The sequence below is a fragment of the Pongo pygmaeus genome, chromosome 2, assembly GCF_028885625.2.
Source record: "Pongo pygmaeus isolate AG05252 chromosome 2, NHGRI_mPonPyg2-v2.0_pri, whole genome shotgun sequence".
NCBI lineage: Eukaryota > Metazoa > Chordata > Mammalia > Primates > Hominidae > Pongo > Pongo pygmaeus.
The window spans coordinates 55,469,106-55,686,875 of NC_085930.1; the positions used below are offsets into that span (position 1 = coordinate 55,469,106).

The 217,770-nt window shown below is 39.3% G+C and overlaps 3 protein-coding genes and 1 non-coding gene across 8 annotated transcripts; 3 read left to right on the top strand and 1 right to left on the bottom strand.

Moving 5' to 3' along the window:
* The first annotated feature begins 456 nt into the window (after nt 1-456).
* Nucleotides 457-52,364, top strand: PARP14 (poly(ADP-ribose) polymerase family member 14). Of its 2 annotated transcripts, XM_054482084.2 has the most exons (17): nt 457-985; nt 5,063-5,196; nt 6,961-6,994; nt 12,184-12,426; nt 15,359-15,595; nt 19,294-21,539; nt 26,041-26,277; nt 26,826-27,047; nt 30,494-30,572; nt 35,708-35,857; nt 36,156-36,218; nt 36,545-36,712; nt 40,330-40,536; nt 40,618-41,217; nt 42,513-42,646; nt 49,308-49,482; nt 49,805-52,364. In XM_054482084.2, the coding sequence occupies exons 1-17, from the start codon at nt 799-801 to the stop codon at nt 50,092-50,094; spliced, it is 5,406 nt and encodes a 1,801-aa protein (XP_054338059.1). In that variant the 5' UTR covers nt 457-798; the 3' UTR covers nt 50,095-52,364. The 2 variants fall into 2 exon arrangements, with proteins under 2 accessions (XP_054338059.1, XP_063517738.1); XM_063661668.1 differs by having other exon boundaries at nt 458-985; nt 40,330-41,217.
* Nucleotides 52,365-55,350: 2,986 nt separating this feature from the next.
* HSPBAP1 (HSPB1 associated protein 1) lies at nt 55,351-105,469 on the bottom strand. 4 transcript variants are annotated; one of them, XM_054481276.2, is made up of 9 exons: nt 105,291-105,469; nt 104,064-104,479; nt 91,573-91,758; nt 82,560-82,741; nt 73,012-73,148; nt 69,034-69,205; nt 66,367-66,450; nt 56,361-56,471; nt 55,351-56,232 (listed from the first exon to the last, which is right to left on the bottom strand). In XM_054481276.2, exons 2-9 carry the CDS (start codon nt 104,125-104,127, stop codon nt 55,699-55,701), a joined length of 1,470 nt encoding a protein of 489 aa, XP_054337251.1. In that variant the 5' UTR covers nt 104,128-104,479; nt 105,291-105,469; the 3' UTR covers nt 55,351-55,698. The 4 variants fall into 4 exon arrangements, with proteins under 4 accessions (XP_054337251.1, XP_063518678.1, XP_063518677.1 ...); XM_063662608.1 differs by lacking the exons at nt 91,573-91,758; nt 105,291-105,469 and having other exon boundaries at nt 104,064-104,409; XM_063662607.1 differs by lacking the exons at nt 69,034-69,205; nt 105,291-105,469 and having other exon boundaries at nt 73,023-73,148; nt 104,064-104,408.
* Nucleotides 64,140-64,243, top strand: LOC129034457 (small nucleolar RNA U13). Its single transcript, XR_008501931.1, has one exon. It is a non-coding gene; the product is annotated as a small nucleolar RNA U13 (small nucleolar RNA).
* Nucleotides 105,407-189,336, top strand: SLC49A4 (solute carrier family 49 member 4). The gene is made up of 9 exons (XM_054481282.2): nt 105,407-105,976; nt 117,318-117,411; nt 139,230-139,495; nt 145,750-145,879; nt 157,872-157,980; nt 168,600-168,667; nt 172,385-172,512; nt 181,852-182,034; nt 188,684-189,336. Exons 1-9 carry the CDS (start codon nt 105,634-105,636, stop codon nt 188,797-188,799), a joined length of 1,437 nt encoding a protein of 478 aa, XP_054337257.1. The 5' UTR covers nt 105,407-105,633; the 3' UTR covers nt 188,800-189,336.
* The last annotated feature ends 28,434 nt before the right edge of the window (nt 189,337-217,770 follow it).

The window sequence follows — 217,770 nt, forward strand, 5'->3', positions numbered from 1 at the left end:
GGTTATCAGGTTACATGTCACCACCCCATAAACCCTCCCTGAGCCGCCACAGCTGGACTAGGAGCCACTCCTCATCTGTTCCAGGAACACAAGTATATTCTTTCCCAGAGCACCTATTCCCCACTGTGTTCACCATAGCTCCGTCAGCTCAGCGAGGATTCAGTAGTGCACGGCGCCTAGTAAATATTCCACAAAAAAACTGTGAGTGTAATTGTTTCTCCCACATTTCTAGACATGTAATATTAACAGATCAAGGAACAGAAGCAAGACAGGGAAAGCAACGTAAAATTCTGATAATCACAATGATTGCTGAAAAAGTCCCCAAATAGGCAGCAAACATTCTAAAAGGGCCACAGTTTGTGAGTCATTTTGTTCTTTTGTAAAGGGTCGGCTTGCGGCAAAAATTAAATGATCTTTGCGTTTGGGCAAGGTCTGGTGCCTCAAAGCTGCCGACTTGATCTGCGGTTGGGGCGAGCGACAGGCAGGGGGCCCGGAGTTAGGAGGGGGTGTGGGAGCCCGCGGAGCACAGGTGAACGGAGGCCGCCTTGCCGGGGCGCCGCTGGCCAGCCCCAAAGGGTTACTTTGGCCTTGGCTGTGGGCCGAATGCGAAGGTGGGGAGGTGGGCGGGGGATGACTCGGCCATTCCTGGGTCCGCCGTGTTAGGCTGAAGGCAAAAGGAAACCAAGGCCTGAGAGTTTTCCAGGAAACGAAAGCGAAAGAGTCAAAGTTAGCGGCCCGGAGTTGGCGCGGTCCGGAGTTGGCGCGGCCCCTGCAGTCCGGCGGAGAGCGGAGCTGAGGATGGCTGTGCCCGGCTCCTTCCCGCTGCTGGTCGAGGGCTCTTGGGGCCCCGACCCCCCGAAGAACTTGAACACCAAGTTGCAGATGTACTTCCAGAGCCCGAAGAGGTCGGGAGGCGGCGAGTGTGAGGTCCGCCAGGATCCCAGGAGCCCATCCCGCTTCCTGGTGCTCTTCTACCCGGAGGACGGTGAGGGGCGCGAGGGGTGGGGTGAGGAGGGGGCACCTCTGCCCTCCCTCCAGGGAAATGGCGGCAGGGCACGCACGGGAGGGGGACCCGCCCGGCTTCGGCGGCTGCTGTAGCGGAGGTCGCCGGGGCGGGGGCGGGGGCGACAGAATGGATTCCGAGCGCACCCGGGGCGCTGCGGTTCCCCGGCGCCCTGCGCTTCCAGGCGCTTAATGGCGCGGCCCGGAGGTGGCGGCGGAACCGCGCAAGTAACTCTTTATCCCTCGATCGTTTTCTGTCTTTCCCTGTCGTGGTGGTGTTATTGTTTGTTGTTGTTGTGGAAGTGAGTCTATCCTCTTATCATCCTTTTCTGTCTTTTCCTGTTGTTATTCTTCTTATATGGGGGAGGAAACTGGTTAAGAAACGTGGCAAGTCACAGAGATTCCTTGTGGTTCTTGGAGATTCCCAGGGGTCCTGGGGTCACTTGGGAGAGGGGCAGAGGCGCTGCCTAAAATCACACGGCCTGAATGTCAACGTAGAGCCGTCACAGCGGCCACATTGGAGGGGCTGTCGATCGACCACAGGTGCCCATTGTCGAGGGCCTGCCGGGGCCTCTTCCCTGAGTCTCTAGTGGCCCTCAGATTGGGAGCAAGGATGATATTCTGAAGTGATTGTGGGTTGGGAGATTTGAGCTTTGGAGGGAAAGTCGGTAAAGTTCCCTCCTTACAGGCCCACCACTACTTGGTGGGCGATGATCTGCTGGTTCAAGGGCCTCCCTGGTCTGCAATGGGAAGCACGTGACCTGCAGCTCCCAGAATGGGCACCTTTTCCACTGGCATCTTACGGTTGATGACCTATCGGGATTTAGTCAACCCCTAATTCCGCTTTCATGTCGCTGGATTTGGAGAAGCATTCGGGCCAGAGGAGAGGCAAGGAAGCTGAGGCTGAGGCCATGCAATTAGAGTGCCCCAGCAGGGATCTGAAACAGAAAAAGAATGGTGCACAGAAGGAAGGAAGGAAGGAAGGGGACAGGAGACATGCTTGGCTCATGGCCCTTATGAAAACAAAATACCGTGTTTTCCTAGGATTAATTTTACCAAGGAGTGCTCAGAAGGGCAACTGTGTGATATTAGTCATTTCTCTTTTGGGTGTCACTTTTCCTTGAGGGTTTTCCCCACTTTGACTTCAGAGGTCAACATCACCATCGATCTGGCACTTAAGGATGCTTCTTTCTTCTTTAGATTCCATTATCCTTAGAAGTAGGTCTCACCTGCAACTAAATCACCTGGAGAGCAGGTTAACCAGGCACCTTCCCAGCTCTGTTTTAGAGATTCAGGTTCAGTGAATGTGGGGTGGGTGGGAAGCGTGTATTTAACCGGCAGCCCAGGTGACCCTGATGTGTTCAAGTTTCAGAATTTCTTTAGTTAATGTTGACAACCCCAAATGAACAAAAAGAGAAATAATTATACAAATTTAAACAGCATGAAAATACAAGTAGTACAAAATATAATTTTGTGATGATAAAATAACTCAATTCTAGCCCTCCAAGCAGAAAAGATTTCAGTCTTCCTGCTGGGCTTCCATCCTTGACCGGCCCCAGCCCACTACTACTCTTCCTCCACCCCCAGGCTCCTCCAGTGGCCCCTCTTGTCTTATCACCCAGCACAGATGACCCAAAACTTATTAAAACTCAAAACCTGCTGGGCATGGTGGCTCACACCTGTAATCCCAGCACTTTGGGAGGCTGAGGTGGGCGGATCACGAGTTGAGGAGATCAAGAGCATCTTTGAGCAACATCGTGAAACCCCGTCTCTACTAAAACACACAAAAAAATTAGCCTAGCATGGTGGTGTGCGCCTGTAGTCCCAGCTACTTGGGAGGCTGAGGCAGGGGAATCGCTTGAACCAGGGAGGCGGAGGTTGCGGTAAGGCGAGATTGCACCACCGCACTCCAGCCTGGCAACAGAGCAAGACTCCATCTAAAAAAAAACAAAAACAAAAACAAAAACAAACAAAAAAGAAACAAACAAAAACAAAACTCGAAACCTAGTACGGTCAGAGTTCTTGGGGGTGGAAAATCCCTAGTCAGTTTGTTTCCTACTTGAGGAACCACTTTCTCAGTAATAAGGGTCAGGAATTTGCTAACAATGAATGACTTAGGCTTGAAGTCCCAGAAATGCATTCTTCTTCTGCAGAGGACACTCTCCACCGTCCATGCCAGGAAGTGGCCTCAACAGGTGCGGGCCCATAGCATAATCTGATTTGATTCATATAAACCATAATAGGCAGATAATAAGAATGAGGCCACCAGCACTTCTCCATATTTATTCGTGTATAGCAAATAGAAACAAATGGGAAGCTGTATCTCACTTTTATATAGTTCACTGGATTTCTGAAAAGTTGACGTAAATTGACATAACATTTTAAACCCTGTTTCAGATGTGTCTATTTTATCATACTTTACCAACATAGTTTGGTTCCTTGTGGTAAGAACCATCTTCTCCTTAAATAAAATTAAATGTTGATGATCTAAGGTTGGTGCAGGTGGAAGACTGTCCACTTGGGTAAAGGAGGCTGGACATCAGAGTTTCAGCTCTTTTTCCTCCCAGATTGACTTTCTCCTTTTTGGAGATCATATACCCATATTACTACCAACTGTTCTCCTGAAATACTTGTGCCCATAAGTATTACCCACAATCTGAGAACAGACTGGCACATTTAGATGCCTAGACAGGACTTTATCAAATTCTAGGGAATAAGAAAAGGACTGTAACACAGAGGTCCATGACTCTAAATAACTTGACTTACAAAATGTAGCTTGTTGTCGGGCTGCAGGGGTTCTATCCAGTCCTCAATCCCCACCTTGGTTTAGTAAAGCCCTTCAGGAGTTTGTGTGGAAACATCTGCCCTCCTCATAAAGAGTGAGATTAGAAGCTGGCGTTCCTTCTGAGGTTGTTTCTGAGGCCTGTTTCTGAGTTGGCATCCAGTTAAGACCCCACTTCCTCCACCCCCTTCACAGAGGGTTGAGGTGGGAAAGCTATCATGCTCCTATTCATGAAAGATACTGACCTACATCCTTGGCTTCATTAGGCCAGCCATATTAGAACACAGCATGGTGACCCAACATTCATGCTAGAGCTACACCTGTGACCCGTAGGGCACTCTCAAAAACTCCCTTTTTCCCTGACCTCTTTGTACCATCTGACTATGTTGATCATGCCTCCTGCTTGAAACTCACTTCTTCCCCGTTCTTCATGGACTGAGATATGCTGATTTTCTTTATATCTCTCTGGCTGCTGCTTTTTATAATTGTAACTCACATCTGCATAGTTCTTGAGGATGTTACAGTGTGCATTCATGGACACCACTTTAAGTGAGGAAACTGAGAGTTGAGAGAAGTTAAGGTATTCACTCAGCTATTTGTGGCAGAGTTGGAATTCAAATCCAGATCTTTGGACTCTATGTCCACTGTTCAGTTGTTTCACTACAGCCAAGCTGCCTGATATGCTAATCTATTAATTTGTTTATTTATTTTTTTGCAAAAATCTCTCCCTTCTTTTATACTCCTTTTACTATCAGATGTGAGACCTGTTTCTAACTAGGCTCCTGCTTATAGCCACCTAGCCACTTTCCTAAAATGTGACTTTCATTATGGCATGTCCCAGTACCCAATCTTCACTGGCTCCCATTGAAGGATGCTTTAATTTAATTCACTTCAATATAGAATAAATATTGCTCCCTTTTGAGTACCTCCTGAGTGTCAGGTCCTGTACCAAGTTCTTTATAATGTTTCTTCAATTTAATACATGTGGCACTCATACAAAACAATCTCCATTAACCTTACCAATAGACAAGAAAACTGAGGCTTTGTAAGTATGGCTTATTAGGGAACATGCTCAATATGAAAAAGTCAGTTTAAGGATGAAATTCAAATCCATGTTTGCTTGCTAAACTTTTCCTCTTTTACTTCACATATAGCCTCTCTTGAGAAACCGACCAAGCCATTGATTGATGGTAATGCAGCCCACGGAAATCACAGAATAATTTTGTGAATAAAGATTGCTTGCCATTTGTCTTTTTTTCCCCCCTTTGGACATTTCAGTTCGGCAGAAGGTTCTGGAGAGAAAAAATCATGAGTTAGTATGGCAAGGAAAAGGAACATTCAAGTTAACTGTCCAGTTACCTGCAACCCCAGATGAAATCCATCATGTCTTTGAAGAGGAAATTCTAACAAGGGCAAGTAAACTTTAGGCATGAATAAAAGGGATTTAGGTCTCCCAAGGTGTGTGAGATGGGAATCACCATGAGGAAAACGTAGTGGAAAGAAAAGTATGAAGCAAACTGCAGTGAGAAAAGCAGATTGCAAATGTAGGGGGAGTGAGGACAGTGGTAGGGTAGGGTAGTATGGGATAAAGTAGGAGGGGTACTTTTTTTTTTTTTTTTTGAGACGGAGTCTTGCTCTGTCGCCCAGGCTGGAGTACAGTGGTATGATCTCGGCTGACTGCAACCTCCGCCTCCTGGGTTCAAGCAATTCTTCTGCCTTAGCCTCCTGAGTAGCTGTGACTACAGGCATATGCCACTATGCCCAGATAATTTTTGTATTTTTAGTAGAGACGGGGTTTCACCATATTGGCCAGGCTGGTATCAAACTCCTGACCTCATGATCTGCCCACCTAGGCCTCCCAAAGTGCTGGGATTACAGGCATGAGCCCCCCCACCCTGCTGGGGGTACTTTTTATGTGATTTTAGACACATTTGGAAAAGCCAAGATTTGGGGGTTATAATAATGGTGGTTTTGGATGTAAAATTTAGGGTCTGTGTCTCCAGAGTTCTTTATAACCTGTAACCTGTTATATTTGTTTTATTTTCTATGTCATTTTGAGGAGACAGCAATCTATACTACCTGTATTAAGTATTACCCCAATTGTAAAATAGTAACAATATGTAACAATAATGATCCAACAACAGATTGTAGGATTATTGTGAGGGTTGAACAAGATGATCTGTATAAAGCACATGGCACAGTTCTTGTTATATATAATAAACACTCAGTAAATGTTTTATTTTTGTTTGTTTTATTTATTTCTTTTTTAGAGGCAGGGTCTCACTCTGTTGCCCAGGCTGGAGTGCAGTGGCATGATCATGGCTCACTGCCTCCTTGACCTCCTGGGCTTAGGTAATCCTCCTACCTCAGCCTTCCCAGTAGCTGGGACTGTAGACACATGCCACCACATCTGGCTAATTTTTTGTATTTTTTGTAGAGTCAGGGTTTTACCATGTTGCCTAGGCTGCTCTTGAACTGCTGGGCTCATGTGATCCACTTGCCTTGGCCTCCCAAAGTGCTGGGATTACAGGTGTGAGCCACCACACCCGTCCTTAATTTAATTATCTTTTTAAGAGACAGTGCCTTCATCTGTATCCCAGGCTGGAGTGCAGTGGCACCACCATAGCTCACTGTAACCTTGAACTCCTGGTCTCAAGTGATCCTCCTGCCTCAGCCTCCCAAGTAGCTGGGACTACAGGCATGCATCACTATGCCTGGCTAATTTTTTTTCCTAATTTTTTTTTGGTAGAGATGGGGTCTCACTATGTTGCCCAGGCTGGCCTTGAACTCCTGGCCTCAAGCGATCCTCCCACATTGGCCTCCAAAATGCTGAAATTACAGGTGTGAGCCACCAAGTCCAGCCTCAATAAATATTAAACAAGGGAAAAATTATGAGCTAAGATGTTTCTCTGATGTAGGATGTACCTCATATTCCCAAACGCTTGGTGTTAATTGAGGCTTCTGTTATTTGTGTCTCATCTTCATTGGTGATTTTTGTGACTTGCAAGTGAATATGCCACTATGTATGGCCCCAGATGTATTCAAGAGCACCCTTATCAGACCTTTTCATTATTGTTTCTATTTACCCTCTATCTCCAGGCTGGTCCCAGGGACATTTTCTTACATAAATAAATTGTTAATCATGTATTAATGCTACTTTATTGTTTGTGTTTCAGGAATCCAAGACCAAAGAAGGTGTTAAAGAACCAGGTAAAATCTCAGTTGACATGACTCTGACATTCACCAAGCTGTTCTGCATTTATTAAAGGCAGCACTTGAGGGAGTCAGCCCGCTCTTCTTGACTTCCACAATGCAGGGTGTGCTCCGCTGGGAGCTGCCTTGGACTGCATCATCTTCATATTCTGAGCCAGCTGTGCAGAGGGTGGCTTTTAGGGCTCAGGTCATAATGATTGGAACTGCTCTTTCTGGGGACTGGGAGACACCTTGTAATAGAGGGAAGGGCAAAGAAGTGCCAGAGAGCTGGTGATGAGCTGACCTTTACTTTCCACTTGTGCTGAGCCAGCCATGGAGAAGCAAGGACACGATATGTCCAAGGGAGTCACATGTGGCTTAGTCGATGAGCACTGCTTCCTGAGCACTGGGTGTGAGGGTGCTGTGCTCTGAAGCCAAAACAGGAAGTTGTGACTCCTCTGTGAACACAAGCTTTTGAGCATTGGTGCAGGATTGGATTGGAGGATTGCAGTCCTCCAAAAGACAGCAGCTACAGCAGCTCTTCTGATCTCATCTGCTCTAGGAAACAGCCAGCGACCAATTAGCTGTTGTGGACTCCAATGCTCAACTAGCATCTGGGCATTGAGCTGTCATGCCACTTGACATTTACTAAAGAAGCAACTAGTTTTCATAGCTAAGCATGCTATTATAAAGGGTAGGAAGTGAACTACGCTGAATGAACCGAGCCAGAGAGATAAAGTGATACATATACCCAAACCTTAAGGAAAATGAACAATGTATAATCATTGTCCTCTAATATTGAAATTATCTTGAGAACATGTAGTTTTCTGCAACTTTCTCTTTTGGAAAATGGCACTAGAGCGAGAGCTGCCTTTATTTGGCAAAAAGATTGGATAGGGATATATGGCTTATTTTTATCTAATATGGATGTCCTGTTAAAACTGTAGAATTTAGTATGCATGGATTTCTTAGGCAGCTCAGGAGTTTTATGAAATAGGATTTTTTTTGGTCTCTTTAGAGTAATTCTTGCTTTCCATTCCTCACTTGTGGAACTGGCTCCCCCAGCTCCCAGTGTTTGTTGTTGGGATCTCCTAAATCCTTATCTTTTTCTTGGAAGATGCCAAAGTGCTATACTCTCAAGCTCAACTTCAGACTAGGAAGTGGTTTTATATGTGCGTATTTATTCTTGCTCTATAGCCCTAGATCTAAAATTTAATCACATCTATGTTTCTTATGACTTCATAGATTTTTACCTTAACTCTGTCTTAACTGACATGTTAGCACTGTTTTAAATTTGCTTAAAACTCCCAAATGTATTCCCACCGAAAGCCCCAGTCCCCTTCCACCAGTAGACTTTTCATTGTCCTGGGGATTTTAGGCCTATTTTCTAACCTGTTTTTACCTGACCTGGACTCTAAGGATAGTAGCCAGCTAGGAAGTTGGGTTGTCTACACCAGATACTTAAGTTGGCTCCTTTAAGGGAAGCAGAGGTTCTTTGCTGAATGGTTACTCCACACTGATCCCTGACAATGGCCCTAAGGCTGGGACTCTTGAAATTAATTGGAATGGGGTAGACAGTTTCAGAACTGAGCAAAATGTGGGTGGAGAATAGGTACTGACTGGATTCTGTTTCTCAGGGATGGGGAACATATTCTCCGGACAATGAACCACAACCAACGCCACCAACCAATACTCATCATTAATAATTACAACAGCCCTGGTGCAGATGACACTGCACCATGAATGCACTAAGCATGCCCGAAACCTCATGCAAAAAGTTTAAAACTGAGGCATCTGCAGGAGCTGACAGGGCAGGGAAAGGCACACACACACCAATATCAGGTGAAGTCAGCACTGAGCTAGTGTCCTGTTCCAGGATAAGCTTAGTTGGGCTGGGTCTGAAAGGTGGAAACCAGCACTTGGAAGGTCCTGGAGAAGAGACAAGGGCAAGAGCAGAGAAATACTGCTTACCTGTGGTCGGAAATTCTGGTGTTTTCAAATCCATATCCCCAGCCTGGACTCCTCTCTCAATTCCAGAACTTCTGTCTGACCTTCCTGTTCAGAAGTATATTAGAGCCAACATGCCTGAAGCCACATGTGTCATCTTCCTCCCCAAGCAAGGGCCCTTTCTGGCTTCCTCATTTCTCTTAAAGTACACAATCAGTCTGCTGGTCACCTACTAGACATTTCACGCATCACTCCTTTCACATCTGCTGATCATAGAGACCTATTTATTTTATTTTATTGTTTTTGGAGAGAGGGTTTCACTCTGTTGCTCAGGCTGTCTTGGCTCACTGAAGCCTCAACCTCCCTGGCTCAAGCAATCCTCCCACAGCAGCCTCCTAAGTAGCTGGGGCTATTATAACATGCACTACCATGCCCAGCCAATTTTTAACATTTTTTGTGGAGTCATGGTCTCACTATGTTACCCAGGCTGGTCTTGAACTCCTGGCCCCAAGTGAACCTCCTGCCTTGGCCTCCCAGAGTGCTGAGATTACAGGCATGAGCCACTGCACCCAGTCTCATTTTCTTTTAAAGTTTTCCTTATCCATCCTTCTCTCACCACAGGCCCTTTCTTTTTACCTCACAAGTTCAGCATGGCAGGATCTCCCTGCCTGCTCTGTCTGTGTCTGCCACCCTTCTCCTTAAACCTGACCAGCCCTTTGCACTATTGCTAAATAGCCTGCCATCCTTTTCATGGAAACCTTTCATGACTCACCCTTACCACAAGCTGGGAGATAAAGTCCAGACCACCTTCTGGATCTAGTCTGCTTTTCTGGCCTCATTTTCTTCATTCTGCACAAATGTGCTCCTTTTGAGCCACATCAGTCAAATCACTGTTTTCTAAATTGTCTGATGCAGTTGCAGCACTCCGCCTGTGCTTCTGTTGCTCACAATTCCCTCTATCCCACTTTTCTCTACCCAATTCCACATACCCTTCAAGACCTGCTGAACTTCCTCCTCTTCTCTCAAGTCTTTCCATGCCAGCCCAGCCCTTTTATCTCTTTCTGGGACTCTTGGCCTGATTGTTAATACTCTTTTTTGGTCAATTAAGCCTTTCTTGTGGTGAGGCATCTAATATTGATGGGATTATAAAACTATATTGCTGGAAAGATTCTTTCAGTCCAGTTCACTTAGTCCTATACCCTCATTTTATGATTAAGAGACATGCCCAAGGTCACATGGCTAAAGAGTGGCAGCAGGGATTAAACACATATAGCCTCCTCCCTAGCCCAGCAGTCATTGTGATTTGTCATACCTGTCTCACTTAGTGCTAATTTATGTAGTTGCTTTATGTTTGAGCTATTTTTTTTTAAATTTAGCATGAGTGTGTGTGCATGGCATGATAGCCAGCACACAACAGAGTGGTCTAACTGTTGTAACAAACAACCTCCCAAATCAGTAACCTAACACAACACGTTTGTTTGTTTATTTATTTATTTATTTTTTCTGAGACGGAATCGCCCAGGCTGGAGTGCAGTGGTACAATCTCGGCTCACTGCAACCTCCGCCTCCCAGCTTCAAGCGATTCTCCTGCCTCAGCCTCCTGAGTAGCTGGGATTAGAGGCATGTGTCGCCACGCTCGGCTAATTTTTGTATTTTTGGTAGAGACAGGGTTTCACCACGTTGGCCAGGCTAGTCTCGAACTCCTGACGTCAAGTGATCCGCCTGCCTCGTTCTCCCAAAGTACTGGGATTACAGGCGTGAGCCACTGCGCCTGGCCACAACACAAGTTTATTTCTCCTTCGCATCACAGTTCAGTGTAGTTGGCAGCTGTGGTGGTGGGAGTGTCAGTCGCTTCATGTGGTCATTCAGGGACCCAGGCTCCTTCCACCCTTTGACACCATTATCTTTAAATGTGGTTTCCAAGGTCACTGCAAGGGAGAGTGGGGTTTCATATTAAGGATATTTATATTGGCCAGGCCTGAGGGTGGAATTCACTTCCACCCATATTCCATTAACTGCAGGGACACTACTGTTGAAACTGAACTGCAGGAAACTTGAGAAATATTGTCCAGGAAGTAAGCAAAATGGATTTGGTGCACACAGAGCATTTTATGCGGCCACTACGAACATTTACACGTCATTTTTCTCATATACCTCCATTAGAAAATCTGTAAATTTCTTATCTAATTTTTTTTATATTCTTACTTCTCCTTACATCCAGAGTCTTGAACACGATAAGAGTCCCCATTGAATAATTGTCCACAGAATGCCTAAAGATCAGATCGTACCCACCATGCTTCAGTGGACAAGCATACAGTGAGACTGACCTCGTGTGTATGTGTAACTCATTTTTACGGTCAACAGTGGAGAGGAATGAGTCAGCTGGGTGATTGCCATTCAGTGGGCTTTGTATGCAGCAGCCCTTGGCCATTTCACTTTCTGTGTGTATTCCTTAATCATTTGCTGTAGGGATCCTTTTTTCTTTTCAGTGATGGGAACTTAACTATTTTTCAGAGTATAATGTGTTAGGTGATACCCATGTTTGGGCATCATCAGATAGTCTTGCTTTCTTCCAGTGACCCAAGCAGTAAATCTCCAATTCAGCAAACATTTACTGAGCCTCGATTATATACCATATGCCAGCAACACAAGGATGAATAAACATGTGTCTTGCTTTTGAGAAGCTTTGTTGAATAATTTTAGTCTGGTGCTGTGCTAGATATAGATATCAAGTGCTAGGAAATATAAGGCAGGTTCCTCAAAAAGGCCAGGCAGAAAAGGGTATAATAAAATTAAACTTCAGTTATGTATAATTTTAATATAAAATTCACATATAAAAATAGTCCTATAATGTAAATTGTTCTATAAATGACTATTTACTTAGCTAAGTAATGTGAATATTTTTTCTTATCACTAATAATTTTGGACAAATTTTTAAAATTCATTTCCACAGAGGTTAATATATGTACCCACCAGCAATAAATGAAAATATTTTTATCCCTATAATGCCTATAATCTTGAAAATACAGACCTATTTTGTCAAAATGAAAATTTAAAAATATGAACTTTAATAATAGGCAATTACATGTTACATGTTGTTTTTATTTAAATAAAGCCAAAAGCCATCCAAGGTCTGTTATTCTGTGAGTTAGCCAAGAGATTGGCAAGGAAAGAGGGCAGTGCCTTGTGATAAGTTACTTTGCTAAGACCATGGTAGATAAGTATAACATCTTGTACCTCTTTTGTCTTCCTAAAATCAGATGTGTCAGAAGAATTGGATACAAAACTCCCTCTTGATGGTGGATCAGACAAAATGGAAGATATCCCAGAGGAATGTGAAAATATTTCCTCTTTGGTGGCATTTGAAAACCTCAAGGCAAATGTGACTGACATAATGCTAATCTTGTTAGTGGAGAACATAAGTGGCCTGTCTAATGATGACTTTCAAGTGGAAATAATAAGAGATTTTGATGTTGCTGTTGTTACCTTTCAAAAGCACATAGGTAAGATGAAGTGACACTTCCTCTGCCTGTCTTCTTTGCACCACATCATGGGACTTGAGATACCTCTTAGGGGGACATCTCTGAAAGTTTGACTCTTTCTAGTAGCTACTAAGAGAGGTTTCCAAGTTAATATAGTTTTTTTTTTATTTTGAAAGAGAAGCATATTCATATTGAAACCAAATTCTGTATTTTTAGTAGAATTAACTTTATTGCAGGAGTGCCCAAGTGTGTGTGTGTGACTGAGAGAGAGAGAGAGACAGGCAAAGAGGGTAAGAGAGTGCGTGAACACAGCAAAATAGACATCTAAAGTCCCAGTGATTCCAAGTAAAGGAGTCGGCTTTTTCACATGTGTTATCTCACTGGGTGAAGTAAATATTTGTATTACCAAACTGGACTTCATGGAAGGTAATGATAACACACTCTCATAGAGTGCTTACTATATAAGCCAAGTGCTATGCCAGCCTCTTTACATGTATTAATTTATTTGTCCTTTTCAAAACCTTATGAGATTATTATTATTGATCCCCATGTTACAGTTGGGGAGACAAAACACAAAGATGCGAATGCATGGACGAACTGGGTTTGAACCCAGGCAGCCTATCTCTACACCTGTCCTCTTACCACTTTACCTGATATTTCCTTAGCACTTTCATGGTCATTCACATATGTAGGTATGAGTAAGTGCGTGTGATGCAGAAAATGAGTGCTCTTTAAGGTAATTGTCAGGAATCCGTAGACAATCTCTGAGATTGGGAAGAGAGCTGTCACCACCCAAAACAAGTACATTTTCCAATTCTAAGCCTTCACTATTCCATGGCCATGGCAGTGGAGTGGTTAAGAGCACAGGTCATGGAGTCAAAATTCCAGCTCTGCCATTTACCTAGTTACATGAGGTTGGCCAAGTTATTATCCTCCCTATGCCTCACTTTCCTCATCTATAAAATGGCACAATAATACCTACCTAATATAGTTTTTGTAAAGATTGAATGAGATAATGTTTGAAAAGTACTTAACATAGGGCCAGGTGTAGTGGCTCACACCTGTAATTCTAGCACTTTGGGAGGCCAAGGCGGATGGATTGCCTGAGTCCAGGAGTTTGAGAGCAGCCTGGGCAACATGGTGAAACTCCATCTCTACAAAAAAATACAAAAATTAGCCAGGCATGGTGGCACACACCCGTCCTCCCAGCTACTCAGGAGGCTGAGGTGGGAGGATCACTTGAACTTGGGAGGCAGAGATTGTAGTGAGCCAAGATCATGCCACTGCACTCCAGCCTGGGTGACAGAGTGAGACCCTGTGTCTGAAAAAAAAAAAGAAAAGGAAAAGAAAAGAAAAGTTCTTAACAACTTAACGTAGTACCTGAGACATAGTAATGACTCAAAGGGAGCTATTCTTATTTCAAATTTATTAGTTTCTTACAAAGGAAAAACTAAATGGACTTGCTTTCATTCATCGATCAGAATCTTGAATGCTTAATATGTGCCAGGCACTGGTCTAGGTGCTGTGGGCACAGAGATGAATAATCAGGTTCCTGCCCTTGAGAAACTCGTAGCCTGGGGTCAGGGAGGAAGCCCATATGTAAACAAATAAAGAAGGTCCAAGAGAAGAAGCTGTCTCTAAGCTGTGAACAAAAAGCTGTGGGAAATGGGAGGAAAGGGACCCAAACAAGGTGGGTTGGTCTTGCTTCTGTAAAGTTTATATTCCAGTAGTACCACTTGATAATGTCCAGAATATATTCCATCTGCTTGATATAGCTCTTTCCCTATCCATCTGGTAAACCCGTCTTCATTGTTCAAAACCCAGATCAGAGCCACTTACTCTGGGAATCATTGTCTGATTCCCAGTATTAGTCTTCCCACCTCATTTGATCCCACAATAGGCAATTTATTTGCTCTCAAGACTTGCTCCCGCATGGATGATGCACTGGCAAAGATTTGTTATATTTATTTCTGTATCCTCAGATCCTAGCACAGTGCCTGCCACATCTTGGGCCCACCATCAATACTTATTGTTATTATTATTATTATTATTATTATTTTAAGATAGAGTCTTGCTCTGTCGCCCAGGCTGGAATGCAATGCAGTGGCGTGATCTCAGCTCACTACAACCTCTGCCTCCCAGGTTCAAGTGATTCTCCTGCCTCAACTTCCTGGGTAGCTGGGACTACAGGCGCGCACAACCATGCCTGGCTAATTTTCGTATTTTTAGTAGAGTTGGAGTTTCACTATGTTGGCCAGGCTTTTCTCGAACTCCTGATCTCAGGTGATCCACCTGCCGTGGCTTCCCAGAGGGCTTAGATTACAGGCATGAGCCACCATGCCTGGCCAATACTTATTATTAAAGAGACAATTGAGTTGAGTCCTGAAAGATGAATAGGATCAAGATAAAAACTGGAGAAGAGCATTCCAAATGCAGGAAATTGTATACACAAAGACCCTTTCAAGGAGAAGGGGGTTTACAAAAATAATGACTAGTTTTTGTGGCAACATGGAAAATATAATGAATGGCAGGAAATAACCAAAGGTGATGCTTGGAAATTAGTTTCGAGTCACATCGCCAAGGGCATTGTACACCTGGCTGAGGAGTGTCAACACTCATACCTGCAGGTAATGGGGAGCCATTGAAGGGCTTGAGAAAAGGGTGAAATGAGATTTGTAGGGAAAGCCCTCAGGAGGTTTGGTGAGGGCTGGGGCAGGAAGTGGGGACACAGCTCAGTGGCAGCAATCCGAGTAAGACATTCGTGTGTGTGTTGCTCAGCGACTGGGAGTTTTAGGTATGTAAATTCTCATGTAGGTATTAAAATCTTGTGTCTAAAAATGGAGTGCTTAGCTCTTCCTTTTATCTCAATTAGTAGCCAGACATTTTCTTCTATACAACATAAAGATATAATAAAAATTTACTGATTTTCTTTCTTTTTTTTTTTGATTTGTAGATACTATAAGATTTGTTGATGATTGTACCAAGCACCATTCAATTAAACAACTTCAGCTTTCTCCAAGACTTCTGGAAGGGACAAACACAGTCAGGGTTGAAAACCTGCCACCTGGTGCTGATGACTACAGTTTAAAACTTTTCTTTGAAAATCCCTATAATGGAGGGGGAAGAGTTGCCAATGTTGAATTTTTTCCTGAAGAGAGTTCAGCTCTGATTGAATTTTTTGACAGAAAAGGTAATATTTATTAACCTGTCATACTTGGCATAATCTAGGCCATTTTTAGCAGAGCTTAACAGTTACAAATTTAGTTCTGATGTGTTTTATTTGTTTATTTATGTATTTCTTTGGGAATTGAATAAATAATCCTGTTCATCTGGGATATGATGCTTAATAAGGCCAGTGATTCAGACTTTAGAGAAGCAACATCAAGTTTTTGAAATATATAAGTAGGTTCTTTCATGAGTCTCTACCTATGATGGGCTGAAAAATATATTCTTGGGATCTTTGAAATAATATATTAAAAAGGAGATGATCTGTGTTTTAGCCACACACTTGATAGAAACTCTCAAAGTAATTACAACAAGGTTAGGTAAAGAAATACTCAGCAACTCATAGAGTTCCTGTAAAGTACCACTACTTCTTTCACCTATTGTATCATCATTCAAAAATGGACAGAAGTGGTTTCACATGACCAGTGGATGCCTGCTGGACTATTGTTTGGAGTGACCCTGTGAAACCCATGTCTAGCTGAACCTTAGAGAAACACTTCTGAGTGTTTTGTGACATAGACTGCCAGTTCTCTGAGGCATATGCAAGGTCAGCTTGGAGGTTCCACTTGTGTTCAGAGGTCAAGGCTGAGCAGAAGGAATTAGGGGGCCAGGCTTCTTAGGAAAAGAAGGAAAATTGTGCCTGGGATTAATCAGGGTGGGGCATGACATAGGATAATGTGGTATGCCACCCACTTGAGAGAAATTGTTTCAACAGGGTACTTGAAGGAACCTCCCTTTTCCCAACTCAGTTTTCATGCATTGGGAAAACTGGATGAAAGTATGGTTTGAATTAAAATGGAATGAAAGACCTACTATTCCTTGGGCAAAGGGACCAAGAGGAGCTTCTGTCACATATTCAAATCTCCCTCTGCCTGGTCTTGGGCCCAGGGAGAGAGAGGGGTGCATAAAATCCTCTACCCTAGAAATTAACCTCCCAGTTTGTGGTGAGAGTTGATAGTTTCAGGGCTTTCAAACATCTTGAGGGCATGGGGCTGTTGGGTTTGTCCTCAGAAGGGCTATTCTGCACATACACAACTAATGTTAAGTGCTATTTAATTAAGGTTTATTTTCTGCCAGAGCTATTCATGTAAACTCTATGAGGCACTCTCAAAGGTTCCCTTTCGCTCTGATCTCTTTGCACCATCTAACTTTTTTGACCACACCTCCTCCTCCAAACTCACTCATTCTCTGTCCTCCACCATCTGTGATTTACTGACTTTCTTTTTTGTTCTCTAGCTTCTCCTTTTTCTTTTTTTTATTTTCATTTTATTATTTATTTATTTTGAGACAGGGTCTCACTGTCGCTCAGGCTGAAGTGCAGTGGCATGATCATGGCTCACTGCAGCGTCAGCCTCCCCAGGCTCAGGTGATCCTTCCACCTCAGCCTCCAGAGTAGCTGGGACTACAGGTGCATGCCACCATACCCAGCTAATATATTGTATTTTTAGTAGAGATGGGGTTTTGCCATGTTTCCCAGGCTGGTCTTGAACTCCTGGGCTCAAGAAATACTCCCTCCTTTGCCTCCTAAAGTGCTGGGATTATAGGCGTGAGTCACTGCACCCAGCTTAGCTTCTCCTTCTTTTAATTTTAACTTGCATTTGCATAGCTTCGCAGGGTATTACCAAGTGCATTCAGACAGTCTTATGGGCATCTTGATTGTTATGATCCCTGTTTTACACATGAGGAAACTGAAGCACAGAGAGGTCCAATAACTTGCCCAAGATTACACAGCTAGTGAATGACATAGTCAGGATTTGAACTTGGGTATTCTGGTCCCATAACATATACCCTAACTTCTCTCCTTTTTCCAAATCTCCTGTTCACCTATAACGTTAATTTTTCCTATAGAATATTTCAGCATTCACAATGGGTTGCCAGTGATGAGGCAGATGGTAGATAGAGCTTGGTTTAAGAGAGAATTTATTGCACAATATTGTGTTTTATGTAGATTTCTTGAGAGGAAAAAATTAGGCATTTTACTGTAAAATTATTTGGTTCAACTTCACAAAATCTGACTTATTTCTTAAGGAAGGGAATTTTCATTGAACACCTATGTCTGTAAGATCTTTTGCTGTTTTTTCTGCTACAGTATCTCACAATCCCATTAATACTCTGCACAGTTAGATAAACTTTGTCCTTACAGACAAGAAAAGCAGGATGGAGACTTTAAGACATATTAAGGTGACATCTGTGATGGTTCTTGAGTCAGACAGACCTGAGTTTGATTCCTGGCTTTGGTGCTTACTAGCTTTGTAATCTTGGCCGAGTTATTTTAACCCACCTAAGCCTCTGTGTTCTTATCTGTAAAATGGGGCTCACATTACTGCTTACTTAGAGGAATGCTGTGAGGTTGAAATGAAATAATACCAGCAAAGAGCTTGGTACCTGATGGTGCTCAATATGTTTGTAATCATAAATATTGCCCAGGCTCAGGGCTGCCACAGGGCCATGTTGGGAAGTTGAAGCTATATGTTTGGGCCCCTGAAGGCCACTGTCTTTCCCTCATGCTTGATACCAGCTCTAGGACCCAATCACACACAAGGTGAAGTTATTTTTAACATTTTTCCACAAAGGTTGCTCTTTTAACCCAAGTTGTTATTGGAGCACATTCTGATTCCATTTCTGCAGATGCTCTGTCTAATAACTTACACAAAATGAGGAGGGGCTTGGAAGAGAACAGCACGGGCATGCACACACATGCACACACACCCAGTGAAGTAGAAAAGGGAGACTGCAGCAGGGCCGGGAGGAGGTGTGGTTCTTACTGAATCATAGTCTGTGGGGCTGGGCTCTCAGAGGACAGTGACGATAACTTGGGTTTTGTAGAGGGGCAAGAGGATGGGCTTTGGGGTTGGACAACCACTGAATCTTAGCTGAGTTATCTGCAGTCTACGTAACCCTATCCAAGTTATCTAACCTTTCCTAGCCTCAGTTTTATCATTTGTAAGTAGGATGATACTAATAATGTCTCTACCTCAAATGGTTGTTGTGAGGATGAAATGAATTAAATATATGTAAAGCACTCAGAATAGTGTGTGACACATGCTAAGCTATAATAATTTATTATTATGCTGCTCCTTTTTGAGGTATTAATGTTAATCTAAGTCAACTTTGAGCCTAAAATTATAGGACTGTACAAGAAGACCAAATAGCATAATACTAAGATGAGCTTCACTTTGAGCACCAAAATATTTTTTATACTAGGGCAAACATTATTCTCACGACTGTGACCAAACTCATGTATTTCTTAACATGATGGTGATATATCAGTAATATCAGGAAAACAGTAAACAGAATTTAATTAACAGGATTTCAACATAGATGGATCTTGGCTAGAAAGTAATTATTCCATTCAATAAGGGATACCTGTGCACTGCTAACACATATCAGTTTATATTTGAGCACTTTGAGAGTATACTGCTTTTTAATATGCTGTAACATCAAAATTCTACCAACGTTAGATTTTTTTTTCTCTAAAATGGGAAGATTTTGTTTTGTTTTTCTTTGCCACATATCATCTTGGTCTCACTTTATTTTATTTCTTTCCTTTAAGTGTTAGAAAAACATTAGATTTTTTTTTCTCTAAAATAGGAAAATTTTGTTTTGTTTTTATTTGCCATGTATCATCCTGGGCTTACATTATTTTACTTCTTTCCTTTTAAGTGTTAGACACCATCATGGCCACAAAACTCGACTTCAATAAAATGCCGCTTTCTGTGTTCCCATACTATGCCTCATTGGGCACAGCCTTGTATGGAAAGGAGAAGCCTCTGATCAAGCTTCCAGCACCATTTGAAGAGTCACTAGATCTTCCCTTATGGAAGTTCTTACAGAAAAAGAATCACCTGATTGAGGAGATAAACGATGAAATGAGGCGTTGTCACTGTGAGCTCACGTGGTCTCAACTCAGTGGTAAAGTTACCATCAGACCAGCAGCCACCTTAGTCAATGAAGGAAGACCGAGAATCAAGACCTGGCAAGCAGATACTTCCACAACACTCTCTAGCATCAGGTCTAAATATAAAGTCACCCCAATTAAAGTGGATCCAACAATGTGGGACACCATAAAAAATGATGTGAAAGATGACAGGATTTTGATTGAGTTTGATACACTTAAGGAGATGGTAATCTTAGCAGGGAAATCAGAGGATATCCAAGGCATTGAGGTACAAGTCAGGGAGTTAATAGAAAGCACTACTCAAAAAATTAAAAGGGAAGAGCAAAGTTTGAAGGAAAAAATGGTCATTTCTCCAGGCAGGTATTTTCTTTTGTGTCACAGCAGTCTACTGGACCATTTACGCACGGAGTGCCCAGAGATAGAGATTTGTTATGATGGAGTCACTCAACACTTGTGCTTGAAAGGACCTAGTGCAGATGTGTATAAAGTAAAGTGTGAAATCCAGGAAAAGGTGTACACCATGGCTCAGAAAAACATTCAGGTTTCTCCTGAGATTTTTCAGTTTTTGCAACAGGTAAACTGGAAAGAATTCTCTAAGTGTCTTTTCATAGCACAGAAAATTCTTGCACTTTATGAGCTAGAGGGTACAACTGTTCTCTTAACCAGCTGTTCTTCTGAAGCCCTGTTAGAAGCAGAAAAGCAAATGCTCAGTGCCTTAAATTATAAGCACATTGAAGTTGAGAACAAAGAAGTTCTTCATGGCAAGAAATGGAAAGGGCTCACTCACAATTTGCTTAAGAAACAAAATTCCTCCCCAAACACTGTAATCATCAATGAGTTAACTTCAGAAACCACAGCTAAAGTCATCATTACAGGCTGTGTAAAAGAAGTAAATGAAACCTATAAATTGCTTTTTAACTTCATTGAACAAAACATGAAAATAGAGAGACTGGTTGAAGTAAAGCCTTCCTTAGTTATTGACTATTTAAAGACAGAAAAGAAGCTATTCTGGCCAAAGATAAAGAAGGTAAATGTGCAGGTAAGTTTCAATCCTGAGAACAAACAAAAAGGCATTTTACTAACTGGCTCAAAGACCGAAGTACTGAAGGCAGTGGACATTGTCAAGCAAGTCTGGGATTCAGTCTGTGTTAAAAGTGTCCATATTGATAAGCCAGGAGCCAAGCAGTTCTTCCAGGATAAAGCACGGTTTTATCAAAGTGAGATCAAACGGTTGTTTGGTTGTTACATTGAACTACAGGAGAATGAAGAAATGATGGAGGAAGGCAGCCCCGTTGGGCAGAAGTGCTTCTCTCGGACAGTCTTGGCTCCTGGCGTTGTGCTGATTGTGCAGCAGGGTGACTTGGCACGGCTTCCTGTCGACGTGGTGGTGAATGCATCTAATGAGGACCTTAAGCATTATGGTGGCCTGGCCGCTGCACTCTCAAAAGCAGCTGGCCCTGAGCTCCAGGCCGACTGTGACCAGATAGTGAAGAGAGAGGGCAGACTCCTACCGGGCAATGCCACCATCTCCAAGGCAGGAAAGCTGCCCTACCACCACGTGATCCATGCAGTGGGGCCCCGCTGGAGCGGATATGAGGCCCCGAGGTGTGTGTACCTATTAAGGAGAGCTGTGCAACTAAGTCTCTGTCTAGCCGAAAAATACAAGTACCGATCCATAGCCATCCCAGCTATTAGTTCTGGAGTCTTTGGCTTTCCCTTAGGCCGATGCGTGGAGACCATTGTTTCTGCCATCAAGGAAAACTTCCAATTCAAGAAGGATGGACACTGCTTGAAAGAAATCTACCTTGTGGATGTATCTGAGAAGACTGTTGAGGCCTTTGCAGAAGCTGTGAAAACTGTATTTAAAGCCACCCTGCCAGATACAGCTGCCCCGCCCAGTTTACCACCAGCAGCAGTGGGGCCTGGGAAAACATCATGGGAAAAAGGAAGCCTGGTGTCCCCGGGAGGCCTGCAGATGCTGTTGGTGAAAGAAGGTGTGCAGAATGCTAAGGTGAGTGTTGCCTTTACAGAACACCACCAGGGCACTGTGACTTTACTTAGTCAGTGGCTCTCTCATGGAGGGCTGAAGAAAGATAAGGACCAAGGGGAGAATCAAGGGAGAGAATCCCATGCCTTCCACCCATGCCTTGAAACAATTTTCCTTAGATAATTGGGCTTCTTACCAAATCATTTACTAATAGAAACTGGCCAATTATTTGTGAGAACTGAAAGGGTATAGAGGTCAGATTGCTAGATTTCCAGTAGATGTAAAAATCCATAATATCACACATTTACACAGTTCTCTATACCTTACACCTGCCGTGTTTTGGTAAATCTAAGACTAATTTCCTAATTTACTGACAGCAGATACAGAACAAGCAGAGCATAGGGTATGCAGAGGACAGGAATCTTGTCAATGATGCTGAGCAAGAGCGAGCTTGGGGCCAGAGTCTGAGGGGCCATCAGTGCCCAACACCAGTGAGGAAGCGAAAAGTGAACCTGAGGAAGTTACAGGTGCCAGGCAATATGTGGGGACAATTCTTGTAGGCTGCAGGGGCATGGCGGGGTTGGGGGGGAGGCTAATATGTTTATTTTTATTTTTATTTTTTTGAGGCAGGGTCTTGCTCTGTCACCCAGGCTGGAGTGCAGTGGCACCATCTCGGCTCACTGCAACCTCCACCCCCTGGGTTCAAGTGATTCTCCCACCTCAGCCTCCCGAGTAGCTGGGACTACAGGTGCATGCCACCACGCCCGGCTAATTTTTGTATTTTTTTTGGTAGAGATGGGGTTTCACCACGTTGGCCAGGCTGGTCTTGAACTCCTGACCTCAGGTGATCCGCCCACCTCAACCTCCCAAAGTGCTGAGATTACAGGCATGAGCTACCGTATTTAGCAACACAGGGTCTAACTAATCAGAACAGCAGCCATCTGCCCAGGGTCTGAAGCCTCCTACTGTACCAGGCACTACTTCTTTAATTGGAAGATTTGGGGGAGTCCTGGCAGGGGAGTTGGGGTGGAGATGGTGGGAGCACTGGGGGCAGATGCAGGGCAGCACTTATTTACCAACCAACAGAAACATTTTTCCTTACTGTCTTAACTGGCATGGCCATAGTTGTGTCTTCCAGTGGACATTTGCCTCAACCTTCCTCTGCTGGTCTGGAGTGGATGTGCTCGGGGCTGCCAGAGGGACCCTGGGACCCAGAGCTGGGTGAAGGCCCTTCCTGCCACCCAGGAATGCTGCTGGGCTCTTTTTTGCCCCACTTTTTAAAAGGAAGATCAATTAGCACAATATACGTAAAAGAAAACAAACATCACAATACAATGAAAGTTTCATCAAGCCTGAATATTTTGGTCAAAGACCAAGACCAAAGTCCTAAATTATCAGGACTGGGTATTAATTATCTTCATCATCTTTAAACAAAATACAGTTGGATATATGCTTTACATGATATTAAGTGAAATGAACAAGATTTAATAAACTTGCCAAATGTTTGCTTTGAATTGTTTTTAAAAAAAGTATATCTAAGCATCCATCCAGTGTCCAATATAATGTGATAAAAGGTGACACAACTGAAACTATATTAACCTGAATATATTTGCTGTTTTAGCATATTTCTACATCACAGCTATCTTGAGAAAAGCTGAAAATTGCTTAACAGTCACACTCAATCACCTTCCTTTTTGTTTAAACAGCTTTGTTGAGATATAATTCACATACAATACCCATTTACAATGTGTGATTCAGTGGTTTTTAGTATATTCACTGAGATATGCAATCATTACCACAATCTAATTTTAGAACATTCTCATCATTCCAGAAAGAAACCTGTGCCCATTAGCAGTCACTCCCCATTCCATCTACCCACCCCACATCCCCAGCCCTAGGCAACCACTAATCTACTTTCTGTTTCTATAGATTCACTTATTCTGGAAATTTTATATAAATGGAATCATACAATTTGTGGTTGTCTGACTGACGTCTTTCACTTAGCAGACTGTTTTCAAGGTTCAGCCATGTTGTACCATGTATCAGAACTTACTTCATTTTTATGGCTGTATAATACTCCATTGTATGGATAGACCACATTTTATTTATCCATTGTTCAGTTGATGAACATTTGGATTGTTTTCACTCTTTGGCTTCCATGAGTAATGCTGCTGTGAACATTTGTATACCAGTTTTTGTATGAACATAAGTTTTCAGTTCTCTTGGGTACATACCTAGGAGTGGAATGGCTGGGTCATATGGTAACTCTGTGTTTGACCATCTGAGGAACTGCTAGATCATTTCCCAAAGCAGCTGCACCATTTTACATTCCTGTCAGGAACATTGACAGTTCCAGTTTTTCCACCTCCTTGCCAACACTTGTTATTATCTTCTTTTTGATTATAGCCATCCTAGTGAGTGTGAAGTCGCATCTCACTGCGGTTTTGATTTGAATTTCCATAATGACTAATGATGTTGAACATCTTTTCATGTGCTTTTTGACAATGTGTATATCTTCGTAAGAGAAATGTCCATGTGGATCCTTTGCCCACTTTTAATTAGTTAGTTAATTATTTTTAGAGACAGGGTTTTGCTCAGTCACCCAGGCTGGAGTGCAGCAGCACGATCATGTCTTGCTGTAACATTGAAATTCTGGCCTCAAGTGATTCTCCCTCCTTGATCTCCTAAAGTGCTGGGATTACAGGTGTAAGTCAAAGCACCTGGTTTATATTTTCTACTTTTCATTTGGGTTGTCTTTTTATGATTAAGTATTTTTTCTATAGTTTGGATATAAGTCCCTTATCAGATATATGATTTGCAAATATTTTATTCTATTCTGTGTGCCATCTTTCTTTTTTGTTTGAGCTGTTACTTTGTTTAAATATTTTTTTGTTTTAGTTTAAAGTGCTGAACTGGAAGATTTAAAACAGATTTTTACTTATAGTAAGCTTAAGTAATAATTACAAGAACCATAGCTAACATTGGTTGTTACTATGTGCCAAGCCTTGTGCTGTTTTTTTTGTTTTGTTTTGTTTTGTTTTTGTTTTTGAGATGGAATCTTGCTGTGTCACCTGGGCTGGAGTGCAGTGGTGCAATCTCAACTCACTGCAACCTCTGCCTCCCGGGTTCAAGTGACTCTCCTGCCTTAGCCTCCTGAGTAGCTGGGACTACAGTCGCCCGCCACCACGCCCAGCTAATTTTTGTATTTTTAGTAGGGATGGGGTGTCTCCTTGTTGGCCAGGCTGATTTCTAACTCCTGACCTCAGGTGATCCGCCTGCCTCAGCCTCCCAAAGTGCTGGGATTAGAGGCGTGAGCCATCATGTCCAGCCAGCACTGTGCTGTTTTTGACATGCATGTTCTCATTCACTGCCATGCGGCAGATTCTAGGATTATTATTATTCTCACTTTACAGATGAGGGAGTGAGACTTAAAGGGGTTAGGTAATTTGCCCACATCCCCCAACTAGCAAATGGTAGAGCCAGGATTGGAATTTGTTCAGGCTCTTAACCATTGCACTATTTCAAAATGTTAAAAATAGTGTTGTGTCTCATTTTAAAAAATTAAATAAAAACTCTTCGGACCAAGCATCAGTTATCGGAATGAATTTCATTCCTTGTCCCTTTTGACACCAAATATCAAGACATTCTTTCCCAGCTAGGCATGGTGGCTCATACCTGTAGTCCTAACTACTCGGAATGCTGAGGTGGGAGGATCACTTGAACCCTAGGAGTTTGAGGCTGCAGTGAACTATGATCATGCCACTGCCCTCCACCCTGGGTGGACAGAGCAAGACCCTCTCTCTTAAAAAAAAAACAAAAAACAGTCATACTTTGCTTTCCTTTCACTCCCATAGATGCTTAGCTTCCACGGCTGCAATAACTGCTCTGCATTACTCCTTAGTGACCCAGGCAGGGCAGCTTTGAAAATCACTTGGTTACATTCCCTCTCCTCTGTTCTCTTGACCTCTCTAATCTAGCCCGATTAATCTGCTCACATTCACTGATGAAAAAGCTTCCAGGGCTGCTCCCTTTCTGTCAGGGAGTCCAGATGTCTTGGCACTAGAGGTGGGCCCCCTAGTTTACCCCCAGTGTAACATTTCTAGCCTGGAGTGTACCATTTTGCTGCAGGAGCTCTCTCAGATCAGATTAATCTGTTCACAGCTCACAACCCACCATGCCTATGTTCATGCTGCTCCCTTTCTTGCTCTGCCTGCTGAAATTCTTCCCATTTCTCAAACCCCACATTGCACATGGTGTCTTCACTAGTTACTGAAACAGCTTTCTCTAGACTCCTTCAGTGATGCCATACCATTCATAGATTACTTTTTGACTGCTCTCTTTTTTTCCTAAGTGTCACTTAAATAAGTATTTAGTAACACTTTGTCTTGTGTTGATATTTCAATCACTGAAACCGTAGTCATCTTAGTTGTCTCCCATTGTGCCAAGCCCAGTGCCTCAAATATAGTAATCATTGATGAATGCTTTTTGTTAAAATTTGAAACAAATTTTTGATTTTGTCTTTAAGACCGATGTTGTTGTCAACTCCGTTCCCTCGGATCTCGTGCTTAGTAGAGGGCCTCTTTCTAAGTCCCTCTTGGAAAAAGCTGGACCAGAGCTCCAGGAGGAATTGGACACAGTTGGACAAGGGGTGGCTGTCAGTGTGGGCACAGTGCTCAAAACCAGCAGCTGGAATCTGGACTGTCGCTATGTGCTTCACGTGGTAGCTCCGGAGTGGAGAAATGGTAGCATATCTTCACACAAGGTTTGGCCTGGTTTTGAATTCTCCATGAAGTCGGGTAGCCCTTTGGGTTCTCCTTTTAGTAGCATATTGACTGAACATAGATTGGGCCTTGTCTGTTTCTCTTCCATAATAATCACTCTTTTGGCAGATTCCATCATGTGGCCATTTCTTTCAGCCGTAGCTGACTTCTTCTGAGGACTAGTTAATACTATAAATGGATTATTGTGCTCAATAATTATTGGAGCTCAGGGAAGGGTTACTGAAGATAATATTATTGCTTGCTTAGTGAAGAAAGCCAGAGGAGGGTGTGAAGAATGGAAGAGAATGAAGGAAAAGAACAGTAGTTGCTTTGCTTCTTTCCTTCATTGTGAATGTGTTTAAGTCTCTTGCATTCTCTTTTCCTTTTCCTTGCCTTCTCCTGTAGTTTTCTTTCCTCTTCTGATTGCCCTTAATCAGTGTTGAAAGCAAAAGGGAGTATTCAAGGTCACAAAGTTGCTAAATTCTTGTCCTTTTTGTTCTAACTCCCATTTCTAGACAAAATGTATAAGGATGTGCTTTGTGCGTTTCAGATCATGGAAGACATAATCAGAGAATGTATGGAGATCACTGAGAGCTTGTCCTTAAAATCAATTGCATTTCCAGCAATAGGAACAGGAAACTTGGGATTTCCTAAAACCATATTCGCTGAATTAATCATTTCAGAGGTGTTCAAATTTAGTAGCAAGAATCAGCTGAAAACTTTACAAGAGGTTCACTTTCTGCTGCACCCGAGTGATCATGAAAATATTCAGGTACAGTGCCACTCATTTCTGATTATTTTGGCAACTGAGACCTAATGTTTTTTCAAAAGTCTTTTTGGTCTAACAGGATGCTTTTTTCATTCATTTCCCCATACAGGAAAGTAAGGAAGTAGTTTATACTTGTAGTTGTAGCATGACAAATTTTAAGAAAAGTTACAGATGTAGAAAAAATTTAACTTCCCATTCAGGAAAATTTTGAACATATCCAAACGTAGACATAATAGTATAATGAAGTCCCTTGTACCTATCACTGAACTTCAACAGTTATCAACCTATGGCCAATATGTCTCATCTCTATCTCCATTTATTTCCCTTCTTTCTATATTATTTTGAAGCAAATCCCAGGCATATCATTTTATCCATAAACAATTCAACATTTATTTTAAACAATAACAATTCTTTTTAAAAAAGTAACATAACCACAATACTGTATCACACCTAAAATAAATGGACAATAATTCCTTTATTTAACCAATTATCAAATCAATTCTCAAATTTCTGACTATCTCATAAATGTTTTGTTTTTACAGCTTTGTGTTTGAATCAGAATCCAAATAAGGCCCACATATTGCAATGGAGTTGACTGTAGGATTTCCCTCCATATGGACATAGAAATTTTAATACATAGTATAAAAGCACAGTGTGGCCTTATCAATAGGAAGATGTCAGAAGGTGTGGTTAGAATGGATTAGCACATTCCCATGAACTAGGAGAGTTGGGACCAGAAACACCAGAACCAACATCAGTCATGAGTTCATGATTCAGCTCACATCAGCTGTGGGAGAGCCACTGGACTCAGCATTATGGGAGCACAACAGGCATTTAAGCCATTATCCCTGCACTCCAAGTCTTTACTTAATCAAATAAAGTAGATGACATTTAGTGTTTGAAAAGCTCCCATGATACTGCAAAAATTGATCAAACAGATTAAAATCAGCAACCCAAGAGATATCTGTGGATCATTGGACCATCTGAATTTTTAGGTAACACTTAATTTTTCTGTGACGCTAGATACTACCTATAAGTTCTTTGGAAGCAAGTAAATCTAACCTAAATTCTGATCAGGCAGCCAAACCACCTGAGTAAAATATGTGGTCCATTTACTTGTCCTGTATAATTAGTTACTCTCCTATGCAACAGAAGCTTTTAAAATAATCTCCCTATGACTTGCATTGTGCAAGGTGATGTGGATCGTGGAACAGGACGAATAGGTATAGCACATACTTTCCCTCCTATAAATCACAATTACTTTGGAGCTAAGATTTATATACACAAAATGAACTAAATGAGAGGCATGAAGTGCTGTTTTTGAATGAACGGGTGATTGAATACAGCATGAGTCCTGTGACACAGACCTGAACCTTCAAATATCACTCTTTTTCATGCAACCTCAGCATTCATTTTCTTTCCTAAAGACTAAGTATTTTGCAAATACTCTGTAAAAAGAATTAGTCTATACAGATACCTTTAGTACCATTTGAAATTCTCTGTATGTGTCTGTTACACTTTTTCTCTTTAGACTTTTAAATACAGTTAAACTTTGGTTACATTTGCACAGAAAAATCAGCAAAGCTTATTGAGATGTTTATAGATGGAGACTGTCACAGAGGTTGCAAAGCAGCAGTCCCATGATTTGAACATGGCCTCTAGATGTGCTTTATTTAGATTATTAAAAAAAAATTTCAATCAGTTGCTAGCATTTAAAAATCAAAAATTTTACATAAAACTGTAGATATTCACTACAACCTAAAACTTCAAAACTTCTGGCACATTAAACATGGCTTCCTGCTTGGAACAGGAAGTTTTCCATGGCTGAGTGGCAGGTGTTCTCTAGTTCTCCATAGTCAAATCAGACCACCTTTACACATGTGCCTTACCTACCTGGCTCCTGGAGGCCTGTGAGTCTGAGATCTTTGCTCTACCCTCTCTCTGGGTCCTTCTCCCATTATTGCATCTGTCTTTAGCCAAGATGTTACTTGTTTTTTTTTGTCCAACAAAATTATCTGTAGCTTGTTTACAAGGAGGAAGAAAACGATGATTTTGGAGGGTCACCAACAGGCAAAAAAAAAAAAAAAATGAAAATCACAGGTTTATTAACACTAGAATACATACACCAGCTACTTGCTCCAAAAATCATGACTCCCCAGCCCCTCCTCTTTTGATACAAATAGGAAATTAAAAATGGAAGTGTTTGGGACCTTGTGATGGTCATTCTCTTAACATTGTAGTTTTTACAATTGGCAAGTTATTTGCTTTGACTGACTATTGTGGTAATTCACGTTCATTGTAGAAACTTTGAACAATGCAAAATGCATAAATTCTTTAGTTGGATTTTATTCCAGTCTGCTTTTTTTACATATGTACTTTTAAAAGTGGGATTGGCTGGGAGCGGTGGCTCATGTCTGTAATCCCAGCACCTTGGGAAGCCAAGGCAGGCAGATCACCTGAGGTCAGGAGAACAGCCTGGCTAACATGGTGAAACCCCGTCTCTACTAAAAATACAAAAATTACCTCCCAAGTAGGCTGAAGCAAGAGAATCACTTGAACCTGGGAGGCAGAGGTTGCAACGAACCAAGATTGTGCCACTACACTCCAGCCTGGGTGACAGAATGAGACTCCATCTCAAATAAATAAATAAATAAATAAATAAAGGATTGTGATTATAAATTATTTTATTTAATATCCTTCACTTTTATTTTCTATTTCATTAAATCTTCTTTGAGGCTGGGCACAGTGGCTCACACCTTTAATCCCTGCACTTTGGGAGGCCAAGGCAGGAGGATCACTTGAGGCCAGAAGTTTAAGACCAGCTTGAGCAACATAGGGAGACACTGTTTCTACAAACAACAACAACAACAACAACAACAAAACGTAGCTGGGTGTGGTGCCATATACTTATAGTCCCAGCTACTTGGGAGGCTGAGGTGGGAGAATTGCTTAAGCCCAGGAGATCGAGGCTGCAGTGAACTGTGATCACGCCTCTAGCGCTCCAGCCTGGGTGGCACTCCAGCCTGGGCGACACTCCAGCCTGGGCAACACAGCAAGACTGCGTTTAAAAAATTCTTTGAAAATACAATTTTTAATGGCTAATAAATACTCCAACACATAGATGCAGCAACATTTATTTAACTTTTTCCCTGTTGAATTTTTAACTGTTTTTTTCTCTGTTATGAATAGCACTGTAGTGAATATCCTTGTATTTATATCTTTGTCTACATCGTTGATATTTTCATTAGACACATTTATAGAAACAGAATCATGTGTTGTTGTTATAACTTTCAAGATCTGCAATGAAATTAGATAATACTGAAATAATACTGTTTGAGAATGGTTATCTCCCAAATATGTATGTGTGCATGCAGGACCAAACACCCTGATGATTCCAATTTATTCATCTACTGAGGAGTGTAATGATCAATGCTATATTTATATTTCAGGCATTTTCAGATGAATTTGCCAGAAGGGCTAATGGAAATCTCGTCAGTGACAAAATTCCGAAGGCTAAAGATACACAAGGTTCAGTACAGCTTCTAAATTGAGAAGTGATTTCTAATTGCTAAGTAACTGTTCATTGACAGGTAAAAGACAGTAATGATAATTTTTATGAAAAAAATCAATGAGTGACAAATGATACTAAGTTACGTTTCATATACCTGAGCATGTAAGGCACTGGTCATGTTTATATAATCTGAAGCAAAAGGGAAGGCAGGCCAAGTTATATAATCTGTATAATGGGTTTTAAGTAATGACAAGACTACCATTTCCTGAGGAGAATGTGACATGTATTTTCCAAAACAGACAACTTAGAGAGACGATACTCACCAAATCTTTCACCTTTGTCAAATTTGTTGATGCCATATTTGAGTTTATCCTGTTTGAGTTTCACCGAGACTTCTTGAATATAAAAAAGTATGTCACCAAATTTGGAAAATTTTAAGTTACCTCTTTAAATGCTTTTTTGTGCACTGATCTATTTCATATCTCCTTCTGTTTTCCAATACTGTGGTGCTAAGCATTTGACAGTGTTCCAAGGTCTCTGCAGAGCTGTTCTCCCCCTGCCTACCCACTTCAACCCCGCTCATCTTTTTTCTCTCTTGTTCTTCAGATTGGATAATTTATCTTGACCTACCTTCAACTTCACTGAGTCTTTTCTCTGTCCACTATGCTATTGAGCCCATCCAGTGAATGTTTTATTTTAGATACGTATGTGTACGTTCTAAAATGTCTATTTGGTTCTTTTTTAAATTTTTAAATTCTTTAAAGTTTGAACTTTATTTTCCTTTGCAATTTATTATTATTATGATTATTTCAATAGTTTTGGGGGTACAGGTGGTTTTTGGTTACATGGATAAATTCTTTAGTAGTGATTTCTGAGATTTTAGGGCATCTGTCACCTGAGCAGCATATACTGTACCTGTTATGTAGTCTTTTATCCCTCATCCCCCTCTCAACCTTCCCCCTGGACTCCCCAAAGTCCATTATATCACTCTTATGTTTTTGCATCCTCATAGCTTAGCTTTCACTTATAAGTGAGAACATAGGATATTTGGTTTTGCATTCCTAAGCCACTTCACTTAGAATAATAGCCTCCGGCTCCATCCAAGTTGCTTCAAAAGACATTATTTCATTCGTTTTTATGGCTGAAGAGTATTCCATAGTGTATTTATAGCACATTTTCTTTATCCACTTGTTGGTTGATGGATACTTAGGTTGGTTCCATATCTTAAATTGCGCTGCTGTAAATGTGTGTGTGTGTATGTTTTTTCATATAATGACTTATTTTGCTTTGGGTAGATACCCAGTAGCGGGATTGCTGGATTGAATGGTAGTTTTACTTTTAGTTCTTTCAGGAATCTCCGTACTGTTTTCCGTAGTGGTTGTAATAATTTGCATTCCGACTAGCAATGTAAGAGTGATGCCTTTTTACCACATCCCTGCCAACATCTATTGTTTTTCGACTTTTAAGTTATGACCATTCTTGCAGGAGTAAGGAGGCATCTCATTGTGGTTTTAATTTGTATTTTCCTGATGATTAATGATTTTGAGCATTTTTTCTTATATTTGTTGGCTGTTTGTATACCTTCTTTTGAGAAATGTCTGCTCATATCCTTTGCTGACTTTTTGATGGGATTATTTGTTTTGTTTGTTTATTTCTTTGTTTTTTCTTGCTGATTTGTTTGAGTTCCTTGTAGATTCTGGATACTGGTCCTTTGTCAGATGCATAGTCTTCAAATATTTTCTCCCATTCTGTGGATTGTCTGTTTACTCTCCTGATTACTTTGCTGTGCAGAAGCTTTTTAGTTTAATTAGGTCCCATTTTTAATTTTTGGTTTTGTTGCATTTGCTTTTGGGGTCTTAGTCATGAATTCTTTGCCTAAGTCAAGGTCCAGAAGAGTTTTTCCAATGTTATGTTTTAGAATTTTTATGCTTTCAGGTCTTAGATGTAAGTCTTTGCTCCATTTTGAGTTGATTTTTATATGAGGTGAGAGATAGGGATCCAGTTTAATCTTCTACATGTGGCTTGCCAGTTTTCCCAGCGCTGTTTATTGAATAGGTATCCTTTCCCCAATTTATGTTTTTGTATGCTTTGTTGAAGATCAATTGGTTTTAAGTATTTGACTTTATTTCTTGGCCCTCTATTCTGTTTCATTGGTCTATGTGCCTATTTTTATACCAGTACCTTGCTGTTTTGGTAACTATAGCCTTGTAGTATAATTTGAAGTTGGGTAATGTGATGCCTCCAGATTTGTTCTTTTTGCTTAGTCTTGCTTGGCTATATGGGCTCTTTTTTGGTTCCATATGAATTTTAGGATTTTTTTTCTAGTTCTGTGAAGAATGATGCTGGTATTTGGATGAGAATTGCATTGAATCTGTAGATTGCTTTGGACAGAATGGTCATTTTCACAATATTGATAATTCCCATCCATGAGCATGGAATGTGTTTCCATTTGTTTGTATCATTTCTTTGACCAGTGTTTTGCAGTTTTCCTTGTAGAGATCTTTCACCTCCTTGGTTAAGTATATTCCTAGATATTTTATTTATTTATTTATTTATTTATTTTTGCAGCTATTGTATAAGGGATTGAGCTTTGATTTGATTCTCAGCTTGGTGGTTGTTGGTGTATAGCAGGGCTACTAATTTGTGTACATTGATTTTTTTAACCTGAGACTTTACTGAAATTGTTTATGAGATCTAGGAGCTTTTTGGATGAATTGTTAGGATTTTCTAGTATACAATCGTATTACCCGCAAACAGCAACAGTTTGGCTTCCTCTTTTCCAGTTTGGATGGCCTTTGTTTCTTTGTCTTGTCTGATTGCTCTGGCAAGGACTTCCAGTACTATGTTGAATAGAAGTTGTAAAAGTGGGCATCCTTGTCTTGTTCCAGTTCCCAGGGGTAATGCTGTCAACTTTCCCCCATTCAATATGATGTTGGCTGTGGGTTTGTCATATATGGCTTTTACTACTTCAAGATATGTCCCCTCTATGCCTATTTTGTTGAGGGTTTTTATAATAAAGTGGTGCTGGATTTTATCAGATGCTTTTTCTGCATCTATTGAGATGATTATATGATTTTGGTTTTTAATTCAGTTTATGTGATGTATCATATTTATTGACTTTTATATGTTAAACCATCCTGCATCCCTGGGATGAAATACACTTGTTCATAATGTATTGTCTTTTTGAAGTGCTGTTGGATTTCGTTAGCTCATATTTTGTCAAAGATTTTTGCATCTGTGTTCATCAGGGATATTGGTCTGTAGTTTTCTTTTTTTGCTTTATCCTTTCTTGGATTTATTATTAGTTTAATACTAGCTTTTAGACTGATTTAGGGAGAATTCCTTCTTTCTCTATCTTTTGGAACAGTTTCAGTAGGATTGGTACCAATTCTTTGAATGTCTGGTAGAATTCAACTGTGAATCCACCTGGTCTGGGACTTTTTTGTTGTTGGCAATTTTTTTTAATTACTAGTTCAGTCTTGCTGTTTGTTATTGGTCTGTTCAGGGTTTCTGTTTCTTTCTGATTTAACCTAGGAGGGTTGTATGTTTCCAGGAATTTATCCATTTCCTCTAGAGTGTCTAGTTTGTGCACGTAAAGGTGTTCATAGCAGCCTTGAATGATCTTTTGTATTTCTGAGGTATTGGTTGTAACGTCTCCAGTTTCATTTCTAATTGAGCTTATTTGGATCTTCTCTCTTCTTTTCTTGGTTAATCTCGCTAATGGTCTATGAATTTTCTTTATCTTTTCAAAGAACCAGCTTTTTGTTTCATTTTTATCTTTTTTTGTTTGTTTGAGGTCTTTTTCAAATAGTTTCTATTTCTCTGCAGAGACATCCTATTTTTCCATTCATTCCACATCATTTCCATCCATTCAAATGTGTTTACTTTGACCTCATGGATCATAGTTATAGTAGATGCTTTAAAGTCTTCTGTAATTCCACCATCTGGGTCACTTTGGGATTCACATCTTTTTTTTTTTTTCTTTTTTTTATGGAGTCTTGCTCTGTTGCCCAGGCTGGAACGCAGTGGTGCAATCTTGGCTCACTGCAATCTCTGCCTCCTGGGTTCAAGTGATTCCCTTGCCTCAGCCTCCCAAGTAGCTGGGATTACAGGCCTGTGCCACCACGCCCAGCTAAGTTTTGTATTTTTCTTTTAGCAGAGGCAGGGTTTTACCATGTTGGCCAGGCTGGTCTTGAACTCCTGACCTCAAGTGATCCGCCTGCCTCAGCCTCCCAAAGTGCTGGAATTACAGGCATGAGCCACCATGCCTGGCTGGGATTGACACCTTTTTTTTTTTTTGAGACAAGGTCTCACTCTGTCACTCAGGCTGGAGTGCAGTGGCACGATCTCAGCTCACTGCAGCCTCAACCTCTGGGGGCTCAGGTGATCCTCCTACCTCAGCCTCCCAAGTAGCTGGGACTACAGTTGTGCACCACCATCCCAGCTAATATTTGTATTATTTGTAGAGATGGGGTTTCACCATGTTGTTCAGGCTGATCTCGAACTCCTGGACTCAAGTGATCCACCCACCTCGGCCTCCCAAAGTGCTGGGATTGCAGGCGTGAGCCATTGTGCCTGGCTGGATTGGCAGCTATTGATTTTCTTTATCCTTAAGGGTTGATCAAATTTTCCTGGTTCTTTATATGACAAGCAATTTTGGAATATAGACTGGACATTTTAAATATTATGTTGTGAGACTAGGGCCACCCTTGGGTCAAAGCTGGGAGAGAAAAGAGGAAAAATTTTAAAACAGAACAAAATGGAAAACCGCCCCCCTTAGCAGATTGCTTCTGCAAGTTTTGTCACCTTTCTTCAATCTGTCTGCTGTTATTGTAACTTTTCAGAGCTCTTGGGTAGTGGCTTTTTGTATTTGTCCTGTTTTTAGTTGTAATCAATGGGAGAGAGAGGCTATAGTACGCTAACTTCACCTTGGCCAGCACCAGAGTTCATGTTTGATATGGATTCTATTTTCTAATTCTTTTTTCTTAAACAGATCATCACTGAGGCTGAGGGGCAGGTCCAGGTTAAAGACCAGAGGTCACAGAAAGAGAGAGAGAGGGAAGACATACAAGAGGGTCACATGTGAGCAGGATACCCAAGTCATTCTTGCTGTGGTTGACTTGGTTATTGACTTTACTTCTTTTCTTTTCAGGTTTTTATGGGACTGTTTCTAGCCCTGATTCAGGTGTGTATGAAATGAAGATTGGCTCCATCATCTTCCAGGTGGCTTCTGGTGATATCACGAAAGAAGAGGCAGATGTGATTGTAAATTCAACATCAAACTCATTTAATCTCAAAGCAGGTACTTGTACAATTTTGATGAGTGCAATAGTTAATGGTAGATGCTATGAAGGAGGGTTTCTATAGCCAAACTGGTTTTTATAACTTTGGCTTGTTAATTAATAACTTTTAAATTATGTTGACAGGGTTTTCCATAATTAACAATGTTTATTTTATGAAGTTTTCTTCTTTGTCATCAGCAATACCCAATTAGAGGATTCCTCAGATGATGGAGAATGCATTTAGATAATCTTTATGATCCAAATATACCATAGTGGTTTTTTACTCATGTTTGTTATCATCTTGATTTTCTCATGTAGGGGTCTCCAAAGCAATTTTAGAATGTGCCGGACAAAATGTAGAAAGGGAATGTTCTCAGCAAGGTAAGGCACATTCTATTTTTTGGTCCTAAGTTGTAATTGTATGGGAGGCTGTGGAGAGGCTGAGAAAAGTCTTAGGGTTGGGGAGACAACACTCTAATTTTAAAATGATACATTTTACTAAAGAATTCCAATCACAGAGACTTAGAAATGAAAAGTAACCTCACAGTTAAAAGTAAAGTTAAGTCATAGCATTCCATCAAAGATAGTATTTCAGGAGTTTTTTATTCACAAAATGCTTACTTGCCAAGTTTTATACATTTTGCTTTCTAAACAAAGGACGGGTTCAACATCTACTAATTTTGCATCTTTTTGTCTGTGTTTCCCAGCTCAGCAGCGCAAAAATGATTATATAATCACCGGAGGTGGATTTTTGAGGTGCAAGAATATCATTCATGTAATTGGTGGAAATGATGTCAAGAGTTCAGTTTCCTCTGTTTTGCAGGAGTGTGAAAAAAAAAATTACTCATCCATTTGCCTCCCAGCCATTGGGACAGGTTCGTAGCCTCTGGCTGTCAAGGCTAAATCCCAAGCCATCTACTTTCCCTTTCATTTGGAGCTAAGTGTGAATGTGGTCAGTGCTGAGTCTGACCCAGGGCAGCAACCATTAAGCTAGGAGTGGACAGCTTCCTCCCCATAAGGCAACTCCCAAGGGAATGACAAAGCCTGTGGATAGTTTGAGTAAAAGAGGAACAAAATGCAGGAGACTGAAGAGAGTGTTAGAATGTTAGAGAGACAGAAAGAAGGGAAGGGAAAGTAAGGAGGGGAAGAGAAGGGAGAGAATGGAAAGGCCATCCCTCATTCTCTTTCCTCAGTTACTTTCCCTTTTTCCATTCCCTACATATTCTCCATTATGCAGTCCTTAGCTTCCTCCTCTTTCCCCTCTCCATGGAGAATATTAGTACAACAACTTCCACCTCACTCTAGCTGATTCCCAGAGGAATATTTCCAGGCTTCAGCTCAACAGTCAGCTGTGTCACTTGGCCTCAGGGCATTTCTGTGTAGAAGCTTCTCAGTCACCAGAACCTAGTGGGTCAGAAACTCAACTCTCCACTTTCCTCTTTTCAGCCTACTTGCTTCTTTGATTTTCTTCTTTTCCTAAAACTAGGTAATGATAGCATGATTTTTCATATATAAGGATGGCGCTCTGGATTTATCATTAGTTAGGTGTTTTTTTTTTTTTTTAATTATACTTTAAGTTCTGGGGTACATGTGCAGAATGTGCAGTTTTGTTACACAGGTGTTCTTTGAGCTCTTTAGGAATTCTTGCTTGGTCTCCTTCAGAGAGCTGGTCAGGGGAGGCATACATTCTTAGGCTTGAAGTGAACGGAGCTGTCTTGTTCCAGTGTGAGAATAGTGAGCATCGGATCTGTCATTCTGTTGCTCGGGAATCTAAGTTTGAATCTCTTATGCTGGCATTCTAGGCTTTCCAAAAGGTTATCCTCAATAAACTTAACCATCCTTGTCAATTTCTGGGCCTTCTTCTAACCCTCTGACCCATATCTGTAATTCTGTACCATTTCTTATAATGTTCTGAGATGGAATTCTATATCTATTTTACAACTTTTTTATTTCTAAAAGTATAATTTTTGATCCCTTTGTTTTCATTCTCCTTAGAGTATCATCTATTCCTAGCAGATTAGCCAACATTTCTCCTATCTCTATCAGTCATCTGTCTGTCTGTCTATCTATCTATCTATCTATCTATCTATCTCTCTCTCTCTCTCTCTCTATCATCTCTCTACTTACTTATCTTTTATGGACACCCACCAATGACTCCTCAGTCTCTGTCTCCATCTGTTTTTTTCTCTGAGCTCTAGTCTTGGGTTTCCACCTTCAGTTGATTTGGGCCAAGAAAGCAGGCAGCTTAGGGGTGCCGCAGACCTTCCCAAAGGAGTGCCTGGTAGAGTCAAAAGAAGAAACAAAGAAAGAAGGTAGTTTTTGTTTTGTATAAATATGTACACATTTGAGCATTTCTGGGCTACTGCAATCCTGTTGTTTCTTCCACTGACCTGGCTGCATTGCTGGTCAGCACAAATAAATCAGGGTTAGTGGGTTATCCTTGCATGTGCTCTTTACTTATCTTTATCACCACCTGAGCTGGTCCTGAGACTGATAGATGTAGAAGCTTTCTCTTTAAGTGGTGTGTATGAGTTGAATTAAGACTGTAATCAAGACAGCCTCTGGCAGTTAAAGGAGCTTCCTCTCTGTTCCTTAAAGACACCTGCATAAGAGGAGAGACTAGGTGGTCAGCAATACCTGTGATCACCTCAAGCTCAGTGCAGACTCCAAACTCCCATTCCTTGTCATCTCCCCAAACCTGCCCTTCCTCTTATATCCCCAATCATGTGAAAAACATCACTTTCCATCTAGAGTCCTTGACTCTACCCTCTTCATCACTCCGATCTTCATTAGCTTAGGAATTATTTGATTGAATATTTACTGAGTGCCTGCATCTGCAAGGCACCATGTTTAGGCTCTGGAGATAGAAAGATAACTAAGAAAAGGATCCAGTTCACAAGGAGCACCGAGCCCAGTGTGAGAGACAGGTATGCAAACAAACAACTGCAATGCAACGTGAACCATGATATAGTGAAGGTATGTGTATGGCAAAAGACAGAAAGGGAAAGGTCAAGGACAAACCCAGCTGGTCCCTAGGTATTCCTGACTTTACTTCCAAAATAGCTCCTCAATCCCTACTCTTCATTCTGGCCTCCTCTTTTTGTTCAGCTCTTGTCTTTTGACTAAGCTTTTATTACAGCCTCCTAACTAGACCTGGGCTCCCCACTCCATGCTTCCTCCATACCCCTCCAGACTTATCTTCCTCAAAACTAGGTCTGTTCTGCATACATGCCAGGCTGAACATATACCCATTACATAGTTCTATCTGGCATAGCCTTTCCCTCAATTTTCCATATTTCACCAATTGATCGCCTGTTCATCCCCACATATCACATCATCTGTGTTCTGATAAGTGCCTAGTGAGTATCTAGCCAGTGATAGGACATAACAGATGTTTCTTGAAAGTGAATGAGTGTAACTGAATGTGTCCATATAAACTCTTCAAAATACCATGAGAAAATTACAGCTTTGCAAAAGAGAATTTCCCTCTTTCTCTGATCATCTGATTTAAAAAGATTTAAACAACCCCTCTTGGTTAATTTTATGTGGGGTTGTCTACATTCCCACAATTGTCAGCATAGCCAAGTCAAAGAAGCCTACTCTTTTTCTGCAATAGTGGTGGGTACCATCAACAACAATTAGCCAGGTGGGCTCTTAGTCTGTCACATCAGCTTGGCCAAGGAACTTTTACATTGCCCATCATGTGACTTTGCCAGCTGTTATTCACATGGGACTGTTCCCACAGCTGGGAAGAGACTTTTCATGATCTTACCTAGGCTGTCGCTTTCATGGCTTGAGAAGGAGGATATGGAGTATGCTGAAAACAGGAAACGCTCTGCTCCAGGTGGCTACCTTGAATCCTGTTGGTCAGCTAAAATCTCACTGAGTGTGGAGGGAAAGGCTTCTTGGAGGCTTATAGATAACTTGTATCTGAAAAATTATAGATTATAACAAATAGCCTATAGCACTGGGTGTCTTACAAAATGTTGCTTAGTTCAAATTAGGTTCCCAGAGATATCTGGGAGAATAAGGATACATACATAAAATCAAGTGATGACTGATCCAAAAAAAGATTTTCATCTTTAAAAAGTATTTTATGTCAACATATATTAGCATCTGCTTTTTACGAAATTTCAAGGACACTAGTGAGCTAAGAAGAAAAGCTACTTGTGCTCTGTAATAGGAGAGGAGGAACACAAAGAGCTGGGATCAGTTGAATAGAGTAGATATGATTGTCAGACACCAAAAGTCAGATTTCTGGGTCCTTTGTTCACTGCTAGGCTGTGGGCTTCCTGACATCCTGGAACAAAAACGCTTCATTGCATCTAAGACTTCAAAAGTGTTTGCTGACGCTTTGTTAGAAAATTCCACAATGATGCAAGAATTGAGGAGTGGGCATTTATTCTCTGAGCATTGGAAACCCTAATTTATTCCTCAGCCTTCCACTTGGGGCTTTTTTGTCCTTCAGCAATTTTATTATTTGCTTTTCCAGGAAGTGCCAAACAAGACCCAGATAAGGTTGCTGAAGCCATAATTGATGCCATTGAAGACTTTGTCCAGAAAGGATCAGCCCAGTCTGTGAAAAAAGTTAAAGTTGTTATCTTTCTGCCTCAAGTACTGGATGTGTTTTATGCCAACATGAAGAAAAGAGAAGGGACTCAGGTTTCTTCCCAACAGTCTGTGATGTCTAAACTTGCATGTGAGTTGTTTGTTTTTATGAAATGCACGTTTATAACGTTGATGTCACATGGGAAATACCTAATCTTCCTTTTCTTTTTAGCATTTTTGGGCTTTTCAAAGCAATCTCCCAAAAAAAAGAATAATTTGGTTTTGGAAAAGAAAACAGAATCAGCAACTTTTCGGGTGTGTGGTGAAAATGTCACGTGTGTGGAACACGCTATCTCCTGGCTACAAGACCTGATTGAAAAAGAACAGTGTCCTTACACCAGTGAAGATGAGTGCATCAAATACTTTGATGAAAAGGAGTATCAGGAGTTGAATGAGCTGCAGAAGAAGTTAAATATTAACATTTCCCTGGACCATAAGAGACCTTTGATTAAGGTTTTGGGAATTAGCAGAGATGTGATGCAGGCTAGAGATGAAATTGAGGCAATGATCAAGAGAGTTCGATTGGCCAAAGAACAGGAATCCCGGGCAGATTGTATCAGTGAGTTTATAGAATGGCAGTATAATGACAATAACACTTTTCATCGTTTTAACAAAATGACCAATCTGAAATTAGAGGATGCAAGGAGAGAAAAGAAAAAAACAATTGATGTCAAAATTAATCATCGGCACTACACAGTGAACTTGAACACATACACTGCCACAGATGCAAAGGGCCACAGTTTATCTGTTCAGCGCCTCACGAAATCCAAAGGTGAGTTAAACATTCATACTTGTCATCCACTATTTCACATCTACTTTGGGCATAACACTATTTTGTACATACGTCAGAATTTCAAATAGGAAAAAATTCACGTAACACTAATGAAATAAACTAGAAAATGTGGCCTCTGCGCTTAAAGAGCTTACGTTATGGCCAGGAAAACCCAGAATGGATGTACCCAAAAGCCTGAAGATGACTATCTTCTTGGTAACAATAGTCAAATCTCACCTTTGTTCTCATCTCTACAGTTTATAAGCTTCCCAGAGCCAGTTGTGCTGAGAAGGTAACAGCTGCATCAATTAGGGGAAGGAAAACCATAGGCTTAAAGGAAAAGTGATGGCCCAAGGTTTTCTAGAACAAAAGGGCAAAGGGAAAAACAGAAAGGAAAGCCTGGTCAGAGGGTGTGCCCTCTCTGTGTCTGACTGATAATCCAGGGAGGATCGGGAGCCTGTAGGAATTTCTCCCAGTAGTCACCTCTGCTGAGAGCAAAAGGTTCCTTGACATACATGTCAGGAAGCAGGCTTCAGATTCTCTGACTAGACCTACTCTCCAAGAAGGGAAGGCCTGTCTTGTGTAGGCAGCCCTTCCTACCTTCAAACCAGATTAAGTCCCCTTTGAAAACAAGTAAATTGGCTTCCATTACACTATATTTATCTCTTGTGAGATCAGTGTGAACAGATTCCTGAAACTCTGAGCAACCCTGGGGAAATGATAAATCACATATAGTATTCTGCTTAGCAGAGGAGAAGACAGAGCTGTCACCATAGCCTGTCACATAGCAAAATCTGCCACCTAACTGCCTCTTAAAGATGCTATGAAGAATAATGAAAAAATAGATGTAGAGTGCCTGTGGTGGTGATGGTGAGGAGTTCTGGCAAAAATCCATGCATAAACAAAACAGCAACTACTTAGAACACTGTAGGGAAATAATTTATTGTTAAATTGTGACTACTAGAGATTGAAAAGAAAACACAGATGAGTTATACTGCACCAACAGTTCTCAAATCGTAGTATGATCCAAACTTAGGAGGCAGACATACAGGCTCTGCCCCTCACAGATACTGATTCAGTTGATCTGTGGCTTTCCTTTTTTTTGTTTAACAAGCATTCCAGTTGGTTCTGATGTAGGTTGTCTGTTGTTCATGCTTTGAAAAGCGTTCTCCTAGAAAGATAAGGAACTTTTTGAATGCTTAGAATTGGGAGATAGTAAAACAAGAACACAGATACTAAATTTTCCAGAGTGTACCAGGGATGTATGAGGGCATCCTCAAATGTCTCCTTTGCAGTTGACATCCCTGCACACTGGAGTGATATGAAGCAGCAGAATTTGTGTGTGGTGGAGCTGCTACCTGGTGATCCTGAGTACAACACGGTGGCAAGCAAGTTTAATCAGACCTGCTCACACTTCAGAATAGAGAAGGTAAGCCTTCTGCTAGAATGTAGTTTCTGGATGGTGGAAATAAGTTCTGTCATGGTCCTATATAAAATCCATTTTCATTCACTTCCTATCACATTTTTTTAAACCCAGAATTAGAATTTGTATGGTAATTAGTAGATTCTAGATTCTACTCATGTGACCATAATTACTGAGGCATTAAGATTCTTGTGTCAGTGATTACAATATTTGATTGTAATATGAGAGAACACTAAAGACATGTATTTACTTTGTGAAGCAAGCTAATACAAATTCAAAGATATGGCTTTAAAATTGGATTTGATAGCTAGCAAATTCCACAGAGAGCCATGCAGAGGCTCCTCAGATCAGGACCATGTTACTCTGCCCCATTATTCGCAGATCAACAGTGTTTCCTTGATAAAGCCAGCAGCCCTTTTCTCGTTTATCACAATTATTTTGGGCAGGTGAGTGTGATGATTCATGCCTGTAGTCCCAGCTATCGGGAGGCTGAGGTGGAAGGATTGCAGGAGCCCAGGAGTTTGAGGCCAGTCTGGGTAACATAGCGAGATCCTGCTCTCAAATAAAAACAACCAATTATTTTGGCATCTTCTTCCATTTTTAAACATTATTGATATTGCTCTTTGAAATTATATTTTCCTTGACTTCTCTAGCAAAATTATTATGATTCTTTTTTTTTCCTTGACTAATTTTCTTTTCATTTTTGCAGGCACTCTGTTTCTCTTCCAAACCCCTAATTCTAGCTTTATTCACGCCACTTATGCTTAAAGGGTTTTTTGTCTCTGTACCTCACCAGGGAATATATTTACCCTTCTTGGATTCAACTATTAGTTCAATGTCGATAGCTCCCAAATCAACATTACCAACCTGGGTCTTTGACTCAAGTTCTAGAACATACTCCCAGTGGCCTAAAAAAATCTCCACTTGAGGCCGGGCGCAGTGGCTCACGCCTGTAATCCCAGCACTTTGGGAGGCCGAGGCGGGTGGATCACGAGGTCAGGGGTTCAAGACCATCCTGGTGAAGATGGTGAAACCCCGTCTCTACTAAAACTACAAAAATTAGCCAGGCATGTTGGCAGGTGCCTATAATCCCACCTACTTGGGAGGCTGAGGCAGGATAATTGCTTGAACATGGGTGGCAGAGATTACAGTGAGCTGAGATCATGCCACTGCACTCCAGCCTGGTCCACAAAGAGTGAGACTCCGTCTCAAAAAAAAAAAAAAAAAAATCTCCACTTGAATATCTAACTGCAAAATCAACTTCTCTAAAATCTAATGCATCATATGTAAGTAATTCTCTTTCCCTTTCCTTCCTCATTTCTGTTTTTGGTTCTACCACTTTCTGAGTAAAGCCAGAGATCTTTGATCCACCATAACAAGTCTGCCAGTAAGACCTGCATTTTCTTTCTTTGCAAATTTTTCTTACTCTCTATTCGAACTGCCAACACTGTTTATTCATGTTGTTAAGTACACAATAACTTAAAAAGATTCACAGTGCCCTACAAAGATATAAACTATACCTTCAGATAAAATAAATATACAAAGAAAAATGGTTAAAGAGAAAAGAATGGCAGGGAAAATAAGATAATACAGACAAAATGCTAGTTCTCAAAAATATACAACATGAGGTTACCAATTTGTCCCTGAGCTTCCTAGTAGACAAAGCAAGAAGTAAACATTCAGATACAAGACTCATAATGTCCATAAATCAAAAAGCAAACCATTTGATAAGGAGGCTCACAGCTCCTCACAATACTGAGACTGACTCCTAAGAGATTTCTCTTGTGGATCAAGTACTAGAAAATATCCTCAACATCATCCTCACAATAAATTCAACATCAACTTTTATACCACTGTTTTTTTTTAATGTAAAACTGGTTGAACAAAACCGATGCCTGATTGAATGAAAACAATTCTATGAGGCACCAAGACAATATGATTCAAGTATGCAGCTCTATGATGGTCTATTTCTGAGATAACAAGTAAGTCTCACTCCAAGTACCAATTACTACTAACTGGTAGTGGCTGATTGGCATATTGTGATGAGATGCTAAGTTTAGATTGAGCAGGAATGAATGTTCTGGTTGACTAGCAATATCTACAGTGGGCCCTGTGGATGCCTGCTGTGTATTGGCAGACCCTGGCCAGAGAATTGATTTCAACACTTTTTTGCAGTGAAACCTTTTTTTTCAATAAAATCATGTGAAATCCCAGTGTATGAACCAGATAAAAGCAGAGGTGTGGGTAGTACTTAAGGAGCCTCCATGGAGGTCCCTAGAATTCTGAAAATAACATAAAAAATGGGTGGTCTGTCATCCTCTATGACTATTATGTCTTATGATTAAGGTTTTTAATATCCATAAGCCTTCCACTTAGATTCAACAATTTTGCCACTTTTGCTTTCTCTCCCTGTTGTTTTTGCTGAAGCATTTGAAGGTAAGTTGCAGACATCATGATACTCCTATTTTAGCAAGTATCTCCCAATTAAAGACATCGTCCTAAATTGTGGCAATGCCATTATCCCAATTAAAAACTTAACATTAATTCAGTAATATCCAATATACAGTTCATATTCTCTTTTTTTTTTCCCCCCGAGACGGAGTCTTGCTCTTTCACCCAGGCTGGAGTGCAGTGGCGCGATCTCGGCTTACTGCAACCTCCGCCTACCTGTTGCAAGCGATTCTCCTGCCTCAGCCTCCCAAGTAGCTGAGATTGCAGGTGCCCACCACCACAGCCGGCTAATTTTTTTTTGTATTTTTAGTAGAGATGGGGTTTCACCATGTTGGCCAGGCTGGTCTCGAACTCCTGACCTCACGTGATCCCCCCACCTCAGCCTCCCGAAGTGTTGGGATTACAGGTGTGAGCCACCACATCTGGCCACAGTCCATATTCTAATTTTTCCAGTTGTTCAAAAAAATCTCTTGTAACTCCCCCTCCCCAACCCCAGTCTGACTTCACACACTGTTTGGACATTATGTCTCCTTTGTGTCTTCTAATATAGAATAGTTCTCTTGCATTTAAAAAATTATTTTTCATGACACGAATTTTTTAGAGTTTAAGCCAATTGTATTGTAGAATGTATCACATTCTGGATCTGTCATGCCTTGATTTTTGTGGGAGAATCTGTGCCAGTTTTACAGATTCTAGACTTATCTGATTCTTGATAATATCATTTATTTCTCTATCCTCTTTATTTCTGGTAAGCTGAGTTAGGTTGAAAGGTTTGAGTAAATTCAGATAAATATTTTTTGCAAGAATACTTCATAGGTGATACATCACATCAGGAACCTCAGATGGTAAGGGCATCCCACTATTAATGATGCTAAGTTTGATCACTAGTTAAGTTGGTGACCACCATTTCTCTTCACTGGAATCAGTAGATTATCTGTGGGATGATACTTCGTCAGCATACGAGTATCCTGTTCCCCAACAACCTTGTACTGATTGATTTTCACTTCCATTGATGATCCTTGCCTGAATCCATCATTACACTGGAGATTGCAGGATGTTGATTTTCTAATTCTGTCGTTCCCTCTGTATATGTTATTTGGCATTTTTTTGAAGAATAAATGTTCTTTTTTCTTGATTTTGAAAAAAATCAGTATGTTATATTTAATTACAGTGATTATTCTGTTAGATGTACAAATTATCCTCCATTTGGCTGGCAGGAAGTTGGCTCCCGTGTCTTTTAATGACCCCATTAATCTTTGAGCATTTCTTTACTTTTTGCCATGAGATTTGTCTTGCTCATCCTGTACTTTCCTTGTCTCATGCCTGGAATCAGACATTTTTCTAAGAAGCCATGTTACCTTTTAGTGAGGAATGGTAGTGAGAAACCAAGAGTCGTGTGTTGCGTGTGTTCACTGCTATTGAGGTGTTGCTGCTTCCAGGGTCTTTGCGGCTAGAGCTAAGAAAATCATGAACTCGTATTTATGTTTTCTTTTTTTTTTTGAGGCAAAGTTTTGCTCTGTCATTCCAGCTGGAGTGCAGCGGCGTGATCATAGCTTACTGTAGCTTCCAACTCCTGGGCTCAAGCAATCCTCCCCACTCAGACTCTAGAGTAGCTGGGGCTACAGGCACATGCCACCACACCTATTTTTTTTTTTTTTTTTTTTTGGTAGAGATGGAGTCTGTGTTATCCAGGCTGGTTTCAAACTTTTGACTTCAAAAGTGCTGGGATCCACCCACCTCTGTCTCTCAGAGTGCTGGGATTACAAGTGTGAGCCATGGCACCCAGCCATATTCATGTTTTCAATTAAAATTTAATGTTGAAAAATTTTTTCTTAATATCTTAATATTTTATGTCATTTTGTGTACAATAGAAATTTTGGCTTTTAATAATAATACATTCTTACTTGTTTCATCCTGTAGAATACATACAATTGTTTCAAAATTATCATACCAAAATTATTATTAGCAATATTAAAATAGCTATGCCAGCTTTCTTTTGGTTATTGTTAGCATGTTATGGTATATCTTTTCCCACTCTTTTTCTTTTAATCTTATAATAACTGTACATTTAAGATGTGTCTCTTGATAGCAACATATACTTGAGTTTTGCTTTTCATCATCCAGCCTGACAATCTTTTATCTTTTAACTGGAGTACTTAATCTTACTTACTGTACTTACTGATATGTTTGGGTTTAAATTTACCATATTAATCTCTGTTTTCTATTTATCATATCTATTCTTTGTTCTTTTTTATCTTTTCCTGGTTTCTTTTGCATTATTTCTATTTCATTTTCACTCCCATTATGTTGTTAGTTATACATTCTAGTTCTTTCATTGCTTACCCTAGAGATTATAACATGCATCCTTGACTTATTGAACTGTAATGTAAATTAGTATATTCATCATTCCCCAGACAATGCAAAGACCTTTGAATACTTTAAGCCTTATTTATCTCTCTTCTGCTTTTTGTGTTGCTTTTAACATGCATTTTAATTCTATTTATACTTGAAACCTGATGAAACATTTTTAATTTGTTTATATTTATTTATATGTACCAACATATTTACCATTTATTTCCAGTGTCCTTCAATTCTTCCTATATTTCCATGCTTCCATCTGGGATAATTTTTCATCTAGATTTAGTATTTCTTCCAATGCAGATCTGGTAGTGATGAATTCTCTCAGTTTTTATTTATCTGAAAATGTCTATTTCTCTTTCATTCTTTGAAGGATATTTTTGCTGGGCATAGAATTTGGGATGGCAATTATTTTCTTTCAGCACTTTGAAGAAATTATTGTCTTCTGATTTTACTGTTTCACCATACTTCCCTTCTCTCTGCAATCTTAGCTTATCAAATCCTTGATGCCTTCAAATAGACTTTTCTCCCTCTCTAGCTCTTCTAGTAGTTGTTGGTGAGAGGTTGGTCTGATAAAAGTAATCTACCCTGGCTAGACATCTGCTGCTAATAATAAACCTACTAAATAAAGTTTAAGATTTATTTGCATTTTTTTTACCTTAGAATTTATCCCATGAGAAATATAGAATCAGGTTACTATATTCAAAAATTACTTGACATAATTATTTTTTAAAATTTTAAAGGGTAAGAAAGAACCTCTTTAAATTTAAGAATTAAGAGACTAAGAAATTGAGAATTATTTCAAAACTCAAAAAATGTTGAAAGCTTTAAAAATGAGTAAGATAGAATGTAAGGTAAATGAAATAAAATGAATGTAGGCATTTTGAAGATTAGAAATTTAGCTGTAGGTAAAGAATACAAAGGAAAAATAATTTTAAAATCATAAACCAGATCAACAAAATATATGTTAATGCCGAGACTTTGAATTAGAGTGTGAATTGTATCTCAATTAAAAAGAGAAAACCCAAAACTGGAAAAAAAAAAAAAAAAAAAAAAAAAGAACCAGATGATGGCAGGTAATGGTGTTAAGCCTGAGAGTTCTCCAAAATGGAAAACATTCTGACAACATGGACAACATGGAACCTTTACCTTGTGCATTTCCATGAGGGACTTTGGCCACCTTTACCCACCCCTCAGTCTTCCCAGGACAACCTTATGAAACTGCTACTACTTGGTGACTAGGGGAGTTTAGAAGTAGAACTGCAACCCAGGACCCAAGCAGTTTCCACCACCGCCCTGGAGGCCACTGCCTAAAGAGTATGGTCAAAGCATGGCCACTTTGGTCTACAACATTCAAGATTCATGTTCCGGTCTTCCAACTGGACCAGAGATTAATTTTCATTAGTTAATTTCATTCTTGCCTAGATACTCTGTTGCTTCTCTTACTGTTAGTACACAACTAGGTCAACCCGTATCCCAGAAGGACTGAGGTGGTGAGAGGCAAAGTGCAAAGTGAGGTGGACAGCAACAGGAGCAGTCATTAGAGTATGTGTAAAAAGCAGAAGTTGCAGAGGCTGGGTCAGCAGAATTCATGTCATGAGTACTTGAAATCCTAAACCTTGTTTGCTCTCATGCAGTACATAAAAGATGTTAAAAATTAAACCAACATTCTTCCCATTGCCTGTTTTTATGAAACACTGGATCTAAAAAGGTTTCTGAATGCAGAAAGCTGCCGTCTGGCATTGGATTTGCTGTTTAGTGTGCTTTTATTTATGAAACATAGTGATCATGTTTCATTTGCTGTATATTGGCAAGTGCCCTTGGAACTGGCAGAATATTTTTCTTTATTAATTTGCAGATTGAGAGGATCCAGAATCCAGATCTCTGGAATAGCTACCAGGCAAAGAAAAAAACTATGGATGCCAAGAATGGCCAGACAATGAATGAGAAGCAACTCTTCCATGGGACAGATGCCAGCTCCGTGCCACACGTCAATCGAAATGGCTTTAACCGCAGCTATGCCGGAAAGAATGGTAAGGAAGCGAGTAATCTGGCTGCTTGGAATGAGGCATCAGCCATGAGAGCCCGAGTTGGCTGGGACAGTGTGGATTAATTGTGGTCCCCCATCATTGGTGGCCATGTTGCAGCCCGAGTTTCAGGGTGGGACTCACTGTATTTCATCCGAAAAGGGACTGACTGGCCCTTCTAGGTAGAAAAATTGATGATTAAAAGTGAAAAGCACACACAAAAAAATTTAAGAGAGGCTTTAGAAAAAACATTATTTAACAGATTGGGCCAACATATCAAATTTTACATTAAATTTGAAATGCTTAAAAATGGTTTTTCTTTTCACAGCTGTGGCATATGGAAAGGGAACCTATTTTGCTGTCAATGCCAATTATTCTGCCAATGATACGTACTCCAGACCAGACGCAAATGGGAGAAAGCATGTGTATTATGTGCGAGTACTCACTGGAATCTATACACACGGAAATCATTCATTAATTGTGCCTCCTTCAAAGAACCCTCAAAATCCTACTGACCTGTATGACACTGTCACAGATAATGTGAACCATCCAAGTTTATTTGTGGTATTTTATGACTACCAAGCATATCCAGAGTACCTTATTACTTTTAGAAAATAACACTTTGGTATCCTTCCCACAAAATTATTATCCATTTGTACATATCTAGTTGTAAAACAAGTTTTAGCTTTTTTTTATTCCTCTTAACAGATTTTTCTAATATCCAGGGATCATTCTTTGTCGCTGAAGTCAGTCTTTCTTCAGCTTCTCTTTCATAATGGAAATGAACTTATCTTGAGAGCAAATAACTTGGAAAATTTAAATGAGATAATGCAGCTGCAACTGTGTGTCCACAAGTATGGACATCAAATCTGTGGGAAAAGAAAAGGTTTGTATTTTCAGGAAGGAGAGAATAACAATCTTATAGACAGAGGGCACAGCTAAGCACAGCTGCCACTGCAGGAGACAGGCCCCATGTCAGGATGCCATAGTGCTGTGGGGAGCACAGTATTACCCAGTGGGTAGGGCTTCTGTCTTCCTTGGGAGCAGGGATGGTATCTTAGTCAATTTTTTTCCCTTGGGATGAGGTCTGTGCCTGATGTACAATGGATACTCCATAAATGTTTGACAAACCAACGAAGAATGAAAAAAAGCCTAGTCAGACTCCCATCCAAAGTAGGAACTATCTCTTTAACATTCTTGACTTACTATCACTTTACCTCAAATTGAACAGATTCCATGACGGAACTTCATTCTTCACAAACTAGCCAGTGACATGTGGGACAGCTCTGGCCAGGGCTCTGGGACTGCAGTGTACTTGCACTCTGCACGGTTCAGGAGCTGTGATGTGGCTGTGGTCTAGGAGAATCCTGCCCCATGGAGTTGCGCAGCACAACCCTGGCTCCAATTGCCAGAAGGCTTTTTTTAATGCTGAACCAAAATGTGCCTTTTTTTTTTTTTTTTTTTTTTTTTTTTTTTTTTTTGAGACGGAGTTTCACTCTTGTTGCCCAGGCTGGAGTGCAATGGTGCGATCTCAGCTCACTGCAGCCACTGCCTCCCAGGTTCAAGTGATTCTCCTGCCTGAGTCTCCCGAGTAGCTGGGATTACAGGCATGCGCTAACACACCCGGCTAATTTTGTATTTTTAGTAGAGACGAGGTTTCTCCATGTTGGACAGGCTGGTCTCGAACTCCCAACCTCAGGTGATCCACCCGCCTCGGCCTCCCAAACTGCTGGGATTACAGGTGTGAGCCACCGTGACCAGCCAGTGTGTCTTCTTATAGTGTCTACTCATTGGTCTTTGTTCTGCCCAGTGATAACAATGGGATAATGCCTGCTACACAGCTTCATTGTGAAACCCTTCCCCTGTGCTAAGATTAAATGAACTCTAAGATTATTAAATAGTATATTTTCCTTGACAGCCTAGCTTTTGATGATTTTAAAGCCTTATGTATAAATAAACCAAAGGAAGTAAGCAGTCATATTGCTAATTTGCTAACTCCTATCTACTGAATGGTGAAGTTTTAAAAATTTCCCCAGGTAAGTTTAAGATTCAAACACCATCTATTGAGCACCTAGATTGTGTGCCAGGTAGTAAAATAGGTGCTTTCACACACATTGTCTCAATTCCTGTAAGGTCAGAATTATCTCTGCATTTGAAACTTGAGGAAACATGCTCAGAGTGCAAGAAGCTTCCTTGGCTGAGATCACCTAGGCAGGAACCCTCAGAGCCGGCAACTGAATCTTGGTCCCTGTGATGTCAAGCCCATTGCTCTCCCACTGCAGAACATGGCCTCTAGATTAATACCACCGATTCAGGAACACCTCCGACAGTCTCGAAATACCCCCATCTTCCCTTGTTTGTTTTTTCCTTCTGGCTTCTTCTATTACAGTCTCTTCATTTGAAGCTCTGTAGGCCAAGGCCAGAGCTGATACTGACATGGAGCCAATGCAGATAGCACATCAGATGCTAGGTCGATGGGAGGATTAAGGGACTTATATCTGCTGGGAACACCTGTACTTGAAGTGGAGGAGGCTAGGGGGCCACAGTTGCTGCTTCATTAACATAGACGTTTTAGATTTTTTTCGCTTGTGGTTTGTTTTTTAAGTGGATTGGCAGACTCCTTGTTGCTTAAGAGTGGCTTTCTAGGCAGGCCACTGGCATCTGAATTCATCATTGACAATAAATGTAAGAAACTGGAATAAAAAAGAGAGACCTGCTGTTATTCGCTTTTGTTCTCCAGTGATTTGATTAACTCAGGGCAAGGCTGAATATCAGGGTGTATCGCACTGAAGAATAATAATCCATTCAGTAATGTTATAGTTATCCTCAATCTAAATATGTCAACTGTCATTTTGCTCCTTTTCAAATAAAATACTTGAAAACTGTCATTTAATGGTAAACATTTTTATCCTAAAGGGCAAATACAGGGGGGCTTAATGATAAACACAGACCACTGCTGATAATAATAATTAAAAAACAACTAAGTATGACAGCATGAAGGGATGCTCAGTGTATTAATATTTGGTTGAAAATTACAGGAAGGGGCACGATACAGCCATAGTTCAGTGAATCTGAAGGGCTTATTGACCCCAGCAAGTAGCCCCGGCTGAAACAAGTCCACTTTGCACCTGTGATAGGTCTTGGTCGTTTACTCTAGGGTCAGAAATTCTCTTTTTTGGTATTTGGATCACCTGAGGTGTTTGCTGAACCTCCAAGCTCTGGCCTCATCCCAAAGGAGTCAGACTCTATAGCACTAGAGTGGTTCCCAGGAATCTGCATTTTGGGCAAGCACCTCAAATAATTCTGATATCTCTAACACCCAGAGCCACATTAAAATGTTCATGGGCCTCAGGCACTTTTGCCATTGTGGGCCCTTTATCGCATAAAAAAATTAAATATAATTTGCAACTGCATTGACATGAACACAAATGAAGTTGAGGCTGGATTATATATTTTGTTCCTGATTTTAAAAGAAACTAAAACATCTTTGTGGCCTCCTAAAAGATTCATGGGCCCTAGCCCTTGTCTACCGCACCTAATGGATAAGGCAGCTGCTGCTGCTCCCTTGATTCTGTGATGTTAGGCGGAAGGCTGAGCTTTTACTTTTTATTTTTTTAAGGATAGAGGTTTTACTATGTTGCCCAAGCTGGGCTCAAGCAATCTCCCTGGCTTAGCTGGGATTATAGGCACATTCGGCTGGATTTGTATTCTTTACCTTGGCGCCCAGGCTGGAGTGCAATGGTGTGATCTTGGCCCATGGCAACCTCCGCCTACTGGGTTCAAGCAATTCTCTTGCCTCAGCCTCCCGAGTAGCTGGGACTGCAGGTGTGCACCACCACATTTGGCTAATTTTTTATTTTTAGTAGAGACGGGGTTTCACCACGTTGGCCAGGCTGGTCCCACACTCCTGACCTCAGGTGATCTGCCCGCCTTGGCCTCCCAAAGTGCTGGGATTACAGGCATGCGCCACTGCACCCAGCTGAGGGTCTCTTTAATCAATGATTTCACTCACTCAGGCAGCTTACCTGTGAAATGCAGGATGAAAAGGGAGCCAGCTACCGTAGTGGCTGACAGCCCCCCTTTCACTCTCTTTTCTCACATCACTCTCTGCAGATAACCAGAATCTCTTGCTGCCTTATAGTCTCTACAAAATCAGGAAATTGTCCCCCATAATCCGTTTCGTATCATAGAAATCCGTACATAACAATGTGTTAACTCTTCTCCCAGGTCTCAGCATGTCAAAGACTTAACTCTAATTGAATTAAATGTTTTGCCTCAAAACACCTTGTAAACTTTCCTGACCCCAACGTACACTAAAAAATACATTTTATATCAAGCCCAATACATACACAGATGTAACTGAAAAGTTTTATGAGATATACTTACCCTGAAATATTTTTCATAAAGGTTTCCTGAAGTAATAGAGTATTCCAATTCAGTGAAATTATTTTATTCTATTTTAAAAAAAACACTGGTCTCTGTAATCCCAGCACTTTGGGAGGCCGAGGCGGGCAGATAGCACGGCCAGGAGTTCGAGAACAGCATGGCCAATACGGTGAAACCTTGTCTCTACTAAAAAAAAAATACAAAAATTAGCTGGGCATGGTGGTGTGCACCTGTAATCCCAGCTACCCAGGAGGCTGAGAGAATCACTTGAACCCGGGTGGCAGAGGTTGCAGTGAGCCAAGATCGGGCCACTGCACTCTGGCCTGGGCGACAGAGCAAGACTCCATCTCAAAACAAAAAACCAAAACAGAACAAAAAAACAAAAAACACTGGTCTCACCCACTACACTGACTTTATAATAGGTCACTATCTGCAGTTTGAAAAAGTGGTCAAACGAGTAGCAAGCATAAAAAGTAAAATATCTGTAGTAAATGATGTCTATTTCTGCAATAGAAATATACCAAGAATAACAGCTACCTTACCTTTGGCCACATTCTCTGTCCCAATGTACTTGATGAGGTATTGTCAATAAGGTCTCATTTTTATTATTCATTCATTCAAATATTTAATAAGCACCTACTGCATGCTGGGCACTCATTGTGGCTCTGCAAATAACAGCAATAATCAAAGTCCCTACCCTTAAGGAGTTACATTTTGGTTGGGAGAGATGGTAATGAAATTCATAGGTAAATACATAGTGGTCAGATAGAGATAAAAGCCACAGAAGGGCTCTTTTCAGGCCCTTCTTTCCCTGGCATGCTTATATAACAACCTTCTCCTTCCCTCTGTGAAAACACATACTTTCTTTGGATTTACTGATACTCTTTACCTCGAGAGATTTACTGATACTCTTTACCTCGAGGACAGTAGGATAGCCAACAATCAGTTCATCTCAAAGGTGACTTTGCATATTTTTTCTGTTGTGTATTTGTTTCATGCATGGTTACTCAGAGATCAATTATGCTTTTCTAATTTCTAAACTCCTTCTTAGATAGTAATGGTAATTAATTATCCCTGGATCTTGCAAATGTAATGAGAGTGGGATCAATTTCACTGAGCTAAGCCTTTATCACTGTTTGGGGAGTTTGAGTCCTTTTTAGTCCCAGGATTGGTGTTCCTAGATGTCCAAGTTCCTTGCCTAAAGAGGCCTCATACTGAACCCACAACTACTTTTCTCCTGATTGGTATCCTGCTCTGAATGACAGGGATTAACTAGTGAGAATTCTGCAGCTGTTACAAGTGAGATCACCTCAGAGCGAGGCTAGACTCCAGACCCAGTGGATCCATTAGATCAGAGGCTGACAAAGCTTTTCTGTAAAGGGACAGATAATGAATATTTTTTCTGGGCTATACACTCTCTGTCACTACTCAACACTGCTGTCGTAATCCTGAAGATGTCATAGACAATATGTAAATGAATGGCATGGCCGTGTTCTAGTAAAACTTTATTTGCAAAAGTAAGCAGCAGGCTGGTCCCTAGTTGAGGCTGAGGAAGACATTACTTCCTGCTGGAAATACCTGGGACTTACATTTGAGACAGGCTGAAAGTATGGGATGAGGGGGGAACAAAAGCTTACAAACAAAGAGCAGCCAGTTTGGCCACAGAGGAATGTGCATGAAAGAAGGTGGCAACAGACTGAAATGTAATTCGGTAAGGATAAATACATTTACAAATATGCAAACTGACCTTTTGCTGGTTCATCTTTATTTTACAGTCATACTACTTAAAGATATATATTTTAAAAATATTATTTTAAAAGTCATCTTCCAATAGAATCATAAACTTCTTCCTTGTATCAAAAGTTGTGCCACTATCCTGGTTACTTGTGGATTCACCAAGCAGTCCAGCAAGTCATCCGTAGAAATGAATGTTTGAGAAGGAGCCATAGTAGTATTTGAGGCAATCTGTTCCTCAATTGCATTTTCACTGTTGCTCATTATTTGTTGTCTCTTGGCACAATGCAGTTTTCCAAAGTGTTCTCCATCCTTGTCAACAAAGTCTTTCCCATCACTTCCAAATATGCCTCCTCTTTCTGAAGGTGGTTCCTTGGACCTGTGTGCTACAGGGACCAGATCAGGGCCAAAGGGACTTGCTGCCTCTGGTTTGCCTGTTCCTGTGGTCAAGTTCTGGCTACCTGTCTGGCCCACCTCCATGTGGCTGCACACATTTAATTCTTCCTTTTTCATGTGCTCTCCATCTCTTCCCAGTGCTTGGATTTCTACTACCTCAGATGTTCTGCAGTGATCAAAAAATGCAGAAACAGCTGCATTTAAGTAGCAACAGTTGACTGCATGGGACGTTTCCTCAACCTAAGGGAAAAGAAAAACCCTTTAAAATGGTTACATACATTTAGTTACACTGGAAAACATATGTCCTAGTCAGGGCTGGTTTTACCACAGGAAACTAACTGCCATGATGAATACCAGAAGTCACCTACCTCAGTGGGGTTTAACCAGGCTCTGGTATTTTGTGGATTCTCTGCAGTTTTCAGGGCACACACAAGCATACGGGTGATTGCCTCTTCTACCCGGGCTAGGTGATCCTCTTCCTGAATTAAAAAAACACACTTTTAACTTTTGTTAAGTCTCATGGCTTTTAAATGACGAGTTAATGGGTGCAGCACACCAGCATGGCACATGTATACATATGTAACTAACCTGCACATTGTGCACATGTACCCTAAAACCTAAAGTATAATAATAATAAAATAAAAGCCCAGGTTACTTTTAAATATATATATATATAAATATAAATAAATAATGTTTAAATATGTACATAAATTTGATTTAAAAATTAAAAAAGAGATAATAAAGTCTCTTTTAATTTCATCTTCTGTTCTCTCATTAATATAAGCTTTGTTATAGAAGGAATGAATATGCTATTGGTAGAACCACAATTTTTGTGTATTTACTATCACCTGCCATCTAGAAGAGTTGCAGAATATTTCACCAGTCAAATTTAAGTATGTATTCTATCTATAAGACATGGCCTTAAGTATGAATCACCTTATGATATTTTCTCCGATCTTTTCTGTTATCTGACATGTTTAAAGTTTTTTTTTTTAAGTACCACATACAGAGGAATAATTCCTATAGAGTCTGACAAGCAAATTATTTCAGAGATGGAAGAAAAATTATAATAAACATCCTTGGCTACAAGAATGAGATGGCTATCCATCTAAACATGGCTTTCTTAAGACAGAGTAAGTATAAGGTACAGCATTAATGTGGGACTGCATTAAAATCAACAACTTCTGTTTACCAAAAAACACCACAAAGGAAAAAAACAAACTAGATGCCTGTAACATATGTAACTGATAAAATATTAATGTGTAGAATAATCTACACATAGCAATAAGAGAAATGAGCAAATTTTAAAAAATGGGCAAAAGACACAATGATAAGCATTTTAAAAAGGAGCAATCAGATGACTAATAAACATATGAAGATATGTTTATTCTCCAGGGAAATGCAAATTGAGAAATCCAAGAAATTGGCAAAAAGGGGCCTGATAGTTCCAAGTGGGACATTGAGAGACAAAAGTCTTATACACTAATGGGAAAGCAAACTGAGACATTTGGAAAACATGGGTGGCATTATCTTGTAAAATTGAGTATTGTATACCCTACAGACCAGCAACACCACTCCGAGATTTATACACAGTCTAGAGAAACTCTGCACATGTGTGCCAGGAAACATGTACAAGAATATTCTGTTCATAGAAGCAAAAAATTGAACACTGAATCATCCGTCAATAGAACAATGAATAATGTATAAATTATTATAAATATAATAAATTATTGATATATATACACATATATTAATATATGAATAGTAACTAAAATAGTAACAAAGAATAAATATTAATAATGAATAAATTATGGACTACCTTAACACAATATTATATCACAGTGAAAATGAATGAACAGCTTACATGTGACAACACAAATGAATCTTAGAAACACAATATTGAACTTAAAAAGGCAAATCTCCATGATGATACCACTTCACACCAGGATAGCACTAATAAAAAAAGACAGATATTAACAAGTGTTGGTGAGGATGCAGAGAAATCAGAATCTTCATATATTGCTGGTGGGAATGTAAAATGGTGCTTCAGAAACCTGGGAGTTCCTCAAAAGGTTAAACACAGAGTTACCATAGGTAATGATTAATTTTGAGTCAAGTTGGCTAGACTATAGTGCCCAGTTGTTTGGTCAAATAATAATTTGGATGTTGCTGTGAAGATAACTTGAAGATATTATTAGCATTTACAATCAACTGACTTTATGTAAAGGAGATTACACTCAATAATGTGCGTGGTCCTTATCCAATTAGTTGAAGTCCTTAAGAGCAAAAACTGAGATGTCTTAGAGAAAAAAATTCTGCCTCAAGACTGTAATAGAAGTCCTATGTGAGTTTCCAGGCTGCCAGCCTGCCCTACAAATTTCAGACATGCCAGCCCCCACAATCAAGTAAGCCCATTCCTTAAAGTAAATCTCAATCTCTTGTTCTCTATATAAATACAGACATTTCTATCTATGTATTTATAGATATCTACATTTACGCACATGTAGATATCATGTAAAGATATCTACCTACGTATATACTCATAGGAATGTGATTACTGGATCATATGGTGTATCAGAGTTCCTCAGAGAAACAGAACCAACAGAAGATACAGTCAGATAACCAGATACAGACATAACACATAACATTAGATTCATTATATATCATAAGATTTAGCCAGGCTATAGCATGCATCAGTATTTCATTCCTTGTGATAGCTGAAAAACATTCCATTGTACACATATACCACATTTTGTTTATCCACTCATCAGATGATTGATATTTGAGTTGTGTCACTTTGGGCTATTATGAATACTACTACTGTAAACATTCGTGTAGAAGTTTTTGTGTGGGCCAGGCACGGTGGCTCACACCTGTAATCCCAGCATTTTGGGAGGCCGAGGCGGGCGGATCAGCTGAGGTCAGGAGTTCGAGACCAGCTTCAACTTGGAGAAACCCTGTCTCTACTAAAAATACAAAATTAGCTGGCCCTGGTGGTGCATGCCTTTAATCCCAGCTACTCGGGAGGCTGAGGCAGGAGAACTGCTTGAACCTGGGAGGCGGAGGTTGCGGTGAGCTGAGATTGCGCCATTGCACTCCAGCCTGGGCAACAAGAGCAAAACTCCATCTCAAACAAAAAAAAAAAAAAGTTTTCGTGTGGACACATATTTTCATTTTTCTTGGGTATACACCTAGGAATGGAATTGCTGGGTCATATGGTATATCAGTCAAGGTTCTCCAAAGAAAGAGAACCAATAGAAAAAAATGTATATGTGTGCACATGTGTACAGAGATAAGAGAGATGGATAGATGGACAGATAATGTGACAAAACTTTTTTGTTCAAACAAGAGAATGAGGAGAGTGAACGGAACAGACAGGGAAGGGATTGGGAAGAACACAGCACAAATGCAAGTTACTGATAAAATTCTAGGCTGGGCATGGTGGCTCATGCCTGTAATCCCAGCACTTTTGGAGGCCAAAGTGGAAGTACTGCTTGAGGCCAAGAGTTTGACGCTGCAGTGGGCTATGACCACACCACTGCACTCCAGCCTGGGCAACAGAATGAGACTCCATCTCTTAAAAATAAAAAAATAAAAAATTCTAGTTTTCGGGTTAGGTAATGAGTTTACTGGTGCTCGTTGTATTATATATTATGTTACATATTATTTTATATGTATAAATATAACAAAAGATATAACAAAGGAAAAATGCTGAGAATGAGAAAATGCTTTAAAATTAACAAAATATTTTCTAACAATGTTTAGAAAAAATACTGATAAATACATTTCAATACTCCAATAAGGAGGTGCAAAAGATGAAAAGGCATCAGCCAAGAAGAAATGAATGCCACACCACTTGAACAGAGCTAAAATCTCTACTCTTTTCCAAGTATGTGATTCATGAAAGCAATATCAGAACCTGGGGTTAACTTGAGTTATATAAGTATGGTAGGCTCTAAAACCTATGAGCTTTTTGGAGCTAAATTTGGCAAAAAGAAGGAATTATTGTCCAATGTTGAAGAGACAATGATAAAAGCAGCATATGACAGAAAAAGATATGATTATTTAACTCCAATTGTGCATTCCAGTTTTTCGATAAACAATGAGTGGCCTTCAAACAGAATTATACAGAAAGATGTTGAAGAAGGAACTGGAGGTCTGGTTTGGTGAAGGACAGAAATCATCCACTTGAAATCAGCATGAAGTTCTTAGCTACCATACTTCTAAGTACTACCTTGGAGTCTGTTTATACTCAATGATACTAATCCTTTGGAAAATTATACAAAAGATGACTAAATAGTATATAATAAGCCTTTTAAAACACTGTGGTGAAGTCTTTCATGTTATTGAGGCCATGTAAATTCATATCTAAATAAAATATGAACAAACAGTATAATATGGTAAATTAAAAAACAGTATATCACAACCAAGTGGTATTTGCTCCAGAAATTAAGGATGAATCAATATTAGGCAATCAATTGATATAATTTGTTGCAATACCAGGTGTTTACTAAAGAAGAATATTATGTAATCATCTTTCTCAATTTAATAAAATTCAATACCTTTTCCTGATTTTGAAAAACAAAAAGTAATGAAATAGAAATTGATGGATACTTAATATGATAAAACACATACAACTCAGCCCCAAATCTAGCATTTCATAGTCAGGAACAAGACAAGGATGCCCACTATCTCCCCTATTATTAATGAATTGGATGGATTAGCCAATGTAATCAGACCAAATCTCCACCCCCGCCCCCAATTATAGGCAAACAAATTAGAAAGGAAGAAGAAAAACTATCTTAATTTTCAGGTAATCTGAAAGATACCTGAAAACTCCAGAAAATCAATATAAAACTACCACAAAATAAAATAATTCAAATTAACACAAAAATCAATAGCTATCATATACACTAATAATATCCAGTTAGAAGACAGAATGGAAGAGAAGACCTTACCCTAGCAGCAAAAAAAGATGAAATATGGCAGTCCGCCCTTATCTGCAGTTTCGCTTTCCACAGTTTCAGTTACCCGTGGGCAATCTCAGTCAGAAAATATTAAGTGAAAAATTCCAGAATTAAACAATTTATAAGCTTTAAGTTTCATACAATTCTGAGTAGTGTGATGAAATCTCTCACCATTCCACTCCACACAGTATACATTACCTGCCTCTGAGTCACTCAGTAGTTAGCTCAGTGATCAGATCACTGTCATGGTATTTGCAGTGCCTATATTCAAGGAACTCTTATTTTACTTAATAATAGCCCCAAAGTACAAGAGTTGTGATGCTGGCAATTTGGATATGCCAAAGACAAGGCATAAAGTGCTTCCTTTAAGTGAAAAGGTGAAAGTTCTCGACTTAATAGGGAGAGAGAAAACCAGCATGCTGAGGTTACTAAGGTCTATGGTAAGAACAAATCTTCTATCTACAAAACTGTCAAGAGAAAAAATTATGGTAGTTTTGCTATCACACCTCAAACTGCAAAAGCTGCAGCCACAGTGCATAAGTGCTTAGTTAAAATGGATTAAGTTTGCATCTTAGTTAAGACATTACATTTGTAGGTGGAAGGCATGAACAGAAAAGTGTTGACTGATTACAATCGGGTTTGGTAATACTCGGGGTTTCAGTAATCCACTGGGGATCTTGGAATATATCCCCCAAGGATAAGGAGATACTATTGTATTTAGGAATAAACATTTAAAAGAAATGTGCAAAGCTTATGTGAGGAAAACTTTAAAACACAGCTGTAAAAACAAAAACAAAAACAAAACTGGACTTGGATACGTGGAAAGGCACCTAATTTGTGGACAGAACAATTCAACATCATAAAGCTCAGATAAAATTTAATATGGATCAAAAAAAAAAAACATCAAAAGGTTTTTTTTTTTTTCCTAAAGCTAGACAAGCTGATTTTAAAGAACACGTAAAAAAAACAGAGGCAAGAATAGCCAGAAAAAACCTGCAAAACAAAGCAATGGTTAGTCCTACTGATGTTAAAATATAAGACCTCACTAAATAAATAGGCAGAAAAACCAATGGACAAAATAGACCCAGATATGTTCAGATATCTGGTATATGATTAAGCAGACATTTCAAATCATGAAGGGAAAACAGACTGTAAAATAAATGATGGTCCTGACAATCCTATTACCATTTTGGAAAAGATAAAATTAGATCTCAACCTTATACTATATCCTAGTGAAAAACTTCCAAATGGATAACAGATCTAAATGCAAAAAACATGAAACAATCTAAATTCTAATACAAAACATTGGTGAAATGCCTTATGACCTGGAAAGGTCATATGACCTTGGTTTCTAATTATGACTCAAAAACAATAAAGTTCAACAACAGATTTTGTTGGTGAGGCTGTGGAGGAAACAAGCACTTTCACATACTACTAATGGAAATGCAAAATGGCACAATCACAGTGAAGCTGAATTTGGCAAAACCTAACAAAATTAAAGATACATTTACCCTATGACATGGCAAATCCATTGTTAAGATCTCCCCGAAAGACACACTTCAACAAATATAAAACAACATATGCACAAGGTTATTCAGTGGCATTATTTGTAATTACAAAAGACTGGAAACAACCCAAACATCTATCCTTAAAGGAACTAATGAACAGTAGAGCACCCATACAGTGAAGTACTAGACAGTAGTTGAAGAAAAATATGAATATTTCTCTGTACTATTATGTAGTGAAATTCAAGATATTATTGTTGAAAAAAATAAGGTGTGGAACACTATAGTTTATTACTTTCTGTGGAATAAAGGATAGAAAATTTAAAATATATTTGAATAAGTATATAAATAAATAAGTAAAGATGTATTTATATGCTTATGCACTTTGTACATATAAGACTGTTTATATACTTATTTACATATATAAATATATCTATTCATTTACTTAATTTTATATATAGATATAGATATATATGTTTACAAGAAACACTGGAAATGATAAACCAGAAATGAATAAAAATGGATCTCTATAAAGGTTGGGAAAAATGGAGTGGATGGAACAGGGATGAAAGGCAGACTTCCCTGAGTATAACTTTTAATATAGTTTTGACAAGTTAAATGTTCTACATATTGAAAATATTAAATTAGATCAAAATTTTAAAAAGGTAAATCCTAAAATTGAAAACAAACCGAAACAAATGAACTTAACTAAATATCCAATTAGTAAAATAACCATAAATGAAAAGAATTCCTTCACAATGACTCCTGAATAAAGAACTTTGTATCTATCCCTCTTAGTGATAGATACAGTCTAATAATAAAAAGAATTGCAAAGAAATCTTAATTTTTACTTGCAAGCTTTATGGTTAGTAGTAATATTACTATTTGAGTTTTGGAAACATAAATTTGGCATCTTTTTTTTTTTTGAGATGGAGTCTTGCTCTGTCACCAGGCTGAAGTGCAATGGCGCCATCTCAGCTCACTGCAACCTCCACCTCCTGGGTTCAAGTGATTCCCCTGCCTCAGCCTCCTGAGTAGCTGGAACTACAGGCATGCGCCACCATGCCCGGCTAATTTTTTGTATTTTTTTAGTAGAGAAGGGGTTTCACCATGTTGGCCAGGATGGTCTCAATCTCCTGACCATGTGATCTGCCCACCTCGGCCTCCCAAAGTGCCGGGATTATAGGTGTGAGCTACCGCGCCCGGCCTAATTTGATATCTTAAAAAATATATTGCTGGATACAGCAAACAAGTAAATATGTTACTGATTTTCTTTCTTTTTTTTTTTTTTTTTTGAGACAGAGACTCGCTCTGTTGCCAGGCCAGAGTGCAGTGACTTGATCTCGGCTCACTGCAACTTCTGCCTCCCTGGTTCAAGCGATTCTCCTGCCTCAGCCTCCCGAGTAGCTGGGATTACAGGCACCTGCCACCATGCCCAGCTAATTTTTGCATTTTTAGTAGAGATGGGGTTTCACCATGTTGGCCAGGATGGTCTCGATCTTTTGACCTCATGATCCGCCACCTCGGCCTCCCAAAGTGCTGGGATTACAGGCGTAAGCCACCATGCCTGGCCTTATGTTACTGTTTTTAAGGACCCAGATTTTCAGCATAAGAGAAGAGATAAAAATACAGAAACAAATAAGAAAAAAATTCTATCATGTTAAACTTGAATTAGATACTTTTATAGTTCATAAGTCTGATGACTGGGTGTCATGCTCATGTGTGAGACATGCCTCCCTTAAGCCTTGTTATGACGTCAGCACATTACCAGTCTAGATATATTTTTTAAACACATGAATTAGAAACATAAATACATCAATATCTATCTATCTGTATATCTATCTATCTATCTATCTATCTATCTATCTATCTATCTATCTATCTATCTCACATTCTAGCTACATCACTGAAAGAGCCTAGAAACAGTGACACCCAGGAGCAATGAACAGCTTTAGAGCTGAGATCTCAGTTTCTAAATGCCATTCCCTACAAAAAGAACTGTGGCTACCTGGAGAAATGACTGACTTCCAAGTGTGGGGCACTAAAGGAAAAAGGGTATCCTGGGATATCTTCCTATGCCAGAAAGCCAGGATACATTCAAAGTCTAATTAATGGGGACATATCAAAAGGGCACAGGCCAGCTTGAAGTTTCACTAAAAGGACAGATAAGACCCAAATTTAAAATTATCTTGTCAAGCTGGAATGCTCAACCAAACCAACATGATGAAAATTAACAGGGATGACTGTGAAATATTGGATTTAGAATTAAAATCAGCTTTATAGGTACAGGATAGGATTCAACCTGCCTGACAGCAGATCATGTGAAAAAAAGCACAGATATTTTAGAGTTGAATATGAAACTAAAGTGAGATGAGCTTACTTAAAAAACTAACCCAATATTACAAGCAGCACTGGAGATATTTAGGATCGAGATAATGTGGGGTAGAAATCTTATACTCTACCAAATAAGGCCTACTGATATTCAGTTTTAGGTACCATATATTAAGAGAACTATTCTTGACATAATAGCTCTCCCTCCTCCTCATAGCAATTTCTACTTTTTAAACACTTCCCATATGCCACGCACTATATTAGATGCTTTTACAATGTGTTGTCCAATTACTCTACTGAGGTGGGTTCAATTATAATCCTCATTTTACAAGAAAATGGAGGCTTGAAGAGATTAAGTAATTATCTATGTTAGACAGCTAACAAAGGTAACCTGTATCTTAAAGTTGCCTGATTCCAATGTCTATGGCCAGAATGGTAAAAAGTCTGGAAAAAGGAAAAAGTCACCCATAAAAACACCCCATTAAAGAAAGTAAGAGGTTTTGAGCATGGAAGAAGAAAAGATTATGGAAACACTTGGAGGTATTTTCAAATATTTTAAAAAGATGACAGCTCTACTCTTTAACAACAAGTGAACTTCCTTGGGAGGTGAAGCACCTGTCAGGGCTATTGTAGATATGACTTTGGCATTGGGAGTGGAAGTTCTCCATGGAGTCTACCTTGACATCTGCTGCAACTCCAGTTCAGCATGCTATAGGCAAAATTTCTGTGATGCTACTGATCTCCTGCCATACCTCTCACTGAAGCCTCAAGGGCTACAACTCTTCACTAAGCCCACACAACATAGCTTTCTGTTACAATATTCCTTCTGTTCCACTGATTCCAAAGCCATTCCTATTACCAAAGGATAGGAAAAACTAGACTAGGGAGAGGATACGGCTGTCAAACAGAGCAGAGAGATGCAATCCAGGCTTCAGGTCAAGGAGAGCAGAGATGCAGTCAGGGTCTCTGGTTAAAGAGAGGCAGCTGCAATTAAGGCCCCAGTTGAAGAGACAGACTTGAGCATAACAAGCAGCTATTCTAATTGTCAAATAGAGCAAGCAACCAGGATTAAGCATAACACATCAGAGGGAAAGGCCTCTGGCAGAAATGAAATGATAAAAACCTAGCACTGAAAGAAAGACTCCGCTCTGAGAATATGTAGAAGCCAAGACAGAATTCTGCAATTAGTAATGACCCTGAACCAAGAAGCAGGTATTTCCAGCCCAGATGGTGTGAAAGAGGAGTGGCAACAAGGGACACATATCGGCAAATCTGGCCAGGCCTAATACAATTTTCCTAACAACACTGGTCAAGGGAAAGGACCCTGCATGCCAGCATCAGGCCCATTCTGTGTCCTTAAAAGAAAGACAGTGGCACACCACTAAAATTCCAATTTCCAACCTAAACATCCATTAACAGACGACAGAATGCATAAGTTATAGTGCACTGCAACAAAAAAATACTGAAGCATTGGTTAAAAAAATTAATTACCCAGTTGTACAGCCAGACCTTATATATCTTTTAAAAGCATGATTTGCACTTACTTAAAAAAAAAAAAAAAGAAAAAGTACCAGTTCAATCCATGAGTTTATACTGACAGTGACAGGATCAATGGATTCTACATAATGCCACCAGTGTCTGGGAACAAACAGAACCTGAAAACCAAACAAAGAATGGTTAGCACAAGAATAGGACGTTTCATTTTTATGTCAGAATCAGACCCTAATTGAGGCTGCTAGGAAAAAAAGGAATACAAATGAATTCACAATAATATTGCTGGAGAAAAGTGAAGTAAGAAAAAAAACCCCACAATCCTTTTTTCCTTTTATTCCTTTTTTATTGACAAGTTCACATGTTCTACAAAGGATACTGCCAGAATCTCTATTCTTTTTAATCCTGGGCCTTCTTTGTCTGCACCTAAATCTTAGTACATGATTCTGAGATTCTAATTTTTCCTCCTTTCCATCACAAAATAGTTGCATGCATTCTGAGAAAGGGCATAGGTAAAACACATAGGACATGGCTTCTGTTTTCTCACAGCTCAAAATCTAGCCAATGAGAAGATAAAGTATAGAAAGGTGGCATTATAGAAGTGGTAAATCAGATGACAACGGTGTTTGAGAATTTCAGAGGTGGGTGAAACAGGCATGAAGTAGGGAGGTCAGGGGCAACATGGATGGAGGAAGTGTGATTTGAACCTGGGCTAGGAGAGAATTTAGACACAGAAAGAATGAGAACATGCCGGGAAGGATAAGAGGTACAGGCGAGGGAGGTAGGACTACAGAAGATAGCAAGTAGGTCAGTCTTACTATCACAGAGGGAATAATGGGAGATAAGGTAGGGAAATTAGTTTAGGGACAGTGGACTTCAGAATAAGAACCTAGATTTTATCTGGTAGGCACTAGGAGTCATTGAGAAATTCTAAGTAGGGGGATAGTTAAAATAGTGGTATCGAGAGAGTCTGAGAAGGACAGGAGATACTTGCAAAGGTCCACTTATTAAATGTTAAGATATAAATAGGAAGGTATAATAAACAAAAGCAATGGGCAGAGTCAAGAAGGATGGCATCTATCCAGACTCGGTATGAGATTTCCTATTGAGAGCAGAGCAGATGGAAATGATGTGAAGCTTCTGGGCTTCACATTTAGGAAACTACTGGTATTTGCTATGAACAAGGCAGGACTGAGAAATAGATCCTTTCAGGAAAACTGGAAACTATAAAAGGCCACTTGATAGTCATTAGTAGGTTATGCATGTCCTATCAAAGTAAAGTTTCAGTAAAGTGGTGACAGAAAGAGCTGGGTTTGAGTGGATTAAAGAATGGATAGGATGTAAGGAAAACTGATACAATAGGCAAAACCAATCATTCAAATTTGGCTATTAAAGACAGAAGAGAAAATGAATTGGCAACCACTTCACACTCTCTGGAATGGCTGTAAAAATAATGATAAAAAAGTAAAACAAGTGCTGGGGAAGATGTGAAGAAACTGGAACCCTCATACAATGCTGGTGGGAATGTAAAATAGTACAGCTGCTATGGAAAATAGTTTGACAACTCCTCAAAAAGGTAAATAGAGGGTTACCATATAACCCAGCATTTCTACTCCTAGGTATACCCAAGAGTACTGAAAACATATGTACACACAAAACTTGTACATGAATGTTCAAAGCAGCATTACTTATAATAGCCAACAAAGCAGAAACAACCCAAATGTCCATCAACTGATGAATGGATAAACAAAATATTGTATATTCATACAATGGAATATTATTCAGCCATAAAAAAGAAATGAAGTGCTAGTAACATTCTACGATGTGGATGACCCTTGAATACATTATGCTTTGTGAAAGAAGTCAGACACAGAAGGCCCTGTATTATAATATTGCACTGTGTGAAATGTCCAGAATGGGCAAATCTAGAGATAGAAAAAGATTGGTTGTTGTCAGGGGCTGTGGGGAGAGGGGAATGCAGAGTGACTAACAGGTTGAGGCAACTCAGTCAAGTGAAATTGTTTGAGTTGATAGTACTTGAGTGAAGGAAGCAGGAAAAGAGCGAGTGAGACGGGTACAATGGATGGAAGACAGGCAAGGGAGAGGGATAATCGAGAGAATAAAGTCTCCTTAAGTGACTAAGAAAACCTTTCAAATTATTAATGAAATATCAGACAGCAAGTGCCAATGCTGAAAAGGAAATTTTCCTCACTGGGAAGCAGCACTATGCACAATACCTTTGGAAATGTTTCAGAGTTAGTAATTTATGAAAACAACATCCATTTTTGCTTAAAAGCAAACATTCTCAGTTCCTTCTGCCCATTGGCCCACACCTGGAGGCATTCCGACCTGTGTTTATGTGTCTGGGTTCAGTTCTATCATAATTGAACAGATACTAACTGTGATTAAGTGTTCCAGAGATGCTCAAGTACCCATGCCTTGAACATTTTCTCCTGACCTAAATGAAAATGACTCTGTAGACTGTCTTCCTCCAAAGTCCATTCTCCTCTTTACCAATAGGAGGAGCTGTGTTCCCTCTTGCCATTTCCTTTCCAGGACCTGTGAAGCAGAGGTGGATGTGTCTGAAGCCTACAACTGGGGAAGCTACCTTCCAACAGCAGAGCAGAGGAAAGGAGGCCATTCTCATTTGCACTGCGTGGGGAGGGGAAGCACACAGCATAAGGACTTGAGAGAGTTACAGCTGTGGTGTCCCCTGGCAGGTCATTAATGTTTTAAAGCCCTATTACCTGTCCTGGGCTCAGTGTAACCGTATGTCTTTGAGCTTTCTGGAACTGAGGAAAACGCTTTAAATCAGGATTGACAACATTGATTTTACTGAACACACTAGATTCTTCATAAGGGATTCTAGTTGGATAAAGGAAAGGAGTATCTTCAGGAGGAAAGAGATGCCATCGTTTCCTAATTAAAAAAAAAAAAAAAAAAAAAAAGATACAAGTTAGTACTCTGACCTTAAGACAAAACATGGAAGAAGGCAAAAGCTAAGTGTTCATTTTTACTCGTTTAAATTCAATCCCTAAGAGAATACAGGCACCATCAGTGGTCACCTGGCCATCTCTGACTCAGTGCTAGAATCCCTCTGCAGATACCAGGTGGAAGGTTGTGTAGCAACTAAGGGGCTGCCTCATGGATGTCTCAGGACACCCTGAGGCAGCCTCTTACATTGCTGGGACAGAATCTAGTTCGTAAGATCATTCTTTCTCATCTCAAATCAAAGTCTGCCTTCTCATAAATAGTTTTCATCCCTGACTCTACAGCTATTCACAATAACCCCCACCCTTTCAATATCTGTATTCTTATCTTATTCAGAGCAAACACTCATAGTTTCATCCACCAAATAGTTTCCAGACTTCTCCCTGTTTGGGTTATAAATTCCTTAAGTTAAACATTTGTTAAGTTAATCCATTAGGGAGTGGACATGCACAAATAATGCCACACAAATAAAGCAGTATAATGTGCTGGAATTTTCAAAAAGAAAACTGTAAAATGTTTGTCACTTAAAACAGTTTTGAAAATGGAGGTAATAAATTCTAACTCACAAAACACTAGACACACCTATGCTTTATGCCAATAGAGGGAAGACATCTGAGGCAAAAGCGAGGTAAGTATGAGAAAAAAATGAGACCCAGACATCTAGATGTCTAGATGGGGAGGCAAAGACAAAAGAGGGAAACACCTAGTTCTGAGAAAAGAAGCCCAAAGCCCTCTAGTGACCCCTTGCAGTTGTTAGAATGGAGCTATCAAGTCCTTTCAGAACCAAGAAACCGCGGCTGCTGTTTTCGAACTAAGAAGTATATGCTGAAGTCTTATTTTGCCTTGGAAATTTGAAGGTTTTATAGAAATAGTGAAATTCTTTACTCTTCAGTAAACATTTACATTCAAGCCATGTGTGGTGGCTCACTGCCAGTAACCTCAGCACTTTGGGAGGCCGAGGCAGAAGGAATGTTTGAGGCCAGGATAAAGACCAACCTCAGAGCCTGGGAAACATAGCAATACCTCATCCCCATAAAAAATTTTCTTAAAAAATTAGCCAGGTGTGATGGTGTGTGCCTGTAGTCGCAGCTACTCAGGAGGCTGAGGTGGGAGGATTGTTTGAGCCCAGGAGTTCGAGAAAGCAGTGAGCTATGATTGTGCCACTGCACTCCAGCTTGGGTGACAGAGCAAAACCTTGTATCTAAAAAAAAAAAAAATTCATTTTGGAGCTATAAGGCAGCCTATCAATTTACACAGCCATCAGCTTAAAAACAATTGAGGTTCAAAAGCTGTTTGCCTAATCTTAAAGCTTTAACTTAATTTAAGCTTTAAGAGCTGCTCCATTCCACTGTATGATTAGTTTGAAAGCAGTTTTCAGTATTAATATGCTTCGAATGTTAGAGTTGGAAGGGCTCTGAAGAGATCATCAGTCTAATTTCATTTCCAAAGTAGTGGCAGAAAGACTCAGAGCTTGCCCAGTGTCACTCACTGGGTTAGTGGTGGATTCAGAGCTAGGTCACAGATCTCCTGGCTTCTCCAGATCCCAGTTGCTTCCCCGGCACCACAGCAATATTTCCCAAAGGAATAGCCATAATGATAAACATCCCAACCAATCTGCTTTGTTTGGCTTAAAAAATGTAAAATGCATGAATCCTTCTATCAGAAAAGGTATTCAATCATCATGTGATCTCCTGCTTTAAAAACTTCTCACGGTTCTGGATGCTGAAAGAACAGAGAATAACAGTGTTTGCCTGGAAGTCAAGACCCTGGGGACTCAACCTACCTGCCTTTCCGGTCTACTCCCTCTGTCTCCAATGCACAACATATACTGGACAACTCAAGGGGTCCTCTCTACACCCCATGCTTTCTCAGGGTCCCTCTGCCCTTCCCATCTGGGTCTTTTGAGCACTTATCCATCCTTCAAGGCCCACCACAAATGGCAGCTCCTCTGTGAAATCTTCCCTGATCTTTCCAACAGGAACATGACCTCTTCTACTTTTTAGTCCCACAGCTCTGTGAAACCTTCCTCTAGAGCATGGGCATTCTGCCTTGTATCATGGATGTCTGTCGGCTTGCCTTGCACTCTGGCTATAAACTCCCACCGTAGAGAGGGTATCTTACTCCCTCACCTCTGTACCTACTGTAACACATGGTCCCTGTACAGAAGGATACTCAGTGGGTATTTACTAAAGCTATTTTATTATTCCAGAGTTATATAAGGCCAGAAAATGTCTTACTACAAAGTTAAAATAAAGTGATATTAACTTTATATCATAGAGAGAATTCAGGTATTTTTTGATGTTTTTCCAACTTGAATTTCTTTGGCTTGTTTCCAATTCAGAACACATGGACAGCAGCTACTTAAAATGTTGTCTCTCTTACCAAGTTTAAGGTTTCAGCCTCTTAACTCCACAAAGATAGAGACCACACTCATTTGATTGACTCTTGCATCCACAGTGTGTAGCTATGTACCTGACACATTCTATGCCCTTTAATAAAGATGGAATGCATCAGAGAGTGGACTAACTTCTACCATTCTGTAATTCTCAGAGTTCTTCACATGTGAAATGTATCCACAGACATACTGACTGTTTCTCCTGAATCTACTCATAATCCTTTTCACATCTAATAGGTCTGAGAACTTGCACATGACCTTTTCTGTTTTACTCTCTGTGCTGCCCTGTAAATGTCCCACATGACCAGGAGAAAAGACTGGGGCATCATTAATTAGGGGGAAATAAGGCTGCACATACATCTGAGTACATCCTCCAAATGGCACAAACACTTAGGACTCTCATAGAACTCCAGAAACCAGGTATATCAAAAGCACTGCCTATCCCTCGCATCTTCTAGAGTCCACAGATAGATGGAGACGAAAACTGACCTAAGGTAACAATACACTGTATTGTGTCAGGTAGGCACAAACTAAAATTTAGAGTTGAAAGGGTCCAGTATTTTTCAAACCAGGATCGCTGGCATCCCTTGGAGGGGAGCTTGAGGGCAACAGTGAAGCCTCTTCCTTTCAACAAACTGCTCTGCTCTTATTTATTTAGATTTGGAGAAAGCATGTTCCCATTTTTAAATAAAAGTTTGAAAACTACAAACTGTCATGTAAAAAAGAAAAGCTAAGCATAGGCTGGGCATAGTGGCTCACACCAGGACTCTGAGAGGCCAAGGCAGGAGGATGGCTTGAGGCCAGGAATTCGAGACTATCTTGGGCAACATAGAAAGATTCCATTTCTAAATAAAAAGTTTTTTAAATTAGCTGGGCATACTGGCATACACCTGTAGTCCTAGATACTTGAGAGGCTGAGGCAGGAGGATGGCTTGAGGTCCAGGAGCTATGATCATGTCACTGCACTCCATCCTGGGCAACAGAGCAAGACTGTCTCAAATGTCTCTAATTCACAAAAAAAAAAAAAAAAAAAAAATACCAAGCAGAAAGCTGTCTAGCTGACCTGGGAGTGGAATCCCAGAGTTCTAGAATCAACTCTCTGAAGACAGTCCTGATCATGACAAGGCACGCACCTGTAAACCACCATTTTAACTGTTCTCATTTCACAGAGGAGAAACCAAAACCAGAGGTTAAGAGGTCTGCCCTAATCATGAGGCAGGCTGACAGGATGGGGCTGGGACTACACCTTGGGGTATTGCCCTATTCTCTCTGCCACCCCTAATGCATGCATACACACGTGCGTTCCACACACACACACACACACACATACACACATTACCTTCCTTGTACCTGGAATACCAAGTTACAACCATAGGAGTCCAGATGACAGGGTGTGTGGGCTCCCAATGAGCCAATCCACAATGTACTTTCCTGTCCATTTCTTCCAGGAAACCCGAAGTCAGACCATTTCACATCCTGTTTTGAAATAAAGTTGCAATCCATCAAGAACTAACCAACTTCTCTGTATGGTAATGCTGCCCATTTTCACTTGCACATCTGTTATTTGGCAGTTGGAATATTCTATTATGGAAAATGCTACAGATGGAAGAGGTTAGGTTTCCAGGGCAGTTCAAGAAGTCTTTTTAGCCAATAACATATTTGAATAACCACACTAATAGTAATCATTCAACAAATATTCACTGACTACTTACAACATGCCAGGCACTGTTCTGGAAGCTTGTAATCAATCAATGAACAAAAGAGACAAAATGCCCACTCGGATGAAGCTTACATTTTAGAGTTGGAAACAGGCAATAAACAGACAGGATTATGCTGATATTTAGGGAAAGCATGTTTTGGGCAGTTAGAACAGTGAATGCAGCGGAAATGGCATTATTTCAAATATCTCTGAGACACAACCGAAGAAGTCAGAAAGCCGTATTTCCTCTAAGCAGTGCAGATATTTGTGTATATACGCAACTTACTAACTTTGTGTACTTCAATGACTACATAAATGAAGCCTTCTCCTACATTAGTGGGGTTACTTAAAACTATCAATGCTGGAGCCTTAGCTCATACCTACCAGATCAGTCTTCAGGTGAGGATGTCAAAATATATCTTTTGAAATATACATCCATGGATGGCTTTCAATATACTCCCCAAAGTCATGAACTTCTTAAGTGCAATGATCTTTAGAACAGAGACAGCACAGTGCTCTGGACTTAAGACTCTCCATATGCCTGGTTCTGTGGGCAAATCCTACCCAAGTCAACTACTGGGAAAAGCCTATACTTTTAGAAGCCGATGGCGCATTTGCAGCACAGAAAAATAGGGTCACACATAAGCCCAAATCCATGTGATTAAACAGATTTATAAGCTAGAAAAGAAAAAGAACATACTAGTGAACCAGGCATGATGGTTCTGCCTTATTTTTATTTTAATCATGAAGTTTTCCTTTCGGTTTTAAAAATAAAAGCAAAAAAAAAAAAAAACCACCCCACTTCTATGTGCAGAACATCATTCTCAATGCTGACACTCTTTTTATCAGTAACTGCAGTCTAAATTTTCTATTTTTAGAGGGAAAACATTAGCAGCTGTATTCAAAGAGAAAGGATTTTAAAGAGAAATTTAATGGATGGTTTTGAGGAAGACTAGAAAGAGCATTTTTTTTTTCATTTTTGTTTTGAGTGATGAAAATGGCTGAATACGTGCACATAATTAATGTCTGTCATAGAAGGGGGAATTTTTGCAAGGTCAGCACCACTGTAAATGCACATGGCTCACATGTGGCAGTTCCAGTGGGTGGCAAAAATCCTGTTCTCTCTGCATGTAGCCTATAAGCTCCATACTGGGCGCTTACCCCTGTTTTCTCAATGCCTAATTTAGTAACTGGCTCAGGGTTAGAGCTTGGAACACACTGGCTGCTTGGGAGGGAAAGAAGAATCTGTTGACTTATGATGGTTAAAATAGTTCAGGCCAATGACATTTTTGAGTATCTACCATATACCTGGTATGATGCTGGGTGTTGGGGATACAAAAATTAATATAACACAGGCCAACCCTTCAAATCTAACAATGAGTGATAATCCCATAAACAGAGCCTTTCAATATGATGTAACAAGTGCTCTGACACAAATATGCAGGGAATGCTTTAAGATCACAGCAGGAGGGCCCTGCACCCAGCCAGGGAGCTTAGGGGAGGCTTCCAATTAACCTGGTCCTTGTTGAACAGTTTACCACACCTCAGTCTGAAGAATTTAACTAAAGGTAGCTGAAAGCCATTCAGTATAAAAAGGAAAAAAGAGAGACTTGCCTTAGCTAAGAAGACAGAGGTCATGTGATTCTTAATCTTATAGATACATCCCTTCAGGAATCTAATGAATACCAAAGCCACTTCTCCTCAGAAAAAAGCACACATGAAATTTCATATATACGTTCAAAGAGGTGACAGACCAACCCTACATGAAAAACCCTGTTCTAGAGCCCTGCTTTGGAAAGAATCACTGAAGGAAGATTTTTCTACAGGGTGAGGTTACTGTATGAGAAACTGAGGAGAGGCTTCCCTGGCCTCTTGTCTAACAGCAATAATGACTTAAAAAGCAAAACTGTCAGCCAGGTGCGGTGGCTCATGCCTGTAATCCCAGCACTCTGGGAGGCTGAGGTGGGAGGACTGCCTGGGTCCAGGAGTTCAAGACCAGCGTGGGCAATGTTTGGTGAGGCTCTGTCTCTACAAAAAGCTTTTTTTTTTTTTTAACAAATTGGCTGGGTGTGGTGGCATGCACCTGTGGTCCCAGCTACTTGGGAGGCTGAGGAGGGAGGATCACTTGAGCTTGGGAGGTCAAGGCTTCAGTGAGCTATGTTTGCACCACAGCACTCCAGCCTGAGTGCCTGAGTGACAGAGCAAGACCTTGTCTCAAAAAAAAAAAAAAAAAAAAAAGCAAAATTGTCAGTGTAAAAATAGACAGCATTGAGAGTTGGGATTCTCTTCCCAATTAAGTTCAGCTACTTATGGGTAGTCAAATGTCTGAAGTCAATGTGGGCCCAGGAATCTGTCTTGAGTCTTGCTAGAAACAGGAGGCCCTGTTTGGGTGCTACATCTGTAAAACCAAAAAGGGTGATCAGTGGGGTGATCTGTCCTGGAGTCTACTCATACATACTTCAAGAGTTGGAAAAGTCTTTAAAAATCATCTATTCTCAGCAAGTTCTATTCTACACCATCCCTGAAAAGAGCGACAAGTAGCTAGCTAGTTGACCACTTACTACAAAATCAGTATCTACTTCCTGGTAGCTTACAGAGGAGGGTCCTAGATCTGCTTTCTATAACTAAAGAGAACAAGTTTATTTCCTGCCAAAAATTGCTATTTTTATCAGGAAAAACTGTCTAACTTCTCCTTTATCTTTTTTTTTTTTCACCTAGACGCAGCAGCATTAACTTTTCCTTCCAATTGCTCTTCTCTCAATTTCCTTTACTTTGTCAACAGCCCTAAAGCCTGGCTCCCAAACTGAACCCCAGACACAGTCTATACAGAACCCGTATCCATGGAATTGTAACATTCCATGACCCACACATCACACCATTAATGCACTGTCAGACGGCACTTATCTTTTTAAGCAACTAAATTATACCAAGGCTAATATTGGGCCTCCCTGTCTCTTACTTGCAGACTGTTGCTTAGCACATCTCTTCAGCCTTGACTTATAGTCAAGGACTAGCCTAATATTTTCTAATTTTCCTTGTGATTTACTATTTGACTTATGGATTATTTAGAAGTGTAATGTTTTCAGATATTTGGGGATTTTTCAGCTATCTTTTTGTCATGAATTTTTAATTTAATTCTGTTGTGGTGAGAGAACATACTTTGCATAATTTAAATCCTTTTAAATTATTGAAACTTGTTTTATGGCCCAGAATATAATCAATCTTGATAAAGATTCCATGTGTACTTGGAAATAGTGTTTTCTGTTGTTGGGTGGAGTGTTTTATAAATGTCAATTAAATCAAGTTGATTGTTCAAGTCTCCTGTATCCTTACTGATTTTCTGTATATTTGTTTCACCCATTATAGAGACAGAGGTATTAAAATCCCCCTACTATAGTTGTGTATTTGTGTTTTTCTCATTTTAGGCTGGTCAATTTTGTTCATGTATTTTGAAACTGTTATTGGGTTCATACACATCTGGGATTATTATGTCCGCTTGGTGAACTGACCTTTTATTGTGATGAAATGGCCCTCTCTACCTTGGGTTTCCTTGTTCTGATGTTAACTATGTCTGTCTCCTCCTTTGATTAGTGCTAGCATGAAAAAGGAGTACTTACTATATTATTCCATTTTCATGAAATTCTAAAACTGCCAAACTAACCTGCAGTGACAGAAAGTAGATCAGTGGTGTCTGAGAATGAGGGTGTAGGGAGAGACAGGTTAGGAAGGGACACTGGGAACCTTTTGGACATGATCAAAATGTTTGTCATCTTGAATGTGGTAACGGTTTCTTGGGTGTAGGTATATGTAAAACTTAATCAAACTGTTCACGTTAAATATATGCTGTTTATTATATATCAGTTATACCCCAATAAAGCTGTGTTTTTTTTTTAATACAATGCTATTAGTACACTTTGGTCCCACTGTCTCGACACTAGCAGTTTTGTTCACCATTGCATTTGTACCATCAGTGCAAATGTCAACACCGTGAAATAAGCAAATATCATCTTAGAAGTATTATGAAAATAATTTTGATCTCAAAGATCCTCTGAAAGGGTGTCAGGGACCCCCAGGGGTCTATGGGCCACTCTGGTTTACAACATCACAACTGTAATTACTCTATTTTTTTCTGTTCTGACTCCTCCTCTAAGTAATTCTAAAACAGTTTATTATGAAATACATTTTAAATCATACTCCAGATTAAAATTAAAATACTTTAATCATGTTCACAAACATTTTATAAGTTAAAATTATATAAGGACAACATTTAAGACCTCCCCAAGTATGGCTGATGCCACCTGTCTGCTCCACGCAAGGCCCTGTCCAGTCTCCCCACTGACCTATGTTCTCTCTTCCCTTCTGGCCTCTGCTCATGCCCCTTTCAATTTCTGCCTGTTAAAGTTCTATGTTTTAGGGCCTGGCTCAGGTTCAGCCTTGGCTATGAAGCCTTCTCAACTGCTTGTCTCCATATCCATCTGTCCCTTGCCTGCCTTCCTATATGTTTTATTTGGATTACTATTTAAATGGTAAGTGACACAGAACGTTTGTGTACTGTTCCTTTAACAATATTGTAAGCTCTTTGGGCAATGTTTTATAATTTTTTATTCCTGCAAACTGCTAACATAGTGCTGAATACATAATAGGTATTTGAATGATTATATAAGTGGATTTTTTCCTACTCTTACTATTTCTTGTTTTGATATTTCTCTGGTCTTTAGGACCGCTCAGAGAATGTTTTGACTTAAACCCCTAGCTTCACCTTTGTCAAATTTTCTGTGGCTTCTAGTTAATCAGTGTAGCATTTGTCAGCCTTGGTAAGAAATTCTTAATCTCTCTGGCCCTCTACTAGTTTTGTAAGTTTTTACTTATAGCCTCTACTTGAAGTTTCCTCTTATTAACTCTTTTCTTCCACAAATTAAATTCATCCATGAAAAATATATACATTGATAAATATACTAATATGATTGGAAAATATCCTGTAGCCTCGAGATGGCCTAAAAGTATGATTTTGACACTTAACTGACTTTTGTGTATAGCAAATAAAATTAATCTTATTATTTTTTAGTTATATATCATATCATTGACTAAATAAAGCATTTGTTTTGAACATTTTGTTCTCTACTTTCCTAGAAAGGTAGGGAATTTGTGACAGTACAAAACAAAATTTCTTGCTCTCAGACTCATTAGGTAAGAATGACAGGTTTTACCTTTTGCAATTATCAGTATCATCATAATTGAAGTTATTAAGAATCAACATGTAACAAAAGGGATTTTGCCCCAAGGATGCTTCTCAGGTAGATTCCATTTGATGTTGTGATTTGAATTGGCTACTGAAGGTCAGGAGCCTTGTTAAGTCACCGGGACACAGAATCCCAAAATACAGTAGATGGAAGATTAGTTGTAACATGTCTTGGACTTTAAAACATAGCTATGAGAGCATGTTGAAATTGAGGCAGGTGATTTGGTAATGAATAATGGCGTCTGATGGCCAGTGATGCTTTCTGATGAGACAAGTTGGAATGTAAGAATTAAGGTGTTTATCAAGCCTATCGGTGGGTAGAGAGTTAATTACCTCTTTTCTGTTTATGTACCTAAGGTAATTTTTCTAAGGAAAAAGAGACTCAGACAATTGCTAATGTATAATGTCCATTTAAGGGGCTGTTTGAAATTTGGATTGAAATATCTATCCTTCGTAAGTTTTGGATAGTAATTATAGTTAATTATATTATTTTAAAAGTTGCAATTTTGGCTGGGCATGATAGCTCATGCCTGCAATCCCAGCACTTTGGGAGGCTGAGGCAGGCGGATCACTTGAGTTCAGGAGTTCCAGGCCAGCCTGGCCAACATGGTGAAACCCTATTTCTACTAAAAATCCAAAATTTAGCCAGGCGTGGTGGTGCACGCCTGTAATCCCAGCTACTCAGGAGGCTGAGGCAGGAGAATTGCTTGAACCTAGGAGGCAGAGGTTGCAGTGAGCCGAGATCATGTGACTGCACTCCAGCCTGGGTGACAGGGTCAGACTCTGTCTCAAAAAAAAGAAAAAGAAAAAGAAAAAAAAAGAAATACATGAGCCTGAAAGCTTCCTAATACTATTTTTCTGATAAGAACAGTGGTATTAACAAATGTGACTTTTTGAATAATGAAATATATCAAGTATACTGAAAATGTGTCAACATTTGGAAGATCTACTAATTCAGTAAGCCAATATTTTCCAAATGGTCCATGAATAACATTACATAAGATCCATTCTGTGCAAGACAGACCAATGGATTTTATTATAAGAGTACAGAGTTCATTCATTATAGGTTCAGATTTTATATTACAACTAATGAACCTTTAAGAAACTACCCCTCATCAAGTTTGGTGTGGTATAAAAAAATCCACAGTTATCTGAAAAGGCTGTTATTAATAAATACTCCTCCCTTTTTCAGTTTCATATGTGTGTGAGGCAAAATTTTCTTCACATACTTTAAACAAACCAACAAATTGCAACAGCTTGAATGGAGAAGCAGAGAATCCAGCTGTCTTCTTACAGCCAGACATCAAGGAGACATGCCAAAATGTACAACAATCCATCCCTCTAATGACATTAAACATTTTTCAATATAGTTTTCTTAAAAATATTATTATGTTAACATATAGTGGGTTCTGTCATTTTAAATAAATTAATAAACATTTTTAAAATGTACCCATTTTAATGTTTAACTACCCACCATTTTATGACAGATATAAGAAAGCCTGAAACAGCAAGTAATAAGACTTGGTGGCTGAATGAATTAAACCAACACAGGTACCTGTGATGTAAGAAGACTTGGTGCCCAGAAAATTTTGAGACAAAAGATGATATAATCTTAATGGACTTGGTTATTCATAGCAGAATTAATTGCCATAATATTAGCTGACAGAAAACTCATTCAACTCAAAATATCAGATTTTAGAAGGGCTCAGTTAGAATTCCAGCACATTGCCAAAAGGCTGCCCTTTATATCCGCACTTAATGGACAGGTCACATACTGGCACAGTGCTGCCTTCCCTGGGATGGGACAGAACTACTAATGTGGTCAGATCAAAGACTCATCCAAGGCAGAGTGAGACTACACTCAGGACAGAGAGTCCCAACAGGACTGAATGTATGCACACCCTCTGTAGGCACAGTAGTAATTAAAGCTCTGTAGTAGTTAAAGCTCTGAAGGCAGACTATTTGGGCTACCCCTTCCTAGTTGTATAATCTTAGAAAAGGTTTAGAAACCTCCTTCTTAGAAACCAACTAGGAAGGGTTACCCCTTCCTAGTTGTATAATCTTAGAAAAGGCTTAGAAACCTCTTTGGGTCTCATTTTTCTTAAAATGGGGATAATTATTAAATCATAGAGTTACTTTGAGGATTATAAGTGTAAAACATTAGAAAAATTCCCCCAAAAAGTAAGTACTTGATCAATGTTACTATTAAGCAATATTTTACCTGAAATATGGAGTAAAGTACTAGTCTAATTTACAGAGTGGTGGGGGGTGGGTATGAGAAACATAACAAAACACTTTTAAAGTTAACTATGAAAGCTGTAAGTTCCATAATTAAAGAACCATAAAGTGATCACAATTAAGGTTGTAAGAAAAAACATCTACCTTAAAATTATCATTTAAAAATGAGCAAAAAGTAGATTTGGTATTGACTTTGAATTCAGAGTCATTTACTGAATGTTTTTAAAACCTATGCATTTCTTTCATGGGTATGAGAATGAAAATACATTCTCAACTAACAACTATGACAGGCCGGGCACAGTGGCTCACGCCTGTAATCCCAGCACTTTGGGAGGCCGAGGCTGGTGGATCACTTAAAGTCGGGAATTTGAGACCATCCTGGCCAACATGGTGAAACCCTGTCTCTACAAAACAATACAAAAATTAGCTGGGCATGGTGGCAGGCACCTGTAATCCCAGCTACTGGGGTCAGGGGGCCGGCGGTGGCTGTGGCAGGAGAATTGCTTGAACCCGGGAGGCAGAGGTTGCAGGGAGTCAAAATTGCGCCACTGCATTCCAGCCTGGGTGACAAAGTGAGACTCTATCTCAAAACAACAATGACAACAACAACAAAAAAAACAACTATGGGGCAAGGTGACACATTTTTCCTTTTTTTTTAAATAAAAAAGCAAAATTAAGCCAGGCGCAGTGGCACTTTCCTATACTCCCAGCAACTCGGGAGGCTGAGATGGGAGGATCTATTATAATAACTATGTTAATATCAGCATTTACATCTTGACTCAACATAAAAAAGAAAAATATACACTGAATGGAAAATTACTGACGAGCCAAAGAACTATCAGCCTATATGAAAGCCAAGTCCAGAGAGTGGGTGGTGGCAGAGAGAAGAAGGGGTGAACAGTCTGCAGGGATGGTGAAATACTTCTCTCCACAAAGAAGGGGCAGCAAGAAGGACTTTGGAGCCTTGGCCTGAGTCGGGGCAAGGCAGAGTCCTCCAAACAGCCTCCAGGATGGCTTCCATTCCTACCCCACACCTAAGACACATGGAAACAAGAGCAGAGAGTTTGCAAAATTATCTACAAAATAAACTGCCAGTTAAGGTAGAAAACACTTAAAAGAGGATACGGCAGTCTGGAAACTCTGTTGTCAGTTATGTCAACATATGGCAAAGAACTTCCATAATTTTACTTCTGCAAGTCACTCCCACACTTCTACAGGGCTTCCACTACCAAATACTGGGAGCCAAGTGTTCTCTGCCTCAGGCCATGAACTGCCAGAGAAAACAGCTGTCTAAAACCCCTAGAGCAGCAGCCTGGTCACAGCCCAAGGAATGCTCCTTCACAGAATCAGCTTTATGCTTTCATCTGCCTCACTGATGGGACAAGAACTTATATGGAGGTCAGGAGGCAATGAAGTTTTATACACAATCTATGCTTCTAACATATTCCAAACCGACTCAAGCACTGTTTAAAAGCAAAGGAGGGTGTGTAGGAAGTTTGGGAGCAGGAAAACAAGGAAGCCTGCTCATCTGTGTGAGCCAAATGGTACACTTCTCTTCAGCAAATCTTTTGGTTTGAGTGGGTGAAATATCCAAGACTCATGGCAATTACTTATGAGAGAAAAAGGTAGAGAAGGTGCCAGGGAGATTCTAATCTGTGATCTTTTCTCAAAAACAAATTCCTACCAAGATTAGAAGGAAGGTCTGACTTACCTGGAAAAGATCTGTCTTGTCTTCAAATAGACTGACAAAATATTTATAGTCAGCATAAGCCCAGAACTTGGAATGGTCATAATCTCTAAATGGTCCAGAAATACTAGACTGGTCACAGTTCCAGGTCAGAAACTCTTCGAGTGTAGCTTCTACGTAATTACATGTAGTTTCAAACTGAGGAACTGCAATGTAAGAGAATGCAACTTTAAATGTTTAATGAACACATTTCCTAATTATTGTTTTTTTAAAAAATAAAGATAATTTCAACCAAAAAATTAACTTTGAAGACTAATTAAAAATTCGTTTTGAGCCAGGTGTGGTGGTGCATGCCTGTAATCCTGGTTTCTCTGGAGGTTGAGGCAGGAAGATGGCTTGAGCTCAGGAATTGAGACCAGTCTGTGCAACAGAGCAAAACCCCATCTCCAAAAAAAATTAATTAAAAAATTTAAAAATTAATTTGTACTTGTTATATAATGAGTGCCATTTACAAAATTCACAATACTCAGGATTAAACATAAAAGTATAAAGCACAGTTTTAACCTTAAGATTAAAGACTACCCTATGAGTAGATTTAATAATCCAAACTTGAGGATTTAGTAAATAAAAACTTGAGGCACCATACAGTTAAATGCAACATTTTATGCTGCTGACACTTGGAAAAGGCAAAGACCACTAGAGATGAGGGTTGATCAGGAAAGCTTCAATAAAAGATGTATTATCTGTCCACAGTGGCTTGTTATTATGGGTATGACTCCAACGAGTCAATATTGGAGTCTTGGATTGACACAAAAACCGTTCTAAAAGAATGATGAAATTAATTTTATTTTTGCAACTTAAATGAACATAGAAAGTTAATATTTAAGAAATCTGATTATGACTTCCTTTACAAAACATGAAATCCTTTCAAGATGTGATGTAGATCAGTTAGCACAGTGCTTGACACAGCTGATTTCAATAAATGTTCACCACTTTTTTTTTATTTTTTGTTTTTGTTTTGAGACAGGGTCTTGCTCATCATACAGGCTGGAGTGCAGTGGTGCAGTCTCGGCTCACTGCAACTTCTGCCTCCCGAGTTCAAGCAATCCTCCCACCTCAGCCTCTCAAGTAGCTAGGACTAGAGGCATGTGCCACCACATCTGGCTAATTTTTGTATTTTTTAGTAGAGATAGGGTTTCGCCATATTGGCCAGGCTGATCTTGAACTCCTGGCCTCAAGTGATCTGCCCACCTGGGCCTCCCAAAGTGCTGGGATTACAGGCGTGAGCCACCGTGCCCAGCCAATGTTAGGCCCTATTATTAGTACTTCTTTTCCATTCATATATTTACTTGGAACCCTTTAAAAGTTAGCTCAATCAGTAGCAGGAAGAGAAGAGTATTCACATTCTTCTTTCAACAGCCTTTGTCTTTTCTCTACATTTCTGCCTGCAACTGCTTAGAATTATCCAATAATCTTTTTCCTTTCCCTTCTTTTTCCTAAGCCACAGAATGGCAGAGAGGTAATAGAGGCAGGGTGTATGTCAACGAATCATCCTAATTCATCCGCTTTAACTTGTCACCTCACTTTGAGAAGCAGGAGAACTTAACTAGGGCACATTTATCTAAAAGATTAAAATGTACATATTCAAGAAGTATTTAAATTTTAACAATTTTTGTAAAGCACTTAGTGCCTGGCACATAGTAAACAATCAATATACATAAACTCTTAACATACCAACATTGGCCAGGCGTAGTGGCACATGCCTATAATCCCAGCACTTCGGGAGGCCGAGGTGGGAGGACTGCTTGAGCCCAGGAGTTTGAGATCATCCTGGGCAATACAGTGAAACCCTGTCTCTACAAAAAATACAAAAAAATGAGCCAGGTGTGGTAGCACGTGCCTGTAGTTGGGGCTACTCGGGCAGCTGAGGCAGGAGGATCACTTGAGCCCTGGAGGTTAAGGCTGCAGTGAGTAGAGATTGTGTCACTGCACTCCAGCCTGGGTGACACAGTGAGATCCTGTCTCAAAAAAAAAAAACAAAAAACAAAAAACAACCAAAAAAATTATCAACTTCATCAAAAATTTACCATAAAAGCACAGAAGTGCATAAAGTTTAATTTTGACAAACAAAAATGCATGCGGCAAGAAAGCTGTATGACTCTGGGAAATAGGAGTCATTTCTAAAAGATTTAAGTAACTCCACTGTAAGCCTAAACATATTATACTGTCTTAGGAGTTTTCACTTCCTAGAATTCAGTCCAACTGAGTACTAAAGCCATTAAATGAGCTACTTGCCCCTGGGGTGGACTAAGCAGGAGTTTTCTGTTGAGGCCAGTTATCTCACGCAAGCCTGATTTGCAGCCCCCAGAACCTGGCCTCATTAGAAGACTTCATTTTCTGTTACAGCAAGCTCTGCACATTAAAAAATGTTAAATCTAAAAATGTAAAAATTACATACGAGAACTGTTTACTGTCAGGGGAAAATTATCATGAATGGAATGAATGGAAATGACAGATCTTTTCATTTCCATAATGATATAATTTTTTCACTCTTTCCTGGTAGTAGCATCATTAAAGGTACTGCTCTGATTTTGTTATAATGAAAATTTCTTTCTGGGTAGTACAGTTGTTATTCTTAGTTTGTCTTATGCAATGAAATTATTCCTTTCTAATTTTAACATGATTCTTTCATTTAACGTTGAAGTAGTCTAGGCAACTATAACATTCATCCTACTTACTGTAAAGTGCTAGGTAAGAAGCTCAACTGAGGTCAGGATTTGGCAGTAGTGTACAAGCTGAGCTTGCTTTTAATTATTATAAAAAGGGGTCCTAAAATAGTTTCTGCACAACAGGATAACAACTATTTCTCCATTTTGTTAAACTTTTATCATTTTACAAATAAGAAATAGTACATGATGCGTAAACTCTAAACAGGTCTTTTGATCACTCTATCCCCCTGCTTTCAGATGTTCAGGGTTATTTCTACAACTGCTTGCCAAATTTACTGCCAACTGAGATACAACACTGCCACTGAGCACGTATCTTTGGAAACAAATCTGATTCAAAATGCTATGTGATGTTCTCTATCTGCTTCCTAAAATAAACTAAGGAACACATGATATTAAAAAATGCCAATTATTAACACTTCCATTTCAAGTATTCTAGATAAATTCTAACCAAGACCTAAGACCTAAAACAGAAATAAGAAATATACTCAACAGAAAGGAAACAAAGTTATCCTTACTTTTAAAATCATATGCCTGTATAACTAGAAAACCCACAAAACAACAAAAAACTACCTAGACTAATAAGTAGGTGCACACAATATAAACACACAGAAACAAATGGCTTTTCTCTATGACCAATCACAACCAGTTAGAAAACTGTAACAGGCAAAAATATTTCCTTCGTAACAGCTATAACAAATTTACAATATTTTAAGGAATCTGTAGACCTATATAAAAACTATAAATCATTTTACTGAGAGCCAAATAGACTTGATAAGTAAAGATAACATGTTCCTGTGTGGGAAGATACAGTATTATAACAATGGGATTAATTAATTATAGAGCTTAATGAATTTTCATTTGAAATCCCAACAGGATTTCTTTACAGTGAGAACTTTGTGTAACTCTAAAGTTCATTTAGATGTATAAAATTCAATAATATCTAAGAAAAAAGAGTAATTAGGGAGGATGAATTGTATATTCAAATATTAAAATACACACCAGAACTAAAATCATGTTTTAAAACTGTTTTACTGGCCTCTAAACTGGTAGCTTAATATGTGGCCCAAAAACTGATGCTGGAATATACAAGAATATAGTAATATAATAAAGGTGATTTCCAAAGTCAGTAGGGTAAAAAATAAATATTCAGTAAATGGTACTGAAATAAAATTTCCAAATTTAGCTATTTGTGTAAAAAAAAAATTCATTGACTACCATATACCAAAATAAATAAGAAACGGATAATTAAATGTAAAAAAGAAATCATTAATCAATTAGAAAAAAATTATTAGAATATTTCTCTATTTTCAGGATAAAGAAGGAATTTCTGAAGTTAAAATAAAAATGTTAATAAAGCATTATTTGATTATATAAAAATATAAAACTGTGAAGCTAAAATGAGAAAGCAAACAATAACTAGGAAGCATATTAGTTAACAACACAATCTTCTTTTTTTTCATTTGTTTTACTTATTTTTTTACTTCTAGAGGCAGGGTCTTACTCTGTTGCCCAGGCTGGAGGGAAGTGATGTGGTCAGAACTTTGAACTGCTAGGCTTAAGCAATCCTCCTGCCTCAACTTCCTGAGTAGCTAAGACTACAGGTGTGCACCATAGCACCTGGCTAATTAAAAAAATTTTTTTTGTAGAGACAGGATCTTGCTACGTTGCCCAGGCTGTTCTGGAACTCCCAGTCTCGAGTGATGCTTCTGTCTAGGCCTCCTACAGCGCTGAGATTTTAGGTGTGAGTCACTGTGCCATGCCACAATCTTCATAATATGTATGAAGAATTCAAAAAATTTTTTAAACCCTAAAATCCCAATAAGGAAATAGTCAAAGACCAATTATCAGGAAAAAATACAAATTACTAATAAACATGAACATATGGTTCAACATCACCAGCAATCAAACAAACGCGGTTTTTTTTTTTTTTTGAGACAGAGTCTCACTCTGTGGCCCAGGCTGGAGTGCAGTGGCGCTATCTTGGCTCACTGCAACCTCTGCTTCTGGGGTTCAAGCGATTCTCACGCCTCACCTCCCAAATAGCTGGGATTACAGGCGTGCGCCACCACACCGGCTAATTGGCTAATTTTTTGTATTTTTAGCAGAGACGGGGTTTTGCCATGTGCCCAGGCTGGTCTCGAACTCCTGAGCTCAGGTAATCCGCCCACCTTGGCCTCCCAAAGTGCTAGGATTAAAGGCATGAGCCACTGTGCCCGGCCAAATAAATGTTAATTAAAATAATGAGATAACATTTTTCACGTAACAGGGCCTCGCTCTGTCTCCCAGGCTTGAGTGCAGTAGCATGATCCCAGCTGACTACAGCCTTGACCTCCCAGGCTCAGGTGATCCTCCCATCTCAACCTCCTGGGTAGCTGGGACAACAGGTGCATGCCATCATGCCAAGATAATTTTTTTGTACTTTTTGTAGAGACAGGGTTTTGCTATGTTGCCCAGGCTGGTCTTGAACTCCTGGGCTCAAGCAATCCTCCTGCTCCAGCCTCCCAAAGCGCTGGGATTACATGCATGAGCCACCATGCCCAGCCTGAAAGATTTTTAAGATAAATTTCAGTTTTGGCCAAAGAGTAGCAAAACAGGAACCCTCACATGTTCTGAAAAGAATGTAAATAGAAACCACCTTCGTGCAAAGCCCTTAGCTGTATGTTTCAAAGCCTTTCATTCTTTCACTTCACAAATTGAATGTCCATTAGGTGCTCAGCCCATGATGAGATGTGGCCCTTGCCCTCACAGAAGTGACCTTCTTGAGGGGAAGAGACTTTAAACAGGTAATTATACAACCATGTGATTACAACTGTGCTAAGTGTTACTAAGAAATACAAAGTATTCTGAGGTAACTGAATAGTCACACCTGATTTGGGGTATGGGGAAGGATAGATTTGGTCAGGAAAAATGACATTTAAGCTAAGATCTGACAGAAGGAGATGAATTAATTAGGTAAAGTTGGGGGAAAAGGAAGTGAGAAAAGAGAGGCTAGACACAGGGAACTACATACACATGCAAAGGCCCTGAAGTAGGAAGAAACAAAGCCCTGGAAATACAGAAACTGAAAAACGCTTGTCTGGCCTGAGTTCAGGGAGAGAAATGATGCTGGGTCATCCACACCACAATGGACATTTTGGTCTTTAGCCTAAGCGTAACTGGAAGCCATTTAAGTGTTTTAAGCAGAGAAATAAGATTAGATTTGTTTTCCCAAAAGTCATCTCTAGCTTCAGTATGAGGAATGGTGTGGGAAGGGAGGGCAAGGGGTGCAGAGAGACTAGGATGAGGCCACGCAACTACGGAGGTGAGAGACAGCGAGCAGGGTAACACCCACTAGAGGATGGCTGTGGAGACAGACAGAAGCAGGCAGACACTAGATATTTAGGATGTAAGTCACTGAGTCATAAGACACCACTCAAGACAGGCAATCAGAATGACTCAGAGGTTGTAAGAAGCTTCACAGATAGTGCTGCTACTGATGATAATGCTCATATCCTTTGATCCAGTAACTCTCCTTCTAGGTATCAATCCTAAGGAAGTAATCAGAAACTTTGACAAAATTTGTTTGCAAAGATGTTCACTACAGTCTTTTTAAAATTTAAAACTTGTAAGCAATCTAAATCATCAAAACTTTAAATTATGATACTACCAAACAATGAAATACTAGGTAGCCATTGAAAAATCATACAATCTCAAGAGAAGCTGCTCAGAGTAAAAGAAAAAAAAAAGCAAGCTGTGAAAATTAATATAATTTTATTTTTAAAATACAAAAAGGCCTACATGGGCATACCTCAAAATATAACTAGTGATTATCTCTGGGTAGTGGGACCTTTGCAAGTCATATACTTAATAAGGGTAGTATCCAGAATATATAAAGAACTCTTATAACTCAACAATAAAAAGACAAAAACAATTAGAAAATGGGCAAAGGATTTGAATAGACATTTTTCCAAAGAAGACATACAAATGGCCAATACACAGATAAAAAGATGCTCAACATTATTAGTCATTAAGGAAACACGAATCAAAACTATAATAATACTTCCCATACACTAGAATAGTTATAATTTTTTTTCTTTTTTTTTTTACTTTCAGTAGAGACGGGGTTTCACCATGTTGGCCAGGCTGGTCTCAAACTCCTGACCTCGTGATCCACCCGCCTTGGCCTCCCAAAGTGCTGGGATTACAGGCGTGAGCCACTGTGTCCGGCCTAGAATAGCTATAATTTTTTAAATGGAGTGTCGGCAAGGATATGGAACGAACTGGAACTCTCATACATTGAAGATGAGAATATAAAATGATGCAGCTGCTTTGGAAAATGGTTTCTCAAAATGTTAAACACAGAATTACTGTATGACCCAGCAATTCTGCTCCAAGAGAAATAAAAATACATGTCCATACAAAAACATGTACATGAATGTTCATAGTAGCATTATTTGTAATAGCCAAAAAATGGAATGACTCAAATGTCCATCAACTGATGAATAGATAAATCAAATGTACATATTCGTATAACAGAATATTATTTGGCAATAGAAATAACTGAAGTACTGATATGTATTATAACATGGATGAACCTTGAAAACACACTAAATGAAAGAAGCCAGGCACAAAAGGGCCAATACCGAATGATTCCACTTATATGATATATTCTAAGTAGTCAAATTCATAGACACAGAAAGTAAATCAGTGGTTGCCAGGGCCTGGGGTAAGGCAGAATGGAAAATGATGGCTTAAGGGGTACTGGGCTTACTTATGGGATAATAGCAATATTCTAGAATTAGATAGTAGTGATGATTGTACAATATTGTGCATATACTAACAACCAATGAATTGCATACTTTTAAATGGCTAAAATGCTAAATTTTATGTTATGTGGATTTTATTTAATAAAAAAGAACATTGTCTTTACTAAAAGCTCAGAGTCGTTTCTCACAACCTCAGAGAGTTATTTTCCTTTTTTTTGTGCTTAAGTATTAACTTGAAAATGTCAAATTACTGTGTCTCATCTATAAAATGGGATAATAGCAGCTCTGTCCTAAGGTTTTAGGAAGATTAAGAAAGCTAAAACCGTATGTGCAAAGTATTCACAATAGTGCCTGAAACAATAGCTTTAAATAAATGTTAGCTATTGGTAGTATTGTATACTTGGAGTCTAACTAGAATGTGAAAAAATTACTATTTCTATTTTTCTCCAAATTAGTGCCTAACAGACACTTCAATGAGAGGCAGATTTCTTTGACTAAAATCAAGAAGGAAAAGGCACAATTTGATTTTTATGTTATTGCTGCTGGTCTAAGATTGAATTTTAAACAGTTTGGTCTCTGATTATAATGAGATGACAAAGAGTTCCAGGTATATTCAACATGCTACACCTGTCACAGGAGTACAAAGGGGTTCCAGACACCAAAAACTAAATAATTCTGTCAGCTATACTACAAGGTCGAAATGAGAGAAAGCAGCTTGGAGCAGCAGGAAGGGAAGCTGGGGACTTTTCTAGTTCTCCCAAGCTATTAATAGATATTAATAAGCCACTTTACCTCAATGCTTAAAAAACTGAAATTCCAGACTACCAAACTTACCCATATTGAAATACAAGTTAAACATCAGAAAAATGATTATAGACTCTCTTAAAGAGATTAGAAACTGTAGTTTTAGAGTTAATGGTAAATTACCTAAATTTTAGAGTTAATGGTAATTGCTTTATCTGAAAATAGGGCAAACAAATCAAAATGTTATGTCTTCAGAAAAGAAGAGGCAGAATCTATTTGCTTAAGAGAATAAAAGAGTGAGCTTTACATATGTTTCATGTTTGTGCAATGCAAAACAGGTCAGTCAGTCAATAAAGCAGAGGGATAAAATTACAACCAAGTAATTATACAACTATAAATAGTGCCTGAAGCCACAAATAAAAGGACACATTCTACTTGAGTAAAAAGTGGATGGGACTATTAGATTAGTATTGGTCTAATAGGAACATGAATAAGAGCACATTAACAAATATTTATTTATTAAGTGTCTAACATTTAATGAACCACAATAATGTCTAGCAATATACATATAAGATACATGAACAAAATACATTTTGTATGGGGTTATAAACTATAGACTGTTTTGTCTATAGTTTATATAGACAGAAACAAAAAACACTTAAGCCAAACTGTTTTCCAAACCTTCCAATAAAATGTTCCTATATGTGCAGTGAATGGTCAAAAAAAGGATTAGAAAGAAAGGATTCTCAAGAGATCAGGAGGCCACTGTTGAGAATGCAGGGATGCTCCTGAAGAGATGGTGATTAACTATAGTCATACCTGTGCTCATGCTTCTCATCCCCATTCTGAATCGTATCTGCTTGCCATGAAGGACCTGCGAAAGGTATTTAGCATTCCAGTGTCGTGCTGGCCAATCAAACACCATGTTACAGAAGATTGCAGGTTGTTGTAAAGACATGATAATTTCTTTTGCTTTCTCTGGCTTCAAAGGTTTGACATGTTCACCTAGAAAGAGAAATGAATACAGCAAGAGATAGAAAACTATCAAGTTTTTTCATACAATATGGAGAAAAAAATAGCTAATATTGTTTTTATCATGGCAAATCATTCTCTACAATTATAATGATGTATACGTCATTTACTGCTGTTTATATACACATGTGGCCTCAAAAGACCTAATTCTTCTCTTTTTTTTAGATCCAGGGGTATATGTGCAGGTTTGTTACATGCGTATATTGTAGAATGCCAAGGTTTGGGTTTCTATTGAACCTATCACCCAAATAGTGAGCACAGTACTCAATAGGTAGTTTTTTTAACCCTTGCTTCTCTCCCTCCCTCCCCTCTTTTGGAGTTACCAGTGTTCATTGTTCCCATCTTTATGTCTGTGTGTACTTGATGTTTAGCTCCCACTTATAAGTGAGAACTTGTGGTATTTGGCTGTTTCTGCATTAATTTAGGATAATGGCTTCCATCTGCATCCATGTTGCTGCAAGGGAAATGATTTCATTCTTTTTTATGGCTGCGTAGCATTCCATGGCATATATATACACACCATATTTTCTTCATCCAATTCACCATTAGTGGGCACCTAGGCAGATTTCATCTCTTTGCTATTGTGAATAATGCTGTGATAAACACATGAGGGCAGGTGAAAAGATCTAATTCTTAAATGATTTTTCTCATACTAAATTTTAAGTGTTTAAATTTTGGTAGATATTTACAATATACAATGTCAAAAATGAAACTTTAGTGTTAAAAAAGGCTTTCCAACTACATCTTCAAATTTTAAAAGATGTGATTTTTTGGAAAATACTACTTCCTAAGTAGAGGATTATATAAGAAATGCTGATGGGAACTACTCTCGAACAACTAGAGTTGCTGGAGTCAGCCACAATTCTACTTGTTATATCACAGGTTCATGCCAGAAAGACTACTGAGTCAATATAGCAGTCAACCTGGGAGGGGAAATATTATTTTTATTGCAATTTTAAAAGGATAAAAGATGTACTTACATGGCAATCAATATTAATCCTTGGTTTCAACTGCATCTATAAACAGTACAGAAGAGCTGTACAAACCAACACTGTAACTTACTATTTAAATAAATTTCACAGAATCATAAAATATTAACCTTGGATAGGATAGTAAAGATTAGTATTTTTTGAATAAAAGAACAAGCAAGTTTCTCTTTTAAAGACATCTTAAGAGGGCAAGTTTTTTGGGAGGTTTAAAAAACGCTTTATACTCTCTGACCCTCAAAACATATATTTATGATTCTAAAGAACAATCAGCTAACCCTCTATTTTAGTTACTTTATCTATAATTACACTTAATTCAAAAAATTAAGAAAAATTCTTAAATAATCCAAATTCTTCTATCGCCCAACCTTCTACTCTATGATAAAAGGAAGAGGGATAGGGAAGGAATCATCAAAGAACTTGAGTAATTTGTGTTTGTCTAAAGGTAAGGCTTGTTTTTAAAGAAACTGAAAACTTAAATCAGTTTGGCTTCCTTTCTCAGACAAGGACAAAAACTTGGAATCCCTTCTTAAGCCGTCAGTGAATGTCAGCAGGCTCTAAGCCCTTGGCAGCTGACATTTTGAGAACAATCTGTTACCTTCTACACAGTCATCATTCTAAGTGAGGAGGGCAGCGTGGATGCTTAGAAGGGAAAGGCAGAAGACTCAGGGAGTGCGTGCAGTGAGAAAGAGAAGGCACCCTTGGTCTCACTGAAAAGCAGCCCCTGGTTTATCTTCAGGTGACCTTTACATGGTAAAGAGCCTTGTAAAGGATAACATTATGTGACCAAGAATACAATTTTCTGTTTTTCCTTGAGATGGTTGCTTTTTGTTGTGTTTTTCACTTTTGACATGTACAGCAACTTTGCATTCAAGTTCTTCAAACTTCCATACAGGCCTATGAATCTAAGTACAAGATTACCTATATTGCAGTGCACCAAATCTTCCTGGACTTGATGTGCCTGGATTCCGCACATATTCCGTTCATATGAAAATGAACACCCACATTTTTTTATTATGTTTTTAAAGTTTTGCTGTAGACTACTTGTACGGAATGTCAAATTTCTCCTCTACCCTCTTAAAGTCTCTAGCTGAGACTGACGTAAAACAGGTTAACAGGGAAAAGCATACAAACATTATTCAGTACTTTTTACATGTACATGGGAGCCCTCACAAGAAAAATAAAGACCGAAAGAAGCAGTTAGAGCTTAACATCTCTATAGTAGGTTGGACAAAGAGTAAATTTAGAAAATGTGACAAGACAAAGAAGTTGGGTGACTGCAGTTAATTGTGGAAAAGTGACTGGGAAGTTAAGGGTTGGTTTAACAAGGTTTGTTTGTACAGACTTCTCTCAGCCTTTATTACCCATCTTTGGTTATAAGAATGTCTCCCTTGTTCCTGGCACAGGGAGGGCAACTTTCACACGGAAGTTTTACCTCCCACTTTTGGGAAGAAAAAGGGAGCTCAAAATGACCTTTTTGCATTTGCTGTTTTTCAGTGCCTTTTTTTTTTTTTGAGTCTTGCTCTGTCGCCAGGCTGGAATGCAGTGGTGCAATCTCGGCTCACTGCAACCTCTGCTTCCTGGGTTCAAGCGATTCTCCTGCCTTAGCCTCCTGAGTAGCTGGGACTACAGGCACACACCACCATGCCCAGCTAATTTTTATATTTTTAGTAGAGATGGGGTTTCACCATGTTAGCCAGGATGGTCTCGATCTCTTGACCTTGTGATCCACCTGCCTTGGCCTCCCAAAGTGCTGGGACTACAGGCATGAGCCACCATGCCCAGCCTTTTCAATGCCTTTTACCCAAAATAATCAATATACCAAAGTGGCATATTTGGGGGTGGCATATTTTGATCCCTACACTATGAAAAGCTATAATATATTCATGATAAATAGTATTCTGTTTTTCATGGCATATAAATTGGAATCATCCTTTGGGAAACAACTGGGAAAAATGAAAGAACTGTTCATTATTTCAGTAACTCATGTTATAGGAATTTACTGTAACAAATAATTAATCATAAGCTATGTACAGCATACACATACACACACACAAATGTCTACTACCACACTATAATAACAAAAAATGTAAACAACCTAATGCCCCAAAGCAGAAAAGTATTTACTAAATTATGACAAGGCAATCCTATAGTATACTATATCCACTAAAAATGAGGGCTGTCTAGAAATATGTAGAGATGTGAGATGGGAAGGGAGAGTTGGACCTGAAGTTGACTCAGAGAGCTATTGCAATAGCCAAGTGATAAGTATGATACAGGCCTGAACAACATGGGTGGCAGTGAGTAAGTCAGATATGGTGAAGATGAAGAAATACTAAGAGAATAATATCAAAGGCTATTACAACCAGAGATGTGGGGTGGGAGTCAGATATAGCCAAAAGACTGAGGTGTCTAGACTTGGTGACTTGCCATAAGACAAGTCAGGAGCAATAGCTCATTCTGTTGGGAAGATGAGTAGCTTGATTTTGAACACAGGCATCATAACAATACCATACATTTAACTGTTAATGCTTCACCGTTTACAATGCACTTTTACATACATTAAAAGTGCTCATCTGATCTTATAAGAAGCCTGTAAAACAGGCAGAAATGGTAATTCATTTCCATTAATTGAAGGAAGAAATGGAAGCTTAGATGTCAGAGGACTGGAGGTCCCCTCAGTCCAAGTCCAGTGCTCTTTCCACTGCACAATCCTATTTCTAGAGAATTGACTGTATAACTTAACTAGGGCTAAAAACTCAGAAAAAAAAATATAACCTGAAAGGATACACGGGAAAGCTCAAGATCAATTCATAGATAATCATTCACATGTGCTCTGGGGAGAGAGGAATGTTTTGAGGAGCGCATGAGTGTATGTGCACGTGCACTCATGGCAGGGAGTGCTAGTTGCCTGTGACAAAGACTCTTTGCTTGGCCAAACTTTAGTCAGGCTTTGATTCTTCTGCTAGGTCCATCTATGCACTTCCTTGTAAAACCCTGTTTTAGGAAAGAACCTTGCTAAGTCAGTTTAGCAAGAATTGCCCCCATCCCTGATATCTGATCAGGTTCTTCACCCTCAACCAACCTCCAGGTGGTATCTGATCACCTTGGCCTGCCTTCAGCAAGAATCCTGTTAGGTTGGTTTTGCCAGATATCCCCTTACCCCCGATGTTTCCTCTTAGTAATTTCTTATCACTGACTCTGCTCCTTGGCTGTAAATTCTCACTTGCCCATGCTGTCTTTGGAGTTGGGCCCAATCTCTCTCCCCAACTGTGGGACCCCGTTACAGTAGTCCTTATATCTATGGTGATGGTCCTGAATAGTCTTCCTTACCATGCCTTAACAAGTGTCACTGAATAATTTTTTATTTAACTTCTATTTACCCAATACTCATTCTCTTCTTCCTTATTAAAAGAACTTTGGGCAACAGGAGTGACTGAAAAATTTTATTTCCCAGACTTCTTTGCAGACAGGAGTAGCCAAATATAGACAGACAGATAGATAGATAGATATGGAATATATATCTATAATTTCTGTGTGTGTGTGTGTGTGTATGTGTGTGTGCGCGCGCACATATGGAAGCTGTGAGTCAGCCTTTTTGCCCTCATCCTTTTCTACATACTGCCTGGAAAGCAGACATAATGATTAGCCCTCTTGAGAGACAAATGAAAGGTCCAGGAAATCGCAAACCTTAACCAAAAGAATGCAAATATGTTCATCTTTGTGCTACTGAACCAACTACTACCTCCTGAATCCTTTTAGATTAAAAAAAAAAAAAAACTCCTTCTAGTCAAGACTGCTATTAATTCATAGCTGGTATAACACCTTGCTTTCTGAGGCTATCATTTTCAAGGATAACCATATTATCCCTCTACAGTGTTCTGTGGCTTGGGCTGGATGAATCATGGCTGGTCTGACATACTGTAGCATTCTTTCAGTTCTAAGGTTGTAAAATATTCAACCTTTGAACATTTTGCTTCTGGAACTTTAAAGGGCAGAGAAAAAACAGAAGCATGAGTTACTTTGGGGTAGCGATTTATTTATTCTACTTACCTTACTTTAGAGCCAATAGATCACATGGCTTTGATTATTCCCAAAATGGTTCATATTTGGGTAGATATAACTGGGTAGCCTTCTATAAATATGTACACAGGCAACAGTAACACATGAGTAGTGTTTTGACAAAAAAGCTACAAAGAAGTAAATATTTCTTCTCTAGCATAAAGTTAAATTTAAAAAATTTAATTATCTGACCTAAAAATCCCACACATCCCAGAGATTATTTAATAGGAGACCTCCAACACTAAAATTTGCTGAGAGAGTGCCTGGCCTAGTGACTGGTGTATATTAAACGCCAAAACATTTGCTAAATGAATGAAAGCACTATGAAGTGTGTGCAAAGCAGAGTAGCAGGATGTTCACCATAACAGGAAATTAGCATATTTACAGAATTTCAGGCCCATCATGAAATAAAACAATCAGCTTGTTGTGAGATAAAACTAATTTAGCTTCTGATAACTTAATCAACAATAAACTGGGCCATTAAATTAATGAATTTAAATGTTACAATTTCCTTTAAAGAAGAATGCAATGCTACCCTGTATTAGTTAAACAGCCTATGGATGCACCCAGTTATTCCATGCTAGAAATATTTTGCAAAGAGCTATAAAAATTCTGAAGCAACCTCAACAGTCTTCAAAGGATAAGGGTATTTAGGTCTAAACTTGCAGCAGGTAGTAATTTTTAACTAGATGATTTAGAAACTACTGGAAAAAAAACAGATTAGTGATCTGGGTGTTATACAATAGTTTTTTCTCTCTCCAAATGTAGGATGTTCTCCAGTCAATTTATTACAGCCTGAGTTACAAGTAATTCTTTGGAGATAGTGAAACATCATCAAAAATAAATTGTGTCCTTCTCAGTAATTTTTAAAAATTAATGTAAAGTAAAAGATAATTTGAAACCTAATTTCTCTGAGTACGCCAACTATCTGGTGTCAGTCAATTAACACCTGGCCTGGATTTGTATCTGAGATTTAGACTTTAAGACAAGAATAAGGAACATTTACCATGTGTCCAGGACACTCCGAATATTAATAGAATACAACAAAAATCTTGAAATTGAAATTAACTTGTCTCTCATCAGATATAATTTTAATGAAAAAATTAAAGATTTTTAAAAACCTTCGGAAGTTGTAAGAGTAAGTCACACATTACACTACAGAGAATCACTATAATGATACAGCATGAATTTAAAACTGGGTCCTGGCACAGTGAGATCATTTATTTCTGAATGTATACATCTAAGTGTATATGTGGTGTTTCATCAAACAACTATTGTATATACATATAAGAAAGTTTAAAACCTCTGGAATGGTAGATATTAGGGCAAAAAATAATGACCATTTGGGCCATGTTAGAAAAACCTGATGGAATCGTGCAAGTAGTATCTAACAAAATTACTGGATTAGTACTAAAGACTGAATGGTAAAACTTACACCAAAAATAATTTTTCATTTTGTAGCCACTATTTTAAAATGTCAGAATTAAGAAAATTCTTAAAATTTTGTAGCCACTATTTTAAAATGTCAGAATTAAGAAAATTCTCCTGAAAGGTAACATAATGCTTAAGTAAAATGATGGCTAACCATAAACCCTTTGAATTTCAAGGTCTAGAAGGTGATGTTTATCACCGAAAAAAACCCACAAACGTTAGTGCTGTGGCTGTTATGACCTAGCCTTATCAATACCAATGCTTGGTGTGGCAGTGAACATGCAGGAAATTCAGGCTGGGCACCTGAGACAGTTACATGCTGGACACTTACCAAGGGTTCATGAGCCTTTTAGCTTCTTTCCATCCTCCTACACTTATAACACTTGTCCATTTAACCCAGCAAACTTATCTTTACCTTAAAAAACGGCTCATAAATTCAAAAGTAATACTAGTCTTAAACCAAAGCAAGAAAAAGGAAATCTGTCTATATTTTAAGTGAAGTTAACACTAGAAGGAATGATGTCTCAAATACTAAAGGTTTTTGCAACGTACCTCCAAAATTTCTACCAAAATGTTTCCATTGAACCCCAGCCTCCCCTACGTGAATTTTCGATAATTTAAAATAAATGATTATTTTATCTTACTTTTCCTCAAAAATATTCAACAGTAAGGTCTTGAAAAGACATCTGCACACCCATGTTCACAGCAGCACTATTATAATAGCTAAGTGGTGGAAGCAACTCAAAGGTCTGTTGACGAATGGATAAGCAAAATGCTTACACATGCAGTGGAACGTTATTCCGCCTTAAAAACGAAGGAAATTCTATCATATACTACAACATGGATGAACCTTGAAGACAGTATGCTAACTGAAATAAGCCAGTCACAAGAAGATAAACACTATATGATTCCACTTATATGGAGTATCTCAAGTGGTTAAATTTCTAAAAACTGAAAATAAAATGGCAGTTACCAGGGACTGGGGGAAGAGGAGAAAGGGAAGTTATTGTTTAACGGATACAGAGTTCCAGATTTGCAATAAGAAAAAGCTCTAGAGATCACCTTCACAATGATGTGAATCTACCTAACACTGCTAACACTAAAAAATGGTTAACATGGTAAATTTTGTTATATGTTTTTACCACAATAAAACAAATGGTATTGTTTTTCTGATACTCATCATTACCAAGCATTCAGTGAAATTAAAAATTTTATCTACATTATGAATTACATATGGATTCTAACATGGGAATTTTTTACTTTTTGAGATAACACAGGCTTTTGCTTTTCTTTAAACTCCTCCACCCTTTGCCCCTTCTAAAAACGAGAACAAAAATGACACGGTGAGTACGGGTCTCCAACTGAAAAAGATAAATCCAGTTATGTAGGAATGTTAGTTCTAAGTGAAAATCAATTCCATACAACTCTAGATGAGATATTTCCTCAGAAAGCACTGGAAGAAGAGTTACTAACACATTCTCCTCTTCATCAAGGAATAATCTTGGCTATAACTAAAAACTAAAAAACAGCCCAATAGAAAGAAATATAATAACCTCAGTTTGAAAGATAGAATCACACTCAAATAACTGCAATTTTTAATTTCACTGAATGCTTCAATGTATGACTCTGAGAGTAACATTTCACATTCAGAATTTAAATTGATTCTTAATTAACAATAAGTAGTTTCATGTTTGTTTTTAATTATTTCTAAGCTGTTATTTCAAACAAATAATATCACATTCTTGAAGGCAAACCTCTTACTTTTATCTCCCTAGAGGTTAGTCCAGTGCCTAGCATAAAATGATGCTAAACAAATGTTTCTTCAAATAACTGTATAAGAATATCTGATTTTTAGCAGTGTATAAAACTTTATTGAAACTAAGCACTTGTTTTCTCCACTTCTGTAGAATAAGCTATCAAGCATAACCAAGGTGATCAGTTCCACGATTTTATGCTCACCTCTACCGGTTACCCTTTCCTGCTCCCAAGCACTGACTCACTCCTATCACTCCTAATCACCCGCAACCCTATGGCAACCATGCCAAAGCTTTTTTTTTTTTTTTTTTTGAGACAGGGTCTGGCCCTGTTGCTCAGGCTGGAGTGCCGTAGCACGATCTCAACTCACTGCAACCTCCGCTTCACAGGTTCAAATGATTCTTGTGCCTCAGCCTCCCAAGCAGCTGGAACTACAGGCATGTGCCACCATGCCCAGTTTATTTTCGTATTTTCCGTAGAGACAGGGTTTCACTATGTTGCCCAGGCTGGTCTCAAATTCCTGAGCTCAAGCGATCTGCCTGCCTCGCCTCCCATAGTGCTGGGATTACAGGCATGCGCCAACATGCCTGGATGCTTCTTCACTCTCAAATCTCCAGTACCTTTCTCTACTTCCTTACTTTTGTGGTACCTTGCTCTATTTTTCTGCGAAGACTGAAACCCACAATTTTCCTCTTCTTCACTTCAACATTTCTGTTTTCACCCTGCTCTTCTCTGGACTCAATGGATACAAGTCTTCCTCTTTTTCACCCAGGTTTTCTGTCATTATTTCTACTTTAGTAGAACTGGTCTCCTTACCTGGCTCATCTTCAAGAAATTATACTAGGAAGCACAAACCAACCCAATTTCTATTAGTTCCTTCTCCTCTCAGCCTCCAAAGTACTTAATGTGTATCATACTGAGTATCATATCCCAGCTAATTACATCTGACCTTTAGGATATGTCTTACACTACTGTTCTTTTTATCTATGTCTTTATTGCCAAAAATGATATTTAAAATTATTTTGGGGCAAAGATTGTCTTCTGCTTTACCACATGAAAAAAGTCTGTTTACCATGTGCCATTCAAATATTTTTTGATAATGGATTAAGTTTGCTCAAAAATGAACTTTTCAGCTGGGTGCAGTGGCTTATGCCTGAAATCCCAGTGCTCTGGAAGGCTGAGGTGGGAGCATCACTTGAGGCCAGGAGTTCGAGACCAGCCTGCGAAACACTGTGAGACCCTGTATCTACAAAAATCAAAAATAAACAAAAAATTTTAAAAATGAACTTTTCTATGACTCCCATTGTATTCATCATTGTACTGAACATACTGACCCTTTCACTTGACTTTAATATATTTATTTTTCTCATTCTCTTACATAACACCTCTAATTTATTTTCTTTCAGTTTCAACATCAGTTACTAAGGCTGACACTTTCTATTAATAATAAAAATGGTCACCATTCTTGAATATCCAATTCCTGCCAGATACTATGCTAGATAATCTACACATATTAACTCTAATCTTCATAATAATCATGCATTTTACAGAGGAGGAAACTGAGGCTCAAAGGGATTAATTACCTTGTCCTCCAGTCTTTCTCCCTCCAATCGATCTTCTACCCTTCAGCCAAAGTGGTCTTCCTACAACCAAATCTAATCATGTTAGTTCCCTCACCTAAAGCTCTTTAAGGCTTCCTACTGTCTTAATGTCCAGATTCCTTAACTAGGCCTAAGGTAACCTTCAGGATACCTCTTTTCTTACCACTCCTGACACCAACTTCTTTCAGTTCTTGGACAATATCATGCTTTCTCCTTTTGCCTCTGGACTTGGCATGGAGTGCCCTTATTTATTCACTCAACAAACATGTGGCATGTGCCAACTATGTGCCTGGCATTGTACTAGCAGCTGGGCACATGGTAGGGAATGAAACAGACATACGTCCTGCCCTCAAGGTACTTATGATCTAATGGAAAAAACAAACAATAAATAATTACAGATTGTAAGAAGTAAAATGACAAAAGCAGGATGCTGTATTCCAGAACATCTAGGGTTGGGGCGGGGGCGGGGTGCAAGAGAAATCACAGTGACTGTTTTAGATAGTTTGGTCTGGTAAGGTCTCAGGGGGTGACATGCTTTAAAATCTAAAGATTAAGCCAGCTATGTGAAAAGCCAAAGGGGAGGTGAGTGACAAGCGATCCTGCTAAAGACATCAGCAGAGCCCAGACCAAGGATTATTACAGGCCACGGTTAAGAGTCTGGGTTTTATTCTAACTTCTAAGGGCAATGTAATTCACTGAAGCATTTTACATAAGGAAGAGTCACTTTTTGCTGCAGAATGGAGAAGGGATTAGAGGGGCACAGAACAGAAAACAGACACACAAGTCAGTCAGGAAGATACAGTAGTAGTTGAGGTGAGAAAATGTGGATGATTTGAAGTAGGGTCTGATAGTGAAGGAGGAAAAAAGTAGACAGATTAGATGCAGAATTGACCTGACTTGCAGTCATTACCTGAAATTAAGAACGAGGCAGAGAGAGGTTATAGAGTTTGGGGATTTGTCATTGGAGATAGTAGGCTCACTAGAGAAACAGAGGATCAGAGGGATCTCAAGCCCATACTGACTGAATATTCAAGAGTTTGGCCATTTTCACTTTATACAGTTATCAATTTGTGCAGGATTTTTTCCAGCAAAGTTCAGGTGCACGGGTGCAGGTACAAAGAGGGCAAAAGGTTGACTTCATCCAGAGTAAGAGTTTTGTCAGAAAAAAGTGCAGGAAGGGACAAGAGAATTTTTCAAAGGAACGACATACATTCTGGATAAGGGGGTGCAGTGGATAGAAAATGGAAAGATCAATGCAATGGAGGTATAGATGAAGGTCAAGAATTGTCTCCCTGGTAGAAAGTGGTCAGATAGTAGGAGGCTATAATTTGCTTCTTCTGCTTGGAATGGGCATCTCCCCCTTCAGCAAACTATTTGATCCCTAAATACATCCATCCTTTTCTGCTCCCTGACTTCCTGAACCCCAGCACCACTCCCTGAGTTTGTCACCATCTCATCCAATCAGAAAGGCCCACCTCACCGGATCACAGGGTGAAGAGATCGAGACCACCCTGGCCAACATGGTGAAACCCCGTCTCTCCTAAAAATACAAAAATTAGCTGGGCGTGGTGGCACGCTTGTAATCCCAGCTACTCGGGAGGCTGCGGCAGGAGAATTGCTTGAACCTGGGAGGTGGAGGTTGCAGTGAGCCAAGATCGCGCCACTGCACTCTAGCCTGGTGATAGAGTGAGACTCCATCTCAAAAAAGAAAAAAAGAAAAGAAAAGAAAAAAGAAAAAGGCCTACCTCAAACTATTCCCTCCTTGAAGCATTTATGTTCTCCCCACTGAGATCCCTCCTCCTAACAACCCTCATAGAGTGTACTACTGGTAGAATAGTTCAGGTGACCACATAGTAAGTCATTCTTTTTCCTTTCTAGGCTCCTTTGGAAAAGGTATTGTTATAAATATTCAAAAGTCTCTGGATCCCGCGACAGTATTCAGAACACAGCCCTGCACGGTGCAATCATTCAATAAATAATAACAGGGATCTCAGGCTCATGGGCCTCCAAACCTCATCCCCACTTGCTAAACCAGGGTTCAATGAAATAGAATAAAAGCGCATAATCCCTGTTCACAAAGTCTCAGATAACTTCCATTAATCTCAAAGGTTGCCTTCAATTTCACAAATTTAATTTTAATCCCCTCTAACGTTCAAAACACCTCTATTTCGCTAACGATGGGAAAATATAAAACAAAACAAAACAAAAATAACACCCCTTGCGTGAAACAGCACTCGTAGGCTACCCTACGACGATCAAAAATCTGGATGCCACAATTCGAGAAATGCCACGCTCACTAGAAAATACAGATTTTTCTTCATAGTCTAATGCAAGGCCAGAGAGACCTGGGATGGGGCTAAGGCAAACGGCCCCACGAGGGGTGCCACGAGAGTGAACTGGCACTGGGTTTGTACTCAGGGTCTGACCTCAGCCTGGCACCTACCTTCCTCCGCTCCAGCCCCAGCTGCAACGATCACAGGAGTGGTCGCCTCGGAGCCTGCTGCCATGGCTACCGCAAGGCGGGTTCTGCCGGAACCCAAGGCGGAGCGGAGCTGGGGTGGGGTCAGAGTAGGGGCCAAACTCCGAGACCCGGAGCTGCACCACAGGAAAGAGCCCCGGCGACTCCCCCGCGGCTCCTACGGAAACGCCGGCTCTCACGTGGAGGTCACGTGACGGATGCTGGGCGGGACCACGCAGAGTTGTTTTGATACCCCGGGTGTGGAAATACAAACACGTGGTCTGAGTTGTGGCACTTTTTACCTAACCCGGACCTTAGCGTTCTTTATTGTAGTGTTAGCTTCGTTTCTGTTTCTCCTTTTCTAGTCAGATCCTTCCTTTCCGCCTCGGCTTTTCTCCACCCTAAAGGATAGGAGTTTTAGGGGAAGGTTTGCCGCTTAGTGGGGCTCCGGCGGTGGGATGGTCTCTGCCGTGAGCTTTCGCGAGCCGCTCTTGGCAGCCTGGAAGGCGAGGCTAGCTCACGCTTCTCTTACACCTTTCTTGCCCTTCTGGTGGCAACCTGACTCCTTCTGATTTTAGTGGCTGCCGGGAAATACAAACCTCGGGCAAAGAATCCTGTGATTGCGTTCCCTGTGACTCATTTCCCGATCCAGACAAGCCAAATTGCTTGACTTAGGTTTTCAAGGACACTAATTCACAGCTGTCAGGCTTCTGAATTTGTATACCAAAATAAACAAACAGCTGTGTGAAGAGATCAACAACCACCTTTCTTCTCGTTTACCCTGTGGTCAAATCATAATCACTGGAGATGGATTTTTGGGGCAAAAATCTTCCAACTTTACTGGACATACCTTTATTGCTCGCCTATGGGCAGGCGAAATGGGTAAAAAAGTTTACATATATATGAATGAAATTGGCTAGTTTGGAATCTCCTCTTTGGATATGTAAGACAAAAAAAATAACAAAAATAGGTAGTACTTATTGTACATCAGAAATGATTTTTATGAGATAATCCCCTGGGACCAACTACGTCTAAATCTTATCCTTCGCCTATAATTTCTGAAGTTACTAACTCAACAAAAATAAGAATAAGCCCAAAATAGAAGCAAGCATCAGGTTAAGTGAGGTCACTTAACAGGTCACTGAGTTGTTTATTAGGCACAAGATTTAACTTGGACACTTCCTCCAAACACCCCAGGGTTCCTTGCCCAACCTCCTCGAATACAGCCTCTCTGGGAGTTTCCCTCTCCCCGACTCAGACGCGCTGGTCCCTGCCTTTTCAGCGCTATCTGCCCTCCGTCTGGGACCCGGCTCCTTTCCTCTAGCCGGTGTTTCCACGCCACCCGCTGAGGGGAGGGCGGACCCCAGCTTCCCTGCCGCCTGCCCCGCCTCCCCGCCGGCCCGGCTCGGGCCGCGCAGGCGCACCAGGCGCGGTTCGGAGGCCGAGGGCGACCACAGCAGCCTCCGCCTCCTGCTGCTCCGGACGATTCTGCGCTGGGCTAGTCGGCGGTGACCTGGACTGCGCCCGGCAGTGGCTTCGCGGGCGACGCGTCGCCATGGGCTCTCGCTGGAGCAGTGAAGAGGAGAGGCAGCCGCTGCTGGGGCCCGGACTCGGGCCTGGGCTGGGGGCCTCCTGGAGAAGCCGGGAGGCAGCGGCGGCGGCACTGCCCGCGGCGGTCCCGGGTCCCGGGCGGGTGTACGGGCGCCGCTGGCTGGTGCTGCTGCTCTTCTCGCTGCTGGCGTTCGTTCAGGGCCTGGTCTGGAACACCTGGGGTCCCATCCAGAACTCGGCGCGCCAGGCCTACGGCTTCTCCAGCTGGGACATCGCGCTGCTCGTGCTGTGGGGGCCCATCGGCTTCCTGCCCTGCTTCGCGTTCATGTGGCTCCTGGACAAGAGAGGTGAGGGGTCGCGGAGCGCCAGCCGGCGCTGTCTTTCCTCGGGGAGCCGGCGCCTGCCCGCGCTGCAGGCCTGCCAGCCGCCTCCCTTGGCCCCGGCATAGGGGTTGTGTGAGGTGATAAGAGTGTTGCTAGCATTCCATTTCTGACTTAGGAAACCTCCGTCCCCAAAGCGACAAATATGGAAAGGCTACCTTGCAAATATTTATGTTTTTTATCAAGGCCCTTTATGCAACACCAGGGATTTAAGCGATCTCTAAATGTTCAAGTTTTTACACATTGTGAACATCAGAGCATCCCCGTGCACGTGCAGTGTATGTGTTTTACACCTGACAAAAATGACTGATGCTTTGACTTCAAAGGGATTTGGGGATGTTGAGGATGAAAGGTCGGAAAATAGATTGACGGTGCCCATATGTAAGGAAATAATGAGTTCGTTTTGTATAATAGATGACTCCAGCCCAGGAAGAGCTATTGGGAAACTCAGATCTGACACTTTGGTTTCTGGAAGGTGGTGCTCGGCAGCTTTAAAATGTGTGTATGTGACTAGATGGCTTTCTCAGTAGAGATTTGTGACTTTCAATTAAAGCTTGCAGATAAGTGAAGATGCTTGCTTAGAATGGTACCCTGGACATCTCACTTTACCACTTGCCAGTGTGATTCTCTGAGAAGAAAAAAAAAGCCATAGGGCTGAGAATCAAGGCATACTTACCACGTAAGTATGGATAAATGATTAGTAATGACAGTCTACCCTCAACAGGCTGTTGTGCAAGATTTTATATTTATTAATTGAATCATGCCTGGGAGTTACTTTGTACAGTTTCTGTTCAACCTTTTATAAGTTTTGTTGCAACGAGTTCTTTAGTCAGATTTGGAAGGTTGTCTTAGTCCACTGGAGCTGCTATAACAAAATACCATAAACTGGGTAGTTCATAAACACAGAAATTTATTTCTCACAGTTCTGGAGGCTGGGAAGTCCAAGATGAAGGCTCAGGCAGAATCGGTGTCTGGTGAGGGCCTGCTTCCTACAGAGTGGTCTTTTCACTATAACATAAGATGGAAGAAGGTGTTAGGGATCCCTCTGAGGTCTGTTTTATACGGGCAGTAATCCTATTCACATGGATTCCACCCTCATAACCTAATCACCTTCCAAAGGCTGCATCTTCTTATTCCATCATTTTCAGGGTTAAGATTTCAAAATATGAATTTGAGGCCGGGCACAGTGGCTCAAGTAATCCCAGCACGTTGGGAGGCTGGGGTGGGAAGATGCTTGAACCCAGGAGGTCGAAGCTGGAGTGAGCTGTGATGGCAGCACTGCATTCCGCCCTGGGCAACAGGGCAAGACTCGTCTCAGAAAAATTAATACATAAACAAAATATGAATTTGAGAGGAACACATTCAGACCTCAGCAAAAGTCAAATGTAGGTAGGTATAGAATTGCAATTGTCTGGCATGTAGTTAGCACTCAAAATTAGTTGGTTATTAAGAGAATAGAATAGCAGGGTGATGTTAGTAGTTATACTTCCTTCTCTCCTCCTTCACTGGAATTCCTTCATTGGAATCCATGTGAAAAAGACTAAGGAATAGTTGATTGTGAATTCCTTAATGATCAACAATGTAATGTAGCTGCTAAAAAAGAAAGGACAGTTTAGGCATAGAAGCATAGTGTCCAAAACAAGAAGCGAAATAGTTTGAAAGGCTCTACATTAGTGTTTAGTTCTGAACTTGATTCTGAGAAGGCCATTTGACAAACTGCAGAACTTTAAAGGTTCTGCAACAAGAATGATAAAGGGTATAAAAATCATGATGTGTAAAATGAAGGGAACTTGGGTATATCACACTTCAAAAAGAAACTTGAGGCAAGATATAGACTATGCGAAGATCAAGTAAAAGAGGAATTAGACTTATGTATTGTTATAGGAGGAAGAACTAGACTGAGTCAAGTTACAAAGGAATGTAACTCAAAGCAATACAAGGAAGAACCTTCTAACAAAGATATCCAGCCCTGAATGGGTGTGTCTTGACTGTTGTAGAACTTCCAGCTAGAGCAAATACTTTTGCAGAGGATGTGTGCTAGATGCTGAGGAAGGGCTTCTCCTACCAAAGGGAGATTTTCTTTGGGTTTTTGTTGTTTGCTTTTGAACTAAATATAGATTTTCTTTGGGTTTCTGCTGGGCTCAGTGGCTCACGTTTGTAATCTCAGCACTTTGGGAGGCTGAGGCAGGTGGGTCACTTGAGCCCAGGAGTTAGAGACCGGCCTGGGCAACATGGTGAAACTCCAACTCTGCAAAAAATACAAAAATTAGCTGGACATGTTGGCACGCACATGTAGTCTTAGTTACTGGGGAGGCTGAGGCTGGAGGATCAGTTGAGTCCAGGAAGTAGAGGCTGCAGTGAGCTATGATTGCTCCACTGCACTCCAGCCTGGGTGACAGAATGAGACCCTGTCTCAAAACAAACAAAAAAACCCAAAGAAGTGCTTTACCTATAATCAATGTTACAGTAATATTTTTTTTAAAAGAAAAAAGATTTTATTTGTTTCCGCTGATGTATTTTTCTTCTGTTCCAGGATTCGGTCTAGGGTCCTCTGTTGCATTTAGTTGTTATTTCTCTTTAGTTTCCTCCAATCTGTGATAATTCCTTGGTCATTCCCTTAACAAAGTTGGCTAAACTCAGGGGAAAATGCTGTGTTGTAGTTTCTTTTTATTTTTATCAGGAGTATTTTTCAATATTATTCCCCAAATTTAGCCAACCTTGATTTTTATGGTAGAAAAATGTTAATTTGCACCTTTCTTATTATAATTGTACCTACTGTCCATGGCAGGATAAATTAGAAACTACCTGTTCATTTTATAAAATATGGCACTTTAGTTCTTCAGTAGTTCTTGTGACTATATGGTGAATTCAATTTTATATTTTCCTTTGGTTGAAGCAATAAAAAATACATTTTCAAATTTTATTAGGAAGTAGGTTTCATTTTTAGTGGAAGAAAGCAAATATACTTTAATATGTTGGCTTTCCTGCTACAGGTGTTCCATCTACGCACGTAGAAAGCAAGTTCTTTCTTGCTTCTGGCATCCTTGGGTACTAAAATATCTTTTTTTTTTTTTTTTTTTTTTTTTTTTTGAGACAGAGTCTTACTTGGTCACTCAGGCTGGAGTGCAGTGGTGTGATCTTGGCTCACTGCAACCTCAACGTCCCTGGGCTCAGATGATTCTCCCACCTCAGCGTCTGAGTAGCTGAGACTACAGGCACTCACCACCAAGCCCGGCTAGTTTTTTGCATTTTTTGCAGAGACAGGGTCTCACCATGTTGCCCAGACTGGTCTTGAACTCCTAGGCTCAAGCAAGGCACTAAAATGTCTTGCACCCTGGAGGGTAGGTGGTTGTTTGGCCTTTGTTCTGCCTCAAGCCCCAGCCTGATTAGCATAGAAGACTGGCTGTCTTCCTAAAATGGGTTTGTAGCTTCCCATCCTTTTTCATTTACCAGCAAGGAGACAGAAAAGGACTAGCTAGAGAGATAGTAGAGCCAAGACCAAGTGTGCCCTCAAAGCTAACTAAAGAAAGTTTCAAGGAGATAGCAACCCAGTGTGTTCCATGCATTGGGGATATGGCCCTCACAGACCCTCCTCCTAGTAAGGAGATCCAGACAGCAAACAAGAAAAGTAAATATTTAGTATGTCACCTGGTAATATTGATACTTGCTTTGGAGAAAAATAAAGCAAGGTAAAGGAGGAAGGGAATATGATAGAGTGGTATTATACTTTACATAGGGTTTTAGGGAAGGCGTCACTGATAAGGTGTATTTGAGCAGACACCTGAAGGAAAAATGACACCTGACATGTTAGTTCTGGAGAAGACTGTTTCTGGCAAAGGGAACATCAAAGATAAAGATTCCAAACTTGTCTAGCATATCCAAGAAAGAGCAATGAGGCCTTTGTGACTGGAGTAGAGCCAGTGAGGGAAACAGTGGTAGGAAATGAGGTCAGAGAGGTAGTGAGAGGCCAGGAGATACAGGGCCCTGTAAGTCATTCTTAAATGGTGTCTCAGCCATTATCGAGTGAGGAGGGCTCACTCCATTGACGGGCTTTAAGTGGAAGAGTAAAACGATGACTGTGCTCTTGTCTTCAGGACAAGAGCCAGAACAGGGAGACAAGTTAGGCTAGTAGAATAACCCAGATGGGGGCTGATGATGGCTTTTGACTAAGGTGATAGTAGTGGAAGATTTGAGAAGTGGTTAGATTGCAGATATGTGTTGAAAGTAGATTCACCAGTATTTGTTGATGGATGAGATGTGGAGCGTGAAGGAAGGAGATGAGTCTAAGCTGTTTCTCAACTTTTTAGTATTACTGATTGGCAGAATAGAGCTTCAGTTTACTAAGTTGTGGAAGATGGTAGAAAGAGCAATTTTGGAGCAGATGGCATGGAGATCAGGGATTTGAAATGCCTATTAGATATCCAAGTAGACAGATTAAACTGTCAATTGGATATGCAAGTATGGAGTTAAGGGGAGAGGCCTGTGCAGTATATTTGGGAGTTGTCAGCCTACAATGGTATTTAAAGTCATGGGGCTGGTTCAAGCTCATTCTTATTGGTTAAAAAAAAGAAATATATAAAAAGTGTCATGGGGCTGGGTGAGATCACCTGTGGAGAAGGGTGGAGCTTCCCTGGAGTAGAGGACTGAGCCTTGGGGCATTCCAACATTTAGAGGTTGGGGAGATAAGAAAGAACCAGCTAGTGAGGACTGAGAATAGAGCACTGGATTTAGCAACATCGAGATCTTTTGGTGTCCTTTAAAAGAATCATCTCCCTTGAATGATGTGGTGAGTTTGAAATAAAATGCAACGAGAGGAATCAAAGACAGTGAGTGTAGACATTTCTTTCAAGAAGTTATGCCATAAAGAGCAGCAGAGAAATGGGCAGTAGCTGGAGGGAATGTGGGTACTAAGGAGGTTTGGGTTTTGTTTTGTTTTTTTCTTTTTTCGGTAAGAGATATTAAAGCATATCTATTAATGCAGCATCCTAACAGTTCCATAAAAAGGGGGAAATTGTTGATGCCGAAGGGAAAGGGAGGAACTGCTGTAGCCATGTAGGCAAGATGGGATGCGGTCCTGTAGGGCACAGGTAGACAAGTTGGCCTTAGATAGAAGCATTGACAGTTGATTCTTTAGTAGTAACAGGAAGGAAGATAGAGTATACACATACAGGCGCAGATGGTGGATGATAGGAGCTTGTAGAAGTTATCTTTGCTTTTTTCCCCTCAGAAAAAATAAGAAACAAAATGATCCCCTGATGAGGAAGAATAGGGGAACAGCTACTAGAGAGAGGATTAATTATGAAACTATTTTATAGAAAAATGGAGAACACATGGTTTAGGAAATTGTAGTAGGATTGTTGGGTAGCACTGAGGGCCTGCTGTCAGTGACTGATCATTAATTTGAAGTGAGACCAGTCAGCATGGTTGTGTGTTTCCCTCCAGCCTGTTCTGCTGGGCAAGTACAGGCATGGGCAGACTTGGCAGAGAGATTTAACCAGAGTTGCAGTTTTACCGGGTGAATAGGACTGACAAAGTATAGGCCAAGAGTAGAGGGTTAGGTAGAGAGCAATCTGACAATGGACCATGGAATCTAAGGAGGACAAAGGAAACACATGAGGTGGTTGAGAAGAAGTAGCAAGCTCCCAAATTGTCATTCCGTATTGAATCAATAATTTGTTCTTGTTAGACTACTAGAGGGAATTAATGGGAAAGAGAGGAGGCCATGGTTGAGGAATGGGGTACTTGAAATTGAGATTATGGCCTGTAATCCCAGCACTTTGAGAGGCCAAGGTAGGTGGATCATCTGAGGTCAGGAATTCAAGACCACCCTGGCCAACATGAAGAAACCCCCTCTCTACTAAAAATACAAGAAATTAGCCAGGCCTGGTTGCGGGCACCTGTAATCCCAGCTACTCAGGAGGCTGAGGCAGGAGAATCGCTTGAACCCAGGAGGCAGATGTTGTAGTGAGCCAAGATTGAGATCGCGCCATTACACTCCAGACGAAGAGTGAAACCTCATCTCAAAAAAAAAAAAAAAAAAGAGAAATTGAGATTATGACATGGATGCAGTTGTGGTAAAGATAAGGTCAGAGTATAACCAAAAGCGTGGATGGCAGAGGTAGGGCAAAGAGCATACCTCAGACCGTGGAACAAGAGGTCAGAGGTCTGAGCGGCCAGCATACTGAAAGGATCATCTAGTGGATATTGAAATCACCAAGTTTATGAAAGGAGTAGTGTCCTGAGGAATAATAATGAGCCAAGACATCTTTAAGCAGTGAAGGCGAATGACCTGGAGGCAGGTGTGTGGTGGTCTGTAGACAACCGCAGCAAGGAGCAGTGAGTGTTAGTCAGAAAAAAATTAGACCAAAGGCTGTTCTGGCCATGATGGAGTAACAGGAACTAGATTTATCCTTCTATCTTAATTAAAAATGAAAAATAAGAAATCAAAATATATGGAACTAAATAAATATCAGGAGCCAGGCATGGCACACCTGTAATCCCAGCTACTGGGGAGGCTGAGAAAGGAGGATGACTTCAGGCCAGGAGTTCAAGACCAGCCTGGGCAACATCGTGAGACCCTATCTCTAAAAAATAATAATAAATAAATATTAGAACAAAACAAAATATGTAAAACAATGGTTTTCAAACATTGGGCAACAGGCAGGGCAGGACAGGGCAGTGATCCCTATGACTGCTTCAGTTTACCATCCAGAGAGAATTTCCAGGCAGGAGTACAGAAATGGGGAGCTCAGTCAGAGCCCAGCAGTTTTCCTGAATTGAGGAGGTGGAGGTGAGAATTCAAAGAGGCCAACATAGCTAGAATTCTTAAGGTAGAAAACAACAGAGGAGGAAACTTCACAGAGAATGTTCTGGATCTGCAGGGTGTTCCTCTTGAGTCTTCAGCAGAAAACTGATCAGAGGATACATGTGAGGAAATTAGCCAAGACTGGAGGAAGGACTGCCAAAAAAGAGCAGGCAGAACAGTTCCCCAGGATCACACAGGCTGGGAATAGTTCATGTTCCCAAGACCTGGAATGGAAAAACCTCTGTAAACATACTACAAATGTTCAAGAAGATAGAAGAAAGAAAGCATGAGCACATTAAGGAGAGACAAAGAGGACAGAAAAAGAACAACATTGAACTTCTAGAAACGAAAAATGTAATCAATGTGTAAGATGAAAAATATAATCAATGTCTGAGATGAAAAAAATATACTGGACAGGATTTAACAGCAGACTAGACATTGCTGAAGAAAAGGTAGTGTGACTTGAGTATATAGCACTAGAGACTGTCCACAATGGAACACAGAGAAATAAAGACTAAAAACGATCAAACAAAAATCATGAGTATTGGTCAGCTGTGGGACAATTTTAAGTGGCCTAATATGCATGTAATTGGAGTCTCAGAAGGAAACGAGAGAGAAGTAAGCAGGGAGAGCATGGAGTGAGATGGAGTGGGGCAAAAAAATTGAAGAAATAATGGCAGAACATTTTCCAAATTTAATGACTTCTATAAACCCACAAATCTAAGAAATTTAAGAATCCCAGCAGAAGACCCATAAGGAATCCTACACCAAGGCACATCATGGTCATACTTCTTTAAAACCAGTGATAAAGAGAAATCCTTAAAAGCATGGAGAGAAAAAAGACCAAGTAACTTGTGGGCAGAGAGAGTAGGAATGATCTGGAAATGGCAGGGAAAGCAATGTAAGGGATTTCTCTGGGAGTAAGAAGGTAGAGAGAATGTTTGGAGAAGAGCTTCAGGAAGGTAGGGATTCCAGTGATTATGCCTGAGCACTCCAGAAGGCACAGAGGAAGGTTTCTGGAGTTGAGGAGGTAGGAGGCAGAGATGAGGTCTCATTAGGGGATGTATAAAGCCATATCAGGATAAAGATGACCTGTGGATCTTGAATCTTTTGTGTCTGATTTAAAGAGGAAAAACAGGCATGATGTCATTAGTTCTGACAATCTCCAAGGCAGATTGGGGTGACAAGGCTGTGAGGGTTATGAGCAGGGAAAAGGGGATCTGCCCCAGAGCCAGCAGAGCTCATCTTCACTTCAGCTGACGGAAGTGTGGAGCCAGGGAAGGGTGGTCTTACCAGGTGAGCTCTGTGCCTGTTGCTAATTTTCCATGCTTCCACTATGGGTGTGTGGGTTGTGGGGGAGGGATTTAGTCAACTCTGCAGCCTGATTCTTTAGACATCTGCTGTGGAGATTTCCATTCCTACACTCAATGGGTCCCCAGCAAAAGGAGTTATCGCATCTGTTGAAAGGAAGCATTCTGAATGTTGGATGCCATGTTTGAAAAGAAATATTTTTATTTTCAATGATGTTTGTTTTTCTGAAATTGTTCACAGATGGCTTTTGCACTTACATCCTATTACTGTTGTAATCACTTGGGGTCTATTTATATAACAGTCCTATATGTCTCAGAAGCCAATGTGTTAGGCAGTTCCTACGTTGCTATAAAGAAATACCTGAGGCTGGGTAATGTGTAAAGAAAAGAGGTTTCATTGGCTCATGGTTCTGCGGGTTTTACAGGAAACATGGTGCTGGCATTCACTCATCATCCAGGGAGGCCACAGGAAGCTTACAATCATAACGGAAGGTGAAGGGGGAGCAGCCATGTCACTTGGTAAAAGCAGGAGCAGGAGAGAGAAAGTCGGGGAGGAGGGTGCCACACACTTTTAAAGGGCCAGATCTCATCTCCTGTGAACTCAGAGCAAGAGCTCAGTCATCACCAAGGGGATGGCCCAAGCCATTCATGAGGATCTGTCCCTATGATCCAAACACCTCCCACCAGGCCCCACCTCCAACATTGGGGATTACATTTCAACATGAGACCTGAGTGGGGACAAATATCCAAACTATACTAGGCTATTCTCCTGGGGTCCTCATAACTCCTTTCCCTTGATGAGCTGATACCTTTTTGATTACATGGAATTATAGAGTCATGCCTTGTCAAGATGTGAGTGACATGAAGAAAGCATTTTATTCAAGATCATCAGCTGGGATAGATTAAACAACACTTGGCAGCTATTAAAAATACACAAGAAAGCCACCACACTGTACTTGTGAGGTTGCTTTATTTTTCATTTTTGTATTTTTGTGGAGATGGGGTCTCACTATGTTACCCAAGCTAATCTCAAACTCCTGGCTTCAAGGGATCCTCCCAACTTGGCCTCCCAGAGTGTTAGGATTATAGGCGTGAACCACGGCGCCTGGCCAGAGGTTGCTTTAATAAGCAGTTTTTCACAATTTATTTACTCTTAAAAGTTTATATTAGCTGTTGTATTGTTAAATATTTGATAAAAAGCATAACTGAGTAAAGTATGGTAGCCTTCAGCAGTAACAACAGGAAGCCTGGTTATTGGACCATATGGCCATAAACAGTGCCTCACTGCTTGCTTGGTGTCTGCTTACCTTAATCAAAAACAAACTCTTTAGAAAAAAGTAAATATCATGTAGAATGTAAGCCTGTGGTCCCCAACCTATAAAAATTCTATTCAGTATCTCGTAGGGTACCCAGTATATCCTTATAAGAGCAACATTTTGTGATTTTAGGATATTTATGACCGTGTATGTATGTTTCATTAATTGCACTCTGTTTCCTATGGCTATAATGTGATTTTTAAAGTCTATATTCTGTTAGTAGAAGCAGTAAATGAGCAGTATGTATGCATTACTTGTTACCAAGAAGCACAGTTCCCTATGGTATTCCTTCTGGTAAATTGTATTAATCATATCCAGATTATATAAGAATATTATAAAGTAATTCAGTTCATATCACAAATTATCCTTAACATAGCATGTGTGCCTGATCTGGATCTCAAATTTATTTTCTTTGCTATCTTTGATCTGCATAATTATAGTCTTGTTGACTTTCAATTTTGTTCAAGCAGAGTAGCTCTTTAAAAACCAAGCATTTAACCATGTACCCTCTGCCAAAAGAGAGAGAGAGAGCGCACCCTGGAAAAAAAGAAATATTACATTAATCAGTTTATGTCTATTCTCTGTGTGAAGTGGTTTCAAGGTGATGTTGGATTTGGGAAAAATTTCAAGCAATGTGGCCACCTTTGCCATAGACTTTGTATGAACCACCTGTATGATGTGGCTGCCACAAACAGTAAGATATGTTAATTTAGTATTAACAGAGGCGTAGCATTCCAACAGTAGGAAGATAGAGTTCTGTTAGATTATTCTGCCATAGCTAGACTATTGTCTATTTCTGATTATCTTGTTTTTATACTTGTATATTTTGCCCTCTGTGTGAGCAACCACTGACACACATTTTCAAAGTAATTGTTGTGTTAGGAATACAGGGGGAAAAATCTATCTGATCCACATTGTCTTCTAAAGTCCTAAGCCATGATTTTTTAACATTATTAAGCATTATTCTATAATGAAAACCATCAGATAAATCAAGAAAAAAATAAAGACTGTGATTCTATTAATAATCAGAGAGTTCTAAAGGACCGCTTCCTATGACCCTTCAACAACCTTAGCTTGTTTTGATTATAAAATATGTAGTTCCCTAGTTGTCAGTTTTGAGAAAAGTTAAGGCAATAATCTATCACCTTAAAATTCTTTTTAGGGACAGTTGAGAGTTTTATTAGCAGCTTACATTTGAAAATTCAAATTTTTCTATTAGAAATATAAAACTAAAATACCTAGTCTTTTAAGATTATTTGCCATATTTTTCGGTATTATATCGGAACGGAACATTTTAGACATTCCTTTTGAAAAATTAGAGCTAATAGAACTTCTTCCTCTATCTTTGTTATGAACATTCCTATTTTCCATTAAAGTTAGAATCATCTCATTTTCTTTTTTCTTTTTTTAGAGACAGAGTCTCACTCTGTCGCCCAGGCTGGAGTGAAGTGGTGTGATCTCAGCTCACTGTAGCCTTTGCCTCCCAGGTTCAAGCAATTCTTATGCCTCAGCCTCCCGAGTAGCTGGGATTACAGGTGTGTGCCACCACACACGGCTAATTGTTTTATTTTTAGTAGAGACAGTTTTACCATGTTGCCCAGGCTGGCCTCAAACTCCTGAGCTCAGGTGATCTGCCCACCTCGGCCTCTCAAAGTGCAGGGATTACAGGTGTGAGCCACCATGCCCAGCCCATCATTTCATTTTCAGCATGTAGGGTTCCTAGGTTTTTTTTTTTTTTTTTCCTATTTTTAAAGTTATACAGAAAAGCCGTAATATTAGCATATAATGTCAGTATGATTGACTAAAAATAATCTTTATTTTTAATATTGGACTTAGGAGAAAATCAAGATAATTTCAATGTTTTTGTTTCATTTTAGGTCTCCGGATAACTGTGCTCCTGACATCCTTCCTTATGGTTTTGGGAACTGGTCTAAGATGCATACCTATATCAGACTTAATGCTTAAAAGAAGGTAAATCCTGTAAATACCATTTCTCCCCCATTTTTCATTTTATTATGTGTATGAATTTTTAAGAAGATCAGTAAAGGGTCATATTTATAGAAGCATTTATTTTTTTACTCTATATGATGATTAATTTAATTGACATTTATTAGTTGCCATATGGAAGACACTATACTAGTTGTTATGGAAATAAAAAGAGCAAGTTAATCTTCATATTATCCAGGAACAATAATAATCATGAGAAAATAATAGTATAACATACCATTTGTAAGTATAATAATATAACATACTATTTATATAATAGTGTAGTTAATGCTACAGAAGAAATACAAAATTGCCCCAAGAGACTAGGAGAAGTTTTGGCTGCGGATATCAAAAAGAGGAGTTCATAAAGGTGGTGGTAATTAAACTAGGCATTGAATGGTGAGTAGAATGTTGGTAACTATAGTCAGGGGAAGGGTATTCCAGGATGGGGGAATAGCAAGAATGAAGCCATGGAGGCAGGTAAGCATAGGCCTTTTCTGGGGTGGATAGGTACTCTTATTTGTATATAGCAGCCTTTCTGCAACTGGGACCATGGATTTATTCTTAGGGAGTGTAAGGTATACAAAGGTTTTAAATTTTGTTTTTATATTGGTTATGATACAGTATTATTTTACCAGTAATAATCTGCAATAAAAAGATATTTTTGTTCACCAGGATGTTAATTTCTTAATTTAGTCTTTCCCAGACTGGGGTCCTTGAATGTGACCTTGAGAGTCGTTGAGAAATTTTTTCCCTTTCAGAAGGACCCATAAATTACTCAAGTTCGGGAGATACTGGTCTACAGATTAAGGTGTAAGAATGGGACATAAAGAGATGAGGTTAGAAGGTGATATTTTGATTCTGAAGGGTCTTGATGCCATTCTATATTATTAACAATGTACTTTCCTCACTGGATAGTGGAAAGCCCCTTAGGCTCTTAATGAGAGGAGCACTAGTATCAGACCTATGTTATATTCACTACAGATTGAGATATGTAGGCTTGGTAATAAGGCGTAGAGATTCCTGGCAGAAGACCTGGAAAGATACAGTGGTACCCCAAGCTGGAGTCATTCTTTTGTTGGTTCATTTATTAGGTCATTCATTCATTCAACAGAATTCACTGAGCTTCTACTATGTGCCGCCCTCTTTTGTGGGCATTGGAAATATGACAGAAGACAAAGCAGATAAAAATTACTATGTAATGTAGTAAATTACATAGTACATTACATAGTACATTTACATAGTACATAGTAATTTAGTATGTAATGTACATTACATTACATACTATGTTTGTGATGTAGTCTCATTCCACTCAGGGAAACTAGCAATAAACTAGATAAATAAGTAAAATATATAGTATGTGCTATGGAGGGTAAAACAAAATAGGAAAGAAGGATATGAAAAGGGAGGGAAGGATGGTGAGATTTCAGAAAGAAAAACCTAACTGAGAAGATAACCTTTTGGGATAAAAACCTGACAGAAGTAATAGATGATGCAGTATCTAGGAATCAAGCATTTTATGCAGAGAGAACCGCAAGAGTTCAGGGCGGAAAAGGGACAGGGATGCCTGGCAGGGAGGCTGGTGTGGCATGAGAAGAGCAGGTAGCAAATGAGGTCAGAGCAGTTATGGAGTGGTAGTGGGAGTGTGGGACCAGATTCTTTAAGACCATGTCAGCTCATCAGCTTTTTCTGAGCTAGGAAACCACTGGAGGTTTTGAGCTGAGAGTGCCATGGTGCTCGCCTGTTCCTTTGAGAATGGACTGAAGCTTGAGGTCATGGGCATATGTAAGGAAAGTTGGAAAACAAGTGCAATAAACCAGGTGAGAGATGATGGTGGCTTGGACCATAGTGGTGGCAGTGGGAGTGGTGAGAAGTGGTCAAATTCTGATCATCTTGAATATTCAAAATGTAATTATATTCCGATTATATTCTGGTCCATTTGCTGACGGACCAGATGTGGGGAGTAAGAGAAAGGAGTCCAGAATGATTCCATGCTGTGGGAAGTTGGGGGAATGGAAAGGATGGCACAGACCTGAGGGGAAGTGTGAGAAAAAGAGATGGGAGGTGACATGCTGGAAGTTTCACTCGAGGAACTCTGAAATTGTTGATTCCATTAACGGATGGGGAACATAGAAGTGGGGGAGAGTGGATTTCAGGGACAAGATGTTGACTTTTTGGAACAGAATTTTTCAGTTTCAAAATAAATGTTCAGTTTTGAATTTCAAAATGTGTTCTCTTTCTAGAAAATTTAGAGTACAAGGGTTCATATTTGAAAAGGTAGATAAGACAATCATCTAGGTTCCTATGGAAAGCTAGTCATAATTTTCCATCCTTCTGAGTTAGATTTTAACACAAGTCTCATTATTGTATTTGAGATGCTCTTAATTTTTCAAACACCCAGAGGTGTATTTTTTCAAGCATCCACAGATTTTAAGTACAGATTTTCATGTAAGCTTAAATTCAACATTGCTTTCTTTTAAAATGCCTGTTAAGGCCAGGTGCAGTGGCCCACACCTGTAATCCCAGCACTTTGGGAGGCTGAGGCAGGTGGATCTCTTGTGCCCGGAGTTTGAGACCAGCCTGGGCAACATAGCAAGACCCCATCTCAAAAAAAATACCTATTAATATTTTTGCTAGTTTTTCTTCTGTTTTGGGCCATCCATACTATTACTTGCCTCCAGTCTCATATCCCAGTTGACTCTCCATCTTGTTGGAGAAGGTGGTATGAAAAAGAAACAATTCATAAATAAATGTAAACAAATGTAGAACAGGTAAGAAGTAGAAATAAAAAGTTCAGAGATTGAATCTTTCATGAAAAGAGTGTATAAATTGAATTTTCAATCTTATGCATTCATCTATAAAGAATATAGGAGTATTAACCCCTTGAAATAAGACTTCATTTTGTAGTCTTTAAGCATATCTTTTAAGCAGTATTATTAACAATGCATGATGCAGCTGTTAAAATGAAAATGCTACAATTGGAACATGTATTTTCAACAAATCAGGTGTATAGCCATCACTTTTAAGCTTCAGTCTCCATCTGATGTTCCAGGGAAAGCCAGTGTTGAAACAAGCATTTACAAGTCTACGTTTTTGTGGCCTTGTTTCACTCAGAGCTTTTTGAGCCTTTGACCCAGCCTTTTGTAATGGCTCCCCTGCACCCTTGACTTCCTGTATCTTAGCTCCCTTAAGTATCAAGACATGAGAATAGCAGCATTCTGACAAGCTCTTCCTAATGGTGTTCTACTTATATATAGTATCAGTATTTATTTTATTTGCATAGTACCGATGAAAATTCAGGAAAAAATTACTTTGCCACTTTTCTCTTATAACATCTTAGATAAATAAGGAACTTGGAATAATAAATTATAAAGCATTTTTTCTTCTATGATCTAGAACCAAATAATACCCCAAAAAATTGTAAAAGCCATCACCCTATTGCAATGAGCGCTATTATTCTATAGTGTGAAATATTATTATATTGCTTTCCCAGTAAACAACTTAAGGACTTCTGGAGGGTGAACTTACAGTAAGTTGTATCTACTCTTAATCATAGGTGTATCCAGTGATTCCCATAACACATGCCATGTATATTTTTAAATTTTATTTTACATTCTGGGATGCATGTGCAGGATGTGCAGGTTTATTACATAGGTAAACGTGCAACACATGCCACATTATCTTTCAATTCAGTGTAATTTTCATTAATATTAACAATACTTAATGTTTACCAACATGTATTAAATAGTTTGGTTCTAGTAAACATAGATTTTCTAGAAATATACTCCATTGTGAAATACTTTGCAGCTGGCAGGATTATGTTTAAAATAACCCTAACAGAAAAAGGTGAATTGTTTAGTGAATGATTTAGTGACAGCTGTTTAGCTATCTGAATAAATAGGAAGAAGAACCTAGATCCCTCCCTTACCACTTAAGTAAATCCCAGCTGGATCAAAGACTTACATGTAAGTAATGAATCATAAAAGTATTAGAACATGACTGTTTTACAGAATCTGAGGGTGGAGAGGGCCTTCCAATTAAGACACAAGTCCCAGAAGCCATAAAAGAAAGCCTTGATATATTTGACTATGTAAAAATTTAGATTATCTTTATGATTGAATATACTATAAAACAAAGTCAAAGATAAGTTTTTTTTAATTTTTTTATTATTATTATACTTTAAGTTTTAGGGTACATGTGCACAATGTGCAGCTTAGTTACATATGTATACATGTGCATGCTGGTGTGCTGCACCCATTAACTCGCCATTTAGCATTAGGTATATCTCCTAATGCTATCCCTCCCCTCTCCCCCCACCCCACAACAGTCCCCAGAGTGTGATGTTCCCCTTCCTGTGTCCATGTGTTCTCATTGTTCAATTCCCATCTATGAGTGAGAACATGCGGTGTTTGGTTTTTTGTCCTTGCGATAGTTTACTGAGAATGATGATTTCCAGTTTCATCCATGTGCCTACAAAGGACATGAACTCATCATTTTTTATGGCTGCATAGTATTCCGTGGTGTATATGTGCCACGTTTTCTTAATCCAGTCTATCATTGTTGGACATTCGAGTTGGTTCCAAGTCTTTGCTGTTGTGAATAGTGCCACAATAAACATATGTGTGCATGTGTCTTTATAGCAGCATGATTTATAGTCCTTTGGGTATATACCCAGTAATGGGATGGCTGGGTCAAATGGTATGTCTACTTCTAGATCCCTGAGGAATCGCCACACTGACTTCCACGATGGTTGAACTAGTTTACAGTCCCACCAACAGTGTAAAAGTGTTCCTATTTCTCCACATCCTCTCCAGCACCTGTTGTTTCTTGACTTTTTAATGATCGCCATTCTAACTGGTGTGAGATGGTATCTCATTGTGGTTTTGATTTGCATTTCTCTGATGGTCGGTGATGATGAGCATTTTTCATGTGTCTTTTGGCTGCATAAATGTCTTCTTTTGAGAAGTGTCTATTCATATCCTTCACCCACTTTTTGATGGGGTTGTTTGTTTTTTTCTTGTATATTTGTTTGAGTTCATTGTAGATTCTGGATATTAGCCCTTTGTCAGATGAGTAGGTTGCAAAAATTTTCTCCCATTCTGTAGGTTGCCTGTTCACTCTGATGGTAGTTTCTTTTGCTGTGCAGAATCTCTTTAGTTTAATTAGATCCCATTTGTCAATTTTGGCTTTTGTTGCCATTGCTTTTGGTGTTTTAGACATGAAGTCTTTGCCCATGCCTGTGTCCTAAATGGTAATGCCTAGGTTTTCTTCTAGGGTTTTTATGGTTTTAGGTCTAACGTTTAAGTCTTTAATCCATCTTGAATTAATTTTTGTATAAGGTGTGAGGAAGGGATCCAGTTTCAGCTTTCTACATATGGCTAGCCAGTTTTCCCAGCACCATTTATTAAATAGGGAATCCTTTCCCCATTACTTGTTTTTCTCAGGTTTGTCAAAGATCAGATAGTTGTAGCTATGTGGCATTATTTCTGAGGGCTCTGTTCTGTTCCATTGATCTATATCTCTGTTTTGGTACCAGTACCATGCTGTTTTGGTTACTGTAGCTTTGTAGTATAGTTTGAAGTCAGGTAGCATGATGCCTCCAGCTTTGTTCTTTTGGCTTAGGATTGACTTGGCGATGCAGGCTCTTTTTTGGTTCCATATGAACTTTAAAGTAGTTTTTTCCAATTTATAAACAGAACCAAAGACAAAAACCACATGATTATCTCAATAGATGCAGAAAAGGCCGTTGACAAAATTCAACAGCCCTTCATGCTAAAAACTCTCAATAAATTAGGTATTGATGGGACGTATCTCAAAATAATAAGAGCTATCTATGACAAACCCACAGCCAATATCATACTGAATGGGCAAAAACTGGAAGCATTCTCTTTGAAAACTGGCACAAGACAGGGATGCCCTCTCTCACCACTCCTATTCAACATAGTGTTGGAAGTTCTGGCCAGGGCAATTAGGCAGGAGAAGGAAATAAAGGGTATTCAATTAGGAAAAGAGGAAATCAAATTGTCCCTGTTTGCAGACGACATGATTGTATATCTAGAAAACCCCATTTTCTCAGCCCAAAATCTCGTTAAGCTGATAAGCAACTTCAGCAAAGTCTCAGGATACAAAATCAATGTACAAAAATCACAAGCATTCTTATGCACCAATAACAGACAGAGAGCCAAATCATGAGTGAACTCCCATTCACAATTGCTTCAAAGAGAATAAAATACTTAGGAATCCAACTTACAAGGGACGTGAAGGACCTCTTCAAGGAGAACTATAAACCACTGCTCAATGAAATAAAAGAGGATACAAACAAATGGAAGAACATTCCATGCTCATGGGTAGGAAGAATCAATATCATGAAAATGGCCATACTGCTCAAGGTAATTTATAGATTCAATGCCATCCCCATCAAAAGATAAGTTAACTGGGAAATATTTGCAACAATAAGACAAATGAGTAATTCCTTAGTTCTTTGAAATCAATAAGAAAAATAGCAACTCAATAGGAAAATAGGTAATGGATATGAGCAAGCAATGACAGAAGTTGAAATATAAATGGCATAAACTCAAGAGAAGTTCAAGAGAATTCTTTCTTGAGAACTCGAGAGAACTCAGGAGAATATTCAACTTTCATCGTAATTAAATAAATGAAAATTAAAATAGCAGACAGATGTCTATTTACTGGCAAAGATGAAAAAAACTGATAATGTGCTGTGCCTGAGATATGGGGAAAAACAGGCTGTGCTGATGTGTGAGCAGTTTGGGGCATCATCCTATTTGGAGGGCACTTTGTCAGTATTTACCAGATTCAAATATACATGTCCTTTAACCTACACCTATATTTACACTTATAGAAAATTAGCCCACATATAAAGCTCTATCAGTTTGCAAGAATTACCATGTTTGTGCAGCTTTGCTTGTAATAGCAGAAGGCTGGATGTAACCCTGATGCCTTCAGCAGACAACTGATTATGATGCAAGTATATCATGGAATCAAATTGCACTGTGAAAACGAAGTAAAAGTCCTATAAGTGCTAATATGAAAATATCTCCAAAGTATATTGTTGAGTTAAAAGGCAAACTTTAGAATATTATGTTTAGTATATTCTTACTTAGAAAAAAAATGGGAAGGGTATCATTGGTTTTTTCTGGGGAGAGCATCCGAGGAGTAGAAGTCTGAGGTGGAAAGGACATTTACTTTTTATTTTTTACTACTTTTGGGAATTTTTTTTTAAATTTTATTATTATTATACTTTAAGTTTTATGGTACATGGGCACAATGTGCGGGTTTGTTACATATGTATACATCGCAAGGACAAAAAGCCAAACACTGCATGTTCTCACTCATAGGTGGGAATTGAACAATGAGAACACATGGACACAGGAAGGGGAACTTTTGGGAATATTTTTACCATGTGCATATATTACCTTTTTTTTTTTTTTGGAGACATTCTGTTGCCCAGGCTGGAGTGTGGTGGTGTGATCATAGCTTATTGCAGCCTCAAACTCCTAGGCTCAAGGGATCCTCCTGCCTCAGCCTCTCATGTAGCTGGGACTACAGGCATGTGCCGTCACACCTGGCTAGTTTTTAAATTTTTTGTAGAGACAGAGTCCCACTATTTTGCCTGAGTTGGTCTCAAATTCTGGGTTCAAGTGATCCTCCCACCTTAGCCTCCCAAAGTGCTGGGATTACAGGTGTGGGCCACCGCACCTAGACTATATTACCTTTTTAACTGAAAGCACTAGCTAAGTAAAACTAAAATCACCACCTCAGAGCCTTAATAATAAGAAAAGTAAAGAGAAGGAAGGGTTATATATAAATTTGCCCAGCATAGGAATGTAAATCTTTTGATGTAAAAATGAGCAATTGGTAAATTTAAGAGCTAAGACTCTTCTCAGTAAAATACAAAAGATTCAGATTCCCCTATATCAGTGTCTTCTAAAATATAATTCACAGACTACCTGCTTATTAAAATACAGATCCCTGGGTCCCAAGCCAGTCCCACGTAGTTAGGCTCTTGAGTGAACCCTGAGAATGAGCAGTTTTAACAAGCTCTTTTAGTTAGTGTTATACTCATTTAAATTTGAGAACTACTTTCCTAGTTCCCTAGTCTTATACTCATTTAAATTTGAGAACTACCTCCCATCTTCACTTTAAATAGTAATTGATTAAGCAAATAGCTTTATGCTTGTCCATCCTACAATATAATCACACAATACATTTAATGTCTTATTTTAAAGCAGATTAAGGATTAGCCTCTATTTAATAAATCTATTTGCCTTAATTTGACTCTTAAAACTCAAGGAAACTCAAGGCAAGTAAAACTCATCACTATTTCTGCATAGTGGTCAGATGGACTTCAGATAAGAAAGATTTGTTAAGAAAAGATAACCAGTCATGATAAGCATTTAAGAGGGAAAAAAAGGGCGTAAAAAGGTGTGTAAAGGCAGGGCGTGATGGCTCATGCCTGTAATCCCAGTACTTTGGGAGGTCAAGGTGGGCGGATCACCTGAGGTCAGGAGTTTAAGACTAGCCTGGCCAACATAGTGAAATCTAGTCTCTACTAAAAATACAAAAATTAGCCAGGCATGGAGGCGCTTGCCTGTAATCCCAGCTACTCAGGAGGCTGAGGCAGGAGAATCCGGGAGGTGGAGGTTGCAGTGAGCTGAGATTGCACAACTGCACTCTACCCTGGGCGATAGAGCGAGACTCTGTCTCCAAAAAAAAAAAAAAAAGGTGTGTAAAATTGTCTTTAGAGTTTTGGAAAATTCTTTTTTTAACCTTTTTGTTGTTTTTGAAATATGGTTATTTCTGAGATGTTTTTTCCAAGGGCCCACAATGTCATTTATGAATTTTTTATTGACTTTTTTCTTGTTCAGTGCATCATACAGAGAAGTATATACAACATACATGTGTATCATCAGACTGATACCCATGTAGCCGTCACTCAGCCCAGACTCCAGAAGTCTCCTGCATGCCCCTTCCTGCTCATAATCCTCTCTCTCCCTCCTGTATATCATCACAATCATGAATGGATAGAATTTTCAAAGTAGACTGAGTTGAAATTTATCAAAACCTATTGCAAATGTTTATTCTTTTCTTTGAAATAAGGATTTGCCTTAGATTTGTTTTCCCCTTAATACCAAAGGGACAAACAATTAAAACTTTATCTGCAACAAAATGATTAGAGGAACAAAATATGCTAGAGGCAGATGTTGATAACAATTTAACATATAATTTAAAAAATCAGTAGGATTATTTGAAAAATCATATTTTATTAAATAGAAGTTTATGTATTTTTGCAAATTCATTACATATTAGTTTAAAAAAATGAATCCTTTGCACCATGCATTAAAACATATTCCTGATGGATTGGAGAGCTGTGTATTTAAAATGAGACAGGATAAGGGAAAATGAATCTTAAAGACATTGCTTTATTTCCCAAGCATAAAAACAATGAAAGTGGTGGCTCACACCTGTAATCACAGCAGTTTAGGAGGCCAAGGCAGGTGGATCACTTGAGGCCAGGAGTTCAAGACCAGCATGGCCAACATGATGAAACCTCGTCTCTACTAAAAATACAAAAATTACCCAGGCATGGTGCATTCCTGTAATCCCAGCTACTCGGGAGGCTGAGGCATGAGAATCACTTGAACCTGGGAGGCGGAGGTTACAGTGAGCCGAGATTGTGCCACTGCACTCCAGCCTGGGCCACAGAGCAAGACCCTGTCTCAGAAACAAACAAACACAAATCACAAAGGGAAAGATTTGTGATTTGGGTTTTCAGGTTAGAGTTAAGCTAACATTTTGACAACATTTTCCAGCTTTATGCTTCAAAACAGATTATAAAATTAAAATGCAAACTGGGAGAAATATGTGTTGCAAATATAATAGATAACTTATAAGTAACATAAGCATTTTTGAAAATTGAATAGAAAAATGGACATAGTAGACATGGCTAACAATTGTTGATTCTCAGATTTCATCATTTAAATTTATAATTGAACAGTCAACATTTATTGACAGCATATGTATATGTTAGTATCAGTAAAGTACAGACTGAGCTGTGTAACAAAGAAACCAAAAATATTGAGACTCAATAAGGTAGAAGTTCATTTTTCTCTCAAGGAACAATCTAAAACAAGCTTGTCCAATCTGTGGCATGCATGCGGCCCAGAATGGCTTTGAAAGTGGCCCAAAACAAATTTGTAAACTTTCTTAAAACATGAGATTTTTTTGTGTGACTTTTTTTTTTCTTTTAGCTCATCAGCTGTCATTCGTGTTAGTATATTTTATGTGTGGCCCAAGGCAGTTCTTCTTCTTCCAGTGTGGCCCAGGGAATCCAAAAGATTGGACACCCCTGGTCTAAATGATAGTGGGCTATTCAGGGGAAGTAGGCAGCTTTGTTCTGAAAGGTCCTCCAGGACCTAAGCCCCTTCTCTGTTGTTGCTCCAGCATCTCCTAGGGTGATATTATTGTCTGTATCATGCTGTCATTCCAGCCCACTGGAGGGGAAGTGGGATATCCAAGGCAGGTGACTGCATCTTCTTTTTTGAGACGGAGTCTCACTCTGTCACCCAGGCTGGAGTGCAGTGGCATGATCTTGGCTCACTGCAACCTCCACTCCCCGGATTCAAGCAATTCTCCTGCCTCAGCCTCCTGAGTAACTAGGATTACAGGCACCTGCCACCATGCCCTGCTAATTTTTGTATTTTTAGTAGAGATGGGGCTATTTATGTTGGCCAGGCTTGTCTTGAACTCCTGGCCTCAAGTAATCTGCCTGCCTCGGCCTCTCAAAGTGCTGGGATTACAGATGTGGGCCCCCATGCCTGGGCTGTTTGTGTCATTTCTAGCCATATCTCATTGGTTGCAGACTTAAAACTTGGCCACATGGATCTGGAAGAGAGGTTGGAAAAGTAGCTCAGCAGCAATATATGTAGTTAAACTCAAGGACGCCATGCCAAAACAAAGAAAGGGAGAATAAATAGGCAGAGACAGGAGTCTCTGCTGTCAGATGCCTCCATGTGTCCATGCGCTCCCCTCTTCCCATGCAGAGAACATATTCATCCTTCTTCAATGGAGAAAACTCAAAGTCCTGTCCAGTTAGTGCATCCAACTCAAAATCCAGAATCTCTGGGCTCTATCAGATCTTTGTGGCTTTCTGAGAGTAATTTCTTTGATTATCGCTTGTGGCTTTTGGCTTTGTCCTCTGGAAGGCTCTTTTTTTGTTCTTTATTCCCAGTGACCACACCTGAAGTGGTTGTTGGACATTTCACTTTCTGCTTGATGCTGATTTGGGAACCTGAAGATTACTTTAGGGATCAAGCAGTCTTAAACCTTGGTAGAAGTGTTTTGTAGTATCTTGGCAATACGCTTCCCTCAAATGCTTAATAGTCTTTTGGTCTATTTACATCAGGTAGGTTCCATGGAAATGTAGCCATGCCAAAATATTTCACCTTCTGCTTATGGTTCTTATACCTGTTGAATCTCGTCTTTCCTTTACCAGCTTGGGTACCCATCCCAGATTTTCTCAATTTAGTGGTAGCCACCTTGATGCCATCTGAAAAACGTAGGCCTAGGAAGGAAAATATCACCCTTAACCTAATTTTTGCTGCTTGACTGGCTCTGAAGCACATTTTATTTCCTGCTATTTGGATTCAGAAGCAACCTGAGGCTTCAAATTTCTGGATTCTCATTAAATTTATATTGCAGGCCTCAGGCAGAGAAACTCCCTTAGCAGAGCTCTTGTCCCTTCCATCTCTGCTTGCAAACCAGCTAATTCTTTATATCTCTCTTGTGCCATCCTAAACTCAGTAAGGAGCAAGAAACAGAGTAATGTTCTGATTTTTTTCCAGCAAATCCCAGGTCATCACAAGCAGTGGTCTTGCTGCGGCCACAGGTCACCTGCCTTTTCTGCCTACAGCCTGACAACTAAGTCAGTGCCAATATGTTGTGCCTTTGTGAATGCAGCACCCCAATTCTTGAGCTAATTTCTCAATTAGAGGACAAATTAAGTTGCTATAATGAGGAGATCTCAAAATAGCGTGGTTCAAACAAGACAGTATTTCTTTCTTATTATTAGTCCAGAGTAAGCAGGTGGGCCAGGGCAGGTAGCAGTTCTGATCTATGAGGTTGTCTAGGGACCTGGGTTCCCTATATCTTGTTACCTTCTCCCCAGGGAGATGACCTTGACAGTATAGTCAACAGCCAGTTCATCAGCACAGTGATCACTTTGCACCCACAGGAAGAAGCAGAGCAGGGAGAACAGTTCTGTCTTCATGGAGGTGACCTTGAGGTCCTCCTGCTCTAATCTCATTGGCCTGAACTTAGTAATGACAAGGCCCCAGCTATCTGTGAGGGGTGCTTTTACTCCTGCAAAAACTTAAGGTCCTCTGTAACTAGAAGGAAAACAGAATGACCCTGGGGTAATAGTTAATCATCTCTACTACAGGCAAATTGGCTACCTATTTGGGAGGAAAAGACCATTTTATATTCTCATGTCATATGATGTATCAAAATAAATTCAAATAAACAAAATGGTTAAATATTTAGCTGAGAAACAATATATGGGGGTATTTATCTGATCTCCACATGGGAAAGATATTTTTTCCAAGCATGAAAATAAAGGAAAATCGTAAAGAGAAAGGTAGATAGATTTGAGGAAGAAGAAGTCAGAGAAGTGTTTTCTTGCCTCTTCCAGCAACTGCAGTTGCTGCCTTTGAAAACAGAGGAAGGGGGCCCTGAGCCAACGAATGCAGGTGGCCACTACAAGCTGGAAAATCAGGGAAACGATTCTCTTCTAGAACCTCTTGAAAGGAACCCAGCCCTGCCAACACCTTGATTTTAGCCCTAGAGTCCCATGTTGGACTTCTGATTTATGGAACTGTAAGATGACACATTTGTATTATTTTAACCACTAAGTTTGTGGTAATTTGTTATAACAGGACTAGGAAACTAATCACCAAGTTTTGCATGTATGTGTGTGTGAGACAGAGAGAGAGAGAGTGTATGTGTGTGTGTATTTTTATTTATTTATTTATTGTTTGTTTGTTTGTTTTTTTTGTTTGAGATGGAGTCTCATTCTGTCACCCAGGCAATTGTGGCTCACTGCAGCCTCGATCTCCTGAGCTCAAGCAATCCTCCTACCTGAGCTTCACAAGTACCTGGAACTACAGGCATGTGCCACCACACTCAACTAATTTTTTTTTTTTTTTGTAGAGACAGTGTTTCACTATGTTGCCCAGGCTGGTCTCAAACTCCTGGGCTCACATGATCCACCTGCCCTGGCCTCCCAAAGTGCTAGGATTACAGGTGTGCACCACCTTGCCCAGTGTGTATGTATCTTTAAATAGTGATACTCTGTGCTGATGAAGCAGACACTGTCAGCTACTACTGATGGGAATGTAAATTACTACTAACCCTCCTGAAAAACAGTTTGCGAGTATATTTCCTAAGATCTAGAGTGTTCACACATTTTAACTAACTGACCCTAAATAAATAATTTTGAAAGTAGCTAATATTCACATACAAAGATTGTCACACCAGCATTATTAATATTAGCAAATAAGTTGTTGGAAACAACTGTCCAACATTAGGAAAATGGTTAAATGAGATTTTATATATCTGTATAATATAATATCACAAAACCATTAACAATTATTATAAAGAATAATGAAATGAGAAAATACTTGATAGACCATAAAATGACTTAGTGCATAAGCTGTATATTCAGTATAGTATCTGTGGTTACCTATGTATGATTAAGTATTGATTGATCAAGAGAGTGAGAGATGCATTAGGGAAAAAACTGAAAGAAGAAAAGACTGGAAAATCAAAGTATTAGTAGTGGTTGTCTGAATTGGGGTATTCCATTTATAGATGATATTTTTCTTCTTTATGCATTTCTTTTCAAAATTTTCTACTATGAATATGTATTAATATATACTTTTAAACAAAAAGACAAAATAAAAGTTATGTGACAAGAAACAAGGAATGAAACAAAATGAGGGGAGGTAGACATCTTTCAGACCAGGACTAAGACCATTTTTCCCTTGTGCATTGCTGAGAGATTATTGTATATAACCTTAATAAAAATCTTGTGAGAGAAACTGGGCTTGTTGACTCACACTTGTAATCCCAGCACTTTGGAAGGCTGAGGTGGGTGGATTGCTTGAGGCCAGGAGTTCAAGAGCAGCCTGGCTAACATGGTGAAACCCTGTCTCTACTAAAAATATAAAAATTAACCGGGCATGGTGGGGTGTGCCTGTAGTCCCAGCTACTCAGGAGGTGAGGCAGGAAAATAGTTTGAACCCAGGAGACAGAGGTTGCAGAGAGCTGAAATCACACCACTACACCCCAGCTTGAGCAACAGAGTGAGTGAGATTCCATCCCCCCCCACCAAAAAAAAAAAAAGAAAATCTTGTGAGAGACCAGCCTCTGTGGCTTACGCCTATAATCCTAGCACTTTGGGAGGCCAAGGCAGGAGGATCACTTGAGGCCAGGAGGACTAGCCTGGGTAACATAGCAAGACCCTGTCTCTACAAAAAATTTAAAAATTAGGTGTGCTAGTCTGTGCCTGTAGTCCCAGCTACTTGAGAGGGCTGAAGTGGGAGGATCACTTGAGCCCAGAGGTCAAGGCTGCAGTGAGCTGCCTTCGCGCCACTGCAGTCCAGCCTGGGAGACAGAGGAAGACCCTGCCTCAAAAAAAAAAAAAAGAAATCCTGTGAGACAGAAAGTATCTTTGGAGAAATTGAAACAGAAAGAGAATGTGATTTTCTAAAGATTATATGGTTAATAAATTTAGCTAAGACTAGAAGCTAAGCCCTGTGATAGCTAATCTAATATTATTTTCACTGTATTTTTTAATGTATTTTCTATAGCTGGTACTTGACAAGTTATTAAAAGCTTCTTCAGGGCCAAGACTGTAATGCTCATCTTCATATTCCCTTTAGTGCCTAGCTGCAGATGCCTTGACCATAGCAGCTACTCAATAGATATTTTTAATTGAATCATTATTGACCAAAATTAGTAAAGGATACAAAAATAAAATAGATTTTTATGAAAGAAAACTGAGGCTGTGATACCAAAGTTTTTGGAAGGCTCATTACTTTTCCACCACCACCTCTATTTCTCTTTTCCTGTCTTCCTTTTTCCTGTAGTTAATTCATAACATCTCTAACCCTCTTTATTGCCCACCTTTTCTGGGGCTAAATAAAGGAAAACTATTTCCAGCACTTTTGCCATTTTCAACATCAAAAAAAATCCTATAAACACATGACTTTTTTTAAAAGGTTTTTTTTTTTAAAGAATATGAGCTAAGAGTTTATTTTGATATGGCATAATTAGGAATTGGGAGAAAGTTTCTGAACTATTGACATATTGAGTTTTGGAGGTAAGTATTTTTATGTATTCTAAATTACTTCATGTTAAAAATATATAGAATTTAAATCCTGAATACCAGGATAGCACTGAGGAACTATCTGCCAGATTTCTAAAAAGCCAACTCGAATGTTAGCATTAGTGTTAGTCATAATAAACTAGAGGTTTATAAAGTAGATTTATGAACAGAATAAAAATATTCTGTACTGTGTGCCTTTGGATTTAAGGAACATTGGATTTTCTTAACAATCAGTAATTTTTTTATTATTAACAGAGAACCTTCAGAATGGGATCATGTGAGAGAGTAGAGATTTGTGAACTGATGAAATTAGCTATAATTTTGATTTCTAGTTCTGGCTGAGCCATTAGCTAGTTGTATGACTGGAGCTCCCTCCAATACTTTTTAAAGAAAGGAAAGTTATAAAATTATAAATGTGATTTTACATGTGTTATTAACTTTCTGGAAGGGGTTGGGTTATCTAGGTGAGGTCTGAAGTCACTTCCAGCTCTAAAGATTTTAATTCTGAAACATCATATTATTTAAGTAGAAATAATTTGGGAGTCATAGGTATTTCTTCCAGGATATCAGAAAGCAAAAGGTTAGGATACCAGAGTATTAAATGCAAACGAAAATGTCAAGTGCATTAGAAGATGTGAACTGTAGATCTTCAATTTGAACTTCAGCTATTGGCATTTGTCTGAAAAGCTATATATATTCAATTTGTCAATTGAATGATATAGAAAGAAATGCAGCTGTGCACCAGCGCTATCCCACGTGCCCCTGCAGGCATTGTCTTCTGTGGGCAGGGGCACTAATTGAGGGCAGTGGGACTCTGCAGTGCACCTGGGGCTGAGCCTGGCTGGGTCCTCTCCTATTCCTGCCACAGGCTAGCAGTCTCAGCAGTGCTGATGCTAGTGGGCAGCACCAGGTCTCCCTCCCTCGTCTCTACCATCCCTGCTCTGCCAGTGCAGGAGAAGTTCCTCTCTGATATGGTTTGGCTGTGTCCCCACCCAAATCTCATCCTGAACTGTAGTTCCCATAATCCCCACATGTTGTGGGAGAGACCTGGTGGGAGGTAATTGAATCGGGGGTGGTTACCCCCATGCTGCTGTTCTTGTGATAGTGAGTGAGTCTTGTGAGATCTGATGGTTTTATAAAGGGCAGTTCCCCTGCACACACTGTCTTGCCAGCCGCCTTCACTTTCCACCATGATTCTGAGGCCTCCCAGCCATGTGGAACTGTGAGTCCATTAAACTTCTTTTTCTTTATAAATTACTCAGTCTCAGATATGTCTTTATTAGCAGCAGAGAATGGACTAATATACCCTCTCTCATCTACTTTTCCATCTGGCTTGGGACAGAATGAGCCAGGCTCGAGAAGTAGACAGAGGCTAGGTAAGGAGGAAGAAAAGGGAAAAGGAGAAAGACTTCAGAGAGGAGGGAAGAAAAGGGAGTTGGGGGCCGTGGTTTGGGAGGTGGATGGAGAAACAGGAGAGAGTTAAGGAGTCAGTATGAGGAGACTGGGCTGAAGGAGGAGGCACACATCTGCTTCCTGACAGATCTCTCACAGCTTGACCTGCAGAGGTGCAAGAGAAATGCAGTCCATTAACTGTGAGGATGCACCTGCTTTCATCAGGTGTGGAGTTTCAGGTAAGGAAGCAAGAGTCAGACCCCTTGAATTAACTAGTCCATTGCTGGACAACTGCCTTTCTGCTTCAGAGCTTATTGCCCAGAAGACAAAACTGCCTCCTCACATTCCTAACTTCTGCCCACCCTTCCCAAGTCCACTGTGCTTAAGACAGTTATGTCACGTTGGCCTTGCTTTTAAAACACCCTAAAACATCTTTTTTTTAAAAGCCTTATTTTGAGAATATTTGTTAGTCATCTTGTTTTTTGTATTACTGAATTTAAACTTGTTAAAATTTATCAACAGAACTGATCTGATGTATGCATTTGGATAACTTTGTGAAGTTTTGGAAACGCAGTTATAGTCGCATATTTCAGTGACTGCACGTCCCTGTACTGGGCCCAGTCTGTGAGTTTCCAAGAGCATCCCCACTGCCTTAGCGCTATGGGAGTGAGGCCTGTGGGGACTGCCGCCATGATCGACCTACAAGGACCTTAACTTTTACCTAGCAAAACAAAACTGAGGCATGTAATGATGACAAACAATTAATATTAAACTGTGTGGTTGACTTCACTGTACTGAAGATTGTGAATCCCCCTCTTTCGTTTTTCTTTGTCATTTTTAATAGTCAGCCCAGATCAATAGGTATTAGTTTCTGAAAGCCAGCTTCTTTCATAAGTGCTTGGAAAGCATTAGGATAATCGTGAGTTGCATTTTATCTTTTAATGTGTGAAAGTGGAGAGACTTTTTAGTTCAGACTGTTCATTTAAGCTGGATGTTTTTTCTTTTCATTTCACTTCACTAAGCTTAAATACCTAATTTTTATTCGTGCATCTGTTTCTTCTAGAAATAGTCTAAATCTAGATTTCGATTTCCTCATGAGTCTGACTTCCATGCTGAACACTCACTCCACTGAAACTGCTTCTACTTAGCCCACAAATGACCTCTTCTTTGCTGAATCTGGTGGTTACATTTCAGTTATTATAAACGATCTTTCTGTTTGATGTGATGTTGTTGACCACTTGCTCTTATGTTCTTGGAACTCGTCTCTCCATAGTTGCCGTGATACCAGTCTTTCCTCTTTTACTTTTTTTCTGCCTTATAGTGGCTCCTTCTCAGTCATCTTGCTTGACTCCCATTCCTCTATTTTTAAAATGTTGTTATTCTCCAGTGTTTCTTCCCCAACCCAATCCACCTACAATTTATATTTCTCAGCTCAGACTGCTTTTCTTGGCTTCTGGCCTGTATTAGCCACATGTTAGATGTTTGCACAGAGTTATGGGTGCCCTCCAGTATCCACCCCCTCTCCTGGCCATGTATATTGTATTACCTTAACGGTTCTCCAGACCATCCGTCCTCCACCTCCCCACTGTGTTGCCAGTACCACTTTAAACCATGCCATAGAGTCCCTGTCCTGGATTCCATGCCTGAGGGTGTCCCATTCTGGCTTTCTTTCAGCCTTGCCCTTCCATGTGGGATGAGGATTTCATAGGGCCAAGGGATGTGCACACCCTGCCCTCTACCCTCTAGTCTTATGCACTAGCTACACAAGACCCCAGAAACAGGCCTTACAACAAGCCTCTTTCCCAGGCCTGCTCTTCCAAGAGTAGGCTGCATCCCTGCTGTGTACTTCCTAGGCCTAAGGGATAGCTAAGGGGCAGCTGTTTGGAGGGGATAGTTGGAGCTTAGATGGAGTTGGACCTTCAGCTCCACATGCATATATGCAAAGCCCTGATATATAGGCCAGGGCCAGAGGTCAGAAGAGAAGAAGGACATGCAGAGACCTCCGTCTGTACTCTTGTCATAGGCAGCATAAGCATAGGGCCAGGCCTAACTGTTGCCTTCTTTTTCTTTATATTCCTGCTACAGTGCTGGTATCACTGTACTTTTAGGGATTCTTAAGGGCAAGGGCTTTAGCTTTTTAATTTTACATTCTCATTTGCCTGTCACAGTGCCTACCCAACACATGGTGACTACTCAATATATGTTTGTTGAATTAAGTAATAAATGCATAGTTACCATTTTATAATTATTTTATTTCCTTTATTATCATTTTTAGAGGTTATGGTAATGTTCATATGATTTTATGATGTCTTACGGTCAATATTTTTCCAGAAAAAATATATCTCTAATTTGCATTCCTATTAAATGGAAAAATTAGACTTAATGTATAAAGCAGAATTTTATTTTTAAATATCTTTTTACAAATTTATTTCCTAAAATGATGTTTGTTAATGGTAGGTGGTAGAAAATAGTGTCAGGCAAACATGAAAATCTTGATATTACAGATTACTGTAACATCACAGTCCCCAGGACAACAGTGCTTCTGACCAGTTATAACACATTAGAAGCTGCTGAACCCTGAGGGACGCTAGGATATAAGTGTCAGGAGGAGCAGGACTAAGTTCTGGAAAACTACAAAGTGCTGGGAGGAGTGGGACTGGGTTTCCCTGCCAGGTTTCTCATGAATTCAGAGGATAACTAGTTCTCCTACTGAGCTTGTTTATGAAGAGTGTATGTATGATGACTTTTAATGCAAAAGCATGCAATTATCTAAAATTGGAGTAACTTCACAACACCACATAAGCTTATTTTAATTCCTGAGATGGTTTTTAACTAAAACTTATATGCCCTAGATTGGCCTCCCAAGTTCAAGGACCTTTAAACCAGGAACCCATCTGAAGTGTCCCTGGTGCTATTCCTTCTTTGGATACTACTTTAACACATACTGTATCATAGTGAGACAAAATCTCGCTCTGTCACCCAGGCTGTAGTGCAATGGCACAATCTCTGTTCACTGCAACCTCTGCCTCCCAAGCTCAAGCAATTCTCGTGCCTCAGCCTTCTGAGTAGCTGGGATTACAGGCATGCGTCACCATGCCCAGCTAATTTTTGTATTTTTAGAGGAGGTGGGGTTTTGTCATATTGGCCAGGCTGGTCTTGAACTCCTGGCCTCAAGTGATCCACCCACTTCGGCCTCCCAAAGTGCTGGGGTTACAGGCATGAGCCACTGTTCCCAGCCAGGAGTCCTGCTTTCTTATCAGTCTTTTTGTTTGTTTGTTTTTGATTTATTTCTTCCATGTTCTCCTTCTACCCTTAACATTTTTAGACATAGTAAAGTTTACTCATTCCAAGCCTTCTAGTTGACATGGGTCTAATACCTCATTAAAAGTATCAAATATCAAAGCAGTTACTTTATGGGTCATCACACACTGTCTCATTGTTGTGCCATCACATGCAATGATTAAAACCACTTAATGACGTTATTGCTGGAACATTTCTGTGATAAAATTGCTGCGGGACAGCTTTGGTTCCACTGGCTTTTGGAGGAAGTAAACAGTTTAAATTGTTTCTGTCATCTGGAAAATAATTCCCCTTACACAGAGAGATTTTTAAATGTCTTGAGTTTTTTAAATATAGTAATATCAATGACACTTGGAGCTATGTTGCCTTCATATAATTTTTCCAACATAACGAAGCTATGGGCAGCCCTAATTCACATATTTCACTTCCCACTCACTTCTGTTTCTACATTAGGGCCCTTCCTCTCCCCATGTGCCTGTTTATTTTTCTCTTCTGCATTCAGCAAACTTTTTTTTCTAACTGGCTTAAGATGGCAGTTTAAAAAAAAAAAAAGAGGATTTGAGACGCACATAGTGCTTAGAAAGCAAAACAAGCAGAAGAAAAAGATGAGTTCATATCATGAAAATGTCACATGTACTGTCCCTTCCCTTTCCTCTACCTCCAGGGCAAGAGAGGTTGACACGTCTCCCTTTCTTGTCTATGCTTTCTTTGGACTTCTGGCCTCTTTTCTACTTCAAGGCAGCTCTCAAATGTGAACGTGTATATTGGGGGTGAGGGAGTAATGGGAGAAAAGAGTTGATCAACAAGGAACAGGAGTGCTAAGTAGAATATTGGGAAAAGGTCAGCAAGAGAACAAATGGAATGGAAAAAAGAAACTGCTTTTCATTAATCCTTACAATTAAAGTCAGAATTAGAGTATGAGAACTGGAAGGGACTTAGTGGTCCTGTCATTACAGTACCCTAACCTAACAGATGCTCCATAAATGCATATTCAACTTCAACTGGTCTCCTCATTTCACAAGGGAAGAAATGGAACCCCACAAAGTTAGGTATTGTTCAGGGCTAGCTCTGAGCTCAGCTGGAACCCAGGTCCTCCGGTTCCTCAACTACCTTTTCTATTAGAAGATATTTTAATGAGTCTGTCATTTTTTGTATTTCCACCATTTGGCAAAGAGTGGGTATGAAATGTTGAGCTCAACTATAAGGCTGGTGGCACTTAGTAGGTCTGTTAATGAGTGGCAGTCTAGTAGAAGGAGTGTGGATTTTGGAATCAGACCTGGATCTAAACTTCAGCTCTGCCTGTCAGCACTTGGGCAAGTTTCTTAATCTTTCCAAACCTAGGATTTTTCATCTCAGTAAATGGGGATCATAATAGCTACCACTTAGTGTTGTTATAACAACTAAATGAAGCAAGGTTCTAATTACTTACAAGAAGTACTTAGTTTGATGTGTGGCACAAATCACAGGTCACAGTAAATATTTGTGAAATGAATAAATGGTAACTATTACTGTGTTTGATCTCCCTCATAGGGAGTCAACATACCTGTTTTAGAAGGTAAATCAACATGTCTTTTAGGCATGTCATATTCTTTACAGATACGTATACATATTGCCATAGTTAAAAACTGCTGTTTGGCTCATTTCTTTTTGTCTTAGAAAATGCCTATTTCAAATACCTCACAGCCTTTTAATTTTTAAATTCCAGATTAATTCATGGAGGACAGATGTTAAATGGATTGGCAGGTCCAACTGTAATGAATGCAGCACCATTTCTCTCCACGACGTGGTTTTCTGCAGATGAAAGGGCCACAGCCACAGCTATTGCATCAATGCTCAGTTATCTTGGGGGAGCATGTGCATTTTTAGCTGGACCACTTGTTGTTCCAGCTCCCAATGGGACATCACCTCTTCTTGCTGCAGAGAGCAGCAGGGCGCATATTAAAGATCGCATAGAGGCTGTGTTATATGCAGGTAATTTGAAGTTTATTTCTTCTTGTTATACTTTGTCTTTTATCTCAATCATCTTCACTCTACTTTTTGTATAGCAGATACCTTCATATGAAATACTTGAGAGGACTAATATGTAAATTTACATACACTGTGCATTCCTTGTCATATGATATAGAGATGCTTAATTAAAACTTAACACCCTTCCTAGGAAGTTAAATTTTAAATTTATTATTGCCACATGGAGGGGTATTTCTTAATTTTAGTCTTTTCATCTATTTACGGTTAAGCACTGTATAACACATTTTCTGTGTCCTCTCTAGATATCTTCTCAGGATATAAAACGTTGTGACTGACAATAACCTTTTGTTAAACATCTATCTGTTGGTAGATGTTAAGCCCATTTTCTCCCTTGTAGTTTCTCCATTATTAGCCATGTTCTGTAACCTTATTTACCTTGATCATCTACAGTTTATCCTCATTTCCTACTCTCTGTATGTTTAGTCTGTTATCAGGGATACTGACCTTTCTAAAATATTCTTTGAATTATTTTATTTCTAGAGCCAAGCCCTGGTCCACTCTTATAGTATAGTCTCCTACAGATTTTCATAGATATAGCCCCTCTTGCCATATCCCTGTTTATTATTTCCTCTGCATTCAGAACACTTTTTGTGGGTGTTTACTATATGCCAAACACTGTGCTAAGCACTAGGAATTGGTAAGGTCAATGATGAGACAATTATAATACAAATAAAGATATACAGAGGTTGGGAGACCTAACTTGCCTTGGTTTGTAGGGAAGTTGAGGGGGCAGGAAAGGCTTCAACAAGAATGTAATAATTAAAGTTAAGAATTTTGTAGGAGTTCACCAAGTGTTTGAGTGGTTAGTGTATTCCATACAGACGGAACAGTAACTGCAAAGGCAGGGAAGGTATGAGAGAGCTCAGTATGTCTAGGGAACTGCAAGTAATTGAGTATGGCTGGAGTGGTGTAAATGTTTGTGTTTGGGTATGGGTGACAAGTGGCAGAAAATGAGACTGGAATGATAAGGGACCCAATTATACTGAACCTTGTTTTAACTTTTTTGTTCACTTATCAATTTCACAAACATGTTTTGAACACCTATGTATCTGTCACTATGCGAGTCACTGAGATAGGCATGGTTCCTGGTGTAACAGAACTTACAATGTCCTGAATGATACAGACAGGTAAACAGTTGTAAAATAGAGCAGTGAGTATTATAAACCAAAGGCCTACAATTGCTCTGAGAGCTCGAAGAAGGAGCACCTAACCCAGATTTTGGAGGTAAAGTAGAGCTTCCTGGAGATGCAGCTTCTAAATCAGAGCCTGAGGAATGAGAGAACAATGGTTAAATATAGTAGGCAGGAAGATTACACTATAGAGAGGAAACTTAAAGGAGAAGCCCAGTGAAGGGAGACACCCTGGTACATTCAAGCCCAGAGTGGCTTAGATCTAGTGAGAGTACTAGTAGGTGAAGCTAGAGAGGAAAGCAAGCCCCACGCAAACCTTCTAAGCAGGCCTTAAGGGTTTAAGATTCACCACATTGCAGGCAAAGGCCACACTCTGAAGAACTGTACGTCAGAGAGTTATTTGATGACATTTACATTTCAAAATATGGTTTAGAAGGATTAAAACTGAAAGCAAGGGTAGCAGCAGTATATAAAGCATTTCACCTCCTTTACACAACTTATTCCTTTTAAAGAAAAAATTAAAATGTAAAAATGAGTAAATAAAACTGAACTCAGGTGAAACATAAGTTTTAAACTTTATTTTGGTCATGTTATTATTTTTATTGAAAACCTAAACAATGATTGTATTTTTTACATGATGTTAAGCACTGTTAAGCATGTATCAATGCAGTACATGCAGCTCATGGTTCTCATGCAGTCAAGCAGAAGCCCCTGCTCAAAGCTTCCCAGTTACTTCTTCATTGCTTTCATGTTTGCCAATCTGCCTTTCTGAAAGACTGTCCAATGACTTCATTCTATTCAAAATACTGTACTAGAATTGTCATTTTAAAAAGTTAAAGATTCTTAAATTATTCCCGACAAAGGTAAACATAAGAAAAGTAAACTACAGATCCAGATCTCGGATGAGTATAAACACAGAAGTCCTGAACGAAAGACTAGTAAACTGATTCCAGCAACATATATCATAAAACGGATGATATACCATGACTAAATGGGATTTATCCCAGCAATGCAAGGTTGGTTTAACATTCAAAACTCAATTTATGTAATGTATCATATCAGCAGATAAAAGGGAAAAAACATGATCATCTTAAAAGATGAAGAAAAAGCATTTGACAAATCTAACACCCTTTCAATGAACTGGAAACAATCAATGAATTAGGAATAGACAGGAACTCTCTCAACCTAATAAAAAGCATCTATTGGAAACCCACAAGAGGCCTGGCACGGTGGCTCATGCCTGTAATCCCAGCACTTTGGGAGGCCGACAAGGGAGGATCACTTGAGGCCAGAAGTCTGAGACCAGCCTGGCCAACATAGCAAAACCCCATCTCTACTAAAAGTACAAAAAAAATAGCCGGACATGATGGCACATGCCTGTAATCCCAGTTACTCGGGAGGCTGAGGCACGAGAATCGTTTGAGCCTGGGAGGCAGAGGTTATAATGTGAGCCAAGATCACACCACTGCACTCCAGCCTGGGTGACAAACAAACAAACAAACAAAAAACCTGCAGGTAACATCACATTTTACTTCTAGGGTTATGAACAAGACAAAGATGTCCATTTTTCCATGCCTTTTTAAAACTGTGCTGGAGGTTCTAGGCAGTATCACTGAACAAGAAAAGCAAATGATATCCAGATTGTAAAGGAAGTAGTAAAGAATATCTCTGTTGAAAATGATGTGATCTTGAATATAGAAAATTCTCTGGAGTTCACTAAAAACTATTAGATCTAAAAAAAGAGCTTAGCAAAATTTTATGGTACAAGATTAATATGTAAAAATCAATTGTCTATATATTGGCAATGAACAATCTTAACATGCAATTCAATTTGCAATAGCATCAAAAAGAATAAAAAGTTTAGGAATAAACTTAACAAATGAAGTGCAGAACTTATAATCAGAAGACTACCACTGTTGAAAGAAATTAAAGAAGACCTAAATAAATGGAAAGACATTCCATGTTCATGTTGGGAGGTTTAATATTGTGAAGATATCCCCAAATTTATCTGCAAATATAGTGCAATCCCTTTTAAAGTCCCAGCTACCTTTGTTGCAGAAATCGACAAGGCGATGCTGAAATTTACATGGAAATGCAAAGGACCAGCAATATCCAAAACAATCTTGAAAAGGAACAAAATTGGAGAACTCACACTTCTCAACTACAAAACTTATTACAAAGCTATAAGATAGCATAGTACTGGCATAAGGATAGGCATATAAATCAGTAGAATAGAAATGAGATTCTAAAAAAGTGATACTGCCTAGAAACGCCATTACATTTATGGTCAATTGATTTTTCAGAAGGGTACCAAGATAATAAGGGAAAAAGTCTTTTCAGTAAATGGTACAGGAATAACTGAATATCCAAATTCAAAAGAATGAATTTGAACCCCCTTGTTAACTCAAACCTAAATGTAAGAGCTGAAACTATAAAACTCTTGGAAGAAAACTAACGAGTAAATCTTTATGACCTTGGATTAGGTGAAGCCTTTTTATAAAAGACACCAAAAGCACCAGTGACAAAGGAAAAAAGATAAATTAGACTTCATCACAATTTAAAACTTTTGTGCTTCAGAGAACCCAGAGAGTGAAAAAGACAGTCCACAGAATGGGAGAAAATAATTGCAAATCATATATCTGATAAGGGACTTATATCCAGATTATATAAAGCATTCTTACAACTCAACAACAGAAAGACAACACCATTAAGAAGTGGGTAAAGGACTCAAACACATTTCTCCCAAGAAAATACACAAATGTTCATCGAACACATGAAAAGATACTCCGTGTCATTAGTCATTAGGGAAATGCAAATCAAAACCATGATAAGATACACTTCACACCCAGTAGGATTGCTAGAATCAATAAAATGGAAAATAATAAAGTACTGGCAAGAAAGTGGAGCAATTAGAACCCTCATACATTCCCATATGTGGGAATGTAAAATGGTGTGGCCGCTTTGGAAACAGTTTCACAGTTCCTCAAAATATTAAACAAAGATTACCATACAATCCAGAAATTCCATTTCTAGATATATATCCAAGTGAAATGAAAACATACACCCATGTACAAATGTATACATGAGCATTATTTATAATAGCGAAAAAGTGGAAACAACCCAGATGTCTATCTACTGATAAGTGGGTGAACAAAATGTGGTATATCTGTACAATGGAATATTATTTGACAATAAAAAATACTAAAGTACTGATACATACTCCAACATGAATGACCCTTGAGAACATTATGCAAAGTCAAAGAAGCCAGTCATAAAAGACCACATATTATATGATTCCATTTATAGGAAATGTCCATAATACTCAAATCTATAGGGACTAAAAGTAGATCAGAGGTTGCCTAGGGCTGGGAGATTGAGAGTAATGGGTACAGAATTTCTTTTTGGGTTGTTGAAAAAATTCTAAAATTGATTGTGGTTATGATTGTACAATTCTGCTAGTAAATGAAAAACCACTAGATTGTGCATTTTAAATGGGTGCATTGTATGTCATGTGAATTATATCTCAGTGAAGTTGTTTACAAAAATGCCAGTAGATGGTCAAAGAATATGAATAAGGCAATCATGCAAGACGTACAGGTGGCCAATATGCATATTTTAGGTGCTCATTCAGTATTACTAATAATTAAAATAACTCTAAATTAGAACAGTTCATTAACTTCTTGTTGCTCCTCAGATTGACAAAGAATAAACAGATTGAAAACACCAAAAAAAGAAAGAAAAAAAGGAATCTGTTAACAATCTTGTGTTTAAAAAAATAGGAATCTTTAAATTTCTAACTGAATTAAACAGAATTAGCTGTGGTTAATTGTCTTATAGGAATGTTGTCCTTTTTGCTAAGAATATAGCCCTAGAATTAAAATTATCCAACTGAAAGGACCTCTAGAAATCACTAAATTCAATCCGTTTATTGGCCTGAAAGATTAAGGGATTTGTTCAGATTACAAGCTAATTAATGGCATAGACAGGTCTGTATTCCAAGTTTCCTGACTTTTCTACTAGGGCTGTGCTTTTCTACAAAATTGGACACAGTTATCAAAAGCTGGAACTTCCAAGTGCCAGAACTATAGAGGGAAAGATTGGGATGCTAGAACCTTCCCTTCTATAATGGGGACAAATTAAGATTGTTTGAGTATTCATTTTACTTCTGATTGTTTAATACTCTACATTAGCTAGTCTTGTGTTTAAATTCTATTCTCTGTCTCTTGGTCTCTTATTTTTGGATGCTTTCTTGTTCAAATTTCCCATACAGTCTGTAAATTGGGTCTGTCTTATACAATGCATCAGACTATCCTATTGTGAATCAAACAAACCTCCTATCCTGTTATTTCTTACCAGTTTTTTTTTCTGAGTGCCACACTTATTAGACAATCATCCTAGACCTGTTTCACAATCTCTTTTATAGTAAGGTACTGTTGGCTTTTAATGTTTTCTCCATAAGACAACATTTGTTTACTTCCTCAGTCTTTTTATCTGTGTGCCATAGTATCAGCATATACATCATTGTTAGTATAACCTCTTACCAATTACTTGCTGAAATTTATATCTTTATATATTCATTTTTTTTTTACTAGACTGAGCAATCTTGGCTAGATACTATATTTTGCATATCTCTATACGTCTCAGACTCAGTTGATACTTAGTAAATATTTGTTAGATAAATAAATACCTGAGAGGCCGGGCATGGTGGCCCACACCTGTAATTCCAGCATTTTGGGAGACTGAGGCAGGAGAATGGCTTGAACATCACTTGAGCTCAGGAGTTCGAGACCAGCCTGGACAACATGATGAGACCCTATCTCTACAAAAATAAAAAATAAAAATTAGCCTGGTATGGTGGCATGCATCTGTGGTCCCAGCTACTTGGGAGGCTGAGGCAGGAGGATCACTTGAGCCCAGGAGGTCAAGTCTGTAGTGAGCCATGTTCATGCCACTGCATTCCAGCCTGGGTGACGGAGTGAGACCCTGTTTCAAAAAAACAAATAAATACTTGAAGTCTTCAACTTTTTGTATTGCCTGGTTAACATTTTACCTATTTTTTTCTTTCAGAATTTGGAGTTGTCTGCTTAATATTTTCTGCAACACTAGCTTATTTCCCACCCCGACCTCCTCTTCCTCCCAGTGTTGCTGCAGCTAGCCAGCGGCTGAGTTACCGGAGAAGCGTTTGTAGATTATTAAGGTAAATATACTGAGAGTCACTGGATGGCTTTGACTGACACCTTCAAGATAACTTCAGATTTTTAAAAAATAGGATAGTAATTTTTCAGCAACCTATTAATTAGGTTGTAAGTAATTGGTAAAATACTAGTTGAATATTTTAGATTTCCTACCAGAAATCTATCTTGAAAAATCACCAAAAACAAAAACCTCTATAATTTTTGCCTTCTCTGCATATCACCTATTCTATTATTTGCTTGATGTTTTAAAAATCAAAGATTTTATTTTTCTTAAATAATTTTCTTTTTTAAAGAATCCCATATCATACAATAGTGTCTGTGAAATCATGAATTCTATGAATTTTTCCTAATATGCACATTATTTTAATTTATTATGTATTTGTTAAGGCATATTAAAATAAGCAGGTGCTAGTCAATACAAAGTGAATAAAATAAATAATATTATTCACATATCACCTGAAATCATTTTCTGTACCAGCAGTAGGATCATACTTTAAGAAACCAAATATATTATTTAATTTTATTGGTATAACTTAAGTATAGTTAGATTAAACTCTACTCTTGAAGGCTCAAATGCCCAGTACTGAATTTAATCCTTGGGATATATAAAACACCACTATTGATTATGATTTGCAGTTGGACTACTAGACTTTGTCATTTGAAATTTTTTCACAGTTAGTTGTGATGAGTTTTTATTGATTCTTCAACAACTCTCTCTAAATTGGTTCTTTCTTTTCTTGGGTTCCTCTCCCCAGATGGTAAGTTTCTTGTGGTCAAGAAGTAGTGTCTATGTCTTTACGTCTGCTGCAGTAATGCTGTCCAGTAGGAATAAAATGCAAGCCACATAAGTAATCTTACATTTTCTGATAGTCTTCAATAAATTTTTAAAAATCAAAATCATATCAAGTATCTTCTCTGACCACAGTGGAATAAAACTAGAAATCAACTCCAAAAGGAACCCTCAAAACTATACAAACACATGGAAATTAAACAATCTGCTCCTGAATGATTTTTGGGTTAACAATGAAATCAAGATGAAAATTAAATTCTTTAACATGGACCATAATAGTGATATAAGTTATTAAAACTTCTGGGATACAGCAAAAGCAGCACTAAGAGGAAAGTTTATAGTACTAAATGCCTGCATTGAAAAGTCTGAAAGATTGCAAATTGACAACCTAATGTCACACCTCAAGAAACTAGAGAAACAATAACAAACCAAAACCAAAGCTAGCAGAAAAAAAGAAAAAAGCAAAGATCATAGCAGAACTAAATAAAATTGAAACAAAAAAGACAAAAGATCAATAAAACAAAAAGTTGGCTATTTGAAAAGATAAACAAAATTGATACCCCATTAGCTAGATTAACCAAGAAAAGAAGATTCAGTTAAGCTCAATTAAAAATGAAAATGGAGACGTTACAGCCAACACCACAGAAATACAAAAGATCATTCAAGACTACTATGAACACCTCTATGGACACAAACTAGAAAATCTAGAGGAAATGGATAAACTTCTGGAAACATACAACCCTCCTAGATTAAATCAGGAAGAAATAGAAATCCTGAACAGACCAATAATGATTGATTCAGTAACTTAAAAATTGCCAACCAAGAAAAGATCATGGTCAGATTGGCCAGATGGATTCACAGTTGAATTCTACCAGACTTTCAAAGAAGAATTGATACCAATCCTACTAAAACTATTCCAAACGATTGAGAAAGCAGGAATCCTCCGTAACTCATTTTATGAAGCCATCACCCTGATACCAAAACCAGATTGAGAAAGAGGGACTCCTCCCTAACTCATTCTATGAAGCCAGTGTCACCCTGATACCGAAACCGGAAAAAGACATAACAAAAAAGAAAACTACAGGCCAATAGCCTTGATGATCATAGATACAAAAATCCTTAATAAAAACACTAGCTTACTGAATCCAACAGCACATCAGACAGATAATACACCATGATCAAGTGGGTTTCATACCAGAGATTGTTTAAAATACGCAAGTCAAATGTGATATATCACATAAACAGAATTAACAACAAAAACAATATGATCATAATAGATGCAGAAAAAGCATTCAGTAGCATCTCTTTATGATTAAAAACCCTCAACAAACTAGGCATAGAAGGGACATACTTCAAAATAAAAGCTGTATATGACAAACCCACAGCCAACATCATACTGAATGGGAAAACTTGAAAGTATTTCCCCTGAGAACTGGAACAAGACAAGGATGCCCACATTCACCACTTCAGTTCGAAACTACTAGAAGTCCTAGCCAGAACAGTGAGGCAACTGAAAGAAATAAAGGGCATCCAAATTGGAAAAAGAGGAAGTCAAACTATCACTGTTTGCCAATGATATGATCATATACCTAAAAAACCCTAAAGACTCTTCCAGCAGACTCCTAGGTTTGATAAATGAATTCAGTAAACTCTCAGGTTACAAAATCAGTGTACACAAATCAGTAGCACTGCTCTACACCAACAACGAGAAAGCCGAGAATCAAATGAATAACTCAGTCCCCTTTACAATAGCTGCAAAAAAATTAAAATACCTAGGAATATTCTTAACCAAGGAGGTGAAATATCTCTACAAGAACTACAAAACACTGCTGAAAGAAATCATAGATGCCATTCAGTATGATATTGGCTGTGGGTTTGTTTTGAGATACATTCCATCAATACCTAATTTATTGAGAGTTTTTAGCATGAAGGGTTGTTTAATTTTGTCAAAGGCCTTTTCTGCATCTATTGAGATAATCATGTGGTTTTTGTCTTTGGTTCTGTTTATATTCTGGATTACATTTATTGATTTGCATATGTTGAACCAGCCTTGCATCCCAGGGATGAAGCCCACTTGATCATGGTGGATAAGCTTTTTGATGTGCTGCTGGATTCGGTTTGCCAGTATTTTATTGAGGATTTTTGCATCGATGTTCATCAAGGATATTGGTCTAAAATTCTCTTTTTTGGTTGTGTCTCTGCCAGACTTTGGTATCAGGATGATGCTGGCCTCATAAAATGAGTTAGGGAGGATTCCATCTTTTTCAATTGATTGGAATAGTTTCAGAAGGAATGGTACCAGCTCCTCTTTGAACCTCTGGTAGAATTTGGCTGTGAATCCATCTGGTCCTAGGAGCGTTCCCTTTGAAAATGGGCACAAGACAGGGATGCCCTCTCTCACCACTCCTATTCAACATAGTGTTGGAAGTTCTGGCCAGGGCAATCAGGCAGGAGAAGGAAATTAAGGGTATTCAATTAGGAAAAGAGGAAGTCAAATTGTCCGTGTTTGCAGATGACATGATTGTATATCTAGAAAACCCCATCGTCTCAGCCTAAAATCTCCTCAAGCTGATCAGCAACTTCAGCAAAGTCTCAGGATACAAAATCAACATAAAAAATCACAAGCATTCTTATACACCAATAACAGACAAACAGAGAGCCAAATCATGAGTGAACTCCCATTCACAATTGCTTCAAAGGAATAAAATATCTAGGAATCCAACTTACAAGGGATGTGAAGGACCTCTTCAAGGAGAACTACAAACCACTGCTCAATGAAATAAAAGAGGATACAAACAAATGGAAGAACATTCCATGCTCATGGGTAGGAAGAATCAATATCGTGAAAATGGCCATACTGCCCAAGGTAATTTATAGATTCAATGCCATGCCCATCAAGCTACCAATGACTTTCTTAACAGAATTGGAAAAAACTACTTTAAAGTTCATATGGAACCAAAAAAGAGCGCGCATTGCCAAGTCAATCCTAAGCCAAAAGAACAAAGCTGGAGGCATCGTGTGACCTGACTTCAAACTATACTACAAGGCTACAGTAACCAAAACAGCATGGTACTGGTACCAAAACAGAGATATAGACCAATGGAACAGAACAGAGCCCTCAGAAATAATGCCGCATATCTACAACTATCTGATCTTTGACAAACCTGACAAAAACAAAAAATGGGGGAAGGATTCCCTATTTAATAAATGGTGCTGGGAAAACTGGCTAGCCATATGTAGAAAGCTGAAACTGGATCCCTACCTTACACCTTATACAAAAATTAATTCAAGATGGATTAAAGACTTAAATGTTAGACCTAAAACCATAAAAACCCTAGAAGAAAACCTAGGCAATACCATTCAGGACATCGGCATGGGCAAGGACTTCATGTCTAAAACACCAAAAGCAATGGCAACAAAAGCCAAAATTGACAAATGGGATCTAATTAAACTAAAGAGCTTCTGCACAGCAAAAGAAACTACCATCAGAGTGAACAGGCAACCTACAGAATGGGAGAAAATTTTTGCAGCCTACTCATCTGACAAAGGGCTAATATCCAGAATCTACAATGAACTCAAACAAATTTACAAGAAAAAAACAAACAACCCCATCAAAAAGTGGGCGAAGGATATGAACAGACACTTCTCAAAAGAAGACATTAATGCAGCCAAAAGACACATGAAAAAATGCTCGTCATCACTGGCCATCAGAGAAATGCAAATCAAAACTACAATGAGATACCATCTCACACCAGTTAGAATGGCGATCATTAAAAAGTCAGGAAACAACAGGTGCTGGAGAGGATGTGGAGAAATAGGAACACTTTTACACTGTTGGTGGGACTGTAAACTAGTTCAATCATTGTGGAAGTCAGTGTGGCGATTCCTCAAGGATCTAGAACTAGAAATACCATTTGACCCAGCCATCCCATTACTGGGTATATACCCAAAGGATTATAAATCATGCTGCTATAAAGACACATGCACACGTATGTTTATAGCGGCACCATTCACAATAGCAAAGACTTGGAACCAACCTAAATGTCCAACAACGATAGACTGGATTAAGAAAATGTGGCACATATACACCATGGAATACTATGCAGCCATAAAAAATGATGAGTTCATGTCCTTTGTAGGGACATGGATGAAACTGGAAACCATCATTCTCAGCAAACTCTTGCAAGGACAAAAAACCAAACACCGCATGTTCTCACTCATAGGTGGGAATTGAACAGTGAGAACACATGGACACAGGAAGGGGAACATCACACACCGGGGACTGTTGTGGGGTCGGGGGAGCGGGGAGGGATAGCGTTAGGAGATATACCTAATGCTGAGTGACGAGTTAATGGGTGCAGCACACCAACGTGGCACATGTATACATATGTAACAAACCTGCACATTGTGCACATGTACCCTAAAACTTAAAGTATAATAATAATAAAATAAAAGAAAAGAAATCATAGATGACACAAAAAATGGAAACACATTCCATGTTCATGGATTGGAAGAATCAATATTGTGAAAATGACCATACTGCCCAAAGCAATCTACAGATTCAGTGCAGTTACTATCAAAATACCAACATCATTTTTCACAGAATTAGAAAAAAAATCCTAAAATTCATATGTAACCAAAAAAGGCTCCAAATAGCCAAAGCAATCCTAAGTAAAAGGAACAAATCTGGAGGCATCACATTACCTGACTTCAAATTATACTACAAGGGTATAGTTACTAAAACAGCATGGTACTGGTATAAAAGTAGTCAATGGAACAGTCCAGTGGAACAGAACAGAGAATTCAGAAATGAGGCCAAATACATACAACCAACTAATCTTCAACAAAGCATACAAAAACATAAATTGGAGAAAGGACACCCTATTTAATAAATAGTTCTGGGAAAACTGGCAAGCCACAAGTAGAAGAATGAAACTGGATCCCTATCTCTCACCTTATACAAAAATAAGCTCAAGATGGATCAAAGACTTAAATATAAGATCTGAAACCATAAAAATTCTAGAAGATAATGTCAGAGAAACACTTCTGGACATTGGCCTAGGCAAAGAATTCATGACTAATACCCCAAAAGCAAATGCAACAAAAACAAAAATAAATAAATGGGACCTAATTAAACAAAAAGTTTCTGTACAGCAAAAGAAGTAATCATCAGAGTAAACAAACAGCCCACAGAATGGGTGAAAATATTTGCAAACTCTGTATCTGACAGGAGACTAATATCTAGAATCTACAAGGAACTCAAACAGATCAGCAAGAAAAAAAAAATCTCATCAAAAAGTGGGCAAGTGACATGACCAGAAGACATTTCTCAGAAGAAGACATACAAACAGCCAACAAACATAGGAAAAAATGCTCAACATCACTAATCATCAGGGAAATGCACATTAAAACCACAATTAGATACCACCTTACCCCTGCAAGAATAGCCATTATTAAAAAGTCAAAAAACAATAGATGTTGACATGGGTGTGGTGAAAAGGGAATACTTGTACACTGCTGGTAGGAATGTGAGTTAGTACCACCTCTACGCAAAACAGTATGGAGATTCCTTAAAGAACTAAAAGGAGATCTACCATTCAACCCAGCAATCCCACTACTGGTGTCTACCCAAAGGAAAAAAGTCTTTATATGAAAAAGACATACGCACATGCACATACATGTTTGTACCAGCACAATTTGCAATGCCAAAGATATGGAACCAACCTAAGTGCCCATTGACCAATGAGCAGGAAAAGAAAATGAGTATATATACACCATAGAACACTACTGAGCTGTAAAAAAGAACAAAATAATGCTTTTTACATCAACTTGTAGGGAGCTGGAAGCCATTATTCTAAGTGAAGTAACTCAGGAATGGAAAATCAAACACTGTATGTTCTCACTTATAAGTGGAAGCTAAGCTATGGGTAGGCAAAGACAGAGTGGTATGGTGGACTTTGGAGACTCAGAATGGGGAGGATGGCGGAGAGTGAAGGGTATCAAACTCCATATTGGGTACACTGTACACTACTCAGGTGGCAGGTGCACCAAAATCTCAGACTTCACCGCTATCCAATTCATCCTTGTAACCAAAAATCATTTGTACCCCAAAAGCTATTGAAATTTTTAAAAATTTGTATTAATTTTTTGTATATTTGGGATAAAAATCTTTGAAAATTTTTAATAATCTTATTTTAACAGGAAAAATAAGTAATATTAATTAGAAATAAGTAAAATTAATAAGTAAAATTAGTTTTAAGAAATGAGTAAAATCAATTTTAGTAGCATATTGTTTAACCAAGCATATCTAAAACATTATTTTAACATGTAATCAATATTAAAACTTATTAATGAGATATGTTATTCATATAACATCTTTGATATCCAGTGGATATTTTGCACTTAAAGAACATGTCAATTTGGACATTAAATTTTTACTGGAAATACTTGATTTCCAGTAGAATTAAGTGGAATAATTCAGATATCACTAAATTTACAGTTGAAAAAGTATTCATTGAGCAATGTCTCTTGTATTGCACTGTTTATCCTAAGTTAAAAATAAATAATTAGTTTTTGAAATTTTGAATCAACAGATATTTGCTATCGTTAGAAAGGATCTTACGTTCTATAGGCCATTGTTTGGGGCTTAATTGCAGATCTAACACTTCTGTAGAATACTATTTTTATTCTTTTCCTCGTAATTTTTAACAAATTTCCATAGCTAAAAACAATTCCTTTACCATCTCTTCATCTAAAATGCTTTTCTTTTTGTACAAAGATCCAAACTGTTTTATAGCTGGCCAAATTATAAGTTCAGATCTGTTAAAAATCATTTAAATGTTCGTGGGACATTTAATTCTGATTTCAGGCAACTAATTTTGATTCTTTTTTGATCTGAAAAGAAACGTCTATAAAATTGACCATGTGTTTGCTAAAATGTCTTTTAATATTATTCACTTAATTATTCTAAACTTTTTTTCCACAGCAGACATTTTATTTTGCTCTGCTGTAGCAAATTGTAATTGCCATTCATTGTGAAGTTTGCAACATGCCTTCTTCTATTTTGGTCTCTTCTTTCTACAGGAAATATTCAAATACGCAAATTACAATTTCACATGTCACATCAGTGTGTAGAAAAAAATAATTAGAACTGAATCCATTCATTGACACCAATATCAGTGATGGATTGTAATACTAGAGACAACACATGCCCCAGTGTGCACACTATAATAATATCTTAGTGTGGCAGCTGTTAAAGTAAAATGTACTCCTACCAAACAGAGTTATGTTTAATGGAAAAGTAACTTTCACTGCTTCTGCTTCAAATTTAGATTTAAATTAGTTAAAATGAAATAAAATTAAAAACTCAGTTCCTTGGTTGCACCAGCCACATTTCAAATGCTATGTAATATTGTTTTTCAAACTTTGGTTTACAGCCAACTAATTCAGTGAGGTGACAGCCATTTTCTTTAAGCAAAATAGAATGGAATAAAATAGAATAGAAAATATTATTTCATCACATGTAATAAAGATACCTTCTTTTAGACTTTTGTTTCAGTATATATGTTGCATATAGGTAGGTCACAAAGTAAAAATAAATTTCTTCCTCTGGGTACAGTAAAAAGTTTTTGAAAATCACTTCTCTATAGCACATAGTACATTGCCTTTCACATAATAGGTTAAAAAAAATGTTAGGTTGAATTGTGATTAGTGGCACACATTTGTAAGATGATAGTTTAAAATGGTCGTTTTTTAAAAACAATGCCACTTAAGTAAATTTTTTTCCATGCAAACCTAGCTGCAGATGTTAGATAGCAATAGAGAAAGGAAATGAGTCACTGAAGGATTTTAAGCCAAGAAGTTATGTACAGGATTGCAGATGTTAGATAGCAATAGAGAAAGGTAGAGAGGTAGATTGGGGTCATATTATGACGTACTAATAATTTTGGACTATTCTGTAGGAAATAATGAGTCACTGAAGGATTTTAAGCCGAGGAGTTATGTACAGGATTGTTCTGACAAGGAAAAACAGTTAACTTAAAATTGTCCCCCCAACTTTTTGACTTGTGTTTACTTCTAATTACCCTAGAGTCAAACTCTTCATTCTGTTTAAACCGTAAAGTGTAAGATCTTCCTTCTCTATAAAGAGTCCTTTTCACCAGTACCTAACATTCCTTTGTCTTTTATTGCTTACTCTGCACGAATGCCAGCTTCTACCTTTGGGCTCTCCAGGGGAGTTCTGTGGGCCTGCCATGCCCCATTCCCTTCCTACCAGTGTAATTACCCCCAGTCTCTTATTGAATTCCTGAAATCATTGCTTTCTGAGTTAATCAGATTATTTGCCAGGACGTAAACACGTTTACTCATCTATTTTTTTGTCGTTTATATTTCCTTCTCCCATTTCCCTCCCCCAACCCAGGCCACCTCTCAGATGCCTTTAATGTGTATCTCTTTGTCTCTGTGCTTTTGCAGTATGTGTACTGTTTTGTATGCATCTATGTTTAATTCATCTAAATTATGCCGTATTGTGGATATCATTCTGTTTGACATTTTTCACTAAGCACTACATGGTTTTTTTTTTTTAGCTTTTCATTTGGGAATGTTACAGTAATATACAAAGGTAGAATAGTATAACCCCTGTAAGTCGGTGTCAACAATTGTCAGTGAGTTTACAACCAGTCTTGTTTCATCTTTGTACCACACACTTCCCACTTCCCACCTTCCTGCATCATGAAACAAATCCCAGATGACAACTCCATTTCATCCAGAAATATTTCAATATGTGCAATATATGTCAAAAATAGACTCTTTTTAACATATAATGCCATTATTTTAACTAAAAACTTTTAAATAATAATTTGCTAATATCGAATCAGTGTTTAAATTTTCAATTATCTCATAAACATTTAACAGTTTGTTTGAACAGTTTCCACATTAGGGCCACACATTGCAATTGGTCCAAAATGCCTTAGAATCTATAGGTTTCCTTAACATGGCTCTTTGTTTCTTATAATTTAATTGTTGAGGAGCCAGCACTTTTATTCCCAACATCTGGATTTTGTTGATTTCTTCATTGTATAGTTTGACATGTTCCCCTCTCCTTTATGTTTCCTGTAAAGTATGTTGTGATTCAGGTTTTATTTTTGCTTTTGTTTTTGTTTTACAAGACCGCTTCGTAAGTGATGCTGCTTCCTTTCATCAGGAGGCATATAATATCTGGACAACTCTCATTTTGTGATGTTAGCACTCTGTTTCAAGATGCACCCCTGCTGCTGTGTGTACACCTACTTCTTTGTACTCCATGGTATTAATCTATCACATTTCATCTACTCATTCTCATTGTGTACCCAGATTGCCTCCAATTTATTGTTACCATAAACACTACTGCAGTGACATCCTCATGCACATCACCATAGACCTGAAAATTTCTTTGGAAAATAGACCCTGTAACATGATTGCTAGAATAACAAGTTTATTCTAGATTTTTAATTTGTTACAATGTTTCCTTTTATTTCTCATTCACAGCAATTTTCGATTTTTGATAGTCTAAGCTTAATTTGTCAAGTGCTGCCAGATTGTAGTGATGTGATCATAGCACACAGTAACCACCTGCCTCAGCCTCGCGATTAACTGGGATTACAGGTGCACACCACTATACCTGGCTAATTTTTATATATTTTTATAGAGGTGAGGTCTCACTATCTTGTCCAGGCTAATCTTGAACTCCTGGCCTCAAGTGATTCTCCTACCTCGGTCTCCCAAAGTGCTGAGATTACAGGCATGAGCCACCATACCTGGCCAGAGCTTTTTTTAAACTACCTATTCATTTGATGAAATAATATTGGTTATCTGTATAATAAACATTGAGAATTTTAAACAATATGAACAAAATATTATTCTTATAAAAATAAAAAATTTCAAGAAGCGAGCCAGGTGCAGTGTCTCACGCCTGTAATCCCAGAACTTTGGGAGGCTGAGGTGGGTGGATCACCTGAGGTCAGGAGTTCGAGGCCAACCTGGCCAATATGGCAAAACCCTGTCTCTACTAAAAATACAAAAATTAGCTGGGTGTGCTGGCAGGTGCCTGTAATTCCAGCTCTTTGGGAGGCCGAGTCAGGAGAAGCACTTGAACCTGGGAGGCAGAGGTTGCAGTGAGCCGAGATCACACCATTGCACTCCAGCCTGGGCGACAAGAGTGGAACTCCATCTTAAAAAAAAAAAATTTCAAGAAGCTTGAATTTATTAACTGACAGATTTTTTCTTTTATAAAGCTTGCCACTTTGAGCTTCTTGAAGAATATATATATATATACATGTACATACACATATTGTATGTATATGTGTATATATAGTTATTCATATGTGTATATGTGTTTATAGATACGTATATATTTTTTAACTTTTAGGCTCAGGGTACGTGTGCAGATTTATTACATGAGTAAATTCCACGTCATGGGGGTTTGGTGTACAGATTATTTTGTTACCCGGATAATAAGCATAGTATCCAATAGGTAGTTTTTCTGTCCTCACCCTCCTCCCACCCTGCACCCTCAAGGTGGTCCCAGTGTCTGTCGTTCCCTTCTTTGTGTCCATATGTACTTGATGTTTAGCTCCCACTGATAAGTGAGAACATGTGGTATTTGCTTTTCTGTTCTTGTGTTAGTTTTCTTAGGATAATGGCCTCCTGCTCCATCCGTGTTGCTGCAAAGGTTGTGATCTTGTTCTTTTTTATGTCTGTGGAGTATTCCATGGTGTATTTGTAGCACATTTTCTTTATCCAGTCTACCATTTATGGTCATTTAGGTTGATTCCACGTCTTTGCTATTGTGAATAGTGCTGCAGTGAATACACGCGTGCATGTGTTTTTATAGTAGAGTGATTTATATTCCTTTGGGTATATACCCAATAATGGATTGCTGGGTCAAATGGTAATTCTCTTTTAAGTTCTTTTAGAAATTGCCAAACTGCCTTCCATGGTGGCTGAACCAATTTACACTTCAACCAGCAGTGTATATGCATTTCCTTTTCTCTGCTACCTTCCCAGCACGTTTTTGTTTTTTTTTTTTTTTTTGAGTTTTTAATGCCATTCTGCAGGTATTTTCTGATTCTGGTGTTCCAGTTTCCAAATGACATACATTTTTCATGACTAAGTTTATTCTAGATTTTTAATTTGTTACAATGTTTCCTTTTATTTCTCATTCACAGCAATTTTCGATTTTTGATGATTGCTTTAGCATATGCCATACCACTTGGTGTATTTGCTGGCTGGTCTGGAGTTCTGGACTTAATTTTAACACCAGCACATGTCAGCCAAGTAAGTATTTTATTTCTTTATATGTTGTAGGTCTTTTCGTTCATTAATTTATAAATACTGGTTACATGTTCTTGGTTTTAGCTTCAAGGACTGGGTAAAACATTGTCCTATACCATTGTTGCAAAAGCAAGATCTTTATGGAATAGGTAAAAAATAATGTTGATTTTCCTCCTTGATTTTGACAATAGTTGTGAATTTCACATTTCCGTGGGTATTATTAATGATACTACTGGCTTTTTAAAAAAGGAAGGAAATCTTAGTTTTGTTGACTCCATTCTTTATCCTTGCTTCGTACCTTATAAAGATTAAGATCCCATCATCAAATATATAGTTATTTCTTCATCTAGTTTCTGACTTTATCTCTGGGTTCCAAATAAGGGTATTTCATTTCTTTAAAAATAACCATTTCACCTATATGCTTGATGCCATCCATTCCTTCTCTTTGCTTCCAGATAGCATGGTAGAAAGGAGGAGAGAGAAATTTGGAGAGGTAAATAGAAGAAAACACACTGCTGTGATATTCTATTGTATGAGTAAAAAAAAAAAAACAATTTGTCTATTCTGCTTTTGGTGAACATTTGGATTGTTAACCATTTTTGACAGCCACAAACAATGCTATATTAACACTTTTGTACATGTCTCTGTGCACCTCTATACACAATTCTACTGGATACATATCTAGGAATGGAACTGCTGGGTATAGTGTATGCTACTTTGGTAGATGATGCCAAATTTCTCCAAAGTGGTGGTATCCATGTGTAATCCTACCAGCAAAAATTTCTCATCATCCCACATCATTTGCCACTTTTGTGATAATATTAGTCGTTTTCACTTTAGACTTGCTGATAGCTGTGCAGTTGTATGCCATCATAGTGACTTCTGTGGTGTCTTTTCAGTGTGAATTGGATATTTTGAATATCTTTTTCTTGTGACATACTAGTTTGAGTCTCTTGCCCACTATTGGGCTGCCTTTTTCTTACTGATATGTAAAGAAGAGAGCTGTGCAGAAGGGGGCTCCCCAGAGGACTTTGGGGGACTCCAGTAATCTTTGGCTGAGAAATGGGCCATGTAAAGGGCAGAGCTACTAGAGGCTTAACAGAGAGAGTGGTATGGGTTGAAAGCAGAACAAAGATAGAAGACATCAAGATTGTCTTGGAGTTCTGGCCCAACCAGAATGGTAACACCTCATTCACACTTGTTAACCAGAATAGCCAAACTGTAGAATCAAGGACCATGCCCTAGATAGAGGAAGCCTTACTCTAGTTTAGACCCATCATAAACAAAGACAAAAATCTGAAGAGGAGAGAGTTTGGAGATCTATCCTTATAAAGCACAAAATGAGGCCTACACATGCTAAAGGTGATCAAGCAATAATTGAACTGCCTACTGGAAGAAAAGTCAACCATCGTAGAAAAGATAAAAGAAACTAGAATCTCTTTATTGTATCCACAACATACAGTGTACAATTTTTTTTTTTTTTTTGGATGGAGTCGCTCTCTGTCGCCCAGGCTGGAGTGCAGTGGCGCGATCTCAGCTCACTGCAAGCTCTGACTCCCGAGTTCACGCCATTCTTCTGCCTCAGCCTCCTGAGTAGCTGGGACTGCAGGTGCCTGCCACGCCTGGCTAATTTTTTTGTATTTTTAGTAGAGACGGGGTTTCACCATGTTAGCCAGGATGGTCTCAATCTCCTGACCTCGTGATCCGCCCACCTCAGCTTCCCAAAGTGCTGGGATTACAGGCGTGAGCCGCCGCACCCGGCCCAGTATACAATTAAAAAAAAAATGCATTAGACATGTAAAGAAACAGGAAAGTATGACCCCTATTTGGCTGGGTGCGGTGGTCTTAAATATAAATAAATAAAATTTAAAAAATTTAAAAAACAATCATTAGAAACCAACTCTTAGATACTCTAGATGTTGGATTTAGCAGACTGAGGTTGTATAATGCAGAAAAGAGAAAGATAAATCTTTGCTTGCTCCAAGTTCATAAATATGTTATCTTGTACAACTGTGTCATCCTGTATAGTAGCTACTAGCCACATTCAAAATAAACTTCAAACTTAATTGAAATTTAAACCAATTGAAGTGAAATAAAAGTAAAAAATCACTTCTTTAGTTGCAGTAACACTTTTCAAGTGCGGGATAGCCACATGAGACTAGCAGCTACCATTTTGCACAGTGTAGATAGAGAGCATTTCTGTCATCAAAGAACATTCTATTGGATTCTATTGGACAGTGCTGTTCTAGAGCTTTGTTCTTTTACCTGTCACATTTACCTAGAATTTAAACCTAGGATTGATTTTGTACTTATATTATAAGATAGGTGTTAAGTTTCTTTTTTCCCCATAGATATTTGTTAACCTAATATTGGTGTTTGAAAAGATCATTTTTTTTCTTCACTGCCCTCTATTCATCTTTGTTGTAAGCAAGTCTCCTTATATACACGGGTGTATTTCTAGACTTTATTCCTTTAGTCTGTTTGTCTGTCCCTGCACCAATACCAAATTGTGTTATTTATACTAGTGTTATAAATAAGTACTAGTTTGGATATTTAGTAAATTTCTCCCTTTATTGGGATTTCTGTTAGAGTTTTTATATCTACAGATCATTTTCAAAATTAACTCCTTTATAATATTTGAGTTTTCTGAACCATGATCATTATATTTCTCCTCATTTACTTAGGTCCCAATGTCTCTGAATGATGCTTTATAATTTTCAGCAAAGATAACTTCTATGTGTTTGTTAGCTTTATTCTCAGGTATTTGATACTTTTCGAAGCTATTGAAATTAGCGGCTTTTAAAATTTTTATTTTATTTTTCTTATTTTTAAAATTGATGTGTAATTGTTGTACATATTTGGGGGGATATATAATATTTTGATACCTGTACACGGTGTATAATGATCAAATTGGTAAGAGTGCTATCCACTTCAAACATTTATTTTTTCTTTGTGTTGGGAACCTTACAACTCTTCTCTTCTAGCTATTTTGAAATATACAATAAGTTATTGTTAACTATAATTTCCCTACTGTACTATCAAGTACTAGAACTCACTCTTTCTATCTAACTGTATTTTTGTACCCCTTAACCAACTTCTCTTCATCCTCCCACCCTTCTTCATCAGCAGCTGGTAACTATCATTCTACATTCTGCTTTCCTGAAATCCACCTTTTTGGTTCCCACATATGAGTGAGAACTTGCAATATTTGTCTTTCTATACCTGGCTTATTTCACTTAACATGATTTCACTTAACATCCAGGTTGCAAATAACAGGATTTCATTCTTTTTTGTGACTGAATAATATTCCATTGTATATATATCCGATATTTTCTTGATGCATTCATCTGTTGATGACACTTAGGTTGTTTCCAAACCTTGGCTATTGTGCTGCAATAAACATGGGAATGCAGATTTCTTTTTTATATACTGATTTTATATACTGATTTTTATATACTGATTTCCTTTCTATTGGGTATATACCCAGAAATGGGATTGCTACATCATATGATAGTTCTATTTTTCTTTTTCTACGGAACCTCTGTACTGTTTTCCATAATGGCTATACTTCTTTAATTTCCACCAGCAGTGTCCAAGCACTCCCCCTTCTCTGTGTCCTTGTCAGCAATTGGTACTTTCTGTCTTTTTGGTGATAGCTTTCCTAACTGGGGTGAGATGCTATTCATTGTAGTTTTGATGTACGTTTCCCTGATTATTAGTGATGTTGAACATTTCTTTTTGTATATTTGTTGGCCATTGTATGTCTTCTTTTGAGAAATGTCTATTCAGATCTTTTGCTCATTTTTTAATTGGATTTTTTTTTTTTGCTGTTGAGTTGCTTGGGTTCCTTATAGATAGATAGTGGTTATAAATCCCTTGTTGGATGTATAGTTTGTGAATATTTCTCCCATTCTGTAAGTTGTCTCTTCCCTCTGTTGTTTCCTTTGCTGTTCAGAAGCCTTTTAGCTTTATGTAATCCCATTTGTCTGATTTTGCTTTTGTTGCCTGTGTTTTTGAGGCTGTACTCAAAAAATCTGTGTCCAGACCAGTGTCCTGTAGTGTTCCCCCAATGTTTTCTTTTAGTAGTCTCATAGTTTCAAGTCTTACATTGAACCCTTTTCCCTTTTAGAAAAAAAAAAAAAGTGCAGCTTGCTGCCAGCACTCATTTAATTTTATATAAACATGCTCTTTGATGCTGAAGCAAATCTGACTGACTTTCAATATGAAAATATAAAAACTGTTCTTGGAGTTATTTCTAAATAGAACTAACATCAGAATCATCTGAATCATCAGAATCGTCTATTTCAGAAAAATCGGATTCGTCAAATAAATCTCTAGCCAACGACTGTTTGAGAACGATGTTAACATCACACGTAGGAATGCTCCTTTTTCTAGGATTTGACATTTTCAGCAGTTGAGAATTACTATATTTTGTAAATGGAAATACCACTACTAAAAACAGAATGCTGTAAGTAGAATGATGTCTTTTGTCTCCAAAGTTGATATACTAAGATTGATGTGAAAATAGTCGTAAAACAAGATAGTTCATGGCAAAGATATCTTGGGGTAAATGCTGCAGCTGCAAAAGTGCCTCTGGCGAGTATTCTCAGGGCAAACAGGAAAAGGATTAAATCTTTAATCCATTTTGAGTTGATTTTTTTTTTTTTGAACAGCATCTTGCCCTGTTGCCCAGGCTGGAGTGCAGTGGCAGAAGCATGGCCCACTGGAGCCTCAACTTCTTGGGTTTAAACGATCATTCCACCTCAGCCACCCAAGTAGCTAGGGCTACAGGTGCACACCACCATGCCAAGCTAATTTTTTTAAGTTTTGTAGAGATGAAGTCTCTATGTTTCCCAGGCTGGTCTGAAATTCCTGAGCTCAAACAATCCTTACACTTTGGCCTCCCAAAGTGTGGGCCATGTTGGGCCATCTTTGTGTTTTAGTTGGAATATTTAGTGCATTTACATTTAATACAATTACTGACAAGTTTGGGTTTAGACCTGCCATCTTACTATTGGTCTTTATTTTGTTCAGCCCTGTCTATTCTTTTTGTCATCTTTCCTACCTTCTGGGTTAAGTATTTTTTATTACTTTAATTTCCCCCCACTCTATTAGCTTGGCAGTTATAGACTCTTTTACTATTTAATGATTACCCTAAAAAGTACAGAATGCACACTTGACTTGTCAAATTAGAATTTTACCTTTTCTAGGATAACCTAAGGTTTTTAGAACCCTTTAACTTCATTTAACCCTCTCCCATCTTTCGGGCTATTACTGTCATATATTTTAACTGCACAAGACATTATTGTTTACACAGTTGATATTCATTGACTCGAATTTATCTTCATGTTTACTCATTTTGTTCTTTATTCCTTTATCTTCAGTCTTCAAATCTGTAATCATTTTTCTTCTATCTAAAGAGCACCCATTAGTGTTTTTGTTTGTTTATTGTACAGGTCTGTGGGTGACAAATTCTTTAGTTTGGGGTTTGCATTTTATTTCGTTGTTGGTTTTGGTCTAAAAATGTCTTCATTTTATCTTCATTTTTAGAGTTTTTCTGTTGTTGAGCATAGAATTATTGGTTGACAGTCATTTTCTTTTGGTTCTTTGAAAAAAAAAATTCCGTTTTCTTCTGGCTTCTGTTGTTTTAATTTAAAAGCTGGCTTCTTTTAAGATTTTCTGCATATCATTGGTTTTAGCAGTTTTGCTTTGATATGATGTAACTAGGTGGCATTTTTTTTCTAAATTTATTCTACTTGAGGTTTACACAACTTATTGAATGTTGTCTTGTTAGCTTGATGTCTCTCATTAATTTCTGAAAATTTCTAGTCAGTGTCTCTTCAAAACTTGTGCTCTGTTTTCTCTGATTTCTTTTGGGTATTCTAACTATATACATTATACCTTTACACTGTATTCTCTAAGTCTCTTTTGCCTTTCTTTTCTTCTCCCATCCACTGTTTTTTGTTATGACATATTATTTTTCCTTTCTATGCTTCAGACTGGATATTTTAGCTATCTTTTCTTCCAACTCACTATTTCAGTTTTCAACTCTGTCAAATATGCTATTAAATTCATCTATGAGTTACTTTAAATTTTATAAAATTTGTCTTTGGTTCTTTTTTTTTTTTTTTTTTTTTTTTGAGATGGAGTCTTGCCCTGTCACCCAGGCTAGAGTGCAGCGGTGTGATCAGCTCACTGTAACCTCTGCCTCTGCCTCCCGGGTTCAAGCAGTCCTCCTGCCTCAGCCTCCCCAGTAGCTGGGACTACAGGCGTGCACAACCATACCCAGCTCATTTTTGTATTTTTAGTAGAGACAGGGTTTCGCCATGTTAGCCAGGCTGGTCTCGAACTCCTGATCTCAGGTGATTCGCCTGCTTTGGCTTCCCAAAGTGCTGGGATTAACGGCATGAGCCACCGTGACCAGCCTTAACCTCCTCTTGTTATAAGAATACCAGTCATATTGGATTAAGGCCCACCCTAATGACCTCATGTTACCTTAATTACCCTTTTAAAGACCTGTCTCCAAATACAGGCACTTACTGAGGTACTAAAGCTTAGGACTTTGACAGATGAGTTCTGGGGGGTGTGGTTGGCCTGTCTTTGGCCATGCCTGGCCTGTCTTTGGTTCTTTTTTATAGTTGACAGATTTCAGTAGAAATGCCTGATCTTATTTTTTTCTCTATTAAAAATAGTTATTCCAAATTTGTATCTCATAATTCCATTATCTTGGTCCCTTGTAGGTCTATTTATATGTTTGATATTTGGTAATTTTAAAAAATCTCTATGCATTCAGTTATTTTTGATTGAGTGCTAGACATAGTACATGAAAAGCTGTGGAGATAATTTAAGTATCAAGATGATATTGTTTTCCTTCAGAGAGAATTTATATTTTTTCTGGCAGAAGTCTGGGAATCACCTTAATCTAGTTTCAGAGCTTGAGATCACTTAAAGCTGGGCTTTAGTCCCTCAGGAGGCTGTTCCATTTCTAGTTCCTCCTACTCTTAGGTATAGCCCTTCAGAGTGCCCAGTTAAAACCCAGGGTTTTTACAAAGCCACCCCACAGCAGGCCCTAAATTCATATTTTTTCTTCTAGGTCAGTGAGGCTGTCAGTAACTTCTCAGTCCCTTAGCCACCTTGTCTGAAATTAGCAGACAACCCTAAAGGAAAATTGTCTCCAAATACCGTGCTTATCTCTTCAGATTATCTTCCCATCCTAGATCATGGTTTCAGAATTCTGGATTATTTTCTTGGCTCTCTGATGGCTTCAGATAAAATTTTCCCCAGATTTTCTAGTTCTCAACCAGAATACTAATCTAAATTACCTAGTGTACGTGTCTTAGTCTGTTCAGACTTCCACAACAAAATACTTTAGACTGGGCAATTTATAAATCATAGAAATTTATTTCTCACAGTTCTGGAGGCTAGGAAGTCCGAGATCAAGGTTCCAACTCATGTATATCTAGTGAGGGCTCACTCTCTGCTGCCGAGATGGCACCTTCTTGCTGCATTCTCATGTGGCAAAGGGGCAAGGCAGCTCCCTTCAACCTCTTTTATAAGGGCACTCATCCCTTAATTACCTCCTAAAGGTCCCCACCTCTTAATATGATCACTTTAGAGATTAAGTTCCAACATATGAATTTGTGGGGGACACCAACATTCAGACCATAGCAGCACCTTTACTATAAGAAGAAAGCCTTCCTTTAGTTTTCTGACCTGTTTTTCTGGATGGCAGGTATTCCAAGTATGCTCAGTTCTGTTAAGGAAAAGTGTAGCACCCATTTAAATGATACTGATTTTGACTGGTTATGGTGGCTCACGCCTGTTATCCCAGCACTTTGGGAGGGTGAGGCAGGTGGATCACTTGAGCTCAGGAATTCGAGACCAGCCTGAGCAACATGGCAAAATCCTGTCTCCACCAAAAATACAAAAAATTAGCTGGGCACGGTAGCACACGCCTGTAATCCCAGCTACTTGGGAGTCTGAGATGAGAGGATCACTTGAGCCCAGGAGGTGGAGGCTGCAGTGAGCCAAGATCGCGCTGCTGTACTCTGGCCTGGGTGACAGAGTAAGGCCCCACATCACTCACACATAAAATGATATTGATTTGGCAGATCTTTGCTTCATGTTGTAAACCCTAAGAAGTCCTTCCAAGTATCTTTCTTGGTACAAACTCTGAGAGATATAGAGACCCTGAATCATATCAGTTATTAAATAAAGTAGAATTTAAAATTAAATGAAAGCATTTTTTAATTTTTAAATTAAATATTGGATAGAATTGTATTAACTAGGGCAAATGTCATGAACAAAGCAAGTAGGAAAGTACAAAATGTTCTGAAAGTACCAGCATCAGTACAGCCAGACGTGCAGTGGTCCTTAACCTAGAGCATGACCCCACTCACCTAGAGGATAGAAGGAAGTGTTTGTGGGAGCCTAGTGGGCGTTGGATTATAGATACCAGATGTGCTGCAATGAGAGGAGTGGTCCTACAGAACAGAGAATTCTCTTGCCTCAAATGCCAATAGTATGAAAAACTATAGAGAGATAATTTAAGCTTCAGGATGTTATCTTTCTCCTGAGAGTCTTCATGTTTGCTTCTGGCAGCAAACACCAATAGAGCAAAAGACTCATATAAAGTTACTGTATCGCTTAGAGTAGGCTATGCTCCTGGGAGAAGTAGACCTCCAGAATTCTGAGACTTAAGAAAAATTTGTCATTCACATTGCAATCTGGGACAACGTGCGTAATCTAGGACAGTTGTCCAGTTTGGACAGCTCTTTTCCTCACGCTGATTTAAGAGACCGAGGCTGTTTCCACTTGTATTCTCTTCTGTCCCCTAGGACCTTGTCATTATATGCATGGGTGCAGCTGGGCAGCTACATCCAGATTGCAGCTGGCAGGAAGGGAGAGAAAGCATGGAGTAGGCATACACCTTCTTCCAAGTTCTAACCTGGAGGTGGCACACTTCACTTATGCTCACTTCCATTAATGAGAACTGACACATGGTCACCTGTTCCAGCTAGGAACTGGGACATGTCATCTAGCTAAGTACCCAGGTAGAAGAAGAAATCGTTTGGTGGACAGCTGGCAATCCCTGTCACAGTGTAATGAAAAATATGACTCGAAGGCCAGGCGTGGTGACTCACGCCTGTAATCCCAGCACTTTGGGAGGCCGAGGCGGGCGGATCACGAGGTCAGGAGATCAAGACCATCCTGGCTAACACAGTGAAACCCCGTCTCTACTAAAAAAATACAAAAAATTAGCCGGGCGTGGTGCCGGGCGCCTGTACTCCCAGCTACTCAGGAGGCTGAGGCAGGAGAATGGCGTGAACCCGGGAGGCAGAGCTTACAGTGAGCTGAGATCGTGCCACTGCACTCCAGCCTGGGCGACAGAGCAAGACTCTGTCTCAAAAAAAAAGAAAAAAGAAAAATATGACTTGAAAAACAACAAAAGGTAGAAGCTAGTTTGGACAATGCTCAAGTGCCAGGTCAAGTTTGGACTTTGTCCTGTAACCACAAAGAAAGCCAGTAACTATTTCCGAGCAGGGACACGGAATGCTTAGGATAATTATTCTGGCAACAGTGAGCAAAATAGATTGTGAAGACCATTTAAGAAGCTCTTACAGGGGTCAAGAAGTAAGAAGATAATAAAAGCAAGCATGATAGTCATGGGAAGGAGAAAGAGGAGACAAGATGTACCAGTATTATTAGAGACATGAAATTTTGTTCATAACAACTAACATGTATTGAGCACTTTACATTTATTAACTTATTTAACCCTCAGAAAAACTTTATTATCCCCATTCCACTAATGCAGGAACTGAGACCTAGAGTATGAGTTGGGACAGAAGCCAAGTCATAATAAGAGTTAAAGATACAGGAGTGATGAGGAATGTAGGCAGCATTCGTAGATTGCTGTGAAAAAATGCGGCTACACAAGCAGGAAAGGGACAAGATAGATGGAGAAGCCTCATCAGTTAGTAATAATAATAACAGCTAATGTTTATTGAGCACTTCCTATGTCCTGGCCACTGATCTGGGTACTGTATACAAATTATCTCATTTAATCCATTTTACAGGTAAAAAGACATAATTTGCTCAGAGTCACACACTTAGTAAATGACAGGGCTGGAAATGTTTTCTCAAGAGGGGAACAAGCTATACATTTGAAACCCAGCTCAACTTCTTTTTCTCTGTCTACTCTCTTGCTCAGCCCCACATTTCCCCCTGCCTTCCACCTCCTGATACATTTTTAGTTGTTGCCCCATGTTTTAGCATCTAATTATTACCTAGCAGTTTCCTATGTTGGTTATATTTAAACTTTTTCAGGCTGTGACTATCTTCCATCCTTTTCTTATTTTAAGAGTTCCTAGTCCAATATTAGGCATGTAGTACATACTTGAAAATATTTGTTTGATGACATTGATTATTTTGTTTTCAATATTCCAATGAACAGTTAATCAAGGACATATTTTCTTAGATGTTTATATACATTAGTTACACATGAATTCTTTTATTTCATCCATTTAGCTACTAACATATTGATTATAGAGGACTTTTTTTCATTCCTTTTATATTGCAGTGTGATCGTCTTGTATTAAATGTGTCTGCTTCTTTCTTAACAGGTAGATGCTGGCTGGATTGGATTTTGGTCCATAGTTGGAGGCTGTGTTGTTGGAATAGCTATGGCAAGGTGAGAATATTTTGTTAAACTTGTGAGTGGACAGAGCAGGGGGAAAAAGCCTAAAGATAAATAGGCTCCCCTAAATAAACATTACAATTCAGGGAAAAGTAAAACAAGCAAAGGTCAGAAAGGGGTGCTTGTTCAGACTACAAGAAAATTCACATGCGTTATATAGAATTGCTGCTAACAGGCCGGGCATGGTGGCTCACACCTATAATCCTGGCGCTTTGGGAGGCTGAGGCGGGTGGATTACCTGAGGTCAGGAGTTCAAGACCAGCCTGGCCAACACGGCAAAACTCTGTCTCTACTAAAAACACAAAATTACCTGGGTGTGGTGATGAGCGCCTGTAGTCCCAGCTACCAGGGAGGCTGAGGCAGGAGAATTGCTTGAACCCCGGGATGCAGAGGTTGCAGTGAGCCGTGATTGCGCCACTGCTCTCCAGCCTGGGCAATAGAGTGAGACTCCATCTCAAAAAAAAAAAAAAAAAGAATTTGCTGCTATAAGAAAGTTTCTCTGGAGTAGTCCCTTCCTCAAGTGTTTTTTTCTGGAGACTGGAAGTGTATTTCCAGTGTAATTAAGCTGCCTCTTTCCATATTATTGGAGAACAACATCTACAAATGGAGACCAAAAAAGGTAATATAATAATAAAGACAAATTAATAGCCGTGGAGACTAAAAGGGTTGAGAAGAAATCATTTGTAAAAGTGTCAATAGAACTTTCCGTGAACAGGCAGTGTCCTGATTAGCAGATATTATTTATTTATGGTCTTTTTTGGCAGGTATTTTCCTATGGTTATCCCTTTTTGATGCAAAATGTCTGTGAAGACTTTCAGTTTCATCACACTCTCTTTGATCATAACCTATTACAACAACACGTTGTTAGAATGAGTCAGAAGAAGGAAAAAGGTCCTGTTCATTCTAAAAAAAAAAAAAAAGGAAAAGAATTAAAATGTTACTCTCTTAGGCAACTGCCTGTAAAACTACTCTTGGTATTTCCAAAGAGATAATATTCATTCACTTCACAAATCATTTTACTCTGCTCAAAAACAAAATTAGGCAATCAACTTTACCATGAAGAGGAGAATCTAATTATATATTTGGGAAGATCAAATATAAGATCCATATATCACCTCAATATCTAAATACTTGAATATAATTGATACAGGATAATGTTATACCTAGACTTTATGGTTCACATAGTGTTTCAGGGATACTGAAAGAATAAATTGATATTGTAATTTCTAAATCACTTTATTTGAAGTGTTAAGTTAGAAAAGTATAAGAAAACTAAAAGCTAAAGAAGCAGAAGGGGAATATAGTATTTGTAGGAAATCACTGATACTAAAAATACATTGACCTGTCTTATTTTGACAAGAATCATACCTCATTTTTCTAGTTAAAATCTCCAAGCCAATTATAATGAGTCATGGATCACATCCTATTCTGAGCACCAAATTGGTCAAAGGGGGAACAATTATGTATCAAAAATGATGTCTGAAATGCTCCTTTGTCATTATTTTCCTTCTATACCCCTTAATTTTAACTAGATATAGCTATAACTAAAGGGAAAAGTTAGAATGAGGACTTTTCTGCTTTTAATTTGTTGAAATGGAAGTTCTAAAACAATACTACCCTTACCCCGGGATCTGAAGTCAATTTCAGTTATCTCCTAGCCTTAAAATCAACTTTCAAATTACTTTCCTAACACCATTTTTTGGGATTCCCTAGGACAGTGCTACCTTGTAGACATACATGAGTGCTTTGGGTGATATTTCTGTAATTAAAGACCGCTATTAAAGATACTTCTTGGTCCTAATAATACACTTCAATGGTATCAGCCTATTCAAAAGGACTGGGTCTCCAAAAATAGACTACAGCTGTCGGTTTATTCTTGTATGATCAGTTTCTGTGAAACTTTCTTGCAATTCAACTCTGATTTGTACTAAAGACCTGTTTCATTCTCTTATACCTTGTCATCTCTGTATCTGACAAATAAGTTCATGCAGCATACCAAAATGTAAATCTGAAAACTGTTAGGTAAGCGTGGGATTAAAACAGTCTTTTGGATTTTCTTGAGGAACATTTTGTAAAGCTGTGGAAACTTTTTCAGCGTACCTAAGAATTTTCTGCTTGAGGACAAATTTAAGTCACTGGGCAAAAGTGCATTCATTTTTCCCACCAAAAGATGGCATTAGCTCTCATAGGAAGTCATTTTATTTTAGAAAACACAAACATAATTAACCATATCATGTCAAATAAGTACAAAGCAGAAGATAGTATTCAAAGTTTTAAGAAGGACAGTCACATAATTACAACAGAAATGTAAATCAACTTTAGAAAATTAAAAGTGAAGAGAATATAGTAAATGTCGTATTTGAGATGGGATCAGCTATTCTATAACAGGAACAATTTTGAAGGATGGAATAAATTATGCAGCCAGAGGATTATGCCTGTACAATCAGCAGTTAATCCACAGGTGAGGAAAAGCAGCTGGCAAGTGGAAAATTTTTTTGGTATAGCTAAATGATAAGCATCTCTACCAGATGCCCTTTAGTTTCACGAAAACTCAAACATGAAAACTTAAAATGCTATAAAAGTCCCAAGTTTAGAAGAATAATATTCACTATTCCAGATGCTGTGTATGTTTTGTTCTCAGAAAGTTTACAGTCTGGTAGGGAAGACAAAAAATAAATGCAAAAACAAGACAATTTCCAATAGAGAAAGTGCTGTGAAGAAATAAAATAGAAAGTGGAGGTGGGATGGGGAAAGACTTCTTCACTGAGCCCAGAGGACCTTGTTGAACTGAGACCTGAATGACCTGAGGGGTAACCAGGAGTAAGACATGTGAAGATCCGGGTGGTACCAGCATTCCAGGCAGATGGAACAAGTACGGAAGCTATATATTGCTGTGGTAAGCAACCATGGCATATATGAGAAACAGAAACATGGCCATCCAACTGGAGAACAGTAGGAAAAGAGAGAGCAGGGCCAGGCAGCAGGTCACATAGGACCTCAGAGGCTCTGGTGTAGGCATCTGTGTTTGTTCTCTAAATGAGTTTGAATTTTGAGAGAGATCTTTGCAAGTTCATGTCAACAAATTAGCCTGATTTTCAAAACCAAGATAATATATGTTCGTTATAGAATGTTTGGAAAGTATAGAAAAATATAAAGAAAATGACAGTGGCACTTAAAAACTCAGAATCAACCCGGCATGGTGGCTCATGCCTGTAATACCAGCACTTGGAGAGGCTGAGGTGGGAGGGTCCTTGAGCCCAGGAGTTCAAGACCAGTCTGGGCAACATAGAGAAACCCTGTCTGTACAAAAAATAATAGTAATAATTAGCCCAGCTACTCAGCAGGTTGAGGTGGAAGGATTGCTTGAGCCTGGGAGGTTGAGGCTGCAGTGAGCCATGATCACATCACTACAATCCAGCCAGGCAATGGTGAGATCCTGTCTCTTAAAAAAAAAAAAAAAAAAAAAAAAAAGTAAACACTCAGAATATATCCTATAAATTATAGATCCTGAACAAAGATGCCATTTTTTGTGTTTTATAAGAGAAAAAAATTATCACAAGTAACATCATACAAGAAAATTTGTTTTAAAAAAAGCACAGAAAACTGTCTTTTAAAAGAATACATGGAAAATTCCTCAAGTAGTTGTTAATGAAAGTGTGTCATTTGTTTAAATAGTATTTTTAAATCCCACTAGAGCATTTTTGTTTTTAGGTTTGCAGATTTTATCAGGGGTATGCTGAAACTAATTCTTCTCCTCCTGTTTTCTGGAGCTACACTGTCATCCACGTGGTTCACCCTGACCTGTTTGAACAGCATCACACACCTACCTTTAACCACAGGTGAGCATAGGCTATTTTTGAACTTTTAATAAATATTTTCGTTCACAGAAGTGTACACAACTCATAGTAGGACTTCTTCTTGCTTTCTGTAAGTAATTGTTAAATATACAAAAAAGTTTCTCTTGTCCAGTCATCAAACCATCATCTTATCTAAAGAGTTCAAAAAATAACTAAAAATATTTTAATTGGTATTTTTCATATGGAAAAGAAGTATAATCTTTAGCCTTAACACATAGAGCATGGAAATGCTTATATTTGTTTAAAATTCCTATCAGAGCATAATACAAAGATTTTTATCTTGGTTATAGTCATTATATCACTGTTAAATAATAATAATTAACAAGGCAAAAAACTATGGTATACTTCAGTAAAATTATTTGAACCAGCCCCTTTAGGTTTATTTTACATTTAGTTTTATTCCATCATTAATACAAACTAAAACTTACTGGAAATACCTGTTGAAAGCATATTACAGCCAGCTTACTTAGCTTATCTAATGGACCTGAAACATTTTTATTTGCTGTTGTTTTGTTGTCATTATTAATATCATCAATTCAGAGTCTATTTTCTATTGCTGCTGTAAAAGTTATACAAATTTAGCAACTTAAGACAACAGAAATTCATTATCTTACATTTCTGTAGAGTAGAAGTTCAACACAGGTCTCACTGGGCTAAAATCAAAATGTGAACAGACTCTAGGGAAGAATCTTTTTCCTTGCCTTTTTCAACTTCTAGAGGTCACCCACATTCCTTGTTTATGGCTCTGTCCTCTGCCTTCAGAGCCAGCAACCTTGGGTCAAGTCCTTTTCACGTTGCATTATCTGTGCCTTTCTTCCATTGTTACATCTGCTTCTGAACACTTCCCTTCTGCCTTTCTCTTTCTTCCTCTTCCACTTTTAAGGATGCTTATGATTACATTGGACCCACCAAGATAATTTGGAAAAGTCTGTCAATTTTAAGGCCAGCTGATTAGCAACCTTAGTCCCATTTCAACCTTAATCCCCTTTGTCTTATGAAATAACATATTCACAAATTCCAGAGATTGTCATGAATATCTTTAGGGGAGGGAGGGCATTACTCTGCCTACCATGGGATCTTTTTAAAATTACTATGACAGATTATTATTGGCTTATAAACCAGAGACTCTGTTATTGCTCCTTCCTTTCTTCCAGCAAAATATTAAGATGCATATTTTATATTATTTGCAAGTAATATTCAGCCACCTTTTGCATTATATATTTAATTATAGGATTATTTGGTAGATTGTAAGATTGTAACAGTCATTTATAACAAGCATTTGTGTGAGTAGAAATAAATAAGAGTCTGAAAGTGACTCCATGGGGACCTATTGCCCAGTGGCACGTATGTTCCATGGGAATCTTTGAGAAGGCAGGTGTTTTTGGTCTACATTATATGTAAGGAATATCCCAATTTGGATCTCTATACTCTGTAATAAAAGAAACAGCAGTTTACACATCAGAGGCATCAAATCTTTGAAGGACAGCCATTTATTTGGGATTTCCTACCACTTTTACAGTGATAATAGGGCAAGGGTATAAGATTGCCCTATACTCAAAATTAGCAACCTCTGTACCAAGCCAGCCACCCTGGAGTGCCTCAGTAAGCTCACAAGGGCAGCACAGGGATCCGCAACATCTGTCAGATACTGGTTGAACCTCTAGTTCAGAGAAGTTCCCGGTTTCAGCATTAGATTCTGCTGCATTCTTTTTGATGACATTGTATCTTTGCAAAGTAATTTTTTTGGCAGTTGCTGTGATAAAAAGTACCACACAAGTACCACACAAAAATTAGTGTGGAACACAAAATGAGGGTGGGGGGTGTCCAATCTGATTCCAAAACTTTTAAAAGTCTTGCAGTGCGCATCAGTGCACACATCTCATCAATAAGTAATTGTGATTCTTTAAGGATGAAATAAAAATATATTTCTTTCAGCTTATGGGTATTTTTTTAATCGCTACTAAATTGTTAGGACATATAATACATGTTATTAAATAGTTTGAACCAAATGATGTGATTAATGGGATTGTTAGCTGTTTCTTTTGGCCTTGGAACACTGTGAAAAAATTACTGAGACACTAGGAGTGCTAAGAACAAAGAAGGCCTGGAAATCCCTGTTCTACACCATCCTGCCAACAGTCCCTCTTCTCTGTACACATGCTTTGCCTGGAAAACCCAGTTGTCCAAAGTAATAATTAGGTACAGAGTAAAATACTGTGCACTGTTGTACACACTGGCATCCTACATTGGGGTTTTGAACAATTTTGGCAAGTATTCTGAGCCAGAGCCAGAATTTTTTTAAAATTTTATTCTGGTATAACTTCATAATTTAGCAGTTGTACAACATTCTGGTGGAACAGTCTTAGTTTACAACTCTTCTTATTCATGGCATTACATTCAGATTTTTTTTTGTGATACTGTATGTCAAGTTAGCATCTGTGAGATTTTACAAGAACATAGTCATGAGTACATAAAGAACAGATTTCTTTCCCTTGAATTAAGTGTAGAATTTTTATTATAAGATAGTACATTCCATTAAATTTTATGTATTTTCAATTTAATGTGATAACAGCTTTATCTCTGGGTGGAGGATTAAGAATGAATTTAATTTTTAATCTCTTTTTTTTGGTCTGGATTTGTATGAGCATGTTTTAATTTTACAATCAGGGAAAAATGTATTTGAAAATTATACACCTTTTAAATCTTAAAATTGATGTGATTGACTCTAGTCAAGACCATATTTTACCAGTCTGGTATTGAAAACAATTATGTTGGACAGAAAGGAAAGCAGAATTCTAAATTAAGGCCAGAATTGAAAGATAGAATTGATGTGGCCACCTTAGCAACCACAGAAGTTATAAGTTCTACTGTTGTTTTCAATTGCAAGAAAGTTTTTGAATGTCACTTAGATACTCTTGAAAGATATATTTTTACCTTACAAGCACACTGGGTTAAGGACTAGATTTGTCCACATTCCTTCTCTGAATTGTAGCAGGTTTTTGTCTCTCTCCCCTAATACTACTTAATAGTTACTTAGGTATATATGTCTTATCTTCGCTACCAGTCTGAAAATCTGGAGCATGGTTTTGTGCCAGCTCCCACTGTGGAACCTAGCACAGGCCCTGAAGAAGGAGTGAATGAATGAATGAAGTATGTGTTATCTCCATTTGAGCCACAGTGAACATTACTTGTTGCCAGTGGTAGTCAGCAATTGTGGTCACTCTTATTCAGCAGTTGCTGTAGGAAGGTAGAAGGGCATGTTTTAAATGGAACATGAGAATTTGAATAAATCTGTCACAGATACCCTTACAAGCCTTGTAAAAATCTGACCTAATTCCTTTTAAGTAAAAGAGGTTTCATGAAGGAAACTTACTACAAAATCTAATTATAGACAAATCTATGCCTTTAGGCTGGTAATTAAAGTCCATAATGGCAAATTCATGTTTCTTTTTTACTAGTCATTCCTATTTTAATCAGGAAAATATCTAGTCTTTTTCCTCTTTCCTAGCAAACTTAGAAGTTCTTTTATGGCTTTTTATATATCAGAAGAATCTACATGAAATGCATTTGTAAATATATGTATTAATTTAAACTGTTTAATAAATGGAAAGCTAGTTAATTTTGTTCAACCCATGTGTTATAAGTGCTACTGCTGTCTCATTAAAACTTTGTCTTTTTTTTTTTGAGACAGTCTCACTCTGTCACCCAAACTGGAGTGCAGTGATGCAATTTCAGCTCACTGCAACTTCCATTTCCCAGGTTCAAGTGATTCTCATGCCTTAGCCTCCCAAGTAGCTGGGATTACAGGAGAGAGTCACCATGCCCAACCTCATTAAAACTAAAACTTTCTATTGCAATCTTTCTATAGTTCACTGGTTGTGATATTATTGTTACCATCTCTACAGAAGAAAAACTGGGTCATTCCAGTCTATCCCAGAGCATACCGTTTTGATGCATTTACTTGCTTACGTACATCCTCTTGGAGGCTTTTCCTTAGGGAAACTCAGAATATTTAAAATTGCATTATGTCTTTATTAATTGAAGTACTTAGAATAGGGCGAATAAATAACCTCATGACTAGATAACACGAGTTTCAAAATCTTGAAGTTTATGCAATAAACAAAATTTTGAAAACACATTATTCACCTTATCTGAGAACTAGATGTCTAGCAGCCCTGTTAGCCACAACTCACCAAGTCGTTTTGTGCTGAACAGATGAATGCTTTGAAAATGGCATTTTGAAAAATGTTAGCACTTTGTTGAGTTTACTGAAACAGTATAATTTGACTGTTTGACAGAAGTTGCCTTGGGAGAGATTATTTATCTAATTTCATCTAAAGTTACTAGAATGCTATGACAGTGATATCAGAAACATGCTGGATGGGGGAGTAAGGAAGGACAACTAGCTAGACAGAAGCCCCCAGGGAGTGATAGCTGACCACAAGGTGACTTCAAGTGTTATTTAAAGAAAGGAAACATACCCAGTTGTATTGAAAGGCATGCAACAGCTGGGTCAGTGGCTTATGCCTATAATACCAGCACTTTGGGAGGCCAAGTCAGTAGGATCACTTGAGGCCAGGAGTTTGAGATCAGCCTGAGCAACATAATGAGGCCATGCCCCTACAAAAAATAAAAAAATTACCAGATGTCATGGCATGTGCCTGTAATCCCAGCTATTCAGGGGGCTGAGGTGGGAGGATCACTGGAGCCTGGAGTTCGAGGCTATAGTGAGCCATGACCACTGCACTCCAACCTGGGTGACAGAGTGAGATCCTGTCTCTTAACAAAAAAAAAAAAAAAAAAAAAAAAAAAGGGCATTCAACATGTATAGGCTAGAGAGTAATCCTCTTACTATATTTTCATATCTTTTGCCTCTGTTCTTAACTACTCTTTTCAATTTTATGGACTAAAAGTGACAAAGTCTCGTGCTCATGACAGACTGCTCAAGGAAGAAAAAGTAGAATATGGATTAAAAGAAGAGAATGGATTTGTGAAAAATCTTAATGTAAGAATCATTAAATGCTGAGGCAGATCATATAATGTTTATCCATGGAGATTTTCAAGAAAAGAAATAAGTCTTCCAGCAGATTCTGTGTTTCTTACAGTTAGAGGGCTTGACTAGGTATCAGTGAGCGTTCCATGATTTAATAGTACCTTACAGCAAAATATGCCTCATCCTCTTTTGGAACTGCAGTTGCATATACTGCGTATTTTAATCAGCAGTAGATTATGAAGGCCACAGCAGTCACTTTTTTTTTTAGGAAGAAACGTGATGCTGAGAGAAGAGGTATAGCTCAGTGATATAGAAATGTATATATCTGTGTGTGTACACACATACATGTGTATTCTATGTATTCAGCATGCTCAAAACCTATGAAAAAACTATGTAGTTAGCAAACACTGTGAATGTTTCTTCTGGCTGCTTGTTGTTTCTCTTTATATGTGCCTTCATTTGCAAAAGGTGTATTTTCACTTGTTCAAGTTTAATTGGATTGTGAAATATTTGTAATAAAGGTCTAATCTAATAATTCCCAGTTAACTTTCCTAACTTTATCGTGAAATAAAAGTTCAGTCAGTATGCACAATAATAAAAGTTTGTCCAGTAAAGTGTATTAATGTTATAAGCCTACCCTTCAGGGACATTTCTTGATTCTACTCCTTAAGATAATTTATAATAAAAATATGTTGTGTTATTTTATAATGCTACTTATTTCTTCATAAAACTGTAAACAAATATATTATTCTTTTCCACGAAGAAGCACCTACAAGTTTTTTGTTTATTTGTTTTTCTTCTGAAACAGTCTCACTCTGTTGTCCAAGCTAGAGTACACTGGTGCGACCTTGGCTCACGGCACCCTCAACCTCCCAGGCTGAAGCTATCCTCCCACCTCAGACTCCCAAGTTACTGACTACGGCATGTGCCACCACGCCTAGCTATCTTTCATTTTTGTTTTTTTTTTTTTTTTGTAGAGATGGGGTTTCGCCACCTTGTCCAGGCTGGTCTTGAACTCCTGAGCTTAAGCGATTAGCCCACCTCAGCCTCCCAAAATGTTGGGATTGCAGATGTGAGCCCCATGCCTGGGAAGATTTTTGTTTTTAATATCCTGGTTAAGTTCTCCTACCTACATGTATTTAAATTTGTTATTGATCTACTTAAATGAACTTTAGGCATCATCTAATATAATTTATCATTCAGTAAATGAATCTCTTCTATCACATCCCAGGTATATGTTCATCTGTCTACAACTTAAATATCTCCCACAAGAGAAGACATCACCTGTTTCGTTGTTAGCTCTGGGGCCTAGAACATTCATCCTCCCAGTGAGTTATAACTGATTTGGAGCAACATAGCTTGCAGAGAACAAGTCAACTCCCTTTCTCTTCCACTGACAGCCCTCAAAACATTTGAAGACAGCTGTCATGTCTGACCTTAGCTTTTAATCTAACCATCCCTCCCTGCCCCCGACCCCATTCTTAGGATCATTCCTCATCGGATGTGGATTCCACACCACTGACCTGCCGGATCACTCTCTTCTAAACCTATCATAGCTTGCTAGGGTCCTCCTTAAAACATTTTACTAGAATTTAGCACACTTTTCCTGCTGCATTCAGCACCAAGGCTATTGCTTCTCATGGTTAGACATGCTTTTTTTTTTTTTGGAGAGAGGAATATAATTATCATCTTAACACTGTGCATATAAATGGTTGCTGGGGCAGCAGGTGTCCATCATATTCCTTAGAGTAGAAGAGTGATCTGAGGATAGAGTGTGTTTTATTTACTGCTCTAACATAGCAGCCTCCACATAATAGGTATCTGATAGTCGTTTTGAAGAAAGGCTTAAGCTAAGTTTTCCCTCTTATATACTTAAACAATTTGGGGCCAGTTTTATATTTAATGTGATTAAAATTCATCTTTTTGTTTGTAACCTTTTGATGTTCTTTGTTTTTGGTTCTGTCATATAATATGCAGTCACTTCCAGCTTTTGTGCTGAATACGGATTTGGGAAATAGGCCTTTTGTGTCAATACCATTGGATTAAAAAATACCAGGCCTTGTTACTTTTTTTTTTCACTGTGACACAGTGAATTGGCGGAAAACATGCTAGAGTCTGTAAGCCTTAATCATATTATTAGCACTGATAATTTACACTGTTTCTAAATAAGCTGTTTTTTTACTTTCAGAACTTTGGTCACTTCAACTGTAAAATACTTTACCTGCCTCAAAAAGCTGATAGGATGATCAAATAAGATAATATATGTGAAAGCAGTTTTTAAAATATTTTTAGAAATTATAAATCCAAGATTATAAAGTTGTAATTGTTATTGCTGTCTTGAGAATCTCATTAGATGTTGATGGAATAGTTCTTATTCTTATCTGTGATTTGTTTTATAACCACTGATCCCCTAAGTTTTTAGTGTAACTTTAGTTAATAAAAATGTATTCAGGCCAGGCACGGTGGCTCACGCCTGTAATCCCAGCACTTTGGGAGGCCGAGGCGGGCGGATCACGAGGTCAGGAGATCGAGACCATCCTGGCTAACATGGTGAAACCCCATCTCTAGTAAAAATACAAAAAATTAGCCGGTCATGGTGTTGGGCGCCTGTAGTCCCAGCTACTTGGGAGGCTGAGGCAGGAGAATGGTGTGAACCCAGGAGGCAGAGCTTGCAGTGAGCCGAGATCACGCCACTGCACTCCAGTCTGGGCAACAGAGTGAGACTCCGTCTCAAAAAAAAAAAAAGTATTCACACATAGTTTTGTTTCCCTAAAGTTTAGTAATTTGGTTTGTTATGGGAACAAGGGTGGGGAGGAGTACTTTCAGGGTTATGATCCAAGTCATGTGCTTGAAATACATTCATTTTTAACTGTAGTTTATGCTACACAGGACTTTGTTTTTTACAATTTAAAGTGTGGGCCCATGAAATTTTATTAGCTTTTTATTAGAAAAAAAATCTGCATCAGCACTTCAGTTGTGTTTGTTCTGCTGAATTACCTTGAATTTTTAATTGAAAGGCCGTTGATTGTAATTTTAGTATCAGTATTATACAAAGTTATGGAAATATTTAATGATCATGTAGTTTGAACCCTCTATGACAAGCAGGAAATTATCTTGTCTGCCTGACTTTTAATAGATGACATTCACCCACTGAATGTATGAGAACTGAAAACTCAAATGGAAGTCAAATTCAGACTTGGAATAATCAGCCTCTGCTTTATGCATGCCCCAGAACACTGGAATATATTAAATCAGTCCTGACACAGCTACCTTCCCCCATTCTGATGATGAAGATCTTAATCTAACCCCTTCCTGGGTAAATTATTATGATTCTTTACTTTCTGCAATAATAAGTCATTGCCACATGTCTATCCATGGTAATAGAAACCTCTTGGTCATCACTTTTATAGTAATACAAGAAGCAAACACCAAGACTGAGACAATTGAATGAAAATCCCTAATTTTTGATTACTGGCCTCTGAAGTTATATCATCCATTTATCCTACCTATAGTAGCCCATTTGTCCTCCATATAATAGGAATTCTAACAAATAAAGTGGGAAAATCTTCATGTCAAGGATCCTGCGCCAAGTCTGTGTTATGTGGCTCCTGGGTATAGACATCAGCTCTTTGGGTCAGCTCACCTGGTGATAACCATTTCTGAGCTAATGAGCTCACAAACTCACATGAAGTGGAGTTGTGTCCACTGTCCATTTCATTTGTTCATAATGAAATTTCTTTTAATTTTATTAAATAATAAGCTATACACATAGTAAAAAAATTCAAATTCAAGTAGTAGAAAAAGAGTATAGAGTGAAAAACCCATTCCAAAATTGAGGACTAATTCCATTGTGTTTCTCAAGAAATTACATACTGCATAATGTTTATTTTGCGCTTGAAAGCAATTATTAACCAATCTCTTTAAATATGTAATTTTCAGTAACATTTAATGTTTGTGACATTTATTCTTAGATTTTACGCTCTCTTTCTAAAATCATGGAACAAGTCTGCAGGAGTGTGACCAAGCAGGAGAAGAATCCTTTTAATTATATGATAGTGGTAAATTGTTTTGTGCTCTGGAATAATCCACCAGAAAGGTAAAGGAGATAAACTGGTACCCATCCAGCAATAAAATGGTTTTGTATCTACTCCAGAAAACCGCAGCAAAGAGCTGGCAGATGTGTGATGCTTTGTCAAACTTTATCAACTACCTTTGAAAAGAGAAGAAATTTTTGAGTCAATACTTAGGAGAGAGAACACCCCGAAGATCTGTCTGATATGACTCACTGCCGCTAGTGTGAAACTAAAATGTTTGTGTTTTTATTTTAGTGACATTGTATGCCTCCTGTATTCTCCTGGGAGTGTTCTTGAATAGCAGTGTACCTATATTTTTTGAGCTTTTTGTGGAAACTGTCTACCCGGTTCCAGAAGGAATTACTTGTGGAGTTGTCACTTTTTTAAGTAATATGTTTATGGGAGTACTTTTATTTTTTCTCACATTTTATCATACAGGTAAGAAATTTGATTTTTTATTTACTATCTAAATGTGTTACAAGAAAAGTTTGGGTCACTAGTGTATAGAAGTTTTTATATGGAGAAGTCTCACCAAGGCAAATTACTTTATGTGAGCTTTCATTGCCAGCAAAAGAAAAATTCCTCAATTGTTTTTCTTAAAATGCATTCTAGCTCAAGTGCACCCTCACTCTTCTCTGCCCCGCCCCTGTACTCCCTGCCCCCAGAATTTCTGAATTAATTAACCTGGGCTGGAGCCCAGTATTTGTATTTTTAAAATCCTCCCCACCCCCACGCCTTACCCTACTAGGTGATTCAAATATGCAGATTCTCATTGAGAACCTCTGGTCTATTGCTTTTTAAAAACTACTTCGAATCTCTCTTAACACAGGGTGTAAATTAATGTTAGGGGTGTATATGGAGTTTAAAGCCTGAGGGATGAATGAGAGGAAGTCACCCAACATAAGGAATGCTCTAAAATGTGACACTCCAAGAGGCCGAATTGTTTATAGGAGTGTTTTTGACAGGGTTATAACTGAAATAATAACCGTGCTAACCTCCTTGACTGGAAAGCAAATTTTGAAACTTTTTTTTTTGAGACAGAGTCTCACTCGGTTGCCCAGGCTGGAGTGCAGTGGCACGATACCAGCTCACTGCAACCTCTGCCTCCCGGGCTAAAGTGATTCTCCCGCCTCAGCCTCCTGAGTAGCTGGGACTACAGGCGGGTGCCACCATGCCTGACTCATTTTTGTGTTTTTAGTAGAGATGGGGTTTCACTGTGTTGGCCAGGCTGGTCTGGAACTCCTGACCTCAAGTAATCCACCCAGCTCAGCCTCCCAAAGTGCTGGGATTACAGGCATGAGCCGCTGCGCCTGGCCAGAAACTTTCAAAGTCAGTGTGAAACAGAATTATCCCTGGGTTTTGGACAACTTCTGGCATAGCACTTCACCCAACAGCAAAAAGTGTCCATAGGATAGATGAATTTCTTAATATAATGAACAGTACATTAGATTGTTTCTGTCAATCAGTAATGCAGGTAAAGTAGGTCTTTGCTAAACCTGATACAAGTTTGGTTTATCGTATGAAGGAGAGTGATATTCATGAAATCAGAAGGCCACTCTTTGTTGTCCTGGAAACACGTGCTTCCATTAGGGAAAAGTGCCATCACCAGCAATCAGGTTCTTTGCTTCCAATTAGTTTTCTCAGCGAAATCTGACAGTCATTACATATCAGCTTTAAACCACTTCAATTGTATCACAATTTAAATTAAGTGGCTTATTGCCTGTCTGCCTGGTAAAGCATTGGAGATGGCTGTGATCCCCCCTGGGATGGTAGAAGCAGTTTTCCAGCCGATGGGCACAGCTTTGCTTAGTGGTTGGTGCCGCCCAGCAGAGCATGGTTTTTCCTGTCAGCTAGAAATAGAGTTTTGTCCTCTCAGTATTTAAAAAGAACAACAGCAGGTGCCAGATAATGTTATCCCCCAATAAGTCTTTTGCTTATGGTCTCTAGTATATAACAAACACATTTTTGTTGATCAGTTTAAGGCAGAGAAGACACCAATAATGGAAACTGCCCTAAACTGTCTTACTGCAACAGAGCTCCGTGCACACCTGACCATTTTGCCTGGCCAGTAGTCTATCTGTGTAACTCTCCTGGGTTCTGCTGCAGTTTTTACTTGTTTAACAGCATCTGGTGTCTGGAGTGAATTAAATGGAACCGATGTCAGTCAGTGCTCATTCCTCATTTTGCAAATTCATAGTGACCAGATACAAGCAGATATTTTATTTCTTTGGCAGAGGGAGCAGGAGGAACACTTAGCACTATTTCTGCCCGTTTCTGATATAATCAAGGATTTATCTAGCTGGGAGAAACAAAACTTCCCTCTTTTTGGTCAGTTTCTGACCACGTGTTCTTATACATGTTTGTGTAGATGTTAAAAAGTTTCCACCTAAACTTTGTGACTATTGTGAACAAAAGTGAAATTTCTTTTTTAAATAATTTCAATGTTTCTTTTAGATTCAAGGAGTACACATGCAGGATTGTTACATGGGTATATTGCATGACAATGAGGTTTGGGACACGAATGATCCCATCACCCAGGTAGTGAGCATAGTACCCTATGAAACTTTAAATAATCATTAATTTTAATCCACCAAGGTGGTTTCCAGGAGAAAGGTCTCATTAAATTTTGGCATATTAGGCAGTTAATGAGAAGATACCTGTGAAAGAGCCTAGTCCAGGGCACAGCTGGCACCCACCAATGTTTGTTTTGTTTCTTCTAGATAATTAGCTGACTGATGGTAGGAATTTAAATATCTAGTCTTCCATCGTAAAGAAATGCTTTTATATGTGTATTTATGAGGTGCATAATGAATACACAAAAACATCGTCCACATCTCTCTAGGGCTAAAGTTACTAGAACCAAGAAATCTGTTGAAACTCTTTTTAGTAGGATTAATTGATCTTCCCCTAAAAGTCCTGCAGCAGAGGTCCACATTCTTTATGGTCTCAGGTATGATTATACATAAATTGCAAATCTAAAAATTCTGTACAACTGTTTCCTAACAATAACTGTCAGTTCCGCAGCCTAGTATCCTAAACATTTTATATGATAAACTGAATCCCTTTCCATTAAAGCCAGTGTTCATATGTCATTATTCAGTTATTTTGAAACTTGAAAACTCACCCAGAAGTTAATTATATGTCAAAATTCAACTATTAGTTATGTGATTAGAAGGCCTGAATTTTTTAGGGGTGGGAGAGACAGGGTCTTGCTCTGTCACCCAGTCTGGAGTACAGTGGCACCATTATGGCTCGCTGCAACATTGGCCTCCCAGCCTCAAGTGATCCTCCCACCTCAGCCTCCCAAGTAGCTGGGACCACAAGCATATGCCACCAAACCTGGCTAATTTTTTGTATTTTTTGTAGAGATGGGGTTCTACCATGTTGCCCATGCTGGTGTTGAACTCCTGGTCTCAAGCAATCCACCTGCCTTGGCCTCCCCAAGTGCTGAGATTACAGGTGTGAGCCACCACACCCAGCCTAGAAGGCCTGATTTTTAATCATCATAAAGATCTGTGGTTTTTTAAGTCACTTCTCAAGGAAGTACTAAACTTCCTGACTAGGGTTTTTCCCCCTACAGTGTGCTATCTGATAAATGAATACGTCAGATAATTTTTCAGGGCTATACAGACTAACCCCAAAATGACCACAATAGAATGTCTTGCCTAGCAAGCTAGGTTCTGCTGGCGATTTGCTTGCAGATTAGAGCCATTGCAGTCATTGAGGGCAAATGTGATTCAGGCTCCTATACCAATGCCACTGGCTTACTTGGAGCCCTGGGTCACAGGGTCTCCACATCCTATTTCAGTTCTGCTTTGGGTACCTGGAACCTTGTCAGAAGTTTTTTAGAGTTTTACTCACTTGGATTTTTCAAGGTCACTTTCAAAAAAAAGTTGTTACTTGCTCCCTAATATAAACATATTTGTAAAACGGAGTTGCTTCCTGTGTTTGTTTTGAGAATCTCATTGAGTTGACATAGCACGGTGATGCTTTATTCTAATAATGTCACATAGAAAAATCAATTTGAGAATGCTGTTACATCCTTTATGTGCTCTGCAGTGTATTCTGTTTAATATTCTGAAGTTTGTGTTATCTGTTACTTTTTGTTCTAGAAGCTTTGCAGCGGGTTTTGGCTAAAAGCATCATGATTTTTATCTCAGCTCTTTGATTTTAAAATGGCTGACCATGAATGTGAGGCTGCATTGTCACTCAAAAGATTCAGGGGCCTGGCAGAGGTGGGAGGCATTGACTAATGGTTACCAGGAAAACAAAGAGCAGGTTCAACAGATGTGGACTAGTGAGAAGTAATTTTATATCTAAGAAGTAGAATAATGGAATGTGATGGTAAGATCTACTGGGTAATTGATGTGGAATGAAGATAGCAGGGCATTATCCTGGGAAATCATGGGGTCAGCTGGATGCTCACCTTGAGTGAGAAAGGAGACAATCTTGTTAAATCATCATAAAAGAAAATAGGAAGTTGGTTCTGGAGGGTGGTAGCTGGAAACAGACAAGTACTTACAAGTGGTAGAAACCGAAAGCATGGCGCCACTGTAGGGAAAGATGAGGTGAAAAGTACAACAGTGCTTCCAGAAGAAAAAGTAAGAGGATGAGCAAAATCCCAATTAATTCAGTCCCAACAGAGCCTCACCATTTGGTGCAGAGCCCACTTCACTGAGTAAAGTCGAGCACCTGTCTAAACTGTAAGTTGGCAGAACGAGTACTCTGACTGCTGTGTAGTAGACAGTAGAGACACAGCGGAAGTATGGGGCAGACTGTAGGCCTCTGCCTTCAAATATGGATTTATATTTTATCTAGTGAAAGGCAAAGGGAAGGAGTATTAGAAAACCATGCTCATTTTAAAAGATGAAAAGAATTATAATACAAAAATTTCAGTGGCTCGCTATTCTGTTAGTTCATCTACATCAGGGTCAGAAAGGGGATCAGAAAGGACAGCAGCTGACTTTGCTACTGCCAAGTCAAATTGGATTTTTAAGCAAGTCATTTCCTTGCTTATTAGAGCACCTAAACAGTGGTTTATGTGAATGGTTTTCAGCAGGAAAATGTAGAGGTTCCCCTATCTCTGACTTTTTGCTTTCTGAAAAGGCAAATAATTTCAAAGAACACTTGTAGTTGATTGAGACAAGTGAATTTACTGAGAGGTGGATTTAACTTTTCAGAGAGAGGCACACAGTAAAAACCAGTCAACAAACCGTGGCGCTAAAGAGCAATTATGAGACGTTTTTAGAGATTTCATCTGAACCTATGTAGAAGAAATGATTTTACAATTCTAATGGTAACTCTGAAATAAAAGATCTATTTTGACAATATTTGAAAGGTTTCTCAGTTTAAGAAAAGCAAGGACAAGCTGATTGTTGCTATGTGTGTTGCTCTAGTTCCCCATAAAATACAGTCTCTAAGATTTAGCAACTATCGTTGTAAACCGTTTTGTCAGTTACCATACTTTTTTTATCTGTTGCTTAAAATTCGACCCTGAAGTCCAAGTTCTCCCTTTTAATACAAACAAAATGCTATTGTCTATATTTTACTACTTTTTAATTTTTTACTGCTTCTTTTTGCCTAGTAAAATTATCAGAAATCCAGGGGTTATATAGTCAACATAAAAGCAGAAAATGCCCAGTGTCTCATTTCAGGGAACATCAGAATGAAGACAAGATCTCATAGATCACAGCTTCTCTGAGTATTTAGACTATGTCCAATCCAAGTAAAGCAGAGAAAACAGCTTTGCATAAAAATACCGTTGAAATATATGTCTTTGTTACATTCTATAGCATAGCATGTCTGACTTTTAAAACATAGTAATTGAGAGGTGGGGAGTCTGTATTTGTGAGCATATTACAGAAAAAAAGGTATTGCAGCACCTTTTCTTGCCAGTCAGTTTTCTGATTTCCATTCCTGAGCATAAATTGCTCCTTTAGCCATATGAATTATGGATTAAACTAAAGCAGCACTGTGGAAATCTTTAGGATGACTTTTGAAGATTAAGGCAGTATTAGCATTTTGTAGAAGTACAAAGGGAAAATATAAACCCATAACAGTGACCAAAAAAGAAAAAAGGCACCGAGGAGCTTATTTTCCTCGTTTATTTTTTTAATTGAAACTGCTGAATGGATATTAAACTTGAAACGTTGTCCCCACCACCTTCACCAACCTCTTTATGCCAAGGAGCTATTCACTTCAGAGCCTTGGGATTGACTGGCAGATGGGATTGGGGTAGAGGAAGGCTGAACAGATGCACAGCCCTAGGGTCCCTGGAGCTCCAGGAAGCAGCTAGAGGCAGCCACAGTGGTCAGTGTGTGTTGGTAGCAAATGGCAGAGGATTCTCCTTTTGGAGAATCCTGAGTTCATGAGAGAGCATTTCTGAAGAACCATGTTCTTGACACATTAAATCAAACAACAGAATTGCCCATTCAGATGATGCCTATAGGTTTTCCAATAATTGGCATCATACATAACCATTCATGCTGGTAGAGAAATAGAAAGAAATAAGCCAAACTATTCACAGTGATCTCTCTGGGGGCAGAATTATGATTGATTTTTTTGTATGTTTTATTTTAAAATATATTTTCTCATCTATTTTACAGCGATTTATACTTAATGTTTTTGCTGAGAAATAGATATTTCTATCCAAAACATATAAAAGTGTTATTTCAAAATTCAGATGATTTTCGTATTTGTCTTTTTAATCCATCAGATATTTATAAACAGGGACAACAGTGATGGTGATAGAGGGTGCTTAAAAAATAATTATCAAACTAACATTTAAAGGTGATTGATTTTTTTCTTTGAAGTAATTTATTTTGTAACCAAAGTCAAGGTGGATTAAATTGGTGAAAAGTTATGAACAATATTGATTAAAAATATTCCACATGGAAGCCCCATCATATATTACACACATCACTTAGTCTCCAGATTGTCACTATTTATTGAAAGCCAGTTTCTAGGCCTTCCAGGGTGCATTTATTATAAGTACTTTTTAATGCAGAGCAGATTCCTTCCAGCATACAGGTGGTGGTCTGCTGGTGTTACATGAATGTTTAAAACTGCATGTTTTTTTGTCTTACAGAGTTGTCTTGGTTCAACTGGTGCCTTCCCGGGTCGTGTTTGCTCAGTCTTCTCCTCATTCTGTGCTTCAGGGAATCCTATGACAGACTCTATCTTGATGTGGTTGTCTCCGTTTAATAGCACAGACTTGAAGGAGTTTAAAAGGAGGCTGGAAATCAATACTGCACACTGCACATTTGCTCGGAATTGCACATCTAACAGGAAAAGAGGGAGAAGAAAGAAACTTCATTCAGAGGTTTTGTTAGGTTACAGATTATCACATTAATTTAATTACTACTAGGTAATAATAATGGGAGACTTGAGTGATAATAGGGGATTTTAAAACTCTACAGATGGCATACCTGTGCCTGATTCTGGGGTTGGAAGTGTGACTTCTTACACGTAAAGCACTACCTAAGTAATTCTCTCTCTGTTTTGTGCCAGTGCTAAACTACTGATTACTTGTAATTATGAAAAGAAATAAAGGGTGTCTATCATATGAAGATAACGCCTTCCCTAAGTCACATATCAGAATAGGAAGATATGCCACTAACTTCTAAAGAAGTTCAAACCCTGTATCCAATTTTAATGATAAAATAGCCAAGAGGTATATCGATGATAGAAATTAGCCACGTGTACGCTACGTTTTTTCTAATAAAGCCATTTCTTATATGACTCCTTATTTTAATCAGGTCAGAAGCCCTTGGCCATCTTTACTATGGTGATCAGGTGCTTTCCAGTGACTTCCGAGCATAGGCACTGTGTCTCTATCTCAACTTATCCTTGTTTCTGTGAAATACAATTTCATCTACTAGGCCCTTAAATAATTATGTGAGGGTGACTAAATGTTTAATATAATTACATTAAATATTGTATGAAAAAATGTAATTCCATTAGGATCTAGCACTTTGTTACAAGTGAAATGACAAGTCATATGGACATACTGTGTCTTCTGCCTGTATATGGTGGCATGAGATGTGACGTCCAGAGCCAACAATTATTTACCAGGGTTAGGTTTTATTCAGTGACCCTCGTTTAAAAATAATAATTTATCACATTGAAACTTTCAGCTCTGTTGAATGATTTCTGAATTACATCCTGTGTTTCAGCTTAGGTTGTAAAATACTCTGTTCTCTGTGGAGTCAGCATATTTGAGAGGGCAGCGTTCTGCCAGTACCTGTCTTCTTTCTACAGATGATAGCTTTTTAAGAAATAAGAGTTCCACGTTGAGTGGCTCTCAGACACAGATTTCACTGTGACGTAAAATACACTGCAGTGAGAGTATGGTATCACTACTATTCATATTTACATCATTCCCCTCACACAAAAAAACCAACCCTTTTCCCAAAAAGTCAAGAATACTGCTATACCTTTATTATTCTCAGCTTCTTCCAGCCCTTCTTCTTGTTTTTCCTCACTTGAAATTGAACCTTCATTGTCAGCTAAGTATATATACTTTTGTGTTTTCCTGGACAGAGTGCAAGTGGCTCTTATCAGCCAAGGTGGTAAAGGTTCAGGAAAGCTGGGCAGCACTGGGCCCTGCTCCTCTCTGCACCTGTGCGTGCCATGACACACCCACATGCAGATTCCCAAGTCTGTCTCCCCTCCCCCTTAGCAAGTACAATGCTGTGCATTAACTCACCTCGGTCCTAGAGGAGTATCCTAGTACTGCTTGGCAACTTCTAAGACCCTAACTTGTGAAACTAGGGAAGTAAGAAACCATTCAAATTTAACATCTGTCTTCAGTCATCTTTAAATCATCTCTCTTTATAAACACCCAGCTCGCTTAGCAGAAGGACTGAAGGAACTAGGGAACTTGCTAAAGAGAAGAAGAAAACAAAAGCTGGACTTAGTTCCAGTTAATTCTGTTATTCTGAAATAAAAATGAAATAAAAGGAAGGCAGAATTCTTTTTTTTTTTTTTTTTTTTGAGACGGGGTCTTGCTCTGTGGCCCAGGCTGGAGTGCAGTGGCATGGTGCAATCTCAACTCACTGCAACCTCCATGTCCCAGGTTCAGGTGATCCTCCCGCCTCAGCCTCCCAAGTGGCTGGGACTACAGGCACGCACCACCACGCCTAGTTAATTTTTCTGTTTTTAGCAGAGACAGTGTTTCTCCATGTTGCCCAAGCTGGTCTCAAACTCCCAAGTGATCTGCCTGCCTCAGCTTCCCAAAGTGCTGGGATTACAGGCGTGAGCCACCACACCAGGCCAAGAAGGCGGATTCCTTGAAGATGATTCAAAGCCAGCCATTAAGGATATCCATAGACCATGACCCGGATGCTAAATAAGCACCACCCCTTCCTGTTCAGAGGGAAGAGAGAAAGGAGAGGGAAGAATTATAAGGTATTTGGTTTTAGTCAGAACTATTATGTTTGAGGGTGTTGTGGTATAACGTTCTGCTATAGTAAGATTTCTTGTGTAGAACATTTTAATTATGGCTAATTGCACTTTTTTTTTTTTTTAAGGGACAGGATCTCAGTACATTGCCCAGGCTGGACTCAAACTCCTGGGCTCAAGTGATCCTCCTACCTCAGCCTCCCGAGTAGCTGGGACTACAGCCATGCACCACCACACCAGGCTTAATTCTTCTTTTAACACAAAGTAGAATAACACTTTAAAAGTATTGCCTAAATGACTAATTAGTTCAAAACATCCCAAGTGGTAGTGATTAAAAATTCTTGCATTGTACAGAATTCCTGTTTTTAGAATACATGAGGTGAGACGAGTCCCTTTACTTTGTTTGTATGTGCTTACCCCTCCAGCAGGTAATTGTTCTAATTATAAACTGCAACTGTTTTAAGTGATCAAAATTTCATATACCAAACCTGACAGGAAGGGAACCAAAAGGCTTGGGGGTGGGGAGAAGATTACACATCATTTACTTGAATATTGCAAATCATATTTTCTTTTTGTTTTTATTTCTGTCATGCATCAAAATAGACCAGCTGCTTTCTTTGCACTTTCTAACCATTATAGAATCCTAATGAAATGTTACAGCTGAAAGAAATCTTAACCCTTCACTAATCCAAACCCTCATTTTAGAATTTATAGAAATGATTCTAGAGAGGTAAAGCAAAACTGAGGCTCACAGTTTCTGACTCCTAAACCAGGTGTTTTTTTCCTACCTCACAGAATTGCAGCTTAATTTAGACCGTTTTGGGTGTGTATGAATACCTTCATTTTAAAAAATGATAGGGCTTTAACAGTAAACTTCCATTATTGAGTATGGGAAGTACAAGGATTAAGTTAAGGTGATTATTTGGTTTATAAGTAAAATTCTTTTTTCTCCATCACTATTCTGTAGATGCTCTGACAGCTCTTAGCTCTTGGGTTGCAGTGACATCATGTAAAAAGATTCTGATGAATAATTCAATCCCATAAACTAAGTCAACACCAATATTAATAGGTAAGGACATGCTGTAGTGCAAGTTCCCTGTGGCTTATCAATTAATACTTCACAGTTTATGGGAAGAAGCATTTTTTAATATGATCCCTGGTGGAGGTATAGGAACAAGACAGTTGTATACACAAATGCATTTCACTGGAGGATGGAGCTAATTACGAGAGAATCAAATACAAATGTAATTTTGTATATTTAAATATATATGGCCTGAGGGCCAAGTTTTTTTGTAGATCATATACTCATGTTTAATTATGGAGAATGTTTACAGCTTGTTTTTATGAAGCCCTTCTAACGAGAGATCTAAGCTAAAGGATTTTAAATTGAAGAGATTAAATCCCCATCTACTTAACTTTTAATTAGTTTTTTGGTTTTTTTTTGTTTGTTTTTTTTTTTTTTTTACTATTTTACTAAAATCCAGGCATTCATCTTACTGTTTGCATAAGTACAAGCTTCACTTTAGGCCCCAGATTGAATAAAAATGCATAGCAAATTTGCTTTAAATTAATGTTTAAAAAATCACATTGCACATTTGTCCCTGAAATAAGTACAGAAATTACTATGATTTTGCCGTATTAAGGCAAGTACTAAAGCTGTGATATGAAGAAAATGTCATATTAAAAAAGAAATGCAGGAAACTGTGAGAACATTTTATCAAACCTATTTTATGAATATAGGAGAAAAATGCAATTCCACTTTGATTTGGAATTATATTCATGCAGAAGGGACAAAATAGTTTATTTCTTTACTATCAGACAGTGTGCTGGTCTGTTAGGAAATGTGAGCAATACTCAGAGGGGATGTTTCTGGGTGTCAGAAAGTCAGTTCAAGAAAGTGGAACAGGACTTTACAGTGGGCTTTGGGGTACTCTGTGCTCAGTAGAGGCGGGGTGGCCTGCTCACTCAGCAGACATCTTGGCTCTCAAGCTCTCATTTCCTCCAGTGTCCTTCTGGTTCAGATGGAACCTCAAACTTAGGAGAGGATTCCAGGAACTAATACAGAGGCCTGTAGGGGTCCCTTGAGGGTGTCATCTCTGGCCAGGGAGATGGGATTGATACAGGCAGTTACATGGCCCTCAGTCGCTCTGATTTACATTTGTTTGTGGTCAGGATTTAGATCACTTTATGATTTTCTGAGGCTCTGACTTGTCAGATACCTTTCTCAACCCTTGGATGAATCTGACCTCAGCTCTGTCCCTGAGACCTTCCACTTTCTCGAACTGACTTTCTCACACAGGCTTCTTCACCCTCAACTCTTCTCCAGGGTCCCCGGCAGAAATCCATTCTCATTCCCGAGTAGGAAATAAGGCCATACGCTCAGTCTTTCCTCTCCTGAACAAGACGCTAGCAAGCTCAGAACATGAGTAAGCCCAGGTGCTCCAGAAAGATTTAACAGGTCTTCTCATAGCTAAGCCTTAGAAGTTCGAGTATTTCCTTGATATGGGAATTTCAAAGGTCTCTAACAAGTTTCTGTAGTTATTACTTGTTGCATTTTTAGAATATGGGCTAATTGCTTTATGTGGTCTTTTGGTTGTGCTCTAGAATCTGATATGCCTCAAACAGTAGCTTTCCATCTTAGCCCACTCTCAAAAAGAGAGAACAAAAAGCTACCCAGCCCCAGCTGTTCTGTTCATTCAACAAGGGAGAATTAAACTTTTTTTAACCTACCTAAAAAATGAAAGCATAGAATTGATTTCAGTAGCTTTGATGAAATGATCAAAACACATCAAGCTATTTTAACTCTAAATGTGCTTGCTGGACATAGTACATTGTAAGGCTTGGGACTCCAAAGGGGATACAAGAACATCAACCCAAACATCACAGAACTCTTCGCATTCCCTACTTTATAAATTCTTCTGATTTATAAAGGCAGCTTCTGCAACCTTGAACAAAATGGCAAGGATAACTTGGAGAAACTGTCGGTTTACCTTAATGTTAGAAAATGATACTTCTTTTAAAGTACTATTTAATTTAGACTTCATCTAATTCAAATTGGCTTTCCCATTTACACAGAAGGATCATAGAGTCAAAGAAATGATCTAATTCAGCCACCTGATTTTACAAATCAGTAGAGAACCTTTTAGGCTAAATGACACAGCCAGGTTTTAGCAGATCAGCAGATCACTTGACTCCTAGACCAGCATTCTATCCCTAAATGATCAATGTGTTAGCCATAAGTAATTCTTTTAAGTAATTTTTTTCATTTCTTTTAGAGTTCTGAAAATTACATGAGAAATACATGAATGTATAACTATTATAAAATAGCACAGGAATAGAAAGTAAAGTCTACCTCCATGCAAACGTGCTGTTTAATCCATTCTTTCCAGAGGGAATCATCATTCATTCTTTCAGAAGAAACTTGTGTATGCATTTACATATCTATGTATAAAAACTCAGGGGGCATTTAAAATCGAGTCACCTAGGGATCTCTTTCTTGGACCATATTGGCATAAACTTTATGGGCAGAAGCAGAAGTGTCTGAGATCCATATTTCTCTCCCAGATGAATCTGTCAAATGTAGCATATTGTGGTTGATATAGATGTTTCACAGACCTGCTTATGTACCATCAAGCTTTATCATATTCTAAAGTTCAAAAGTGAGTTCCAATATGCACTATTGAGTTGAGTTCCAATATGCACTATTGTATTTTCTTACTGGAAATACAATTTCTGTTCTTAACACCATCAACTAAGCTCCCTGTACTGTGAAAAAAGAAAGTGAGTAACCGACCTATGAAATCCATATAGATTTCCTCCACAGGGCTTTCTTGGCTTCCCTGTCTCTGTAGAGGCACACAACATTATAGAAAACAGAAGCCAAAAGAATAATCTTGTGCAATTTTTTTTTTTTTTTAGACAGGGTCTCACTTTGTCATTCAGGCTTGAGTGCCGTGGTGTGATCTCAGCCCACTGCAGCCTCAATCTTCCAGGCTCAAGCAAGCCTCCAGCCTCAGCCCCCCAAGTAGCTGGGACTACAGGTGTATACCACGATGCCAGCTAATTTTTTATATTTTTCGTACAGATGGGGTTTCACCATGTTGCCCAGCCTGGCTTGTGCAATTTCTTTTTTTAAAAAAATAGCTAATGGAGATTCTGATAATTCTTACCGTTTCCTGGTCAACTTCTGTGTCTGTCTTAACTTTCAAGCTGTCAGTAGAAATGATGAACTGTAGCAAGCCAGGAGCTCAGCTTCATTTGGTCACTTCTTCCTTTCCTGTCTTCTTGCCCATCCAGCTTTCCCCTTTCTGGTGGTGTCGTCTTAGTTCTGACCATGCTTGGGAGCGAGCTGTGTGACACCCAGATTTTCTGAGTTGTCAGCGGTGGAGAGGAGAGAGCCGGGCATGCAGATTCTTCATGGACCCTACTAGAGAGGACAGAGAAAAAGAGCACTGGTGTAGGAGCCCACGGGTCTGGCTCTTAACCCTGGCCTGGTGACTTCAGCTATTTGACCTTGAGCAAGTCACTTCATTTCTCCTTTAGCAACATCTCTAAAATGAGGGAGTGAACAAAGATGTTCCCTTAGGTTTCTTCCAATTCAGAAATACCAGTTCATTCTTATTTAAATATGAACATGACCAAAGCTTGTGCAGTCTGTAAAGCTGGAGAGCTGCCCAGCACCTTCATGTTTCCATTTGTGCAGTAGCCCCCCTCATGTGAGCCCTGTACGTGAACATATGAAATCTTATGCTGCATCCACATTCAATAAGAAGAAATTGCTTTTTCAGTGTCTGTGGGAGGAGATAAGCTGCAGGTGCTGTTTATTTTCCCAAAGGACTTTATATATGAAATACAGGGTTTATTAAATTTATCAAATGCAATAAGAGAAAAATCTGTCATCTGATGTTGAGATAGCATTCTGGGAGCCAGGTCGGGGTACTGCATTTGCTCACCAGAATCAGATCAAACCAGATACAAGTCCTTTGGTTTGGTTGGATTCATCATGAGGCAGCATGGGTTTGCACTTGTAGAAATCAAAACTGTTGGGTCAGGTAGTAAAGCCAATCCTTGAACTTACATCTTTAGTTAAGGCATCAAAGAATTGTAAGTTGCTTTGCAACGATGCCATCTCCACATGGTCAGATTCTTCCAGTAAACTGTGCAGATATTTTACAGAATAAGAGCTAAGTTTCAGCATGTCAAGGAATGATCTGTACTCAAGTGTTAGTAAACAAGGGTTTTTTTTTTTTTTTGAGACAGAGTCTCTGTCATCCAGGCTGGAGTGCAGTGGCATGATCATAGCTCACTGTATCCTCAGACTCCTGGGCTCAAGTGATCTTCCTACCTCAGCCTCCTGAGTAGCTAAGACTATAAGCGCATGCCACCACCCCCAGCTAATTTTTTATTTTTTGTGGAGAAGGGGTCTCACTATGTTCCCCAAGCTGGTCTTGAACTCCTGGACTTAAGCAGTCCTCCCACCACAGCTTCCCAAAGTGTTAGGATTACAGGCATGAGCCCCCATGCCCAGCCAACAAGACTTCCTCGTGACAATAATGTGAGCATAATATGAATAGCTCTGAGAGAGAGAAGTGAACCAGAAGACCAACCTCAGTGTCAGGAAGTCTGGGTCTCTGTCTTCTGCATGGCTGCCAAGCAGCCTTGGGGCTTTGGGCAAGTCATCTGTTCTCTCTGAACTTTGGCTTCCTCACTTCTAAACTAGGAGGGTCAGAGAAGATGTTTCTTTTTGCTGAAGAGTTTTACAGTTCTCTGATCTACACTTCTTGGTCACACACAACCGAAAAGTAGAAAACGTGAGTGTAATACTTTTCCACCAGTACTCCCAGTTTATACATTATCTTCTCAAACCAATAAGGAACTTCTACAAGGCCCTGTTAGTGATGTGTTACAGGTGCCAGCATTAGGGAAACTTTCAGACTGTTATATCTATTCATTCCTTCATCCATGTATACTTGTATTCATTCTGTATACAGAGTAATTATATATATACAATTACATGGCAGTGAAAGATAATCAGGAAAATGAAGATTTTTTTTTTTTTTTTTTTTTGAGACAGAGTCTTGCTCTGTTGCCCAGGCTGGAGTGGAGTGGCACGATCTTGGCTCACTGCAACCTCCGCCTCCCGGGTTCAAGGGATTCTTGTGCCTCACCCTCCCGAGTAGCTGGGACTACAGTCATGCGCCACCACACCCAGCTGATTTTTGTATTTTTAGTAGAGATGGGGTTTTGCCATGTTGGCCAGGCTGGTCTCGAACTCCTGGCCTCAAGCGATCCTCCTGCCTTGGCTTCCCAAAGTGCCGGGATTCCAGGCATGAGCCACCGTGCCCAGCCAGAAGGTTTTTTTAAAAAAACAAAGACGCTCCTGAACTAACAATTACGAAGAGCTAGTGACAGTTTCCCAAATAATTATGCATAGCAGGAGCTCATATATTGTTCTCAAATCATAAATCATAACTGATTTCGAGGAAAAGACATTCTGCCCCACTGAAATTCTTTTCTTGAGTAAGACCTGGACCTGTCTGGAGGCACAGAATTAATTTTCGCATGAGGAATCCCAACCCTACCATCATTCCATGGCTGAGGAACGGGTTATTGATCCTATGGGAGATTGGGAATGTTGTTGGTACCCCAGCTTTCTCTTTAGACGAAATTAACAAATGCATACACGCTAAGATGCATATACTCATAAGGCTTTGTGGGTCTCCTTTCTAAGGGGAATTTGAATACTAACAAGAACAAAGACCAAACACCAAAAGGGGGCTTTCTAATGGTAGAATTTGGGATATCATAGCTAGCCACATAGAGCAGGGCTACTTTGGGGGCTAGAGACTGCAGAAACCGTTCAGGTTTCTACCTGTGAGTAAACCTAACCACACTTGATGCATTGCTAGTGAAGTCCCAGCCCCCTGAGCCTTTGCAGAAACCCAAAGAATGCTAAAAAGGGCAGGTTTTAGTTCCTGCCGATTATTTCATTTACTACAAATGCCCCCAGTTCCGAATTTACTTCCCTCCCCACCAGAAATATGTCATTTTGGAGGCTTGTGAAAATTAAGCATTAAGAAAATCCCGCCTCCATCCTAATACACTGCATCCACAAGTCCCAAACAAAATCACTTCCTTGGCCTACACACATAACTACCTGTTTCTGTTTAGGTCTGTGACTCAGAAAGTGCCTGGAAGAAGTCATGAGAGGGAGTCAATCCCATCTTACCTGCCATAGGAAGAATAGGGCCTGCTCAGTAGAGTTCAGTGTGCGTGTTGAAGGTGGTGGTTCTTAGTCCTTCCCTGAATTCACTAATTCGCATTGCACTCACTCTTCCTGATCAATGAGTTATTGCTGAGAAATCATTGTAGTAATACAGGTGTCCCCAGTGAAGCCGCCCCTCTCCTCCAAACCTCCGCTGTCCCTTGGGTTTTGGCTCCAGGATCCTTGCCCCATGTCCCAAAGAATCCCCACCTGTAGGCCTCCCTCCTCCTCTTTTGCCAATTGCACTTGACCTTTTCAGGAAAAAGAAATCAATTGATACCTTAGTCCTAATGTTTGACCCTTTTCTATCTCAGAATAGAGAAGTCCCCATATTTGTTCTTTTTTTTACTCAAGCTTAATATAGACCACCTAGGCACAGAAGCTCCGTGCTATATTCTGTTGCCTATAATTGTCCTTCCATCTAATTGGGGAAAAGGTTACTCTATTGAACCAGCTGCTGATTCCCTTACCCTTTTCACTCTTTTGTCAGTATTCCTTTACCAGTAAATTCTTGGTTATCTAGGTCCTGAAGTTTCATTCATGTTTTTTTTAAAAGCTTTAATTTTTCTTAGGAAAACTGTTTCTCTCATCTTAAAGCAGACTATGATCTTTTCTACTTTGTAATACAATTTGAACATAATGAACACTCTAAAGTCAGGCATGGATTTTTATCATAAAAGCAGATCGTATTAAGATTTTTTTAAAAAAGAACCAGGATTGAGGAATCTGTAGCTAATAATTTAATAATTCACCAGCATTTTTTGGGCTCCCACTTCGTGCTGGCCACTGGGCTAGGCACTGAGGATGCAGAAGCAAACAAATCAGCCTCCTGGCCCTCAGATTTGCATTCCAGTGAGTCCATTCATAAAAACCAACTCAAAGCCAGCAACACCCCCAAAAGGGCTGTTGGAAGCTTTGTAGCTCATCTGTACAGCTGTCTTGGTTCCTGTACGGGATCTTACTTTCTTGGGAAAATATGTTCTAAATCCTGTTTCCTTGGGCTATTAAAAATCCATGCTGTCCCTAATCAATGTGTAGTTATGTGTGACCTTTATAGAATAAAAAAATGTTGCTGGACAGCCTTTGAAGGGAAAGGCAGAGAAATCTGTTTTGATGGCTGGAAAATAAGTGAAAAGGTTTTTAGGGAAATCTAACAAGCTTTCAAAGATTTCAGATCTGCCAGCATTCATTCATTAAGGCATGGGATTAGGCCACGAGAGCCTCCTACCAAGGGACAGACAGGAACCATGTAAGGAGATCTGTGAGACCACAGTGGAAGAGTATTGAAGTAGAAGCCAGACCTGTAGACATATTTGTTAATATGTGTGCCAAGCCAAAGTACAGGAGGAGGCTTGGAGGCATGGAGCTGTGGTGGAAGCAGGTTCTGGAAAGCAGAACTCTGAAGCTGGCTCATTCTCACCAAGTCATCTGGCCCAGCCTCCCGCCTCCAAGCACATCCTGCCTGCAGAGGGTCTGGCTAGCTGCCTTTTCAGCTCTGGAGGGATGGTGATTCTACAACCTCCCTCTGTCATCAGTTCCAGAGCCAATCCCCTTTGCACTAGAAGTTCTTGCTTTCAAAGAATGAGGGTGTGAGGGAGGGAGGGGTCAAGAAACAGAGTGACAGGGGAAACAGGCAGAACAAGTCAGGGCAAAGGACCCCAGCATGAAGAGTTGTGGAGGTGGAGGTGGGGAAACAGCCTCGCATCTCACACTTCCTTCCTTCTCTTAAATGTGAGCAGCTGACTCCAAGTCTTGTGGAAACTCTAGAAGGTAGAACCAGCCATCTGGGGAAGCTGGCCTCACAGATGCCCTGTCTGGCATAGTGGAGGTTCCTGTGCTCTGAGAACGCAGTGTGAATCTAGACATCCACTGCAGCCTGGGAAGAGATGTGTTTTCTTCAAAAATCTTTAACTTTCACAGTCACCCCTCTAAAGAAATGTTCTCTGATTGAAGGCATGCCTTCTATACCTACTTTATTGTATTTCATGCATTCTGCCAGAGTAATTACTTTTCATACCAATTCTTGGAGGCAGAGAAATCTCTGGTAGTCTAAGGGGATTTTGATCCAAGTAAAGCTACTATCTCCTATTTCATCCAGACTTTTCCATCTGCCTCCATTCTCTCAGTCACATACCTAGAAGCAAGCCAGAAAGCCTGTCCAACCAAAATCACTCTCCAAAGCCCAAGCACTTTATTGTTCTCCCTGTCTGTTCTCAAGCCAAGGTGTATTTGGCCTCATTTTATGCCATTAGTTGTCTGGCTTTCATGGCTCTGCACCACATTGCAGTCAGAGCAGGAAGGCCAGCAGTGGAGATAGAATTATGGCAGAAACCCAGAGTAGAGTCCTCTGCTGGTGAGGGAGCCTGCAGCACTCTCCACACTGGTGGTTCCTAGCATGCCCAACAGACCCCCATCCCTTCCCATCAGCCTTGGGCCTTGAGTCTCATTCCAACTCATCCCATCCCCTTTCCCTTCTTCCAGTCCCAGGCGACACTTGATGCCTCTGACTCCTTTGAAGAGCGCATCAAGAAGTGAAAGAAAAAAGTCCTTTTCTGTTCGGGATCTGGGTCCATCCTGGGAAAGGTTTTTGGCAGAAATGGCTGCAGTGGAACCCTCTGACTGCTAGGGTGAAATAGTGCTCCAGCAGGCTGCGGTAGACTCGCTGCCAGAGTGGGTCAGGACTGGCCCAGAGGAGAAGGTCATCTCTTGAGAGTCCTCCCAGCTCCAGGGCCTGATTTTAAAGCAGTAACACGAGGATATAGGTTATATACAGGCTCCTGGAAGGCAGGTGCCGCAACTCCTGTGACACCCCATATGCCTGAGCAAGCTTCTCCAGCACAAGAGATGATGCAAGTATGAATGGGTGCGGGGGGAGCTTAAAACCTGCCAACACTGAGACTTGATGCCAGGGGCCGTGCACCCACTCTGCCACCTGCTAGGTCTGTGCAATGGTCAGAGCAGGGGTGTGTGATGAGTTCAGCTCCCAAGCACATCCACACTTAGGAAGTGTTCTGTGTGTTTTTAAATAATCCTTACCATGTAAAGATTGTATTACATTTGTATACAAAATTTTTTTGCATTTTACTTTTGTAATATTTGGGGTTTTATAGATTTTTATTTTATGGCCAAGTATACTTTTGTAAGGAAATGTTGAAGTCTTGAGTATTTTTATTCTTTTAAAAAACTATAGTTAGTGTCAACTGTGAGCACTGATAAATATTATTCATGTGCGGTTTTCCTTCTTTTTAATCCAGACTTTTTAAGAAACTGTTTTGGCATAGAGTTTACTTAAAATGCTGCTTCATTTTACACATTGTGAATACTGAAGATTCTAAAAAATAAAGATGCATTTAAAATCTCTGTGCTGTTCCATTGTAGAAATGGTAATGTGCATTGCTTTGCCAAAGTGGTAATTAAATGTTTAATGGTTTAGAACTCCTAGTTCACAACAGGGCTTCTCGTCATCACTCGCAGCGTGTGAGCTTCCAAATAAGCCGCCATTTCTTTGGAAAACGCACGCACTTAGGCATGGCGATCTCCTGTTCCGTTAGGAAATACGGTTATGTTGACATTATGGTTACTGTGCTTGTGGTTTTGCAATAAACATGTATTGAAAGCACTTGTGATAACGTGGTCCGCATTTTGTTTTTAATCAAACTCCAAATGGCAGTAGAAGTGGAGCCAAAGCTTCGTGAGCGTTCGGGCAGCAAGATGTGGTGAGAAAAAAAATACGAGCAAGGAAGCAGAGGCGGCTGGGCCAAATCCTTCTCCGCAGCAAGCCCGGAGACGGGGATTCCGTTGTCTCTTTTGGAAATCCCCTGTCCTCATTCATTTAAAAAACATAAAATCAAGGAGGGGGATAATTACATTTACCTTTGCCTGGATTTTATGGTGTTGGAATAGAGTGAGGAACACAAAGCTCCTGGCACATCTTGATTGCCTCATACGTGTTCCTGGCCTTCTTCCCTCCCTTCCCTCTTGAGTCTTCAGCGTCTATTCAATGAATGCTGGTTGGGTGAACACACAGTGTATCTATCTTAATGCCATATAGGAAACAGAATTCTTACCCTGATTTTTAAAAATAATTTTTCCATTATAAAATAATACACAGAGCCAGGCACATGCCTGTAATCTCAACACTTTGGGAGGCAGAGGTAAGAGGATAGCTTGAGCCCAGGAGTTCAAGGCTGTAGTGAGCAGTGGCCGTGCTACTGTACTCCAGCCTAGGTGACAGAGTAAGACCCTGTTTAAAACAAAAAACAGCTATTAAAGACATTTTTAAATACAGAAAAGTATAATGCTTTCTTCTTGCGTAAATGTCTTTTAATATAGATTGTACTGTGTTTTTATTTTATATTCTTAACATTATATCCTGAACATTTTCCCATAACAAGGGAAACGTATAATTTAAAATTTCATTTTGTTGTTGGACATTAGGTTGTTCCTGAGGAGATCAATTCTGGGGAATACATCATTGTATATTTATCCTAGTTTCTGATGATTTTCTTAGAAAAGATATCCAGAAAGCACATTACTTTGTTCAGATATGAAGACTTTAGCTCTCGATATGTGTCCCCAGGTTAGTTTCTTTAGCCAGCCCCATAGGGTCCACTAGCAAATGAATGCATTTCAGGATTCTGCTCAGGTGAGAAGGGTGACAGGAGAGTGAGTCACACTGACCTCTCTTCCCCTTCCTGTTCTTTTCTCTACTTACAAACCACATGCCCTCGGCATGAATGGGCCCTGTTTCAACTCTTTAGTTCTTTCTTATATAAAACACTGGACCTGATAGCGGGGTGCAGTGGCTCACGCCTGTAAAACGTTGCGAGGTCAAGACGGGAGGGTCACTTGAGGTCAGGACTTAAAGACCAGCCTGGGCAACATAGTGAGACTCCATCTCTACCACAATAAAAACTTAAAACACACACACACGACTTGATCTTTAAGACCATTCAGTTCTTAATTCTAGCAAGAGACAGAAAGGAGACGATGTAGGAAGGGCTGGAGGGAGGGAGGCAAATTCTCATTTGGATAAATGGAGTTGGGGAGGCCCTATAAGGGATACTTTCGTTTTTCACTAGTGGTGTCTTAGAGAGTTGTTTCATGCATAATTTATTGGATGGGTATCATTTGTTCCCTAAAGGATGCTAGGTTATATTTTTGAATTTTGTCAACAAAGCAATTTTTATGAAGCTGAAGATCATATTTTTCACATTTACTTTGACATATCCGTGACTCAGATTGCGGAAACAGGCCTGAACCCCCAGTGCTTAGCTCAGTAAGAGTGGTGATAATTTTGGGTGCTTGCTCTATGCCTGATACTGTTCTAAGCACTTTCCATGCCTCAGCCTCACAGCAAACCCAGAGTCGTTTCTATTATTAGCTCCATTTTGCATCAGAGGAGAAAATTGCCCCAGGTCAAATAGCTGGTGTGGCGAGGAGCTGGGTTTGAGCCCAGGCCATGTGGCTGCTGCAGAGCCCCGGGCTCTAACCAGGAAACAGTAGGTGCTGGGTAGCTCTTTGTCCAAATGTGGAGGGAAGGGGGTTTTCCGAGGGCCATGGATTTGTACAGGCTGCCCTTTGTGCTACACAAAGTCCTTTAATCAATTTACTCTTCTCAGAACCCCTGTGAGGTAGGTGTCACCACCCCCACGTCAAGCAGCACACAGCTGCTCAGTAAATGGTGGGGCGGAGTTCAGAAGTCCAGGGTCATCCCTCAGCATCAGGGGCCCTCGGATCAGGGCAAGGGGCGCAAGAGGCTCACAAGCACGAGAGACTGAAGGAAAGCAAGAACTGCCTTTCCTAAAACTGATCTAAGACAGCTCCTGCTGAAAAGAGGTCAAGGCTGTGTTCTGCTTCCTGCTTCCCCTTTCACCTTCTCCTTGTTCCCACTTCACAAGCAACAGACGCATCTCTCACACCTAGCAGCACTGCTGCGGAGGTCCTGGATGTAAAAAATAAAAAAACTAATAGTAAAATTAAAACCTCCTCACTGCCAGAAAAAAGTGAGAGAAGACGATTAAGAATGTGCGTCCACGGTACCTCTTACGACAGTTGTCATGATGAGTCCAGGGTAGGGCTTTGTATCTGTCCCTTTTCTGTACGTATTTTCTGTCCCAGACAATGTGGCATTAGAGATGGGGTGCTTTGACTCAGGATTTTCAGGATTCAGATGGATTATAGAGTGGAGGAACAGAAAGGATGGCAATTGTTGTTTAATAATCTTACTTCTCCTGTTTCCCAACTACTGCGAAAGATCGCCAAACCGCTGAAGGCAAGTTCTGAGAAAAGAAGGCAAGAAGAGCATCAGTGAGCAACCGTGAGGGCAGCAGGACCTTGTTTCTTCCACATGACACTCGGGTCAAGGCTGCACACCTTATCTAACTATATTTCGGGTTGGAATAAAGCATGCTGCTTTTGAGCTCATCCTCTCTGCCTCTTCACCATTCTCAGTAGTAAGGAGGAGCTTCGACAGTACTTCCTTCTCTGGTGCCTTGGTCTGTGTCCCAGGGGCATCCTTGAGAGTATTGCAAAGAGGCGAAGGTAGGAAGTTCCCTATTCCTTACTGTACAGATGAACAGTATACCTTCGAGTAAAAGGAACATTGTAAGAGGTAAGTTTGTATTTTACATTTTCTTGGGCATTTATTCATACTTTTCTAACCACTTAATGAAGGTACAGTTGACATACAGTTAGCCTCACATATTTGAAGTGTAAAATAAAAGTTTTGACAGGTGCACACCCATGAATCCATCACTACCATCAAGATAGTGAACACATCTACCCCCTTTAATATCCTTCCTTCCCTACCACCCCTCCTGTCTCCATACCCCCTCCTCAGGCAGTCACGATTTGCTCTCAGTCACTATAGATTCATTTTTATTTTCTAGAATTGTATATAAATGGAATCATACAGTATGTCCTGTTGTTCTGATTATTTTTGTCTGGCTTCTTTCACTCAGCATAATTATTTAGAGATTTATTCATGGTGCTGCATGTATCAATAGTTTGTTCCTTTTTATTGCTGAGTTAGATTCCGTTGTGTGGCTATATCACAATGTGTGTATCCATTTATGTGCTGATGGATATTTGCATCCTGTGAAGTTTTTGGCTCTTATCAATAAAACTGCTATGAGCCTTTGTGTACAAGTCTTTGTGTGGACATATGTTTTCCTTCCTTTTGGGGAAAAACCTAGGAATGGAATGGCTGATCATATAGTAAGCATACGCTGTTAAATACAGATTATAGCAACCCGTTGTTTTGGACTAAGCTCCTGCACCAAGCCCCAATGGACCACTCTAAAAGTCAAAATGGAGTCACTCATGCTAAAGTTCCATATCACCAAACGGAAAATAAGTTATTATCTGACCTTCTAAGAAATCAGAAGAGAGAACCGCCAATTCCCCAGACAGGCCAGTTTCAGTCTTTAATGGGCATGACAATGAAGTTCCCCATGTTTTCATCCTTATGACAAAAAGTCACCTGAAGTCACCTGATGGGAACCAGTTATCTTTCCCCTGTTTTGTCTCCCTGTCCCCCGTCACACGGAAAGTAACTTGGAAATGACCTCTACTCTTTTCTCTTAGTTTTTGCTTTCTTCAGCCCTTCTCTGTCTATAAAGCCAGCCTCTTCTGTTCAGCTCATTGGAATACTTACTCTTCTATGGAATGAAGTGTTGCTCAATTCTAGAATGGCAATAAAACAGATAAATAAATAAAATAAATAAATAAATAAAATAAAACAGATAAAAAATAAATAAAACAGATAAAGTTCTTTAAGCTTTGTAATTTTTGTCTTTTGAAATGCTTGACTTCCAAATTGTTTTCCAAAGTGGTTTCATTTCTCATTCTCACCAGCAGTGTAGAAGAATTCCAGTTGTCCCATATCCTTACTATGCCCGGTATGATCAGCCTTTTTATTTTTTATTTTTATTTTTTGAGACAGACTCTTCCTCTGTCACTCAGGCTGGAGTGCAGTGGCACAATCTCAGCTCACTGCAACCTCTGCCTCCAGGGTTCAAGTGATTCTCCCACCTCAGCCTCCTGAGTAGCTAGGACTACAGGTATGTGCCGCCACACCCCGCTAATTTTTGTATTTTCAGGAGAGACAAGGTTTCACTATGTTGCCCAGGCTGGTCTCGAACTCTTGACCAAGTATCCACTCGCCTCAGCCTCCCAAAGTGGGATTACAGGTGTGAGCCACCGCACCCAGCCTGATCAGCCTTTTTAATTTTACCCATTGTAATAATATGCTGTGGTATCTCATTGTTTTAATTTGCATTTTCCTAATGACTAAGGATGTTGATCATCTTTCCACTTGTTTATTTGCCACCCCTAAATCAGCTCTGGTGGAGGGCCTCTTCAAACCTTTTCCCCATTTTTATATTGGATTATTTTTTTCACACTGGATTTTTGTTTCTTGGTTTGGTTTTTGAGACAGGATTGCGTCCAGGCTTGTCTTGAACTCCTGAGTTCAAGCAGTTCTCCCACCTCAGCCTGCTGAGTACCTGGGATTACAGGTGGGTGCCACCATGCCTGAGTCTCACTGGGCTTTGATCATTTTTTTATGTGTTCTGGATTTGCAAGTATTTTCTCCTAGCCTATGACTTATCTCTTCATTCTTTTAACAATGTCTTTCTTAATTTTGATGAAGTCCAATAAATCAATATTTTCTCTTATGGATTGTTGTGCCTTTGATGTGACATCAAGTCCTTGCCTAACCTAAGCTCATAAAGATTTTCTCATATATTTTTCTTTTAAAAGTTTTACCATTTTTATTAAATTCTGCCAAAAGATTATCAAATACTATAAAATCCATATTCATCTTTTACTTGGGCACAAGTCTTCTCATCATTGCCAACTTGTCTATTTTTAAAAATTTCTGCCATAGATTTCAATGTCCACAATCTAAAAGATTTCGTCTGTAAATAATTCATTTAACAACAATGATTTTTCAATTTCTGAACTTACTGGCGTTCTGAGGTGTTGCACACTCTCTCGTGCACACATTGTCTTTCTCTCCTGTTAATTTTTCTCATTCTGGTAATAAGTGACATTTATTCTAAACTTCTCTTCTCTAAAATTTTACTTTGTATTTAATAATTGTCAAAGTTCAAATATCTTTATAATGTTTGATATCAATAATAATCATGGATATCTTAATCCCAAATACATTTTTAAACTTAGATCTTATAAGACATTTTTAAAATTAAAATTATAATTCATATACATATTTTCATTGCAGAGAAGTATGATAGGTGAACAATGAAAGACTTTCAGGCTTAAAAATGTATTACATTAAAATAAAATTCTGTGGGGGAAGTAGAAGGACACTCCGAGGAGTAAAAGGAACAAAGCAAATTTTCCAATTGTTCAAGAATTCTTTCTGTATTTTTTTAAAACGCTGTACTTTTTAGATTCTCTTGACTGCATTTTAAAAGAACAGCTGTATTTTTAAAATGTCACTATTTACAATATGCCAGAACTTAACATCTTTTGCAGCTCTTTACGATGAGAAATTCTAGATGTCAACATAAAAATTGTGAGGGTGTAACTAATGTTTTGGAAATCTTTCAGAAAGTATGTGGTAAAAAGAAAATAATAATAATAATAGTCAGTCTTCTACCCCACAGTACTTCACGGAAACGAACAAGCAGGAACATGTGTGGTGCTGGCTGAGAGCTGGATTCACTCCTCTGAGTGGGGAGATAAGATGTCCAGGAACTGGATTTACCTCAGCACATAGACCATTTATTTCTGGATGTGGCCCAGGAAGGCAAACATGAATGTGTCAAACACCTCTTTTCTCTGAAAGGGAATTTAAAAGTAAAGATCATAGGCCAAGCCAATGGTAACATCTTTTGGGCAAAGAATCTCCTTTGTAGGGTATTTGGGTAGAGGGAGAAGTTGGGCCAGGAGAGTGAGCCACACCCATGGATGTCCATGAGATAGAGAGCTCCTACAGTTACAAGAATCATAGAGTCACTTCAGCCATCGTAAGAAGGTGATTCGACTGGATATGGGTTGGAGCCAAGAGGGTGCCAGCTACCCTTTCTCTCTCTCCCTGCCTGTCTCTCAATCTCAGCCAGTCCAGTCTTTCTGCCTCGCAGTCTCGGTGTTTCTGCTCCATTCTTCTATCGCTACTAGCCTATCTTATCCTCATTCTTCAGCCCAGATCCCACAGAGAGCCACTCTGACTGGCTTAGCTGATTTCCCTCTGGGCTTTTGGGTAGGATCCTTCAAGACTGCACACCGTGGCAGGCAGCCAATCTGTGGCCATCCCTGTGCAAAGACCAGCTCAACACTGCTTGTCTGATGGGAGGAGGATGGGTGGGAGGAGCTGTTTCAAAAACCTGGGAGTAATGGACATGACAGAACAGTGACTGAGATGTCCGTTTGCCTGTCATTTCCTGGGGTGGAGATGGAAGTCTGGTCTTCCCATGCCCACTTGTCTCAAGCCCCTCCCACACATCAAGTGACAATAACAGCTTTTCTATCACCATTTAGGGACCATATAGACATTAAAATGAAGATGAAGAGAACACAGGAACTCTCTAAGTCTAAAAAGATGCCCTAAACAGTCAGAAGGGCCCCACTCCTTGCCCAGATCACAAGTGCTGGTAATGGAGGGTCGGGGGAACCAGGGAGGAATTCCAGGAACCCTGGGCCTTGTCCCTACTCCTGAGATAAGGAAAGGGGTGGAAGAAGGGAGGGTCGTAGGATCCCAGACAGCTTCAGTGTCGAGGGCTTTGGGATTCCCTCTGCCCAAAATGCCCAGGTACAGATCCTGAAAGCCCCAACATCACTGACTTCTTTGAGGTCAGACCCTGAAAACCTTTATGCATGGTCAGCCAGTCACACTTAGGCTGGAATCTGCTTAGCCAATTGGTATTTTAAAGAAAAAGGACCCAGGAAACATAAGACATCAAAAGAGGCAAGATTTGATGGCAAAAAAAAAAAAAAAAAAGTCGTAAGCCGAGCACGGTGGCTAATGCTTATAATCCCAGCACTTTGGGAGGCTGAGGCAGGTGGATCACTTGAGGTCAGGAGTTCAAGACCAGCCTGGCCAACGTGGTGAAACCCCATCTCTACTAAAAACACAAGAAGTTATCTGGGTGTCGTGGCGGGCTCTGGTAATCCCAGCCACTTTGGAGGCTGAGCCAGGAGAATTGCTTGAACCAGGGAGGCGGTGGTTGCAGTGAGCCAAGTTCGCGCCACTGCACTCCAGCCTGGGCAACAGAGTGAGACTCCATCTCAAAAAACAAAACAAAACAACAACAAAAAAACCCAAACAACAAAACAAAACCAGGTGTAGGGTGGTCCTCAAGGAACATCTGACCAGGGCCATGGGAGGAAGAAGGGACTCTCCTCCTATGAGAAAGGCCTGGAGATGCAGGGACTCTCAAGTCACTTTGGCCGACTTTCTTGTTCCTCTAGAGTGAACCCTGCACTAAAAGTGGAGAATCACTTCTATAAGAGAAAGACAGATAAAAAGAAAAGATACAATGTAATATTACAGTAAGTTGGGCAAATCTATCAAAATTTAAAAATATGTATACTCTTTGAGTAATTCTATTTTTTCAGAATTCATTCTGCCATTATAGCTGTATATATATAAGGATAGTATTCGCCTGTAATCCCAGCAATCTGGGAGGCCGAGGCAGGTGGATCACTTGAGTCCAGGAGTTTGAGACCAACCTGGGCAACATAGTGAAACTTCGTCTCCACAAAAAATATAAAAAACTAGCTGGACGTGATGGCATGCACCTGTAGTCCCAGCTACTCAGGAGGCTGAGGTGGGAGGATCACTTGAGCCTGGAAGGCAGAGGCAGAGGTTGCAGTGAGTCATGATTGCACCACTGCACTCCAGCCTGGGTGACAGAATGAGAGCTTGTCTCATAAAAAAAAGAAAAAAGTATTTGCAACATTGTAACAAAAGATTGAAAATATCCTAAAAATTCACCATTAGGGGTTTGTTTAAATAAATGCTGGTGGCAATTGTTAGGGAAAAGACAGACATGGAATACTCTAGATGACAGATTGTTACGTGGGAAAGCTGGTGCAGAATAGTGTGTACAGGTGAGCCCATGTGTTGCCCAGAACACACACTTGGGCAGATGCTAAAATCAATATTGGGTTAAAGTTGGGGTCAAAACCAAATATTTCCATCACAGAATGAAATTCCTGGGATGCAAGAATTAACCTGAACTTTCATCCCAGAGAATGTAATTATTCTTATAATTTTGCTAATGGTCAGATTCTAAGTTTGACCTTATGGTGCAAGAACAGTAATCACTCAGCATGATCAGCTGCAAAACGGCTCTGTGATCACGTCACTGCAGTTCTTGTTGTTTTTGTTGTTGTTGTTTTTGAGACAGAGCTTTGCTCTTGTCACCCAGGCTGGAGTGCAATGGCGAGATCTCGACTCACTGCAACCTCCACCTCCTGGGTTCAAGCAATTCTCCTGCCTCAGCCTCCCAAGTAGCTAGGATTACAGGCACTCACCACCACGCCCAGCTAATATTTTGTATTTTTAGTAGAGATGGGGTTTCACCATGTTGGCTGGGCTAGTCTCGAACTCCTGATCTCAGGTGATAACCTGCCTCAGCCTACCAAAGTGCTGGGATTACAGGCGTGAGCCACTGCACCTGGCCTTCACTGCAGTTTTGTCATAAGAAATAGATGCTCACTTTCCACTGAGAATGGGAGAGAAGCCAGGTATTTTTCGGATATTACATTTTCCTGTACTTTTTTTCTTTTCTTCATTCTCTTTATGTCCCTTGTTATGTCTGAATCAAAGGTGATTTGTCATGGATATTGTACATGCCTTTCCAATTTTTTTCTGCTTATGGAATGTTGAGGTAGAAAAGCTAACATTCTTTTTTTAAAAATTCATTTTCATAAGATGTGAATTCCCAAATAGAATTTATTCCTGAAAGACTCATAACCTAAATGGAATTAAATATCAAAAATCAAACATAATTGTTAAAGGTGATTTTATTTACCATAATGAGTGTGAGATATGCACCAAACTAGACAAATACTAGAGTTATGACTTAATCAAATATCTATTATTCTGACTGGTATTATTGAAAATTGTTTAACATTCACTGGCTCACAGAGATGATAATGTTCTTCCTAAAGTTATCTCACTAACATTCTCTCTCAATATTCTTTTTAATTCTCAGTCTTTTTCTCAATTTATTTGCTATTTAAAAGTGCTTAATTGTTTTTGAACATAAAATTAGCAGCTTTCACCATCATTATGTGAAACATTAATTATTGTGGCCTTTTAATCTTATAATAATAAATATATACAGTTCAAATGACTGAGAATTTTAACATATGAAGCATAAAAGAGACTTTCATTTCACTTCAAGACTCATTTGATATTCATAGTGAGTATCATCTATTAATAAATCTAAATGGTATGCCTCGTGCATATTACTAATGTTGATATGCTGATTAGATATAATGATAGACCAGGTGCAGTGGCTCACACCTGTAATCCTAGCACTCTGGGAGCCAAAGTGGGAAGATGGTGTGAACCCAGGAGTTTGACAGCAGCCTGGGAAACATAGTGGGACTCCATCTCTACAAAAATTTTTAAAAATTAGCCAGGCATGGTGGCATGCGCCTGTAGTCTCAGCTACTTGGGTGGCTGAGGTAGGAAGATTGCCTGAGCCCTGGAGGCTGAGGCTGCAATGAGTCATGATCACACCACTGCACTCCAGCCTGGGCAACAGAGCAAAACCCAATCTCAAAAAAAAAAAAAAAAAAAAGATATAGTGATAACCTGTGTAACAATGACTGTAGATTAAGCACAAACTCTCAGTGGTATTAGAAATAATATTGAGGTAGGCATTCAGCTACTGAGACTTCCAAAAGCTGAGGTTGAAGGCCAATTCAAAGATTTCTACTGAATATCAAGGCCAAAGCCGACTTTTGGTGCATTTTATGTACACACATGACAAACATACATATATGTGTCTGTGTCCCTGATCTACCTCTAGGTGCCTCATGGAACAAGATCTTGGGGCCTAGGAATCAAGAATGGGAGATTCGGTTTTTATTGGATATCCTTTTGTACTGTGAGATCTTTGGAGCCTACAACCCTAGGAATCTCGGAAGGGAGATTTATCAGGGGTGGTGGGGGAAGTGGACCCTCTGTTTTTGAGAGTGCTCAGTGCTGGGCAGAGCTGATTAGGAATGTCCAAGTACGGTGGAGGTCCTGTATCCTACCAGCCCTGGAAACTGGGGTGTAAACCTAGGGAAACATCTCCCTTTTAGGGTGATTGGAGGATGATTGGCGGAAGGACCTTATGGGTAGGGATAAATTTTCCCACAAACTTCAGAGTTCACATTCCAGACTCTAAAGCCTCAGCCTCCTCCAGTCAGCACAGCTACAGAATTAGAGGCCCAGCCCCCAAGGACTAAGTGAGTGCCCTGTTGGCAGCTCAGGATGAGGAGTGAGGCTTTTCCAGAGTAGCGTGTTTGGGGCTGGCCTGCAGGGTTCTCAGTGAGTCGTCAGGGTGACCTAGCAGTGCAGCTGGGGGCCGTGGAGTGGTCTGAGTGGCAGGCCAGGCTGGCTTAGAACAGCTGGGCCCGGGGAGGAGCCTGGGGCCCCAGTGAGCACAGGCCTGGTGGACCTCCAGTTAAAAGACTCCTTCCTATGGAGCTCCTGAAATGCTGGACCCAGGTGACTGACACATTGTTTGATAGAAATGGCGGGGTGTCTCTCCTCCTCTGGAAGATCCCCTTTTGGAATGCTGCAAGTCTCAGAGGCAAGGCTCGTCCAGTTGGCTCTCCAAGGAAGACATATTCCCAGGTTCCTGTGTGAGGATGATGGGTTCAGGGTGTCTGATTTCCCCAGATGGCCCAGCCTAAGGCACACAGCTACTTCTGTGGCCAAAATTCTCTTCAGGGGATTGGTATGTTACACTCCCACCAGCATGTGTTCTCATTTCATGGTTACTAACCCTAAGGGCTAACACTGATGAGTACTTGCTACCTGCAAACCTTCACTTCTGGAAATTTATCCTAAGGACATAGGAATATGTATAATAGAAGGAGGTTCGTAATAGTATTTGTTGGTAAAAGAAATTTTGAAACAAATGAGAGTGGTTAAAATAAATTATGATACATTTGTGTAATAGAATGGTACATTTACATAATACAGAATAAAATGTATGTCATAGAATGGATAATTCTATGTAATAGAAATAGAACTTATATAACAGAAAGTTAGGATTTTTCAACCATTATGCAAACATTTTCCAAAGTAAATCTTAGTGGCATAAACAAATAAAATATATAAAAATTGAACTTTCTCTTATTGAAGCGGTGGGGTGGGGTACATTTTTACCTGTGGAGCCCTGCAAACAAAGCCCTCTCTCCCTCCCTGACCCCATCCTAGGGCAGCCACTGAAAGGGATCCTAAGGCTCTAGGGAGAATTTTTTTTTTTTTTTTTTGAGATGGAATCTCACTCTGTCACCCAGGCTGGAGTGCAGTGGCACCGTGTCAGCTCACTGCAACCTCCGCCTCCTGGGTTCAAGCAATTCTCCTGGCTTAGCCTCCCAAGTAGCTGGGATTACAGGCACCCACCATCACGCCCGGCTATGTTTTTTTTTATACCTTTAGTAGAGGCGGGGTTTCACCATGTGGGCCAGGCTGGTCTTGAACTCCTGACCGCAGGTGATCCGCCTGCCTCAGCCTCCCAAGAGAATTTTTAACAATGTAGGAAAATAATGATATAATGTTTTGTCTTAAAATCAGAATAAAAACCATCCACATAGAATATCTTAATTTTATGAAACACTCTCAAATCTGCACAGAGCCATAGAAAAATGCCTGGAAAAAGAGCATATTGAAATGATGGTTGTCTCCTGGTTGGATTTTAGGGCATCTGTATTTTTCTTTTTAATAAGCTTTTCTTTTTATTTTCCAAAACTTCTTTAATGAACATGTACCATGGTTATAATCAGGGGAAAACAAGAAGTTATTTATTTCCCTTCCAATATTTACCCCAACATTCAGTTGGGACCAAAAAGCTCAAAGGCTTGTCCCTCTGGTGTCGCATCCTGCATGATTAAAAATTGTAATATATATTAAAAAGTTATGATTAAGTCCATATACAGTGTTTCAGTTACTGTGATAATTATCAATATGATCATGGTTGAACCAAATGGTAAACAAGGATTATATTTCCCTTCCTTGTGTTCTTTTTTTTTCCTTTCCTGGTGCTAATAATGATCTCGTTTTTGGAAGGAAGGGGATGTAACAGGGATGGGACAAAGAAAGGGATTCTGGGCTGGCTGTAAAAGCTCTATTTCTTGACCTGGATTGTTGTTACAAAGGTGTTTGCCCTACATTCACTAAGCTATACTTGCTTTTTTATGATTTTCTGTACCTGTGTTTTATTTGACAAAAAAGAAAAAAAGCTTAAATAAACTATGCAACAAGAACCAAAAAAGCCTCTCTATATTTGCTTAGTTTTCTTTGAATGCAAATTTAAGCCTTTCTACAACCCACCCCCAGTAGTTTTATAAAATAAATCTTCATACAACTTTCCATACAAACCTGCCACATAACCTATCAGTTCCATTTTCTCCTGGATCCTGCTGGGTGCCTACCATCCTCCAATACCAATCTGAATTGGTTGCCCACTAGGACTGCTTCCTGGCTTCGGCCCCTCTTCACCCTCTTCCTGGGTTAGGTCCCCTTTCTTCTGGATGCACATTTTCTTTGTTTACTTCCTTGTTTTAGTGAAACCAAGGCACATGTGAGATATATTCTTTGAGACTCTGCATGTCTAAATGTCTTTATTCTCATATGACTGACTCATAGTTTGGCTGGATATAAAATTCACAACTGAACATCATTTTTACTCAAAAAATTTTAAGTACAATTTTCATTGTATTCTAGCTTCAAATTTTGTTGGTAAGAGACTTTCATATTCCTTTTTTTCGGTCTGTTGTTGAAATGTTCTTTTCAAGCCTAGTGTTTTGAAGCCTAGTATTTTGAAAAGTCATATGACTCAGGGGAGATCTTTTTCATCTATGGCACTAGGTACTGAGTGCGGCCTTTTATCTGGAGACCTCCTTCTTTGGTCCTGGTAAATTTTCCTGTACTCTTTCTTTGATATTTCTCTTCTGAGTTTTCTCATGAGCTGTTAGACTTCCTGGACTGATCCTCTTGTTTTCTTATCTTTTCCCTCTTCTTTTCTTTTTTTCTTTTTTCTTTGTAAAAGGCAAAAGATTTATTCATTCTGAAGGGAAACCAGAGAATCCCTCTTATTTTCTATCTCTTTGTCTTTTGTTCAACTTTCTGGGAAATTTCTTGTCTCATTAAGCCCTTTAGCTAATTTTTTTTGCTGTCATATTTTTTAATTTCTATGAACTTAAATATGTCCTTTAAAAATCACATCCTGTGTTTATTTCATATAGCATCTTCACTCATTTCTGAAGAATATGGTGTCTTTGAAGTGGTCTCTCTGTATTATCTCTGTTTTCACTGAGTTCCACTTTATCTGTTTCTTTGTTTTGGTGTCTCTTTCATGTTGGACCTTTTCCTCTGATGTCTGTGATCCTTATGTGCCCATTCATACCACCCTCCTTGTGAGGGAGCACATTCTGAGATTCCTCACCTCTGGGCCAGGGCTGGTTACCAAACAGCTTTTGCTTACTATGCCACCTCATCTACAAGCAGTGTGGATGCATTAAAAACTAACTGCAAGCTCTGTGTACAGGGTACTGTTTGCAAACGAGTGTACTTTGCTCTAGGACTATATAGCATGATGACCAGCTGGCTTATTTCAGAATTTGTAGGGTTAGTTCATTTCTTCAAAGGATCATCTTCTAGTCTTCTGCCTGGGGAGGAGGAGGAAGAAAAAGGGGAGGAGGAAGAAGAGGAGGGGGAGGAAAAGCCTGGCTGTCAGAGTCTTGGAGTTAGCTTAGGAAAGGCAATGGCTGAATCCCACTGACAACCAGAGTCTGTCCAGACAACCCCTTACCACACACCCACCTCTGGGCCTGGTGTCCCCAAGTCCAAGGTTTCTCTGGTTCAGTGTCTTAAGGGAACATACTTACTGCCCCCTGTGGAGACAGAGGAGTGGTGACAGGCTGTAAGGGTGGAGAGTGAAGACAATTTGAAAGTCTAGCTGAAGCTTACATACAGATGTGCAACCAATCCCTCTCTTTTCAGTCCCCACCTTAACCCCACCTTTCTCATTCCTGGTTTCTCCAGTATCCGGTTCTTTCTGAAATCACTTGGATGCTTAAGTTTGGCCCACATCCATTCTACTGGATGCCTGGTTTCTCCATCTGCTTTCTGTCTTCATGGACCATGACTTGGGGTTATACATACAACCTAGATTTACTGAAAATAGTGACAGAACGTTTGTTTTTTATTCTGTTTTGGGGATGATTCTGAGAGAAAGGGGGATAAATGTCTTTATACCACCATTTAAAATCCCTAAGTCTCTGCCTTGGTTTTTAGTATAACTGTGATTATCTTTTTGGTTTTCTGTATCCTCTAAATTTTCTGCAATGAACACATATGACTTTAATAAGAAAATGCACACAAACTCAATAAGTCATTTATACACAAAAGGGTGCAAAAAAGCCTGGAGCACCCACTCCTGCATCTTCCTTACTTCTGCTGAGCCAGCTGGGACAAGGAAGAATCCCTTGCCGTTCACGCCTCAGCTCCCTGACATCTGTCAGAGATCCCCACACCCTCCTTGTCAGGGAGCACATCCTGGGGTTCCTCACCTCTGGGCCAGGGTTGTTTACTTAATAGCCCTTACCAACTTTGCCGGCTTATCTGCGAGCAGTGTGGATCCTTCATGCATTCTGAATGGTCATGCCTCCAAAGCCACGTTTTTGTAAAGAGAATTCAGAGTGTGTGTGTGTGTGTGTTGACCTGGCACTCAAGGATTGGCATTCTGCTGATGCCACTGCAGTCAACGCAGGTGGGCATTGCCTGGGAAGTCTCCATGGCCACTTCCTACAGACCTACCTAGTCCCTCCACTTGAACACACCATGAGGGGCCCTTCTGAAGCAGGCACCCTGGGCCCTGGAACACTCTTAAACGTCAATGACCCTCCGGTTCAAGGGCCTCTGAGACCCCAGGATCTAAAATACCCTGCTGGCTGGGTGCGGTGGCTCACGCCTATAATCCCAACACTTTGGGAGGCCGAGGGGGACAGATTGCTTGAGTCCAGGAGTTCGAGACCAGCCTGGGCAACATGGTGAAACCTCACCTCTCAAAAAAAAAACAAGCATGGTGGCACATGCCTGTAGTCCCAGCTACTCAAAAGGCTGAGGTAGGAGGATCGCTTCAGCCTGGGAGGCAGAGGTTACAGTAAGCTGAGTTCGCACCACTGTGCTCCAATCAGGGGGACAGAGCAAGATTTTGTCTCAAAAATAAATATATAAAAATAAATAAATAAATAAAATGCCCTGCAGGCCCCCATGAGCTCAAGACACATGGGGCTAAGAGGAACCA

Bases quoted from the DNA above. Each gene is read 5' to 3' on its own strand.
- PARP14 (XM_063661668.1), top strand. From the start codon at position 799: ATGGCTGTGCCCGGCTCCTTCCCGCTGCTGGTCGAGGGCTCTTGGGGC. The intron at 6,995-12,183 runs GTAAAATCTCAG...TCCTAAAATCAG, and splicing joins AGAAGGTGTTAAAGAACCAG to ATGTGTCAGAAGAATTGGAT. The intron at 12,427-15,358 runs GTAAGATGAAGT...TTTGATTTGTAG, and splicing joins TACCTTTCAAAAGCACATAG to ATACTATAAGATTTGTTGAT.
- HSPBAP1 (XM_054481276.2), bottom strand. From the start codon at position 104,127: ATGGCAGCAGGCTCCGAGGCGACCACTCCTGTGATCGTTGCAGCTGGG. The intron at 69,206-73,011 runs GTAATGTGTGTA...TTTTTTAATTAG, and splicing joins GTATTCCAGGTACAAGGAAG to GAAACGATGGCATCTCTTTC. The intron at 56,233-56,360 runs GTAGGTGACTTC...CTTTTCCCTTAG, and splicing joins CCTGGTTAAACCCCACTGAG to GTTGAGGAAACGTCCCATGC.
- SLC49A4 (XM_054481282.2), top strand. From the start codon at position 105,634: ATGGGCTCTCGCTGGAGCAGTGAAGAGGAGAGGCAGCCGCTGCTGGGG. The intron at 145,880-157,871 runs GTAAATATACTG...TCTCATTCACAG, and splicing joins AGCGTTTGTAGATTATTAAG to CAATTTTCGATTTTTGATGA. The intron at 157,981-168,599 runs GTAAGTATTTTA...CTTTCTTAACAG, and splicing joins CACCAGCACATGTCAGCCAA to GTAGATGCTGGCTGGATTGG.